Genomic DNA, 288,358 nt, shown 5'->3' with positions numbered 1-288,358 from the left:
TGGCCCCAGTCATCTCTTCCAACTGCCACACAAATGATCACAATTAAAACCAAAACACTCCCACATAGAACTCATATTCTTTTATATAGACACACATCATAACCTCTGGCTGGAGGTTTTCATGAGGGGCACATCCAAAGACAGTATGCAAAATATGCTCCCTTGCCCCTCATTTACCTAACGTCATTGTGGCCAGGACACCTGTGAAAGAGGAGTGATCAAATAAGCCTGCCGTTAATACTGCTCTGCTTTTCCAATTTGAGGCCTACTGACTGACAGGTATAGATTCTTTATGTTATTTAGAGTCATGAGGAAACCCAAGCACCTCTGCAGGGCTTTGAAGAACTGTTTTGTCCCAAAGGATCCCTATTCTCAATTGATTGAGGTCAGGAACTTTAGAGAGGAAGGCAAGAGACTTCATTCACAATGACTGCTCTTTTGGCCATTTTGGTTTGGGATGCACACATGGGATCTTTATTTAGATCCATCTGGTGCTGACAATCTAAGCCACAACCTCACAGAGGGCCAAGATGCTGATTCAGACACATCCCTTTCCAAAGCATTTAAGCAAAGAGCCACAGGTGATATCCATTCATTTTCAATTGAAATCTATTTTCTTCAGCCTTCACAAAGTGTGGCCTGAGGCAAAGACCTTTCTGACATTCAGGGCAACAGAAGAACAGGTAAGCAAAAGAACCAATGCAGGGTTTCTCCACTGAGACATTCCTGGTCACACTGATATCTGAGTTTTCTGAGATGCTCCCATTACCTTCAGCTATTCAGTACATGGCCATTTCATTGAGCTTGGAAGTGGTTCATATCTTGGACACAAAACCATGAGCCTATTCTGGAGAGTTACCAGAATTCAGGAAGAAAACTGGAACTTAGGACGACAGTAGGTGTTGCCCATGTATAAGGCAAGCTGCAGTCCATTCATAAATTGGGCAGGATGAATGCTGGGAGCTTTCTACTATACATGAAAAATCCATTGATGCATTCTCTTTTCTAATGTCTACAACCTTGAACATAGTGGGATACACAGACATAGAAACACTCGCCTTGTCAAATGACATACAAGAAACAGTCCACTCTAAACCAAACAAACCGACTTTCCTACCTATTCTCAGAACATGAGATAAAACCACATACTCATAGCACACCCAAAAAGGCACCTCCTTCCCCCAAGGAGGTCTGTGACTATAGGGAGTGTTCTCTGACATGTGGGCCATACTACGTTCACCCAAAATGGCCTTTACTGTCTCAGATCTTGTCTCCTTGTCCAACTCTGTGAAACTTTAAGGAGTCAGTGTTGAGCAACTACCTGCTTTCCCAGGAAAGGCTCCTCTTCAGAGCTCTCCTGGCATTTGGCCATCCTCACATCAGTAGTTACCAAGAAGCCTGACCCTGTCCTTGGTAAATCCAAACAAGTGAGTCCACTGGGAGTGGGACTGGGACTGTCTCTGTGTGCCTGGATTCCTGGATCCCAAGTTCAGAGAGTTCCATCACCAAGAAAGTTAGGTAGGTCAATTTCTTCAGGAACTGAATGAGGTCATTGCCTTGACAACCATTTTCTCCTAACAGTTGCTTCCAAGGGTCCCATGAGATAGAGGCTGCCCCTACTTCCTGTGACACTTTTGCAAGTTAGAATGGTATATCAACCACAGGCACCCTGGAACAGGTCTCCACACAAGCCTGGTTTGGTCCATCTTCTCTACATTAAGAAGAGAGAGAGGCTGATTCAGACACATCCCTTCATCCTGACCAGGGTGTTTGCAATGGAAGATGATTTTGCTCTCTTAGGTTCTTCATAGCTGCCTACATCTTATTAAGGGATCATTTCTGCATGAATCTTTGAGATTCTCAGCAGGTGGAAAATCCCCTATATTCCTATATTATAAGACCAACTCTGTTCCTGCTCTTCTGTAAAGTTAGATTGAGGTAACAGTGTATGGTTAGGGTTAATAACAGGTTCGATTTGGGTTAGGAATTATTCTGCGAAATAAATAATGGTATTGGGAACCTGTGAAATTTACAACAATATACAGGTGAAATATAGGTTTTAAAACAGAAATCTAGGTAAGATTTGAAGCCTAGTAAGGCATTAGGCCCTTGACTGGGATACTTAGCTTTGAATTATATTCTGCACAGATGTCTCAGATAAATCGAGATACAATGGCATAGGACGTTTTACCTTGGATGATTGAATGTTTAAGAGAACATCCAGTCAAAAAGGGATAGTAGGTAGGATTAGGAAAATAGTTGGTACGTTTAGAAAGAAAAGTGAGTATAGGAGTGGGACCAAAAGTTCTTTATCAATAGGGTTTTGGGTAGAGAGTGAATGTAAATGTCAGACCATGTGAAGAGTCAGTCAAAATAATGAACTGGAATAATATTTAGGGAAGAAGATATCAATAGATACATTAGGAAATCAGGCAAAGTATAAAGTGAGTGATAGGATTAGACATTTTAAACAGGGTTGAAGTTGAATATATTGTCTTAGGAAGAAACAAATATATAGTCACCAATAGGATTGACATTTGAGAGCATTAGGCATTCTGGACATGGATGTTTTTAGTAATCCATTGCTCACTTTCCATTTAGGCTTTGGTACAATCATAAGTGTGACCTCTGCTTTTTGTGTCCAGAATATTACTGTGATAAAATGCATATGTAGATCAGGTGACATGCGTATTTCTTGCACCATTTCTGGGAGCAGCATTTTGAAGACGAATAAATTAGTATTGGGGTTACAAATAGATGTACCTTGTGTCTATGAATATAGAGATAATGCATGAATAGACCATACTTTGAATAAATAATATAACTGGTTCCAACATTAAATAATGGATTGAATTTGTATCTGAAAATATACAGGAACTCTTCTGTTAATATACAATCATTCATTCCAACCAGTTATACATTTAATGGTAATATTATGGTTATGGTTTATCATGAAGAGTGTGTGAGTTTTGCTTCAGAATGATTATGGAAATCGAAAATAATGTGTTTGGAAAGAAGTGTCATGAAAAGACCAGTCCAGAAACATGGAGGAATACATGTATTCTGAAGCAGGAAATGATTGAATGTGAAACAAATGCCTATAAATCTGTGAACTTTTGGATAGAATATATATACTATGATGTTCATAAACTGAAGAAATAGTAATTTACAAGTGTTCAATCAAATGAACATCAAAATACACAACCTGTCCCATAGGAATCTACTTTATTGATGTTAAACTGGGTCAGTTACTGTAGAAATATTAGGATTTTATGCACCATTCACTGAAGTTAGTTTTCAGTACTAGGAAACAAATATGTACTTCAGATGCATGAATATTTCTGAGAATAATCTTGTGAAAAGTTGATTATAAATCCACATACATGAACATGAATGAATTTAGGTAGTGTACATAAGACATATATATTTCATATTTTAAAAAATTTGCAGATATATATATATATATATATATATAAAATAAAACACAAACACAGACAATTAAAAGTAGCAATATAAACGCCAATTGAAATTCATCATGAAATATATATCAACCACAGATGCAAAAATATTTATTTTACTGAACATGGATTTATGTATAATGTTGGTAAACTAGGAGGCTCACCTATAGTTTGAATTTTCTGTTCCAACAGCGTTTAGGACGAGTGATCTCTTCTCACAATTTGTATCTGCCATGTCAGCTCACCTCACAACAATATACGTGTGATACCAGCTAGGATTCTATATGTGCATATAGAAATACATGTGCTGAATAGGCTACAGAGAAAGGGAGACAGGTATTCACATATTTGTTAACTTTAAAAACACATGGATAACTATTTCAATTAAAAATTAACTAGATTTATAACACCTACGCTCTATCATGCAAAAGGCAAGTCCAACTATACACAATGCCTCATCTGAACCGCTTGTATTTCTGTTCTGTTTGGGTTATTTTTCTCCATCATATTAGGATTAGTAGTCATAGTCTAGTAGGTTATAGTTTAGTGTCAGGTGTCCCGGCCAGCAGGACACATCAACCTAGGCATTGAACCTAGTTGGGGAGGAATGAAGGGACAAGAGACATGAGAGATGACAGCAAGAGAGGAGTTCTGATCATGCTGCAAACTTTTATTGTTCTCACAGTGTATTTATATGCTGCGGATGGGAAAGCTCTCTCTTCAGCTGTTGCTGGATGTCTTCACAGGGTGAGATAACCTCAGGATATTTCAGGAAGACAGATGGCTGCAGGATGTCTCAGGGAGATAGATGGCTGTGGGATATCTCTCAGGAAGGATGTCCCCCAGGGGGCTGTTTCTTGTAACTGTCAGGCTATTCTTTGAAGGAGAACTTCCTTCTAGCTTCTGACCTCTCCCCCTTTCTTATATAAAATATTTGACCATACCTTATACGTCAATGTTTTATTGGGTGATAGAGCGTCTTTTTCTCTAGGAGGCCTTAGAATATCTTTTGATCCTAGCAAGCATGTTTACTAGGAGATTTCGTGGTGGCCTTGGCATGTTTTTGGAGGAGACGGCTTTCAGGGGGAAGCATGCCAACAGCCATGAACCAGAGCATGTCACTCAGAGGTCTTGTGTTTTGAGATCCGTGGATCCATCCTCCTGCAGTCCTTCCTGCACCCTCCGTTGTTATGGCCTAATGTCCTCACTCCATGTTTGCATCCTCCCAAAGTGGTGGGGCCAATGTAAAACAAACCCTTATGGCAATGGCAGAAGATGGTTGGTCAGAGCTGTTACTTAGATTTTCATGTAAGAAAGAGTGATCTGTGGGGATGTGAACTTAAGAAATAAGCCTGTGAGAAGGGTAGAACATCCTTTTAAATGTTGGCAGTGCGGTCTTCCATCTCCAGACGATGATAGTGGATCTGAATGGGCTTAGAGGCCAAACTATTAAACTGTTCTTTAGTAAATTTTACCAGCCTTTTTATAATGCAGGGTCCTATGGACACCATTAAAAGTAAACCCAACAAATGGCCTAATCGGGGAAGAAGGTAAGGTAGAATTCCATTAAGCCCTGTCCAGAGCGGATTTTCAAACAGTTCCCTTCGTCTCTTTTCTAGATCTTCTTGAAGCTGCTTAATTTTAGTGCATACTATGACTGATTTACTGGCAGAAAAGCAGCATCTTTCCCCTAAGGCCAAGCAAATACCTCCCTGGATTGCTCTCAGCAAATCTAAGCCTCGTCTGTTTTGAAGGACCACTTCTGCCAGGGAGTCCGTTTGGTCGTGCAAATCTTTAATGTTTCCTGATAGAGTTTGTAATCTTTTATAAGTTGTTGAGACAGGCGATGGTAAGAGTGTATAGCCGTGCCGAAGCCAGTGTACCTTTGCTCACAGCAGCTCTTATTCCAAGGTTGGCAATGAGTGGTAAGGCCTGTATTGCCCGCCTGTGTCTTTTGACTAAGGTGTCTTGGCTAGGAATGGGTAGAGGTTCGTCTCATGGGAAAATAGTTATATCAGAGAGTAATAAGGTATGAACACAGCCAATGGTCCAATTTGCTGGAAGCCTGGGGAAGGCCAAATTTCCTCCACACATAAAAACTGTGCCATTGGGGGGACAAAGAGATGGGGTGGGTGAGGAACAATTTTGTACTGTTGAGCAATTTCCAAAAGAAGAAACTCCAACATCAATATCATATGTATTATTCTGCATCGCGCCTAAAAGACACAATGTAAAAATACCTATGGGCTGTACTTTAAAAGGAAATCCGGGTTGGCATGTATTATCATTGTCTATGATAGAATTAATAGGAACTGCCATAGGCATGATTGCCCCTGTTGTCATGCAGAGCCAGCAATCACCAGCAAGGTTGGGGTTGGAATTATTAAGAAAGAGGAAGGTAGTTTCCAAAATTTCTAATGTATTGGTATCGAAACCTGGGAGCTGGGATTTAGGCTACATTAAGGGATGATATGTGAGCTCAGGGATTTGGGGTTTCAAAAGTTTGATTATCTGAGGATGCTTGACAGCATCATTGGGTCCTCCACCATGAGAGAACCCTGTAGGGGCCTTAATGGGCCAGCAGGAGGGTTTCCCCACAGTGCTTTTGCACCCAGCTGAGTGTAGCTTGGTGTATTTGCCTTCTCCTCCCTGGTCAAAGAGAATGGTTGTATAATGAATAGTGGTCCCCCCTGCTGCATGAGTTTTAGTTAGGGAGGCTTCAAAAAATTGTTCTCCCTGCTTGGTAACACAAATTGAGGGTGACATATAACAAGAGTCATGCATCGCCTGGGTATGCGTACAGGTTGCAGAACAATTTTGGAGAGCTTTACTAGGGGGAATAATCTTTGGCTTGTTAACACATACCCATTTAGGCTAATGAACTCCTCCAAGTTTATGGTCAACCTCGGCACGGAGGTAAGCCATTTTATTCACGCAGTCAGCAGTCTGGGTACAGCTAGTGTGAGCCTGAGTCCAAGATCCTAACTTGCATTTGAAGGGGGCGCCAAAAACGTACTCCATGATGTTGGAAGGTGGAGGACCAAGGCCTCCACGTACAAACCTGTTCAGTAGAAGTGCCTTAAGCAGGATCCTCACACAAATTGTTGGCTGCATCTGAATGAGAGGAAAATTTGTCCTCAGGAAGAGGGCCTCCATCCCTGTGTTGAGGTAAGTCATTAACCTGTTTAACCAGGCGTTCTGTTAAATATCTTGGGGCTGCTTGCTCTTGGTCCAAAACACAAGCTAAGCCTCATCCCCAGATGAGGACAGGAAGTGGGCCATTCCATTTATTTGTAACGGGATTGCGCCACATAACAGGTGGGCAAACAGAATTGGATGAGGGATGCCAGTGTCTGTCTGCGGCCGAATGGTCTTCACTGTCTAGGGTAAGAAAAATAAGGACAAATAATGCATGGTGAAGGCAAAGCCTGGGAGTGGTAAATACAAAGGCGGAAGCCTTAAAGTGGGTTAGCCAAGTCTTTAAGGTAAGGTGGGCACGTTCCATGATGCCTTGGCCCTGAGGGTTGTATGGAATTCCAGTAGTATGACAAATTTGCAAGGTAGCACAAAACTGTTTCAACTTGGCACTGATATATGCAGGACCATTTTCTGTTTTAATATGTGTTGGTTTACCCATTAAGAAAGAGGCTGAAACAAGATGAGAAAGGACATCTTTGGTAGCCTCTCCAGAATGTGGTGATGCAAAACTAAAGCCGCTGAAGGTATCTATAGAAACATGTATATATTTGGTTTTTCGACATTCAGGAAAATGAGTAACATCCATTTGCCAAAACTGATTGGGCAGTAATCCTCGGGGTTTAACTCCCAAGTGTTGAATGGTGAGGGAGACAGCGCAACCAGGGCATGCTTTTATTATCTCTCGTGCCTGTTGCCCGGTAATTTTACAAAGTAATAGAAGGCTCTGGGAATTTAGATGGTGAAGATTGTGTAACTCCGTGACCTTTTGAATGGAGCCAACAAAAAATGGAAAGATGGAACAAGTTGCTGCATCAGCTTGGGCATTACCTTGTGTTAGAGGGCTGGGAAGATCAGAATGTGCCCTGATGTGTCCTAAGAAAAATGGGTGTTGTCTGGCCTGAATTAGCTGCTGAAGCTGGTGAAACAGAAAAGCCACATTGGAAGAAGCCTTCATGGTGGGTGAAATCTCCAGCTGGGGCCCAAAATGAGCAATGTAGACACTGTCTGCATAAATATTAACAGGATTATCAAAAAATGTTATAAAAACTTGTGTTATGGCAAACTATTCCACAAACTGTGTTGACTGATAGACAGTATCAAAGGTGGTAGGCTGGTTATTGACAACAAAAACTGCATGGCCATTACTGGAACAGTCTGTAAAGACTGTAAGGGCTTGAGGAATGGGAGCCTTTTGAGTAATTTTGGGAAAAATAAATGGATGTACCTGGACAAAATGTAAAAGGGGGTCATTGGAGAGGTGGTTATCAATTGTTTCCAAAAAGCCTAATAGGGCAATACTTCATTCTTCCCCTGACTGTAGTAAAAATTGGGTTTGGTTCTTAGTATATGGGATTAAAATATTATCAGGGTCTTTGCCAAAATGTTGTCGAGAAAGCAAACGACCTTTAATAATAATAGAAGCTACCTGAGCTAGATAAACAGTAATAACTTGGAGGATGTGGTGGGTAAATGAACCCAAAGTAAGGGGCAGCCTTTATTTTTAAAATGTGGATCTCACTGCCAAAATATTCCTGTGGGTGTATGAGGAGTGTGTAAAATAACCAGAACCAGAGGAAGGTTATAAGAATTTTGTGTAACAAACTGTTGTGCAGTGGCTTCTGTGACTTGGTTAAATACATGTCATGCCTCGGGAGTAAGTTTTGAGGGGAGGAGGGGTGGGAATCACCTCTCAAAATATCATTAAGTGGAAATTGTACACAAGTGGGTAATTTTAAATATATTCTTAGCCATTGAATATCCCTCAGTAAGTTTTGAAAATTATTAAGGGTGTGAAGATGGTCAACACGTAGTTGTATTTTTGCAATTTGAATCTGATTATCTTGAAGTTTAAGGCCCAAATAGGAATAAGAGTCCTGTGTTTGAAACTTTTCAGGAGCTATCTGTAGTCCCAAGGTAGTGAGGATTTTGTAAAGGTCCAAGTAACAATTATTAAGGTCATGGGTATTAGGTGCAGCAATTAACAAATCATCCATATAATGTAAAATATAAATTTGTTGCCATCACTCTCCACAGGGTCTACTGCTTGAGCAACGTATTTTTGGCAAAGAGTAGGGCTGTTGGCCATACCTTGCGGAAGAATTTCCATTGAAATCTCTGCATAGGGCCTTGAAAATTAATGCAAGGGAGACTAAAGGCACAATAGTGTCTATCCTCAGGATGTAAAGGAATGGTAAAAAAAGAAAAAGCAATCTTTTAAATCAATAGCCATTTTACAATAGTTTTTGGGAATAGCCACTGGTGTAGGAATGCCTGGCTGTAGTGCTCCCTTCAGACGCAGAACTTTGTTAATGGCACACAAATATTGCAAAAGGCGCCACTTGCCTGATTTTATCTTGATAACAAAAATAGGAGTATTCCACGGTGAGGTTGAGGGCTCTACATGGCCGGCTGCCAGCTGTTCATGCACTAACATGTTTTTTGGGGTAAGAGGCCTTGATCCACACACACAAGAGTCTGAGTCTCCCAAATAATTTTATCTCCATGGGATACAGGAGGGTCAGGGACCGACAATAAGAAACTGAATTCCCAAGTCCATATGTATTTGTTTTTTGTATGGGTTGTATAGGCTCAACCAGTCCTTGTCTCAGTCTCACAAGGCCTTTACCAGAGACAAAATTCATACGAAGCATTTGATGAGTCACCATGGAATTGGGACTGGCAAGAATAATTTCCATTTGACTCAAAATATCTCGGCCTCATAGGTTAACAGGGAGGTCAGGAACAATGAATTGAGTGACATTTCCCTTATTACCCTCTTTATCAGTCCAGCTAAGAGCTCTAGAGCTGACCAGAGGATTTTTTGTCTGTCCTATCCCTTTAAAGTCTGTCAAGGATGGGGTGAAAAGCCAACCTGATGGCCAGTATTTTTGAGAAATAATTGTGGCATCAGCTCCAATATCTAGAAATATTTGGAATTCCTTTTCTTCATTAAGTAAGGTAAGGGTGGGTGTATTGTGAGAAATGGGCTGAACCCAATACACATCAGAGGATCCCAAGGAGGCAGTCCCCCGCAGTAGGTTTGTGTGGTGGAAGTGCTTCCTGAATCCAAGGGAAGGAGTATTAATTGTGCAAGTCTTGTTCCTGTGAGGATGGCCGCAACTCCCTTAATAGCTGTGGCCAGTATTTTTATTACTCCAGTGAAATCATTATCAATAATGCCAGGAAAGACCTGAACAACTTATAAGGTAGAAGAGGCTCTTCCAATAATAAGGGCACACTTATGAGATGAAGGGGAACCCATTATTCCAGTGGGTATTATCTGGGGCCCTTTCACTGAGTCTAATATTTTATCGGTGCAGGCACAGAGGTCAAATCCTGCGTTGCCTGGGGTGGCTCCTTAGAGGGAGGCAATTATGGAGTAGGATTTTGAGGTAGGTTGGAAGTTTGGGAGGTAACAAACCTTATTGCCCCTGGGTTTGTCCTGGGGGAGGTCGGGGCCAGGGTCTTGGCCCCATAGGGAGTTTCCCGAGAAGCAGGAAGAAGTAGCCTGTGCGAGGGCATTTGTCTTAGATCTACACTCACTGGCCCAGTGATGACCTTACCACATCTAGGGCAAAGGGTAGCTGGGGGGGTTTAGCCCCAGTTTGAGGAGACGCTATTCCTAGGCTTTATTTGCCTGTCGGACAATCATGTGTAAAATCGCCAGGTTGTTTACAAGTAAAGCAAGTATGTGAGCCAGGATTGTTAAAGGCCTTGGTAAAGGTGGCACCTAGGTCGGGACCCATGGCATGGGCTGCTCCCACCCCTGCACAGAGACTAATAAAATCAGAAAATTTCCCTTTATCCTTATGTGGTCGAAGAACATCCTGACATATTGGCTTGGCGTTTTCAAAGTCAAGATGTTTTTCAAAGGTGCTTTCCCTTTTGCTTGGTCCAAGCAAGCATTCCGCAGCTAGGTTAAGCCGGGGAACAAAGTCGCTAAAAGGCTCCTCACACCCTTGTCGAATATTTGCCAGGGAAGTGTTAGCTGAGGCCTTATGAGGGAGGCGTCTGCAAACATGTAAGTCAGCAGTCTGAATCTGCGCCAAAAGTCCAGGAGGGAAAGGTGCCTGTTTAATTTTAGTGTCACAAAGTGCATTGCCCACTAGCTTAACATAAGTCCAGGATTTAGAGGAGGCCTTAGTTAAATTTTTTTGAGCAGTTTCCCGACAATGCTCTTTGAAATCTGCATTCCATAACAGGAAGTCTCTGGCACTGAGGGTAGCTCAGGCTAGAAATTTCCAATCATTGGGAGTGAGCCATTGGCGCTGTGGCTTTCTAATAAAGACAACGTTTAAGGCAGAGTGGGGCCATAGTGAACACAAGCCTTTTTCAATTTTACAAGAAAATGCAGGTTTAATTTTTTTATAGACACTCTGGGTTCCTTCCTGCCAAGGGGTGAACTCCTCATCCCCTAAGTCCTGATCTCCTAGATCTATTTCCCCGCTTCCTCCTCTTGATCCTTTTGACCTCAGCCTGGGAAGGCTTATCTATCTGACTGCAGGTGACTGGGAAGGTGAGAACAGCCTGATGGAGCATCTTAGCTTTTGTATTAGACCGCTGTGGGCCAGCTTGCTTGACTCCATGCCTAAGGCTAATGAGCAGAGCTCAGAGTCAAGGGATCTTAATTCTTTTAAAAGTTGGATCTGTTTCTGTCTATGTTGGAGAGACTCTCACAAGGGAGCCAGGTTAGGCAAGGGAAGTGGGAAAAAAAATATCTGGGGGGGAGGCAGTTGGCCCCTGAATGGCCAGAGCACAAAAGGCAACAGGGATAAAGGAGGGAGGTGGATGTGTAAGTCCTGTAGGTTGTGGCAGGGTCCTGAGAGGTTGCAGGTCTTCTGAATGGTAGCGAGCTGCTTTCTTCTCCAAGGTAACCTCCTCCCTAGGGGTCAATGTGTCTCTGGGAATTAAAACTGGATAAAGGTGGTTGGTAACCATTGGAACCTGATTCATTAGGGTGTTATTTTGAGGGGGGACCAGGAAGGTTCCCAGGTCCTGGGGAGACTGAGAAGGGTCTATGTCTATACTAACTGGTGGGCATGCTGGGGGGGAACGAGAGGTCTTTTGCATATTCTCATCCCCAATTCTGACAAGTTTTAAGGTACCATTGTCAAAGGGTGAATTTTTAGAATTTCATTAATTAAGTTCCAGTAAGAAAAGGTGGGAACAGGCACCTCTTCTAGGCCAAAGGAGTCATAATAATCTTTTAAACAGTCTCCTACTCTATGCCATCTTTTAGCATCAGTGGTCCCTTCAAGGGGAAACCATGGACACAATTCTCCTATGTATGAAAAGAAAAATTTTAAGTCCTTTTTTTAAACACGTGCCCCCCCATGTCTTGAAGGACTCCTTGAGGCCTGACAAAAACAAATCATGTCACGAAACTGCTTGTCCCATGGTGGGTCACTCACCGTGCGTCATCCCCACTCTCCTCCTGGATATGTCTCTCGGTGGTGTCTGCTGAGGCAATCACAAGCTCCGCTTGACCAAGTCTTCCAGGAGGATGGAATGACCCTTCAGTTAAAGGCTCGAGCCCTAGTCGGTTGGAGCCAGATGTCCCGGCCGGCAGGAAACATCAACGTGGGCAGCGAACATAGATGGGGAGGAATAAAGGGACAAGAGACATGAGAGATGACAGCAAGACAGGAGTTCTAATCAAGCTGCAAACTTTTATTGTTCACACAGGGGATTTATATTCTGGAGATGGAAAAGCTCTCTTATCTGCAGTTATTGGATGTCTTCACAAGGTGAGATAACCTCAGGATGTTTCAGGAAGATAGATGGCCGCAGGAAGTCTCAGAGAGACAGATGGATACAGGATGCCTCACAGGCAAGATGTCTCCTAGGGGGCTGTTTCTTGTAAGTGTCAGGCTATTCTATGAAGGAGAATTCCTTCTATGCCTGAAAGACAGGAATTCAGTATTTCGAATGGAAAATGGGTAAATGAATTCAATGTGTATACAAATATGTGCTACAAAAAAATCTTCCCACTCTCATTCAGAACAATGCCTTGACATTACCTTCACCCCGAGTTAGACACAATTAGAGGAGTAGAGTTAGAAAATCTGTGAACACACATCTGAAATGGAAAATGCTCAATAGTTCAAGAACTTGAAGGTGGGAGAGGAGTTTCCCTAAGTAAGGGACAGGGTAAAAACTCCACAAACATGGAGCTCTGCCATCCTAAAGACTTCTTGAGATAATGTTTCTGAGTTTGGGCACTTGAAATATATGTTGTTGTCAGGAGCTTTAGCTTCCTTTGTAGTGAGACCATCAAATCTGGTTCTGCATCTATGTGACCTGGAGGACATGGATTCTCATTTTCCAATGAACATGAGTCAGCAGTGCTGAATTCCTTCTTTGTAGGTAAACTGTTGCCACTGGGGCCTAAGTGTCTCCCAGTGTAGACTGTGAAGCCATTTGCTCATCCTCCATTTTTCCTGGTGTTCTTGCAGCTGCACTGGGATTTTAGTAATTGCTTCATGAAATGTGAGGATTTCAACTGGGTCACAGTGCTGGAGGGAGTTCTGTCACGTGTGGTGCATAAGGGTCTGCAGGAGAATGCACCAACCAGGCTTCTATCCCACATAGTTTGCCCCCTTGACCATAGCAATCTGATTCTAAACATTGCCCTGAAACCTCTCCATATAACAAGATGCCTTTACATACAAGGGGTGTGGGCTGCACCATGTCAGTCACAAACCATTTGGAAGCCAATGGCAGATCAACATGATCACACCACAGATGTTGTAACACACACCTGCACACCACTGCTCTAGGCCCACTACACAGCAGGCTCCAAATTACTGGCATCTCTTTTCTACACCATTTTCATGAAACCCTGTCAATCAAAGCACTGTCTGGTACACTCATGATCATCAATAGGACATCCAAAGATTCTCTAGTGCCACCTGGTCATGGGAATTTCAAAAATTTCATGGTAATAATCTAGCCATTTTTCAAGGATGAAGTTGGAGGCACTGTGGGTTTCAATTCATTCAGGAACCATTAAATGGTGAGGAAGCTCATTCCAATGAAAGCTCTGGAGAACTCTAACAGGCAAGGTTTCCCAAAGACAGGCCAAAAGGTCACATGAAGCCAGGCCCATTGAGGTCTACAATGTGAGATCCATATGTCTTTTGACTTGCAACAATGGCTGCCAAGTCTTTAAGGATAAAATCATGAAATATCCTTCCTGAGATTCTCAGTGCGTTGTGCAAAGCCACCCTGGGCCTAGATCTCAGTTTTCAAGGGAGATTCCCATTCGTGCCCTACTAAAATCACAATACAATTTATGGTAATACTTCTTTGAGGTCAGTTCCAGAACTCAATCTCTAAGGGGAATCACACCAGTGTTCAAGCCCAGGTGAACCCAGTCATCTCTTTCAACCACCACACAAATGACCACAATTAAAACCAAATCACTCCCACATGGCCCTGATCTTCTTCCATATAGACACTCATTATAACCTCTGGCTGTAGGTTCCCATGAGGGGCAGAGCCAAATACAGTGTCCAAAATAAGCTCCCTTGCCCCCATTTGCCTAAAGTCAGTGTGGCCTGGGCACCCTTCCTGTGAACCAGGAGTGATCAAAAAGGCCTGCCATTAATACAGCTCTGATTCTCCATTTTTAGGCCTACTGTCTCTTGGTTTTCGATTCTTTATGTTAATTGGAGTCATGAGAAAACCCAAGAACCTCTGGTCTAGCATCTTCAGGGCTTTGAAAAACTCCTTTGACCCAAAGGACCCCTATTCTCAATGATGGAGTTCAGGAACCTTACAGAGGAATGAGAGAGACTTCATTCACAATTACTGCTTTTTCGGCTATTTTGGTTTTGGATGCACACATGACATTTTTCTTAAGATCCATCAGATGGTGAGAATCTAAGCCACAGCCTCACACAGGGCCAAGAGGCTGATTCAGACACATCCATTTCCAAAGCAATTAAGCAAAGAGCCACAGGTGATGCCCATTCATTTATATTTGAATACTGTTTTCTTCAGGATTCACAAAAGGGTGGCCTGAGATAAAGACCTTCCTGACATTCAAGGCAAAAGAAGAATAGGTAAGCAAAAGGCCCAAAGTGGGGTTTCTACACTGAGACTTTCCTAGTCACACTGATATCTCAGTTTTCTGAGATGCTCGCCATTTTCTTCAGCTAACCAGCACATGGCCATGTCACAGAGCTTGGAGGTGGTACATATCTTGGACACAAAACCATGAGCCTGTTCTTGAGATTGATAGAATTGAGGAAGAATACCAGAACATAGGAAGGTAGTAGGTGTTGCCCATTCATAAGGCAAGCCGAAGACCATTCATAAATTGGGCAGGATGAATGCTGGGAAGCTTTCTACTAGACAGGACACATCTATTGATTCATTCTCTTTTCTAATGTCTGCAAGCATGGACACAGTGGGATACACAGACATAGAAACACTCGCCTTGTCAAATGACTTACTAGAAACAATCCACAGCAAACCAAACAAATCAACTTTCCTACATATTCTCATGAGACAAAATCACAAACCCACATGCACACCCACACCCACACAGAACCCCAAGTAGGTTTGCGACTATCCAAAGTGTCCTCTGACTGGTGGGCCATAATATATTCTCCCATAATGGGCTGTCCTGTCTCATATCTGGTCTCCGTGGCCAACTCTGTGATGCTGTCAGGAGCCAGCGGTGAGTCATTACCTGCTTTCTCAGGAAAGGCCCCTCTTCAGACGTTCCTGGCATTTGGCCATCCTCAAATCAGTAGGTACCAAGAAAGACTGACTCTGTCCTTGGTAAATCCAAAGAAGTTTGTCCACTGGGACTTTGACTGGGACTGGCTCTGTGTTCCTGGCTTTCTGGATCCCAAGTTCAGAGAGTTCCATCACCAAAGAAATGAGGTGAGTTCACTTCCTTCAGGAACAGAATGAGCTCACTGCCTTGGCAACCACTTTGTCCTAAAGTTGCTTCCAAGAGTCCCATGAGATGGAGGCTACACCTACTTCCTGTGACATTTTCACAAGTTAGAATGGTATATCAACCATAGGCACCTGGGAACATCTCTCCACACAGGCTTGGTTTGGTCCATCTTCTCTACATTAAGAAGAGAGAGGGTGATTCAGATCCATCCTTTCATCCTGACCGGGTTGTTTGCCATGGAAGATGACTTTTGCTCTCTCAGGTTCTTCAGAGCTGCTTTCATCTTCTCAAGGGATTATTTATGCTTGGACCTCTGAGGTTCTCAGCTGGTAGAAGATCCCCTACCTTCCTCTATTTTAAGACCAACTCTGTCTCTGACCTTCTGTAAAGTGAGATTGAGGGAAAAGTGTATGGTTAGGGTTAATAGCATGTTCAATTTGGGTTAGGGATCATTCTGCTGGATGAATAATGGCATTTTGAACCTGTGATATTTATAAGAATATAGACATGAAATATATGTATGAGAAGAGAAATCTTGGAAAGATTTGAAGCCCAGAAAGGCATTGGACCCTTGATTGGTATACTTAGCTTGAATTATGTTCTGCACAGATGTCTCAGATAAATCGATATACAATGGCATAGGACCGTGTGCCACGGATGATTGAATTTAGAAGAGAACATCCAGTCAAAAGGGATAGTTCGTAGGATTAGGAAGATAGTCAGTATGTTTAGGAATAATAGTTAGTCTAGGAGTTGAACCAAAAGTTCTTTAGCAATAGGGTTTTGGTTAGAGAGTGAATGTAAATGTTAGCACATGTGAAGAGACAGTCACAATGATGAACTGGGGAAAATATGTATGAAAGCAGATATCAATAGGGACTTTAGGAAATCAGGCAAAGTATAAAGTGAGTGATAGGATTAGATATTTTCAACAGGTTTGAGGTTGAATATATAATCTTAGGAAGAAACAAATATGTAGTCACCAATAGGATTGACATTTGAAAGCTTTAGGCAACCTGCACATGGATGTTTTTAGTAATCCATGCTCACTTTCCATTTAGGCTTTGGTACAATCATAAGTGTGACCTTTGCATTTTGTGTCCAGAATACTACTGTGGTAAAATGTATATTTAAATCAGGTGACATGAGTAATTATTTAACCATTACGGTGAGCAATATTCTGAAAACATATACATTAGTACTGGGGATACAAATAGGTGTACCCTGTGTTGATGATTAAAGAAATGATGCATAAATAGACCATTTTGTGAATAAAGTATATAATTGGTTCCAACTTTAAATAATGGATTGAATTTACATCTGAAAATATATAGGAATTATATATATATATATATATATATATATATATATATATATATATATATATATATATATACACATTCATTCCAACCAGTTACATATCTAATGGTAATATTAGGGTTATTGTTTATCATGAATAGTGTGTGAGTTTTGCTTCAAAAATGATTATGGAATTGAAAATAATGTGTTTAGAAAGAAGTCTAGTGAAAACACCAGTAAAGAAACATGGAGGAATACATGTGTTCTGAAGTAGGAAGTAATTGAAAGTGAACCAAATGCCTATAAATTTGTGAACTTGTCAATGAAAAAATATATCTTATGATGTCCAAAATCTGAAGAAATTGTTATGTACCAATGTTGAATAAAAATGAACTTCAAAATACACATCAGGTCCCATAGGAATCTACTTGCATTGATGTTAACCTGGGTCAGTTACTGTAGAAATATTAGGATTTGTAAGCACCGTTAACTGAGGTTAGTTATCATTACTAGGAAACCAATATGTATTTCAGGTGGTTGAGTATTTCACAAGAAAAATCTTGTGAAATGTTGTTTATAAATACAAATGCAAGAACATGAATGAATTCAGGGATTGTATAATAAGACACATATATTTCATATTTTGGAAAATCTGGAGAATATATATATATATATATATATATATATATATATATATATACATATATATATATATATATATACACACACACAAACACACACACACACACAGACACACACACATTAATATGTAGCAATATATATGCCAAGCTAAATTCATCATGAAATATAATTCATCAACATATTCAAAAATAGTCATTTTACAGAACATGGATTTATGTATAATGTTTTCCATTAGGAAGCTCACCCATAGGTTGAATTTTCAGTTCCATCAGTATGTAGGGGGAGTAATCTCTTCTCACAATTTTTATATCCACAGTCAGTGAGCTCAGAAGAATGTACATGTGATACCAGGTAGGATACTATATATGCATTAACAAATACATGTGCTGAATAGGCAACAGAGAAAGGGAGACAGGAATTTAAATATGTTATAACTTTAAAAACTCATGGAGAAATATTACAATGAAAAGTTGACTAGATTTATAACACATACCTTTGATAAATCTGAAGGCAAATCCAAGTATACACCACGCTTCCAATGAAAGGCCTGTATTTCTATTCAGTTAGGTTTCTTTTTCTCCATGATATTAGGATTAGTAGTCAGAGTCTAGTAGGGTATGTGTTAGTGTCAGGGATTCAGTATTTCAAATGGAAAATAGGAAAACAAATCTAATGTGTATGCAAACATGTGATACACAAAAATCTTCCCTCTCTCATCCAGAACAATGCCTTGACATAACCATCGCTCCAAGTAAGACACAATTAGAGGAGAGGAATTAGAAAATCTGTGAATACATATGTGAAATTGAAAATGCTCAGGAGTTCACAACACTGGAGGTGGTAGAACAGTTTCCAAAAGTAAGGGAGAGGGTAAACACTATACAAACATGGAGCTCAGCTGGCCTAAAATTTCTTGAGAAACCTCCTCTGAGGTTGGGCACTTGAAATATATGTAATTGTCAGGAGATTTAGCTTCGTTTGTAGTGACATAATAAAATCTAGGTCTGCATCAATGTGACCTGGAGGACATGGTTCCTATTTTCTAATGAACATGAGGCAGCAGTTCTGAATTCTCTCTTTGTAGGTAAACTGTGGCCACTGGTAGCTAAGTTTCTCCCCATGTGGTTTGTGAAGCCATTTGGTCATCCTCCAATTTTCGTGGTTTTTCTTACTGCTGCACTGGGAGTTTGGTATTGGCTTCAAAAAATACAAGGAGTTCAACTGGGACACAATGCTGGAGGGAGTTCTGTCACGTGTGGTTGGTCAGAGTCTCGCAGTGAATGTACGAAACAGGATTCTATCCCACATAGCTTTCCCCCTTGAATACAGCAACCTGATTCTGAACATTGCCCTGAATCCTTTCCATATAACAAGATGCCTTTACATATAAAGGTCTGCTGCCTGCACCATGTCAGTCACAAGGCTTTTGGAAGCCAATGGCAGATCCAGGTGGTCTTACCAAAAATATTTATAAACACACCTACAGTCCACAGCTCTAGGCCCACTACTCAGCAGGCTCCAACTTAGTGGCCTCTGTGTTATACACCATTTTCATGAAACCGAGTCAATCAAGACACTTTCTGGTACACTCATGATCAGCAACATGGCATACAAAGGTTCTCCAGTGCCACCTGGTAATGGGAATTTCAAAAATTGCATGGTACTTATCTAGCCATTTTTCAAGGTTGAAGTTGGAGGCACTGTGGGTTTCAATTCATTCAGGAACCATTAAATTGTGAGGAACCTCATTTCAGTGAAATCTCTGGAGGACACTCACAGGCAAGTCTTCCCAAAGAGTGGCCGAAATGTCACATGAAGCCAGGCCCATAGAGGTCTACAATGTGAGGTCTATGTGTGTTTTGACTCTCAACTATGGCTGCCAAGTCTTTCAGATTAAAATCATGTGATATTCTGGCTAAGATTCCCAGTGCTCTGTGGAAAGCCACCCTGGGCCTAGATCTCACTTTCCAAGGGAGACTCTCATGCATGGCCTCCTAAAATCCCAATGCAATTCATGGCAATATTTCTTTGAGGTCAGTTCCAGAAATCAGTCTCTAAGGGGAATCACACCAGAGTTCAAGCCCAGGTTGACCTACTCAAATCTTTTAACCCCCACACAAATGACCACAATTAAAACCAAAACACTTCTGCATGACCCTCATCTTATTCCATGTAGACACTCATGTTAACCTCTGGCTGGAGGTTTCCATAAGGGACGCAGCCCAAGACAGTGTCCAAAATAAGCTCCCCTTCCCCTCATTTGCCTAAAGTCAGGGTGGGCGGGACATCCTTCCTGTGAACCAGGAGTGATCAAATAGGCGTGCCGTTAATATTGCTCTGCTTCTCCAATTTGAGTCCTACTGACTGTGGGGTTTAGATTCTTTATGTGAACTTGAGTCATGAGAAAACACAAGCACTTCTGGACTAGCCTCTGCAGGGCTTTGAAGAACTCTTTTGATACAAAGGTTCCCAATTATCACTTGATGGAGGTCAGGAACCTTACAGAGGAAGGGGAGAGACTTCACCCACAATGACTGCACTTTTGGACATTTTGGTTTTGGATGCACACATAGGATCTCTCTTTAGATCCATCAGGTGCTGAAAATCTAAACCACAGCCAAGAGGCTGTTTCAGACACATCCCTTCCCTAAGAAATTAAGCAAAGAGCAACAGGTGAGACCCATATATTTCCATTTGAAAAATGTTTTCTTCAGGCTTCACAGGGGTGTGGCCTGAGGCAAAGACCTTCTTGACATTCAGGGGAACAGAACAAAAGGTAAGCAAAAAGGCCCAAAGTGGGGTTTCTCCACTGAGACTTTACTGGTCACAGTGATATCTGAGTTTTCTGAGATGCTCACCATTCCCTTCAGCTATCCATTACATGGCCATGTAACAAAACTTGGAGGAGGTACATATCTTGGACACAAAACCATGAGCCTATTCTAGAGAGTGGCCAGAATTCAGGAAGAAAACCAAAACTTAGGAAGATTGCAGGTGTTGCCCATCGATAAGGCAAGCCGCAGTGCATTCATAAATTCGGCAGGATGAATGCTGGGAAGCTTTCTACTAGACAAGACACATCCATTAATGCATTCTCTTTTCTAATGTCTACAACCACGTACACAGTGGGATACACAGACATAGAAACACTCGCCTTGTCCAATGACTTACTAGAAACAGTCCATTCCAATCCAAACAAACCGCCTTTCCTACCTATTCTCAGAACATGAGACAAAACCACAAACACACACCCACACCCACAAAGTCACCTCCTTCCCCCAAGTAGGTCTCTGACTATCCGGAGTGTCCTCTGACTGGTGGGCCATAGTATGTTCCCCCGAAATTGCCTGTTCTATTTCAGTACTGTTTTCCATGTCCAACTCTTTGATTTTGTCAGGAGCCAGCGTTGAGCCACTACCTGCTTACTCATGAAAGGTCACTCTTCAGAGCTTTCCTGGCATTTGGCCATCCTCACATCAGTAGGTACTAAGAAAGACTGACTCTGTCCTTGGTAAATCCAAAGAAGTGAGAACACTGGGACTGGGACTTGGACTGGCTATGGGTTCCTGGCTTCCTGTATTCAAGTTCAGAGAGTTCCATCACCAAGGATGTGACGTGAGGTCACTTCATTCGGAAACTGAATGAGCTCACTGTCTTGGCAACCACGTTGTCCTAACAGTTGCTTCCATAGGTCCCATGAAATGGAGGCTGCCCATTCTTCCTGTGACAGTTTCACAAGTTAGAATGGTATATCAACCATAGGCAACTGGGAACAGCTGTCCACATAGCCTGGTTTGGTCGTTCTTCTCTACATTAAGAAGAGAGAGACTGATTCAGACACATCCCTTTGTCCTGACCAGGTTGTTTGCAACTTAAAATGACTTTTGATCTCTCAGGTTCTTCATTGCTGCCTACATCTTCTCCAGGGATCATTTCTGCATGGACCTTTGACTTTCTCAGCAGTTGGAAGATCCCCTACATTCCTGTATTGTAAGACCTACTCTGTCCCTGCTCTTCTGTAAAGTTAGGTTGAGGGGACAGCATATGGTTAGGATTAATAACATGTTGAATTTGGAGTGTGAGTATACGATTTGGACCAAAAGTTCTTTAGCTATAGGGTTTCGGGTTTAGAATGAATGTAAATGTAAGCACATGTGAAGAGTCAGTCACAATGATGAACTGGGGAAAATATGTAGGAAAGCAGATATCAATAGAGACATTAGGAAATCTGGCAAATTATAGTCGGTGTTGAAATGTTAATAAAATAGATACTTGACACTTCCTGTTTTTCTATATTCTTAATAAAAAACTGTTGAAATCTTGAGAACTGTTTGCTAATTTTGTTCCCAGATATGTGCTGTCCCAACTGCCAAACTGCAGAAAGTACTCCCTCACCCGGTTGCATGCAAACCGCTCACTCACACGGACCCATCAATAAACTTCTCTCCCTGCCCTCACCAAGGAAAGTATATAAGCTCGTCTTAAGCTGTTCTCATTGCTCTCTGCTCTATTCAAGTGAGCTCTGAGCCCCAGCATGCTGGACCCAAAATAAACAATTTGGTTTTGCATGAGACAGTCTCTTGGTGGTCTCTTCCCCCGACACTCGCCCATTCTTTACATATGGAGGTTCGACCAAGATCTGGCAGCGGCGGACGAGAGACAGCAATGGGCTCCTCTCGGGGTAAGTAAGGCACCTCTTTCTGGTTTCAGGTTTCAGGTTAGGGCTTGGCAAAATGGCTGTCAATGAAGAACGTGAGCTCTCTCCGACAGTGGCTGACAGACGTGTCAAAGAGCCACAGGCCACATCCCTGTGGGAAGCCACAGAGGACTCGGAAAATCGAGGAACAATAGTCTCCTCGACTCAGTGATATTTTGTTTTAGATTTGGTATTGCCAGCCCATCAGGTTTTGCCGGCCGCTCAGTCCTGGTCTCAGTGTTGGACGTCCATTGACTGTCTTTATTGTTTTATCTTGTCTGTGTCATGTGTCATTTCTTTTAAACTTTGTGTATCGTTCATTATGGGACAGAGCACTTCAATGCCTCTGTCCCTGACCATTGATCACGGGAATAAAGTCCACTAAAGAGCTCAGAATCTTTCTTTTTCAGTGAAACGCTGGACCTGGCAGACTCTCTGTGCATCAGAATGGCCCACCTTTAAATTTGGATGGCCCCTAGAAGGATCTTTCTACTTCCCACAAATTTAAAATGTCAGAGTTATTGTCTTTCAGCCAGGGCCACATAGCCATCAAGATCAACAGCCATATATCTTAACTTGGCAGGACCTCTGCAAATCTCCTCCTCCATGGGTGAAGCCTTTCCTTGCCCCTGCCCCCGCTCCTACTCCTTCTCCCATGATCTCTCAAACTATCTGCTCCTCCTCCTCCTCCACCCTCTGTTCTCCCTGAGTCACAAGATTTGACTCTACTGGACTCTCCTCGCCCTCCTTATCCCCTGCAATTGTTCCCCAACCCCCAACACCCTCTAAGTGATTCCCCTGCTTCTGACTCAGCCTCTCCGCCATTGGAGGAAGCTAAGCCAGCCCAGCGCCCTCCAGATAACTCCCCCGTGGCAAACACAGCCCCTGCTCCCCTGGAGGAAACTGGCCCGGCTAAAGGAACTCGCCAGGAGAGAATGATTGAAAACCCTGGAACTCCCGTGATACTCCCCCTCCATCCCTAGAGGCCAATGATTGACAACAGCCATGGTTGAAAAATGCAAGCCTACCAGTATTGGCCTTTCTCCTCTTCAGACCTATATAACTGGAAAAATAACAATCCCCCTTTTACCGAGGACCCCACCCGGCTCTCAGGTGTGGTTGAGTCATTGATGTTTTCACACCAGCCTACTTGGCATGACTGGCAAAAACACCTAGGGACTCTCTTCATGACAGAGGAACAAAAGAGAATTCTCCTGGATGCTAGAAAAAAATATCCTCGGACAAGGTGGGTGACTGACAAAACTTCCCAATATATTCAAAGCTGGCTTTCCCTTGAACCGACCCAACTGGTACCCCAACAAGTTGGAAGGTAGAGAGCATCTGTCCACTTATCACCTGGCTCTAATACCAGGTATCTTAGTGCCCAGTAGGCGACCAACTAATTTGTCCAAGGTAAGAGAGATTATTCAATGGCCTGATGAATCTCCTTCTATGTTTCTAGAGAGAATTATGGAGGCATATAGGAGATATACTCCTTTCGATCCTCAGGCAGAGGATCAAAAGGCATCTGTCACAATGGCCTGAATTGGGCAAGCTGCCCTGGATATTAAAAGAAAGTTACAATGCTTAGATGGATTACAACATATGACTTTGAGAGATTTACTCAGAGAAGCCAAGAAGGTATACTATAAGAGAGAAACTGAGGAAGAGAAGGGAGCAAAGGGAGGGTAAAAGAAACAAAAGACAGACTAAGGCATTGACTAAGGTCCTGGTCACAACAACAAATAGGCCAGAAATTAAGAAACATGAAGACAGGAAGGGATACCTGGACCCACACTAGAGGCCAGCCCTGGCCTCAGATTAATGTGCCTACTGTAAAGAAAAAGGACACTGGGCCAAAGAGTGCCCTAGAAAGAGACAGTTATGCCAGACAGACATTCTGACTCTGGAGGATGACTAAGAAAGTCATGGCTCAGATGCCCTCCCCGAGCTCAGGGTAACTTTTTAAATGGAGGGGATCCCAATAAACTTTGAAGTGGATACAGAGGCAATATACTCAGCCCTTAAGGCCCCATTGGGCCCTCTATCAAATAAAAGGTCTCTAATTCAATGGGCTAATGGCAGTAAATATTGGGCTTGGACAACTAAGAGGACCATGGACTAGGGGAAAGGAAAAATCCATCACTCCTTCCTAGTAATCCCAGAATGCCCTGCCCTATTGATGGGCAGAGATCTGCTCACCAAGCTCCGGTCCAAAATAACCTTTAACCCTTAAGGCCCTCAAGTGGAATTTCTAAATCCTTCAGTAAAATCTCCTATAATCACAGCTCTAACTATGTCAGTAGAAAATGTACATCAACTCACTCACCTTGGTTCAAAGAAACTGCATTAATTCCTAAAGGATCAAGAACAGAGTTTTCCACTCACCAACTCACAGCAAAAGGAAATAACAGAATGGGTAACAAAAGCCTGTCAGGTCCATCAATTGTTTAATGCTTACCCTTCCAAGCTTCCTGCAGGAAAGCACCTACGAGGAACCAGACCAGGACAATTCTGGGAAGTGGACTTTACTAAAATTAAGCCAGCAAGGTATGGCCTTAAATATCTCCTAGTTTTTGTAGATACATTTTCAGCATGGATTGAAGCCTTCCCCACAATATAAGAAAAAAAAAGAAAAAAAGAAACAGCGCAAATGTTCGTCAAGAAGATCCTGGAAGATATTTTCCCAAGATACGGCTTGCCTAAGGTAATAGGATCTGATAAAGGACCGGCGTTCATGGCCTAGTTAAGTCAGGGGTTAGGCAGAACTCTGAGGATTAATTGGAAGTTACATTTTGCTTATAGACCCCTGAGTTCAGGACAGGTAGAAAGAATGAATAGAACCATTAAAGAGACAATAACAAAATTAAGCTTAGAGAGCGGAATAAAAGATTGGACTATGCTCCTGCCTTATGCACTGTTTCATGCAAGAAATACTCACTGTTTCTTTGTGTAACATCACCCCATATAAAATTCTCTATGGTGCCCCTCCTCCAGGAAGGGACCTACCCCAACTCTAAGAGCTAATGATCTCTTCCACACCCCCTTGCTTGACAGACTTGAAGCTCTTGAAAGAACTCAGGGATACCTTTGAAAACAGATGGCCACTGCCTACCAACCTGGGGACGGGGGGATTCCACATCGATATCAAGTAAGAGACTTTGTCTATGTAAGATGACATCATGTGTCATCCCTGGAACCCCGCTGGAAAGGACCATACCAGGTGCTGCTTTTAACACCTACAGCGGTAAAGGTAGATAGAATTACTTCCTGGATCCATACCTCTCATATCAAGTCTGCACCCTGTCCAGACTCTGGCTGGAAACTGGAAAAGACTGGTACCCTTTCAAATTGTGTATTCGCAGTGTGGATAAGGCTATAGACTCTCCCCTTGACCACCAGTAGCCCTAACACTCCTCAGGCCGTTCAGCAGCGATGGCTGATTACAAATCCTAGTGGACAAGAAGTATGGTCTATCTCGCATACAGCCCCCTTACGTACCTGGTGGCCATCTCTCCACCCAGACATTAGTCAGCTGGCTATAGATCTTTCCTATTGGGATATCCTTGATGAAGAGTATTCCACTAAAATTCCATTAAATCCCTTCCATACCATAGATAATGGAAACAAATATTATGGATGTAGGGACACACGAGTCAGATGCAGGTTTGCTAGCCTTGATTACTATGTTTGCCCGGCGGACTATCAAAGCCACAAACAGTCATGGCTGTGTGGGGGGAAAACTGACTTCTACTGTAAGTCATGGAGACGTGAGCATGCAGGGACTGCCAGATGGAACCCAAACTCCTCATCAAATTTTGTTCACAGTATTGGCCATATTACCAATTAGATAACCAAAACCAATGGCCTCCAGAGGGGTCTCTAGATCTCAAATTCTGCGTGACCTTTTTAACTTCTGCAAGTGCTCAAAAGGGTGAAAGGAGATTCCCCTATGTGGAGGCCATTTTCCTCCTTTGCTCACATCCTGAACTATGCTCCTCCAATCGATGCTCACCCTCAGCCTTCTGCTCCAGACTCTCTGCTGTCACTCCCACCTCAGCAACTTGATTTCTCCCCTCCAATTACTAGATCAAAAACTGAAACCTCCGATGGTTCTCAGACCATTGCCCCCTTGCTGAGGTAGCAGGGTCTGAGGTACCCCTCTACTCACTCACTCCTCTCTTCTCCTGTCAGTCCCCGCACCGGGTCCCACCAGGTCCTATTACCAGCTAACCCAAATCTCAAACCAGCTGAGGAGAACCCTCAGACAGAAATCCAAGATGTAATAAAAATGGCCTTTTATGTTGCTTTGTCATCACTTAAAACAGGTTACTAAGAATTTAAAGTCCCTCGCAGGCTTTTTGCTATACTCAGTCCCGTCTACCCATCTGTTCTACCTGTTCTTATGCTCATGTTTTTTTTTTTTGATAGAAAGATCCCAAAACCCTTTCACATTATTCTTTTACATCTCTTCTTCCTCAATCTCAGATCCAAGGAGCTGCTCTCAGCCCTGCCTTTCCCTTCTCCCCCCACTGTACCAGCCCCACAGAAAAGTCTCAACTAAACTTCTCCAGATGTCTTCACCATGGTTGACTATAAGACTTTCAGCAAAAGAGTCTCCATAAAATAGTTCAGTGTAGATAAACTTCCTCTTTTCATGTTCACCTGGTCTACTTGGCAAATGTCTAAAAAAAATCAGTACTCCTGAGCTAGACACACTCTTACTAGTTTTTCACAAAATATCTGGACAAGGCCTCTGGCCTTGAGGTGGGGCTTCACAGAGATGGTTACATTTCTAAGAAAAAGAAGTTGCATGGAAACAGTTGGCAGGGTAAAAAAAATGAAAGGGAATAAAAAGCTCTCCTTCACCCAGGTGTCCTTGAAAAGTTAACTTGCCCCTAACTGAGGAAAAAACAGAAACAAAAACTTCTTTTTTTAACTTCTATGCAGACTGTGAACTTCTGAGCCCATTCCCTTACATGTTGGGTACAAAATTCTGAAACTACCTAAACTTGGGATTCAGGGGATTAATTGACTACAACTGAAGCAATGCCCTCTGAATCTGGATGCAACCAAATAAGACTGTTTCGCTGTCTTTGGTGCTATCTTAGGTGCCTTGCCTTGTCCGTCCCTACAACAGTATAATTCTATATACTTAAACATTGTTTATGTTTTCATGAAATGGTCAATTGATGTGAGTAATTGTGTAATGGTGCAGATGTTTCCCAGAGTACTCTATCATGATGCAGGTTCATTTGAAGTTCAAATAGGGGGGCATACAACCCGGTTGTGCAAGGAACATATATCCCTCACCTTAGCCATTCTATTACGAATAGGAGTTGCTGCAGGGGTGGGCACAAGAACCTCTGCCCTCGTCCATGGGACACAACAAATGACACAATTAGAAGCAGCAATAGATCAAAACTTAAAGATATTAGAAACCTCCATCATAGCTTTGCCGGAGTCTTTTACCTCTCTCTCTGAAGTTGTTTTACAGAACAGTCGAGGGTTGGACCTCCTTTTCATGAGAGAAGGGGGCCTTTCTGCTGAATTGAGGGAAGAATGTTGTTTTTATGTCGACCATACTTGAGTTGTAAAAAAATCTGAGTAAATTAAAAAGACGCCTTGAAGAGCATCTACAAGAGAGAAAGGCCCAAAAAGGGTGGTTTGAGTCTTGGTTTACACAGTCCCCCTGTTTAACTACGTTTCTATCAACCCTGGCACGTCCAATAATAATCCTCATATTATTGATAACTATAAAACCCTGTTTCCTCAACCGTGTAATTTCTTTTCTCCAAGGTCAAATTGGACAAGTTAAACTTATGGTAATATCCCACTAGCAGACATAGAATGTGACACCCCCCAACAATCACTTTTATGATTAAAAGTAGCCAGAAGAAGAAGTGGGGAATGAAAGGTTAATAAAATATGTAATTGTCACTTTCTGTTTTTCTGCATGCTTAACAAAACACTGTTGAAGTGTTGAGAAATGTTTCCTAATCTTGTCCCAGAATGTGCTGTCCCCAAATGCCAATCTGCAGAATGTAATCCCTCACCCGGTTGCTTGCAAACTGCCCACTCGCCCTGACCCATCAATAGGCATCGCTCCCTGCCCTCCCCAACGAATGTATATAAGCTCTTCTTAAGCTGTTCTCAGGGCTCTCTGATCTATTCAAGTCAGCTCTGAGCCCCTGCAAGCTGGACCCCCAATAAACCCTTTGCTGTTGCATGAGATATTCTCCTGGTGGGCTCTTCCTCCGACACTCACCCGATCTTTACACGGATGATTGAATGTACAAGAGAACATCCATTCAAAAACTGATCGTCGGTAGGATTAGGAAGAAGAGTGAGTAAAGGATTTGGAACAAAAGTTCTTTAGCAATAGGGTTTCGGTTAGACAGTGAATGTAAATGTCAACAAAAGTGAAGAGTCAGTCACAATGATTAACTGGGGAAAATATGTAGGAAAGAAGATATCAATAGAGACATTATGAAATCAGGCTAAGTATAAAGTCAGTGATAGGATTAGACATTTTCAACAGGTTTGAGTTTGAATATATAATCTTAGGAAGAAACAAATATGTAGTCACCAATAGGATTGACATTTGAGAGCATTAGGCAACATGGACATGGATGTTTTTAGTAATCCATGTTCACTTTACATTTAGGCATTGGTACAATCATAACTGTGACCTTTGTATTTCGTGTCCAGAATATTACTGTGATAAAATGCATATATAGATCGGGTGAAATAAGTATTTCTTCCACCATTTCTGGGAGCAATATTTTGAAGATGTATTAATTAGTATTGGGGGTACAAAGAGGTGTACCCTGTGTCTATGATTATAGAGATAAATCATAAATAGACCACACTGTGAATAAGTAATATAATTGTTTCCTCTTTAAATAATGGATTGAATTGATATTTGATAATATATAAAAATCTTATATTGATATACAATCATTCATTCCAACCAGTTATATATCAATGTTAATATTAGGGTTATAGTTTATCACGAAGGGTGTGTGAATTTTGCTTTAATGTGATTATGGAAATCAGAAATAATGTGTTTGGAAAGAAGTCTCATGAAAAGACTAGTCAAGAAATATGGGGGAATACATGTGTTCTGAAGTAGGAAGTGATTAAAAGTGAAACAAATGCCTATAATTTTGTGAACTTGTGGATGTAATATATATCCTATGATGTGCATAAACTGAAGATATAGTAATGTACCAGGATTGAATTAAAATGAACATCCAAATACACATCATTTGAAATAGGAATCTTCTTGCATTGAGGTTAAACTGGGTCAGTTAGTGTAGATATATTAGGATATATATGCAACATTCACTGAAGTTAATTTTCAGTACTAGGTAACAAATAAGGATTTCAGGTGAATGAATACTTCTGAGAATAATATTGTGAAATTTTTATTATAAATCCACATACATGAATATGGATAAATTTAGGGAGTGTATTATAAGACATATATATTTCATATTTTGAAAAATTTGGAGATTGAGTGAGTATATATATATATATATATATATATATATATATATATATACACACACACACACATTAAAAACTAGCAATATATATGCTATTCAAAATTTATCATGAAATATATGTCATTCACAGATCTAAAAATATTCATTTTATGAACATATATTTATGTATAGTGTTGTAAACCTAGGAAGCTCACCCATAGGTTGTATTTTCAGTTCCAACAGCATTTAGGAGGAGTTATCTCCTCTCTCAATTTGTATCTGCCAAGTCGTCCACCTCATAAGAATGTAGGTGTGGCACCAGGTAGGATTCTATATGTGTTTATTGCTGCTGCACTGGGAGTTTGGTAATTGCATCATGAAATACAAGGTGTTAAACTGGGACACAGTGCTGGAGGAAGTTCTGTCACGTGTGGTGGGTCAGGGTATGCAGGAGAATGCACCAACCAGGCTTCTATCCCACATAGCTTGCCCCCTTGACCATACCAACCTGATTGTGAACATAGCCCTGAAACCTCACCATATAACAAGATGCCTTTATATAGAAAGGTCTGCTGGCTGCACCATGTCAGTCACAAGCCATTTGGAAGACAATGGCAGATCCACATGGCCCCACCACAGATGTTTTATCACACACCTGCCAACCATTGCTCTAGGAAAACTACTCAGTAGGCTCCAACGTTTCCTACACCATTTTCATGGAACACAGTCAATCAAGGCACTGTCTGGTACTCTCATGATCAGCAACAGGACATCCAAAGGTTCTCCAGTGCCACCTATTCATGTGAATTTCAAAAATGACATGGTATTAATGTAGCCATTTTTCAAGGATGAAGTTGGAGGCACTGTTGGTTTTAATTCATTCAGGAACCATTAAATGCTGAGGAAGCTCATTTGAATGAAGGTTCTAGAGAACTCTCAGAGGCAAGGCTTCCCAAAGAGTGGCCAAAAGGTCACATGAAGCCAGGCCCATTGAGGTCTACAAGTTGATGTCATTGTGAGTTTTGACTCTCAACTATGGCTGCCAAGTCTTTCAGAATAAAATCATGTGATATCCTTGCTGAGATTTGTAGTGCTCTGTGAAAAGCCAACCTGGGACTAGATCTCCATTTCCAAGGGCGACTCTCATGCTTGGTCTCCTAAAATCCCAACTAAATTCATGGCAATACTTCTCTGAGGTCAGTTCTAGAACTCAGTCTCTAAGGGGAATCACACCAGAGTTCAAACCCAGGTGGACCCAGTCATCTCTTCCAACCATCACACAAATGAACACAATTAAAACCAAAACACTCCCACAAGGCCCACATATTTTTCCATATAGACACTCATCATAACCTCTGGCTGGAGGTTTCCATTAGGGCGCAGCCAAAGACAGTGTGCAATATAAGCTCCCTTACCCCTCATTTACCTAATGTGAGGGTGTCCTGGACTTCTTAATGTGAACCAAGAGTGATCAAATAGGCTTGCCATTAATACTGCTCTGGTTCTCCAATTTGAGGCCTACTGAATGTCAGGTATAGATTCTTTATATGATTTGGAGTCATGAGAATACCCAAGCTCCTCTGCAGGCCTTTGAAGAACTCATTTGAATAAAAGGATCCCTATTCTGATTTGATGGAGGTAAGGAACCTTACAGAGGGATGTGAGAGACTTCATCCACAATGACTGCTCTTTTGAAATTTTGGTTTTGGATGCACACATGGGATATTTCTTTAGATCCATCAGGTGCTGAGAATCTAAGCCACAGCTTCACACAGGGCCAAGAGGCTGATTCAGACACACGCCTTTCCAAAGCAATTAAGCAAAGAGCCACAGGTGATGCCCATTAATTTCCATTTGAAAATAGTTTTCTTCAGGCTTCACAAAGGGGTGTCCTGAGGCAAATACATTCCTGACATTCAGCACAACAGAACAACAGGTGAGCAAAAGGTCCAAAGCAGGGTTTCTCCACTGAGACTTTCCTGGTCACACTGATATCTGAGTTTTCTGAGTTGCTGGCCATTCCCTTCAGTTATCCAGTACAAGGCCATGTCACAAAGCTTGCAGGTGGTACATATCTTGGACACAGAACCATGAGCCTATTATGGAGAATGGCCAGAATTCAGGAAGAAAACTGGAACTTAGGAAGATAGTATTTGTTGCCCATCAATAAGTCTAGCCGCAGTACATTCATAATTGGGAAGGATGAATGCTGGGAAGCTTTCTACTAAACAGGACACATCCATTCATGCATTTTCTTTTCTAATGTCTACAAACATGCACATAGTGTGATACACAGACATAAACACACTCCCACACCCACAAAGGCACCTCCTTCTCCCAAGTATGTCTGTGACTATCCGGAGTGTCCTCTGACTGGTTGGCCATACTCTGTTCCCCCGAAATGGCCTGTCCTCTCTCAGATCTGGTCTCCTTGGCCAACTCTGTGAAGTTTTCAGGAGTCATCAGTGAGCCACTACCTGCTTTCTCAGGAAAGGCCCCTCTTCAGAGCTCTCCTGGCATTTGGCCATCCTCATATCAGTAGGTACCTAGAAAGACTGAATCTGTCCTTGGAAAATCAAAGCAACTGTGCCCACTGGGACTGTGACTGGGACTGGCTCTGGGTGCCTGACTGCTTGGATCCTAAGTTCAGAGAGTTCCATCAGCAAGGAAGTTAGGTAGGTCACTTCCTTCAGGAACTGTATGAGCTCACTGCTTTGGCAACCACTTTGTCCTAACAGTTGCTATCAAGGGTCCCAGGAGAGAGAGGGTGCCCCTACTTCCTGTGACACTATTACAAGTTAGAATCGTTAATCAACCATAGGCACCCAGGAACAGCTCTCCACACAGGCCTGGTTTGGTCCATCTTCTCTATATTAAAAAGAGAGAGGCTGATTGAGATGCATCCCTTCATTCTGGCCAGGTTCATTGCCATGCAGGATGACTTTTGCTCTCTCAGGTCCTTCATAGCAGCCTACATCTTCTCCAGGGATCATTTCTGCATGGACCTTTGAGGTTCTCAGCATGTGGAAGATCCCCTAAATTCCTGTATTGTAAGACAAACTATTTCAGTGCTCTTCTGTAAAGTTAGATTGAGGGAAGAGTATATGGTTAGGGTTAATAACAGGTTCATTTTGGGTTAGGAATCATTCTGCTGGATGAATAATGGTATTGGGAACCTGCAATATTTCCAAGAATATATAGGTGAAATATAAGTATGAAAACAGATATCTAGGTAATATTCGAATCCTAGAAAGGCAGTCGGCCCTTGATTTGGATACTTAGCTTTGAATTATGTTCTGCACAGTGTTTCAGATAAATCGATATACAATGGCACAGGACCTTTTACCTTGTAAGATTGAATGACGAAGAGAAGTTCCAGTCAAAAGGGATATTAAGTTGGATTTGGAAGATAGTCGCTAGGTTTAGAAAGAAGAGTGAGTATAGTACTTGTTCCAAAAGTTCATTAGCATAAGGGTTTTGGTTAGAGAGTGAATATCAATGTGGGCCCAGGTGAAGAGACAGTCACAATAATGAATTGGGGAAATTATGTAGGAAAGCAGATATCAATAGAGACATTATGAAATCAGACAAAGTATAAAGTGAGTGATAGGAATAGACATTTTCAACAGGGTTGAGTTTGAATATATAATCTTAATAAGAAACAAATATGTAGTCACGAATAGGATTGACATTTGGAGCATTAGACAACCTGACATTTATGATTTTAGTAGTTCTTTCTCACTTTCCATTTAGGCTTTGGTACAATCATAAGTGTGAACTTTGCATTTTGTGTCCAGAATATTACTGTGATAAGATGTTTATGTAGATCAGGTGACATAAGTATTTCTTCCACCTTTTTTGAGAGCCATATTTTGAAGATGTATAAATTAGTATTGGGGGTACAAAGAGGTGTACACTTTGTCTATGAAAAAAGAGATAATGCATGAATAGCCAATACAGTGAATATATAATATAACTGGTTCCAACTTTAAATAATGTATTGAATTGATATCTGAAAATATACAGGAATTGTATTATTGATATATATATATATATATATATATATATATATATATATATATATATATATACATTCCACCCAGTTATACATATAAAGTTAATATTATTTTTATGTTTTATCATGAAGAGTGTGTGAGTATTGCTTCAAAAGTGACTATGGAATTCGAAAATAAAAAGTTTGGAAAGAAGTTCATGAAATGACCAGTCAAGAAACTTGGTGGAATACCTGTGTTCTGAAGCAGGAAGTGATTGAAAGTGAAAAAAATGCCTATAAATTTGTAAAATAATGGATGAAATATATACTTTATAATGTGTAAAAACTGAAGAAATTGTAATGTACCAATGTTGAATCAAAATGAACTTCAAAATATACATCATGTCCCATAGGAATCTACTTGCATTGATGTTCAACTGGGTCAGTTACTGTAGAAATATTAGGATTTTTCAGCACCATTCACTGAAGTCAGTTTTCAGTACTAGGAAACAAATACGTAGTTCAGGTGGATGAATATTTCTGAGAATAATCTTGTTTAAAGTTGATTATAAATCCAGATACATTAACATGAATGAATTTAGGGAATGTATGTAAGACACATATATTTCATATTTTGAAAAATCTGAAGAGTGTATGAAAAAAAATATATATATATGTATATATATATATGCAAAACACACACGGACATTTAAAAGTAGCAATATATATGCCAATCGAATTTCATCATGAAATATGAATCATCCACAGATACAAGAATATTTATTTTACTGAACATGGATTTATATACAATGTTGTTCTACTAGGAAGTTCTAGCATAGGTTGAATTTTCAGTTCCAACAGTGGTTAGGAGAAGTGATGCCTTCTCACAATTTGAATCTGCCAAGTCAGCCACCTCACAAAAAGGTACGTGTGATACCAGGTAGGATTCTGTATATGTAAATAAAAATACATGTGCTGAATAGGCTATAGAGAAAGGGAGACAAGAATTCACATATTTGTTAATTTAAAATCACATGGAGAACTATTTCAACCAAAAAATTGACTAGATTTATAACTCCTACCCTTTATCATGCAAAAGGCATGTCCAATTATACATCATGGCTCTTCTTAACTGCTTGTGTTTCTATTCTGTTTTGGTTATTATTCTCCATCATATTAAGATTAGTAGTCAGAGTCTAGTAGGGTATGGGTTGGTGCCAGGGATTCAGTATTTCGAATGGAAAATTTTAAAATGAATCCAATGTGTATGCAAATATGTGCTACACAAAAATTTTTCCACTCTCATTTAGAACAATGCCTTGACATTACCTTTCCTCCAAGTAAAATACAATTAGAGGATAAGAGTTTGAAAATCTTTGAATAAATATAGGGAATGGAAAATGCTCAGCAGTTTAAAACCTTGGAGGTGGTAGAGGAGTTTCCAAAAGTAAGGGACAGGGTAAATACTCAACAAACATGAAGCTCTGCTGGCCTAAAGACTTCTTGAGAAACTGCCTTTGAGGTTGGGCAATTAAAATATATGTTGTTGTCAGTAGCTTTAACTGCTTTTGTAGTAAGACAATCAAAACTGCGTCTACATCTATGTGACTTGGAGGATATGTTTTATTATTTTCCAATATACATGAGGCAGCAGTGCTGAATTCTCTCTTTATAGGTAAATGTGGCCACTGGGGGCTAAGGTTCTCACTGTATGGACTGTGAAGCCATTTGGTCAACCTCCATTTTCGTCGTCTTTCTTGATGCTGCACTGGAAGTTTGGTATTTTCTTCATGAAACCCAAGGAGTTCAACTGGGACACAGTGCTGGAGGGAGTTCTGCCACGTGCAGTCTGTCAGCATCTGCAGGAGAATGCACCAACCAGGCTTCTATCCCACATAGATTTCCCCCATGACCATAGCAACATGATTCTGAACATTGCCTTGAAACCTCTCCATATAACAAGATGCCTTTACAGATAAGGGTCTGCTGGCTGCACCATGTCAGTCACAAACTATTTGGAAGACAATGGCAGATCCACATGGCCCCACCACAGATGTTTTATCACAGACTTTCTCAACTTACTGGCATCTCTGATCCATTCCATTTTCATAAAACCCAGACAATCAAGGCACTGTCTGGAATACTCATGATCAGCAACAGGACATCCAGGGTTCTCCAGGGCCACCTGGTCATGGGAATTTCAAAAATTTAAAGGTATTTATCTAGCCATTTTTCAAGGATGAAGTTGGAGGCACTGTGTGTTTCAATTCACTCAGGAACCATTAAATGGTGAGGAAGCTCATTTCAATGAAGCTCTGGAGAATTCTCACAGGCAAGGTTTACCAAATAGTGGCCAAAAGGTCACATGAACTCAGGCCCATTGCGGTGTACAATGTGAGTTCCATGTGTTTTTTGACTCTAAATTATGGCTGAGAAGTTTTTCAGAATAAAATCATGTGCTATCCTGACTGAGAATCCCAGTTCTCAGCAGAAAGCCACCCTGGGCCTAGATTTCAGTTTCCAAGAAAAACTCTCATGCATGGCATCCTAAAATCCAAACAGAATTCATGGAAATACTTCTCTGAGGTCAGTTCCAGAACTCAGTCTCTAAGGCAATCACACCAGAGTTCAAACCCAGGTGGACCCAGTCAACTCTTCCAACCGCCACACAAATGAACACAATTAAAACCAAAACACTCCCAGATGGTCCTCATCTTTTTCCATATAGACACTCATTATAACCTCTGGCTGAAGGTTTCCATGAGGGGTGCAGCCCAAGACAGTGACCAAAATAAGATTCCTTGCCCCCCATTTGCCTAAAGTTAGGGTGGTCTGAACACATTTCTTGTTAACCAGGAATGATCAAATAGACCATCCGTAAATACTGCTCCATTTCAGCAATTTGAGGCCTTCTGACTTTGGGGTTTAGATTCTTTATGTGAATTTGAGTCATGAGAAACCTCAAGCACCTATGGGCGAGCCTCTGCAGAGCTTGAAGAATTCAGTGGACCCAAAGGATCCCACTTCTCACTTGATTGAGATCAGGAACCTTACAGAGGAAGTCAAGAGACTTCATCCACAATGACTGCTATTTGGGGCATTTTGGTTTTAGACGCACACATGGGCTCTTTCTTTAGATCCATCAAGTGCTGAGAATCCAATCCACAGCCTCACACAGGGCCAAGAGGCTGATTCAGACACATCCCTTTCCAAAGCAATTAAGCAAAGAGCCACAGGTGATACCCATTACTTTCCATTTGGAAACGTTTTCTTTCAGGCTTCAAAAATGGGTGAGCTGAGGCAAAGACCTTCCTGACATTCAGGGAAACAGAACAGTAGTTAAGCAATAGGCCCAAAGGAGGGTTTCTCCACTGAGACTTTACTGGTCACACTGATATCTGAGTTTTCTGAGATGCTCACCATTTCCTTCATCTATGCAGTATATGGCCATGTCACAGAGCTTGGTGATGTTACATATCTTGGACACAAAACCATCAGCCTAATCTGGAGAGTAGCCAGAATTCAGAAAAATACAGGGACTTAGGAAGATAGCAGGTGTTATCCATCGATAAGGCAAGCAGCAGTCCATTCATAAATTGGGCATTCATAAATCTAGCTTTCTACTAGACAGGACACATCCATTGATGCATTCTCTTTTCTCACGTCTAAAACCACGGACACAATGGGATACACAGACATAGAAACACTCACCTCATCAAATAACTTATCAGAAACAGTCCACTCCAAACCAAACAAACCACCTTTTCTACCTATTCACAGAACAGGAGACAAAACCACAAACTCACAGCCACACCCACAAATACGGCTCCTTCCCCGAAGTAGGTCTGTGTCTATTCGGAGTGTGCTCTGACTGGTGGCCCATACTATGTTCCCCAGAAATGGCCTGTTCTGTCTCAGATATGGTATCCTTGGCCAACTCTGTGAATTTGTCAGGAGCCAGCAGTGAACCACTTCCTGCTTTCTCAAGAAAGGCCCCTCTTCTGAGCTCTTCTGGCATTTGGCCATCCTCACATCTCTAGGTGACAAAAAGACTGACTCTCTCCATGGTAAATCCAAACCAGTGAGCCCACTGGGACTGGGACTGGGTGTGGCTCTGAGTGCTTGGCTTTCTGGATCCCAAGTAAAGAAAGTTAAATCACCAAGAAAGTGAGGTAGGTCACTTCCTTCAGGAAATGAATGAGGTCACTGCCTTGGCAACCACGTTGTCCAAACAGTTGCTTTCAAGTGTCCCATGAGATGGAGGCTGCCCCTACTTCCTGTGACACTTTCACAAGTTAGAATGGTATATCAACCATAGGCACCCGAAACAGCTCTCCACACGGGCCCCCTTTGGTCTATCTTCTCTACATTAAAAAGAGAGAGGATAATTCAGACATAACCCTTCATCCTGACCAGGTTGTTTGCCATGGAAGATGACTTATACTCTCACAGGTCCTTCATAGCTGCCTACATCTTCTCAAAGGATCATTTCTGCATGGACCTTTGAGGTTCTCAGCAGGTGGAAGATCCCCTACATTCCTGTATTCTAAGATCAACTCTGTCCCTGCTCTTCAGTAAATTTAAACTGAGGGAACATTGTATGGTTAGGGTTAATAATATGTTCGATTTCTGGTAGGAATCATTCTGCTGTAAGAATAATTGTATTGGAAATCTGCGATACTTTTAAGAATATATAGGTGAAGTATATGTATGAAAACAGAAATCCTAGAAACATTTGAAGCCCAGAAGGGCATTGGGCCCTTGATTGGGATACTTATCGTTGAATTACGTTGTGCACAGATGTCTCAGATAAATCAATATACAATAGCTTAGGACCTTGTACCTGGGATGAATGAATGTAGAAGAGAATATCCAGTCAAAAAGGGATAGTCGATAGGATTAGGAAAATAGTCAGTAGGTTTAGGAAGAAGAGTGAACATAGGATTTGGACAAAATGTTCTTTAGCAATAGATTTTACTGGTAGACAGTGAATGTAAATGTCAGCACATGTGAAGAATCTGTCACAATAATGAACTGGGGAAAATATGTAGAAAAGCAGATATCAATAGATGCATTAGGAAATCAGGCAAAGTATAAAGTGAGTGATAGGATTAGACATTTCAACAGGCTTGTGGTTCAATCTTAGAAAGAAACAAATATGTAGTCACCAATATGATTGACATTTGAGAGCCTTCGATGTTTTTCGTAATCCATGCTCACTTTCCATTTAGGCTTTGGAAAAACATAAGTGTGATCTTTGTATACGTGTCCAGAATATTACTGTGATAAAATGTACAAGTAGATCAAGTGACATGAGTATTTCTTCCACCATTTCTGGCAGCAACATTTTGAAGATGAATAAATTAGTATTGGGGGTACAAATAGGTGTAACCTGTGTCTATAAATATAGAGATAATGCATGAATAGACCATACTCTGAATAAATAATATAACTGGCTCCAACTTTACATAATGGATTGAATTGATATCTGAAAATATACAGGAAATCATATATTCATATACAATCATTCATTCCAACCAGTTATACATCTAATGGTAATATTGTGATTATGGTTTATCATGAAAAGTTTGTGAGTTTTGCTTAAAAATGATTAGGGATATCGAAAATAATGTGTTTGGAAAGAAGTCTCATGAAAAGACCAGTAAAGAAACATGGAGAAATGCATGTGTTCTGAAGCAGGAAGTAATTGAAAGTGAAACAAATGCCTATAATTTTGTGAACTTGTGGATGAAATATATATCCTCTGATGTAAAAAAACTGAAGAAATAGTAGGGTACCAGTGTAGAAATAAATGAACACCAAAACCGCATCATTTCCCATAGGAATCTACTTGCATTGATGTTAAACTGGGTCAGTTACTGTAGAAATATTAGGATTTGTATGCACCATTCACTGAAGTTACTTTTCAGTACTAGGAAACAAATATGTATTTCAGGTTGATGAATATTTCTGAGTATAATCTTGTGTAAAGTTGATTATAAATTCACATACATGAACATGAATGAATTTAGGGAGTGTATATAAGACACATATATTTTATATTTTGAAAAATTTGGAGAGTGTATATATATACACACATATATAACACACACAGACATTAAAAATAACAACATATATGCCAATCGAAATTCATCATGAAATATATATCATCCACAGATGCAAAAATATTTATTTTACTGAACATGGATTTATATATAATGTTGTTGTACTAGGAAGCTCACTCATAAGTTGAATTTTCAGTTCCAACAGCGTTTAGGAAGAGTGATCTCTTCTCACAATTTGTATCTGCAAAGTCAGCAACCTCACAAGAATATACGTGTGATTCCAGGTAGGATTCTCCATGTGCATATAAAAAATACATGTGCTGAATAGGGAGACAGGAATTCACATATTAACTAACTTTAAAAACACATGGAGAACTATTTCAATTAAAAATTAACTAGATTTATAACACCTTCCCTATATAATGCAAACGGCCAGTCCATCTATACACCATGCCTCCTCTGAACTGCTTGTATTTCTATTCTGTTTGGGTCATTTTTCTCCGTCATATAAGGATTATTAGTCGAGTCTAGTAGGTTATGTGTTAGTGTCAGGTTTCCCGGCCGGCAGAAAACATCAACTTGGGCGGCGAACCTAGGTGTGGAGTAATGAAGGAACAAAGACATGAGAGATGACAGCAAGACAGGAGTTCTCATCAGTCTGCAAACTTTTATTGTTCTCACAGGGGTATTTTAATGGGACGGATGGTAAAGCTCTCTTATCAGCAGTTGTTGGATGTCTTCACAAAGTGAGATAACCTCAGGATGTTTCCGGAAGACAGATGGCCACAGGATGTCTCAAGGAGATAGATGGCTATGGGATGTCTCCCAGGCGGGATGTCTCCCAGGCTGGATGTCTCCCAGGGGGCTGTTTCATGTAAGTGTCAGGTTATTCTTTGAAGGAGAACTTCCTTGTAGCACCTGACCTCTACCCCTTTCTTATGTAGAATATTTGACCATACCTTTCTGGCCATGTTTTTAGGGGGTGATACAGGCTCTGTTTCTCTAGGCGGCCTTAGAATATCTCCTGATCTGAGCCAGCGTCTTCACTAGGAGATTTCATGGTGGCCTTGGCATGTTTTTGGAGGAGACCGCTGTGAGGGGGAAGCATGCCAACCACCATGCACCAGAGCCTCTCACTCAGAGGTCTTGGATTTTGGGATGCGTGGATCGATCCTCCTGCAGTCCTTCCTGCACCCTCCGTTATTATGGCCGAACGTCCTCACTCCATGGGTGTGTCGCCCCCCCAGCGGAGGGGCCCATGGAGGAGCGAATCCTAATGGCAAGGGCAGAAGATGGTTGGTCAGAGCTGTTACTTATAGTTTTATATAAGAAAGAGAGATCTGTCAGGATGTAAACTTAAGAAATAAGCCTGTGAGAAGGGTAGAACATCCTTTTAAATATTGGCAGTGCGGTCTTCCATCTCCAGACGATGATAGTGGACCTGTATGGGCTTAGAGGCCGAAATATTAATCTGTTCTTTAATAAATTGTACCAGCCTCTTTATAATGCAGAGTCCTATGTACACCATGAAAAGTACACCCAACAAAGGGCCTAAGAGGGGTAAAAGGTAGGGTAGAAATCCATTAAGCCCAGTCCAGAGGGGATTTTCAAATAGTTCCTTTCGTCTCTTTTCTAGATCTTCTTGGAGCTGCTTAATTTTACTGAGTACTATGCCTGATTTATTGGAATAAAATCAGCATCATTCCCCTAAGGCCAAGCAAATACCTCCCTGGTTAGCTGTCAGCAAATCTAAGCCTCGTTTGTTTTGAAGGACCACTTATGCCAGGGAGTCTATTTGGTCCTGCAAATCTTTAATGGTTTCTGATAGAGTTTGTACATCATTTATACGTTGTTGAGACATGCGTCGGTAAGATTGTATAGCTGTGCCTAAGCCAGCTGTACCTGTTCCCACAGCAGCTGTTATTCCAAGGCTGGCAAGGAGTGGTAAGTCCTGTATTGCCTGCCTGTGTCTTTTGACTAAGGTGTCTAGGCTAGAAATGGGTAGAGGTTCGTCTCCTTGGACAATAGTTATATCAGGGAGAAATAAGGCAAGAACACCACCACCGGTCCAATTCGCTGGAAGCCTGGGGAAGGCCGAGTTTCCTCCACACATAACAACTGTGCCATTGGGAGGACAAAGAGATGGGGTGGGTGAGGAATAATTTTGTACTGTTGAGCAATTTCCAAAGGAAGTAACTCCAACCTCAATATCATACGTATTATTCTGCATCACGCCTAAAGACATAATATAAAAGTGCCTATAGGCTGTACTTTAAAAGGAAATCCGGGTTGGCATGTATTATCGTTGTCTATGATAGAATTAATAGGAACTGCCATAGGCATGATTGCCCCTGTTGTCATGCAGAGCCAGCAATCATAAGCAAGGTTGGGGTTGGAATAATTAAGCAAGGAGAAGGTACTTTCCAAAATGTCTAATGTATTGGTATCTAAATCTGGGAGCTGAGATTTAGGCAGCATAAAAGGATGATATGTGAGCTCAGCTATTTGGGGTTTCAAAAGTTTGATTATCTGAAGATGCTCCACCATCAGATACCTCTGGAGGGGCCTTCATGTGCCAGCAGGAGGGTTTACCAGCATTGCCTTGGCACCCAGCTGAGTGTAGCTTGGTGTATTTGCCTTCTCCTCCCTGGTCAAAGAGAACGGGTGTATAATGAATAGTGGCCCCCCCTGGTGCATGAGTTTTTGTTAGGGTGGCTTCAAAAAATTGTTCTCTCTGCTTGTTAACACAAATTGAGGCCAATGCATAACAAGAGACATGCATTGCCTGGGTATCCATACAAGTTGCAGAACAATTTTGGAGAGTTTTACTTGTACTAGGGGGAATAATTTTTGGCTTGTTAACACATACCCATTTAGGCTGATGAACTACTACGAGTTCATGGTCAACCTCAGCACAGAGGTAAGCTACCTAATTCATGCAGTCAGCAGTCTGGGTCCAACTAGTGGGAGTCTGAGTTCAAGATCCTCCCTTGCATTCACAGGGGGCGCCAAAAATGTACTCCATGATGTTGGAAGGTGGAGGGCCAAGGCCTCCGTGTGCCAACATGTTCAGCAGAAGTGCCTTAAGCAGGATCCTCACACAGATTGTTGGCTGTATCGGAAAAAGAGGAAAAATTGTCCTCAGGGGGAGGGCCTCTGTCCCTGTGTTGAGGTAAGTCATTAACCTGTATAACCAGGCGTTCTGGTAACAATCTTGGGGCTGCTCGCTCTTGGTCCAAAACACAAGCTGAGCCTCGTCCCAAGATGAGGACAGGACATGGGCCTTTCCATTTATTTTTAAGGGGATTGTGCCACATAACAGGTGAGCGAACAGAATTGGACGTGGGATGCCAGTGTCTGTCAGCGGCCGAATGGCCTTCACTGTCTAGGGTAAGAAAATAAAGGGCAAATAATGCATGGTTAAGGCGATCCCTGGGAGTGGTAAATACAAGGGCAGAAGCCTTAATGAGGGTTAGCCAAGTCTTTAAGTTAAGGTGGGCACGTTCCACGATGCCTTGGCCCTGAGGTTTTTATGGAATTCCAGTAGTATGACAAATTTGCAAGGTAGCACAAAACTGTTTAAACTTGGCACTAAAATATGCAGGACCATTATCTTTTTTAATATGTGTTGGTTTACCCATTACAGAAAGGCTGAAACAAGATGAGAAAGGACAACTTTGGTAGGCTCTCCAGAATGTGGTGATGCAAAACTAAAGCCGCTGAAGGTATCTATAGAAACGTATATATATTTGGTTTTTCGAAATTCAGGAAAATGAGTAACATCCATTTGCCAAAACTGATTGGGCAGTAATTCTCGGGGGTTAACTCCCAAGTGTTTAATGGGGAGGGAGACAGAGTAAGCAGTGCATGCTTTTACTATTTCTCGTGCCCGTTGCCTAGTAATTTTACAAAGTAATAAAAGGCTCTGGGAATTTAGATGGTGAAGATTGTTTTACTCCATGGCGTTTTGAATGGAGCCAACTAAAATTGGAAAGATGGAACAAGTTGCTACATTAGCTTGGGCATTACCTTGTGTTAGAGGGCTGGGAAGATCAGAGTGTTCCCTGATGTGTCCTAAGAAAAATGGGTGTTGGGTGGACTGAATTAGCTGCTGAAGCTGGAGAAACAGAAAAGCCGCATTGGACAAAGCCTTAATGGTGGGTGAAATCTCCAGCTGGGGCACAGAATGAGCAATGTAGGCACTGTCTGTATAAATATTAACAGGCTTATAAAATATGTTATAAAAACTTGTGTTATGGCAAACAATTCCACAACCTGTGCTGACCGATAGACAGTATCAAAGGTGGTAGGCTGGTTATTGCCAACAAAGCCTGCACGGCCATTACTGGATCCGTCTGTAAAGACAGTAAAGGCTTTAGGAATGGGAGCCTTTTGAGTAATTTTTGGAAAAGTAAATTGATGTAATTGGGCAAAATGTAAAAGGGGGTCAATGGGGAGGTGGTTATCACTTGTTTCCCAAAAGTCTGGTAGGGCAATACCCAATTCATCCCTGTCGGTAGTAAATTTGGGTTTGGTCCTTAGTATATGGAATTAAAATATTATCAATGTCTTTGCCAAAATGTTGTCGAGAAAGCAAATGACCTTTAATAATAATAGAAGCTACCTGAGCAGGATAAACAGTAATAACCTTGGAGGATGCGGTGGGTAAATGGACCCAAAGCAAGTGGCAACCTTTATTTTTAAAATTTCGATCTCGCTGCCAAAATATTCTTGTGGGTGTATGAGGAGTGAGTAAAATAACCAGAACCAGAGGAAGGTTATAAGAAATTTGTGTAACAAACTGTTGGGCAATGGCTTCTGTGACTTCGTTTAATGCCTGCCATGCCTCGGGAGTAAACTTTTGAGGGGAGGAGGGATGGGAATCACCTCTCAAAATATCATTAATGGGCAAAAGTACACAAGTGGGTAATTCTAAATATGGTCTTAGCCATTGAATATCCCCCAGTAATTTTTGAAAATCATTAAGGGTGTGAAGATGGTTCACACGTAGTTGGATTTTAGGAATTTGGATCTAATTATCTTGAAGTTTAAGGCCCAAATAGGTATAAGGGTCCTGTGTTTGAAACTTATCAGGAGCTATCTGTAGTCCGAAGGTAGGGAGGGTTTTGTGAAGGTCCAAGTAACAATTATTAAGGTCATGGGTATTAGGTGCAGCAATTAACAAATCATCCATATAATGTAAAATATAAATTTGTGGCCATCGCTCTCTCACAGGGTCTACTGCTTGAGCAACGTATTTTTTGCAAAGACTAGGGCTGTTGGCCATTCCTTGGGGAAGAACCTTCCATTGAAATCTCTGCTTAGGGCCCTGAAAATTAATGTGAGGTAGACTAACAGCAAAACAGGGTCTATCCTCAGGATGTAAAGAAATGGTAAAAAAGCAATCTTTAAGTCAATAACCATTTTACAATAGTTTTTTGGGAATAGCCACTGGTGTGGGGATGCCTGGCTTTAGTGCTACCATCGGGCACATAACTTTACTAATGGTGCGCAAATCTCATACAAGGCACCACTTGCCTGATTTTTTCTTGATAACAAAAATAGGAGTATTCCATGGTGAGGTTGAGGGCTCTACATGGCCGGCTGCCAGCTGTTCCTGCACTAACATGGAGGCAGCCTCCAATTTTTCTTGGGTAAGGAACCACCGATTCATCCACACAGGAGTCTGAGTCTCCCAAATAATTTTATCTGCATGCGGTACAGGAGGGTCAGGGACCGACACTAAAAATCCGAATACCCAAGTCCATATGTATTTTTTTTGTATGGGTTGTATTGGCTCCACCAGTACTTGTCTCAGTCTCCCAAGGCCTGTACCAGGGACAAAATTCATAGGAAGCATTTGATGAGTCACGATGGAATTGGGACTGGCAAAAATAACTTCCATTTGACTCAAAATATCTCGGCCCCATAGGTTAACAGGGAGGTCTGGAACAATAAAAGGAGTGACAGTTCCCTTATTACCCTCTTTATCAGTCCAGCTAAGAGCCATAGAACTGAACAGAGAATTTTTTGACTGTCCTATCCCTTTATGGTCAGTCAAGGATGGTTTGAGGGGCCAACCTGATGGCCAGTGTTTTTGAGAAAAAATTGTGGCATCAGCTCCAGTATCTGGAATTCCTTGGAATTCCTTTCCTTCAATAAGTAAGGTAAGGGTGGGTCTATTGTGGGAAATGGGTTGAACCCAATACACACCAGAGGAGCCCAAGGAGGCAGTCTCCCACAGTAGGTTTTCGGCGGTGGATGTGCCTCCTGAATCTAAAAGAAGGAGTATTAATTGTGCACGTTTTGTTCTTGCTGGGATGGCCGCAACTCCATTAATAGCTGTGGCCAGTATTTTTATTTCTCCAGTGAAATCATTATCAATAATGCCATGGAAGACCTGAACACCTTGTAAGGTAGTAGAGGCTCTTCCAAGAATAAGGGCACATATATAAGATGTAGGGGGACCCATAATTCCAGTGGGTATTTTCTAGGGCCCTTGCATTGAGTCTAATATTGTATCAGTGGCAGCACAGAGGTCCAATCCTGCGTTGCCTGGGGTGGCACGTTGGAGGGAGGCAATTGTGGAGAAGGATTTTGAGGTAGGTTGGGAGTTTGGGAGAGAACAAACCTTATTGCCCCTGGGTTTTTTCTGGGGGAGGTCGGGGCCAGGGGCTTGCCCCACAGGGAGTTTCCTGAGAAGCGGGAAGAAATAGTCAGTCCAAGGGCATTTGTCTTAGATCTACACTCACTGGCCCATTGATGACCTTTACCGCATCTAGGGCAAAGGGTGGCTGGGGGCGGTTAAGCCCCAGTTTGAGGAGATGCTATCCCTAGGCTGTGTTTGCCTGTCAGACACATTCGTGCAAAATGGTCAGGTTGTTTACAAATAATGCAAGTCCGTGAGCCAGGATTGTGAAAGGCATTGGTAAAAGTGGCATCTATGGGGAGACCCATGGCATGGGCTGAACCCACCCTGGCACAGAGTCTAATAAAATCAGAAAGTTCCCCTTTTTCCTTATGTGGTCGAAGAACATCCTGACACGCCGGGTTGGCATTTTCAAAGGCAAGATGTTTTACAAAGGTGCTTTCACTTTAGCTTGGTCCAAGCAAGGGTCCCCAGCTAGGTTAAGTTGGGCAACAAAGTCGCTATAAGGCTCAACGGGCACTTGTCAAATTTTTGTCAGGGAAGTGGTAGCTGAGCCCTTTTGAGGGAGGTGTCTCCAAGCATGTAAGCCAGCTGTCTGAATCTGCGCCAAAAGTCCAGCAGGGAAACGCACCTCTTTAGGGTTAGTGTCAAAAAAGCGCATTGCCCACCAGCTTAACATAAGTCCAGGATTTAGAGGAGGCCTTAGTTATATTTTTTTGAGCAGTTTCTCGACAGTGCTCTTTGAAATCTGCAATTCCATAACAGGAAGGCTCCGGCACTGGGCTAAAAACTTCCAATCATTGGGAGTAAGCCATTGTGTGCTGTGGTTCTCTAATAAAGCCAATGTGTAGGGCACAGTGGGGCCATAGGGAGCACAAGCCTTCTTAAGTTATTCAAGAAAACACAGGCTTAAGTTTTTGTAGACACTCTGGCTTCCTTCATGCCTAGGATGAACTCCTCATCCTCTGAGTCCTGATCTTCCTCTTGCCATCCCCCTGCTTCGTCTTCTTGATCCATTTCCCCCACTTCCTCCTCTTGGCCCTCGTCAAAGTCTTTCTCCTCAGCCTGGGGAGGCTTATCTATCTGACTGAGGGTGCCTGGGAAGGTGAGAACAGCCCGATGGAGCGGCTTAGCCTTTGTATTAGACCACCTTGGGCCAGTTCGCGTTGACTCCTTGCCTAAGGCTAATGAGCAGAGCTCAGAGTCAAGGGATCTTAATTCTTTTAAAAGTTGGATCTGTTCCCATCTATGTTGGAGAGACTCTCACAAGGGAGCCAGGTTAGGCAAGGGAAGTGGGGAAAAAATATCTTGGGGGGCAGTTGGACCCTGAAGGGCCCTAGCACAAAAGGCAGGAGGGATATAGGAGGGAGGTGAATTTATAAGTCTTTTAAGCTGTGGCAGGGTCCTGAGAGGTAGGGGTCTTCTGAATGGTAGCCTCCAAGGTAGCCTCCTACCAAGGGGTCAATGTGTTTCCAGGATTTAAAGCTGGATAAATGTGGTTGGTAACCATTGGAGCCTTATTCATTAGGTTGGAATTTTGAGGGGGACCAGGAAGGTTCCCAGGGTCCTGGGGAGTCTGAGAAGGGTCTATGTCTATACTAATTTATGGGCATGCCGAGGGGGACGAGAGGTCTTTTGCATAGCCTCTTTCCCAATCCTGACAAGTTTTAAGGTACCATTGTCAAAGTGTGAACTTTTAAGACTTTCATTAATTAAGTTCTAGGATAAAAAGGTGGGAACAGGCCCCTTATTCTGGGTGAAAGGATTCATAATAATCTTTTAAACAGTCTCCTACTCTAAGCTGTCATTTTCCATCAATGGTCCCTTCAAGGGAAAACCGTGGACACAATTCTTCTATGTATGAAAAGAATAACTTTACGTCCTTTTTCTTAACATGCGTCCCCCATGTCTTGAGGGCCTCCTTGAGGCCTGACAGAAACAAATTATGTGAGGAAACTGCTTGTCCCATGGTGGGTCACTCACCGTGCGTCATCGCCACTCTCATCCAGGATCTGTTTTTCAGTGGTGTCTGCCGAGGCGATCGCAAGCTCTGCTTTTCCAAGTCTTCCCGGAGGACTGGGTTCTCCCTCAGTCAAAGGCCCCAGTCGGTGGGCACCAGATGTCCCAGCCGGCAGGAAACATCAACATAGGCGACGAATCTAGATGAGGAGTAATGAAGGGACAAGAGACACGAGAGATGACAGCAAAACAGGAGTTTTGATCAAGCTGGAAACTTTTATTTTCACACACGCGTATTTATATGCTGGGGATGGGAACACTCTCTCATCCGCAGTTCCTGGATGTCTTCACAAGGTGAGATAACCTCAAGATGTTTCAGGAAGACAGATGGCCACAGGATGTCTTAGGGAGACACATGGTAACAGGATGTCTCCCAGACAGGATGTCTCTCAGGGGGCTGTTTCTTGTAAGTGTCAGGCTATTCTATGAAGGAGAACTTCCTTCTACCCCTGATAGTCAGGGATTTAGTATTTCAAATGGAAATTTGGAAAATGAATCCAATGTGTATGCAAATATGTGCTACACAAAAATCTTCTCACTCTCATTCAGAACAATGCCTTTACATTACCTTCCCCCCAAGTAAGACAAAATTAGAGGAGAAGAGATAGAACATCTTTGAATACATATCTAAAATGGAAAATTCTCAGGAGTTCACAACCTTGGAGGTGGTATAGGAGATTCCAAAAGTAAGTTACAGGCTAAAAATTCCACAAACATGGAGCGCTGGTGTCCTAAAGACTTTATGAGAAACTGCCTCTGAGGTTGGGCACTTGAAATTGATGTTTTTGTCAGGAGCTTTAGCTTCCTTTGTAGTGAGACCATCAAACCTGGGTCTTCATATATGTGACCTGGAGGACATGGTTTCTTATTTTCCAATGGACTTGAGCCAGCAGTGCTGAATTCTCTCTTTGTAGGTAAACTGTTGCCACTGGGGGCTAAGAGTCTCCCTGTGTGGACTGTGAAGCCATTTGGTCATCCTCAATTTTTCGTGGTGTTTCTTGCTGCTGCACTGAGAGTTTGGTATTGGCTTCACGAAATACAAGGAGTTCAACTGGGACACAGTGCTAGAGGGAGTTCTTTCACATGTGGTGGGTCAGGGTCTGCAGGATAATGCACCAACCAGGCTTCTATCCCACATTGCTTGCCCCTTGACCATAGCAACCTGATTCTTAACATTGCCCTGAAATCTCACAGTGTAACAAGATGCCTTTAAATACAAGGGTCTGCTGGCTGCACCATGTCAGTCACAAGCCATTTGGAAGTCAATGGCAGATCCACATGGCCCCACCATAGATGTTTCATCACACACCTGCACAGCACACATCTGGGCCCACTACTCAGCAGGCTCCAACTTTTTTTTCAAGAATAAAGTTGGAGGCACTCTGGGTTTTCATTCTTTCAGGAACCTATAAATGGTGAGAAAGCTTATTCCAATGAAATCTCTGTAGAATTCTCACAGGCAAGGATTTCCAAACACTGGCCAAAAGGTCCCATGAAGCCACGCCCATTGTGATCTACAATGTGAGGTCCATGTGTGTTTTGACTCTCAACTATGGCTGCCAAGTCTTTCAGAATAAAATCATGTGATATCCTGGCTGAGATTCCCAGTGATCTCTAAAAAACAAACCTGGGCTTAGATCTCAGTTTCCAAGGGCTACTCTCATGCGTGGTCTCCTAAAATCCCAACACAATTCATGGCCAAAACACTCCCACATGGCCCTCATCTTCTTCCATATAGACACTCATCATAACCTCTGGCTGGAGGTTTCCAAGAGGGGCAAAGCCCAAAAGAGTGTCCAAATTTACCTCCCTTGCCCCTCATGTGCCTAAATTCAGGGTGGCATGGACACCCTTCCTGTGAACCAGGAGTGATCAAATAGGCCTGCCATTAATACTGCTCTGTTTCTCCAAATTGAGGCTGAGTGACTGTCAGGTATAGTTTCTTTATGTGAATTGGAGTCAAGAGAATCCCCAAGCACCTATGAGCTCGACTCTACAGGGATTTGAAGAACTCATTTGACCCAAAGGATCCCTATTCTCACTTGATGGAGGTCAGGAACCTAACAGAGGAAGGCAAGGGACTTCATCAACAATGACTGATATTTCTACCCTTTTGGTTTTAGATACACACATGGGAATTTTCTTTAGATCCATCAGGTGCTGAGAATCTAAGCCACAGCCTCACAAAGGGCCAAGAGGCTGAATCATACAAATCCCTTTCCAAAGCAATTAAGCGAAGAGCCACAGGTGATGCCCATTTATTTCCATCTGAAAACTGTTTTCTTCAGGCTTCACAAAGGTGTGCCTGAGGCAAGGACTTTCCTGACATTCAGGGCAACAGAACAAAAGGTAAGCAGAAGGCCCAAAGCAGGGTTTCTCCACTGAGACTTTCCTGGTCACAATGATATCTGAGTTTTCTTAGATGCTCACCATTCCATTCAGCTATCCAGTAAATGGCCATGTCACAGAGCTTGGAGGTGGTACATATCTTGGACACCAAACCATTAGCCTATTCTGCATAGTGGCCACAATTCGGGAAGAAAACAGGAACTTAGGATGATAGTAGGGGTTGCTCAACCATAAGGTAAACTGCAATCCATTCATAAATTGGGTAGGATGAATGCTGGGAAGCTTGCTACTAGACAGGACATATCCATTGATGTATTCTCTTTTCTCATGTCTACAACCACAGACACAGTAGGATACACTGACATATAAACACTCTCCTTGTGAAACGACTTTCTAGAAACAGTTCACTCCAAACCAAATAAACCGCCTTTCCTACCTATTTTCAAAACAAAAGACAAAACCACAAACTTACACCCACACCCACCAAAGCACTTCCTAACCCCAATAGGTCTGTGACTATCCAGAGTGTTCTCTGACTGGTGGACCATACTATGTTACCAAGAATTGGCCTGTCCTGTCTCCCAACTGCTGTCCTTGTCCAAATCTGTGAAGTTGTCAGGAGCCAACCGTGAGCGACTCCCTGCTTTCTTAGGAAAGGCCGCTCTTCAGAGCTCTTCTGACATTTGGCCATCATCACATCAGTAGATACCAAAAAAGACTGTCTCTGTCCTTGGTTAAACCAAACAAGTGATCCCACTGGAACTAAGACTGGGACTGGCTCTGGGTGCATGGCTTCCTGGATCCCAAGTTCAGAGAGTTCCATCACCAAGTAAGTGAGTTGAAGTCACTTTCTTCAGGAAATGAATGAGGTCACTGCCCTGGCAACTACTTTGTCCTAACAGTTGCTTCCAAAGGTCCCATGAGATGGAGGCTGCCCCTACTTCCTGGGACACTATCACAAGTTAGAATAGTATATCAACCATAGGCACCAGGGAACTTCTCTCTACACAGGCCTGCTTTGGTCCATCTTCTCTACATTAAGAAGAGAGAGGCTGATTCAGACACATCCTTTCATCCTGTCCAGGTTTTTTGACATGTAAGAGGACTTTTGCTCTCTCAGGTCCTTCATAGCTGCCTACAACTTCTGCAAGGATCATTTCTGCATGGACCATTGAGGTTTTGAGCAGGTGGAAGATCCCCTACGTTCCTCTATTGTAAGACCAACTCTGCCCCTGCCCTTCTGTATAGATAGATTGAGGGAACAGTGTATGGTTAGGGTGAACAACAGGTTCTATTTGGGTTAGAAATCATTTGTGGGATGAATAATGGTATTGGGAACCTGCAATATTTAAAAGGTGGAATATAAGTATGAAATCTGAAATGTACGTAAGTTTTGAAGCCCAGAAGGATATTGGGCAATTGAGTGGGATACTTAGCTTTGAATTATGTTCTGCACAGATGTCTCTGATAAATCAATATACAATATCATTGGACCTTGTGACTTGGATGATTGAATGTGGAAGACAACATCCAGTCAAAAAGTGAGAGTCGGTAGGATTAGGAAGATAGTCGGTAGGTTTAGAAAGAAGAGTGAGTATAGGATTTGGAACAAAAGTTCTTTATCAATAGGGTTTTGGTTAGAGAGTGAATGTAAATGTCTGCACATGTGAAGAGTCAGTCACATTGATGAACTCGGGAAAATATGTAGGAAAGCAAATATCAATAGAGACATTAGGAAATAAGACAAAGTATAAAGTGAGTGATAGGATTACATAATTTCAACAGGGTTGAGGTTGAATATATAATCTAAGGAAGAAACAAATATATAGTCACCAATAGGATTGACATTTGAGATCATTAAGCAAAAAGGACATTGATGTTTTTAGTAATCCATGCTCACTTTCCATTTAGGCTTTGGTACAATCATCAGTGTGATCTTTGAATTTTGTGTCCAGAATATTACTGTGATAAAATGTATATGTAGATCGGGTGACATGAGTATTTCTTCCACCATCTCTGGGAGCAATATTTTGAAGACGTATCAATTAGTATTGGGAGTACAAAGAGGTGTAACCTGTGTCTATGAATATAGAGATAATGCATAAATAGACCATACTGTGAATAAATAATATAACTACTTCAAACTTTAAATCATAGATTTAATTGATATCTGAAAATATATAAGAAAACTTATATTAATATACAATCATTCATTCCTACCAGTTATACATCTAATGGTAATATTAGGGTTATGGTTTATCATGAAAACTGTGTGCGTTTTGCTTCAAAACTGATTATGGAAATCAAAAAATAATGTGTTTGGAAAGAAGTCTCATGAAAAGAACAGTCAAGAAACATGGAGGTATACATGTGTTCTGAAGAAGGAAGTGATTGAAATAAAAAAAAAATACCTATAAATTTGCGAACTTGGGAATGAAATACATATCCTATGATGTGCATACACTTAAGAAATAGTAAAGTACCAATGTTGAATAAAAATGAACGCCAAATTCACATAATATCCCATAGGAAAATACTTGCATTGATGTTAAACTAAGTCAGTAAATGAAGAAATATTAGGATTTGTATGCCCCATTCACAGAAGTTAGTTTGCAGTACTAGAAAAAAATTATGTATTTCAGATCGATGAATAATTCTGAAAATACTCTTGTGAAAAGTTGATTATAAATCCACATACATGAATATGAATGAATTCAGGGAGTGTATAATAAGACACATATATTTCATATTTTGAAAAATATATATACACACACACACACTCACACACACACAGACACACACAGACATTAAAATCAAGAAATATATATGCCAATTAAAATTCATCATGAAATATATATCTTCCACAGATCCAAAAATATTCATTTTACCATACATGGATTTATGTATAATGTTGGTAACAATTGAATTTTCAGTTCCAAAAGAGTTTAGGAGGAGTGGTCTCTTCTCACAGTTTGTATCTGCCAAGTCAGCTACCTCACAAAAATGTACTTGTGATACCAGGGAATATTCTATATGTGCATATAAAAATACATGTGCTGAATAGGCTACAGAGAAAGGGAGAAAGGAATTCACATATTTGTTAATATTAAAAACACATGGAGAACTATTTCAACAAAAACTTGACTAGATTTATAACTTCTACCCTTTATAATGCAAAAGGCAAGTCCAATTAAAAACCATTCCTCCTCTGAACTGCTTGTATTTCTATTCTGTTGGGATATTTTTCTACATCATATTAGGATTAGTAGTCAGAGTCTAGTAGGGTATGGGTAGTGTCAGGGATTCAGTATTTGGAATGGAAAATAGAAAATGAATCCAATGTGTATGCAAATATGTGCTACACAAAAATCTTTCCACTCTCATCCAGAACAATGCCTTGACATTACCTTCGCCCCAAGTAAGACACAAAGAACAGAGAAGAATTAGAAATTCTGTGAATGCATATCTGGAATGGAAAATGCTCAGGAGTTCATAACTTTGGAGATGGTAGAGGAGTTTCCAAAAAAAAGGGACAGGGTAAACACTCCAGAAACATGGAGCTCTGCAGGCCCGAAGACTTCTGGATAAACTGCCTCTGAGGTTGGACACTTGAAATATAAGTTGTTGTCAGGAGCTTTAGCTTCCTTTGTAGTGAGACCATCAAAGGTGGGTCTGCATCTATGTGACCTGGAGGACATGGTTTCTAATTTTCTAATGAACATGAGGGAGCAGTGCTGAATTCTCTCTTTGTAGGTAAACTGTCGCCACTGGGGCCAAAGTTTGTCCCTGTGTGGACTTTAAAGCCATTTGGTCATCTTCGACATTTCGTGGTCTTTCTTGGTGTTGCACTGCGAATTTTGTATTTGCTTCACAGAATACAAGTAGTTCAACTGGGACACAGTCCTGGAGGTAGTTCTGTCACATGTTTTGGGTCAGGGTATACAGGAGAATGCACCAACTAGACTTCTTTCCCACATACCTTGCCCCCTTGACAATAATAACCTGATTGTGAACATTGGCATAAACCTCTCCATATAACAAGATGCCTTTATATATAAGGGTATGCTGGCTGCACCACGTCAGCCCCAAGGATTTGGAACTCAAAGGCAGATCCACAAGGCCCTACAACAGAAGTTTTATCACACACCTTCACACCAAAACTCTGGTACCACAACTCAGCAGGCTCCAACATACTGGCATCTCTGTTCTACACCATTTTTATGAACCCAGTCAATCAAGGCACTGTTTGGTACACTTATGATCAGCAATAGTACATACAAAGTTTTTCTGGGCCACCTGGTCATGGGAATTTCAAAAATTTAATGATATTTATCTAGCCATTTTGCAAGGATAAAGTAGGAGGCACTGTGTGTTTCAATTCTTTTAGGAATCATTAAATGGTGTGGAAGCTCATTTTAATGAAACCTCTGGAAAACTCTCACCGAAAAGTCTTCCCAAAGAGTGGACAAAAGGTCACATAAATCCAGGCCCACTAAGGTCTACAATGTGAGGTTCAAGTGTGTTTTGACTCTGAACTATGCCTGCCAAGTCTTTCTGAAGAAAATCATGTGTTATCCAGGCTGAGATTCCCAGTGCTCTGTGGAAAGCCACCCTGGACCTAGATCTCAGTTTCCAAGGGCGACTCTCATGTGTGGCCTCCTAAAATTCCAACACAATTCATTGCAATACTTCTCTTTGGCTAGTTCCAGAACCCAGTCTCTAAGGGGAATCACACTAGAGTTCAAGCCCAGGTGGACCCAGTCAACTCTTCCAACCACCACACAAATGACCACAATTAAAACCAAAACACTCCCAAAAGGCCCTCATCTTCTCCATATACACACTCATCATAACCTCTGGCTGATGTTTTCCATTAGGGTGCAGCCCAAGACTGTGTCCAAAATAAGCTCACTTACCCCTCATTTGCCTAAAGTCAGGTTGGCCTGGACACCCTTCCTGTGAACCAGGAGTGACCAAATAGACCTGCCATTAATACTGCTCTGCTTCTAAAATTTGAGGCCTACTGAATTTCAGGTATAGATTCTTTATGTGATTTGGAGTCATGAGAAAACCCAAGCATATCTGCAGGTTTTTGAAGAACTCAATTGACCCAAAGGATCCCTATTCTCACTTGATGGAGTCAGGAACCTCACAGAGGAAGGCGAGAGATTTCCTCCACAATGACTGCTATTTTTGCCATTTTGGTTTTGGATGCACACATGGAATCTTTCATTAGATCCATCAGGTGCTGAGAATCTAAGCCAGAGGCTCACACAGGGCCAAGGGGCTGATTCAGACACCTCCTTTTCCAAAGCAATTAAGCCAAGAGCCACAGGTGATCCCCATTCATTTCTATTTGATAACTGTTTTCTTCAGTCTTCACAAAGGTGTGGCCTGAGGCAAAGTCCTTCCTGACATTCAGGGTATAGAACAATAGGTAAGCAAATGGCCCAAAGCAGGGTTTCTCCATTGAGACTTTCCTGGCCACACTGATATCTGAATTTTCTGAGATGCTCGACATGACATTCCCTTCAGCTATCCAGTACACGGCCATGTCACAGAGATTTGAGGTGGTACATATCTTGGACACAAAACCATGAGCCTATTTTGGAGAGTGGCCTGAATTCAGGAAGAAAACAGGAACTTAGGAAGTTTGTAGGTGTTTCCCATTGGTAAGGCAAGCTGCAGTCCATTCATAAATTGGACAGATTGAATGCTGGGAAGCTTTCTACTACACAGGACACATCCATTGATGCATTCTCTTTTCTAATGTCTACAACCACGAACACCGTGGGATACACAGACATAGAAACACTCTCCATGTCAAATGACTTATTAGAAACAGTCTACTCCAAACCAAATATATCATCTTTTTTACCTATTCTCAGAAGATGAGACAAAACCACAAAGTGACATCCACACACCCAGGCACGTCCTTTCCCCATGTAGGTCTGTGACTATCCTGAGTGTTCTTTGACTTGTAGGCCATACAATGTTCCCCTGAAATGGTCTTTCCTGTCTCAGATATGGTCTCCTTGGCCAACTCTGTGAAGTTGTCGGGGGGCAGTGGTGAGCCACTTCCTATCCTCTCAGGAAAGGACCCTCTTCAAAATTTTCTTGGAATTTGGCCACCTTCACATCTGTAGGAACGAGGAAAGATTGATACTATCCTTAGAAAATCCAAACAAGTGAGGCCACTGGGACTGGGACTGGGACTGGTTCTGAGGGCCTGACTTCCTGGATCCCAAATTCAGATTGTTCCATCACCAAGGAAGTAAGTGAGGTCACTTTCTTCAGGAACTGAATGAGGTCACTGTCGTTTCCACCACTTTGTCCTAACAGTTGCATCCAAGGTTCTTATGAGATTGTGGCTGCACCTACTTCCTGTGACACATTCACAAAGTAGAATGGTATAGAAACCATAGGCACCTGGGAACAGCTCTCCACACAGGCATGGTTTGGTCCGTCTTCTCAACATTAAGAGAGAGGCTGATTCAGACACATCCCTTCATCCTGACCAGGTTGTTTGCCATGGAAGATGACTTTTACTCTCTCAGGTCCTTCATAGCAGCCTACATCTTCTCCAGGGATCATTTCTGCATGGACATTTGAGGTTCTCAGCACGTGGAAGATCCCCTACTTTCATGTATTGTAAGAGCAAATTTGTCCATGCTCTTCTGTAAAGTTACATTGAGGAAACAGTGTATGCTTAGTGTTAATAGCATGTTCGATTTTGGTTAGAAATCATTCTGCTGGATGAATAATGGTTTGGGAACCTGTGATATTTATAAGAATATAGATGTGAAATATAAGTATGAAAACAGAAATCTAGGTAAGATTTGAAGCCCACAAGGGCATTTGGCCATAGATTTGGATACTAAGCTTGAATTATGTTCTGCACCGAGGTCTCAGATAAATTGATATACAAATGGCATAGGATGCTGTACCTCGAATGATTAAATTTAGAAGAGATCATCCAGTCCAAAAGGGATAGTTCCTAGGATTAAGAAGATTGTCAATTGGATTAAGAAGAAGTGTGAGTCTAGGAGTTGGACCAAAAATTCTTTAGCAATAGGGTTTCAGTTAGAGAGTGAATGTAAATGTCAGCATATGTGAAGAGTCAGTCACAATAATGAACTGGGGAAAATATGTAGGAAAGCTGATATAAACAGAGACATTAGGAAATCAGGCAAAGTATAAAGTGAGTGTTAGAATCAGACGTTTTAAACAGGGTTGAGGTTGAATATATAATCTTAGGAAGAAACAAATATGTAGTCACCAATAGGATTGACATTTGAGAGCATTAGGGAACCTGGACATGGATGTTTTTAGTAATCCATGCTCACTTTAGATTTATGCTTTGGTTCAATCATAAGTGTGACCTTTGCATTTTGTGTCCAGAATATTACTGTGATAAAATGTATATGTAGATCAGGTGACATGAGTATCTCTTCCACCATTATGGTGAGCAATATTTTGAAAACTTATAAATTAGAATTGGGGTTAAAATAGGTGTAACCTGTGTTGATGAATATAGAGATGATGCATGAATAGACCATATAGTGAATAAATTATATAACTGGTTCTAACTTTAAATAAAGCATTGAATTGATATCTGAAATTATATAGGAAATCTTATATTGATATACATTCAACCATTCCAACCAGTTATACATCTAATGGTAATATTAGGGTTACAGTTTATCATGAAGTGTGTGTGAGTTTTGCTTCAAAAATGATTAAAGAATCGAAAATTGACTTTAATACTGCTCTGCTTCTCCAATTTGAGGCCTACTGTCTGTGGAGTATAGATTCTTGATGTGAATTGGAGTCATGAGAAAACACAAGCACATATTGGCTACTGTCTACAGGGTTTTGAAGAACTCATTTGACGCCAAAAATCCCTATTCTCACTTGATGGAGGTTACAAACCTTACAGAGGAAGGTGAGAGACTTCATCCCCAATGACTGCTCTTTGGGCCATTTCGGTTTTTGGTGCACACATGGGATCTTTCTATAGATCCATCAGGTGCTGAGAATCTAAGCCACAACCTCACACAGGGCCAAGAGGCTGATTCAGCCACATTCTTTTCCAAAGCAATTAAGCAAAGAGCCACAGGTGATACCCAATAATTTCCATTTGAAAACAGTTTTCTTCAGGTTTCACAAAAGTGTAACCTGAGGCAAAGAAAGACCTTCCTTACATTCATGGCAAGAGAAGAATAGGTAAGCAAAAGGCGCAAAGCAGGGTTTCTCCAATGAGACTTTCTTGGTAAAAGTGATAACTGAGTTTTCAGAGATGCTCATATTCCCTTCAGCTATCCAGTACATGGCCATGTCATAGACCTTGTAGGTGATACCCATCTTGGACTCAAAACCATGAGCCTATTCTGGTGAGTGGCCAGAATTCAGGAAGAAAACAGAAAGTTAGGAAGATAGTAGGTGCTGCCCATCCATAAGGCAAGCTGCTGTTCATTCTTCAATTGGGCAGGATGAATGCTGGGAAGCTTTCTACTACACAGGACACATCCATTGATGCATTCTCTTTTCTAATTTCTACAACCACGAACACAGTGGGATACACAGACATAGAAACACTCACCTTGTCAAAAAACTTACTAGAAATAGTCCCCTCCAAACCAGACAAACCGCTTTTCCTACCAATTCTCAGAACATGTGACAAAGCCACAAACCCATACCCACACCCACAAAGCAACTCCTTCCCCCAAGAAGGTTTGTGACTATCCGGAGTGTCCTCTGACTGATGGGCCATACTATGTTCCCACGAAATGGCCTGTCCTGTCTCAATCTGGTCTCCTTGTTCAACTCTGTGAAGTTGTCAGGAGCCAGCGATGAGAAACTACCTGCATTCTCAGAAATGGCCACTCTTCAGAGCTTTGCTGTCATTTGGCCATCCTCACATCAGTAGGTACCAAAAATGACTGACTCTATCCTTGGTAAATCCAAACAAGTGAGCCCACTGGGACTGGGACTGGGACTGGATAAGGGTTCCAGGCTGCTTGTATCCCAAGTTCAGAGAGTTCCATCACCAAGAATTTTGGTAGTTCACCTCCGTCAGGAACTGAATTATGTCACTGCCTTGGCAACCACTTTATCCTACCAGTTGCTTAGAAGGGTCCCATGAGATACAGGCTGCCTCTACTTTCTGTAACACTTTCACAAGTTAAAATGGTATATCAACCATAGGAACCTGGTAACAGCTCTCCACACAGGCCTCGTTTGGTCCGTCTTATAGTGATATACAATCATACACTTAAATCAGTTACACATCTAATGGTAATATTAGAGTTATGGTTTATCATGAATAATGTGTGAGTTTTGCTTCAAAAGTGATTATGTAAATCAAAAATAATGTGTTTGGCAAGAAGTCTCATGAAAAGACCAGTCAAGAGACCTGGAGGAATACATGTGTTTTGAAGAAGGAATTGACTGAATGTGAAACAAATGCCTATAAATTTGTGAAATTGTGGATGAAATATATATACCATGCTATATATATATATATATATATATATATATGAATATATATAGAATACATAGGTGTAATATATGTATGAAAACAGAAGTCTAAATAAGATTTGAAGCCCAGAAGGGCATTGGGCCCTTGATTGGGATACTTAGCTTTGAATTACTTTCTGCAAATCTGTCTCAGATAAATCCATATACAATGGCATAGGACCTTGTACCTTGGATGATTGAATGTAGAAGAGAACATCCAGTCAAAAAGGGATAGTCAGTAGTGAAAGGTTAATAAAATAGGTACTTGTCACTTCCTGTTTTTCTGTATGCTTAAGAAAATACTATTGAAATCTTGAGAATTGTTTGCTAATCTTGTTTCCAAAATGTGCTGTCCCCAACTGCCAAACTGCAGAATGTACTCCCTCACCTGGTTGCACGCAAACTGCCCACTCGCCCTGACCCATCAATAAACTTTCCTTCCTGCCCTCTCCAAGGAAAATATATAAGCTCTGCTTAAGCTGTTCTCAGGGCTCTCTGCTCTATTCAAGTGAGCTCTGAGCCCCAGCATGCTGGACCCTCAATTAATCCTTTGCTGTTGCATGATAAAGTCTCTTGGTTGTCCCTTCCTCCAACGCTCACCCGACTTTACATATGGAAATTCCACCGAGATCCAGCAGCGGTGGATGAGAGACCCCAAGGGAACCCTCTTGGGTAAGTAGGCACCTCTCTCTGGTTTCAGGTTTCAGGTTAGGGCTTGGCAAAATGGCTGTCAGTGAAGACTGTGAGATCTCTCCGGCGGTGGCTGATATTCGTGTTACAGAACAACAGGCCACGTCCCTGCAGAACGCAGCAGAGGACTTGAGAAATCGAGGAACAATAGTCTCCTCAACTCAGTGATACTTTGTTTTGGATTCGGTATTGCCAGCCCATTGGGTTTTGCCGGATACTCAGTCCTGGTCTCAGTGTTGGACGTCCATTGCCTGACTTTATTGTCTTGTCTTGACTGTGTCATGTGTCATTGCATTCACTGTTTGTGTATCTTTCATTATGGGACAGAGCACTTCAATGCCTCTGTCCCTGACCCTTGATCACTCAACCAAAGTCCACTTAGCGGCTCAGAATCTTTCTCTTTCATTAAAGCGCCAGATGTGGCAGACTCTCTGTACCACAGAATGGCCCACCTTTGGAGTTGGATAGCCCCTAGAAAGATCTTTCTACTTCCCACTAATTTAAAAAGTCAGAGATATTGTCTTTCACCGGGGGCCACATAGCCATCCAGATCAACAGCCATATATCGTAACTCTGCAGGACCTCTGAAAATCTCCTCCTCCATGGGTGAAGCATTTCCTTGCCCCTGCCCCTGCTTCGACTCCTTCCCCCACGATCTCTCAAACCCTCTGCTCCTCCTCCTCCTCCACCCTCTGTTCTCCCTGAGTAACCAGATTTGATTCTACTGGACTTTCCTCATCCTCCTTATCCCCTGCCCTCGTCCCCCAAACCCCAACACCCTCTAAGTGATTGCCCTGCTGCTCACTCAGTCTCTCCTCCATTGGAGGAAGCAAAGGGGGCGCAGCACCCTTCAGATAATTCCCCTGCGGTACACGCAGCCCCTCCTCCCCTGGAGGAAGCAGGCCCGGCTAAAGGAACTCACTGGCGGAGAATGATTAAAAACCCTGGAACTCTTGGGATGCTCCTCCTCCATCCCTATGGGCCAATGATTGGTGATGGCCATGGGGCAAAATTGCAAGCCTATCAGAATTCGCCTTTCTCCTCTTCAGACCTATATAACTGGAAAAATAACAATCCCCCTTTTTCCGAGGACCCCACCTGGCTCACAGGTCTGTTTGAGTCATTGATGTTTTCACACCAGCTTACTTTGAATGACTGCCAACAACTCCTAGGGCTTCTCTGCATGACAGAGGAACAAAAGAGTATCCTCCTGGAAGCTAGAAAAAATATCCACAGACCAATGGGCGACCGACACGACTTCCCAACATAATCAAAACCGGCTATCCCTTGAACCGACCCAACTGTGGCCCCAAAACCTTTGAAGGTAGGGAGCATCTGTCCACTTATTGCCGGGCTCTAACAGTGGGTCTCCGAGCAGCCACTAGGCGACCAACTAATTTGGCCAAGGTAAGAGAGATTATTCAAGGATCTGATGAATCTCCCTCTATGTTTCTAGAGAAAATTATTGAGGCATATATGAGATATACTCATTTTGATCATCAGGCAGAGGATCAAAAGGCATCTATCATGATGGCCTTTACTGGGCAAACTGCTCTGGATATTAAAAGAAAGTTACAATGCTTAGATTGATTACAAAGATATGACTTTCAGTGATTTAGTCAGAGAAGCTGAGAAGGTATACTATAAGAGAAAAACTGAGGAAGAGAAGGGAGCAAATGGAGGATAAAAGAAACAAAATGCAGACTGAGGCGTTGACGAAGGTCCTGGTCACAACAACAAATAGGCCAAAAATTAAGAAACAGGGAGACAGGAAGGGATACGTTGGCCCACACAAGAGGCCACCCCTGGCCTCAGATCAATGTGCCTAATCTAAATAAATAGGACACTGGGCCAAAGAGTGCCCTAGAAAGCAACAGCTACACCAGCCAGCCATTCTGACTCTGGAGGATGACTAAGAAAGTCGGGGCTCAGATCCCCTCCCCGAGCTCAGGGTAACTTTTGAAGTGGACAGGACCCCAGTAAACTTTGAAGTGGATTCAGGGGCAATATAATCAGCCTTTAAGATGCCATTGGGCACTCTAATCAAATAAAAGGTCTCTAGTTCAAGGGAATAACGGCAGTAAATATTGGGCTTGGACAACTTAGAGGACCATTGACCTGGGGAAAGGAAAAATCCTTCACTCCTTCCTAGTAGTCCCAAAATACCCTGCCCCATTGATGAGCAGAGATCTGCTCACCATGCTATGGGACAAAATAACTTTTAACCCTGAAGGCTCCCAAGTGGAATTTCTAAATCCTTCAGTAAAAACTCCAAGAGTCCCGGCTCTAACTATGTTAGTAGAAAATGTATATCAACTCACTCACCTTGGTTCAAAGAAACTGCATTCATTCCTGAAGGATCAAGAACAGAGTTTTCCACTAACTGACTCACAGCGAAAGGAAATAACTGAATGGGTAAAAAAAGCCTGTTGGGTCTATCAATTGGTTAATGCTTACCCTTCAGAGCTTCCTGAAGAAAAGCACCTACGAGGAACCAAACAAAGACAATTCTGGGAAGTGGACTTTACTAAAATTAAGCCAGCAAGGTATGGACTTAAATATCTCCTAGTCTTTGTAGATACATTTTCAAGATGGATTGAAGCCTTCCTTCCCCCCCCCCCAAAAAAAAAAGAAAAGAAACAGCTCAAATTTTGGTCAAGAAGATCCTAGAAGATATTTTTCCAAGATACGGCCTGCCTAAGATAATAGGGTCTGATAATGGACTGGTGTTCATGGCCCAGGTAAGTCAGGGGTTAGCCAGGACCCTGGGGATTAATTGGAAGTTACATTGTGTTATATATCCCATAGTTCAGGACAGGTAGAAAGAATGAATTAGATTGATTTATCAACCCTGGCAGGTCCAATAATAATCCTCACATTATTGCTAACTATAAAACCCTGTTCGACCTTAACGAAATTAAGCTTAGAGACTGGCATAAAAGATTGGACTATGCTCCTGCCTTATGCACTGTTTCATGTAAAAAATACTCACTCTGTTTATTTGTGTAACCTCATCCCCTATGTAATTCGCTATGGAGCCCCTCCTTCAGTAAGGGAACTATCCCGAACTCTAAGAACTAACAATCCCTTCCAAACCCCCTTTCTTGACAGACTTAAAGCTCTTGAAAGAACTCAGCAATACCTGTGAAAACTGCTGGCCACTGCCTACCAACCTGGGGACGAGGGGACTCCATATCGATATCAAATAAGAGACTCCGTCTACATAAGATGACATCAGGTGTCATCCCAGGAACCCCGCTGGAAAGGACCCTACCAGGAGCTACTTATAACACCTAGAGTGGTAAAGGTAGATGGAATTACTTCCTGGATCCATGCTTCTCATCTGAAGCCTGCGCCCTGTCCAGACTCTGGCTGGAACCTGGACAAGACTGGTAACACTTTCAAATTGCGCATTCACCATGTGGATAAGGCTATAGACTCTCCTCTTGACCACCAGTACTCCTAACCCTCATTAGCTCGTTCAGCAGCTTTGGCTGATCACAAATACTACTGGACAAGAAGTATGGTCTACCTGGCATACAGCCCCCTTAGGGACCTGGTGGCCATCTCTCCACCCAGACATTTGTCAGCTGGCAATAGGTCTTTCCAATTGGGAGATCCCTGATGAAGAGGATCCCACTAAAATTCCATTAAATCCCATCTGTACCATATATAATGGAAACAAATATTATGGATTTAGGTACATGCGAGCCAGATGCAGGTTGCCTAGCCTAGATTACTATGTTTGCCCGGGGGACTATCAAAGCCACAAACAGCCATGGCTGTGTGGGGGAAAGGCGACTTCTTCTGTAAGTCATGGGGATTTGAGCAAACAGGGGCTTCCTGATGGAACCCAAACTCCTCATCAAATTCAGTAAACAGCATTGGCCATATTACTAATTACATAACAAAAACCGATGGCCCTCAGAGGGGTCTCTAGATGCTCAAATTCTGCTTGACTTTTTAACTTCGGCAAGTGCTCAAAAGGGTGAAAGGAGATTCCCCTATGTGGAGGCCTTTACCCTCCTTTGCTCACATCCTGAACTATGATTCTCCAATAGATCCTCACCCTCAGCCTTTTGCTCCAGACTCTCTGCTGTCACTCCCACCTCAGCAACCTGATTTCTCCCCTCCAGTTACTAGATCAAAACCCCAAACCTCCTCCGGTTCTCAGACCATTGCAACCTTGCTGAGGTAGCAGGTACTTACGTACCCCTCCACCCACTCACTCCTCTCTTCTTCTGTAAGTGCCCACACTGCGTCCCACCAAGTCCTCTTACCAGCTAAGCCAAAGCTCTAACCAGCTGAGGAGAGCCCTCAGACCCCTATCCAAGATGTAATGAAAATGGCCTTTAAAGTTCCTTTGTTATCACAGAAAACAGGTAACTAAGAATTTAAAGTCCCTCACAGGCTTTTTGCGATACTCACTCCTGTCTTCCCCTCTGCTCTACCTATTCTACTGCTCAAGTTTTTGTTGCTAGGAAAATCCCAAACCCCTTTTCCATTATTCTTTTACATTTCTCCTTCCTCATTCTCAGATCCTTGGATCTGCTCTAAGCCCCTCCTTCCCCATCTTTCCCCTCTGTCCCAGGACCACACAAATCTTAACTGACCTTATCCAGAAGTCTTCACCATGGCTGACTTTAGGACTTTCAGCAAAAGATTCCCTATAAAAGAGTTCAGTGTAGATAAACTTCCTCTTTTCCTGTTGCCCTGTTCTACTTGGCCACTGGCTAAAACAATCAGCACTCCTAAGCTAGACACCCCCCCCCTTACTAGTTTTTCACAAAATATATGAACAAGGCCTCTGACCTTGACCTGGGGCTTCACAGAGATGGCTACAATTCTAAAATAAAGAAGTTACCAACTGGACTTCATGGTAACAGCTGGCAGGGGGAAAAAAGAAAGGGAAGAAAAAGCTCTCCCCCTCCAAGGTGTCCTTGAAAAGTTAACTTGCCCAGAACAGAGGAAGAAAAAACAGAAACAAAAACTGCTTTTTGTGAACTTCTGCAGACTGTGAACTTCTGAGCTCCTTCCCTTACATGTTGGGTACAAAATTCTGAATCTACCTAAACTTGGGGTTCAGGGGATTAATTGATTACAACAGAATCAATTCCCTCTGAATCTGGTTGCAACGAAATAGGACTGTTTCTCTAGCATCGGTGCTATCTTAGGTGCCTTGTCTTGTCCGTCCCTACAACAGTATAATTCTATATACTTAAACATCTTTTTGTTTTCATGAAATGGTCATCAGCTGTGATTAATTGTGTAATGGTGCAGATGTGTCCCAGAGTGCTCTATCATGACGCAGGTTCATTTGAAGATGAAACAGGGGGGCATTCAACCCGGTTCTCCTTGGAACATATATCCCTCACTTTAGCCATCCTATTAGGAATAGGAGTTGCTGCAGGGGTGGTCACAGGAACCACTGCCCTGGTCCATGGGACACAACAAATGACCCATTTAGAAGCAGCAATAGACCAAAATTTAAAGATATTAGAAACCTCCATCACAGCTTTGCAGGAATCTTTAACCTGTCTCTCTGAACTTGTTTTACAGAACAGTTGAAGGTTGGACCTCTTCTTCATGAGAAAAGGGGGCCTTTGTGCTGCAATGAGGGAAGAATGTTGTTTTTATGTCGACCATACTGGAGTTCTAAAAAAATCTATGAGTAAAATAAAGAGACACCTTGAAGAGCATCAAGGAGAGGGAGAGGCCAAAAAAGGGTGTTTTGAGTCTTGGTTCACACAGTCCCCCTGGTTAACTATGCATTTATCAACTCTGGCAAGTCCAATAATAATCCTCACATAATTGCTAACTATAAAACCTTGTTTTCTCAACCGTGTAATTTCTTTGCTACAAGCTCAAATTGGACAAGTTAAACTTATGGTAATACCCCACTAGCAGACATAGAATGTGACACACCCCAATGATCACTTTTATGATTAAAAGTAGCCAGAAGAAGAAATGGGGAATGAAAGGTTAATAAAATGGTACTTGTCACTTCCTCTTTTTCTGTATACTTAACAAAACAGTTTTTGTGAACTGTTTTCTAAACTTTTTCCCAGAATATTCTGTTCCCAACTGCCAAACTGCAGAATGTATTCCCTCACCCAGTTGAATGCAAACCGCCCACTAGACGTGACCCATCAGTAAACTTCCCTCCCTGCTCTCTCCAAGGAAAGTATATAAGCTCTGCTTAAGCTGTTCTCAGTGCTCCTGCTCTATTCAAGAGAGCTCTGAGCCCCAGCATGCTGAACCCCCAATAAACCATTTGCTGTTGCATGAGACAGTGTCTTGGTGGTCTCTTCCTTCGACTCTTGCCCAAAATTTACTTGGATGATTGAATGTAGAAGAGAACATCCAGTCAAAACGGATTGTCGGTAGGATTAGGAAGATAGTCGGTATGTTTATGAAGAAGAGTGAGTATCGGATCTGGAACAAAAGTTCTTTAGCAATACGGTTTCCATAAGAGAGTGAATGTAAATGTGAGCACATGTGAACAGTCACAATGATGAACTGGGGAAAATATGTAGGAAAGCAGATAGCAATAGAGACATTATGAAATCAGGCAAAGTATAAAGTGAGTGATATGATTAGACATTTTCAACAGGATTGAGTTTGGATATATAATATTAGGAAGAAACAAATATGTAGTCATTAATAGGATTTACATTTGAGAGCATTAGGCAACCTGGACATGGATGTTTTTGGTAATCCATGTTCACTTTCCATTTAGGCTTTGGTACAATCATAAGTGTGACCTATGCATTTTGGGACCCTAATATTACTGTGATCAAATATATATGTATCTCAGGTAACATGAGTATTTCTTGCACCATTTCTGGGAGCACTATTTAGAAGATGTATAAATTGGTATTAGGGGTACAAACAGCTGTAACCTGAGTCATAGAATATATTTATAATGCATGAATAGACCATAATGTGAATAAATAATATAACTGGTTCCACATCAAATAATGGATTGAATTGATATCCTAAAATATATAAGAAATCTTATATTGTTATACAGTCATTCATTCCAACGAGTTATATATCAAATGGTAATATTAGGGTTATGGTTTATCATGAAGGGTGGGTGAGTTTTGCTTCGAAAGTGATTATGGAAATTGAAAATAATGTGTTTGGAAAGAAGTCTCAGGAAAAGAACAGTCAAGAAACATGGAAAAATACTTGTGTTCTGTAGCAGGAAGTGACTGAAAGTGAAACAAATGCCTATTAATTTGCTAACTTGTGGATAAAATATATATCCTATTATGTCCATAAACTGAAGAAATAGTAATGTTGAAGTGTTGAATAAAATTGAACATCAAAATACATATCATGTCCCATAGTAATATACTTGAATTGATGTTAAACAGGGTCAGTCACTGTAGAAATGTTAGGATATGTATGCATCATTCAAAGAAGTTAGTTTTCAGAACTAGGAAACAAATATGTATTTCAGGTGGATGAATATTACTAAGAATAATCTTTTGAAAAGTTGATTACAAATCCACATACATGAATATGAAAGAATTTAGGGAGTGTATAATAAGACACATGTTTCATATATTGAAATATCTGGAGAGTGTATATATACAAAACACACACAGAGACATTAAAAATAGCAATATATATGCCAATCAAAATTCATTGTGAAATATATATAATCCACAGATCCAAATATTCATTTTACTGAACATGGATTTATGTATAATGTTGTTCATCTAGGAAGGTCACCCACAGTTTGAATTTTCAGTTTCAACAGAATTTAGAAGGAGTGATCTTTTCTCACAATTTGTATCTGCCAAGTCAGCAACCTCTCAAGTATTTACATGTGATGCCAGGTAGGATTCTATATGTGCATATAAAAACACATGTACTGAATAGGCTACAGGGAAACAGAGACAGTAATTCACATATTTGTTAACTTTAAAAACACATGGAGAACTATTTCAGTTAAAAATTGACTAGATTTTTAACTCCTACCCTATATAATGCAAAAGTCAAGTCCAACTATACAACAAGACTCCACTGAGCTGCTTGTATTTCTATTCTTTTTGGGTTATTATTCTCCATCATTTTAGTATTAGTACTCAGAATCTAGTAGGGTATGGGATAGTGTGCAAAATAAGCTCCCTTGCCCCTCATTTTTTTAAAGTCTTGGTGGCCTGGGCACACTGCATGTGAACCAGGAGTGATAAATTGAAGTTACTACTGCTCTGCTTCTCCAATTTTAGGCCTACTGTTAGACAGGTATAGATTCTTTATGTGATTTGGAGTCATTAGAAAATCCAAGCACTTCTGCTGGGCTTTGAAGATTTCATTTGACCCAAAGGATCCCTATTCTCACTTGATGTAGGTCCGGAACCTAACAAAGGAAGGCAAGAGACTTCATACACCATAACTGATCTTTTTGCCATTTTGGTTTGGATGCAAACATGGAATCTTTCTTTAGATCCTTCTGGTGCTGAGAATCTAAGCCACAACCTCACCAATGGCCAAGAGGCTGATTCAGACCCATCCCTTTCCAAAGCAATTAAGCAAAGAGCCACAGGTGATGCTCATTCATTTCCATTTGAATACCAGTTTCTTCAGGATTCACAAAGGGTTGGCCTGTGGCAAAGACCTTCCTGACATTCAGGGCAACAGAAACATAGGTAAGCAAATGGCCCAAAGCAGGGTTTCTCCACTGAGACTTTCCTGTTATATCAACCATAAGCAACTGGGAACAGCTCTCCAAACAGCCTGGTTTGGTCCTTCTTCTCTATATTAAAAAGAGAGAGGCTGATTCCGACACATCCCTTTATCCTGACCAGGTTGTTTGCAATGAAAAATGACATTTGCTCTCTCAGTTCCTTCATAGCTGCCTACAACTTCTCCAGGGATCGTTTTTGCACGGACCTTTGACTTTCTCGGCAGTTGGAAGATCCCCTACATTCCTGTATTGTATGATCTACTCTTTCCCTGCTCTTCTGTAAAGTTAGATTGAGGGAACAGTGTATAGTTAGGGTTAATAAGTGGTTTGAGGTGGATTAGGAACCATTTTTCTGGATGAATAATGGTATTGGGAACCTGCGATATTTACAACAATATATAGGTGAAATACAAGTATGAAAACAGAAATCTAGGTAAGATTTGAAGGCTAGATGGGCATTGGGCCATTGATTGTGATACTTTGCTATGATTTATTTTCTGCACAGATGTCTCAGATACATCGATATACAGTGGCAAATATCCCTGTACCTTGGATGATTGAATGTTGAAGAGAACATCCTGTCAAAAAGGGATAATTCGTAGGATTAGGAAGATAGTCGGTAGGTTTAGAAAGAAGAGTGAGTATAGGATTTGGACGAAAAGATCTTTAGCAATAGGGTTTCAGGTATTGAGTGAATGAAAATGTCAGCACTTGTGGAGAGTCTGTCATAGTGATGAACTGGGGAAAATATGTAGGAATACAGACATCAATAGAATCATTAGGAAATCAGGCAAAGTATAAGGTGAGTGTTAGGATTAGATATTTTCAACAAGCTTGAGGTTGAATATATAATCTTAGGAAGAAACAAATATGTAGTCACCAATGGGATGGTCATTTGAGAGCATTAGGCAACATGGACGTGGATGTTTTCCATAATCTATCCTCACTTTCGATTTAGGCTTTGGTACAAACATAAGTTTGACTTTTCTTTCTGTGTGCAGAATATTTCTGTGATAAAATGTCTATGTAGATGAGGTGACATAAGTATTTCTTCCACCATTTTGGGGAGCAATATTTTGAAGATGTATAAATTAGTATTGGAGATACAAATAGGTGTTCCAAGTGTATATGATTATAGAGATAATGCATGAATAGACCATACTGTGAATAAATAATATAACTGGTCCCAACTTTAAATAATGCATTGAATTGGTATCTGAAAATATACAGAAAATGTTATATTGATATACAATCCTTCATTCCAACCAGTTATAAATCTAATGGTAATAGTAGTGTTATGGTTTTTCATGAAGAATGTGTGAGTTTTGCTTCAAAAGTGATTATGGAAATCGAAAATAATGTGTTTGGAAAGAAGTCTCATGAAAAGACCAGTCAAGAAACTTGGAGGAATACATGTGTTTTGAAGCAGGAAGTGATTTAAAGTAAAACAAATGCGTATAAATTTGTGAACTTGTGGATGAAATATATCTCCTATGATGTGCATAAACTGAAGAAATAGTAATGTACCACTGTTGCATAAAAATGAACGTCAAAATACACATCATGTCCTGTCCCATAGGAATCTAATTGCATTGATGTTAATATGGGTCAGTTACTGTAGAAATATTAGGACTTCAATGCACCATTCACTGAAGTTAGTTTTCAATACTAGAAGCAATTATGTATTTCAGGTGAATGAATATTTCTGAGAATAATTTTGTGAAAATTTGACTTTAAACCAACATACATGAACATGAATGAATTTAGGGAGTGTATAATAAGACCTATATTTTTCACATTTTGAAAAATCTGGAGAGTATATATATATATACTCTCTCTCTCTCTCTCTCTCTCTCTCTCTCTCTATATATATATATATATATATATATATATATATATATATATATATATCACAAAACAAACACATGGACATTAAGACATAGCAATATATATGACAATAGAAATTCATCATGAATTATATATCATCCACAGATCCAAAATGATTTATTTTACTGAACTTGGATTTATGCATAATGTTGTTCAACTAGGAAGCTCACACATAGATTGTATTTTCTGTTCAAGCGGTGTTTAGGAGGAGTTATCACTTTTCACAATTTGTACCTGCCAAGTCAGCCACCTCACAAGACTGTACGTGTAATACCAGGTAGGATTCTATGTTGCATATAAAAAAATATGTGCTGAATAGGCTACAGAGAATGGGAGACAGGAATTCACATATTTGTTAACTTTAAAAACACATGGAGAACTATTTCAATTAATAATTGACTAGATTTCTAACACCAAACCTTTATCATGCAAAAGGTAAGTCCAACTACAAACAATGCCTCCTCTGAACTGCTTGTATTTCTATTATGTTTGGGTTATTTTTCTCCATCATATTAGGATTAGTAGTCAGAGTCTAGTAGGGTATTTAGTATTTTAAATGGAAAATTAGATAATGAATTCAATGTGTATGCAAATGTGTACTACAAAAAATTCTTCCCACTCTCATGCAGCACAATGCCTTGACATTACCGTCGCCGCAATAAAGACACAATTAGAGGAGAAGAGTTAGAAAATCTGTGAGTTCATATCTGGAATTGAAAATGTTTACAAGTTTACAACCTTGGTGGTGGTAGAGGATTTCCAAAAGTAAAGGACATGTTTGATAGACTCATCCTGATCTTTTATTAAAATTGGGAGCCGTCTTGCAACAAAGCCATGAAAAGAAAATTTTGGCTTTACTATAAATTACTGCAAATTCTGAACCTGCTTGGAATGCCTGCCCACACCTTGAACTCACCCAAGCCTGGCTCTCTGACCAGATAGTAGCCCTCTCTGAAACTTTAGTGACACCTCATAAATATTTTCCTTCCCTGGACAGACAGCAACCTTCTCTGAGGCTCTAATGGTTTTCATAATTTCTGATGTTGGGGCCAGCAAAAAAAAAAAATTATATTCATTTGGAGATGCTTGTCAAAGTTCTGTTATCTGTAACCCCCCTTTTGTATATCTTTCTGGGCTATATTGCTGGGCTGTAGGAACAGTGGGGTTGCTGTCTTGTTCCCGCTGTTTTGAGATGGAGAGGCAGCCTGGCTGGTTGAAATAATAAGCTTGCCTTAATTTGATTTTAATTGGAGTCAGTGGTCTTTTCTTACATCCTGGTCTAACGTTTTGGAGTTCCCCAGCGAGATGACCCTGCCCCAACAGATCACAAGACCAGACTGCTGGAAATTCTGAAGCTGGTCTTCCCTCCAGGGCTCCAGGCTGGAGAGCCACTCTAGGTGGTGCTCAAGTTGAGATGTTCCAAGGCCTTGGATTTAGCCTTTGCTCCGGGGAGCACTGCAGTGAACCACCGCACTAAAACTATTAGCAAGCACCTGGTGGGGGAGGCCTCCATAGGTAAGTGGCGCCTTTATAACATCTGATATTCGGTTAAGGGATATCTCTTCTGATGACAGAAAGGTGGCCTGGAAAGCTCACATATACTTCTGCCCGGGACAGTAACGAGAATTGTTCTGTCCACTGTTCTGTTCTGTAGGGCATCCCTCTGGAAGGGTAGTGAGGTGCCAACGGGCAAATTTTGATAACCCACCACCCCCCCGCCCAGGAATGTTCTGAGAGCTGATTACTGAAATGTTAGGAGATGGAGCATACTTGGCGTGGAACCAAACCAGAGGAGCTAATCCTGTAAGTAAAAGCAGGGGCTGAGGGACTCCAAGCAGCTGCTGAAGCCCTGTTGCTACAGGGAATTCCCTCCTTCCTTCCCTGCACTGTAAGGATTATGCCACCTCTGTCTTCTTAAAAAAGAGAAAAAGAAAAAGGGGACACTAAAGGCAGTAAAGTCACCATGGAGACCCTAGATTTTACATTTCAGGTTGCCTCTCTGTGAAAACATATGGTCCCCTTGTGGGGACATCTATGGTGCCACTGGTGTAGGAGATTGTTCTCTTATCTGCTCTGTTTTAAAGGTTTCTGTCTGTCAGCCATAGTCTGGAGCTCCTTTCTGTCTGTCTTGTGTCTTTGTTTCTGGCTCTTTAAGACATGTGCAATAATGTGTTGATATTATAAATTGTTTCTTGGGAATGATCTTAGCTGAATATGTGACTAAATGATGATGTTTTATTGTAACAATCTGGTATCTGAATGGTTTTTTGAAGCATTGCAGAATCTTGCAGTTAATAGTCTGGTTCAGGTAATTGTTTAGTTTATGATTTCAGATAATTCATGCTAGAGAATTTAATACTTAGGATGGAAAACTAAAGAACTCTACTTTCAAGTTGGCAAGTAACTTCCCAATCATTCAGTCTTTTTTTTCACCAATTTTGAATTGGGTAGCCTGGGAAAATGTCACTGTGTGTACCAGTGCATTAATTTGGACAAGGCTATTAAATCATGGTATGTTATCTGTTGACCAAACCAGATGTAAAGATATAAAATTTTGTGAATTCTATCTTAAATTTCTATCATAATTTTCAACATCTGAACCTGAAAATTATGGTTAAAATGCCTTAGGACTGAGGTGTCTGCTCAGAAAAGCAGTTTTTTCACCTCCTTCCAGACCTCAGCCAAGACTTATGTTGAAATGCAAATGAAAGAAGCCTGCAAGCTCAGTAGGCGACTGATCTGAGGCCTAAGTGGGAAAAAAAAGGTAAATGGTATGGTATCTACTAATTAATAGCCAGTAATTTTTTCCAGGACTCTTATTTTTTTCCTTAGATTCTTTATTTTGTTTTTTTTGAGCTCATAATTTTGATCCTACAGACCTAGGTTAATGTTTTTCTGATCAGTTCTATCTTTGACCAACTGTGGTGTTGTTGAAACATTCCAATGGAGATTTCACCTGAGAAAAGCTACAAGGCCCTTACTATTATTATGTGTGCACACTTTTGTTATGTGTTGTATGTCTATATATATATATATATATATATATATATATATATATATATATCCTTATATCATATATAAGATACACAACTTAACATATATAAGGAGCGCTCATAACAAATGCGCTAATAAAAACAAATTTAAAAAATTGGATCCAAAGATCTTTAATTCATGTGATTTAAATGTTTCAATTTAAATTGGATAAACAGATAAAAATAAATGTGTTTAAATTTAAGCTTACAAGTTTTTCTAGGTGTTCAAAAATCTAATAAAATATTAATGTCTACCAAAGGTCTATTATGCCTTTGTTCTAGGACTTTTTCTTCAACAAAAAAATGGTTTACACTGTTCAATACATTTGTCTAATATTTTGATAAATAAGTAAAGTAAATTTGGTATGGGATTGCTCATTCATGTGTACTTTTGTTTGATATCTGATTGATTTACTAAGGTCTGTATAAGTTTGTACTATAGTCTGTATAAGATTGTAAAATCAGTCATGTGTTGAAGAGACAAAAATTTCTTAAAACATAAGTTTACTCATAACACTGTGTTTATTAAGTTTTATTTTTTCTAGAGCAAGCAACCATAAAAATTAAACAACTGATTAAATAAGAACTGTTATTTTAGAGCACTGTACTGCCATTTCTTTAAAAGCTAATATTGGTCAATGTAGAAATATCAATGTAATTTTGATGCTATTAATGTGCTCATATCTTTCAGGTATACAAGTCTGTAAGGTAGAAACTTTAAAAGACCATTATATCAAGCTGATGTTCTGATGTTGTATGGTAAAAAAATATATTGGGAATTTATTTACCTGTCATCAATAAGATATGAAAAGTTTAATGTTAATTTTTACATTGGGGAACAATTTAAATGTATTTTTAAGATTATGAGAGGCTAATCTATATAAAGGTTGAAAACTTTCAGCTTTCTTTAATTCATGATATAAATGTGATATCATATTGTGTTAGCTAATCTTCATGTGACCTCAAACAATTTATGTAAACTAAGTAAAATGATATTTAAAAAAATAAAGATCAGCTTTAGAACTAAAACACTTAAGATTCATAAAGAGCCCTGCCTTCCCTGAGATAAGGCTCTGTGTCCCATCTTACTACATGTGAGAATGACTATGAAAGCAGTAGGTCAGATTTTATATCATTTAAAGTTTTTTTAAAAAGTTTTTTTTTCTGTCTAGATTACTAGATCTCAAACAGGGGATATAATGTATAACTGAGCCAAAAAATTCAAGGTAGCTATTATGCAAACTAAGTATTTTTACTCTTGTTAAAAATTTTTATTTTGTAATTTCCTTCTAAGTGATCTAAAGATTCCCTGTTAGTGTTTTACAGAAGTGTTGCTTTAAGAACACAACATGGGTTAATTTAAGATAATAAGTCATCACCAACAAGACAGACAGAATAATACACATCCCAATTAATAAAAAGATAAATAATTATAAAGTTATAGACACTAAAGCCCAGTACTCGTAATATAAGGCTGTGAAAATTTATTTCCTGGATATTTAAGATTAGGATTTAAAATTAATGTTAAATGAAAAGGGCCAAAAAAATCAATATTTGACTCTTGCCCTCTGAGTCTGTCTGAATCCAGGGAACAAGGGACTTCTCTAAAGAGCTTTGCAACTCTGGGCCACATAACCTCCCCATCAGGGAGATTAATAAGACCACTGGAGAACAGAAAGCCAACCAGTGCATTTGCTAAGAAGAGGAGAGTCATCAGAGAAAGGAGACATCCCTGATGCTTCCGAGGGAAGCCACATGGTTAAGCAAGACCTGGACCCACCTAGCGCAAATGGCACTCGCAGAACTGAGAAGCTGCTCTCAAGTTTCACCAGGAATGACTCCCATAGAAGCTCAGCTGACTGTTAACAATAGATAGAAACAAAAGTCAGTTTGACTGCTTCATCTTAAACACTTAGCAAAGACAGTTAAAACCAAAATACAGCCATTCCTGGGTATTTTAAATAATAATAATAATAATAATAATAATAATAATAATAGTAATAGTAATAATAATATTTTAAGGTATACACTTTATGTTAGCCTCCCAATATAAGTAAGAGTGGAGGCTACAAAGAAGGATTCTCAGACAGGAATGCCTGATAAGTAAAAAAAGAGACTATCAAGAGGAGCTGCCAGAGGCAGAAATTTTTAGTTTAAGGCCTACAGATATTCCTAACCTACACAAGTACACTTGGTATTTGCTAGTATGATTATCTAGCCCTGAATAACAGAATTAATGATTTATCTATTACACACAGAGGTCATACTAGTAAAAGAATTTTGCAACATTAGATGACATTAAATTATTAAACTGTATGTTATGGGGATGGGCAACTGTGACACTAAAAGTAAAGTGTTAAGTTCAGAGTCCTGATAACTGGGGATACTAAAGACTGGTGAGGGAACTTCTATACAGTGACATGTTCCAACTGCTGCAACATTTGTTCAGTACTCATGGTTTTTGTTTCTCTCACAGAGAAACAAAAACTTTCAGGGCAACAGAACAATAAGTAAACAAAGGACCAAAGCAGGGTTTCTCCACTGAGACTTTAATGGTCACACTGATATCTGAGTTTTCTGAAATGCTCTCCATTCCCTTTAGATATCCAGTACATGGCCATGTCACAGAGATTGGAGGTGGTACATATCTTGTACACAAAACCATGAGCCTATTCTAAAGAGTGGCCAGAATTCAGGAAGAAAACAGGAACTTAGGAAGATAGCAGGTTTTGCCTATCGATAAGGAAAGATGCAGTCCACTGATTAATTGGGCAGGATGAAAGCTGGGAAGCTTTCTACTAGACAGGACACATCCATTGATGCATTCTCTTTTCTAATGTCTACAACGACGGACACAGTGAGATAGACAGACATAGAAACACTCGCCTTGTCAATTGACTTACTAAAAACAGTTCACTCCAAACCAAACCAACCGCCTTTTCTACCTATTGTCAGAACATGAGACAAAACCACAAACCCACACCCACACCCATAATTAACCTCATTCCCCCAAGTAGGTCTGTGACTCTCCGGAGTGTCCACTGAATGGTGGGCCATACTATGTTCACCGGAAATTTCCTGTCCAATATCAGATCTGGTCTCCTTGGCCAACTCTGTGAACTTGTCAGAAGCCAGCATTGAGCCACTACCTGCTTTCTCATTAAAGGCCCCACTTCAGAGCTTTCCTGGCATTTGGCCATCCTCACATCAGTAGGTACCAGGAAATACTGACTTTCTTCTTGGTAAATCCATACAAGTGAGACCACTGAGACTGGGACTGGGACTGGCTCTGGGTGCCTGGCTTCAGGGATCCCAAGTCCAGAGAGTTCAATCACCAAGCATGTGAGGTGAGGTCACTTACTTCCTGAACTGAATGAGGTCACTGCCTGGCAACCACTTTGTCCTAACAGTTGCTTCCAAGGGTCCCATTAGATGGAGGCTGCCCCTACTTCCTGTGACACTTTCAAAAATTAGAAAGGTATATCAACCATAGGCACCCGGGAACAGCTCTCCACACAGGCCTAGTTTAGTCCATCTTCTCTACATTAAGAAGAGAAAGGCTGATTCTGACACAACCCTTCATCCTGACCAGGTTGCTTTCCACGGAAGATGACTTTTGCTCTCTAAGATCCTTCATGGCTGCCTACATCTTTTCCAGGGATCATTTCTGCATGGACCTTTGAGGTTCTTAGCAGGTTTAAGATCCCCTACATTCCTGTATTTTAAGACAAACTCTGACCTTACTCTTCTGTAAAGTAAGATTGAGGGAACACGTGTATGGTTAGTGTTAATAACAGGTTCGATTTCAGTTTTGAATCATTCTGCGTGATGAATAAATGTATTGGGTACCTGCATTATTTACAAGAATATATAGGTGAAATATAAGTATGAAAACAGAAATCAAGGTAAGATTTGAAGCCCAGAAGGGCATTGGGCCCTTGATTGGTATACTTAGCTTTGAGTTATGTTCTGCAAAAATGTCTCAGACAAATCAATAGACAATGGCATAGGACCTTGTACCTTGGATGATTGAATGTAGAAGAAAACATCCACTCAAACAGGGATAGTCGGTAGGATCTTCAATATAGTTATCATGAAGGGTTTGTGAGTTTTGCTTCAAGAGTGATTATGGAATTCAAAAATAATGTGTTTGGAAAAATGTCTCATGAAAAGACCAGTCAAGAAACCAGGATTAATACATGTGTTCTGAAACAGGAAGTGATTGTTAGTGAAACAAATGCCTATAATTTTGAGAACTACTGGATGAAATATATACCCTATGCTGTGCATAAACTGAAGAAATGGTAAAGTACCAGTGAGGAATAAAAATGTATGTCAAAACACACATCATATCACATAGGAATCTACTTGCATTGATGTTAACTGGGTGAGTTACTGTAGAAATAATAAGATTACTATGCACCATTCACTGAATTTAATTGTCAGTACTAGGAAACAATATGTGTTGCAGGTGGAATAATTTTACTGAGAATAATCTTTTGAAATGTTGATTATAAATCCACATACATGAACATGAATGAATTTTTAGAGTGTATAATAGGACACATATATTTCATATTTTGAAAAATCTGGAGAATGTGTGTGTGTGTGTGTATATATATATATATATATATATATATATATATATATATACACACAAAACACACACAGACATTAAAAAGTAGCAATATATATATGCCAATTGAAATTCATCATGAAATATAAATCATCCACATATCCAAAAATATTGATTTTATTGAAAACGGATTTATGTATAATGTTGTTCAACTAGGATATTCACCCATAGTTTGAACTTTCAGTTCCAAAAGTGTTTAAAAGGGGTGATCTCTGCTCACAATTTATATCTGCCAAATCAGCCATCTCAAAAGAATGTACGTGTGATACCAGGTAGAAATCTATATGTGCATATAAAATTACATGTACTGAATAGGCTACAGAGAAAGGAAGACAGGAATTCACATATTTGTTAACTTTAAACACATTGAGAACTATTTCAAGAAATAATTGACTAGATTTATTACTCCTACCCTATATAATGCAAAAGGCAATTCCAATTATACACCATAACTTTTCTGAAGTGCTTGTATTTCTTTTCTTTTTGGGTTATTTTTCTCCATCTTATTAGGAATAGTAGTCAGAGTCTAGTAGGGTAGGTGTTAGTGTCCGGTATTCAGTATTTCGAATGGATAATTGGAAAATGAATTCAATGTGTATGTAAATATGTGGTGCACAAAAATCTTCCCACTCTTCTCCAGAACAATGCATTGACATTACAATCGCCCAGAGTAAGACAAAATTAGAGGAGAAGAATTAGAAAATCTGTGAATAAATATCTGGAATTGAATATGCTCAGGAGTTCACAACCTTGAAGATGGTAGTGGAGATTCCAAAGGTAAGGGACAGGGTAAACTGTCGACAAATATGGAGCTCTGCTGGCCTAAAGACTTCTTGAGAAACTGCCTCTGAGGTTGGGCACTTGAAATATATGTTATTGTCAGGAGCTTTAGCTTCCTTTGTAATGAGACCATCAAAGCTGTGTCTGCATCTATGTGACCTGGAGGACATGGTTTCTTATTTTCTACTGAACATGAGGCAGCAGTGCTGAATTCTCTCTTTGTAGGTAAACTGTGGCCATGGGGGGCTAAGTGTATCCACATGTGGACTGTGGAGCCATTTCGTCTTCTTCCACTTTTTGTGGTGTTTCTTGCTGTTGCACTGGGATTTTGGTATTTGCTTCACGAAATACAAAGAACTCAACTGTTACCCAGTACGTGAGGCAGTCTCTCACGTGTGGTAGGTCAGGGTCTGCAGGAGAATGCACCAAACAGGTTTATATTCCACATATATTGCCCCCTTGTCCATAGTAACCTGATTCTGAACATTGCCCTGAATCCTCTCCATATAACAAGATACCTTTACATATAAGGGTCTGCTAGCTGCACCATGTCTGTCACAAGCCTTTTAGAAGCCAATGAGAGATCCACATTGCCCAAACACAGATGTTTTATCACACACCTGCCCATCACTGCTCTAGACCCACTCCAACTTCCTGGCATCTCTGTTCTTCACCATTTTCATGAAAACCAGTCAATCAAGGTACTGTCTGGTATACTCCTGATCAGCCACAGGATACCCAAAGATTCTCCAATGCCACGTGGTCATGGGAATTTTAAAAGTTTCATGATATTCGTCTAGCCATTTTTCAAGGATGAAGTTGGAGGCACTGTGTTTTTCAATTCATTCTGGAACCATTAAGTGGTGAGGAAGCTCATCTCAATGAAATATCTGGAGAAATCTCACAGGAAAGGCTTCCCAAAGAGTGGCCAAAATGTCACATGAACTCAGGCCCATTGAGGTCTACAATGTGACGTCCATGTATGTTTTGACTCTCAACTATGGATGCGAAGTCTTTCAGAATCAAATCATGTGATATACTTGCTGAGATTCCCATTGCTCTCTGAAAAGCAACCCTGGGCCTATATCTCAGTTTTCAAGGGTGACTCTCATGTGGGGCCTCCTAAAATCCCAACACAATTCATGGCAATACTTCTCTGAGGTCAGTTTCAGAACTCAGTCCATAAGGAGAATCACACCAAAGTTCAAGCTCAGGTGGACCCAGTCATCTCTTCCAACCGCCACGCAAATGACCACAATTAAAACCAAAACACTTCCACATGACCCTCATCTTCTTACCTATTGACACTCATCATTACCTCCGGCTGGATGTTTCCATTAGGGGTGCAGCCCAAGACAGTGTCCAAATTAACCTCCCTTGCCCCTCATTTGCCTAAAATCAGGGTGGCCTGGACACCTGTCCTGGGAACAAAGAGTGATCAAATAGGCCTACTGTTAATACTATTCTGCTTCTCCTTTTGAGGCCTACTGATTGGCAGGTATAGGTTCTTTATGTGATTTGGATTCAGTTGAAAATCCAAGCACCTACAGGCTAGCCTCTGCAGGATTTGAAAAACTCATATGAATCAAAGGTTCCTATTCTCACATGATGGAGGTCATGAACCTTACAGAGGAAGGCCAGAGACTTCTTCCGCAATGACTGCTCTTTTGGCCAATTTAGTTTTGGATGCACACATGGGATCTTTCTTTAGATCCATCAGGTGCTGAGAATCTAAGCTACAGCCTCTCACAAGACCTAGAGCCTGATTCAGACACATCTCTTTTCAAAGCAATAAAGCAAAGAGCCACAGGCTATGCCCATTCATTTCATTTGAAAACTGTTTTCTTCAGGCTTTCCAACGGGTGGCCTGAGGCAAAGACCTTTCTGACATTCAGGGCAACAGAACAATAGGTAAGCAAAAGGCCTAAAGCAGTGTTTCTCTACTGAGACTTTCCTGATCACACTGATATCTGAGTTTTCTGAGATGCTCGCCATTCCCTTCAACTAACAAGTACATGGCCATTTCACTGAGCTTGGAGGTGGTACATATCTTGGACATAAAACTGTGAGCCTCTTCTGGAGAGTGGCCAGAATTCTGAAAGAAAACAGGAATTTAGGAAGATATCAGGGGTTGACCATCCATAAGTCAAACCAAAGTCCATTCATAAATTGTTCAGGATGAATGCTGGGAAGATTTCTACTAGAAGGACACATCCATTGAAGCTTTCTCTTCTCTAATCTTTATTACCATGGACACAGTGGGATACACAGACCTAGAAACACCAGCCATGTCAAACGACTTACTAGAATCAGTTCACTTCAAACCAAACAAACCACCTTTCTTACCTATTCTCAGAACATGAGACAAAACCACAAACCCACAAACACACACACAAAGGCACCTCCTTCCCCCAAGTAAGTCTGTGACTCTCCAGAGGGTCCTCTGACTGGTGGGCCATACTATGTTCCCCTGAATTTGCCTGTCCTTTCTCAGATCTGTTCTCCTTGTTCAACTCTGTGAAGTTGACAGGAGCCAGCAGTGAGCCACTATCTGGTTTCTCAGGAGAGGCCCGCCTTCAGAGCTTTCCTGGCATTTGGCCATCCTCCCATCAGTAGGTACCAAGAAAGACTGACTCTCTCCTTGGTAAATCCAAACAAGTTTTACCACTTAGACTGGGACTAGGACTGGCTCTGGGTGCCTGGCTTCCTTCATCCCAAGTTCAGAGAGTTCCATCACCAAGGAAGTGACGTGAGGTCACTTCCTTCAGGAACTGAATGAGGTCACTGCCTTGGCAACCACATTGTCCTAACAGTTTCTTTCAAGGGTCCCATGAGATGGAGGCTGCCCCTATTTCCTGTGACACTTTCACAAGTTATAATGTTATATTCATCATAGGCACTCAGGAACAGCTCTCCACACAGGCCTGATTTGGTCCATCTTCTATACATTAAGAAGAGAGAGGCTGATTCAGACTCAAACCTTCATCCTGACCCGGTTGTTTCCCATGGAAGATGAGTCTTACTCTCTCAGGTCCTTCATAGTTTCCTACATCTTCTACAGGGATCACTTCTGCATGAACGTTTCAGGTTCTAAGCAGGTGGAAGATCCCCTACATTCCTTTATTGTAAAATCAACCCTTTCCCTGCTCTTCTGTAAAGTTAGATTGAGGAAACAGTGTATGGTTAGGGTTAATAACATGGTCGATTTCGGTTAGGAATCATTCTACTGGATGAATAATGGTATTGGGAACCTGCGATATTTATCAGACTATAGAGGTGATATACAAGTATGAAAACAGTAATCTAGGAATGATTGGAAGACCAGAATGTCATTGGGCACTTGATTGGTATACTTAGCTTTGAATTACGTTCTGCACAGAGGTTTCAGATAAATAGATAATCAATGTCATAGGACCTTGTATCTTGGATCATAAAATGTAGAAGAGAACATCCACTCAAACTGGGATAGTCGGTAGGATTAGGAAGATACTTGGTAGGTTTCAATAGAAGAGTGAGTACAGCATTTGGACCAAAAGTTCTTTAGCAATGGGGATACAGTTAGAGAGTAAATGTCAATGTCAGCACATGTGAAGAGTCATTCACAATGATGAACTGGAGAAAAGTTGTAGTAAAGCAGATATCAATAGAGACATTAGGAAATCAGGCAAAGTACAAAGTGTGTGAGAGAAAAAGATATTTTTAACAGGGTTGAGGTTGAATATATTATCTGAGGAAGAAACAAATATGTAGTCACCAATAGGAATGATATTTGAGAGCATTTGGGAACCAGGACATGGATGTTGTTAGTAATACATGGTCACATTCAATTTAGGCTTTGGTACAATCATAAGTGGGACCCTTGAATTTTGTGTCAGGAATAATATTGATTTTAAATGTATATGTATATCAGGTGAGTAGAGTATTTCTTCCACCGTTTCTGAGGCAATATTTTGAAGACTAATAAATTAGTATTGGGGATACCAGTGGTGTACCTTGTGTCTATGAATATAGAGATGATGCTTTAATAGAAAATACTGTAAATAAATAACATCACTGGTTCCAACTTTAAATAATGGATTGAATTGATATCTGAAAATATATTGGAAATCTTATATTGATATACATTCATTCATTCCAACCAGTTATACATCTAATTTTGATATTAGCATTACGGTTTATCATGAAGAGTGTGTGAGTTTTGCTTCAAAAATGATTATGGAAATCGAAAATAATGTTTTTTGAATGAAGTCTCATAAAAAGACCAGTCAAGAAACATGGAGGAATACAGGTGTTCTAAAGCAGGAAGTGATTGAAAGTGAACCAAATGCCTATAAACTTTTGAACTTGTGGATGAAAGGATATATCCTATGATGTCCATAAACTGAAGAAATAGTAATGTACAAGTGTTGAATGAAAATGACCTTCAAATATACATCATCTCCCATAGGATTCTACTTGCATTGATGTTAAACTGGGTCAGTTACTGTAGAAATATTAGGATTTGTAAGCACCATTTACAGTACTAAGTACATTTACAGTACAGTTTTCAGTACTAAGAAATAAATATGTATTTCAGTTGGATGAATATTTCTGAGAATAATCTTTTGAAATGTTGATTATAAATCCACATATAGAAACATGAGTGAATTTAGGAAGTGTATAATAAGACACGTGTATTACATATTTTTTAAAAATCTGGAGAGTAGATATATATATATATATATATATATATATATATAGATATAGATATAGATATAGATATAGATATAGATAGATAGATATAGATAGATAGATAGATAGAAACACACTTACACAGACATTAAAATGTAGCAATATATATGCCATTCGAAATTCATCATGAAATATATATCATCCACATATAAAAAATATTCATTTTACTGAACATGAATTTATGTATAATATTGTTCATCTAGGAAACATACTCATTGGTTGAATTCCAGTTCCATCAGTATTTAGTGGGAGTGATCTCTTCTCACAATTTGTATCTTCCAAAATCAGTGAGCTCACAAGAATGTACATGTGAAACCAGGTAGGATTCTAAAAATGCATAAAATAATACATGTGCTGAATAGGCTACAGAGAAAGGGGGACAGAAATTTACATATGTGTTAACTTTAAAAACTCATTGAGAAGTATTACAATGAAAAATTAACTAGATTAATAACACATACCCTTGATAAAGCAGAAGGCAAGTGCAAGTATACATCATGCTTCCTATGAATGGCCTGTATTCCTATTCTGTTAGGTTTCTTTTTCTCCATCATATTAGGATTAGTAGTCATAGTCTAGTAGGGTATGGATTAGTGTTAGGGACTCAGTATTTCAAATGGAAAAGAGCAAAATGAATCTAATGTGTATGCAAATATGTGTTACACAAAAATCTTTCCACTCTCATCCAGAACAATGCCTTGGCATTACCTTCACCCCAATTAAGACACAATTAAAGGAGAAGAGTTCGAAAATCTGTGAATACATATGTGGAAAGGAAAATGCTCAGGAGTTCACAAACTTGGGGGTGGTAGAACAGTTTCCAAAAGTAAGGAAGAGGGTAAACCCTCCACAAACATGGAGCTCTGCTGCCCTAATGACTTTTTGATAAACTGCCTCTGAGGTTGGGCCCTTTAAATATTTGTTGTTGTCAGGAGCTTTAGCTTCCTTGGTAGTGAGACCATCGATGCTGGCTCTGCATCTATGTGACCTGGACGACATGCTTCCTTATTTTCTAGTGAACATGAGGCAGCAGTTCTGAATTTTCTCTTTTTAATAAACTGTGGCCACTGTGGGCTATGTGTCTCCCCGTCTGGTCTGTGAAGCCATTTGGTCATCCTCAATTTTTCGTAGTGTTTCTCGATGCTGCACTGGGAGTTTGGTATTGCCTTCATGAAATACAAGGAGTTCAACTGGGACACAGTGCTGGAGGGAGTACTCTCACGTGTGGTGGGTCAGGGTCTGCAGGAGAATGCACCAACTAGGCTTATATCCTACATAGATTTCCCCCTTGACCATAGTAACCTGATTCTAAACATTGCCCTGAAACCTCTGCATATAACAAGATGCCTTTACATATAAGGGTCGGCTGGCTGCACCATGTCAGTCACAAGTCATTTGGAAGCCAATGGCAGATCCACGTGGCCCCACCACAGATGTTTTTTCACACACCTACACTCCACTGCTCTAGGCCCACTACTCGACAGCGTCCAACTTTCTGGCATTTCTGTTCTACACCAGTCAAACAAGGCACTGTCTGGTACACCCATGATCAGCAACAGGACATCCAAAGGTTCTCCAGTGCCACCTGGTCATGGGAATTTCAAAAGTTTCATGGTACTTATCTAGCCATTTTTCAAGGATGATGTTGGAGGCACTGGGGGTTTCAATTTATACAGGAACATTTAAATGGTGAGGAATCTCATTTCATTGAAATCTCTGGAGAACTCTCACAGACAAAGCTTCCCAAAGAGTGGCCAAAAGGTCACAAGAAACTAGCGCCAATGAGATCTACAATGTGAGGTACACATGTGTTATTGCTCTCAACTATGGAAGCCAAGTCTTTCAGAATAAAATCATGTGATATCCTGGCTTAGATTCTCCGTTTTCTGTGGAATGCCATCTTGGGCCTAGATCTCAATTTTCAAGGGTGAATCTCATGCTTGGCTGCCAAAAATACCAACATAATTTGTTTCAATACTTCTCTGGGGTCAGATCCAGAACTCAGTCTCTAAGGGGAATCACACCAGACTGCAAGCCCCGGTTGACCCAGGCATCTCTTCCAACTGCCACACAAATGACCAAAATTAAAACCAAAACACTCCCACATGGCTCTCATCTTCTTCCATATAGACACTCATCATCACCTCTGGCTGTAAGTTTCCCTGAGGGCCACAGCTAAAGACAGTGTCCAAAATAAGCTCCCTTGCTTCTCATTTGCTGAAGTCAGGGTGGTCTGGACACCCTTCCTGCGAACCAGGAGTGATCAAATAGGCCTGCCATTGATACAGCTCCACTTCTCCAATCTGAGGCCTACTGACAGTGGGGTTTAGATTCTTTATGTGAATTGGAGTCATTAGAAAACCCAAGCACCTATGGGCTAGCCTCTGCAGGGATTTGCATAACTAATTTGACCCAAAGGATCCCTATTCTAACTTGATGGAAGTCAGGAACCTAACAGAGGAAGGCAAGAGACTTCACCCATAATGACAGCTCTTTTGGCCATTTTGGTTTTGGATGCACACTTGGGATCTTTCTTTAGACCCATCAGGTACTGAGAATCAAAATCACAGCCTCATATAGGGCCAAGAGGCTGATTCAGACCCATACCTTTCCAAAGCAATTAAGCAAAGAGCCACAGGTGATGCCCATTTATTTCCATTTGAGAACTTTTTTCTTCAGGCTTCAAAAGGGGTGGCCTGAGGCAAAGACCTTTCTGACATTCAGGGCAACAGAACAATAGGTAAACAAAAGGCCCAAAGCAGTGTTTCTCCACTGAGACTTTCCTGGTCACACTGATATCTGAGTTTTCTGAGATAGTCGCCATTCTCTTCAGCTATACAGTACATGGCCATGTCACAGAGCTTGGAGGTGGTACATATCTTGGACACAAAACCATTAGACTATTATGGAGAATGGCCAGAATTCAGGAATTCAGGAAGAATACAGGAATTTAGGATGATAGTAGGTGTTGCCCATGGATAAGGCAAGCTGCAGTCCATTCATAAATTGGGCAAAATGAATGCTGGGGAGCTTTCTACTAGACTGGACACACCCATTGAGGCATTCTTTTTTCTGATGTCTACAACCACAGAGACAGTTGGCTACGCAGACATAGAAACACTCGCCTTGTCAAAGACTTATTAGAAACATTCCACTCCAAAACAAACAAACCGACTTTTATACCTATTCTCAGAACATGAGACAAAAATCACAAACTGTTCTCCACACACACAAAGGCACCTTTTCCCCCAAGTAGGGCTGTGACTATCCGAAGTGTCCTCTGACTGGTAGGCCATACAATGTTCCCCAAAAATGGCCGTTCCTGTCATAGATCTGGTCTCCTTGGTCAACTGTATGAAGTTGTCAGGAGACAGCGGTGAGCCCCTTCCTGTCCTCTCAGGAAACGCCTCTCTTCAGAGCTTTCCTGGCATTTGGCCACCCTCACATCAGCAGATACCAAGAAAGATTTACTCTCTCCTTGGTAAATCCAATCAAGTGAGCTCACTGGGACTGGCTCTGGGTGCCTGGCTTCCAGGATCCCAAATTCAGAGAGTTTCATCACCAAGAATATAGGTGAGTTCACTTTGTTCAGGAACTGAATGAGGTAACTGTCTTGGCCACCACTTTGTCCTAAGAGTTGCTTCATATGTTCTCTGAGATGGAGGCTGCCCCTACTTCCTGTGACATTTTCACAAATTAGAATGGTATAGAAACCATAGGTACATGGGAACAACTCTCCTCCCAGGCCTGGTTTTGTCCTTCTTCCCTACATTAAGAAAAGAGAGGTTGATTCATTTACATCCTTACATCCTTTCAAAAGCCATGGAAGATGACTTTTGCTCTCTCAGGTCCTTCATAGCTGCCTACATCTTCTCCAGGGATTATTTCTGCATGGACTTTTGAGATTCTCAGCTGGTTGAAGATCCCCTATCTTTCTGTATTGTACGACCAACTCTGTCCCTGCTCTTCTTTAAAGTGAGATTGAGTGAACAGTATATGATTAGGGTTAATAACATGTTCAATTTGGGTTTACAAACATTCTGCTGGATGAATAATGGTATTGGGAACCTGTGATATTTATAAGAATATAGACGTAAAATATATGTATGAGAACAGAGATCTAAGAAATATTTGAAGCCCAGAAAGGCATTGGGCGCTTGATTGGGATACTTATCTTGAAAATTATGTTCTGCACCGAGGTCTCAGATAAATCAATATACAATGGCATAGGAGTGTGTACCTCGGATGATTGAATGTAGAAAAGAACATCTAGTCAAAAAGGGAAGATTGTCAGCATGTTTAGGAAGAAGAGTGAGTTTAGGAGTTGGACCAAAAGGTCTTTAGCAATAGTGTTTCAGTTAAAGAGTGAATGTAAATGTCAGCACATATGAAGAGACAGTCACAATGATGAAATGGGGAAAATATGTAGAAAAGCAGATATCAATGGGGACCTTAGGAAATCAGGCAATGTATAAAGTGAGTGATAGGATTATATATTTTCAACAGGCTTGAGGTTGAATATATAATCTTAAGAAGAAACAAATATGCAGTCACAAATAGGATTGACATTTGAGAGCATTAGGCAACCTGGACATGGATGTTTTTAGTAATCCATGTTCACTTTCCATTTAGGCTTTGGTACAATCATAAGTATGACCTTTGCATTTTGTGTCCAGAATACTACTGTGGTAAAATGTATATGTAGATCAGGTGACATGAGTATTTCTTCCATCATTATGGGACCAAAATTCTGAAAACTTATAATTTAGTACTGGAGATACAAATAGGTGTACCCTGTGTTGATGATTATAGAAAACATGCATGAATAGACCATATAGTGAATAAAGTATATCACTGGTTCCAACTTGAAATAATGGATTGATTTTACCTGTGAAAATATATAGAAAATCATATATATATACAATCATTCCAATCAGTTATTTATCTAATGGTAATATTAGGATTACAGTTTATTATGAAGAGTGTGTGAGTTTTGCTTCAAAAAATATTATGGTATCGAAAATATTGTGTTTAGAAAGAAGTCTATTGAAAACACCAGTAAAAAAACATGGAGGAATACATGTGTTCTGAAGTAGAAAGTGATTGAATGTGAACCAAAAGCCTATAAATAAGTGAACTTGTGGATGAAAAAATATATCCTATAATGTCCATGAACTGAAGAAATTGTAATGTACCAGTTTTGAATAAAAATTAACTTCAAAATAAACATCATGTTCCATAGGAATCTACTTGCATTTATGTTAAAATGGGTCAGTTACTGTAGAAATATTAGGATTCGTAAGCACCTATCACTGAAGTTAGTTTTCAGTACTAGGATACCAATATGTATTTCAGGTGGTTGAGTATTTCTGAAAATAATCTTGTTAAATGTAATATATAAATACACATACAGGAATATGAATGAATTTAGGGAGTGTATAATAAGACATATATATTTCATATTTTGGAAAATCTGAAGAGTATATATATATGTGTATATATATATATATATATATATATATATATATATATATATATATATATATACACACACACATACACACACACACACACACATTAATATGTAGCAATATATATGCCGATCGAAATTCATCATGAAATATAAGTCATTCACATATCCAAAAATATTCATTTTACTTAACATGGATTTAAGTATAATGTTTTTCACAAGGAATCTCACCCATAGGTTGAATTTTCAGTTCCATCAGTATTTAGGGGGATTCATCTCTTCTCACAATTTTTATATTCTAAAGTCAGTGAGCCCAAAAGAATGTACGTGTGATACCAGGTAGGATACTATATACGCATAAAAAATTACATGTGCTGAATAGGCTACAGAGAGAGGGAGACAGGAATTTACATATGTGTTAATTTTAAAAACTCATGGAGAAATATTACAATAAAAAGTTGAGTAGATTTATAACACATACTTTTGATAAAGCAGAAGGCAAATCCAAGTATACACCATGCTTCCGATGAAAGGCCTGTATTTCTATTCAATTAGGTTTCTTTTTCTCCCTCTTATTAGGATTAGTAGTCAGAGTCTAGTAGGGTATGGGTTAGTGTCAGGGATTCAGTTTTTCAAATGAATAATAGGAAAATGCATCCAATGTGTAAGCAAACATGTGCTACACAAAAATCTTCCCACTCTCATCCAGAACAATGCCTTGATATAACCATTGCTCCAAGTAATACACAATTAGTGGAGAGGAGTTAGAAAATCTGTGAATAAATATGTGAAATGAAAAATGCTCAGGAGTTCACAACACTGGAGGTGGTAGAACAGTTTCCATAAGTAACGGTAAGGGTAAACACTCCACAAACATGGAGCTCTGCTGGCCTAATGACTTCTTGAGAAACTTCCTCTGAGTTTGGGCACATGAAATATATGTAATTGTCAGGAGATTTAGCTTCATTTGTAGTGACACCAACAAATCTGGGTCTGCATCTATGTGACCTGGACGACATGATTCCTTATTTTCTAATGAACTTGAGGTGGCAGTTCTGAATTCTCTCTTTGTAGGCAAACTGTGGCCACTGGGAGCTAAGTGTCTCCCCCTCTGGTCTGTAAAGCCATTTGGTCATCCACCAATTTTCGTGGTGTTTTTTACTGCTGAACTGGGAGTTTGGTATTAGCTTCACGAAATACAAGGAGTACAACTGAGACACAATCCTGGAGGGAGTTCTTTCACGTGTGGTTGGTCAGGGTCTCCAAGAGAATGTACGAACCAGTCTTCTATCCCACATAGCTTTCCCCATTGACTACAGCAACCTGATTCTGAACATTGCCCTGAAACATCTCAATATAACAAGATGCCTTTCATATAAGGGTCTTCTGCTTGCCCCAAGTCAGTCATAAGGCTTTAGGAAGCCAATGGCAGATCCAGGTTGTCCTACAAAAAATACTTATTCACACACCTAAAGTCCACTGCTTGACACCCACTACTCAGCAGGCTCCAACTTACTGGCATCTGTGTTGTACACCATTATCACGAAACCCAGTCAATCAAGGCACTGTCTGGTACACTCATGATCAGTAACAGGACATCCAAAGGTTCTCCAGTGCCACCTGGTACTGGGAAATTCAAAAATTTCATGGTATTTATCTAGCCATTTTTCAAGGATGAAGTTGGAGACACTGTGGGTATCAATTCATTTAGGAACCGTGAAATGGTGAGGAAGCTCATTTAAATGAAAACTCTGGAGAAATCTCAAAGGCAAGCCTTCCCAAAGAGTGGACAAAACGTCACATGAATCCAGGCCAATTGAGGTCTACAATGTGAGGTCTATGTGTGTTTGGACTCTCAACTACGGCTGCCAAGTCTTTAAGAATAAAATCATGTGATATCTTGGGTTAGATACCCCGAGCTCAGTGGAAAGCCAACCTGGGCCTAGATCTCATTTTTCAAGGGTGACTCTCATGCGTGGCATCCTAAAATCCCAACACTATTTATTGCAATTCTTCTCTGAGGTCAGTTCCAGAACTCAGTCTCTAAGGGGAATCACACGAGAGTTCAAGCCCAGGTGGACTGAGGCATTTGTTCCAACAGCCACATAAATGTCCACAATTGAAACCAAAACACTCCCACATGGCCCTCATCTTCTTCCATATAGATACACATCATATCCTCTGGCTGGAGGTTTCCATGAGGGGCACAGACCAAGAGAGTATAAAAAATAAACTCCCTTGCCTCTCATTTGCCTTAAGTCAGGGTGGCCTTGACACACTTCCTTTGAACCAGGAGTGATCAAATAGACCTGCCATTAATACTGCTCCACATCTCCAATCTGAGGCCTACTGACTGTGGGGTTTAGATTCTTTATGTGAATTGGAGTCATGAGAAAACCCAAGCATCTCTGGCCTAGCCTTTGCAGGATTTGAAGAACTCATTTGACACAAGGATCCCTATTCTCACTTAATGGTGGACAGGAACCTTACAGAGGAAGGCAAGAGACTTCATCCCAATGACTGCTCTATTGGCCATTTTTGTTTTGGATACACACATGGGAAATTTCTTTAGATCCATCTGGTGCTGAGAATCTAAGCCACAGCCTCACAAGGCCAAGGGGCTGATTCAGACACATACTTTTCCAAAGCAATTAAGCAAACAGCCACAGGTATGCCAATTCATTTCCATATGAAAACTGTTTTCTTCAGGCTTCACAAAGGGTTGGCCTGAGTCAAAGACCTTCCTGACATTCAGGTCAACAGAACAATAGGTAAGCAAAAGGCCCAAAGCAGGGTTTTTCCACTGAGAATTACCTGGTCACACTGATATCTGAGTTTTTTGAGATGTTAGCCATTCCCTTCAACTATCCAGTTAATGACCATGTCACAGAGATTGGAGGTGGAACATATCTTGGACACAAATCCATGAGCCTATTCTGGAGAGTGGCCAGAATTCAGGAAGAAAATAGGAACTTAGGAAGATAGCAGGTGTTGCCCATCATAAGGCAAGCTACAGTCCATTCATTAATTTGGCAGGATGAATGCTGGGAAGCTCTCTGCTGGACAGGACACATCCATTGATGCATTCTCTTTTCTAATGTCTACAACCACGGACACAGTTGGATACACAGACATAGAAATACTCGCCTTGTCAAACGACTTACTAGAAACTGTTCACTCCAAACCAAACAACCGACTTTCCTACCTATTCTCAGAACATGAGACACAACTACAAACCCACAACCACACCCACAAAGGCACCTCCTTCCCCCATGTGGGTCTGTGACTATATGGATTGTCCTCTCACTTTGGGCCATACTATGTTTCCCCGAAATGGCCTGTCCTGTTTTCAGATCTGATCTCCTTGGGCAACTCTGTGAAGTTGTCAGGAGCCAGCAGTGAGCCACTACCTGCTTTCTCAGGAAAAGCCCTGCTTCAGATCTTCAATGCATTTGGCCTTCCTCACATCTGTAGGTACCAAGAATGACTGACTCTGTCCTTGTTAAATCCAAACAAGTGAGACAACTGGGACTGAGACTGGAACTGGCTCTGGGTGCCTGGCTTCCTGGATCCCAAGTTCAGAGAGTTCCAACACCAAGGAAGTGAGGTGAGGTAACTTCCTTCAGGAACTGAATGAGGTCACTGCCTTGGCAACCACTTTGTCCTACCAGTTGCTTCCAAGGGTCACATGAGATGGTGGCTGCCCCTACTTCCTGTGACACTTTCACAAGTTAGATTGGTATATCAACCATAGGAACCCGGGAACAGCTCTCCACAGAGGCCTGGTTTGGTCCATCTTCTCTACATTAAGAAGAGAGAGGATGATTGAGACATAACCCTTCATCCTGACCAGGTTTTTTGCCATGGAAGATGACTTTTGCTCTCTCAGGTCTTTCATAGCTGCCTACAACTTATCCAGTGATCATTTCTGTATGGACATTTGAGGTTCTCAGCAGGTGGAAGATCCCCTACATTTCTGTATTGTAAGATCAACTCCTTCCCTGCTCTTCTGTAATGTTTAATTGAGATAACAGTGTATGGTTATAGTTAATAACATGTTAGATTGGGTTAAAAATCATACTGCCGGATGAATAAGGGTATTGGAACTTGCGATATGTATAAGAATATATAGGTGAAATATATGTATAAAAACAGAAATCTAAGTAAGATTTGAAGCCCAGAAGGGCATTGGGCCCTTGATTGGTATATGAAGCGTTGAATTACGTTCTGCACAGATTTCTCAGATACATCGATATACAATGGCATAGGACCTTGTATCTTGGATGATTGAATGTTGACGAGAACATCCAGTCAAAAAGGGATAGTCGGTATTGATAGGTTAATAAAACACATACTTTTTCACTTCCTGTTTTTCTGTATGCTTAACAAAACACTGCTGCAGTCCTGAGAAATGTTTGCTAATCTTTTTCCCAGAATGTGCTCTTCCCAACTGCCAAAGTGCAGAATGTACTCCCTCACTTGGTGTCATGGAAACCGCCCACTCGCCCTCACCCATCAGTAAACTTCCCTCCCTTCCGTCTACAAGGATAGTATATAAGCTCTGCTTAAGCTGTTCTCAGGGCTCTCTGCTTTATTCAAGTGAGCTCTGAGGCCCAGCATTTTGGACCCCAAATAAACCCTTTGCTGTTTTATGAGACAATCTCTTGGTGGTCTCTTATTCTGAAGCTATTCCGAACTTTACATATTAAGGTTCCACCGAGTTCCAGCAGCGGCGGTTGAGAGACCCCAACGGGCTCCTCTCGGGGCAAGAAAGGCCCTTCTTTCTGGTTTCATGTTTCAGGTTAGGGCTTGGCAAAATCCCTGGCGATGAAGAGCCTCTCCTATGGTGGCAGAGAGACGTGTCACAGGCTCACTTTTGAAGTGGAGGGGACCCCAGCAAACTTTGAAGTGGATACAGGGGCAATATGCTCTGCCCTTAAGGCCCAATTTGGCCTTCCAAAAAATAAAAAGGTCTATAATTCAAGGGGCTAATGGCAGTAAATATCAGGCTTGGACAACTAAGAGGACCATGGACCTGGGGAAAGGAAAAATCCATCACTCCTTCCTAGTTTTCACAGAATGGCTGGCCCCATTAATGGGTAGAGATCTCCTCACCAAGCTTGGAGCCAAAATAACTTTTAACCCTGAAGGACCCAAGTGGAATTTCTAAATTCTACAGTAAAATCTCCTATAGTCACTCTTCTATCTATGTAATTAGAAAATGTTTATCAACTCACTCACGTTGTTTCAAAGAAACTGCAGGCTTTCCTGAAGAATCAAGAACAGAGTTTTCCACTAACCAACTCACAGCAAAAGGAAATAACCGAATGTTTACAAAAGCCTGTCAGGTCCATCAATTGGTTAATGCTTACCCTTCTAAGCTTTCTGCAGGAAAGCACCTACTAGGAAGCAGACCAGGACAATTCTGGGAAATGGACTTTACTGAAATTAAGCCAGCAAGGTATGGACTTAAATATCTCATAGTCTTTGTAGATACAATTTCAGCATGGATTGAAGCCTTCCCCACAAAAAAAAAAAAAAAGAAAAAGAAAGAAACAGCGCAAATCAAGAAGATCCTGAAAGATCTTTTTCCAAGATACGGCCTGCCTAAGGTAATAGGATCTGATAATAGACCGGTGTTCATGACCCAGGTAAGTCAGGGGTTAGCCAGGACCCTGGGGATTAATTGGAAGTTCCATTGTGCTCATATATCCCAGAGTTCAGGACAGGTAGAAAGAATAAATAGAACCATTAAAGAGACCTTAACAAAATTAAGCTTAGAGACCGGCATAAAAGATTTGACTATGCTCTTGCCTTATGCACTGTTTCATGTAAGAAATACTCACTCTGTTTTTTTGTGTAACCTCACCCCCTATAAAATGCTCTATGGAGCCCCTTCTCCAGTAAGGGAACTATCCCAAACTCTAAGACCTAATGATCCCTTCCACACCTCCATGCTTGACAGACTTAAAGCTCTTGAAAGAACTCAGCAATACCTGTGAAAACAACGGGACACTGCTTACCAACCTGGGGATGAGGGGACTCCATATAGATATCAAGTAAGAGACTTCGTCTACATAAGACAACATCAGGTGTCATCCCTGGAACCCCGCTGGAAAGGACCATACCAGGAGCTACTTATAACACCTAGAGTGGTAAAGGTAGACAGAATAACTTCCTGGATCCATGCCTCTCATCTGAAGCCTGTGCCCTGTCCAGACTCTGGCTGGAAACTGGAAAAGACTGGTAACAATTTCAAATTGCGCATTCACCATGTGGATAAGGATATAGACTCTCCCCTTGACCACCAGTACTCCTAACCCTCATCAGCCCGTTCAGCAGCTTTGGCTGATCACAAATACTACTGGACAAGAAGTATAATCTATCTTGCATATAGCCTCCTTAGGGACCTGGTGGCCATCTCTCCACCCAAACATTTGTCAGCTGGCTATAGGTCTTTCCTATTGGAATATCCCTGATGAAGGGGATCCCACTAAAATTCCATTAAATCCCATCTGTACCATATAAAATGGAAACAAATATTATGGATGTAGGGACACACGAGTCAGATGCAGGTTGGCTAGCCTAGATTACTATGTTTGCCCGGGGGACTATCAAAGCCACAAACAGCCACGGCTGTGTGGGGGAAAGCCGACTTCTTCTGTAAGTCATGAGGATGTGAGCATACAGGGGCTGCCTGATGGAACCCAAACTCCTCATCAAATTTCGTACACAGCATTGGCCATATAACCAATTACATAACCAAAACCGATGGCCCCCAGAGGGGTCTCTAGATCCTCAAATTCTGAATGAACTGTTTAACTTCTGCAAGTGCTCAAAAGGGTGAAAGGAGATTTCCCTATGTGGAAGCCTTTTCCCTCCTTCTCTTACATCCTGAACTATGCTTCTCCAATCAATGCTCACCCTCAGCCTTCTGCTCCAGAATCTCTGCTGTCACTCCCACCTCAGCAATCTGTTTTCTCCCCTCCAATTACTTGATCAACAACCCAAACCTCCACCGGTTCTCAGACCATTGTCCTTCTACTGAGGTAGAAGTTACTGAGGTAGCCCTCCACCCACTCATTCCTCTCTTCTCCTGTCAGTGCCAGCACTGGGTCCCACCAGGTCCTCTTACCAGCTAACCCAAAGCTCAAACCAGATGAGGAGAGCCCTTATAAGAGCCTTATTCAAGATGTAATAAAAATGACCTTTAAAGTTGCTTTGTCATCACTGAAAACAGGTTAATAAGAATTTAAAGTCCCTCACAGGCTTTGTGGGATACTCACTCCCGTCTTCCCCACTGCTCCAAATGTTCTACTGCTCATGTTTTTCTTCCTAGAAAAATCCCAAACCTCTTTCCAATTATTCTTTTACATCTCTCCCTCCTCATTCTCAGATACTCGGAGCTGCTTTCAGTCCCACCTTCTGCGTTTTCCACTGCTGTACCATTCCCACAGAAAAGTCTTAACTGACCTTCTCCAGAAGTCTCCTCCATGGCTAACTTTAGGACTTTAGGCAAAAGAGTCCCTATAAAAGAGTTCAATGTAGATAAACTTTCTCTTTTCGTGTTGCATTGTTCAACTTAGTTACTGGATAAAAAACACAGCACATCTATGCTTGACACCCCCTTAGTAGTTTTTCACAAAATATGTGAACAAGGCCTCTGGCCTTAGCTGAGGCTTCACAGAGATGGCTACATTTCTAAGATAAAGAAGTTACCAACTGAACTTTATGGTAACAGCTGGCAGGGGGAAAAAAGAAAGGGAAGAAAAAGCTCTCCCCCTCCCAGGTATCCTTGAAAAGTTAACTTGCCCAGAACAGAGGAAAAAACAGAAAGAGAAACTGCTTTTTTTGAACTTCTGCAGACTGTGAACTTCTGAGCTCCTTCCCTTACATGTTTGGTACAAAATTCTGAAACTATCTAAACTTGGGGTTCAGGGGATTAATTGATTACATCAGAAACCATGCCCTCTGAATCTGATTGCATCCAAATAGTAATGTTTCCCTGTCTTTGGTGCTATCTTAGGTGCCTTGCCTTGTCCATCCTTACAACCATATAATTCTATATACTTAAACATTGTGTATGTTTTCATAAAATGATCAAAATATGTGATTAATTTTGTAATGATGCAGATGTTTCCCTGAGTGCACTATCATGATGCAGGTTCATTTCAAGATCAAATAGGAGGGCATACAACCTTGTTCCACTGGGAACATATACCCTCACTTTAGCCATCCTATTAGGAATAGGTTTTGCTGCAGGGGTGGGCTCAGAAACCACTGTCCTCATCCATGGGACATAACAAATGAACCAATTAGAAGCAGCAATAGACCAAAACTTAAAGATATTAGAAACCTCCTTCAGAGCTTTGCAGGAATCTTTTACCTCTCTATCTGATGTTGTTTTACAGAACAGTCGGGGCTTGGACTTCTTCTTCATGAGAGAAGGGGGCCTTTGTGCTGCATTGAAGGATGAATGTTGTTTTTATGCCGACTATACTGGAGTTGTAAAAAAATCTATGAGTAAAATAAAGGGACACCTTGAAGAGCATCAATGAGAGAGAGAGGCCCAAAAAGTGTGGTTTGAATCTTGGTTCACACATTCCCCCTGGTGAACTACGCTTTTATCAACCCTGGCCGGTCCAATAATAATCCTCATATAATTGCAAACTATATAACCCTGTTTGCTCAACCGTGTAATTTCTTTTCTCCAAGCTCAAATTGGACAAGTTAAACATATGGCAATACCCCACTAGCAGACATAGAGTGTACACCCCCTAATGATCACTTTTATGATTAAAAGTAGCCAGAAGAAGACGTGGGGAATGTAAGGTTAATAAAATAGCTACTTGTCACTTCCTGTTTTCTGAATGCTTAGAAAAACACTGTTGAAATATTGACAATTGTTTGCTAATCTTTTTCCAAGAATGTGCTGTCCCCAACTGCCAAATTGCAGAATGTACTCCCTCACCCGGTTGCACGCAAACCGTACACTCACCCTGACCCATCAATAAATTTCCATCCCTGCCCTCTCCAAGGAAAGTATATAAGATCTGCTTAAGCTTTTCTCAGGGCTCTCTGCTCTATTCAAGTGACCTCTGAGCCCCAGCATGATGGACCCCCATTAAACCCTTAGCTATTGCATAGGACAGTCTCTTGGTGGTCTCTTCCTCTGACGCTCATCTGAACATTATTGGATGATTGAATGTAGAAGAGAACATCCAGTCAAAAAGGGAATTGTAGGTAGGATTAGGAAGGTAGTCCGTCGGTTTAGGAAGAAGAGTGAGTGTAGGATTGGAAACAAAAGTATTTTAGCAATTGGGTTTCGGTTAGAGAATGAATTTAAATGTCAGCACATTTGAAGAGTCAGTCACAATGATGAACTGGGGAAAACTTGTAGGTAAGCAGATATCAATAGAGACATTATGGAATCAGGCAAAGTATAAAGTGAGAGATAGGCTTAGACATTCTCAACAGGGTTGAGTTTGAATATATAATCTTAGGAAAATTCAAATTTGTAGTCACAAAAGGATTGACATTTGAGAGCATTAGGCAACCTGGACATGGATGTTTTTAGTAATCCATGTTCACTATCCATTTAGGCTTTGGTACAAGCAAAAATGTGAACTTTGAATTTTGTGTCCAGAATATTTCTGTGATTTAATGTGTATGTAGATCAGGTTACATGAGTATTTCTTCAACCATTTCTCGGAGTAATATAGACTGACTACTACTGACTGATAGGTATAGTTTCTTTTTGTGATTTGGAGTCATGATAAAACACAAGAACCACTTCAGGGCTTGAAGAACTCATTTTACCTAAAAGATCCCTATTCTCCCTTGATGGAGGTCAGAAACCTAACAGAGAAAGGCGAGAGAATTCATCAACAATGACTGCAATTTTTGCCGTTTTGATTTTGGATGCACACATGGTATCTTTCTTTAGATCCATCAGGTGTTGGGAATCTAAGCCACAGCCTCACAGAGGGCCAAGAGGCTTATTCAGACACATCCCTTTCCAAAGCAATTAAGCAAAGAGCCAAAGGTGATGCCCATTCATTTTCATTTGAAAACTGTTTTCTTCAGGCTTCACAAATGGGTGGCCTGAGGCAAAGACCTTCCTGACATTGTGGGCAACAGAACAATAGGTAAGCAATAGGCCCAAAGCAGGGTTTCTCCACTGAGACTTTCCTGATCACACTGTCCCTGCTCTTCTGTAAAGTTAGATTGAAGGAACAGTGTATGGTTAGAGTTAATAACACGTTTGATTTGGGTTAGAGATCATTCTGCAGGATGAATCATAGTTTTGGGAACCTGTGATATTTACAAGAATATGTAGGTGAAATATAAGTAGGAAAACAGAAATGTAGGTAAGATTTGAAGCCCAGAAGAACATTGGGCCCTTGATTTGGTTACTTCGCTTTGAATTTATTTCTGCCCAGATGTCTCTGATAAATTGATATACAATGGCATAGGACCTTGTACCTTGGATGTTTGAATGTTGAAGAGAACATCCAGTCAAAAAGGGAAAGTAGGTAGGATTAGGAATATAGTTGCTAGGTTTAGAATCAAGAGTGAGTATAGGATTTCGACCAAAAGTTCTTAAGCAATACGTTTTCGGGTACAGAGTTAATGTAAATGTCAGCACATGTGAAAAGTCAGTCACAATGATGAACTGGGGAAAATATGTAAGAAAACAGATATCAATAGAGACATTAAGAAATCAGGCAAAGTATAAAGTTAGGGATAGAATTACACATTTTCAACAGGCTTGAGATTGAATATATATTCTTAGGAAGAAACAAATATATAGTCAACAATAGGATTTACATTTGAGAGCATTAGGCAACCTGGACATGGATGTTTTTGGTAATCCATGCTCACTTTCCATTTAGGCTTTGGTACAATCATAAGAGTGACGTTTGCTTTATGTGTCCAGAATATTAGTGTGATAAAATGTATATGCAGTTCAGGTGACATGAGTATTTCTTCCACCATTACTGGGAGCAATAGTTTTAAGATGAATAAATTCGTATTGGGGGAATGAAAAGGTGTACCCTGTGTCAATGAATATAGAAATAATGCATGAATAGACCATACTGTGAATAAATAATATAACTGGTTCCAACTTTAAATAATGCATTGATTTGATATCTGAAAATATACAGGAAATCTTAAATTGATATACATACATTTATTACAACCAGTTATACATCCAACGGTTATATTAGTGTTATGGTTTATCATGAAGAGTGTGTGAGTTTTTCTTCAAAAGTAATGCTGAAAATCGAAAATAATGTGTTTGAAATGAAGTCTCATGAAAAGACCAGTCAAGTAACCTGGAGGAATATATGTGTTCTGAAGCAGGAAGTTATTGATATTGAAACAAATGCCTATAAATTTGTGAACTTGTGGATGAAATATAAACTGAAGAAATAGTAATGTACCACACTTGAATTAAAATGAACTGCAAAATACACATCATGTCCCATTGGAAACTACTTGCATTGATGTTAAACTGGGTATTGTTTAGAAATATTAGGATTTGTATGCACCATTCACTGAAGTTAGTTTTCAGTACTAGGAAAAAATTTATATTTCAGGTGGATGAATATTTCTGATAATAATCTTTTGAAAAGTTGATCATAAATCCACATGCATGAATATGAATGAGTTTGAGGAGTGTATAAACTGACTCATATATTTCATATTTTGAAAAATTTGGAGAGTGTGTATATATATATATATATATATATATATATATATATATATACACACACACACACAGACACACAGATATTAAAAACCAGCAACATATATGCCAATCGAAATTCATCATAAAACATATATAATCCACAGATGCAAAAGTATTTATTTCACTGAAAATGGATTTATGTATAATGTTGTTCTACTAGGAAGCTCACTAATAGGTTGAGTTTTCAGTTCCAACAGCATTTAGGAGCAGTGATCACTTCTCAAAATTTGTATCTGCCAAGTCAGTCACCTCACAAAAATGTTTGTGTGATACCAGGTAGGATTGTATATGTGCATATAAAAATACATGTGCTGAATAGGCTACTAAGAGAGGAGACAGGAATTTGTTGAGAACCACAGCTGAAGGGGCCCCAGCAAACTTCCAGCTGCCAGCACATTTCCAGCTGCCGGTTGATGATTGGCTCACAGCAGCCCCAGCAACATCTAGCTGATTGGGTCCTCTGCGGTGATGCACATTGTGTTGTTTCCCTGCTCTTTCAAACCACAGAGCTGCTCATTGGGGGACTTTTTTGGCTCCACCCACGTGACCCAGCCAATCGGCCTCAAGAACAGGAGGATTTTGGGAGGTGGAGAGGCTTATGGGTGTGAGAGAGACTTTACAAGGGAGACAGTGGTGACAGTTGGGCTCTGAGGGTTTTTCCTGAGGAGCTATTTTGCTTGGCGTGTGTGGTTCTAAAAATAAAGTTCAATTCTCTTGACAAGTGCCTCCTGAATCGTGCCCAGCCAGACTGCAGCATTTGGTGGCTTGCACGGGGAGTGACTGAGGGTAAGTGATAAGTTAAACTGCTCGGCCCTGAGGGCAGGGCAAAAGGATTGGTAGCCATTTTAAGATTCCTTTTTTGTTTTCCTTCACTTTGGTTTAAGTTGCCTGTCCCTGGAGATGAGTGAGACGAAAAAAAAAAAAAAAACTGCTCGCATCTGAGGAAAAACTATTTAAGTCTGAGGAACAGATAGGGATAAAGGACGAATGCACATGTCAGGAGGATAGAAAGGCTATAATGACTTTTTGTTGCTCCCTTTTTATTTCATTCTGTCTTGGTTTTGTTTGGTGTCATCTTGTTGGGTTGTATTATAGTAGAATTACTGAATCAGAAATTAGTAAATAACAAACTGAAAGAGTGTTAAGTAAATTGTTAGAGGAAGGAGGCATCTCAGGAAAATCAAGAACAGTCAGAGCATTCATTGATACAATACAAAAATGTAGCCCATGGCTTTTTAAGGAGGATTTGTTGAATATATCACAATGGAATCATCATGGTGAAGATTTAAAAAGAATAGAAAAGAACAGCCCAGGGACTCTGCCAGTTAGCACATTGCCATTGTGGACGTTCATATCTGGTTTGCTTAGTCCAAAGAATTCAGTTCAGACAAAGATAGAGGAACAAAGCTTAGAGCAGAAAAGGCCATCAGTGGGAAAGTTACAAAAGGAGACTGCTACTAACAACTTTCTATCACCAGAGGGCGTAAGTACCCAACCAACAGCGCCACCCCTACAGGAGACTGTGATTAACACCTTTCTATCACCAGAGGATGTAAGTGTCCAACTAAAAAGGCTACCTCCATATGCTGGGAGGCCCCCAACCCCCGCAGTCGATAGATCGGATCCTGAGACAGGATCTTAAGTATTAACACGACCTCTATTTGAGGTAGGAGGTCAGCAAATTCACCATTCTTTAAATTTCAAAACAGTGAAGCAGCTAAAAGAGGCTGTAACTACCTATGGTCCTCAAGCACCCTTCATAGAAAGCTTGGTCGAATCCATTAACAACTTGAACCTGACGCCAGCAGAATGGGCTAATATGTGTAAAGCTGTGCTAAATGGAGGTCAATACCTGTTACGGAAGGTTGCCAATGAGGAATTTTGCAAGGAGACGGCTAGGCGAAATGCAGCAGCTGGTTATCCTCAGAGAAATCTAGAAATGTTTTAGGAGAGGGACCTTATGATGATTAGCACCAACAAATTGCATATGATCCTGGCTTATACGCAAAAATTGCTGAAGAGGCGGTTAGGGCATGGAAGACTTTACAAGGACATGGGGGTTTACAAGGTCAATTATCTAAGGTAATACAAGGAGCTAAAGAATCATAAGCTGAATTTGTAAGTAGCTTTATTCAAACAGCTACCAGAGTTTTTGGGAATACAGAACAAGCAATGTCATTAATAAAACAACTGGCTTATGACCAAGCAAATAATTGGTGCAGAGATATCAACAGACCATGGAAACATGAAGATTTGAACACAGTTATTAAATTATGTAGAGACATTAATGAACAAGAGCAAGTCGTGGCAGCTGCAGTAAAACAGGCTTTAGATGCCAGAGACATTAATGAACAAGGGCGAATTGTTGCAGCTGCAGTAAAACAGGCTTTAGATGCCAGGACAAGCACATGCTACAATAGTGAATGAACAGGATACTTTAAAAAGTAATTGCCCCATAGGAGGTGGGTTTAACAAAACTAGGTATCAAAGGAGTAGAATACCCGGTATTTGCCCACGATGTCGTAGAGGGAGACACTGGGCTAATGAATGCCATTCTCAAACCACCATAGAGGGTACTTCATTATCAAAAAACGAAAAAAGAACTAGGTGTTTATCCACGATATCATGGAGAAAGGCTTCGGGCTCCATTGCCAAAAAATCGACATGGGGCCCCAATGCTCTGGGGCCCAAAACCACAAATATACGGAGCACTGGAAGAACCCAGCAACCCCATCAGATTACTGCCCAGGACACATTGTCCATCAGACCCTTCATCAGACAAACCAGAGAGAGCACAGGGTTGGACATCTGCGCCTCCACCAGATCAGTACTAACTACAGAGATGGGAGTTCAAATCATTCCCACAGGGGTGAAAGGACCTCTTCCCAAAGGAAAAGTAGGCTTATTTTTTGGATGCAGCTCTTCTACTCTAAAAGAACTTATGATTAGTCCTGGGGTAATTGATCCTATTATGAAGGTGAAATAAAAATTATTGGCAGTTCTCCAAAGGGTATATAAGTAATTTAACCAAGAGATAGAATAGCACAGTTACTAATAATACCCAGCTTACATGATAAATTTTTGAGTCGTACTGTAGAAAGATGTTATAAGGGATTAGGCTCCACAGGTGTAGATTGGGCTATGCTTTCTTTAAATTTAGATTCTCACCCCATGCTAAAACTAAATATTCAAGGACATGAAATTAATGGGCTACTGGATACATCATCTCTCATCAAGAATGGCCAAAACATTGTCCATTAAAACAAGCCACTCAAATGCTTTGAGGCCAAGGAGTGGCAACTAATCCCCATAAAAGTGCAATGGTATTAGATTGGAAAAATTCTGAAGGATGTGAAGGAACTATACAGCCATATGTATTGGATCAACTTCCCGTAAATTCATGGGGATGAGATGTCCTAGATCAATTAGGTTTGATATTAAAAAATAATATCAATCAAAATGCACCCACTGTTATGGCTAGACAGGTTTTTAGGAAAGGAAAAAAGATAAGAAAAACAAGAACAAGTTATAGAAGCACCAATACAAATAGATCAAGGAACAGATAGACATGGGTTGGATTTTCAGAAAGGGGCAATGAGACGAGACAATAAAAATTACTAGGAAATCAGAATGACCAGTACGGTTTCCTCAGTGGCCCCTGACTAAAGAAAAGATACAAGCAGCCCATGACCTGGTCAAACAACAATTAGCGGAAGGACAGATACAATCTTCTGTATTTCCCCATAATACTCCCATTTTTGTCCTCAAAAAGAAATCTGGAAAATGGAGATTATTGCAAGATTTAAGAGCCATTAATAATGAGATGGTTATTATGGGACCTGCTCAATCAGGGATTCCTCAATTGTCTGCTTTGCCAAAAACTTGGTATGTTTTCGTTATAGATATTAAAGATTGTTTTTTTTTCAATTCCAATTCATCCTGAAGATAGTCCACGTTTTTCATTTACTATCCTTGCACTGAATCATGAAGGTCCTGATCAGAGATATGAGTGGAAAGTACTCCCTCAAGGGATGGCTAACAGCCCAACTATGGGTCAAATTTTTGTTAACAAAGTAATCCAGCCTCTTAGAGATCGAAATCCTACACTACACATATTTCACTATATGGAAAAACCTAAACACACAAAACTAAAAACCCATTGCTAGAATGTTATGCCACACTAACAAACTTATTATAAACTTATTATCTAGAGATAGCAATAGATAAAGTACAATTAAATTTTCCAATTAATTATTTAGGAGTTCTATTATCCTCAACCATGATCAGTCCACCAAAAATTCAAATACGAGTAGATCAACTCAAATCAATTGATGACTTTCAAAAGTTATCAGGAGACATAAATTGGATAAGGCCTTATCTAGGTATACTAACAGGAGAGTTGGGACTTTCATTTGATATACTAAAAGGTCCATCAGATCCAAATTCACCCAGAATGTTAACGCCTGAAGCAAGAAAGGCATTAAAAATCATTGAAATATATATGGGAAATATGAAATTGAATAGAGTTCTTATAATTTTGCCTTTATTATTTATTATACTACCAACAAAAGTATTCCTACAGGAGTAATTTGGCAAGAAGGTCCATTATTATGGATACATTTATCTTATTCTTCTAACACTATTATTACTAGGTATCCTGAGGCTGAGGGACAATTAATAATCATAGGAATAAAAGCAGCAAAGGGAGTGTTTGCCATTTCTTCCAATAAAATTAGTACTCCATATGCTATGAGTCAAATTGATGAATTAGCTAATGAGTTAAATACTTGGGCAATAATCATGTATAAATCTAATGTTTCATTTGATAACCACTTACCATCTAATCCTTTATTGTCTTTTTGGTCATTGCATCCTGTAATTTTTCCAAAAATGACAAGAAAAACACCTATCATGAATGCTCCAAATATATTCACTGATGGGTCAAATAATGGTACAGCAGCAATAGTTACACCTGATCAAACTTTTACATTTTTAGTACCGAAACAATCAGCTCAAAAGGTAGAGCTTAATGCAGTATTACAATCTTTTGTGATGTTTAATTTTCTGTATTTAATTTATTTTCCGATAGTCAGTATATAGTGAATGCTATAGTATCCCTTGAAATGCTGGTAGGATTTTCCCTTCCTGTAGTGTTTTCTCTTTGCTTTCCAGTATACAATGTCTAATCTGGGACAAAAAGATCCGTTCTTTATAGGACATATCAGGGCACATACAGGATTGCCTGGAGCCCATATTTTGGGCAAAGATTTAACAGATAAAACTACATATGACATACATACATATTTTGTCTACACTAGAAGAAGATAAAATTTTTTAAAAAAAGTTTCATATCAATGCTAATACTTTACAAAACAGTTTTAAAATAACTAAGGAACAAGCCAGACAAATAATAAAACAATGTCAAAATTGTGTGACCTTTTTACCACAAGTTAATCTTAGAGTCAATCCTAGAGGATTGATACCTAACCATATTTGGCAGATGGATGTCACACACTTGCCAGAATTTGGAAAATTAAAATATTTGCATGTTACCATTGATACTTCTTCTGGATTTTTGATGGGCTCCCTTCATGCTGGAGAAAATAACTAAAGATGTTATAGCTCATTGCTTACAAAATTTTGCCACTGTGGGCATTCCAAAACAGTTAAAAACAGATAATGCCCCCGGTTATACTTCTACCTCGTTTAAACAATTTTGCTCATCATTTGGCATTACTCATTTTACATGAATCCCTTGCAATCTACAGGGACAAGGCATAGTTGAAAGAGCACATCAAACTATTAAAATGTACTTATTAAGGCAAAATGATGGAATTGCGAAGGGGTATATATTCCTCAAAGATAAACTTAAAATAACCCTTTTTACTCTAAACTTTTACAATTTGGATTCTTCAGGACTTAGTGCTACAGAAAGGCATATGTGTCCAAAAAATGTGTATAAGCCCAAGATACTTTGGAAGGATATTCTAACATGACAATGGAAAGGTCCGGACCCAGTAATTGTCTGGAGTCAGGGGTCTGTTTGTGTGTTTCCACAGGAAGAACAGCAGCCAATTTGGATTCCAGAGAGATTAACTAAAGTCCTGAACCAGTGATTGTCTTTATTCGGGGGTCAGTTTGTGTGTTTCCACAGGAAGAACAGCAACCGATTTGGATTCCAGAGAGATTAACTAAAGTGATTTCTATAGACCAAAAAGAAGATGATTTGGCCCAAATCCATAATAGCTGATATCAAAAACTCCAGTTTGGCTATCCTTCCATCTGCAAAAAAAACCAGGATGCTTTTATCAATATCTATTTTATTATTGTCCTTTCCCACATTCTATTTTGTTTTTTTGAGCTCATACAGACCTAGATTAATGTTTTGGTGATCAGTCCTATTTTTTGTCTATAGAGTTTTTAAACATTCCAATGGTGATTTCAACTGTAAAAAATTATAAGGCCTTTACTATTATGTTATGTGTTTTATGTATTATATTATGTGTGCACACTTGTGTTTTGTGTTATATGTTTTAATGTACATATGTCCATATATCATATATGATGAGCACTAATGAAAAAATGGATCCAAATGTTTTTATTTATTCACGTGATTTAAATGGTTTAAATTAAATTGGATAAACAACTGTTGAGGATTGTTTTAACATGTGAACAAAATAGAGGTTAACAGAACTGTTTGTTTACTTTCACCTTTTCTTTTCATTATATTTAATAATTGTCTTCAAGATGATGTAAATTGTTAAGAAAATTGTTTTCTTTTAGTGCCTTCTGGAATGTTACATAATTTTTTCTTTATCCATTATTGCCACAATTCCTATCTTCATCCTAGTGCCGGTGAAGACAATGATAAAACCAATCTACAGCTTCTGCAATAGCCATCACTGAACTGCTTGCAGAACTTGCCTGAACTATGTATCACTTCTATGCATTGTGAACGCACTTGTATGCATTGTGCACTGTTGGTGCAGCGACTTGAGGTAATGTTGGGGTATTTATGCTGATGCTGTCATCGGTGGTACAATTTTTCCAAAAGGAGCCATCAATTGGCTTGGTGTATGTTCCCTATTCTCACTTGATACAGGTCAGGAACCTTACAGAGGAAGGCGAAAGCCTTCATCTGCAATGACTGCTCTTTTGACCATTTTGGTTTTGGATGCACACATGGGATCTTTCTTTAGATCCATCAGGTGCTGAGAATTTAATCAACAGCCTCACACAGGGCTAGAGGCTGATTCAGACACATACCTTTTCAAACAATTAAGCAAGAGCCAAAGGTGATGCCCATTCATTTCCATTTGAAAACTGTTTTCTACAGGGTTCACAAAGGGGTGGCCTGAGGCAAAGAACTTCCTGACATTCAGGGCAACAGAACAATAGGTAAGAAAAAGGCCCAAAGCAGGGTTTCTCCACTGAGACATTACTGGTCACACTGATATCTGAGTTTTCTGAGATGCTCGCCATTCCCTTCAGCTATCCAGAACATGGCCATGTCACAGAGCTTGGAGGTGGTACATATCTTGGACACAAAACCATGAGCCTCTTCTGGAGAGTGGCCAGAATTCAGGAAGAAAACAGCAACTTAGGAAATTAGCAGGTGTTGCCCATTGATAAGGCAAGCCACAGTCCATTCATAATTTGGGCAGGATGAATGTTGGGAAGCTTTCTACTAGACAGGATACATCCATTGAATCATTTTCTTTTCTAATGTCTACAACCACGGACACCGTGGCATACACAAACATAGAAACACTTGCCTTGTCAAATGAGTTATTAAAAACAGTTCACTCCAAACCAAACAAACCAACTTTCTACATATTTTCAGAACATGAAACAAACCACAAACCCACACCCACACACCCACAAAGACACCTCCTGACCCCAAATGGGTCTGTGACTATCCGGAGTGTCCTTTGACTGGTGGGCCACACTATGTTCCCCTGAAATGGCCTGTCCTGTATCAGATCAGCTCTCCTTGGCCAACTCTGTGAAGCTGTCAGGAGCCAGCGGTGAGCCCCTACCTCCTTGCTGAAGAAAAGCAACTCTTCAGAGCTTTTCTGGCTTTTGGCCATTCTCACATCAGTAGGTACCAAGTAAGAATGACGCTGTCCTTGGTAAATCCAAACAAGTGAGACCACTGGGACTTGGACTGGGACTGGCTCTGGGTGCCTGGCTTCCTGGATCCCAAGTTCAGAGAGTTCCAACAACCAAGGAAGTGAGGCAATTCACTTACTTCAGGAACTGAATTAGTTCACTGCTTGGAAACCACTTTGTCCTAACAGTTGATTCAAAGGGTCCCATGAGATGGAGGCTGCCCCTGCTTCCTGTGACCCTTTCACAAGTTAGAATGGTATATCAACCATAGGCACCTGGGAACAGCTCTCCACACAGGCATGGTTTGGTCCATCTTCTCTACATTAAGAAGAGAGAGGCTGATTCAGACACATCCCTTCATCCTGACCAGGTTTTTTGCCATGGAATATGACTTTTGCTCTCTCAGGTCTTTCATAGGTGCCTACAACTAATCCAGTGATCATTTCTGTATGGACATTTGAGGTTCTCAACAGGTGGGAGATCTCCTACATTCCTGTATTGAAATACCAACTCCATCTCTGCTCTTCTGTAAAGTTAGATTGAGGGAACAGTGTATGATTAGGGTCAAAAACAGGTTCGATTTGAGTGAGGAATCATTCTGAGGGTTGAACAATGGTATTGGGAACCTGTGATATTTACAAAAATAAATACGTAAAATATAAGTATAAAAACAGAAATCTAGGTAAGATTTGAAGCCTGGAAGGGCATTGAACCCTTGATTGGGTTACTTAGCAATGAATTACGTTCTGAACAGATGTCTCAGATAAATCGATATACAATGGAATAGGACCATGTACCTTGGATGATTGAATGTAGAAAAGAACATCCAGTGAAAAAGGGATGGTTGGTAGATTTAGGAAGATAGTCGGTATGTTTAGGAAGAAGATTGAGCATAGGATTTTGAACAAAAGTTCTTTAGCAATAGGGTTTCGGTTAGAGAGTGAATGTAAATGTGAGCACATGTGAACAGTCAGAATGATGACCTGGGGAAAATATGTAGGAAAGCACATATCAATAGAGACATTACAAAATCAGGCAAAGTATAAAATGAGTGATAGGATTAGACATTTTAAACAGGGTTGGGTTTGGATATATTATCTTAGAAAGAAACAAATATGTAGTCATGAATTGGATTGACATTTGAGAGCATTGGCAACCTGGACATGGGTGTTTTTAGTAATCCATGCTCACTCTCCTTTTAGGCTTTGGTACAATCATAAGTGTGACCTTTGCATTTTGTGTCCCAAATATTACTGTGATAAAATGTATATGTAGATCAGGTGACATGACTATTTCTTCCAACATTTCTGGGAGGACTATTTTGAAAAAGTATAAGTTAGTTTTGGGGGTACAAAAAGGTGTACCCTGTGTCATACAATATATTGATATTGCATTAATAGACCATAAAGTGAATAAATAATATAACTGGTTCCACTTTAAATAATGGAGTGAATTGATATATGAAAATATATAAGAAATCTTATATTGCTATAAAATCATTCATTCCATCGAGTTATACATCTAATGGTAATATTAGGGTTATGGTTTATCATTAAGGGTGTGTGAGTTTTGCTTCAAAAGTGAGTATGCAAATCAAAAATAATGTGTTTGGAAAGAAGTCTCATGAAAAGATCAGTCAAGGAACATGGAGGAATACATGTGTTCTGAAGCAGAAAGTGATTGAAAGTAAAACAAATGCCTATAAATTTGCTACTTGTGGATGAAATATATATCCTCTGATGTGCATAAACTGAAGAAATAGTAATGTACCAATGTTGAATAAAAATGAACATCAAAATCCACATCATGTCTGATAGTAATCTACTTGAATTGATGTTAAACAGGGTCAGATACTATCGAAATGTTAGGATATGTATGCACCATTCAAAGAAGTTAGTTTTCAGTACTAGGAAACAAATATGTATTTCAGGTGGATGAATCTTTCTGAGAATAATCTTGAGAAAACTTGATTATAAATCCACAAACAAAAATATGAATGAATTTAGGGAGAGAATAATAATACATATGTTTCATATTTTGAAAAATCTGGAGAGTGTATATATATATATATATATATATATATATATATATATATATATATACAAAACACACACACAGACATTAAAAATAGCAATATATATATATGCCAATCGAAATTCATCATGAAAAATAAGTCATCCTCATATCCAAAAATATTCATTTTACTGAACATGGATTTTTGTATAAGGTTGTTCAAATAGGAAGCTCCCCCATGCATTGAATTTTCAGTTCCAACAGCGTTTAGGAGGAGTGATCACTTCCCAGAATTTGTATCTGCCAAGTCAGCCACCTCACGAGAATGTACGTGTGATACCAGTTAGGATTCTATATGTGCATATAAAAACACATGTGCTGAATAGGCTAGAGAGAAAGGGAGAAAGTAACTCATATATGTGTTAAATTTAAAAACAAATGGAGAACTATTTCAATTAAAAATTGACTAGATGTATTACTCCTACCCTATGTAATGCAAAATGCAAGTCCTACTATAAAGCATGCCTCCTCTGATATCCTTGTATTTTTATTGTGTTTGGGTTATTTTTCTCCATCATATTAGGATTAGTAGTCAGAGTCTTGTAGAGTATGGGTTAGTGTTAGGGATTCAGTATTTGAAATGTATGATGCACAAAAATCTTCCCACTCTCATCCAGAACAATGCCTTGACATTAACCTCACCCCAAGTAAGACATAATTAGAGGAGAAAAGTTAAAAATTCTGTGAACACATATCAGGAATGGAATATGCTCAGGAGTTCACAACCTTGGATGTGGTAGAGGAGACTTCAAAAGTTAGGGACAGGGTAAACGCTTCACAAACATGGAGCTCTGCTGGCCTAAAGACTTCTTGAGAAACTGCCTCTGAGGTTGGGCACTTGAAATATATGTTTTTGTGAGGAGCTTCTTTTGTAGTAAAACCATCAAAGCTGGGTCTGCATCTATGTGACATGGAGGACATAGTTCCTTATTGTCCTCTGAACATGAGGCAGCGTTGCTGAATTCTCTATATGTAGGTTAACTCTGTCCACTGGGGGCTAAGTTTCTCCCTGTGTGGACTGTAAAGCCATTTGGTCATTCTCCACTTTTCCTGGTGTTTCTTGCTTCTGCAGGGGGAGTTTGGTATTTGCTTCACGAAATACAAGGAGTTCAATTGGGACACATTGCTGGAGGGAGTTCTGTCAAGTGTGGTGAGTCATTGTCTGCAAAAGAATTCACCAAGCATGCTTCTACCCCACATAGCTTGCCCCCTTGACCATAGCATCCTGATTCTGAACATTGTCGTGAAACCTCTCCAAATAACATGATGTTTTTACATATAATGATCTGCTGGCTGCACCATGTCAGTCACAATCCATTTGGAAGCCCCTGGAAGATCCACATGGCCCTACAACAGAAGTTTTATCACACACCTGCCCTTCACTGCTGTAGGCCAACTTCTGAGCAGGCTCCAACTTACTGGCATCTCTGTTCTTAACCATTTTCATGAAACCCAGTCAATCAAGGCACTGTCTGGTATACTCATGATCAGCAACCGGACATCCAAACTTTCTCCAGTGCCACCTGGTCATGGGAATTTCAAAAATTTTATGGTATTTATCTAGCCATTTTTCAAGGATGAAGTTGGAGGCACTATGGGTTTCAATTCATTCAGGAACCGTTAAATGTTGAGAAAGATCATTTCAGTGAAACTCTGGAGAACTCTCACAGGCAACGCTTCCCAAAGAGTGGCCAAAAGGTCACATGAAGCCAGGCCCATTGAGGTCTACAATGTGAGGTCCATGTGTGTTTTGAGTCTCAACTATGGCTGCCATGTCTTTCAGAATAAAATCATGTGATATCCTGCCTTAGATTCACAGTGCTCTGTGGAAAGCCACACTGGGCCTAGATCTCAGTTTCCAAGGGCGACTCTCATGCGTGGCCTAATTAAATCCCCACAAAATTCATGGTAATACTTCTTTGAGGTCAGTTCCAGAACTCAGTCTCTAAGGGGAATCACACCAGAGTTAAAGCCCAGGTGGACCCAGTCATCTCTTCCAACCGCGATGCAAATGTCCACAATTAAATCCAAAATACTCCCACATGACCCTCATATTCTTCCATATAGACACTCATCATATCCTCTGGCTGGAGGTTTCCATGAGGGGCACAGCCCACAACAGTGTCCAAAATAAACTCCCTTGCTCCTCATTTGCCTAAATTTAGGGTTGCTTGGACACCCTTCCTGTGAACCAGGAGTGATCAAACAGGCCTGCCTTAATACTGCTCTGCTTCTCCAATTTGAGGCCTAATAACTGTGGGTTTTAGATTCTTTATCTGAATTGGAGTCATGAGAAAACCAAAGCACCTATAGGCTAGCCTCTGCAGGGCTTTAAAGATCTCATTTGACCCAAAAGATCCCTATTCTCACTTAATGGAGGTCAGGGACTTTACATTGGAAGGCGAGAGAGTTCATCCAGAATAACTGGTATTTTGGCCATTTTGGTATTGAATGCACAGATGAGATCTTTCTTTTGATCCATCTGGTGCTGATAATATACGCCACAGCCTCACACAGGGCCAAGAGGCTGTTCAGACACATCCCTTTCTAAAGCAATTAAGCAAAGAGACACAGGTGATGCCTATTCATTTCCATTTGAAAATTCTTTTCTTCAGGCTTCACAAATGGTTGACCTGATGCAGAGACCTTCCTGACATTCAGGGCAATAAAACAATAGGTAAGCAAAAGGCCCAAAGCAGAGTTTCTCCACTGAGACTTTACTGGTCACAGTGATGTCTGAGTTTTCTAAGAAGCTCGCCATGCCCTTCAGCTATCCAGTACATGTCCATGTCACAGAGCTTGGAGGTGGTACATATCTTGGACACAAAACCATGATCCTATTTTTTAGAGAAACCAGAATTCAGAAAGAAAACAGGAACTTAGGAGGATAGCATGTATTGCCCATCCATAAGTCAAGTTGCAGTCCACTCATAAATTGGGCAGAATGAATGCTGGAAAGCTTTCTACTAGACAGGACACATCCATTGATGTATTCTCTCTTCTCATGTCAACATCCACGGACACCATGGAATATACAGTCATAGAAATACTCGCCTTGTCAAAGGACTTACTAGAAACAGTTCACTGAATCCAAACAAACCGCCTTTCATACCTATTCTCAGAACAAGAGAAAACCACAAACCTACACCCACACCCACAAAGGCACCTCCTTTCCCTAAGTAACTCTGAGACTATCTGTAGTGTCCTCTGACTGGTGGGCCACAGTATGTTTCCTCAAAATGGCATGTCCTGTCTCAGATCTGTTCTTCTTAGCCAACTCTGTGAAGTTATCAGGAGCCAGTGGTGAGCCCCTACCTGCTTTCTCCAGAAAGGCCCCTCTTCAGTGCTCTGCTGGCATTTGCCCATCCTCACATCAGTAGGTACCAAGAAAGACTGACTCTGACCTTGGGAAAAGCAAACAAGTTAGCCCAGTGGGACTGGGACTGGGACTGGCTCTGGGTGCTTGGCTTCCTGGATCCCAAGTTCAGAGAAATCCATCACCAAGGAAGTGAGGTAAGGTCACTTCCTTCAGGAACTGAATGAGGTCACTGCCTTGGTAACCACTTTGTCCTAACAGTTGCTCCCAAGGTTCCCATGAGATGGAGGCTGCCCCTACAACCTGTGACACATTAAGAAGTTAGAATTGTATATCAACCAGAGGCACTCGGGAACTGCTCTCCAGACAGGCCTGGTTTGGTCCATCTTCTCTACAATAAGAAGAGAGAGGCTGATTTAGAAACATCAATTCATCCTGACCAGTTTGGCATGGAAGATGACTATTGCTCTCTCAGGTCCTACATAGCTGCCTACATCTTCTCCAAGGATCACTTCTCCATGGATCTTTGACGTTCTCAGCAGGTGGAAGATCACCTACATTCCTATATTGTAAACCAACTCTGTACCAGCTCTTCTGTAAGTTATATTAAGGGAAGTGTGTATGGTTAGGTTTAATAACAGCTTCTATTTGGGTTAGGAATCATTCTGTGGGATGAATAATGGTATTGGAAACTTGTGATATTTACAAGAGTATATAGGTGAAATATAAGTATGAAAGCAGAAATTTAGGTAAGATTTGAAGCCCAGAAGGGCATTGGGCACTTGAGTGGGATAATTAGCTTTGAATTATGTGCTGCAAAGTTGTCTCAGATAAATCAATATACAATGGTATAGGACCTTGTACCTTGGATGATTGAATGATGAAGAGAACACCCAGTCAAAAAGCGATGGTGGGTAGGATTAGGAAGGTAGTCCGTTGGCTTAGAAAGAAGAGTGAGTATAGGATTTGGACTAAAAGTTCTTTAGGAGTAGGGATTCAGGTAGAGAGTGAATGTAAATGTCAGCAAATGTGAAGAGTCAGTCACAATGATGAACTGGGGAAAACATGTAGGAAAGCAGAAATCAATAGAGATATTAGGAAATCAAGCAAAGTATAAAGAGAGTGATAGGATTAGACATTTTCAACAGGCTTGAGGTTGAATATATAATCCTAGGAAGAAACAAATATGTAGTCACCAATAGGATTGACATTTGAGAGCATTAGGCAACCAGTACATGGATGATTTCAGTAATCCATGATCACTTTCAAATTAGGTTTTGGTACAATTGTAAGTGTGACTTTTGCTTTTTGTGTCCAGAATATTTCTGTGATAAAATATATATGTAGATCAGGTCACATGAGTATTTCTTCCACCATTTCTGGGAGCAATATTTTAAAGACGTATAAATTAGTATGGGGGTACAAATTGGTGTACCTTGTGTCAGTGAATATAGAGATAAGGCATGAATAGACCATACTCTGAATAAATAATATAACTGGATCCACTTTAAATAATGGATTGAATAGATATCTGAAAATATATAAGAAATATTATATTGATATACAATCATTCATTCCAACCAGTTATATATCTAATGGTCGTGTTATGGTTATGGTATATCATGAAGGGTGTGTGAGTTCTGTTTCAAAAGTGATTATCGAATTCGAAAATAATGTATTTGGCAAGAAGTTTCATGAAAAGACCAGTCAAGAAACAGAGAAAAATACATGTGTTCTGGAGCAGGAAGTGACTGAAAGTGAAACAAATGCCTATAAATTCGCTAATTAGTGGATGAAATATATAACCTATTATGTGCATAAACTGCAGAAATAGTAATGTACCAGTGTTGAATAAAAATGAATGTCAAAATACACATCATTTCCAATAGGAATCTACTTGCATTGATGTTAAACTGAGTCAGTTACTCTAGAAATATTAGGATTTGTATGCACCTTTCACTGAAGTTAGTTTTCAGTACTAGGAAACAAATATGTATTTCAGGGGTATGAATATTTCTGAGAATAATCTTGTGAAATGTTGATTATTAATCCACATACATGAACATGAATGAATTTAGGGAGTATATATAAAACACATATTTCATAATTTGAAAAATCTGGAGAGTATATATATATATATATATATATATATATATATATACACACACACACACACACACACACACACACACACACACACACACAAACACAGACATTAAGAAGTCGCTATATATATGCCAATCGAATTTTACCATGAAATATATATCATCCACAGATCCAAAAACATTCATTTTACTGAACATGGATTTATGTATAATGTTGTTCAACTAGGAAACTTCCCTTAGTTTGAATTTTCAGTTCCAACAGAGTTTAGGAGGAGTGATCTCTTCTCACAATTTGTATCTGCCAAGTCAGGCACCTCACAAAAATATACGTGTGATATCAGATTGGAGTCTATATGTGCATATAAAAATACATGTGCTGAATAGGCTACAGAGAAAGGGAGACAGGAATTCACATATTTGTTAAATTTAAAAACACATGGAGAACTATTTTAAAAAAAATTGACTAGATTTATAACACCTACCCTTTATCTTGCAAAGGGCAAGTCCAATATACACTATGCCTCCACTGAACTCTTGTATTTCAATTTTCTTTGGGTTATTTTTCTCCATCATATTAGTATTAGTAGTTAGAGTCTAGTAGGGTATTGGTTATTGTGAAGGATTTAGTATTTTGAATGAAAAATTCAAAAATGAATCCAATGTGTATGCAAATATGTGGTATACAATTATCTTCCCACTCTCATCCAGAACAATGCCTTTACATTACCTTCGCCGCAAGTAAGACACAATTAGAGGAGAAGAGTTAGAAATTCTGTAAATACATATCTGGAATGGAAAATTCTCAGGAGTTCACAACCTTGGAGGTGGTAGAGGATTTTCCAAAAGTAAGGGACAGGGTTGATCACCCAACCTGATCTTTCATTAAAATTGGGAGCCATCTTGCCACAAAGCCATAAAAAGATAATTTTTCTTTACTATATATTACTGCAAATTCTGAACCTTCCTGTAATGCCTGCCCATGCCTTGAACTCACCCATTCCAGGCTTTCTGACCAGATCCCAGCCCTCTCTGAAACTTTGGTGACACCTCATAAATTTTGGCCTTCTTCTGGCCAGACAACGACCCTCTCTGAGGCTCTAATGGTCCTCATAATTTCTGATGCTGGGGCCAGCAAAAAAAATGTTAACTACAATTAATGTGATGCTTGTCAAAGTTCTGTTTTCTGTAACCCCCCTTTTGTGTAACTTTCTGGGCTATAAAGCTGGGCTGTAGGAAATGTGAGGATGCTGTCTTGTTCCCGCCATTTTGAGAGGGAGAGACAGCCAGGCCGGTTGAAATAATAAGCTTGCCTTAATTTGATTTTAATTGGAGTCAGTGGCCTTTTCTTGTGTCCTTGTCTAACATTTTGGATTTCCCCAGTGAGATGATCTGACCAGATCACAAGACCAGACTGCTGGAAATTCTGAAGCTGGCTTTTTCTCCAGGGCTCCGGGCTGTAGAGCCAAGTTCCAGGGCCTTGGAGTGAGCCTTCATTCCGGGGGGAGCACTGCAGTGAACCATCACACTAAAACTATTAGCGAGCTTCTGGTGGAGGAGGCCTCTATAGTTAAGTGGCACATTTATAACATCTGATATCTGGTTAAGAGAAAACTCTTGTGATGACTGAGAGGTGGTCTGGGGAGGCTCACATATACTACTGCCTGGGACAGTAACAAGAATCATTCTGTCCTCTATTCTGTTCTGTAAGGAATTCCTCTGAAAGGGTAGAAAGGTGCCGACGGGCATGCAGGAGCTACTACCCCAGAGTTTTAGCAAAACTTTGCATTGCTCCTCTGTTTTTTTGTTTCGGCCCCGGGTTTCTGTTTCTTTGTGTTTTGTTCTGTGTTCTGTATTTTTGTTTGTTTGTTTGTTTTTGTGCGTTTTGTTGTGTGATTTCTGTGGTAAAAACTTAAGGATATTGGATGTGAAAATGGGTAATAAAGCAAGTAAGCCTGACACCATTTTGGACTGTGTTTTAAGGAACTGTGATGAACTTTACCCCCCTTTGTTAAGCAGGATGAGAGAATCCCCTAGCTGGCTGCCTGGAGCACACCCACTGCAGAGGGCCATGACTGCTGGAAACCTAAGAACTGAGTATCTCTCAGGTTAACAAGTGAAACTCCTTTAAAACCCCTTGTCCTCCAGATCAAGAGAGTCACCACAATGGACAGAGTCCCCTGTGTCTCTCCTTTGTTAGCAAAGCAGTAAACGTCCATTTTTATTTTTCTCAAACCCTGTCCTCATTATTAAATTGGTATTAATTGGCTTCAAGGTCAGGAACAGAAATTTAAGTTACAAATTTTGATACGCCCCCCGACCCTGGAACTTTTTGAGAGCTGACTACTGAAATGTTAGGAGATGGAGCGTACTTCGGGTGGAACCAAACCAGAGGAACTAATCATGTAAGTAAAAAGAGGAACTGAGGGACTCTGAGCAGCTGCTAAAGCCCTGTTGCTTCAGGAAATTCCCTCCTTCCTTCCCTGCACTGTAAGGATTATGCCACCTCTGTCTTCTTAAAAAAAAAGAAAAAGTAAAAGGGGACAATAAAGGCAGTAAAGTCACCATGGAGACCCTTGATATTACATTTCAGGTTGCCTCTCTGTGAAAACATCTGGTCCCCTTGTGGGGATATCTATGGTGCCACTGGTGTAGGAGATTGTTCTCTTATCTGCTCTGTTTTAAAGGTTTCTGTCTGTCAGCCATAGTCTGGAGCTCCTTTCTGTCTGTCTTGTGTCTTTGTTTCTGGCCCTTTAAGACTTGTGCAATAATGTGTTGATTTTATAAATTGTTTCTTGGGAATGATCTTGGCTGAATGTGTGTCTAAATGATGATGTTTTATTGTAACAATCTGGTATCTGAATGGGTTTTTGAAGCATTGCACAATCTTGCAGTTAAAAGTCGGGTTTAGGTAATTGTTTAGTTTATGATTTCAGATAATTCATGCCAGAGAACTTAAATACTTAGGATGGAAAACTAAAGAACTCTACTTCCAAGTTGGCATGTAACTTCCCAAACATTCAGTCTTATTTTTCACCAATTTTGAATTAGGTTGACTGGGAAAATATCACAGTGTGTACCGGTGCATTAATTTGGACAAGGATAGTAAATCATAGTATGGTATCTGTTCACAAAACAAGATGTAAAGATATAAATTTTTGTGAATTGTGTCTTAAACTTGTATCATAATTTTCAACATGGGAACCTGAAAATTATGGTTAAAATGCCTTAGCCCTGAGGTGTCTGCTCAGAATAGCAGTTTTTCCCTGCTCCTTCCAGTTCTCAGCCAGGACTTATGTTGAAATGCAAATGAAAGTAGCCTACAAGCTCAGTAGGAGACTTATCTGAGGCCTAGGGTGGGGAAAGGGTAAATTGTATGGTATTTACTAATTACTTGCTAGTCATTTTTTCTAAGACTCTTATTTTTTTTCCTTAGTTTTTTGAGCTCATGATTTTGATCTTACAGACCTAGGTTAATGTTTTTCTGATAAGTACTCTTTCACCAACAGTGGAGTTTTTGAAACATTGCAATGGAGATTTCACCTGCAAAAAGCTACAAGGTCTTTACTATTATTATGTGTGCAAACATTGGTGTGTGTTGTATGTCTATATATACATATATCCGTATATCATATATATGATACACAAATTAACATATATAAGATGTGCTCATAAAAGAAGGAGCACTCATAAAAACAAATTTTAAAAAGTGGATCCAAAGATCTTTAATTCACATGGTTTAAATGGTTCTATTTAAATTGGAAAAACAGATAAAAATAAATGTCTTTAAATTTAAGCTTACAAGTTTTTCTAGGTGTTCAAAAATCTAATAAAATATTATTGTCAACAAAAGGTCTAATATGCCTTGGTTCTAAGACTTTTCCTTCAACAAATAAAATGGTTTACACTGTTCAATACATTTGTCTAATATTTTGATAAATAAGTAATGTAAATTTGATATGGGATTACTCATTCATGAGTACTTTTGTTAGATATCTGATTGATTTACTAAGATCTGTATAAGTTTGTTCTAAAGTCTGTATAAGATTGTAAAATTCAGTCATGTGTTGAAGAGACAAAAATTTCTTAAAACATAAGTTTACCCATAACATTGTGTTTATTAGGTTTTATTTTTCTAGAGCAAGCAACCATAAAAATTAAACAACTGATTAAATAAGAACTGTTATTTTAGAGCACTGTACTGCCATTTCTTTAAAAGCTAAACTTGGTTAATGTAGAAATATCAATGTAATTATGATGCTATTAATGTGCTCATATCTTCCAGGTCTACAAGCCTGTAAGGTAGAAACTTTAAAAGAGCATTATATCAAGCTGGTGTTCTGAAGTTGCATGGTAAATATATATATGATTTATTTATGATTTATTTACCTGTTATCAAAAAGATATGTAAACTTTTATGTTACTTTTTACATTGGGGAACAATTTAAATATATTTTTAAGTTAATAGAGCCTAATCTATGTAAAGGTTAAAAACTTTCAGCCTTTCTTTAATTCATGTTTCAAATGTTATATCATATGGTGTTAGCTAAAGTTCATTTGACCTCATACAATTTATGTAAACTTTGTAAAATGATATTTAAAAAACAAAGATTAGCTTAAAAACTAAAACACTTACGATTTATAAAGAGCCCTGCCTTACCTGAGATACGGCTCTGTGTCCCATCTTACTACATATGACAATGACTACGAAAGCAGTAGGTCATATGTTATTTCATTTAAAGTTATGTTCAAAAGTTTTTTTTTCTGTCAAGATTACTAGGATCTCATACAGGGGATAAAATGTATAACTCAGCCAAAAAATTCAGGGTAGCCTTTACACGAACTAAGTATATTACTCTTGTTAATTTTATTTTGTAATTTCCTAATAAATGATCTAAAGATTCCCTGTTATTGTTTTACAGAAGTGTTGCTTTAAGAACACAACATGGGTTAATTTAAGATAATAATTCATCACCTACAAGACAGATAGAATAATACAGATCCAAATTAATAAAAAGATAAATAATTTTAAATAAGAGACATTAAAGCCCAGTACTCTTAATATAAGACTGTTAAAATTTATTTGCTGGATGTTTAAGATTAGGATTTAAAATTAAAGTTAAATGAAAAGGGACAAAAAAAAACAATATTTGGTTCTTGCCCTCTGAGACAGTCTGTATCCAGGGAACAGGGCACTTCTCTAAAAAGCATTGCAACTCTGAGCCACATAACCTCCTAATCAGGGAGATTAATGAGACTACTGGAGAACAGAAAACCAATCATTGTATTTTCTATGAAGAAGACAGTCATCAGAGAAGGGAGACATCCCTGATGCTTCTGAGGGAAGACACATGGTCAAGCAAGACCTGGACCCACCTAGCGCAAATGGCACTGGCAGAACTGAGAAGCTGCTCTCAAGTTTCCCCAGGAATGACTCCCATAAAAGCTCAGATGATTGTTGACAATAGATAGAAACAAAAGTCAGTTTGACTGCTTCATCTTAAACACTTAGTAAAGACAGTGAATACCAAAATACAGCCATTCCTGGGCATTTCAAATAATAAGAGTAATAATAATATTTTAAGGTATACAGTTTATGTTAGCCTCCCAAAATAAGTAAGACTGGAGGCTACAAAGAAGGATTCTCAGACAAGAATGCCTGATAAGTATAAAAAGAGACTATCAAGAGGAGCTGCCAGAGGCAGTAGTTATTAGTTTAAGGCCTACAGATATTCCTAACCTACACAGGTAGGCTTGGTGTTTGCTAGTACGATTATCTATCCCTGAGTAACAGAATTAAAGGTTTCTTTATTAGACACAGAGTTCATACTAGAAAAAGGATTTTGCAAGATCAGATAACATTAAATAATTAAACTGTATCTTATGGGGAGGGAAAACTGTAACACTAAAAGTTAAATATTAAGTTGACAGTCCTGATAACTGGGGATATTAAAGACTGGTGTGGGAACTTTTATACAGTGACATGTTCCAGCTGCTGCAACATTTGTTCAGTACTCATGTTTTTTTGTTTCTCTCATAGAAGAACCCATCCCCAGATGACTTAACAACCTGTTCTTCCTCAACCAGACTTCAAACCGAACTGACTTCTAAAAGGCAACTCATGTCCCTCAGGCCGTGCCCCCTCACTTCACCCTCTCTCAGCTCAGAAGAAGCTAAAATGAGTGACGCCTCTCTTCTTACAACAATGGAGCCAAAAAATAAATAGACTATCAATATAATTAATTAATTAAGTCAGGTAAAATCAGGGAGTCCAGTTTTGGGTGAGTTCAAAAATAGGGAGACTGTTACCTGAGAGATTAAAATTCCCTCAGTGCTCTTCCCCTACCCTATCAAAGATTTGAAAGGGAAACATTAGAAAAGGGGGGAATGAAAGACCCAACCTGATCTTTAATTAAAATTGAGAGACATCATGCCACAATCATGAAAAGATAATTTTGGCTTAACTATAAATTACAGCAAATTCTGAACCTGCTTGGAATGCCTTCCTGTGCCTTGAACTCACCCATGCCTGGCTCTCTGACCATATAACAGCCCTCTCTGAAACTTTGTTAACACCTCATGAATATTGGCCTTCCCTGGCCAGACAACGACCCTCTCTGAGGCTCTAATGCTCCTCATAAATTCTGATGTTGGGGCCAGCAAAAAATAATGTAAACTACCATTAGTGTGATGCTTGTCAGAGTTCTATTTTCTGTAATCCCACTTTTGTGTAACTTTGTGTTCTATAAAGCAGGACTGTAGGAAAGGTGTGGTTGCTGTTTGTTCCCGCCGTTTTAGGAGTGAGAGGCATCTGGGGTGATGGAAATAATAAGCTTGCTTTAATTTGATTTTAATTGAAGTCAGTGGTCTTTTATTGTGTCCCAGTGTAAAAGGTAAACACTCCACCAACATGGAACTCTGCCGGCCTAAAGACTTCTTGAGAAACTGCCTCTGAGGATGGGCACTTGACATATATGTTGTTGTCAGGAGCTTTAGCTTCCATTCTAATGAGACCCTCAAAGTTGGGTCTGAATCTATGTGACCTGGAGTACATTGTTTCTTATTTTCCAAAGAACATGAGGCAGCAGTGCTGATTTCTCTCTTTGTAGGTAAACTGTGGCCACTGAAAGCTAAGTGTCTCTGCATGTGGACTGTGTAGCCATTTGGTCATCCTCCACTTTTCATGGTGTTTCATGCTGCTGCACTGGGAGTTTGGTAGTTGCTTCAGGAAATACAAAGAGTTCAACTGGAACACAGTGTTGGAGGGTATCCTGTCACGTGAGGTGGGTCAGGGTCTGCAGGAGAATGCACCAACCAGGCTTCTATCCCACATGGCTTGCCCCCTTGACAATAGCAACCTGATTCTGAACATTGCCCTGAAACATCTACATATAACAAGATGCCTTTTATGGAGAGGTTTCAGACATATAAGTGATTCCAATCTGCACCATGTCAGCCACAAGCCATTTGGAAGTCCATGGCAGATCCACATGGCCCTACCACAGATGTTTTATCACACACCTGCACACCACAGCTCTGGGCCCACTACTCAGCAGGCTTCAACATACTGGCATCTCTGTTCTACACCATTTTCATTAAACCCAGTCAATCAAGGAACTCTCTGGTGTACTGATGATCATAAACAGGACATCCAAAGATTTTCCAGTGCTAACTGGTCATGGGAATTTCAAAAATTTCATGGAATTAATCTAGCCATTTTTCAAGGAGGATTTTGGAGAAACTGTGGGTTTAAAATCATTCAGGAACCATTAAATTTTGAGGAAGCACATTTCAAGGAATGCTCTGGAGAACTCTCAGAGGCAAGTCTTCTCAAAGAGTGGCCAAAAGGACACATGAAGCCAGGCCCATTGAGGTCTCCAATGTGAGGTCCATGTGTGTTTTGACTCTCAACTATGGCTGCCAAGTCTTTCAGAATAAAATCATGTGATATCCTGGCTGAAATTGAAAGTGCTCTGTGGAAATTCACCCTGGGCTTAGATCTCAGGTTCCAAGGGCGACTCTCATGTGTGGCCTCCTAAAATCCCAACACAATTCATGGCAATACTTCTCTGAGGTCAGTTCCAGAACTCAGTCTCCAACGGGAATCACACCAGACAGCAAGCCCAGATGGACCCAGGCATCTCTTCCAACCACCACACAAATGACCACAATTAAAACAAAACACTTACATATGGCACTCATCTTCTTCAACATAGACACTCATTATAAATTCTGACTGGAGATTTCCTGAGGGGCGCAGCCCAAGACACTGTCCAAAATAATCTCCCTTGCCCCTCATTTGCTTAAAGTCAGGGTGGGCTTGACACGCTTCCTCTGAACCAAGAGTGATCAAGTAGGCATGCTCTATAACTGGTCCGCTTCTTCAATTTGAGGCCTACTGACTGTCTGGTATAGATTCTTTATGTGAATTGGTGTCATGAGAAAACCCAACCACCTATTGGCTAGCCTCCACAGGGCTTTAAAGAACTGATTTGACCCAAATCATCCCTATTCTCAGTTGATGGATGTCAGGAAGCTTACAGAGGAAGGCGAGAGACTTCATCTACAATGACGGCTCTTTTGGCCATTTTGGTTTTAGATGCAAACTTGGAAACTTTCTTTAGATCCATCAGGTGCTAAGAATCTTAGCCACTGTCTCGCACAGGGCCAAGAGGCTGATTCAGCCACATCGTTTTCCAAAGCAATTAAGCAAGGAGCCACAGGTGATGCCCATTCATTTCCATTTGAAAACTGTTTTTTTGAGGCTTCACAAAGGGGTGGCCTGAGGCAAAGACCTTCTTAACATTCAGAACAACAGAAAAATAGGTAAGAAAAAACCCAAAGCAGTGTTTCTCCACTGAGACTTTACTGGTCACACTGATATGTGAGTTTTCTGAGATGCTCCCATTCCCTTCAGCTATCCAGTTCATGGCCCTGTCACAGAGACTGGAGGTGGTACATATCTTGAAAACAAAACCATGAGGCTATTCTGGAGAGTGGCCAGTATTCAGGAAGAAAAGTGGAACTTAGGAAGATTGTAGGTGTTGCCCATCCATAAGGCAAGCTGCTCTCCAATCTTAAATTGGGCAGGATGAATGCTGGGAAGCTTTTTACTAGACAGGACACAACCATTGATGCATTCGCATTTCAAATGTTTACAACCACAGATACAGTGGGATACACAAGCATAGAAACACTCGCATTGTCAAAGGACTTTCTAGAAACATTCCAGTCCAAACAAACAAACCGCCTTTCCTAACTATTCTCAGAACATGAGACAAAACCACAAACTCACACCGATACCCACAACAGCACCTCCTTCCCTCAAGTATTTCCTCTGACTGGTGGGCCATACAATGTTCCCCCGAAATGTCCTGTCCTGTCTCAGATCTGGTCTTCTTTGCCAACTCTTTGAAGTTGTCAGGAACCAAGGTTGAGCCACTACCTGCTTTCTCAGAAAAGGCCCCTCTTCAGAGATCTCCTGGCATTTGGCCATCATCACATAAGTAGGTACCAAGAAAGACTGACTCTGTACTTGTTGAATCAAAACAATTGAGACCACTGGGACTGGGACTGGGACTTGCTCTGGGTGCCTGTCTTCCTGGATACCAAGATCAAAGAGTTCCATCACCAAGGAAGTGTGGTAGGTCACTTCCTTCAGGAACTGAATGAGGTCACTGCCTTGGGAACCACTTTGTCCTAACAGTTGCTTCCAAGGGTCCCATGAGATGGAGGCTGCCCCTACTTTCTCTGACACTTTCACAAGTTAGAATGGTATATCAACCATTGTGACCCAGGAACAGCTCTCCACACAGGCCTGGCTTGGTCCATTTAATCTACATTAAGAAGAGAGAGGCTGATTCAGACACATTCCTTCATTCTGACCAGGTTGTTTGACATGGAAATTGACATGGAGTTCACTTTTGCTCTCCCAGGTCCTTCATAGGTGAAAAGGTCTGTCTAACGTCAGAGGAAAAATCCACCAAGAGACTGTCTCATGCCACAGCAAAGGTTTATAGGGGGTCCAGCATGCTGGGGCTCATAGCTCACTTCAGAGGAGCAAAGAAAAAAGAGCCCCGAAAACAACTTGAGCAAAGTTTATATACATTATTTAGAGGGCAAGGACTTTACATACCTCATAGCCTCCTTTAGCAAATCATCATGTATCACGGGAAAATCAAATAACAACTCTAAAACATGATTAGCACATTCATTAGCGGAAACAGGTCGGGAAGCAGGTGATTGGTCAGCCCTGAGAAGGGGTATACATTTAAATTGATTGGTTGAAGCCCTGAGATGTATTCGGGCTGAGCTACACAGTTTCTGGGAAGGGGTTATTTAGTAACTAGGTGGTCAGGGAAGATTTTAACACACAGCTAATTGGCAGTTCTGGGAATTGTCTTAAGTGCCACAGGAATTTCAGGTGCTGAGTGCAGCTTGTAAACTTTACAAAACCTGGTTCTTTACATTTCAGTTTCAATTTCTTTTATTCTTTCATTCCCCACTCTTTTTTCTGACTACTTTTAATCTTAAAAGTAATGAATCATAATTATTGCGGGGGTTCACATTCTATTGCTGCCAGTGGAGCATATTTCTGTCTGATTACCATGACTTTTCCTGCCCACTCTGAGCCTGGAGAAAGGAAACTATGCGGTTAAGCAAAGAAGGTCCCACAGTTAGCAACACCATAAGTATGATAAGGGGTCCAGCTAAGTCTGATAGGAGTGTAGTTATCCAGGGGGACTGGGTAAACCATGATTCAAACCACCCTTGTTTTATCTCTCTTTCTCTCTGGCGCTCTTCAAGGCATTTTCTCAATTGACTCATGGATTCTTTTACAACTCTAGTATGGTCAGCATAAAAACAACATTCTTCTCTCAGTGCAGCACAGGAGCCCCCCTCCTTCATGAAGAGGAGGTCTAATCCTCACCTGTTCTGTAAAACAAATTCAGAGAGAGAGGTTAAGGATTCCTGCAAAACTGTGATGGAGGTCTCTAACGTCTTCAAGTCTTGATATATTGCTGTTTCTAATTGGGCCATTTGTTGTGACCCACAGATCATCGCAGCTGTTCCTGTACCCACTCCTGCAGCAGTTCCTATCCCTAATAGGATGGCTAGAGTAAGGGACACTGGCTCCCGGCGAAATTGGCTTGTTTGTCCCCCTAGTAGACGTTGAAATGATTCTGCATCATGATAGAGCACCCTGGGGAGTATCTGCACCTTTACACAATAATTTACAGAGCTGTCCAATACCTGAGCTGAAATGCAAGGAGTTCTGACTGTGTGGAGTTCAGTACCATAAAGGTCCCTTTAATTAGTTCCCAGGGGAAGGAGTCAGCTGTACTCTGGACTGGGGAAGTAGGCAAAGACAGAAACCGGGAAGTATGAGATGGTAGAGGGGTTCTGGTACATCTAGGCATGGGAGGTTTAGGAGGCTTAATTCCTGGCTTGAGGAAACTGGGCCCTATTGCTGTGGGATTTTCTTCCTTTTTTAGCCAGATGATGAACCAGAGCCCAAAGTCATAACCAGGGCCATAAATATAGAATCCCATTCCCCAAGTATTTCCCATAGGCCATGTTGTTCTGAGGTACCCCCTTCATTTGGAAGTGAAAGTTATATTGAGGAGGTAACATAGACTATTCTTTCAACAGCGACTTTTTGACACCACTTGGCTAGCGGCACATTTCTTGGGATCAATCCAGGTGTCATTTCGTTCTACCTGAATCGTACTGTCTGGGGAATTTGGGTTCCACCATGCAGCTCCCGTGTGTTCACAACCGCAAGATCTACAATAAAAGTCACTGGGTTCTCCACAGGTTTGGGCCTGTTTGTGACTTCGGAAATCAGCTGGGCACACATAAAAATCAATACTGGCTAGTTTACACCTGAGCTGGAAAAAATGACATCCATAATTCATGGGGTAAGGTCGTCTATGTTGCCCTGGTTTGGGTTTGAGTGGGATCTGTGTGGGGTCCTCTATGTCAGGGAGATCCCGGTCAGAGAGGCCTATGGCAAGCTGACAAATGTCTGGGTGGAGAGATGGCCACTAAGTCCATAAGGGGGCTGTATGTGAAATAGACCACACTACTTGCCCAGTAGAATTTATAACTTGCCATTGTTGCTGAACAGGCTGATGGGGATTAGGAATGCTGGTGGTCAGGGGAAGAATCCGCAGCCCTACTCACACAACAGACATGCAACTTGAGAGGGTTACCAGTCTGTTCCAGTTTCCACCCAGAGTCTGGACAGTGCGCAGGCTTGATATGGGAAGCATGGATCCAGTAAGTGATCCCATCCACTTTCACCACTGTAAGTGTTATAAGCAGCACCTGGTATGGTCCTTTCCAGCAGGATTCCAGGGATGACACCTGATGCCTTCTCACGTAGACGAAGTCTCCCTCTTGATATCGATGTGGGGTTCCCTCGTCTCCAGACTGATACACAGTGGCCAACTGTTTCCACAGGTATCGCTGGGTGCTGGGTTTGTTCAAGAGCCTTAAGTCTGTCAAGCAAGGGGTTGTGAAAGGAATCATTAAGTCTCAGAGTTGGGGTTAGTTCCCTTACTGGAGGAGGGGCACCATAGAGAATTTCATAAGGGGTGAGATTACACAAAAAGGCAGAGGGGGTATTTCTTGCACGAAACAGTGCATAAGGTAGGAGCATAGTCCAATTTTATAATCTGGTCTCCAAGCTTAATTTCGTTAAGGTCTCTTTGATGTTTCTATTCATCCTTTCTACCAGTCCTGAGCTCTGGGGTCTATAAGCACAATGTAACTTCCAATTAATCCCCAGGGTCCTGGCGAATCCCTGACATACCTGGGCCACGAATGCCGGCCCGTTATCGGACCCTATTACCTTAGGCAGGCGGAACCTTGGAAAATATCTTCTAGGAACTTTTCAACCACCATGTGAGCCGTTTCTTTCTTCATGGGGAAGGCTTCGACCCATCCTGAAAAAAGTATCTACAAAGACTAGGAGATATTTACGTCCATAACTTGCTGGCTTAATTTCAGTAAAGTCCACTTCCCTGAATTGTCCTCGTCTGGTTCCTCGTAAGTGCTTCCCTGCAGGAAGCTTGGATGGGTAAGTATTAAATAATTGGCAGACTTGACAAGCTCTAGTCACCTGCTCCGCTATTTATTTCCTCTGTGAGTCAGTCAATAATAAGTCCTTTCTTCGGTCCTTTAAGAGTGCCTATAACTTTTTTGAGCCTAAGTGGATGAGCTGGTGTATGTCTTTGATATGGGCTTTTTGAAATTGTAAACTTGGCTCTGTAGGGTCCCAGAGTTCTGTATCTGTCTCCTCAAATGATAAGTTACCTGAATGTTCCGGTGCGGCCAAGTCTCCTGATTTTTGTTCCCCCTGGTGTGGAAAAAGTTAACAGAGTCACTCCATTTAGGGCTGCCAATTAAGCTTCCTCATCTGCCCTTCTGTTTCCAACCGCCACAGGCTCAGTTCCCTTCTGGTGCCCTGGAGAGTGCCCTATAGCTAGTTACTTAGGGCCCTGCACTGCTGAGAGAAGGTGGAGGATCTCATCTTTATTCTTTATTTCTTTCCCGGAAGAGGTAAATAGACCCCTTTGTTGGTAAATAGCCCTGTGCACATGAGCAGTGGCAAATGCATAGCAGCTATCAGTGTATATGGTGGCCCTTTTGCCTGTTGCTAGTTCCAATACTTCCGTAAGGGCAATCAGTTCTGCTTTTTGGACTGATGTCCCTTCTGAGAGACCAGAGGACCAGATGGCATTAGTTTTCTAACTACTGCTGCTCCAGCCCTCCACTTACCATCTTTGAGGAAGCTGCTGCCCTTCATAAACCATACGACTTCAGGGCGAGGCAGTGGCTGATCCTTTAAATCTCGTCGTATACTGATTTCCTCTGCCAGTATGTGTTGACACTCATGAGCGACGGGTCCTGATGGTTTTTCTGGCAGTAGTGTACCCGGGATGAATGGAGCAGGGGGTCCCAGCGTTATTCTGTCTTTGTCAAGCAAGAGGCTCTGGTAGTGGGTTATTCTGGAGTTTGATAGCCACCTCTCTGGAGGCTGACAGATGATGCTCTGCAGGGCATGGGGAGCTATAATGGTTAGCTTCTGTCCCAACGTCCATTTATGAGCATCTTTTATTAGAAGGGCTGCTGCTGCAATAGCTCTTAAGCAATGGGGCCATCCGCTAGCCACTTGGTCCAGTTTTTGTTACAAGAATGCTATCGGCCTTTTCCAAGGTTCCAAAGTCTGAGTGGGCACTCCCCGTGCTATTCCTTTCTTTTCCTTGATGTAGAGAGTCAAGGGTTTTTCTACATCTGGGAGTGCTCAGGCCAGAGCAGATAGCAGTGCCTGTTTTTGACATTATCAAAAGCTTGTTGGTGCTCAGGGATCCATTGGAAGTGGGCATCCCCCTTTATCAGCGGGTATAAAGGGGCAGCCAGAGATGCGAACCCAGGAATCCATTACCTGCAAAAGCCGGAAGTCCCAAGAAACTCTCTTGAGTTGTCTCTTATTAGATGGGGGCGGTATCTGCACAACGGTTTATTTTCTGTGCTCAGTGAGCCATAGTTTGCCACCACTAAGAGAATAATCCAGGAAGATTACTTCTTGCTGAAAAATGTGGGCCTTTTGGCAGAAGCCCTATATCCAAGCCGAGCAAGCTCGGATAATAGTGCTTGGGTCCCAGACTCATAGTTCTCCTTGGTGTCGGCTGCCAGTAGCAGATCATGCACATTTTGGAGTAGGATGACTTCGGGGTGTGCAGTTCTGAAGTCATTGAGATCCCTGTGGAGGGCTTCATCAAAGAGAGTGGGGGAGTTTTTGAACCCCTGTGGGAGTCTAGTCCAGGTTAGTTGGCAAGATGTTCCAGGTTCTGGGTCTATCCACTTGAAAGCAAACAGCAACTTACTGTCCTTATGTAGGGGCAAGCACAAGTAAGCATCTTTTAAGACCAGCAGAGTGTACCATTCCCGCTCTGGATTCAGAGTGCTAAGCAAATTATATGGATTGGGTACTGTGGGGTGAATGTCCTTCACTCTGTTGTTGATCTCTTAGGTCTTGAACAGGACGGTAGTCCCCAGTTCCTGGCTTTCTTCCTGGTAGCATGGGGGTATTCCAGGCTGATTGACAGGGCTTTAGGACCCCAAGAGCGAGGTATTTCTGAATATGGGACCTTATCCCATCCTTAGCTTCTTTGCTTAGAAGATATTGTTTAACACTGATTGAAGAGGCAGAAGCTTTTAATTCTACTACTGTTGGAGGTTGTTTTATGGCTAGACCTAACCCAGCAGTTTCTGCCCAGGCATTAGGATAATCTTTTATCCATTTCTGTGGTAGTTTGCCTGTTTGATTAGTCCTAGGGGGCTCGAAGAGTTGACGTTCATCTTCTATGGACATATTCAAAGCCGTGACTATGGGAGATTTTAATTAAGGCTTTAGAAACTCCACTTGGGGACCATCAGGGTTAAAGGTTATTCTAGCCCAGAGTTTGGTAAGCAGATCCCTGCTCATCAATGGGGCTGGGCATTCTGGCATTACTAGGAAAGAGTGGTGGAATTTTTCCTTTCCTAGGTCCATATTCCTCTTAGTTGTCCAACCCGATATCTACTGCCATTAGCCCCTTGCAATAGGGACCATTTATTTTATAGGGGGCCCAGTGGGGTTTAAGGGCTGAGTATACTGCTCCTGTATCCACTTCAAAGTTCACTGGAGTCCTCTCCACTTCAAATGTTACCCTGAGTTCGGGGAGGTGATCCGAGCCCCGACATTCCTAGTCCTCTTCTAAAGTCAGCACGGCAGGCTTGCATGGCTGCTTCTTTTGGGGGCACTCTTTGGCTCAGTGTCCTTTTTCTTTACAATAGGCACATTGATCTGAGGCCAGGGTTAGCCTTTGGCGTGGGCCCAGGTATCCCTTCCTGTCTCTCTGCTTTTTAACTTCTGGCCTATTTGCTGCTGTGAACTAAACCTTAGCCAATGCTTTACTCTGCCTTTTGCTCCTTTCATCCTCCTTTTGTTACCTTTCCTTCTCTCTCCTCTGTTCCCTCTCCTCAGTTTCTCTCTTATAATATACTTTCTCAGCTTCTCTGACTAAATCTCTTAAGGTCATACCTTGTAATCCATCTAGACACTGTAACTTTCTCTTAATATCTAGGGCAGTCTGCTCGATTGTGGCCCTTGCAACAGATGCCTTTTGGTCCCATGCCTGAGGATCAAAAAGAGTATATTTCTTATATGCTTCCATAATTCTCTCCAGAAACATAGAGGGAGACTCATTAGGCCTTTGGATAATCTCTCTTACCTTGGACAAATTAGTCGGCCCTCTGGTGGCCGCTCAGAGACCCGCTATTATAGCCCGGCGATAAGTGGACAGATGCTACCTACCTTCAAAAGTGTTGGGGTCCCAGTTGCGTCAGTTCATGGGCCCGTAGATACAAAGAGAGAGCATCACAGGGGCTTCTGAGTTTTTTATTATCTGTCGCCGGCGGGTTCCTTTAGGTGGCCCAGCTTCCTCCAGGGGTGGAGGGGCTGCTAAGGCTGTGGGGAAGTCCCCTGGAGGGCTTGGGTCTGGCCCAATTGCCTCTAGTGGCAGAGAGGCTGAGTCAGCTGTGGGAGGATCATCAGGAACATGTTGGGTGTTGGGGGAGGGAGGGTAGAGGATAAGGAGGGGGTGGAGTGTCCAGTCTTGTGACTCAGGGAGAATGGAGGGAAGAGGGGGAAGAGCAGAATGTTTCAATGATAGGATTCTGGGGGAAGGGGTATATGGCTGTTGAGGTGGGTCGCCACGTGGCCCCAGCTGAAAGACAATATCTCTGACTTTTCGCATTAGAGGGAAGTGGAGGATCCTTCTGGGGGCCATCCGACTCTGAGGATGGGCCATTCTGAAGCACAGAGAGTCTTCCAGGTATGGCATTTTACTGAAAAAGAAAGATTCTGGGCCCTTGAGTGGACATCAGTCCAATGATCAAGGGTAAGGGACAGAGGCGTGGAAGTGCTTTGCCCATAATGGGAGTTACTCAAACAGGGACAGTGAAGACACAAACACGACACAGACAAAGACAAACAGTAAACGTTTAACATGAGTCCAAGATAAAGATTAGAACTGAGTAACTGCAAAACCTGGTGGGTTAGACTATAAAGACAGACAGTAAACTCAACATGATTTCCGGACAATGAGCAAAACTGAGTAGCCGGCAAAACCTGATGGGCTGGCAAACCGAATCCTGAAGCAAAATATAACCGAGTGGAGGAAACTACTATTCCTCGAATTCCCGAGTTCTCTGGAGTGTCCCCCAGGGACGTGGCCAGTGGTTCTGTGACGCGTCTGTCAGCCACCATCGGAGAGAGCTAAAGCTCTTCACCGACAGCCACTTAGCCAAGCCTTAACCTGAAACCCGAAACCAGAAAGAGGCACCTTACTTACCCTGAGAAGAGTCCATTGGGGTCTTTTGTCCTCCGCTGCCGGATATCCCACCTGGGGCCTCCTGATGAAAAGGTGGGGCGAACGTCGGAGGAAAAGACCACCAAGAGACTTTCTCATGCAACAGTAAAGGGTTTATTGGGAGTCCTGCATGCTGGGGCTCAAAGATCACTTCAGAGGAGCAAAGAACAAAGAGCCCCGAGAACAACTTGGGCAGAGTTTACATACATTCTTTAGAGAGGGCAGGGACTTTACATACATCATATCCTCCTTTAGCAAATCATCATGTATCACGGCAAAGTCAAATAACAACTCTAAAACATGATTAGCACATTCATTGGCGTGAACAGGTCGGGCAGGGAGTGATTGGTCAGCCCTGAGAAGGGGTATACATTTAAACTGATTGGTTGAAACTCTGAGAAGTAAACGTGCTGATCTGCACGATTTCTGGGAAGGGGTTGTTAAATAACTAGGTGGTCAGGGAAGATTTCAACACACATCTAATGGGCAGATCCGGGAATTGTCTTAACTGCCACTGGAATTTCAGGTTCTGAGTGCAGCTTGTAAACTTTACAAAACCTGATTCTTTACGTTTCAAATTCAATTTCTTTTATTCTTTAAGAACCTTACAAAAGAAAGCAAGAAACTTCATCAACAATGACTGCTCTTTTGGCCATTTTGGTTTTGGATGCACGCATGGGATCTTTATTTAGATCCATCTGTTGCTGATAATCTAAGCCAAAGCCTCACACAGTGCCAAGAGGCTGATTAAGACACATCCCTTTCCAAAGCAATTATTTATCTGAGGTCAGTCACAGAACTCAGTCTCTGAGGGGAATCACACCAGTGTTCAAGTCCAGGTAGACCCAGTCAACTCTTCCAACCGCCACACAAATGACCACAATTAAAACCAAAACACTCCCACATGGCACTCATCTTTTTACATATATACATTCATCATAACCTCTGACTGGAGGTTTCCATGAATGGTGCAGCCCAAGGGAGTGTCCAAAATAAGATCCTTTGCCCCTCATTTGCCTAACCTCAGGGTGGCCTGGACACCCTTCCTGTGAACCAGGATTGATCGTATAGGTCTGCCGTTAATACTGCTCTGCTTCTCCAATTTGAGGCCTACTGACTGTCAGGAATAGATTTCTTATGTGATTTGGAGTCATGAGGAAACCAAAGCACCTCTGCAGGGCTTGGATGAACTCATTTGACACAAAGGATCCCTATTCTCACTTGATGGAGGTCAGGAACCTAACAGAGGAAGGCGAAAGACTTCATCAACAACGACTGATATTTTTGCCATTTTGGTTTTGGATGCACACTTGGGGTCTTTCTTTAGATCCATCAGGCACTGATAATCTAAGCCACACCCTCACACAGGGCCATGAGGCTGATTCAGACACGTATCTTTCCAAAGCAATTAAGCAAAGAGTCACAGGTGATGCCCATTCATTTCCATTTGAAACCTGTTTTCTTCACAATTCACAAAGGGGTGGCCTGAGGCAAAGACCTTCCTGGCATTCAGGGCAACAGAACAATAAGTTAGCAAAAGGCCCAAAGCATGGTTTTTCCACTGAGACTTTACTGGTCACACTGATATCTGAGTTTTCTGAGATGCTTGCCATTCCCTTCAGCTATCCAGTACCTTGCCATGTCACAGAGCTTGGAGGTGGTACATATCTTGGACACAAATCCATGAGCCTATTCTGGAGAGTGGCCAGAATTCAGGAAGAAAACAGGAGCTTAGGAAGATAGTAGGTGTTGCCCATCGATAAGGCAATCTGCAGTTAATTCCTAAAATGGGCAGGATGAATGCTGGGAAGCATTCTACTAGACAGGACACATCCATTGATTAATTCTCTTTTCTAATGTCTACAACCACGGACAAAGTGGGATACACAGACACAGAAACACTCGCCTTGTAAAAGGACTTTTTAGAAACAGTCCACTCCAAAGCAAACAAACCTGCCTTTCCTACCTATTCTCAGAACTTGAGACAAAACCACAACTCACACCCACACTCAAAAAGGGACCTCCTTCCCCCAAGTAAGTCTGTGACTATCCAGAGTGTCCTCTGACTAGTGGGCCATACTATGATCCCCCGAAATGGCCTGTTTGTCTCAGATCAGGTCTCCTTTTCCATCTCTGTGAAGTTATCAGGAGCCTGTACTGACCGCTACCTGCTTTCCAATGGAAGGCCCATCTTCAGAGCTCTTCTCGCATTTGGCCATCATCACATCAGTAGGTACCAAGAAAGACAGACTCTGTCCTTGGTAAATCCAAACAAGTGATCCCACTGGGACTGGTAGTGTGACAGGCTCTGTGTGCCTGGCTTCCTGGATCCCACATTCAGAGATTACCATCACCAAAGAAGTGAGGTAGGTCTATTCTTTCAGGAACTGAATGAGGTCACTGCCTTGGCAACCACATTGTCTTAACAGTTGCTTCCAAGTGTCCCATGAGATGGAGGCTGCCCCTACTTCCTGTGACACTTTCACATGTTAGAATGGTATATCAACCATAGGCACCCAGGAGAAGCTATCCACACCGGGTTTGTTTGGTCCATCTTCTTTATATCAAGGGGAGAGAGGCTGATTAAGACACATCCCTTCATCCTGACCAGGATGTTAGCCATGGAAGATGACTTTTGCTCTCTCTGGTCCTTCATAGCTGCCTACATCTTCTCCAGGGATCATTTCTGCATGGACCTTTGATGTTCTCAGCAGGTGGACGACCCCCTACATTCCTGTATTATAAGACAAACTCTGTCCCTGCTCTTCTGTAAAGTTAGATTGAGGGAACATTTATGGTTAGGGTTAATAACATATGCTATTTGGCTTAGGAATCATTCTTCTGGATAAATAATGGTATTGGGAAATTGCAATATTCACAAGAATATATAGGTGAAATATAAGTATGAAACCAGAAATCTAGGTACGATTTGAAGCCCAGAAGGGCATTGGGCCCTTTAGTGGGATACTTAGCTTTGAATTATGTTCTGCACAGATGTCTCAGTTAAATCAATATACAATGGCATAGGACCTTGTTGCTTGGATGATTTAATGTCCAAGAGAACACCCAGTCAAAAAAGAATAGTCGGTAGGATTAGGAAGATTGTCAGTAGGTTTACAAAAAAGAGTGAGTATAGGGGAATGAAAGGTTAATAAAATAGGTACTTGTCACTTCCTGTTTTTGTGTATGCTTAACAAAACACTGTTGAAATCTTGAAAACTGTTTGCTAATTTTGTTCCAAGAATGTGCTGTCCCCAACTGCCAAACTACAGAATGTACTCCCTCACCCAGTTGCACGCAAACTGCCCACTCGCCATGAACCATCCATAAATTTCCCTCACTTCCCTCTCCAAGGAATGTACATAAGCTCTGTTAAAGCTGTTCTTAGGGCTCTCTACTCTATTCAAGTGAGCTCTGAGCCCCAACATGCTGGACCCCCAATAAACCCTTTGCTGTTGCTGAGTGAAAATGGTATACTGTTCTGTATTAAAAGGTGCTTTCTTTTGCTTGCCTCCGCATAAATATAGTCAGTTGCTGTTTGCTTTCGAGTGGGTAGACCCAGAAACTGGAACGTCTGGTCAACTAACTTGGACTAGACTCCCACAGGAGTTCAAAAACTCCCCCACTCTCTTTGATGAAGCCCTCCACAGAGATCTCAACAACTTCAGAACTACAAACCCCGAAATGACCCTGCTTCAATATGTTTATGTCCTAATAATGGCAGCCAACACAAAGGAAAACTGTCAGTCTGTGACCCAAGCACTATTATCTGAGCTTTCTCAAATTGGGTATAGAGCTTCGGCCAAAAAGGCCCAAATTTGCCAGCAAGAAGTAATCTTCTTGGGCTATTCCCTTAGGGGTGGTAAATGATGGCTCAATGAGCCCAGAAAACAAACTGTTGTGCAGATACCACATCCATCTAATAGGAGACAACACAGAGAGTTTCTTGGGACTGCTGGCTTTTGCAGGTTATGGATACCTGGGTTTGTGTTCTTAGCTGCTCCTTTATACCCGCTGTTAAATGGGGATGCCCAATTTCAGTGGACCCGTGAGCACCAGAAAGCTTTTGATAACATCTAAGAACACTGACACTGAACCCCTCAACTTCACTGAGCCCAGCCTTCAATTTCAGAAAGCCCTACACTACGTTAAAAATGTACATCAACTCACTCACCTTGGTTCAAAGAAACTGCAGGCATTTTTGAAGGATCAAGAACAGAGTTTTTGACTAACCTACTCACAGCGAAAGGAAATATCTGAACGGATGACAATAACCTGTTGGGTCTGTAAATGGGTTAATGGTTACCCTTCAAAGCTTCCTGCAAGAAAGCACCTACGAGGAACCAGACCAGGACAATTCTGGGAAGTGGACTTTACTGAAATTAAGCAAGCCAGGTATGGACTTAAATATCTCCTAGTCTTTGTAGATACATTTTCAGGATGGATTGAAGCCTTTCCCACACAAACACACACACACAAAAAAAAAAAAAAAAAAAAAAAAAAAAAAATATGCAAATATGCTCAAGACGTTCCTGAAAGATATTTTTCCAAGACACGGCCTACCTAAGGTAATAGGGTCTGATAATTGAATGGCGTTCATGAGCCAGGTAAGTCAGGGGTTAGCCAGGACCATGGGGATTAATTGGAAGTTACATTGTGCTTATAGACACCAGATCTCAGTACATGTAAAAAAAATAAATAGAACCAATAAAGGGACCTTAAAGAAATTAAGCTTAGAGACCGGCATAAAAGATTAGACTATACTCCTACCTTATGCACTGTTTCATGCAAGAAATACTCACTCTGTTTCTTTGTGTAACCTCACCCCCTATGACATTCTCTATGGTGCCCCTCCTCCAGTATGGGACCTAACCCCACTCCAAGACCTAATGATCCCTTCCACACCCCCATGCTTGACAGACTTAAAGCTCTTGGAAGAACTCAGTGATACCTGTGGAAACAGCTGGCCACTGCCTTTCATCCTGGGGACGAGGGGACTCCACACCAAAATCAAGTAAAAGACTTCATCTACATCAGATGACATCAGGTGTCATCCCTGGAGCGCCGCTGGAAAGGACCATATCAGGTGCTACTTATAACACCTACAGCGGTAAAAGTAGATGGAATCACTTCCTGGATCCATGCCTCCCATCGCAAGCCTGCGCCTTGTCCAGACTCTGGCTGGAAACTGGAAAAGACTGGTAACCCTTTAAAATTGCATATTCGCCATGTGGATAAGGCTATAGACTCTACCCTTGGCCACCAGTAGACCTAACGCTCATCAGCTTGTTCAGCAGCGATGGCTGATCACAAATCCTACTAGACAAGAAGTATGGTCTATCTCACATACAGCCCCCTTAGGGAACTGGTGGCCATCTCTTCACCCAGACATTTGTCAGCTGGCTATAGGTCTATCCTATTGGGATATCCTTGATGAAGAGGATCCCACTAAAATTCCATTAAATCCCTTCCGTACCACTGTGTAGTTTCATTTCTCCAAGCTCAAATTGGCCAAGTTAAACTTATGGTAATACCCCACTTGCAGACATAGAATGTGACACCCCCCAATGATCACTTTTATGATTAAAACTAGCTAGAAGAACAATTGGGGAATGAAATGTTAATAAAATAGGTACTTGTAACTTCCTGTTCTTCTATATACTTAACAAAACACTGTTGTAATATTGAGAACTGTTTGCTAATCTTGTTCCCTGAATGTGCTGTCCCCAACTGCCAAATTTCAGAATGTATTCCCTTACCCGGTTACACGCAAACCACCCACTCGCCCTGACCCATCAATACACTTCCATCCCTGCCCTCTCCAAGGAAAGTATATAAGATCTGCTAAAGCTGTTCTCAGGGCTCTCTGCTCTATTCATGTGAGCTCTGAGCCCCAGCATGCTAGACCCCCAATAAACCCTTTGCTGTTGCATGAGACAGTCTCTTCGTGGTCTCTTACTCCGACGCTCACATGAACATTACTTGGATGATAGAATGTAGAAGAGAAAATCCAGTCAAAAAGGGATAGTGGTAGGATTAAGAAGATATTCGGTAGGTTTAGGAAGAAGAGTGGGTATAGGATTTGGAACAAAAGTTCTTTAGCAATAGGGGTTCGGTTAGAGAGTGAATGTAAATGTCAGCACATGTGAACAGTCAAAATAATAAACTATAGAAAATATGTAGGATTGCAGATATCAATAAAGACATTACAAAATCAGGCAAAGTATAAAGTGAGTGATAGGATTAGACATTTTCAATAGGGTTGAGTTAGAATATATAATCTTAGGAAGAAACAAATATGTATTCACCAATAGAATTGACATTTGAGAGCATTGGGCAACCTTGACATGGATGTTTTTGTAATCCATGCTCACTTTCCTTTTAGGCTTTGGTACAATCATAAGTGTGACCTTTGCATTTGTGTCTAGAATATTACTGTGATAAAATGTATATGTAGATCAGGTGACATGACTATTTCTTCCATCATTACTGGGAGCAATATTTTGAAGACATATAAATGGGTATTGGGCGTACAAAGAGGTGTACCCTGTTTCTATGAATATAGAGATAATGCATGAATAGAGCATACAATGAATAAATAATATAACTGAATCCACATTAAATAACGGATTGAATTGATATCTGAAAATATATAAGATATCTTATATTGATATACAATCATTCATTCCAACCAGTTATACATCTAATATTAATATTAGGGTTATGGTTTTTCATGAGGATATGTTAGTTTTGCTACAAAAGTGATTATGGTATTCGAAAATAATGTGTTTGGAATGAGTCAGTCAAAATGCTGGCAATATGTGAACAAGGCCTCTGGCTTTGAGCTAGGGCTTCACAGAGATGGCTGCATTTCTAACATAAAGAAGTTAAAACTGAGCTCCATGGTAACAGCTGGCAGGGAGAAAAAAAAGAGAAGAAAAAAGCTCTCCCCCTCTCAGGTGTTCTTAAAATGTTAACTTTCCCTGAACAGAGGAAATAAAAGAAACTAAAACTGCTTTTTGTGAACTTCTGCAGACTGTGAACTTCTGAGCCCCTCCCTTAAATGTTGGGCACAAAATTCTGAAACATTCTAAACTTGGGTTTCAGGGGATTAATTGATTACAACAGAAGCAATGCCCTCTAAATCCGTTTGCAACCAAATAGGATTGTTTCCGTGTCTTCGGTGCTATCTTAGGTGCCTTGCCTTGCCTTGTCCGTCCCTATTCTCATGAAAAGACCAGTCAAGAAACATGGAGGAATACATGTGTTCTGAAGTAGGAAGTGATTGATAGTGAAACAAATGCCTATAAATTTCCTTACTTGTGGATGAAATATATATCCTATGATGTGCATAAATTGAAGAAATAGTAATCTACCAGTGTTGAATAAAAATGAATATCAAAATACACATCATGTCCGATTGGAATCTACTTGCATTGATGTTAAACTGGGTCAATTACTGTAAACATATTAGGATTTGTATGCACCATCCACTGAAGTTACTTTTTAGTACTAGGAAACAAATATGTATTTCAGGTGAATGAATATTTCTAAGAATAATCTTGTGAAAAGCTGATTATAAATACACATATATGAATATGAATGAATTTGGTGAGTGTAAAATAAGACACATATTTCACATTTTGAAAAATCTGGAGAGTGCATATAAATAAATAAATATATATATATATATATATATATATATATATATATATATATATATATACACACACACACACACACACACACACACACACACAGACATTAAAAATATCAATATATATGCCAATCGAAATTCAACATGAAATATATATCATCGACAGATTCAAAAATATTTATTTCAGTGAACATTGATTTATGAATAATATTGTTCAAGTAGAAAGCTCACCCATAATTTGAATTTTCAGTTCCAACATCGTTTAGGAGGAGTGATCCATTACAATTTTTATCTCCCAAGTCTGCCACCTCACAAGAATGTACGTGAGGTCCCAGGTAGGATTCTATGTGTGCATATAAAAATACAGGTGGTGAATATGCTACAGAGAAAGGGAGAGAGGAATTCACATATTTTTTAACAATAAAAAAAACATGGAGAACTATTTCAACAAAAATTTGACTATATATATAACTCCTACCCTATATAATGCAAAAGGCAAGTCCAACTGTACACCATGCCTCCACTGAAATGCTTGTATTTTTATTCTGTTTGGGTTATTTTTCTCCATCTTATTAGTATTAGTAGTCAGAGTGTAGTAGGGTAGGGGTTAGTGTCAGGGATTCAGTATTTTGAATGTAAAATTGGAAAATGAATCCAATGTGTATGTAAATATGTGCTACACAAAAATGTTCCCACTCTCATCAAGGGTAATGCCTTGACAGTACCTTCACCCCAACTAAAACAACATTAGAGAAGAACAGTTAGAAAATCAGTGAATACATATCTGGAAAGGAATATGCTCCGTGTTTTGAAACCTTGGAGGTGGTAGAGGAGTTTCCAAAAGTAAGGGACAGGGTAAACATTCCACAAACATGGAGCTCTGCTGGCCTAAAACTTCTTGAGAAACTGCCTCTGAGGTTGGGAACTTGAAATATATGTTTTTGTCAGGAGTTTACCTTCCTTTGCAGTGAGACCATCAAAGCTGCGTCTGCATCTATGTGACCTGGAGGACATGGTTTCTTATTTTTCAATTAAAATAAGGCAGCAGTGCTGAATTCTCTCTTTGTAGGTAACCTGTGGATCCTGGGGGCTAAGTGTCTCCACGTGTGGAGTGTGAAGCCATTTGGTCATCCTCCAATTTTCGTGGTGTTTCTTGCTGCTGCACTGGGAGTTTAATATTTGCTTCATGAAATGCAAGGAGTTCAACTGGGTCACAGTGTTGGAGGAAGTTCTGTTATGAGTGGTGGGTCAGGGTCTTCAGGAGAATGCACCAACCAGGCTTCTATCCCACATAGCTTGACCCCTTGACCATAGCAACCTGATTCTGAACATTGCCCTGAAACCTCTCCATATAACAAGAGGCCTTTTCACAGACGGGTCTGCTGGCTGAACCATGTCAGTAACAAGCCATTTGGAAGCCAAAGGCAGATCCACATTGTCCCACCACATGTTTTATCACACACCTGCCCAGCACTGTTCTAGGACCACTACTCAGCAGGCTCCAACTTACTGGCTTCTCTGTTCTACACCATTTTCATGAAACCCAGTCAGTCAAGGCACTGTCTGGCATGCTCATGAGCATCAAAAGGACATCCAAAGGTTCTGCAGTGCCACCTGGTCATGGGAATTTCAAAATTTTATGGTATTTATCTAGCCAATTTTCAAGGATAATGTTGGAGGCACTGTGGGTTTCATTTATTCAGGAAACGTTAAATGGTAAGGAAGCTCATTTCAATGAAAGTTCAGGAGACTCTCACAGGCAAGGCTTCCCAAAGAGTGGCGAAAAGGTCACATCAAACCAGGCCTTTTGAGGTCTGCAATGTGAGGTCCATGTGTGTTTTGACTCTCAACTATGGCTGCAAAGTCTTTCAGAATAAAATAATGTGATATCCTGGCTGAGATTCCCAGTGATCTGTCGAAAGCCAACCTGGGCGTTGATCTCAGTTTACAAGGGCGACTCTCATGTGTGGCCTCCTAAATCCCAACACAATTTATGGCAATACTTCTCTAAGGTCAATTCCAGAACTCAGACTCCAAGGGGAATCACACCAGAGTTCAAGCCCAGGTGGAGCCAGTCATCTCTTCTGACCACCACACAAATGAATACAATTGAAACCTAAACACTCCCACAGGGCCCTCATCTTCTTCCATATAGACACTCATCAAAACCGTTGGCTGGAGGTTTCCATTAGGGGCGCAGCCGAACAGTGTCCAAAATAAGCTCCCTTACCGCTCATTTGCATTAAGTCAGGGTTGCCTGGACACCTTCCTGTGAACCAGGAATAATTAAATAGGCCTGCCATTAATACTTTTCCACTTCTACCTTTTGAGACCTTCTGACTCTGGGGTTTAGATTCTTTAAGTGAACTGGAGTCATGAGAAAACCCAAGCACCTATGGGATAGCCTCTGCAGGGCTTTGAAGAATTCATTTGACCCAAAGGATCCCTACTCTCACTTGATGGCAGTCAGGAACCTTACAGAGGAAGGCGAGTGACTTCATCCACAATGCCTGCAATTTTTTCCATTTTGATTTTGAATGCACACATGGGATCTTTCTTTAGATACCTCAGGTGTTGGGAATCTAAGCCAGAGACTGACACAGGGCCAAGAGGCTGATTCAGACACATCCTTTTCTAAAGCAATTAAACAAAGAGACACAGGTGATGCCCATTCATTTCCATTTGAAAACTGTTTCTTCAGGCTTCACAAAGGGGTGACCTGAGGCAAAGACCTTCCTGACATTCAGGGCAAAAGAACAATAGGTAAGCAAAAGGCCCAAAGCAGGGATTCTCCACTGAGACTTTCCTGGTCACACTGATATCTGAGTTTTCTGAGATGCTCGCCATTCCCTTCAGGTATCCAGTACATGGCCATATCACAGAGCTTGGACGTGATACATATGTTGGACACAAACCACGAGCCTATTCTGGAGAGTGGCCAGAATTCAGGAAGAAAACAGCAACTTAAAATTAGCAGGTGTTTCCCATCCATAAGGCAATCTGCAATCTAATCATAAATTGGGCAGGATGAAAGCTGCGAAGCTTTCTACTAGACAGGACACATCCATTGATGCATTCTCTTTTCTAATGTCTACAACCACGGACACAGTAGGATACACAGACATAGAAACACTCGCCTTGTCACATGACTTACTAGAATGAGTCCATACCAAACAAAACAAACCACCTTTCCTACCTATTCTCAGAACATGAGACAAAACCACAAACTAACACCCCACAATCACAAAGGCACCTCCTTCCCCCAAGTACGTCTGTGACTATCCAGAGGGTGGTCTGACTGGTGGGCCATAATATATTCCCCCAACATGCCTGTCCTGTCTCAAATCTGGTATCCTTGGCCAACTCTGTGAAGTTGTCAGGAGTCCGCGGTGAGCCACTCCCTGCGTTCTCTGGAAAGGCCAGTTTTCAGAGCTTTCCTGGCATTTGGTCATCCTCACATCAGTAGGACCAAAAAATAATGACTCTGTCCTTGTTAAATCAAAACAATTGAGCCCACTGTGACTGGGACTGGGACTGACTCTGGGTTCCTGCCTTCCTGAATCCCAAGTTCAAAGTGTTCCATCACCAAAAATGTGAGGTGATGTCATATCCTTCAGGAACTGAATGAGGTCACTGCCTTGGCATCCACTTTGTCCTAACAGTTGCTTTCAATTGTCCCATGAGATGGAGGCTGCCCCTACTTACTTTGAAATTTTCACAAGTTACAATGGTATATCAAACATAGGCACCCGGGAATAGCTCTCCACACAGGCCTGGTTTGGTCCATCTTCTCTACATTAAGAAGAGAGAGGCTGATTCAGACAAAACTCCTCATCCTGACCAGGATGTTTGCCATGGAAGATGACTTTTCCTCTCTCAGGTCTTTCATAGCTGTCTACATCTTCTTCAGGGATCATTTCTGCATGGACATTTGATGTTCTCAGCCGGTGGAAGTTCCCCTACATTCCTGTATTGTAAGACAAACTCTGTTCCTGCTCTTCTGTAAAATTAGATTGATGGAACAGTGCATGGTTAGGGTTAATAACATGTTCCAATTGGGTTAGGAAGCATTCTGTGGGATGAATAATGGTATTGGAACATGCAATATTTATAAGAATATATTGGTGAAATATAAGTATGAAAAGAGAAATCTAGGTAAGATTTGAAGCCCAGAAGGGCATTTTGCCCTTGATTGGGATACTTACCTTTGAATTACATTCTGAAGATTTGTCTCAGATAATTCAATATAGAATGGCATAGGACTTTGTACATTGTATAATTGAATGTACAAGAGAACATCCACTCAAACTGGGATAGTCGGTACGTTTAGGAAGAAGAGTGAGTATAGGATTTGAAACAAATTTCTTTAGTAATAGGGTTTCGGTTAGGGAGTCAATGTAAATGTCAGCACATGTGAAGAGTCAGTCACATGATGAACTGGGGAAAATATGTAGGAAAGCAGATATCAACAGAGACATTAGGAAATCAGGTAAAGTATAAAGTGAGTGATAGGATTAGACATTTCCAACAGGGTTGAGTTGAATAAATAATCTTACGAAGAAACAAATATGTAGTCACCAAAAGGATTGATATTTGTGAGCATTATGCCACATGGACATGGATGTTTTTAGTAATCCATGTTCACTTTCCATTTAGGCTTTGGTACAAACATAAGTGTGACCCTTGCGTTTAGTGTTCAGAATATTACTGTGATAAAATGTACATATAGATCAGGTTACATGAGTAATTCTTCCACCATTTCTCAGAGCAATATTTTTAATACGTATAAATTAGTATTGGGGGTACAAAGAGATGTATCCTGTGTCTATTAATATACAGATAATGCATGAGTACACCACACTGTGAATAAATAATATAACTAGTTCCACTTTACATAATGGATTAAATTGATATCTTAAAATATATAAGAAATCTTATATTGATATACTATCTTTTATTCCAAACAATTATACATCTAATGTTAATATTAGGGTTATGGTTTATGATGAAGGGTGTGAGTTTTGCTTCAAAAGTGATTATGTAAATCGAAAATCATGTGTTTGGAAAGAATTCTCATGGAAAGACCAGTCATGAAACATGGAGGAATACATGTGTTCTGAAGCAGGAAGTGATTGAAAGTGCAACAAACGCCTATATATATGCTAACTTGTAGATGAAATATATATCGTATGATGTGCATAAACTGAAGAAATAGCAACGTATCAGTGTTGAATAAAAATGAACGTCAAAATACATATCATGTCCCATAGGAATCTACTTGCATTGATGTAAAACTGAGTCAGTTATTGTAGAAATATTAGGATTTGTATGCACCATTCACTGAAGTTAGTTTTCCGTATTAGGAAACAAATATGTATTTCAGGTGGATAAATATTTCTGAATATAATCTTGTGAAAAGTTGATTGTAAATCCACATATATGAACTTATAGAATTCAGAGAGTGTATGATAAAACATATATTTCATTTTTTAAAAAATCTGGATAATATATATATATATATATATATATATATATATATATATATATATGTAAATATATATATATACACAAAACACAAAGACATTAAAAAGTAGCAATATATATGCCAATTGAAATTCATAGTGAAATATATATCATCCATGGATGCAAAAATATATATTTTACTGAACATGGATTTATGTATAATGTTGTTCAACTAGGAAAATGAATCCAATGTGTATGCAAAATTGTGATACAAAAAAATCTTCCCACTCTCATCCTGAACAATGCCTTGACATTACGCTCACCTTAAGTAATACATAATTATACGAGAAGAGTTAAAAAATCTGTGAATACATATCTGAAATGGAATATGCTCAAGACTTTACAACTTTGGATATGGTAGAGGAGTTTCCAAATAAGGGACAGGGTAAACACTTCACAAACAAGGAGCTCTGCTGGACTAAAGACTTCTTGAGAAACTGCCTCTGAGGTTGGGCACTTGAAATATATGTTTTTGTCAGGAGTTTACCTTCCTATGTAGTGAGACCATCAATGCTGGTTCTGCATCAATGTGACCTGGAGGATATGGTTTCTTATTTTACAATGAACATGAGGCAGCAGTGATGAATTCTCTCGTTGCAGGTAAACTGTGGCCACTGAAGGCTAAGTGTCTCCCCGTGTGGACTGTGAAGCCATTTGGTCATCCTCCACTTTCCATGGTGTTTTTTGCTAGTGCACTGGAAATTTGGTATATGCTTCACGAAATAAAAGGAGTTCAACTGGAACACAGTCGAGGAAGGAGTTCTGTCATGTGTGGTGGGTCAGGGTCTGCAGGAGAATGCACCAACCTGGCTTCTATCTCACATAGCTTGCCCCCTTGACCATAGCAACCTGATTCTGAACATTTCCCTGAAAACTCTCCATATAACAAGATGCCTTTAAATATAAGGTTCTGCTGGCTACACTATGTCAGTCACAAGCCATTTGGATGCCAATGGAAGATCCACAAGGCCCCAACACAGATGTTTTATCACACACCTGCGCACCACTGCTCTAGGCCCAATACTCAGCAGGCTCCAAATTACTGGCATCTCTGCTCTACACCATTTTCATGAAACCCAGGAAATCCACGCACTGTCTGGTATACTCATGATCAGCAACAGGACATCCAAAGGTCCTCCAGTGCCACCTGGTCATGGGAATTTCAGAAATTTTATGGTATTTATCTAGCCACTTATCAAGGATGAAGTTGGAGGCACTGGGGGTTTCAATTAATTCAGGAAGTATTAAATGCTAAGGAAGCTCATTTCAATGAAACCTCTGGGGAACTCTCATAGGCAAGCCTTTCTAAAGAGTGGCTAAAAGGTCACATGAAGCCAGGCACATTGAGGTCCACAATGTGAGGTCCATGTGTGTTTTGACTCTCAACAATGGCTGCCAAGTCTTTCAGAATACAATCATGTGATATCCTAGCTGAGATTCCCAGTGCTCTGTGGAAAGCAAACCTGGGAGTAGATCTCAGTTTCCAAGAGTGACTCTCATGCATGGTCTCTTAAAATCCCAACACAATTCATGGCAATACTTCTCTGAGGTCAGTTCCAGAAGTCAGTCTCTAAAGAAACCACACAAATGTGCAAGCCCAGTTGGACCCAGTCATCTCTTCCAACCACATTAATGACCAAAATTAAAACCAAAACACTCCCACATGGCCCTCATCATCTTCCATATAGTCACTCATCATAACCTCTGGCTGGAGGGTTCCATGAGGGTTGGAGCACAAGAGAGTTTCCAAAATTAGCTCCGTTGCCCCTCATTTGCATGAAGTCATGGTGGCCTGGACACCATTCTGTGAACCAGGAGTGATCAAATAGGCCTGCCGTAAATACTGCTTGCTTTTCCAATTTTACGCCTTCTGACTGTGGGATTTAGATTCTTTATGTGAATTGAAGTCATGAGAAAACTCAAGCACATAGGGGCTAGACTGTGTAAGGCTCTGAAGAACTCATTTTACCAAAAGGATCCCTATTCTCACTTGATGGAGGTCAGAATTTTTACAGAGGAAGGCGACAGACTTCATCCACAATGACTGCTCTTTTGTCAATTAGCTTTTGGATGCACACATGGGATCTTTCTTTTGATCCATCAGGTGTTGAGATCTAAGCCACAGTCTCACACAGGACCAAAAGGCTGATTCAGATATATCCCTTTCCAAAGCAAGTAAGCAAAGAGCCACATGTGATACCAAATCATTTCCATTTGAAAACCATTTTCTTCAGGCTTCCCAAATGGTTGGCCTGAGGCAGAAATCTTCCTGACATTCAGGGAAACAGAACAATAGGTTAGCAAAAGGCCCAAAGCAGGGTTTCTCTACTGACAGTTTACTGCTCACACTGATATCTGAGTTTTCTGATATACTCGCCATTTATTTCAGCTATCCAGTACATGGCCATGTCACATAGCTTGGAGGTGGTACATATAATGGAAACAAAACCATGAGCCTGTTCTGGAGAGTGGCCAGAGTTCAGGAAGAAAACAGGAACTTAAGAAGGTTTAAGGTGTTGCCCTTCGGTAAGGCAAGCCACAGTCCATTCATAAATTGGGCAGGATGAATGCTGGGAAGTTTTCTACTAGACAGGACATATCCATTGATGCATTCTCTTTTCTAATGTCTACAACCACAGACACACTGGGATACACAGACCTAAAAACACTTGCCTTGTCAAACAACTTAGTAGAAACAGTCCACTCCAAACCAAACAAACCGCCTTTCCTACCTTTTCTCAGCACATGAGAAAAAACACAAACACACAACTACACCTACAAAGGCATCTCCTTCCCCCAAGTAGGTCTGTGACTATCTGGAGTGTACTCTCACTGGTGAGCCTTACTATGTTACTACGAAATGGCGTGTCCTGTCCCAGATCTGGTCTCCTTGGCCAACTCTGTGAAGTCATCAGGAGCCCTTGGGAGCCACTACTTGCTTTCTCTGGAAAGGCCAGTCTTCAAAGCTATCCTGGAATTCGGCCATCCTCACATCAGTAGATACCAAGAAAGACTGATTCTGTCCTTGGAATATCCAAAAAAGTGAGCCCACTGGGATGGGGCCTGGGACTGGCTCTGGATGCCTGGATACCTAGATCGCAAGTTCAGAGAGTTCCATCACCAAGGAATTGAGATGAGGTCACTTCATTCTGGAACTGAATGAGGTCACTGCCTTTGCAACCACTTTGTCCTAACAGTTGCTTCCAAGGATCCCATGAGAAGGTTGCTGCCCCTATTTCCTGTGACACTTTCACAAGTTAGAATGGTATATCACCCATAGGCACCCGGAAAGAGCTCTCCACACAGGCCTGGTTTGGTCCAGCTTCTGTACATTAGGAACAGAAACGCTGATTCAGACACAACCCCTCATCCAGACCAGGTTGTTTGCCATGGAAGATGACTTTTCCTCTCTCAGGTCCTTCATAGCTGCCTACATCTTTTTCAGGGATCATTTCTGCATGTACCTTTGAGGTTCTCAGCAGGTGATAGATCCCCTACATTTCTGTATTGTAAGACCAACCCTGTCCCTGCTCTTCTATAAAGTTAGAATGAGGGAAGAGTATATGTTTTGGGTTAATTACATGTTCGATTTGGGTGAGGAATCATTTTGCTTGATGAATAATGGTATTGGGAACCTGCAATATTTATAAGAATATAGAGGTGAAATATATGTATGAAAACAGAAATCCACGTAAGATTTGAAGCCCAGAAAGTGATTGTCCCCTTGATTGGGAGACTTAGCTTTGAATTATGTCCTGCACAGATGTCTCAGATAAAGCAATATACAATGGCATCAGACCTTGTACCTTGGATGTTTGAATGTCGAAGAGAACATCCATTCAAAAAAGGATTGTCAGTAGGTTTTGGGAGATAGTCGGTAGATTCAGAAAGAAGAGTGAGTATAGAATTTGGACCAAAAGTTCTTTAGCAATTTGGTTTCAGGTAGATAGTGAATGTAAATGTCAGCACATATGAACAGTCAGTCAAAATGATGAACTGGGGAAATAATGTAGGAAGCAGATATCGATAGAAACATTAGGAAATCAGGCAAAGTATAAAGTGAGTGATAGGATTAGACATTTTCAACAGGGTTGAGTTTGAAAATATAATCTTAGAAAGAAGCAAATATGTAGTCACCAATTGGATTGACATTTGAGAGCATTAGGCAACCTGCACATGGATGTTTTTAGAAATCCATGCTCACTTGAAGGCTTTGGTACAACCATAAGTGTGACCTTTGCTTTATTTTCCAGAATATTACTGTGATAAAATGTATATGTAGATCAGGTGACATGAGAATTTCTTCCACCATTTCTGGGAGCAATATTTTGAAGACCTATAAATGAGTATTGGGGGTACAAAGAGGTGGACCATCTGTCTAAGAATATGGAGATAATGCAAGAATAGACCATACTGTGAATAAATAATAAAACTTGTTCTGCTTTAAATAACTGATTGAATTGATATCTGAAAATATATAGAAAATCTTATATCGATATACAATCATTCATTCCAACCAGGTATACGTCTAATGGTAATATTAGGGGTATATTTTATCATGAAGAGTGTGTGAGTTTTGCTTCAAAAGTGATTATGGAAATCGAAAATAATGTGTTTAGAAAGAAGTCTCATGAAAAGACCAGTCAAGAAACATGGAGGAATACATGTGTTCTGAAGCAGGAAGTGATTAAAAGTGAAACAAATGCCTTTAAATTTGCTAACTTGTGGATAAAATATATATCTTACGATGATCATAAACTGAAGAAATAATAATGTACCAGTGTTGACTAAAAATCAAAATCAAAATACACATCATGTTCCATAGGAATCTACTTGCATTGATGTTAAAGTGGGTCAGTTACTGTAGAAATATTAGGATTCGTATGCACCATTCACTGAAGTTAGTTTTCAGTTCTTGGAAACAAATATGTGTTTCAGGTGGATGAATAATTCTGAGAATAATCTTTTGAAAATTAGATTATAAATCCGCATACACGAATATGAATAAATTTAGGGATTGTACAATAAGACACATATGTTTCATATTTTGAAAAATCTGGAGAGTGTATATCTATTTATATACACACACACACAGAGACATTAAAAATTAGGAATATATATGCCAATCGAAATTCATCATGAAATGTATATCTTACACTGATCCAAAAATATTCATTATACTGAACATGGATTTATTTATCATGTTGTTCATCTACGAAGCTCACCCACAGGTTGAATTTTCAGTTTTAACAGGGTTTAGGAGGAGTGATCTCTTCTCCCAATTTGCATCTGCCAAGTCAGCCACCTCACAGTTAAGTTCATGTGATAACAGGTAAGATTCTATATGTGCATATGAAAATACATGTGCTGAATTGGCTACAGAGAAAGGGAGAGAGGAATTGACATATTTGTTAACTTTAAAAACACATGGAGAACTATTTCAACAAAAAATTGACTAGATTTATAACTCCTACCCTATATAATGCAAAAGGCAAGACCAACTCTACACCATGCCTTCTCTGAACTGCTTGTATTTCTATTCTGCCTGGGTTATTTTTCTCCATCATATTAGAATTAGTAGTCAGAGTCTAGTAGGGTATGGGTTAGTGTCAGGGATTCAGTATTTTGAATGGAAAATAGGAAAATGAATCCAATGTGTATTTAAATATGTGCTACACAAAAATCTTCCCACTCTCATCCAGAACAATGCCTTGATTTTACCTTCGCCCCAAGTAAAACACAATTAGAGTGGAAGAGTTAGAAAATCTGTGAATACATATCTTCAAAGGAATATGCTCAAGAGTTCACAACCTTGAAGGTGGTAGAGGAGTTTCCAAAAGTAAGGGAAGGGTTAATACTCTACAAACATGGAGCTCTGCTGGACTAAAGACTTCTTGAGTAACTGCTTCTGAGTTTGGGCACTTGAAATATTTGTTGTTGTCAGGAGCTTTAGCTTCTTTTGTAGAGAGACAATCAAAGCTGGGTATGTATCTAAGTGACCTGGAGAACATGGTTTCTTATTTTCTAAGAACATGAGGCAGCTGTGCTGAATTCTCTCTTTGTAGGTAAACTGTGGCCACTGGGGGCTAATTCTCTCTCCGTGTGGACTGTGAAGCCATTCAGTCATCCTCCAATTGTCGTAGTGTTTCTTGCTGCTGCAGTGTGAGTTTGGTATTTGCTTCACCAAATACAAGTAGTTCAACTGGTCATAGTGCTGGAGGGAGTTCTGTCACGTGTGTTTTGTCAGGTCTGCAGGGTAATGCACCAACCAGGCTTGAATCCCTCATAGCTTGCACCCTAGACCATAGCAACCTGATTCTGAACATTGCCCTGAAACCTCTCCATATAACAAGATGCCTTTACATATAAGTGTCTGCTGGCTGCATCATGTCAGTCACAAGCCATTTGGAAGCCAATGGCAGATCCCCATGGCCCCAACACAGATATTTTATCACACACCTGCACACCACTTCTCTAGTCCCACTACTCATCAGGCTCCAACTTCCTGGGCATCTCTTTTCTACACCATTTTCAAGCAAGGCACTGTCTGGTATACTCATGATGGGCAACAGGACATCCAAGCTTGTCCCGTGCCACCAGGTCATGGGAATTTCAAAAATTCCATGGTATTTATCTAGCCATTTTTCAAGGATGATGTTGGAGGCACTGTGGGTTTAAATTCATTCAGGAACAATTAAATGTTGAGGAAGCTCATTTCAATAAAAGCTCTGGAGAACTCTCACAGGCAAGGCTTCCCAAAATGTGGCCACAAAGTCACATGAAGACTGGCCCATGAGGTCTACAATGTGTGGTCCATGTGTGTTTTGACTCTCAACTATGACTGCCAAGTTTTTCAGAATAAAATCATGTGATATCCTGACTGAGATTCCCAGGGCTCTGTGGAAAGCAACCCTGGGCCTAGACCTCAGTTTCCAAGGGCCACTCTCATGAATGGCCTCTTAAAATCCCAACACAATTCATGGCAATACTTCTCTGAGGGCAGTATGAAAACTCAGTCTCTAAGGGCAATCACACCAGAGTTCAAGCCCAGGTGGATCCAGTCATCTCTTTCAAACGCCACAGAAATGACCAAATTAAAATTAAAACACTCCCACATGGCACTCATGCTCTTCCAAATAGACACACATCATAACCTCTGGCTTGAGGTTATCATGAGGGATGAAGCCCAAGACAGTGTCCAAAATAAGCTCCATTGCTCCTCATTTGCCTAAAGTCAGGGTGGCCTGGACACCCTTCCTGTGAACCAGGAGTGATCAAATAGGTCTGCCCTTAGTACTGCTCCACTTCTCTAATTTGAGGCCTACTGACTGTGGAGTTTAGATTTTTTTATGTGAATTGGAGTCATGAGAAAACCCAAGCACCTGTGGGCTAGTATCTGCAGGGCGTTGCAGAACTCATTTGAGCCAAAGGATCCCTATTTTCACTTTATGGAGGTCAAAAAATTGACAGAGAATGGCGAGAGACTTAATTCACAATAACTGCTATCTTGCCATTTTAGTTTGGAATGCACACATGGAATATTTCTATAGACCCATCAGTTGTTTATGTATAATGTTGTTCAATTAGGAAGCTCACACATAAGTTGAATTTTCAATTCCAACAGCGTTTAGGAGGAGTGATCTCTTCTCACAATTTGTATCTTCCAAGTCAGTCACCTCACAAAAATGTACTTGTGATACCAGGTAGAATTCTATATGTGAATATTAAAATACATGTGCTGAATAGGCTACAGAGAATGGGAGACAGGAATTTACATATTTGTTACCTTTAAAAACACATGGATAACTATTTCAATTAAAAATTGAATAGATTAATAACACCTACCCTTTATCATTCAAAATCAAGTCCAACAATACAGCATGCCTCTTCTGAACTGCTTGTATTTCTAATCTGTTTGGGTTATTTTTCTCCATCATATTCGAATTAGTAGTCAGAGTCCAGTAGTTTATGAGTTATTGTCAGGGATTCAGTATTTTGAATGGAAAATTGGAAAATGTATCTTATGTGTATACAAATATGTGGTGCACAAAAATCTTTCCACTCTCATCCAGAACAATGCCTTGACATTACCTTCGCTCCAAGTACGATACAACTAGAGGAGAAGAGTTAGAAAATCTGTGAATACATATCTGGAGTGGAATATGCTCAGGAGTTCACAACCTTGGAGGTGGTAGAGGAGTTTCCAAAAATAAAGAACAAGGTAAACACTCCACAAACATGGAGCTCAGTGGGGCAAAAACTTCTTGAGTAACTGCCTCAGAGGTTGGGCACTTGAAATATGTTTTTGCCATTAATTTGGCTTCCTTTGTAGTGAGACCATCAAAGCTGGGTCTGTTTTTATGTGACCTGGAGGACATGGTTTCTGATTTTCTAATGAACATGAGGCAGCAGTGTTGAATTCTCTATTTGTTGGTAAACTGTGGCCTCATGTGGCTAAGTGTCTCCCCGTGTGGACTGTGAAGACATTTGGTTATTCTCCAATTTTCGTGGTGATTTTGCTTCTGCACTGGGAGTTTGGCATTTGCTTCACAAAATACAATGAGTTCAAATGGGACACAGTCCGGGAGAGATTTCTGTCACGTCTTCTGTGTCAGTGTCTGCAGAAGAATGCACCAACCAGGCTTCTATCTCACATAGCTTTCCCCCTTGTCCATGGTAACCTGAATCTGAACATTGCCCTGAAACCTCTCCATATAACAAGATGCCTTTACATATAAGGGTCTGCTGGCTGCACCATGTTAGTCACAATCCATTTGGAAATCAATGGCAGATCCACAGGGCCCCACCACAGATATTTTATCACACACCTGCACACCACTGCTTTAGGCCCACTACTCACCAGTCTCCAACTTACTGGCATCTCTGTTCTACACCATTTTCATGAAACCAAGTCAATCAAGGCACTGTCTGGTACAATCATGATCAGCAACAAGACATTCAAATGTTCTCCATTGCTATCTGGTCATGGGAAATTCAAAATTATCATGGTATTTATCTAGCCATTTTTCATGGATGTAGTTGGAGGCACTGCGGATTTTAATTCATTCTGTAACCATTAAATGGTGCAGAAGCTTATTTAATTGAAAGCTCTGGCGAACTCTCACAGGCAAGTCTTCCCAAAGAGTGGCCAAAAGGTCATATGAATCCAGGCCTATTGAGGTCTACAATGTGAGGTCCATGTGTGTTTTGACTCTCAACTATGGCTGCCATGTCTTTCAGAATAAAACCATGTGATATCCAGGCTGAGATTCCCAGTGCTCTGTGGAAAGCAACCTTGGGCCTAGATTGACTTCCAAGGGTGGCTCTCATGTGTGGCTAACTAAAATCCCAGCACAATTCATGGTAATATTTCTGAGGTTCATTCCAGAACTCAGTCTCTAAGGGGAATCACACCAGGTTTTATCACAGGTGGACCCAGTCATGTCTTCCAACTACCACACAAATGACCACAATTAAAACCAAAAACACTCCCACATGGCCCTCATCTTCTTCCATATATACACACATCCTAAACTCTTTCTGGAGGTTTCCATGAGCGACAAATCCCAAAACAGTGTCCAAAATTAGCTCCCTTGCCCCTCATTTGCTTAAAGTCATGGTGGCCTGGACACCCTTCCTGTGAACCAGCTGTGATAAAATAGGCCTGCCTTTAATACGGCTCTGCTTCTTGAATTTGAGGCCATTACCTGCTTTCTCAGAAAGGCTCCACTTCAGAGCTCTCCTGGCATTTTGCCATCCTCATATCAGTATGTACCAAGAAAAACTGACACTGTCCTTAGTAAATCCAAACAATGAGTCCACTGGGGCTGGGACTGGAACTGGCTCTGTGTGCCTGGCATCCAGTTCAGAGAGTTCCATCAACAAGTAAGTGAGGTAGGTCACTGCTGGCTTGTGTGAAGCCGGTGGTGGCAGTTGGGTTCTAAAAGTTTTCCTGAGGAGCTGTTTTTTTTTGGCGTGTGTGGTTCTTAAAATAAAGTTTGTTTCTTTTGTAAAGTGGCTCCTGAATTGTGCCCAGACAGACTGTGGCATTTGGTGGGCCGCAAGGGGAATAAGTGAAGGTAAGTGATAACGTAAACTGCTCACCCCTGAAGGCAGGGCGAGAGTATGGGTAGCCATTTTAAGATTTCTCTTTTGATTTGCTTCACTTTTGTTTTAAGTTGCCTGTCCCTGGAGATGGGTAAGATGAAAGAAAAACCGCTCACATCTGAGGAACAGATAGGGAGAAAGGACAGATGGGCATTTCAGGAGGATAGAAAAGCTATTATAATGATTTCCTGTTGTTCCACATTTGTTTCATTCTGGTTCAGTTTTGTTTGGCGTTATCTTCTTGGGTTGTATTATAGTTATAGTAGAAATATTCAAGTAAAAGAGAAAGTCTCTCGAGCTAGTCAGACAGAGATAAAAATTCAAGTAAAAAAGAAGGTCTCTCGAGCTACCCAGACAGAGGAAAAAATAAAGTAAAAGAGAAAGTCTCTTGAACTAGTCAGACAGAAGAAAAATTCAATTAAAAGAGAAGGTCACTCTAACTAGTCAGACAGAGGAAAAAAATCAAGTAAAATAGAAGGCCTCTCAAGCTAGCGAGACAGAGAACGAAAGTGTAAAGTAGAAAAAGCCATCAGGGGGAAAGTTACCACAGGAGACTGCTACTATCACCTTTCTATCACCAGAGGGTGTAAGTGTCCATTCAACAGCACCAGCTCTGAAGAAACTGCTATTAACAACTTTCTATCTCCAAAGGACATAAGTGTCCAACTAACAAGGCCACCTCCATACGCTGGGAGGCCCCCAACCCTGACAGTTGATTGTTGGGATCCTGTGACAAGATCTCAAATATTAACATGCCCTGTATTTGATGCAGGAGTGCAGCGAGTTCACCGTGCTTCAAATTTCAAAACAGTGAAGCAGCTAAAAGAGGCTGTAACAACCTATGGTCCTCAAGCACCCTTCACTGTAAGCATGGTCAAATACATTAACAACTTGAAAATGACGCCAGCAGATTGGGCTAATATGTGTAAAGCTGTGCTAAATGGAGGACAATACCTGTTATGGAAGGTTGCCAATGAGGAATTTTGCAAGGAGACGGCTAGGCGAAATGCAACAGCTGGTTATCCTCAGATAAATCTTGATATGTTTTTAGAAAAGGGACCTTATAAGGATCAGCAGCATCATATCATGGAAAAAGGCATCTGGCTATGGAGCCAAAAAATGGACAGGGGGGCCCAATGCTCCGGGGCCCAAAACCACAAATATATGGAGCACAGAAGGAACCCAGCAACCCAATCAGGGTAGTGCCCAGGACACATTGTCCATCAGATACCTCATCAGACAAAACAGAGGGAGTGCAGGGTTGGACATCTGCACCTCTGCCAGAGCAGTAATAACTCCAGAGATGGGAGTTCAAATCATTCCCTCAGGGGTAAAAGGACCTCTTCCCCAAGGAACTGTATGCTTATTATTGGGACAGAGCTCTTCTACTCTAAAAGGACTTATGATAAGTCCTGGGTGAAATGAAGGTGAAATGAAAATTATAGCCAGTTCTCCAAAGGGTATATCAGTAATTTCACCAGGAGATAGAATAGCACAGTTACTAATAAAACCAAGCTTACATGATAAATATTCCAGTCTTGCTGTAGAAAGAGGTGCCAAGGGATTAGGCTCAACAGGTATAGATTGGGCTATGCTTTCTTTAAATTTAGATTCTCGCCCCATGCTAAAACTAAATATTCAAGGACATGAATGTAATGGACTACTGGATACAGGTGCAGACCTTAGCATCATCTCTCTGCAGGAATGGCCAAAACATTGGTCATTACAACAAACCACTCAAATGCTTCGAGGCCAAGGAGTGGCGACTAATCCCCATAAAAGTGCAATGGTATTAGATTGGAAGGATCCTGAAGGATGTGAAGGAACTATACAGCCATATGTATTGGATCATCTTCCCGTAACTTCATGGGGATGAGATGTCTTAGATCAATTACATTTGACATTAACAAATAACATCAATCAAAATTCACCCACTATTATGACTAGACAAGGTTTTAGGAAACGAAAAAGATTAGAAAAAGAATTACAAGTTATAGCAGCATCAATACAAATATATCATGGAACAGACAGACATGGGTTTGATTTTAAGAAAGGGCCACTGAGACAATAAAAATTACTTGGAAATCAGAAAGACCAGTATGGGTTCCTCAGTGGCCCCTGACTAAAGAAAAGGTACAAGCAACCCATGACCTGGTAAAACAACAATTAGCGGAAGGACATATGCAGCCGTCTGTATCTCCCCATAATACTCCCATTTTTGTCCTCAAAAAGAAATCTGGTAAATGGAGATTATTGCAAGATTTAAGAGCCATTAAAAATTAGATGGTTATTATGGGACCTGCTCAATTGTGAATTCCTCAATGTTCTGCTTTGCCAAAAACCTGGTATGTTTTAGTTATAGATATTAAAGTTTGTTCTTATTCAATTGCAATTCATCCTGAGGATAGTCCACGTTTTGCATTTTGCATTTACTATCCCTGCACTGAATCATGAAGGTCCTGATAAGAGATCCTAATGGAAAGTACTCCCTCAAGGGATGGCTAACAGCCCAACTATGTGTCAAATTTATGTTAACAAATTAATCCAGCCACTTAGAAATCAAAATCCTGAATTACAAATATTTCACTATATGGATGGTGTATTATTAGCACAGAAAGCTAAAAACACATTGCTAGAATGTTATGCCACACTTAAAAACTTATTAAAAAATTATAAACTAGAGATAGCAATAGATAAAGTACAATTAAATTTTCCAGGTAATTATTTAGGAGTTCTATTATCCTCAACCATGGTCCATTCACCAAAAATTCAAATATGAATAGATCAACTCAAATCACTTAATGACTTTCAAAAGTTATTAGCAGACATAAATGGGATAAGGCCTTATCTAGATATACCAACAGGAAAGGTGGAACCTACATTTGATATCCTAAAAGGTCCATCAGATCCAAATGCACACCGAATGTTAACACCTGAAGCAAGAAAGGCATTAAAAATCATTGAAACATTTATGGAAAATATTCATTTGGATAGAATTGATATAAGTTTGTCTTTATTATTTATTGTACTACCAACAAAAAAATATTCCTACAGAAGTATTTTTGGCAAGAAGGTCCATTATTATAGATACATTTATTTTATTCTCCTAACACTATTCTTACTAGGTATACTGAGGCTGTAGGACAATTAATGCTCAAAGAAATAAAAGCAGCAAAGGGAGTGTTTGGAATTTCTCTCAATAAAATTATTACTCCATATACTATGAATCAAATTGATGGGTTAGATAATGAGTTAAATACTTGGGCAATAATCATGTGCAAATCTAATGTTTCATTTGATAACCACTTACCATCTAATCCTTTATTGTCTTTTTGGTCATTGTATCATGTAATTATTCCAAAAATGACAAGAAAAACACCTATTATAATTGCTCCAAATATATTCACTGATGGGTCAAATAATGGTACAGCAGCAATAGTTACACCTGATCAAACTTTTACATTTTTATACCCAAACTATTAGCTCAAAATGTAGAGCTTAATGCAGTATTACAAGCTTTTGTGATGCTTAAAGCATCTGTATTTAATTTATTTTCAGATAATCAGTATATAGTTAGTGCTATAGTATCACTTGAAGATGCTGGTAGGATTTCCCCTTCCTCTACTGTTTTCTCTTTGCTTTCCACTATATAAAGTCTAATCTGGGACAGAAAAGATCCGTTCTTTATAAGACATATCACTACACATACAGGATTGCCTGGAGCCCTTAGTTTGGGCAATGATTTAGCAGATAAAGCTACACATGACATACATACATATTTTCTCTACATTAGAAGAAGCTATAAATTTTAATAAAAATTTCCATGTCAATGATAATACTTTACAAAAGAGTTTTAAAATAACTAAGGAACAAGCTAGACAAATAATAAAACAATGAAAAAAACTGTGTGAACTTTTTACCACAAGTTAATCTTGGAGTCAATCCTAGAGGATTGATACCTAACCATATTTGGCAGATGGACGTCACACACTTGCCAGAATTTGGAAAATTAAAATATTTGCATGTTACAGTTGATACTTCTTCTCGATTTTTGATGGGCTCCCTTCATGCTGGAGAAAAAACTAAAGATGTTATAGCTCATTGCTTACAAAATTTTGCCACTGTGGGCATTCCAAAACAGTAAATAACAGATAATACCCCTGGTTATACTTCTACCCCTTTTAAACAATTTTGCTCATCATTTGGCATTACTCATATAACAGGAATCCCATACAATCCGCAGGGACAAGGCGTAGTTGAAAGAGCTCATCGAACTATTAAAACGTACTTATTAAAGCAAAAAGAAGGAATTGGAAAGGTGTATATATTCCCCAAAAATAAACTTAAAATTACCCTTTTTACTCTAAAGTTTTAAAATTTGGATTCATCAGGGCTTAGTGATGCAGAAAGGCATATGTGCCCTGAAAATGTACATAAGCCCAAGGTACTTTGGAAGGATATTCTAACAGAACAATGGAAAGGTCCTGACGCAGTAATTGTCGGGAGTCGGGGGTCTGTTTGTGTGTTTCCACAGGGAGAACAGCAGCAGATTTGGATTCCAGACAGATTAACTAAAGAGATATCTACAGACCCAAAAGAAGATGATTTGGCTCAAATACATAACAGCTGATATCCAGAACTCCAATTTGGCTATTCTTACATCTGTGACAGAACCAGGATGCTTTTTTCAATATCTATTTTATTACTTTATTATGGATCCAAATTTTTTTTTATTCACGTGATGTAAATGTTTTAATTTAAAATGGGTAAACACCAGTTGAGGACTGTTTTAAAATGTGAACAATAAAGGAGCTTAACAGATCTGTTTGTTTACTTTCACCTTTCCTTTTCATTATATTTAATAATTTTCTTCAATATAATGTAAATAGTTAAGAAAATTGTTTCCTTTTAGTGCCTTCTGAAATGTTACATAATATTTTCTTTAGGCATTATTGCCAGAATTCCTATCTTCATCTCAGTGCCTGTGAAGACAAAGATAAAACCAATCTACAGTTTCTGCAATAGCCATCACTGAACTGCTTATTGAACTTGCCTGGACTATGTATCACTTGTATGCATTGTGAACTCACCTGCATGCATTGTGAACTATCTGTTGGTGCAGCAACTTGTGGTAGTGTTGGGGTATTTTTGCTGATGATGTCATCGGTGGTACAATTTTTCCAAAAGGAGCCGTCATTTGGCTTGGTGTATCCTCCTCCCTTCTACTTGTCATGATCATTCAGCTAAAATTTTGGGGGCCAACAGAGGTGAGGCAAAGAACCTCACCCACCCGCTGGTACAAAGACCTCTCCACAGGTGTGGCTGTATACTGGACCTGTAGTCAGTGACAGGTAAGAAACAATTGCAATGGTACCAACCTAAGACAGGAGGCTTACACCTAAAGGTCAGCTCATTCGATAATGGGTAAGTACCATATGTACTATTGGACAACCTAAGGCAGGAACAATCCATAAGCCACATGCTTGTTGTTTAAACAGAGAGGGGGAGATGTTGAGAGCCACATCCAAAGGGGCCAAAGCAAACTTTCAGACTACCAGCTGAAGATTGGCTCACAGCGGACCCAGCAACATCTAGCTGATTGGCTCCTCTGCGGTGATGCTCAGTGGGCTGTTTCCCCACCCTTTCAGACTACGGAGTTCCTCATTGGGTGAATTTTTTGGCTCTGCCCACATGACCCAGCCAATCGACCTCAAAAGCAGGAGGAGTGGGGAGGTTGAGAGGCTTGTGGGAAGCCCGTGGTGGTAGTTGGGCTCTGAGGGTTTTTCCCGACGAGATATTATTTTGGCCTGTGTGGTTCTAAAAATAAAGTTAGTTTCTTTTGACAAGTGGCTCCTGAATTGTGCCCAGCCAGACTGCGGCAATCCTAATGTGATAGAGAAAAATAATCCAAACACAATAGAAATACAAGCAGTTCAGAGGAGGCATGGTGTATAGTTGGATATACCTTTTGGGTGATGAAGGGTAGGTGTTGTAAATCTAGTCAATTTTAAATTGAAATAGTTCTCCATGTGTTTTAAAGTTAACAAATATATGAATTCTTGTCTCCCTTTACCGGTAGCCCATTCAGCACATGTATTTTTGTATGCACATATAGAATCCTACCTGGTGTCACACGTACATTCTTGTGAGGTGGCTGACTTGGCAGATACAAATTGTGAAAAGAGATCACTCCTCCTTAACGTTGTTGGAACTGAAAATTAAAACTATGGGTGAGCTTCCTAGTTGAACAACATAATACACAAATCCATGTTCACTAAAATGAATATATTTGGATCTCTGGGTGATATATATTTCATGATGAATATCGATTGGCACATATATTGCAACCTTTTAATGTCTGTGCATGTGCATGTGTATATATATATATACTCTCCAGATTTTTCAGAATATAAAATATATATGTCTTATTATACAATCCCTAAATGCATTCATATTCATGTATGTGGATTTATTATCAAATGTTCACAAAATTATTCTCAGAAATATTCATCCACCTTAAATACATACTGTTTCCTAGTACTGAAATCTAAGTTCAGTGAATGGTGCATAGAAATCCTAATTTTTCTACAATAACGGGCCCACTTTAACATCAATGCAAGTAGATTCCTATGGGACATGATGTGTATATTTACGTTCATTATTATTCAACACTGTTACATGACTATTTCTTCAGTTTATGCACATCATAGGATATATATTTTATTCACAAGTTCACAAATTTATAGGCCTTTGTTTTACTTTCAATCACTTCCTGCTTCAGTACACAAGTATTCCTCCATGTTTTTTGACTGGTCTTTTCATGAGACTTCTTTTTATTTTAGATTTCCATAATCACTTTTGAAGCAAAACTCACACACACTTCATGATAAACCATAACCCTAATATTACCATAAGATGTATAAATGGTTGTAATGAATGTATGTATATCAATATAAGATTTCCTGCATATTTTCAGATATCAATTCAATCCAGTATTTAAAGTTGGAACCAGTTATAACATTTATTCACAATATGTTATATTCATTCATTATATCTATATTCATAGACACAGGGTACACCTATTTGTACACCCAATACTAATTTATACATTTTCAAAATATTGCCAACAGAAATGGTGGACGAAATACTCATGTCACCTGATCTACATATACACTTTATCACAGTAATATTCTGGACACAAAATGCAAAGTTCACACTTATGATTGTACCAAAGCCTAAATGGAAAGTGAACATGGATTACTAAAAACATACAAGTCCAGATTGCCTAATGCTCTCAAATGTCAATCCTATTGGTGACTAAATATTTGTTTCTTACTAAGATTGTATATTGAACCTGTACCTTGTTGAAAATGTCTAATCCTATCAGTCAATTTATACATTACCTGATTTCTTAATGTCTCTAATGATATCTGCTTCCCTATATATTTTGCCCAGTTCATCATTGTGTCTGACTCTTCACATGTGCTGACATTTACATTCACTCTCTACTGGAAACCCTATTGATAAAGAACTTTTTGTCCAAATCCTATACTCCCTCTTCTTCCGAAACATACTGACTATCTTCCAAATCCTACCGACTATCCCTTTTTGAGTGGATGTTTTCTTCTACATTTAATCATCCAATTTACAAGGTCCTATGCCATTGTATATCGATTTATCTGAGACATCTGTGCAGAAGGTATTTCAAAGCTAAGTATACCAATCAAGTGCCCAATGCTCTTCTGGGCTTCAAATCTTACCTAGATTTCTGTTTTCATACTTACATTTCACCTGTATATTCTTGTAACTGTCACAGGTTCCAAATACCATTATTCATTTCACAGAATGATTCCTAACCCAAATCGAACCTGTTATTACCCTAACCATACACTGTTCCTGCAATCTAACTTTACAGAAAAGAATGGACAGATTTGGTCTTACAATACAGGAGTGTAGGGGATCATCCACCTTTTGAGAACCTCAAAGGTCCATGCAGAAATAATCCCTGGAGAAGTTGTAGGCACCAATGAAGGACCTGAGGGAGGAAAAGTCAACTTCCATGGTAAACAACATGGTCAGGATGAAGGGATGTGTCTGAATCAGCCTCTTTCATCTTAATGTAGAGAAGATTGACCAAACCAGGCCTGTGTGGCGAACTCTTCCCGGGTGCCTATGGTTGATACACCATTCTAACTTGTGAAAATGTCACTGGAATAGGGGCACCCTCCATCTCATTGGAACCTTGGAAGCAACTGTTAGGACCAAGTGGTTGCCAAGGCAGTGACTTCATTCACTTCCTGAAGGAAGTTACCTCACATAACTTCCTTAGTAATGGAACTCTATAAACTTGAGATTCATGAAGACAGGCAACAACAGCCAGTCCCAGTCCCAGTCCCAGTGGTCTCACTTGTTTGGATTTGCCAAGGGAAGAGTCAATCTTTCTTAGTACCTACTGATGTGAGGATGGCCAAATGCCAGGAAAGCTCTGAAGAGGGGCCTTTCCTGAGAAAGCAGGTAGTGGCTCACCACTGGCTTCTGACAACTTCACAGAGTTGGCCAAGGAGACCAGAACTGAGACAGCAAAGTCCATCTCGTGGAAAAATAGTATGGCCCACCAGTCATTGGACACTCCGGATAGTCACAGACCTACATGGGGAAAGGAGGTGCCTTTGTGGGTGTGGATGTGAATTTGTGGTTTTGTCTCATGTTCTGAGAATAGGTAGAAAAGAAGATTTGTTTCCTTTTGAGTGGACTGTTTCTAGTATGTTCTTTGACAAGGTGAGTGCTTCTATGTCTGTGTATCCCACTCTGCCCGTGGATGTAGCATTAGAAAAGAGAATGCATCAATAGATGTGTGCTGTCTAGTAGAAAGCTTCCCAGTATTCATCCTGCCAATTTATGAATGGACTGCGGCTAGCCTTATCAAAGGGCAAAACCTACTATCTTCCTTATTTCCAGTTTTCTTTCTGAATTCTGGACACTCTCCATAATAGGCTCATGGTTTTGTGTCCAAGATATGTACCACCTCCAAGCTCTGTCACATGGCCATGTACTGGATAGCTAAAGGGAATGGGAGCATCTCAGAAAACTCAGATATCAGTGTGACCAGGAAAGTCTCAGTGGAGAAACCCTGCTTTGGGCCATTTGCTTACCTATTGTTCTGTAGCCCTGAATGTAAAGAAGGTCTTTTGTTTAGGCCACCCCCATGTGAAGCCTGAGGAAATCATTATTCAAATGTAAATGAATGGGCATCACCTGTGGCTCTTTGCTTAATTGCTTTGGAAACGGAAGTGTCTGAATCAGCTTCTTGGCCCTGTGTGAGGCAGTGGCTTAGAATCTCAGCACCTGATGGATCTAAAGAAAGATCCCAAATGTGCATCCATAAGCAAAATGCAAAAAGATCAGTCATTGTAGATGAAGTCTCTCACCTTCCTCTGTTAGGTTTCCGACCTCCATCAAGTGTGAATAGGGACCCTTGTGTGGAATGAGTTCTTCAAAGGCCTGCAGATGTGCTAGTGTTTTCTCATGACTCCAAATCAAATAAAGAATCTATCCCTGACATTCAGTAGGCCTCAAATACTAAAAGCAGAGCAGTATTAATGGCAAACCTATTTGATCACTCATGGTCCACAGGAAGGGTGTCCAGGCCACCCTGACTTTAGGCAAATGAAGTGCAAGGGAGCATATTTTGGACACTGTCTTGAGCTGTGCCACTCATGGAAAACTATAGCCAGAGGTTATGATGAGTGTTTATATGGAAGAAAATGAGGGCCATGTGGGAGTGTTTTGGTTTTAATTGTGGTTATTTGTGTCACAGTTGGAAGAGATGACTGGGTCCACCAGGGCTTGAACTCTTGTGTGATTTCCCCTTATAGACTGAGTTCTGGAACTGATCTCAGAGAAGAATTGCCATGAATTTTGTTGGGATTTTAGGAGGCCACGCATGAGAGTCACCCTTGGAATCTGAGATCTAGGCCCAGGTTGGTTTTCCACAGAGCACTGGGAATCTCACTCAGGAAATCACATCATTTTATTCTGAAAAAGTTTGCAGCCATAGTTGAGAGTCAAAACACACATGGACATTGTAGACCACAATGGGCCTGGCTTCATGTGACCTTTTGGCCACTCTTTGGGAAGCCTTACCTGTGAGTGTTCTCCAGAGCTTTCATTGAAATGAGCTTCCTCACCATTTTATGGTTCCTGAATAAATTGAAACCCACAGTTCCTCCAACTACATCCTTGAAAAATGGCTAGATAAATACCATGAAATTTTTGAAATTCTCATGACCAGGTGGCACTGGAGAAACTTTGGATGTCCTGTTGCTGATGAGTATATCATACAGTGTCTTGATTGACTGGGTTTCATGAAAATGGTGTAGAACAGTGATGCTAGTAAGTTGTAGCCTGCTGAGTAGTGGGCCTAGAGCAGTGGTGTGCAGGTGTGTGATAAAACATCTGTGGTGGGGTCATGTGGATCTGCCATTGACTTCCAAAAGGCTTGTGACTGACATAGTGTAGCCAGCAGACCCTTTTATGTAAGTGCATCTTGTTATATGGAGAATTTTCTGCACATTGTTCAGAATCAGGTTGCTATGTTCAAGGGGGCAAGCTATGTGGGATAGAGGTCTGGTTGGTGCATTTTCCTGCAGACCCTGACCTACCACACGTGACACAAGTCCCTCTAGCACTGCGTCCCATTTGAAGTCCTTGTATTTCATGAAGCAAATTCTAAACTCCCAGTGCAGCAGCAAGAAACACCACAAAAAGTGGAGGATGAACAAATGGCCTCAAAATCCACAGGGGAGACACTTAGCCCCCAGTGGCCACAGTATACCTACAAAGAGAGAATTCAGCACTGCTGCCTCATTTTCATTGGAAAATAAGAAACAATGTCCTTCAGGATGCAAAACCAGCTTTAATGGTCTCACTACAAAGGAAGCTAAAGCTCCTGACAACAACATATATTTCAAGTGCCAAACCTCAGTGGCAGTTTCTCAAGAAGTCTTTAGGCCAGCAAAACTCCGTTTTTGTGGAGTGTTTACCCTCTTCCTTACTTCTGTAAACTCCTCCACCACCTTCAAGTTTGTGAACAAGTGAGCATATTCCATTCCTGATGTGTATTCACAGATTTTAGAACTCTTCTCTTTAATTGTGTCTTACTTGGGGCGAAGGTAATGTCAAGGCATTGTTCTGGATGAGAGTGGGAAGATTTTTCGTAGCACATATTTACATAAACATTTGATAACTTTTCCAATTTTTCATTCGAAATACTGAATCCCTGACACTAACCCATACCCTCTAGACTCTGACTACTTATCCTAATATGATGGAGAAGAATAATCGAAACAGAATAGAAATACAAGCAGTTCAGAGGAGGCATGGTGTATAGTTGGATTTGCCTTTTGCATTATATAGTGTAGGAGTTATAAATCTAGTGAATTTTTTGTTGAAATTGTTCTCCATGTGTTTTTAAAGTTAACAAATATGTGAATTCCTGTCTCACTTTCTCTGTAGCCTATTTGCACATGTATTTCAATATGCACATATAGAATCCTACAAGGTACAAACGTACATTCTTTTGAGGTTGCTGACATGGCAGAAACAAATTGTGAGAAGAGATCACTTCTCCAAAACGCTGTTGGAAGTCAAAATCTGACCTCTGGGTGAGATTCCTAATTGAACAACATTATACATAAATCCTTGTTTAGCAAAATGAATATTTTTGGATCTGTGGATGATATATATTTCATGGTGAATTTCATTTGGCATATATATTGCTGCTTTTTAGTGTGTGTGTGTGTGTGTGTGTGTATATATACACACAAAGTCTCCAGATTTTTCAAAATATGAAATACATGTGTCTTATTATACATTCCCTTAATTCATTCATATTCATATATGTGGATTTATAATCAACATTTCACAAGATTATCCTCAGAAATATTCATCCACCTGAAATACATATTTGTTTCCTAGTACTAAAAACTATCTACAGTGAATGGTGCATACAAACCCTAATATTAATACAGTAACTGACCCAGATTAACATCAATGCAAATTGATTTCTATGGGACATGATGTGTATTTTGACGTTCATTTTGATTCAAAACCGGTACATTACTATTTCTTCAGTTAATGCACATTATAGGATATATATTTCATCTACAAGTTTGCAAATTTAGAGGCATTTGTTTCACTTTCAATCACTTCCTGCTTCAGAACACATGTATTTTTCCATGTTTCTTGACGGGTCTTTTCATGAGACTTCTTTCCAAACACATTATTTTTGATTTCCATAATCACTTTTGAAGCAAAACTCAAACACCCTTCATGATAAACCATAATCTTAATTTTACCATTAGATGTATAACCAGTTGGAATGAATGTACGTATATCAATATAACATTTATTATATATTTTAAGATATGAATCCAATGCATTATTTAAAGTGGAACCAGTTATATTATTTATTCACAGTATCGTCTATTCATGCGTTATCTCTATATTCATAGACACAGGGTACACCTCTTTGCAACCCCAATACTAACTTATTCATATTCAAAATATTGCTTTCAGAAATGGTGGAAGAATTACTCATGTCACCTGATCTACATATACATTTTATCACAGTAATATCTGGACACAAAATGCAAAGGTCACAGTTCTGATTGTACCAAAGCCTAAATTGAAAGTGAACATGGATTACTAAACACAGCCATGTCCAAGTTTCCTAATGCTCTCAAATATCAATCCAATTGGTGACTACATATTATTTTATTTTTAAGATTATATATTCAAACTCAACCCTGTTGAAAATGTCTAATCTTATCACCCACTTTATACTTTGTCTGATTTTGTAATGTCCCTATTGATATCTGTTTTCCTACATATTTTCTCCAGTTCACCATTGTGACTTACTCTTCACATGGGCTGACATTTACATTCACACTCTAAACGAAACCCTATTGTTAAAGAACATTTTTTTTCCAAAACCTATACTCATTCTTCTTCCTAAACCTAACGACAATCTTCCTAATCCTACCGATTATCCCTTTTTTACTGGATGTTCTCTTCTACATTCAACCATCCAAGTACACATTGGGCAAGCTTCAGAGGAACAGACCACCAAAAGACTATCTCATGCAACAGCAAATGGTTTATTGGGGGTCCAGCATGCGTGGGCTCAGAGCTCACTTGAATAGTGCAGAAAGCCCTGAGAGGAGCTTAAGCAGAGCTTATATACTTTCCTTGGGGAGGGCAGGGAGCGAAGTTTATTGATGGGTCAGGGCGAGTGGGCGGGTTGCAAGCAACCAGGTGAGGGAGTGCATTCTGACGTTTGGCAGTTGGGGACAGGACATTCTGGGAACAATTTAGCAAAAAGTTCTCAAGATTAAAACAGTGTTTTGTTAACCATACAGAAAAACAGGAAGTGACAAGTACCTATTTTATTAACATTTCATTCCCCACTTCTTCTTCTGGCTACTTTTAATCATAAAAGTGATCATTGGGGGGTGTCACATTCTATGTCTGCTAGTGGGGTATTACCATAAGTTTAACTTGTCCAATTTGAGCTTGGAGAAAAAAAAATTACATGGTTGAGCAAACAGGGTTTTATAGTTAGCAATAATATGGAGATTATTATTGGACAGGTCAGGGTGGATAAAAACGTAGTCAAACAGGGGGACTATGTGAACCAATACTCATACCACCCTTTTTGGGCCTCTCTCTCTCTCATTGATGCTCTTCAAGGTGTCTTTTTAATTTACTCATAAATTTTTTTACAACTCCAGTATGGTCGGAATAAACACAACATTCTTCCCTCAATGGAGCACAAAGGCCCCTTTCTCTCATGAAGAGGAGGTCCAACCCTCAACTGTTCTGTAAAAGAACTTCAGAGAGAGAGGTTAAAGATTCCTGAAAAGCTGTGATGGAGGTTTCTAATATTTTTAAGTTTTGGTCTATTGCTGCTTCTAATTGGGTCAATTGTTGTGTCCCATGGACCAGGGCAGTGGTTCCTGTGCCTACACCTGCAGCAACTCCTATTTCTTATAGAATGGCTAAAGTGAGGGCTATATGTTCCCAGTGAAACCGGGTTGTATGCCCCCACCCATTTGATCTTCAAATGAACCTGTGTCATGATAGAGCACTCTGGGAAACATCTGCACCATTACACAATTAATCACATCCGTTGTCCATTTCATGAAATCATAAACAATGTTTAAGTATATAGAATTATACTGTTGTAGGGACGGACAAGGCAAGGCAAATAAGATAGCACCAAAGACAGGTAAACAGTCCTAGTTGGTTGCAACCGGATTCAGAGAGCATTGCTTCAGTTGTAATCAATTAATCTTCTGAATCCCAAGTTTCGGTAGTTTCAAAATTTTGTACCCAACATCTTAGGGAAGGGGCTCAAAAGTTTACAGTCTGCAGAAGTTCAAAAAAAGCTGTTTTTGTTTCTGTTTTTTCCTCTCTTCTGGGCAAGTTAACTTTTCAAGGACAACTGGGTGGGAGAGAGCTTTTACTTCCCTTTCTTTTTCCCCCTGCCAGCTGCTACTATGGAGCTCAGTTGGTAACTTCTTTATCTTAGAAATGTTGCCATCTCTGTGAAGCACCAGCTCAAGGCCAGAGGCCTTGTTCACATTATTTGTGAAAAACTAGTAAGGGGGTGTCTAGCTTAGGACTGCTGATTTTTTGAGCCAGTGTTCAAGTGGAACAGGGCAACAAAAAAGAGAAAGTTCATCTACACTGAAATCTATTATAGGGACTCTTTTGCTGAAAGTCCTAAAGTCAGCCATGGTGAAGACTTCTGGAGAAGGTCAGTTAAGACTTTTATGTGGGCCTGGTACAGAGGGGGAAGACGGGAAGGTCAGGGCTGTGAGCAGCTTCATGGATCTGAGAATGAGATTGAGAATTGTAAAAGAATAATGGGAAAGGGGTTTGGGATATTACTAGCAAAAAAAACTTGAGCAGTATTACAGGTAGACCAGAGGGGGAGACGGGAGTGATTATCCCAAAAAGCTTGTGCGGGACTTTAAATTCTTATTAACCTGTTATCAGTGATTACAAAACAACTTTAAAGGCCATTTTAATTACATTTGGATAGGGGTCTGAGGGCTCTCCTCAGTTTTTTTGAGCTTTGGGTTAGCTGGTAAGAGGACCTGGTGGGACCTGGTGCGGGCGCTGACAGGAGAAGAGAGGAGTGAGTGGGTGGAGGGGTACCTCAGTACCTGCTACTCAGCAAGGGGGCAATGGTCTGAGAACCGGCGGTGTTTTGGGGTTTTGATCCAGTATTTGGAGGGGAGAAATCAGGTTGTTCAGGTTGGAGTTCAAGAGAATAGTCTGGAGCAGAAGGCTGAGGGTGAGGATCTATTGGAGAAGCATAGTACAGGATTTGAGTGAAGGAAGGAAAGGGCCTCCACATAGGGGAATACCCTTTAATCCTGTTAAGCACTTGCAGAAGTTAAAAAGGTCATGCATTCTTTGAGCATCTAGAGACCCCTCTGTGGGCCATCGGTTTTGGTTATCTTATTGGTAATATGGCCAATGGTGTGTACAGAATTTGATGAGGAGTTCGGGTTCCATCAGGCAGCCCCTGTATGCTCAAATAACCATGACTTACAGAAAAAGTCGGCTTTTCACCCACACAGCCGTGGCTGTTTGTGGCTTTGATAGTCCGCCGGTTAAACATAGTAATCTAAGTTGGCCAACCTGTATCTGGCTTGCCTGTCCCTACATCCATAATGTTTGTTTCCATTATCAATGTTTCGGAAGGGATTTAATGGAATTTTAGTGGGATCCTCTTCATCAGGGATATCCCAATAGGAAAGACCTATAGCCAGTTGACAAATGTCTGGGTGGAGAGATGGCCAGCAGGTCCCTAAGGGGGCTATATGCGAGATAAATTATACTTCTTGTCCAGTAGGATTTGTGATCAGCCATCGCTGCTGAACGGGCTGATCAGGGTTAGGACTACTGGTGGTCAAAGGGAGAGTCTATAGCCTTATCCACATGGTGAATATGCAATTTGAAAGGGTTACCAGTCTTTTCCTTTTTCCAGCCAGAGTCTGGACAGGGCGCAGGCTTAAAATGAGAGGCCTGGTTCCAGGAAGTGATTCTGTCTACCTTTACCACTGTAGGTGTTATAAGTAGCACCTGGTATGGTCCTTTCCAGCAGGGTTCAAGGGATGATACCTGATGACATCTTACGTAGATGAAGTGTCTTAGTTGATTTCAGTGTGGAGTCCCCTCGTCCCCAGTTTAGTAGGCAGTGGCCAGCTGTTTTCACAGGTATCGCTGAGGTCTTTCAAGAGCTTAAAGACTGTCAAGCAAGGAGGAGTGTAAGGGATCGTTAGGTCTTAGAGTTGTGGTTAGGTCCCTTACTGGAGGAGGGGCACCATAGACAATTTCATAGGGGGTGAGGTTACACAAAGAAACAGAGGGAGAATTTCTTGCATGAAACTGTGCATAAGGCAAGAGCATAGTCCAATCTTTTATGTCGGTCTCTAAGCTTAATTTCATCAAGGTCTCTTTAATGGTTCTATTCATTCTTTCTACCTGTCCTGAACTCTGGAGTCCATAAGCACAATGAAACTTCCAATTAATCCCCAGGGTCCTGGCTAACCCCTAACATACAGGACCACGAACGCAGGTCCATTATCAGACGCTGTTACCTTAGGCATGCCATATGTTGGAAAAATATTTTCCAGGATCTTCTTGACCACCATTTGTGCTGTTTCTTTTTCTTTTTTTTTTTTTTTTTTTTTGTGGGGAAGGCTTCAATCCATCTTGAAAATGTATCTACAAAGACTAGGAGATACTTAAGTTCATACCTTGCATGCTTAATTTTAGTAAAGTTCACTTCCCAGAATTGTCCTGGTCTTGTTCCTCATATGTGCTTTCCTGAAGGAAGCTTGGAAGGGTAAGCATTAGCCAATTGATGGACCCAACAGGCTTTTGTTACCCATTCAGTGATTTCCTTTTGCTGTTTTCCAGTTATGTAGATCTGAAGTGGAGAAAGGCCAATACTGGTAGGCTTGCATTTTTCCCTCATGACCATCGTCAATCATTGGCCCATAGGGACAGAGGGGGAGCATCACGGGAGTTCCAGGGTTTTCAATCATCGCTGCTGGCGAGTTCCTTTAGCCGGGCCAGCTTCCTCATGGGAAGGAGGGGTTGTGTGTGCCACCGGGGAGCTATCTGGAGGGCACTGTGCTCCTCCAATTGCGGAGAGGCTGAATCAGCAGCAGGGGAATCACTTAGAGAGTGATGGGGGTTGGGGGATGAAGGCAGGGGATAAGAAGGGGGAGGAGAATCCAGTAGAGTCGAATCTTGTGACTCAGGGAGAACAGAGGATGGAGGAGGAAGAAGAGCAGAGGGTTTGAGAAATCATGGGGGAAGGAGTAGGAGAGGGGGCAGGGGCAAGGAAAGGCTTCACCCATGGAGGAGAAGATTTGCAGAGGTCCTGACAAGTTAAGATATATGGCTGTTGATCCAGATGGCTATGTGGCCCTGGCTGAAAGACAATATCTCTGACTTTTTAAATTAGTGGGAAGTAGAAAGAACCTTCTAGAGGCCATCCAACTCCAAAGGTGGGCCATTCTGAGGCACAGAGAGTCTTCCAGGTCTGGCATTTTACTGAAAAAGAAAGATCCTGAGCCCTTAAGCGAAGTTTAGTCCAGTGATAATGGGTCAGGGAGAGAGACATTGAAGTGCTCTGTCACATAATAAAAGATACACAAACAGTGAAAGCAACAACACACGGGGTCTCTCGTCCACCACTGCTGGATCTCAGTGGAACCTCCATATGTAAAGGTCGGGCAAGCATAGGAGGAAGAGACCACAAAAAGACTGTCGCATGCAACAGCAAAGGGTTTATTAGGGATTCAGCATGCTGGGCTCAGAGAATAGAGCAGAGAGCACTGAGAACAGCTTAAGCAGCTCTTAAATAATTTCCTTGGAGAGGGCAGGGAGGAAAGTTTATTGATGGGTCCGGGTGAGTGGGCAGTTTGCATGCAAACTGGTGAGGGAGTATATTCTGCAGTTTTACAGTTGGGGACAGCACATTCTGGGAACAAGATTAGCAAAGAGTTCTCAAGATTTGAAAAGTGTTTTGTTAAGCATACAGAAAAACAGAAAGTGACAAGTACCTATTCTGTTAACCATTCACTACGGACTATCCATATTTGAGTGGATGTTCTCTTCTACATTCAATCATCCAAGGTACAAGGTCCTAGGCCATTGTATATCGATTAATCTGACACATCTGTGAAGAAAGTAATTCAAAGCTAAGTATCCCAATCAAGGGCCCAATGCTCTTCTGCGCTTCAAATCTTACCTAGATTTCTGTTTTCAAACATATATTTCACCTATATATTCTCATACATATCTCAGGTTCCCAATACCATTACTCATCCAGCAGAATGATTCCTAACCCAAATCGAACATGCTATTAACCTTAACCATACACTGTTCTCTCAGTCTAAAATTAAGAAGAGCAGGGACAGAGTTGGTCTTACAATACAGGAATGTAGTGGATCTTCCAAATGCTGAGAACCTCAAAGGTCCATGCAGAAATGATTCCTGGAGTAGATGTAGGCAGCTATGAAAGACCTGAGAGAGTAAAAGTCATTTTCCATGGCAAACAAACTGGTCAGGATGAAGGGTTGTGTCTCAATAATCTTCTCTCTTCTTAATGCAGAGAAGATGGACCAAACCACGCCTGTGTGAAGAGCTGTTCCCGGCTTCCTATGGTTGATATACCAATCTAACTTGTGAGAGTATCACAGGAAGTAGGGGCAGCCACCATCTCATGTAACATTTGAAAGCAACTGTTAGGACAAAGTGGTTGCCAAGGCAGTGACCTCATTCAGTTCCTGAACGAAGCTACCTCACATCACTTCTTGGTGATGGAACTCTCTGAACTTGGGATCCAGGAAGCCAGACATCCAGAGCCAGTCCCAGTCCCACTCCCAGTGGGTTCACTTGTTTGGAATTACCAAGTACAGAGTCAGTTTTCTTGGTACCTACTGATGTGAGGATGGCCAAATGCCAGGAAAGCTCTGAAGAGGTTCTTTTCCTGAGAAAACAGGTAGGGGCTCACTGCTCGCTCCTGACAACTTCACAGAGTTGGCCAAGGAGACCAGATCTGAGACAGGAAAGGTCATTTCGTGGGAACTTAGTATGGCACAGCAGTCAGAGGACACTCCGGATAGTCACAGACCTACTTGGGGAAAGGAGGTGCATTTGTGGGTGTGGGTGTGAGTTTGTGGTTTTGTGTCATGATCTGAGAATAGGTAGGAAAGACAGTTTGTTGGTTTGGAGTGTAATGTTTCTACTAAGTCGTTTCACAAGGCGTGTGTTTCTATGTCTGGGTATCTCACTGTGTCCGTGGTTGTAGACATTAGAAAAAAGAATGCATCAATGGATGTGTCCTGTCTAGTAGAAAGCTTCCCAGAATTCATCGTGCCCAATTAATGAATGGAGAAGGGCTTGTCTTATCAATGGGCAACACCTGCTATCTTCTTAAGTTCTGGTTTTCTTCCTGAATTCTGGCCACTCTCTAGAATAGGCTCATGGATTTGTTTCCAAGATATGTACTACCTCCAAGCTCTTTCCATGGCCATGTACTGATACCTGAAGGGAATGGCGAGCATCTCAGAAAACTCAGATATCAGTGTGACTACTAATGTCTCAGTGGAGGAACCCTGGTTGGGCCTTTTGCTTACCTATTGTTCTTTTTCCCTGAAAGTCAGGAAGGTCTTTGCCACAGGGCACCCCTTTGTGAAGCCTGAAGAAAACAGTTTTCAAATGGAAATGAATGGGCATCACCTGTGGGTCTTTGCTTAATTGCTTTGAAATGGAATGTGTCTGAATCAGGTGCTTGGCCCTGTTTGAGGCTGTGGCTTAGATTGTCAGCACCTGATGGATGTAAAGAAAGATCCCATATGTGCATCTAAAACCAAAACGGCCAAGAGAGTAGTCATTGTGGATGAAGTCTATCGCCTTCCTCTGTAAGGTTCCTGACTTCCTTCAAGTGAGAATAGGGATCCTTTGGGTCAAATGAGTTCTTTAAAGCCCAGCAGAGGCTAGTCCATTGACGCTTGCGTTTTCTCATGACTCCAATACACATAAAGAATCTAATCCCCACAGTCAGTAGGCCTCAAATTGGAGAAGAGGACCAGTATTACAGGCAGGACTATTGGATCACTCCTGGTTCACAGAAAGGGTGTCCAGGTCACTCAAACTTTAGGCAAATGATGGGCAAGGGAGCTTTTTTTGGACACTGTCTTGGACTTTGCCCCTCATGGACACCTCTAGCAAGAGGTAATGAAGAGTGTCTATATGGAAGAAAATGACGGCCATGTGGGAGTGTTTTGGTTTCAATTGTGGTTATTTGTGTGGCGGTTGGAAGAGATGACTGGGTCCACCTGGGTTTGAAATCTGATGTGATTCCCCTTAGAGACTGAGTTCTGTAACTGACCTTAGAGAAGTATTGCCATGAATTGTGTTGGGATTTTAGGAGGCCATGCATGAGAGTCACACTTGGAAACTGATATATAGGCCTAGGGTGGCTTTCCACAGAGCACTGGGAGTCTCAGCCAGGATATCACATGATTTTATTCTTAAAGACATGGCAGCCATAGTTGAGAATCAAAACAAACATGGACCTCACATTATAGACCTCAATGAGCCTGACTTCATGTGACCTTTTGGTCACTCTTTGGAAAGACTTCCTGTTACAGTTCTCCAGAGCTTTCATTGAATTGAGCTTCCTCACCATTTAATGGTTCCAGAATGAGTTGAAACACACAGTGTCTCCAACTTCATCCTTGAAAAATTGCTAGATAAATACCATAAAATTTTTGAATTTCCCAAGACCAGGTTGCACTGGGGAAACTTTTGATGTTTTACGTCTGATAATGAATGTATCAGGCAGTGCCTTGATTGACTGGGATTCATGAAAATGGTGTAGCAAAGAGATACCAGTAAGTTGGAGCCTGCTGAGTGGTGGGCCTAGAGCAGAGGTGGGAAGGTGTATGATCAAACATCTGTGTGGTGCCATGTGGATATACCATTGGCTCCAAATGACTTGTTACTGAGATGGTGCAACCAGCAGAATGTTCTATGTAAAGGCATATTGTTAAATGGAGAGGTTTCAGTGCAATGTTTAGAACCATGTTGCTATGGACAAGGGGACAAGCTATGAGGGATAGAAGCCTGGTTGGTGCATTCACATGAGAACCCTAACCCACCGCATGTGACAGAACTCACTACAGCACTGTGTCCCAGTTGAACTCCTTGTATTTCGTGAAGCAAATACCAAACTCCCAGTGAAGAAGCAAGAAACACTATGAAAATTGGAGGATGACCAAATGGCTTCACAGTCCATATGGGGAGAAACTTAGCCCAAAGTGGCCACAATTTACCTACAAAGGGAGAATTCAGCACGATGCCTCATGTTCATTGGAAAATAAAAACCATGTCCTCCAGGTCACATAGATACAGACCCAGCTATGATGGTCTCACTAGAAAAAAAAGCAAAAGCTCCTGACAACAACATATATTTCAAGTGCCCAACCTCATAGGCAGTTTCTCAAGAAGTCTTTAGGGCACCAGAGCTCCATGTTTGTGGAATGTTAACCCTGTCCCTTATTTTGCAAAACTCCTCTAACACCTCCAAGGTTGTGAACTCATGAGCATATTCCATTCCAGATATGTATTCACATATTTTTTAACTCTTCTCCTCTAATTGTGTATTACTTGGGCCAGAGGTAATGACAATGCATTGTTCTGGATGAGAGTGGGAAGATTTTTGTGTAGCACATATTTGCATTCACATTGGATTCATTTTCCAATTTTCCATTTGAAATACTGAATCCCTGACACTAACCCCTACCCTACTAGACTCTGAGTACTAATCTTAATATGATGGAGAAAAATACCTCAAACAGAATAGAAATACAAGCAGTTCAGAGGAGAGTTGGGGTATAGTTGGGTTTGCCTTTTGCAATATATAGGGTAGGAGTTATAAATCTAGTCAATTTTAACTGAACATGTTCTCCCTGTGTTTTTAAAGTTAACAAATATGTGAATTCCTGTCTCCCTTTCTGTGTAGCCTATTCAGCACATGTATTTTATATGCACATATAGAATCCTACCAGGTATCACACGTACATACTTGTGAGGTGTCTAACTTGGCAGATACAAATTGTGAGAAGAGATCACTCCTCCTAAACGCTGTTGGAACTGAAAATTCAACCTATGGGTGAGCTTCCTAGTTGAACAACACTGTAAATAAATTCATGTTCAGTAAAAAAAATATTTTGGATCTGTGGGCTGTATATATGACATGATGAATTTTGATTAGCATATATATTGCTTGTTTTTAATGTCACTGTGTGGGTTATTTTGTTTTGTGTATATATATACTATACAGATTTTTCAAAATGTGAAAGATATGCGTCTTATTATACACTCCCTAAATTCATTAATGTTCATGTATTTGGATTTCTAATCAACTATTCACAAAATTATTGTCAGAAATATTCATCCACCTGAACTACATATTTGTTTCCTAGTACTGAAAACTAAATTCAGTGAATGGTGCATACAAATACTAAAATTTCTACAGTAACTTACGAGTTTAACATAAATGCAATTAGATTCCTATGTTCCATGATGTCTATTTCGACATTCATTTTTATTCAACACTGGCACATTACTATTTCTTCATTTTATGCACATCATATGATATATATTTCTTCCACAAATTAGCAAATTTATAGGCTCTGTTTCACTTTCAATCACATCCTTCTTCAGAACACATGTATTCCTCCATGTTTCTTGACTGTTTTTTTCATGAGACTTTTTTCCAAATACATTATTTTCGATTTCCAAAATCACTTTTGCAGCAAACTCACACACCCATCATGATAAACGGTAACCCTATTATTACCATTAGATGTATAACTTTTTGGAATGAATGATTGTATATCAAGATAAAATTTCTTACATATTTTCAGATATCAATTCAATCCATTATTAAAAATGGAACAAGTTATATTATTTATTCACAGTATGGTCTATTAAGGCATCATATCTATATTCATAGGCACAGGGTACACCTAAATGTATCTCCAATACTAATTTATAAGTCTTTAAAATATTGCTTTCAGAAATGGTGGAAGAAATACTCTAGTCACCTGATATACATATACATTTCATCACAGTAATATTCATGACACAAAATTCAAGGATTACACTTATGATTGTACCAAAGCCTAAATTAAATGTGAGCATGTATTACTAACAACATCCATGTCCTGGTTCCCTAATTCTCTCAAATATCATTCATATTGGTGACTACATATCTGTTTCTTCCTAAGATTATATATTCAACATCAACCTTGTTAAAATGTTTTATCCTCCCTCTCACTTTGTACTTTGCCTGATTTCCTACTGTCTCTATTGATATCTGCTTTCAAATACCTTTTCTCCAGTTCATCATTGGGAATGACCCTTCAAATGTGCTGACATTTAGATTCACTCTCTCACAAAAACCGTATTGCTAAACAACTTTTGTTCCAACTCCTACACCCACTCAAATGGGGTCTTCAAAGCCCTGCAGAGGGCAGTCCAGAGGTGCTTAGGTTTTCTTATGACTCCAATTCACATAAAGAATCTAAACCCCACAGTCAGTAGGCCTCAAATTGGAGAAGAAGAGCAGTATTAACAGCAGACCTATGTGATCAGTCCTGGTTCACAGGAAGGGTGTCCAGGCCACCCTGAATTTAGGCAAATGAGGGGCAAGGGAGCTTGTTTTGGACACTCTCTTGGGCTGCGCCATTGATGGAAACCTCCAGCCAGAGGTTATGATGAGTAACTATATTGAAGAAGATGAGGGCCATGTGGGAGTGTTTTGGTTTTAATTCTGGTCATTTGTCAGGATGAAGGGATGTGTCTGAATCAGCCTCTCTCTTCTTAATGTAGAGAATATGGACCAAACCAGGCCTGTATGGAGAGGTGTTCCTGGTTCCCTATGGTTGATATACCATTCTAACTTGTGAAACTGTCACAGGAAGTTGGAGCAGCCTCCATCTCATGGGACCCTTGGAAGCAAGTGTTAGGACAAAGTGGTTGCCAAGGCAGTGACCTCATTCAATTCTTAAAGGATGTGACCTACCTCACTTCCTTAGTAATGGAACTCACTGAATTAGGGACCCAGGAAGCCTTGCACACAGAGCCAGTCCCAGTCTCAGTCCCAGTGGGCTCACATGTTTGGATTTACCAGTGACAGAGTCAGTCTTTCTTGGTACCTACTGATGTGAGGATGGACAAATGCCAGGAGAGCTCTGAAGAGGGGACTTTCCTGAGAAAGCAGGTAGTGACTCACTGCTGACTCCTGACAACTTCACAGATTTGACGAAGTAGACCAGATTTGAGACAGGACACGCAATTTCGTGGGTACATAGAATGGCCCACCAGTCAGAGGACACTCCGGATTGCCACAGACCTACTTGGGGGAAGGAGGTGCCTACTGATGTGAGGATGGCCAAATGCCAGGATAGCTCTGAAGAGGGGCCTTTCCTGAGGAAGAAGGTAGTGTCTCAATGCTGGCTCCTTACAACTTCACAGCATTGGCCAAGTAGACCAGATGGGAAACAGGACAGGCCATGTCGGGGAAACACAGTATGGACCACTAGTCTGAGGACACTCCGGAGAGTCATAGACCTATTTGGGGGAAAGTGTTGCCTTTGCCGGTGTGGGTGTGGGTTTGTGGTTTTGTCTCATGTTCTGAGAATAGGTAGGCAAGGTGGTTTCCTTGGTTTGGAGTGAACTGATTCTAGTAAGTCCTTTGACATTGCGAGAGTTTCTATGTCTGTGTATTCCACTGTGTTCATGGTTGTAGACATTAGAAAAGAGAATGCATCAATGGTTGTGTCCTGTGTAGTAGAAAGCTTCCCAGCATTCATCCTGTCCAATTTATGAATGGACTGCGGCTTGCCTTATAGATGGGCAACACCTGCTATTTTCATAAGTTCCTTTTTTCTTTCTGAAATCTGGCCATTCTCCAGAATAGGCTCATGGTTTTGCATCCATGAAATATACCACCTCCAAGCTCTTTGACAAGGCCATGTACTGGATAGCTGAAGGGAATGGCGAGCATCTCAGAAAACTCAGATAGCAGTGTGACCAGGAAAGTCTCAGTGGAGAATCCCTGCTTTGGGCCTTCTGCTTCCATATTGTTCTGTTGCCTGAATGTCACGAATTTGTTTGCCTGAGGCCAACCCATTGGGAAGCCTGAAAACAGTTTTCAAATGGAAATCAATGTGCATCACCAGTGGCTTCTTGCTTAATTGCTTTTGAAAGGGGTGTGTCTGAATCAGCATCTTGGCCCTGTTTGAGGCTGTGGCTTATATTCTCAGCACCTGATGGATCAAAAGAATGATCCCATTTGTGCATCCAAAACCAAAACGGCCAAAAACAGTAATTCTGGATGAAGTCTCTTGCCTTCCTGTGTAAGGTTCCTGACCTCCATCAAGTGAGAATCTGGATCTTTTGGGTGAAATGAGTTCTTCAAAGCCCTACAGGCGCTAGCCCAAAGGAGCTTGGGTTTTCTCTTGACTCCAATTCACATAAAAAATCTAAACCCCACAGTCTTTAGGCCTCAAATTGGAGAAGTAAAGCAGTATAAAAGGCAGGCCAATTTGATCACTCCTGGTTCACAGGAAGGGTGTCAAGGTCACCCTGACTTTAGGCAAATGAGGGGTAGGGTAGCTTATTTTGGACCCTGTCTTTGGCTGCGTCCCTCATAGAACCTTCCAGCCAGAGGTTATGGAAGAAGATGATTGCCATGTGGGAGTGTTTTGGTTTTAATAGTGGTCATTTGTGTGGCGGTTGGAAGAGATGACTGGGTCCACCTGGGCTTGAATCTGGTGTGATTTCCCTTAGAGACTGTGATCTGGAACTGACCTCAGAGAAGTATTGCCATGAATGTCTTGGGATTTTAGGAGGCCACGCATGAGAGTCGCCATTGGAAACTGAGATCTAGGTCCAAGGTGGCTTTCCACAGAGCACTGGGAATCTCAGCGAGGATATCACATGATTTTATTTTGAAAGACTTGACAGCAATAGTTGAGATTCAAAACACACATGGACTTCACATTGTAGACCTTAATGGGCTTGGCTTCATATGACATTTTGGCCACTCTTTGGGAAGCTTTGCCCGTGTGAGTTCTCCAGAGATTTCATGGAAATGAGCTTCCTCAAAATTTAATGGTTCCTGAATGTATTGAAACTCACAATGCCTCCAACTTCATCGTTGAAAAATGGCTAGATAATTACCATGAAATTTTTGAAATTCCCATGACCAGGTTGCACTGAAGAACCTTTGGATGTCCTGTTCTAGATCATGAGTGTAGCAGACAGTGCCTTGATTGACTGGGTTTCATTAAAATGGTGGAGAACAGAGATGCCAGTAAGTTTTATCCTGCTGTGGAGTGGGCCTATAGCAGTGGTGTACAGGTGTGTGATAATACATCTGAGGTGGGGCCATGTGGATCTTCCATTGGCTTCCAAATGGCATGTGTCTGAAATGGTGCAGCCAGCAGACCCTTCTATGTAAAGGCATCTTGTTATATGGAGATTTTTCTGGTCAATGTTCAGAATGAGGTTGCTATGCACACGGGGGCAAGCTTTGGAGGATAAAAGCCTGGTTTGTGCTTTCTCCTGCACACCCTGACACACCACAAGTGACAGAACTCCCTCCAGCACTGTGTCCCAGTTGAACTCCTTGTATTTGGTGAAGCAAATACCAAATTCTCAGTGCAGCAGCAAGAAACACAACGAAAATTGGAGAATGAACAAATGGCTTCACAGTCCACATGGGAAGAAACTTAGCCCCCAGTTGCAACAGTTTACCTAAAAAGAGAGAATTCAGCACTGCTGCCTCATATTCATTGGAAAATAAGAAACCATGTCCTCCATGTCACATCGATGCAGACAGAGCTTTGATGGTCTGACTGCAAAGGAAGCTAAAGCTCCTGTCAACAACATATATTTCAAGTGCCCAAACTCAGAAGCAGTTTCTCAAGAAGTTTTTAGGCCATCAGAGCTCCATGTTTGTGGAGTGTTTACCATGTCCCTTACTTTTGGAAACTCTTCTACAACCTCCAAGGTTGTGTACCCCTGAGAATTTTTCATTCCATATATGTATTTACAGATTTTCTAACTCTTATCCTCTAATTATGTCTTACATGGAAAAAAGGTAATATCAAGACATTGTTCTGCATGAGAGTGGGAAGATTTTTGTGTAGAATTTATTTGCATACACATTGGATTCTATTTCCTATTTTCCATTTGAAATACTGAATCCCTGACACTAACCCATACCATACTAGACTCTGACTACTAATCCTAATATGACGGAGAAAAATAACCCAAACAGAAAACAAATACTACCAGTTCAGTGGAGGTATGGTGTATAGTTGAAGTTGCTTTTTGCATTATATAGGGTAGGAGTTATAAATCTAGTCAATTTTCAATTGAAATAGTTCTCCATGTGTTTTTAAAGTTAACAAATATGTGATTTCCTGACTCCCTTTCTCTGTAGCCTATTCAGCACTTGTATTTTTATATGCATATATAGAATCCTACCTGGTATCACACGTACATATTTGTGAGGTGCCTGGCTTGTCAGATACATATTGTGAGAAGAGATCACTCCTACTAAACCCTGTTGGAACTGAAAATTCAACCTATTGGTGAGCTTTCTAGTTGAATAACATTGTACATAAATGTATGTTCAGAAAAAAAAGATGTTTATGCATCTGTAGATGACATATATTTAATGATGAATTTTGATTGGTATATATATATTGCTAATTTTTAGTGTCTGTGTGTGTTTTGTGTATGTATATGTGTGTGTGTGTGTGTATATATATATATATATATTTATATATATACACACACTCTCCATATTTTTCAAAATATGAAATATATGTGGCTTATATACACTCCCTTAATTCATTCACGTTCATGTACATTGTTTTATAATCAACTTTTCACAAGATTATTCTTAGAAATATTCATCAACCTGAAATACATATTTGTTTCCTAGTCCTGAAAACTAACTTCAGTGAATGGTGCATACAATTCCTAATATTTCTACAGTAACTGACCCAGGTTAACATCAATGCAAGTACATTCCTATGGGACTTGATGTATATTTTGATGTTAATTTTTATTCAACACTGGTTCATCATTATTTCTTCAAATTATGCACATCATAGGGTATATATTTCTTCCACAATTTAGCAAATTTATAGGCATTTGTTTTACTTTCAATCACTTCCTGCTTCAGAACACAGGTATTTCTCCATATTTCTTGACTAGTCTTTTAATGAGACTTCTTTCCAATCACATTTATTTCAATTTCCATAATCACTTTTGAAGAAAAACTCACGCACTCCTCATGAGAAATCCTAACCCTAATATTACCATAGTATATATAACTTGTTGGAATGAATGTATGTATATCAATATAAGATTTCCTGTATTTTTTCAGATATCAATTCAATCCATTATTTTAAGTTGGAACTAGATGAGGCCCAGCAATCCGCAGAGCGGCCGAGCCACCCCCCACCCCGCGCCTGCAAGGTAGGCGGACCTGCGACCCATCTGCAGGTCAGGACCAGCAACCCGCGGAAGGGCACAGCTGCCCCACGCGCCTGCAAGGTAGGCAGAGCCATGACCACCGGCAGAACAGGCCCAGGGGCCCGCCAGACATATCTCCCCGGTTGGCGGAGGGCCAGAGCCGCTGGGCACCTCCAACGTAGGCGGACCCGCGTCCCACCAGCAGAACAGGCCCAGCAATCCGCAGAGTGGCAGAGCCACCCCCACCCTGCGCCTGCAAGGTAGGCGGACCTGTGACCCATTAGCAGGTCAGGCCCAGCAACCTGCGGAGGGAGACAGCTGCCCCACGTGCCTGCAAAGTAGGTGGAACCATGACCAATGACAGAACAGGCCCAGTGGCCCGCAAGACACATCGCCCGGTTGGGGAGGGGCAGAGCCGCCGTGCACCTGCAAGTTCGGCAGACCTTTGACTCACCAGCAGATCAGGCCAAGCAACCCGCAGAGTGGCAGAGCCACCCCCCGCGCCTACAAGGTAGGCGCACCTGCCACTCACCGGCAGGTCAGGCCCAGCAATCTGTGGAGGGACACAGCTGCTCCTCGCACCTGCAAGGTAGGCGGAACTGGGACCACCGACAGAACAGTCCCAGTGGCCCACCAGACACATCATTCCAGTTGGGGGAGGGTCAGAGCCGCCACGCCTGCAAGGTAGGCATACCTGTGACCCACCAGCAGAACAGGCCCAGGAACCCACGGAGCGTCATAGCAACCCCCTGTGCCTGCAAGGTAGGCGGACCTGCGACCCACCGACAGAGCAGGCCCAGCAACCAGTGCAGGGGCAGAGTCGCCCCATGCGCCTGCAAGATAGGCGGACCTGAGACCCAGCGGCAGGTAAAGCCCAGCAACACAAGGAGGGGCAGAGCTAACCCCTGCATCTGCAAGGTAGGCAGACCTGCAACCCACCAGCAGAACAGGCCTAGTGGCCCGGCATCACCCCGATTAGGGAAGGGGCAGAGCCGCCACCAGCGCCTGCTAGGTAGACAGACCTGCAACCAACAGACAGAACAGGCCTAGCGGCCCACGGACAGCAGAGCCGCAGCTCACGCTGGCAAGGAAGGCGGACCTGCGACCTCTGAAATAACAGGCCCACAAAAAGTACAGAACCAGTGGCCTGCCGGCGTGGTAGGCATATTGCCCCAATTGGAGGAGGGGCAGAACAACCACCAAAGCCTGCGAGGGAGATTATGCAACTATACAAGAGCAATATAAATATATAGGGGCAAAAAACAATAACACAACAGTTTCACCAAGCAGAAAGAAGCGTGATCAGTATGAAAAGACAAGGAAAGAAAGGATCACAAGCAATGCAGGTCAACTCAACTTTAGAAGAGGTAATATCTGCAGCAGATGGAATGTCAGATAAGGAATTCAGGATATACATGCTTCAGAAGATCTGGAGTCTCAAGGAAGACAGCAAAATCAGACAATAAAAGACCACTTTGACCACTTCGACAATGAATTACATAAACAAATCCAAGAAGCAAAAGATCAACTATACAGGGAGATAGAGGTTATAAAAAACAAACAAACAGAAATCCTAGAAATGCAGGAAGCAATAAACCAACTTAAAAACTCAATTGAGAATACTACCAGCAGAGTAGAACACTTAGAAGATAGAACATCAGACAATGAAGACAAAGTATTTCAACTGGAGAAGAAAATAGACAGCTCAGCAAAAGTGTTAAGAAACCATGAGCAGAACATTCAAGTAATATGGGATAACATAATGAGACCAAACTTAAGAGTCATTGGGATACAGGAAGGTATAGAGGTCCAAACCAAAGGAATGAGCAATCTATTCAATGAAATAATACGAAAAAACTTCCCAGAATTGAAGAATGAGACAGAATCCCAAATCCTAGAAGCCTACAGGATGCCGAATGTGCAAAATCATAAGAGATCCACACCTAGACACATTATAATGAAGATGCCCAAATACAGAATAAGGAGAGAATTTTAAAAGCTACAAGAGAAAGGAAGCAGATTACATTTAGGGGTAAACCAATCAGGATAACAGCTGATCTTTCAACACAGACTCTGAAAGCTAGAAGATCCTGGAATAACATATTTCAAACACTAAAAGAAAATGGATTCCAACCAAGAATTGTGTATCCAGCGAAATTAAGCTTCAGGATGGAAGATGAAATTAAAACCTTCCATGATAAACAAAAGTTAAAAGAATTTGCAGCTAGAAAACCATCTCTTCAAAACATCCTCGGCAAAATATTACAGGAAGAGGAAATGGAAAATATCAATGAAAACCAACAGCGGGAGCTAGTACAGTAAAGGGGGGGGTAATCAAAGAGGAAAACAAACCATGTTTAGTAACATAAATAAACAAATATGGCTGGAAGAACAACCCATATCTCAATAATAACCCTAAATGTTAATGGATTAACCTCACCAAATAAGAGACACAGAGTAGTCGAATGGATCACTAAACAAGACCCAACAATATGCTGCCATAGGGAGACGTATTTGATAGGAAAAGACATACATAGACTGAAGGTGAAAGGTTGGGAAAAATCATTCCATTCATATGGACTTTGTAAAAAAGCAGGAGTGTCCATACTCATATGAAATAAAATAGATTTCAAGCCAAAGTTAATCAAAAGGGATAAAAGGGAAACTACATACTGTTTAAGGGAACCATACGCCAACAAGACATAACAATCATAAATAAATATGCACCAAACAATGGTGCAGCTATGTTCATCAAACTCTTCTCAAGTTCAAGAGTCTAATAGACCACCATACAATAATCATGGGAGACTTAACACACCTCTCTTACCACTGGACAGATCTTCCAAACAAAAGTTGAGTAAGAAAATAATAGAACTCAATAACATAATTAATAACCTAGACTTAAATGACTTATATAGAATATACCACCCAACATCAAGCAGTTACACTTTTTCTCAGCAGCATATAGATCCTCCTCAAAAATAGATCATATTTTATGTCACAGGGCAACTCTTAGACAATATAAAGGAGTAGAGATAATACCTTGCATCTTATATGATCATAATGGCATGAAATTGAAAATCAACAATAAAAGAAGTAAGGAAAAATCATGTATCACTTGGAGAATGAACAATAGGTCACTAAATGATCAGTGGGTTATAGAAGACATCACTGAGGAAATTAAAAAATTCTTAGAGATAAATGAAAACACAGACACAACATATCGGAATCTATGGGACACATTGAAAGCAGTTCTAAGAGGAAAATTTATTGCTTGGATTTCACTCCATAAAAAAAGAAAAAATCAACAAATAAATGATCTAATAATTCATCTCAAAATCCTAGAAAAAGAAGAGCAAAACAACAGCAAAAGAAGTTGAAGGCAAAGAAATAATTAAAATCAGATCAGAAATTAATGAAATCGAAACTAGAAAAAACAATTGAAAAAATTGACAAAACTAAAAGTTGGTTTTTCGAAAAAATAAATAAAATCGACAGACCTTTAGCAATGCTAACGAAGAGAATAAGAGAGAGAACTCAAATTACTAGTATTTGGGGTGAAAAAGGCAATATCACAACAGACACTTAAGAAATACAGAAGTTTATCAGAAATTATTTTGAATCCTTATACTCCAATAAAATAGAAGATAGTGAAGGCATCAATAAATTTTTTAAGTCATATGATCTGCCCAGATTGAGTCAGGAGGATATTGACAACCTTAACAGACCAATATCAATTGAGGAAATAGAAGAAACCATCCAGAGACTACCAACTAAGAAAAGCCCAGGACCGGATGGGTATACAGCAAAGTTTTACAAAATCTTTAAAGAGGAAATAATACCAATACTTTTCAAACTATTTCAGGAAATAGAAAAAGAGGGAGAACTTCCAAATTCATTCTAACATCACCAGGCCAACATCACCCTGGTTCCTAAACCAGACAAAGACACTTCAAAGAAAGAAAACTACAGAGGAATATCTCTAATGAACCTAGATGGAAAAATCCTCAATAAAATTCTGGGGAATCGGATACAAAAACATATCAAAAAAACTGTGCACCATGATTCGGTAGGATTTATACCTCAGATGCAAGGTTGGTTCAATATACGGAAATCAATTAATGTTATTCACCACATCAATAGGCTTAAAAATAAGAACCATATGATCATCTCGATAGATGCGGAAAAAGCATTCAACAAAGTATAGCATCCCTTTATGTTCAAAACTCTAGAAAAACTAGGGATAACAGAAACATACCTCAATATTGTAAAAGCAATCTATGCTAAGCCTCAGGCTAGCATCATTCTGAATGGAAAATAACTGAAGGCATTCCCTCTAAAATGTGGAACAAGACAGGGATGCCCTCTCTCACCATTTCTGTTCAACATAGTTCTCGAATCACTGGCCATAGCAATTAGACAGACGAAAGAAATTAATGGCATAAAAAAAGGAAAAGAAGAACTCAAATTATCACAATTTGCAGATGATATGATTCTATGCCTACCAGACCCAAAAAGGTCTACAAAGAAACTATTAGAGCTAATAAATGAATTCAGCATAGTGGCAGGATATAAAATCAACAAACATAAATCAAAGGCATTCCTGAATATCAGTGACAAATCCTCTGGAATGGAAATGAGGACAACCACTCCATTCACAATATCCTCAAAAAAAATAAAATAAAATACTTGGGAATCAACCTAACAAAAGAGGTGAAACACTTATACAATGAAAACTACAGAACCCTAAAGAGATAAATAGAAGAAGATCTTAGAAGATGGAAAAATATACCCTGTTCATGGATAGGTAGAACTAACATTATCAAAATGGCGATATTACCAAAAGTTCACTATAGGTTAAATGCAATGCCACTAAAAATCCCAACGGCATTTCTTGTAGAAATAGAGAAAGCAATCATGAAATTCATATGCAAAAATAAAAGACCCAGAATAGCAAAAACAATGTTAAGCAGGAAGTGTGAATCAGGCGGTATAGCTATACCAGACTTCAAACTATACTACAGAGCAAGAGTAACAAAAATAACATGGTACTGGTACCAAAACAGGCGAGCGGACCAATGGTACAGAATAGAGGACACAGAAACCAATCCACAAAATTACAACTATCTTATATTTGATAAAGGGGCTAAAAGCATGCAATGGAGGAAGGATAGCATCTTCAACAAATGGTGCTGGGAAAACTGGAAATCCATATGCAACAAAATGAAACTAAATTCCTTTCTCTCGCCATGCACAAAAGTTAACTGAATGTGGATCAAGGAACTTGATATCAAATCAGAGACACGGCGTCTGATAGAAGAAAAAGTTGGCTATGATCTACATACTGTGGGGTCGGGCTCCAAATTCCTCACTAGGACACCCATAGCATAAGAGTTAATAACTAGAATCAACAAATGGGACTTACTCAAACTACAAAGTTTTTTCTCAGCAAAAGAAAGAATAAGAGAGGTAAATAGGGATTTGTTCCTACATCCTAGGAACAAATCTTTACTCCTCACACTTCAGACAGAGCCCTAATATCCAGAATATACAAAGAACTAAAAAAATTAGAAAATAAGATAACAAATAACCCAATCAACAAATGGGCCAAGAACCTGAACAGAAATTTCTCAGATGAGGACATACAATCAATAAACAAGTACATGAAAAAATGCTCACCATCTCTAGCAGTCAGAGAAATGCAAATCAAAACCACCCTAAAATACCATCTCACTCCAGTAAGAATGGCAACAATTAGGAAGTCAAACAACAACAAGTGCTGGCGAGGATGTGGGGAAAAGAGTTCACTTGTACATTGCTGGTGGGACTGCAATTTGGGGCGGGCAATTTGGAAAGCAGTATGGAGATTTCTTGGAAAGCTCGGAATGGAACCACCATTTAACCCAGCTATTCCCCTACTCGGTCTATTCCCTAAAGACCTAAAAAGAGCACACTATAGGGACACTGCTACATCCATTTTCATAGCAGCACAATTCACAATAGCAAGACCGTGGAACTAACCTATATGCCCTTCAATAGACGAATGGATAAAAAAAAATGTGGCATTTATACACAATAGAGTATTACTCTGCATTAAAAAATGACAAAATCATAGAATTTGCAGGGAAATGGATGGCATTAGAGCAGATTATGCTAAGTGAAGCTAGCCAATCCCTTAAAAACAAATGCCAAATATCTGCTTTGTTATAAGGAGAGTAACTAAGAACAGAGTAGGGACAAAAAGCATGAGATGAAGATTATCATTAAACAGGGATTAGAGCTGGGAGGGAAAGGGAGAGAGAAGGGAAATTGCATGGAAATGGAAAGAGACCCTCAGGGGTATACAAAATTACATACAAGAGGAAGTGAGGGGAAAGGGAAACAATATAAGGGGAAGAAATGAATTACAGTAGAGGGGGTAGAGAGAGAAGAGGGGGGAGGGGGATAGTAGAGGATAGGAAAGGCAGCAGAATACAACAGATACTAGTATGGCAATATGTAAATAAATGGATGTGCAACTGATGTGATTCTGCAATCTGTATACGGGGTAAAAATGGGAGTTCATATCCCACTTGAATCAAAGTGTGAAATATGATATATCAAGAGCTATGTAATGTTTTGAACAACCAACAATAAAAATTAATTAAAAAATAAAGTTGGAACTAGTTATATTATTTATTCACTGTATGGTCTATTCATGCATTATCTCTATATTCATAGAAACAGGGCACACCTATTTGTACCACCAATACTAATTTATACATCATCAAAATATTGCTCCCAGAAACGTTGTCACCTGATCTACATATACATTTTATCACAGTAATATTCTGGACACAAAAAGCAAATGTCACACTTTTGATTGTACCAATGAAAAGGTCGTTCGAGCGTCAGAAGAAGAGACCACCAAGAGACTGTCTCATGCAACAGCAAAGGGTTTATTGGGGATCCAGCATGCTGGGGCTCAGAGCTCACTTGAATAGAGCAGAGAGCCCTGAGAACAGCTTAAGCAGAGCTTATATACTTTCCTTGGAGAGGGCAGGGAGGGAAGTTTATTGATGGGTCAGGGCGAGTGGGCAGTATGTGTACAACCGGGTGAGGGAGTACATTCTGCAGTTTCGCAGCTGGGGACATCACATTCTGGAAACAAGATTAGCAAACAGTTCTCAAGATTTCAACAGTGTTTTGTTAAGCATACAGAAAAACAGAAAGTGACAAATAACTTTTTTATTAACCTTTCATTTCCCACTTCTTCTGGTTACTTTTAATCATAAAAGTAATCATTGGGCAGTGTAACATTTTATTTCTGATAGTTGCGTACATTGTTGTCTGATTGCCAAAAATTTAACTTGTCCAATTTGAGCTTGGAGAAATAAAACTACATGGTGGAACAACCAAGGTCCTACAGTTAGCAATAAATGCGTATTATTAATGGACATGCCAGGGCTGATAAAAGCGTAGTTAACCAGGGGGACTATGTTAACAAAGACACAAACCACCCTTTTGGGGCCTCTCTCTCTCTCATTGATGCTCTTCAAAGCATCTTCTAAATTTACTCATAAATTCTTTTACAACCAGTATGGTCGGCATCAAAACAACATTCTTCCCTTAATGCAGCATAAAGGCCCCCTTTCTCATGAAAAGGAGTTCCAACCCTCGCCTGTTCTGTAAAACAACTTCAGAGAGAGAGAGGTTAAAGATTCCTGTAAAGCTGTGATGGAGGTTTTTAATATCTTTAAGCTTTGGTATACTGCTGCTTCTAATTTGGTCATTTATTGTTTCCCATGGACTAGGGCATTGGTTCTTGTTCCCACCCCTGCAGCAACTCCAATTCCTAAAAGGATGGCTAAGGTGAGGGATACAGGTTCCTGGCAGAATCGGGTTGTATGCCCCCCTATTTGAACTTTAAATGATCCTGCCTCATGATAGAGCACTCTGGGAAACAACTGCACCATTACATAATTTTTCACATCTTTTGACCATTTTATGAAAACATAAACAATGTTTAAGTATATAGAATTATACTGTTGTAGGTATGGACAAGGCAAGGCACCTAAGATAGAATGGAAGACAGGGAAACAGTCCTATTTAGTTGCAACCTGATTTAGAAGTCATTGCTTATGTTGTAATCAATTAATCCCCTGAATCCCAAGTTTATGTAGTTTCAGAATTTTGTACCCAAAATGTAAGGGATGGGGCTAAGAAGTTAACAGTCTGCAGAAGTTCACATAAAGCAGTTTTTTTTTCTGCCTCTGTTCAGGGCAAGTTACATTTTTGAGGACACCTGGGAGGGGGATAGCTTTTTTCATCTCTTTTTTTCTTCCTGCCAGCTGTTACCATGGAGCCCAGTTGGTAACTCCTTTATCTTAAAAATGTAGCCATCTCTGTGAAGCCCCAGCTCAAGGCCTGGGGCCTTGTTCACATATTTTGTGAAAAACTAGTAAGGGTGTGTCTATCTTAGGAGTGCTAATTTTTCCAGCCAGTGCCCAAGGAGAACAGGCAACACGAAAACAGGAAGTTTACCGACATTGAACTTTTTTATAGGGACTCTTTTTCTGAAAGTCCTAAAGTCAGCCATGGTGAAGACTTCTGGAGAAGTCAGTAAAGACTTTTCTGTGGGCCTGGTACAGAGTGGGAAGACGGGGAAGGCGGGGGGTGAGAGCAGCTCCATGGATCTGAGAATGAGGAAAGAGAGATGTGAAAGAATAATAGGAAACGGGATTGGGATTTTCCTAGCAAAAAAAAAAAAAAATTCAACAGTAGAACACATAGAGCAGAGGAGAAGACGGGAGTGAGTATCCCAAAAAGCCTGTGAGGGACTTTAAATTCTTATTAACCTGTTTTCAGTGATGACAAAGCAATTTTAAAGTCATTTTCATTACATCTTGGATAGGGGTCTGAGGGTTCTCCTCAGGTGGTTTGAGCTTTGGGTTAGCTGGTAAGAGGACCTGGTGGGACCCGTTGCGGGCACTGACATGAAAAGAGAGGAGTGAGTGGGTAGAGGGGTGCCTGAGTACCTGCTACCTCAGCACGGGCGCAATGGTCTGAGAACTGGCGGAGGTTTTGATTTTTGATCTAATAATTGGAGGGGAGAAATCAGGTTGCTGAGGTGGGAGTGACAGCAGAGAGTCTGGAGCAGAAGGCTGAGGGTGAGGATCTATTGGAGAAGCATAGTTCAGGATGTGAGTGAAGGAGGGAAAAGGCCTCCACATAGGGGAATCTCCATTCACCCTTTTGAGCAATTGCAGAAGTTAAAAAGTTCACTCAGAATTTGAGGATCTAGAGACCCCTCTGGGGGCCATCGGTTTTCGTTCTCTAATTGGTAATATGGCCAATGCTGTGTACAGAATTTGATGAGCATTTTGGGTTCCACCAGGCACCCCCTGTATGCTCACATCCCCATAACTTACAGAAGAAGTCGGATTTTCCCCAACACAGATATTTGATAGTGGGCCGGGCAAGGATATTAATCTAGGCTAGCCAACCTGCATCTGGCTCGTGAGTCTCTTCATCCATAACGTTTGTTTCCATTATCTATGGTACAGAAGGTATTTAATGAAATTTTAGTGGGATCCTCTTCATCAGGGATATCCCAGTAGGAAAGACGTATAGCCAATTGACAAATATCTGGTTGGAGAGATGGCCACCAAGTCCCTAAGAGGGCTGTATGCAAGATAGATCATACTTCTTGTCTAGTAGAATTTGTGATCAGACATCGCTGCTGAACAGGCTGATGAGGGTTAGTACTACTGGTGGAAAAGGGGAGAATCTATAGCCATATCCACAAGGCGAATACGCAATTTGAAAGGGTTACCACTCTTTTCCAGTTTCCAGCCAGATTCTGGACAGGGCGCAGGCTTGAGATTTGAGGCATGGTTCCAGGAAGTGATTCCGTCTACTTTTACTGCTCTAGGTGTTATAAGTAGCACCTGGTATGGTTCTTTCCAGCGGGATTCCAGGGATGACACCTGATGTCGTCTTATGTAGATGAAGTCTCTTACTTGATATGGATGTGTAGTCCCCTCGTCCCCAGGTTGGTAGGCAGTGGCCAGCTGTTTCAACAGGTATCAGTGAGTTCTTTCACAAACTTTTAGTTTGTCAAGCAAGGGGATGTGGAAGGGATCGTTAGGTCTTAGAATTGGGGATAGGTCCCTTACTGGAGGAGGGGCACCATAGAGAATTTCATAGGGGGTGAGGTTACAGAAAGAAACAGAGTATTTCTTGCATGAAACAGTGCATAAGGCAGGAGCATAGATCAATCTTTTATGCCGGTCTGTAAGCTTAATTTCTTTAAGGTCTCTTTAATTGTTCTATTTATTTTTTTACATGTCCTGAGCTCTGGGGTCTATAAGCACAATGTAACTTCCAATTAATCCCCAGGGTCCTAACTAACCCCTGACTTAACTTGGCCATTAACGCCGGTCCAATATCAGACCCTATTACATTAGGCAGGCCGTATCTTGGAAAAATATCTTTCAGGATATCATTGACCACCATTTGCGCCATTTTTTTTTTTATTTTGTGGGAAAGGCTTCAATTTATCCTGAAAATGTATCTACAAAGACTAGTAGATATTTAAGTCCTTACCTGGCTGTCTTAATTTCAGTAAAGTCCACTTCCCAGAATTGTCCTGGTCTGATTCCTCATAGGTGCTTTCTTGCAGGAAGCTTGGAAGGGTAACCATTAACCCATTTAGAGACCCAACAGGCTATTGTCATCCGTTCAGATATTTCCTTTCGCTGTGAGTAGGTTAGTCAAAAACTCTGTTCTTGATCCTTCAAAAATGCCTGCAGTTTCTTTGAACAAAGGTGAGTGAGTTGATGTACATTTTTAACGTAGTGTAGGGCTTTCTGTAATTGCAGGCTGAGCTCAGAGAAGTTGAGAAATTCAGTGTCAGTTTCCTTAGATGTTATCAAAAGCTTGCTGGTGCTCATGGGTCCATTGGAATTGAGCATCCTCATTTAACAGCGGGTATGAAGGAGCAGCTAAGAACACAAACCCAGGTTTCCATTACCTGCAAAAGCCATCAGTCCCATGAAACTCTCTGTGTTGTCTTCTGTTAGATGGGGGTGGTATCTGTGCAATGGTTTGGTTTCTGGGATCAGGGAGCCATCATTTACCACCCCTAAGAGAATACCCCAGGAAGATTACCTCTTGCTTTCAAATTTAGGCTTTTTTGGCAAAAACTCTATTCCCAAGTGAGCAAGCTCGGATAATAGTGCTTGGGTTGCAGACTCACAGTTTTCCTTGGTGTTGGCTGCCAGTAGCAGGACATCCACATATTGAAGCAGGGTGACTTTGGGGTGCGTAATTCTGAAGTTGTTGTGATCTCTGTGGAGGGCTTCATCAAAGAGAGTGCGGGAGTTTTTGAACCCCTGTGGGAGTCTAGTCCAAGTTAGTTGACCAGACGTTCTGGTTTATGGGTCTATCCACTCAAAAGCAAACAGCAACCGACTATCTTTATGCATGGGAAAGCAAAAGTAAGAATATTTAAGTCCAGAACAGTATACCATTTTCACTCAGCAAAAAGAAAGGGTTTATTGGGGGTCCAGAATGCTGGGGCTCAGAGCTCACTTAATAGAAAAGAGAGCCCTGGGAACAGCTTTATCAGAGCTTCTATACTTTCCTTGGAGATGGCAGTGAGTGAAATTTATTGATGGGTCAGAGCAAGTGGGCAGTTTGCGTGCAACCTGGTGAGGTAGTACAATCCTCACTTTGACATTTGGTGACAGCACATGCTGGGAACAAAATTAGCAAACAGTTCTCCAGATTTCAACAGTATTTTGTTAAGCATACAGAAAAACAGGAAGTGACAAGTACCTATTTTATTAACCTTTCACCAAAGCGAAATGGAAAGTGAGCATGGATTACTAAAACAACCATGTCCAGGTTGCCTAATGCTCTCAAATGTCAATCTTATTGGTGACTACATATTTGTTTCTTCCAAAGATTATATATTCAACCTCAACCATGTTGAAAATGTCTAAACCTATCACTCACTTTATACTTTGCCTGATTTCCTAATGTCTCTATTGATATCTGGATTCTCACATATTTTCCCCAGTTCATCATTGTGACTGACTCTTCACATGTGCTGATATTTATGTTGACTCTCTACCCGAAACCCTATAGCTAAAGAACTTTTGGTCCAAATCCTATACTCACTCTTTTTTCTTAACCTACCGACTATCTTCCTAATCCTAACGACTATCCTTTTTGATGGGATGTTCTCTTCTATATTCAATCATCCAAGGTAATGGTCCTATGCCATTGTATATCGATTTATCTCGGACATCTCTGCAGAATGTAATTCATCACTAAGTATCCCAAACAAGGGCCTAATGCCCCTCTGGGTTTCAAATCTTACCTAGATTTCTGTTTTTATACTTATATTGAAAGTTTAATAAAATAGTGGTTGCCAAGGAAGTGACCTCATTCAGTTCCTGAAGGAATTGACTACCTCACTTCTTTGGTGATGGAACTCTCTGAACTTGGGCTCCAGGAAGCCAGGCACACAGAGCCAGTCCCAATCCCAGTCCCAGTGGGCTCACTGGTTTGGACTTACCAAGGAGAGAGTCTGTTTTTCTTGGTACCTACTGATATGAGGATGGCCAAATGCTAGGAGAGCTCTGAAGACGGGCCTTCCCTGAGAAAGCATGTAGTTGTCAGCACAGGCTCCTGACAAGTTCACAGATTTGGACAAGAAGACCAGATCTGAGACAGGATAGGCCATTTTGGGGGAACACAGCATAGCCCACCAGTCAGAGGACACTCTGGATAGTCACAGACTTACTTGGGGTGAGGAGGTGCCTTTTGAGTGTGGGTGTGAGTTTGTGGTTTTGTCTTATGTTCTGAGAATAAGTAGGAAAGGTGGTTTGTTTGGTTTGGACTGGACTGTTTCTAGAAAGTCCTTTGACAAGATGAGTGTTTCTGTGTCTGTGTATCCCACTGTGTCCTCGGTTGTAGACATTAGAAAAGAGAATGCATCGATGGATGTGTCCTGTCTAGTAGAAAGTTTCCCAGCATTCATCCTGCCCATTTTGGAAGGACTGCAGGTTGCCTTATCGATGGGCAACACCTACTATCTTCCTAAGTTCCTGTTTTCTTCCTGAATTCTGGCCACTCTCCAGAATAGGCTCATGTTTTTGTGTCCAATATATGTACCACCTCCAAGGTGTGTGACATGGCCATGTTCTGGAGAGCTGAAAAAAATATCGAGCACCTCAGATAACTAAGATATCAGTATGATCAGGAAAGTCTCAGTGGAGAAACCCTGCCTTGGGCCTATTGCTTACCTATTGTTCTGTTGCCCTAAATGTCAGCAAGGTCTTTGCCTCAGGACACCCCTTTTGAAGCCTGAAAAAAACAGTTTTCAAATGGAAATAAATAGGCATCACCTCTGGCTCTTTGCTAAATTGCTTTGGAAATGGATGTGTCTGAATCAGCCTCTTGGCCATGTGTGGCGCTGTGGCTTAGATTCTCAGCACCTGATGGATCTAAAGAAAGATCCCATGTGTGCATCCACAACCAAAATGGCCAAAATAGCCTTCCTCTGTAAGGTTCCTGATCTCCGTCAAGTGAGAATATGGATCCTTTGGGTCAAATGACTTTTTCAAAGCCCTGCAGAGGCTAGCCCAGAGATGCTTTGGTTTCTTCATGACTCCAGTTTACATAAAAAATCCAATCCCCACAGTCGTTAGGCCTCAAATTGGAGAAGCAGAGCAGTATTAGCTGTAGGCCTATTTGATCACCCCTGGTTCACAGTAAAGGTGTTGAGGCCAACATGACTTTAGGCAAATGAGGGGCAATGGAGCTTATTTTGGACACTGTCTTGGGCTGCGGATGTCATGGTATCCTCTGGCCACAGGTGATGATGAGTGTCTCTATGGAAGAAGATGAGGGCCATGTGGGAGTGTTTTGGTTTTAATTTTGGTCATTTGTGTGGTGGTTGGAAGAGATGACTTGGTCCACCTTCTCTTGAAATCTGGTGTGATTACCCTTAGAAAATGAGTCCTGGAACTCACCTCAGAGAAGTATTGCCATGAATTGTGTTGGGATTTTTAGGGGGCCACACATGAGAGCCACCCTTTGATAGTGAGCTCTATTTGCAGTGTGGATTTCCACAGAGCACTGGGAATCTAGGCCAGGATATCACATGATTATATTCTGAAAGCCTTGGCAGCAATATTTGAGAGGCAAAACACACACGGACCTCACATTGTAGACATCAATGAGCCTGGCTTCATGTGACCTTTTTGCCCCTCTTGGGGAAGCCTTGCCTGTGAGAGTTCTCCAGAGTTTTCATTGAAATGAGCTTCCTCACAATTTAATGTTTCCTGAATGAATTGAAACCCTCAGTGCCTCCAACTTCATCCTTGAAAAATGGCAAGATAAATACCACGAAATCTTTGAAATTCCCATGACCAGGTGGCACTGGAGAAACTTTGGATGTCCTGTTGCTGATCATGAGTATACAGACAGTGCCTTGATTGACTGGGATTCATGAAAATTGTGTAGAACCGAGATACCAGTAAGTTGGAGCCTGGAGAGTAGTGGGCCTAGAAGAGTGGGGTGCAGGTATGTGATAAAACATCTGTGGTGGGGTCATGTGGATTTTCCATTGGCTTCCAAATGGCTTGTGACTGATATGGTGTAGCCAGCAGACCCTATGTAAAGGCATCTTGTTATATGGAGAGGTTTAAAGGCAATTTTAAGAATCAGGTTGCTATGGTTAAGGGGACAAACTATGTGCGATAGAAGAATTGTTGGTGCATTCTTTTGTAGACCCTGACCCAACACACCTGACAGAACTCACTCTAGCACTTTGTCCCGTTTGATCTCCTTTTATTTCATGAAGCAAATATCAAACTCCCAGTGCCACAGCAAGAAACACAACAAAAAGTGGAGGATGACCAAATGGCTTCACAGTCCACACGGGGAGTCACTTAGCCCCCAGTGGCCACGGTTTACCTACAAAGAGAGAATTCAGCACCGCTGCATCATGTTCATTGGAAAATGAGAAACCATGTCCTCCAGGTCACATAGATGCAGACCCAACTTTGATAGTCTCACTACAACGGAAGCTAAATCTCCTGTAAACAACATATATTTCAAGGGCCCAAACTCAGAGGCAGTTTCTCAAGAAGTTTAGGGGAGCAGAGCACCATGTTTGTGGAGTGTTAACCCTGTCCCTTAGTTTTGGAAACTCCTCTACCACCTCCACGGTTGTGAACTCCTGAGCATGTTCCATTCCAGATATGTATTCATATATTTTCTAACTCTTCTCCTCTAATTGTGTCTTACTTGGGGTGAAGGTAATGCCAAGGCATTGTTCTGGATGATAGTGGGAAGAGTTTTGTGTATCACATATTTGCATACACATTGGATTCATTTTCTGCTGAGATCCAAGCATAAGTGTCTATGGCTCGTGGCATTTTGCCAACAGTATTGATTGACAGGCGAGGCGTTACTATCCGCCTCTACCACTACTTTTGAGTTATCACACTGTTTTGGAGTTCTCAAAGGGATTTCCGTGGATTCCCCGTGAGTTCCCATTGGTTGGGGAAGTGCAGGAGGAGGGATTGCCAGGAGTGGTATTTCCTGCTGGGGTTTTCCTGGACAAGCCCTTGGCATTGAGAGAATTCCCTAGGAGCGTGAGTGAAGTTTTTTCTTTGCAGTTCAAATATAAAGTTTGTTCCTGCTTCAGTGGCTGGTGATTTGTGCCCAGCCAGACTGCAGCAATTGGTGGCACGTGTGGGGAATGTCTGAAGCTTCGGGGTAAGTGAAACTTCTTGCCCCTAAGGGAAGGCGAGAGAATGGGTGACCATTTTAATAAACAATGTGTTCTTGTTTTGATTTGTTTTGTGTTTGTTTCAATCTGCCTATCCCTACAATTTTCTCAGGCAGACTGGGAAAAATGGTTGGCTCAAGGTTTGAAGTTGTTCACCACTAAGGAAGAGATAGAAATAGACCACAAATGCTCATGTCAAGAAAATAGGAAAATTGATACAACAATTTTTGTTCCGTTTTTGTTTCATTTTGTTTCGGTTTTGTTTTGTGTTATCTTATTGGGTTGCGTTATCTTTATAACAGATTAGAAATTAGTAAAAAACAAACTGAAAGAGTGTTAAGTAAATTGTTAGAAGTTCAGATGATGGAGAAAAACATTTTAGATCAAGCAAAAGAGAAGGTCTCTCAAGCTAGTCAGACAGAGGAAGAAAATTTAAAGGAAGAAAGCTTAGAGGAGAAACAGCTATTAGGGAAAAAGCTACAACTGGAGGCTGCCACTAACACCGTTCTATCACTGGAGGGCGTAATTCAACCAACAGCTTCACCTATGGATATAGCTGAGTGGCCCTCAACCCCCGTAGTTGATAGATGGGATCCTGAGACAGGACCTCAAAGATTAGCATGCCCTGTACTTGAGCAGGCAGGAGGGCAGCGAATTCACCGTGCTTTAGATTTCAAAACAGTGAAGCAGTTAAAGGAGGCTATAACACCCTATGGTCCTCAAGCAGCCTTCACTGTAAGCATGGTCAAATCCATTACCAATTTGGACATGACACCAGCAGATTGGGCTAGTATATGTAAATCTGTGCTAAATGGAGGACAATATTTGTTATGGAAGGTTGCCCATGAGGAATTTTGCAGGGTGACAGCTAGGCAAAGTGCAGCAGCCGGTTACCCTCAAAGAAATCTAGATATGTTGTTAGGAGAAAGACCTTATGAGGGTCAACGGCAACAAATTGAATATGATCCTGGCGTATACGCACAAATTGCTGTAGATGCGGTTAGGGCATGAAAAACTTTACAGGGGCATGGAGATTTACAAGGTCAGTTATCTAAGGTAATACAAGGAACTAATGAACCTTACACTGAATTTGTAGATAGACTTATTCAAGCAGCTTCCAGAATTTTGGGGGATACAGAACAAGCAATGCCATTTATAAAACAACTGGCTTATGACGAAGCAAATCATTGCTGCAGAGAGGTAATTAGACCATGGAGACATGAAGATTTAAACACATATGTTAAATTATGTAGAGACATTAATGAGCAAAGACAAGTCTTGGCAGCAGTAGAACAGGCTTTATATGCCAGGCCAAAAAATAATGCTACAATTGTGAACAAACAGGACATTTTAAAAGGAGTTGCCCCATAAGAGGAGGATTTGACAAAGCTGGGTATCAAAGGAATAGAATACCGGGTGTTTGCCCATGATACCATAGAGGGAGACATTGGGCAAATGAATGCCATTCTCAAACCACCATAGAGGTTACTCCGTTATCAAAAAATGGACAAGGACCAGGAATTTACCCACGATATCATGAAGAAAGGCATCGGGCTCCATTGCCAAAAAACAGACAGGGGACCCAATTCTCTGTGGCCCACGAACACAAATGTACTGGGCACTGGAGGAACCCAGAAACACCATGGAGGAACCCAGCAACACCATCAGGGTAGTGCCCAGGACACATTATCCATCAGATCTCTCATCAGACGAACCAGAGGGAGCACAGGGTTGGACATCTGTGCCTCCGCCAGAGCAGTACTAACTCCAGAGATGGGAGTTTAAATCATTTCCACAGAGGTGAAATGCCTCTTCCAAAAGGAACAGTAGGCTTATTATTGGGATGCAGCTCTTCTACTCTAAAAGGACTTATGATAAGTCCTGAGGTAATTGATCCCGATTATGAAGGTGAAATAAAAATTATAGCCAGTTCTCCAAACGGTATATCAGTAATTTCACCAGGAGATAGAATAGCACAGCTATTAATAATACCCAACCTACATGATAAATTTTCCAGTAGTAGTATAGAAAGAGGTTCCAGGGGAATAGACTCCACAGGTGTAGATTGGGCTATGCTGTCTTTGAAGTCAGATTCTAGCCCAATGATAAAATTAAATATTCAAAGACATGAATTTAATGGGCTACTGGATACAGGTGCAGACCTTAGCATCATATCTCGTCAAGAATGGCCAAAATATTGGCCGTTACAAGAAGCCCCTCAAACGCTTTGAGGCCTAGGAGTGGCAACTAATCCCCATAGAAGTGCAATGGCATTAGATTGGAAGGATCCTGAAGGATGTAAAGGAACTATACAGCCAAATGTATTGGATCATCTTCCTATAAATTTATGGGGACAAGATTCCTAGATCAATTAGTTTTGACATTAACAAATAACATCAATCCAAATGTGCCCACTATTAGGGCTAGACAAGGTTTCAGGAAAGAAAAAAAAGATTAGGAGAACAAGGTATAGCAGCACCAATTCAAATAGATCAAGGAATAAATAGACATGGACTGTGTTTTCAGAAGGGGTCACTGAGGCAATAAAAATTACTTGGAAATCAGATAGACCAGTATGGGTTCCTCAGTGGCCCCTGACTAAAGAAAAGATACAAGCAGCCCATGACCTAGTCAAAAAACAATTAGCGGAGGGACATATAAAACTTTCCGCATCTCCCTATAATACTCCCATTTTTGTTATTAAAAAGAAATCTGGTAAATGGAGATTATTGCAAGATTTAAGGGCCATTAGGGATTTCTGGGGATTCCCCCAGAGTTCCCACTGTTTGGGGAAGTGCAAGAGGAGGGATTGCCGGGAAAAATATTTTCGGCTGGGGGTTTTCCTGGACAAGCTGCTTGGGATCGAAAGAATTCCCCAGGAGCGTGTGTGAGGTATTTTCTTGCAGTTCAAAAATAAAGATTGTTCCTGCTTCAGTGTTTCGTGATTTGTGCCCAGCCAGACTGAGGCAATTTTCCTATTTTCCAATCGAAATACTGAAACCATGACACTAACACATACCCTACTAGACTCTGACTACTAATCCTAATATGATGGAGAAAAATAACCCAAAGAGAATAGAAATAAAAGCAGTTCAGTGGAGGCATGGTGTATATTTGGACTTGCCTTTTGCATGACAAAGGGTAGGTGTTATAAATCTAGTCAATTTTTGGTCAAATTAGTTCTCCGGTTGTTTTTAAAGTTAACAAATATGTGAAATCCTGTCTCCCTTTCTCTATAGCCTATTGAGAACATGCATATTTATATGCACATATAGAATCCTACCTGGTATCACAGGTAAATTTTTGAGTGTTGTCTGACTTGGCAGATACAAATTGTGATAAGAGATCACTCCTCCAAACCACTGTTGGAACTGAAAACACAACCTATGGGTGAGCTTCCTAGTAGAACAACATTATACATAAATCTGTGATCATTAAAATAAATATTTTTGCATCTGTGGATGATATATACTTCAGGATGACTTAGGATTAGCATACGTATTGCTACATTTTATTGTCTGTTTGTGTGTTTTGTGTATGTGTGTGTGTGTGTGTGTGTATATATATATATATATATATATATATATATATATATATATATATAAATATATACACGCTCCAGATTTTTCTAAATATGGAATATATGTGTCTTACATACACTTCCTAAATTCATTCATGTTCATGTATTTCGATTTATAATAAATTTTTCACAAGAATATTCTAAGAAATATTCATCCACCTGAAATACATATTTGTTTCCTAGTACTGACAACTAAGTTCAGTGAAAGGTGCATACAAATCCTAATATTTTTATAGTAACTGACCCAGTTTAACATCAATGCAAGTAGACTCCTATGGGACATGATGTGTATTTTGACATTCGTTTTTATTCAAACTGGTACATTACTATTTCTTCAGTTTATGCACATCATTGGATACATATTTCATCCACTAGTTCACAAATTTGTACGCATTTGTTTCACTTTCAACCACTTCCTGCTTCAGAACACATGTATTCCTCCATTTTCTTGACTGGTATTTTCGTGAGACTTCTTTCCAAAAACATTATTTTCAATTCCATAATCAATTCTGAAGCAAAACTCACACACCCTTCATGATAAACCATTACCCTAATATTACCATTAGATGTATAACTGGTTGGAATTAATGTATGCATATCAATATAAGATTTCCTGAATATTTTCAGATATCAATTCAAACCGTTATTTAATGTTGGAACGAGTTATAAGATTTATTCACAGTATGGTCTATTCATGCATTATCTCTATATTCATAGACACAGGGTACATTTATTTTAACCCAAAATACTAATTTATACATCTTCAAAATATTGCTCCAATAAATTGTGGAAGAAAAACTCATGTTACCTGATCTACATATATATTTTATCACAGTAATATACTGGTCACAAAATGCAAAGATCACACTTAGGATTGTAACAAAGCCTGAATGGAAAGTGAACATGGATTACTAAAAACATTCATGTCCAGGTTGCCTAATGCTCCCAATTGCCAATCTTGTGGGGGAATAAATATTTGTTTCTTCCTGAGGTTATATGTTCAAACTCAATCCTGTTGAAAATGTCTAATGCTATCACTCACTTTATAATTTGCCTGATTTCATAATGTCTCTATTGATATCTGCTTCCCTACATATTTTCTCAAGTTCATCATTGTGACTGACTCTCACATGTGCTGATATTTACATTCACTCTCTACCGGAAACCCTATTGCTAAAGATCTTTTGGTCAAAATCCTATAGTCACTTTTTTTCTAAACTCACCAACAGTCTTCCTAATCCTACAGACTATCGCTTTTTGACTGGATGTTCTCTTCGAAATTCAATCATCCAAGGTACAAGGTCCGATGCCATTGAATATTGATTTATCTGAGACAACTTTGCAGAACATAATTCAAAGCTAAGTATCCCAATGAAAGGACCAATGCCCTTCTGCGCTTCAAATCTAACCTAGATTTCTGTTTTTGTACCTATATTTCACCTATATATTCTTGTAAATATCACAGGTTCCCAATACCATTATTCATCCTGCAGAATTTTTCCTCACCCAAATTGAACCTGTTATTAACCCTAACCATACACTGTTCCCTCAATCTACCTTTACAGAAGAGCAGGCACAGAGTTGGTCTTACAATACTGGAAGTTAGGGGATCTTTCACCTGCTGAGAAACTCAAAGGTCTATGCAGAAATGATCGCTGGAGAAGTTGTAGGCAGCTATGTAGAACCTGAGAGAGCAAAAGTCATCTTCCATGGCAAACAACCTGGTCAAGATGAAGGGATGTGTTTGAATCAGCCTCTCTTTTCTTAATGTAGAGAAGATGGACCAAACCAGGACTGTGTGGAGAGCTGTTCCTGGTTCCCTATGGTTGATATACCATTCTAACTTGTGACACTGTCACAGGAAGTAGGGTCTCCCTCCATCTCATGGGACCCTTGGAAGCAACTGTTAGGACAAAGTGGTTGCCAAGGCAGTGACCTCATTAAATTCTTGAAAGAAGTGGCCTTCCTCACTTCCTTGGTGATGGAACTCTATCAATTTGGGATCCAGGAAACCAGGCACACAGAGCCAGTCCCAGTCTCAATCCCAGTGTGCTCACTTGTTTGGATTTATGAAGGACAGTGTCAGTCTTTCTTGGTACCTACTAATGTGAAGATGGCCAAATGCTCTGAAGAGGGGAGTTTCCAGAGAAAGCACAAAGTGCTTCACCGGTGGCTCCTGACAACTTCATATATTTGGATAAGGAGACCAGATCTGAGACAGGACAGAAAACTTCGCTGGTACATAGAATAGCCCACCTGTCAGAGGACACTCCGGATAGTCACAGACCTACTTCAGAGAACGAGGTGTCTTTGTGGGTGTGGGTGTGAATTTGTGGTTTTGTCTCATGTTCTAAGAATAGGTAAGAAAGGCGATTTGTTTGTTATGGAGTGGAGAGTTACTAATATGTTGTTTGACAAGGCGAGTGTTTCTATATCTGTGTATACCACTGTGTCCATGGTTGTAGACAGCAGAAAAGAGAATGCATGAATGGATGTGTCCTGTCTAGTGGAAAGCTTCCCAGGATTAATCTTCCCCAATTTATGAATGGACTGTGGCTTGACTTATGGATGGGCAACACCTAAAATCTTCCTAAATTCCTGTTTTCTTCCTGAGTTCTGGCCACTCTCCACAATAGGCTCATGGTTTTGTGTCCAACATATGTACCACCTCCAAGCTCTGTAAGATGGCAATGTACTTGATAGCTGAAGAGAATGGCGAGCATCTCAGAAAACCAACATATCAGTTTGACCAGGAGAGTCTCAGTGGAGAAACCCTGCTGTGGCCCTTTAGCTTACCAATTGTTCTGTTGCTCTGAATGTCAGGAAGGTCTTTGCCTCAGGCCACCCTTTTGTGAAGCCCTAAGAAAACAGTTTTCAAATGGAAATGAATGGGCATCACCTGTGGCTCTTTGCTTAATTGCTTTGGAAAGGGATGTGTCTGAATCAGCCTCTTGGCCCTGTGTGAGGCTATGGCTTTGATTCTCAGCACCTGATGGATCTAAAGAAAAATCCCATGTGTGCATCTAAAACCAAAATGGCAAAAATATCAGTCATTGTGAATGAAGTCTCTCGCCTTCCTCTTTTAGCTTCCGTAACTCCATCAATTGAGAATAGGGATTCTTTGTGTCAAATTAGTTCTTCAAAGCCCTGCAGAGGTTCTTATGTTTTCTCATGACTCCAAATCACATAAAAAATCCATACCTCACAGTCAGTATTCCTCAAATTGGAGAAACAGAGCAGTATTAAGGGCAGGATTATTTGATAACTCCTGGTTCACAGAAAGGGTGTTTAGGCCACCCTGACTTCATGCAAATGAGGGGCAAGGGAGCTTATTTTGGACACTCTCTTTTGCTGCACCCCTCATGGAAACCTCCAGCCAGAGGTTATGATGAGTGCCTATATAGAAGAAGATGAGGGCCATGTGGGAGTGTTTTGGTTTTGATTGTGGTCATTTGTGTGTTGGTTGAAAGGGATGACTGGGTCCTCCTGGGATTGTACTCTGGTGTGATTCCCCTTAGGCACTGAGTCCTGGAACTGACCTTAGTGAAGTATTGTCATGAATTGTGTTGGGATTTTAGGAGGCCATGCATGAGAGTCACCCTTGGAAACTGAGATGTAGGCCCAGGTTGGCTTTCCACAGAGCACTGGGAATCTCAGTCTAGATACCAAAATATTTAATTCTGAAAGACTTGGCAGCCATAGTTGAGATCAAAACACTCAAGGACCTCAATTGTAGACCTCAATGAGCATTGTTTCATGTGACCTTTTGGACACTCTTTGGGAAGCCTTGCCTGTGAGAGTTCTCCAGAGTTTTCATTGAAATGATCATACTCACCATTTAATGGTTCCTAAATGAATTGAAACCCACTGTGATTCCAACTTCATCCTTGATAAATGGCTAGATAAATACCATTAAATTTTTGAAATTCCCATGAACAGGTGGCATGCAGAACATTTGGATGTCCTATTTCTGATCATGAGTGTACCAGACAGTGCCTTGATTGATTGGGTTTCATGAAAATTGTGTAGAACAGAGATGCTAGTAAGTTGGAGCCTGCTGAGTAGAGGGCCTAGAGCAGCACTGGGCTTGTGTGTGATAAAACATCTGTGGTAGGGCCATGTGGATCTGCCATTGGATTCCAAATTTTATGAGACGGACATGGTGCAGCCAGGAGACCATTATAAGTAAACGCATCTTGTTATATGGAGAGGTTTCAGGGTAATTTACAGAATCAGGTTGCTATGGTCAAGGGGGCAAGTTATGTGGTATAGAGGCTGGTTTCGTGCATGCTCATGCATACCCTGACTCACCACACGTGATAGAAATCCCTCCAGCACTGTGTCACAGTTGAAATCCTTGTATTTCGTGAAGCAAATACCAAACTCCCAGTGAAGCAGGAAGAAATACCAGGAAAAGTGGAGGATGTCCAAATGGCTTCACAGTCCACATGGGTAGACACTTAACCCACAGTGGCCACAGTTTACCTAAAAAGAGAGAATTCAGCACTGCTGCCTCATGTTCATTGGAAAGTCAGAAACCATGTCCTCCAGGTCACATAGATGCAGACCCAGCTTTGATGGTCTCACTAGAAAGGAAGCTAAAGCTCCTGACAACATCATTTATTTCAAGTGCCCAACCTCAGAGGCAGTTTCTCAAGAAGTCTTTAGACCATCAGAGCTTTATGTTTGTCGAGAGTATACCCTGTGCCTTACTTTTGCAAACTCCTCTACCACCTCCAAGGTTGTGACTATCTGAGCATTTTGCTTTCCGGATATGTATTATCAGATTTTCTAACTCTTTTCCTCTAATTGTGTCTTACTTGCGGCGACGGCAAAGTCAAGGCATTGTTCTGGATGACAGTGGGAATAATTTTTTGTAGCACATATTTACAAACACATTGGAATTATTTTCCAATTTTCCAACTGAAATACTAAATCCCTGACACTAAACCCTACACTATTAGACTCTGACTACTAATCCTAATATGATGGAGGAAAATTACCCAAACAGAATAGAAATTCAAGCAGTTCAGAGGAGGCATGTTGTATAATTGTACTTCCCTTTTGAATTATATAGGGTAGGAGTTATAAATCTAGTCAATTTTTTGTTGAAATAGTTCTCCCTGTGTTTTTAAAGATAACAAATATGTGAATTCCTGTCTCCCTTTCTCTGTAGCCTATTCAGCACATGTATTTTTATATGCACATATAGAATCCTACCTGGTATCTCATGTATATTCTTGTGAGGTGCCTGAATTGGCAGATACAAATTGTGAGAAGAGATCACTCCTCCTAAATGCTGTTGGAACTGAAAAATCAACCTATGTGTTAGCTTCCTAGTTAAACAAAATTATACATAAATCCAAATTCAGTAAAATGAATATTTAAATATTTTTGGATTTGTGAATTATATGTATTTCATGGTTAATTTTAATTGGCATATTTTTCTACTTTTTAATTTCTGTGTGTGTGTGTGTACACACTCTCATGATTTTTCAAAAAATGAAATATATGTGTCTTATATACACCCGCTAAATTCATTTTTATTCATGTATGTGGATATACAATCAACTTTTCACAAGATTATTTTCAGAAATATTCATCAACCTGAAATACATATTTGTTTCCTAGTACTGAAACTAACTTCAGTGAATGGTGCATTCAAATCCTAATATTTCTACAGTAACTGACCCAGTTTAACATCAATGCAAGTAGATTCCTATGGGACATGATGTATATTTTGACGCTCATTTTTTATTCAACACTGGTACATTAATATTCTTTTAGTTTATTCAAATCATAGGATATATATTTCATACACAATTTTGAAAATTTATGGGTATTTGTTTCACTTTCAATCAGTTTCTACTTCAGAACACATATATTCCTCCATGTTTCTTTACTGGTCTCTTCATGAGACTTCTTTCCAAATACATTATTTTCGTTTTTCATAATCACTTTTGAAGCAAAACTCACACACCCTTCCTGATAAACCATATCCTTAATATTACCATTAGTTGTATACTGGTTGGAATGAATGATTGTATATCAATATAAGATTTCTTATACATTTTCAGATATCAATTCAATCTATTATATAAAGTGGAACCAGTTATATTATTTATTGACAGTATAGTCTATTCATGCAATATCTCTATATTCATAGACACGGGGTACACCTATTTAATACTATTATGTTCGTCTTCAAAATATTGCTCCCAGAAATGGTGGAAGAAATACTCATGTCACTTGCTCTACATATACATTTTATCACAGAAATATTCTGGACATAAAATGCAAAGTTCACACTTATGGTTGTACCATATCCTAAATGGAGAGTTAACTTGGATTAGTAAAAACATCCATGTCCAAGTTGCCTAATGCTCTCAAATGTCAACCCTATTGGTGACTACCTGTTTGTTTCTTCCTAAGATTATATATTCAAACTCAACCCTGTTGAAAATTTCTAATCCTATCACTCACTTTATACTTTGCCTGATTTCCTAATGTCTCTATTGATATCTGCTTTCCTACATATTTTCGCCAGTTCATCATTTGGACTGACTCTTCACATGTGTGACATTTACATTCACTCTCTATCCGAAACCCTACTGCTAAAGAACTTTTGGTCAAAATCATACACTCACTCTTCTTCCTAAAACTACCGACTATTTTCCTGATCCTACGAGCTACCCTTGTTTGAGTGGATGTTCTCTTCTACATTCAATCATCAAAGGTACAAGGTCCTATGCAATTTAATATCGATTTATATGAGATATCTGTGCACAACATAATTCAACGCTAAGTATAACAATTGAGGGCCCAATGCCCTTCTGGCTTCAAATATTACTTTGATTTCTGTTTTCAAACATATATTTCACCTCTATATTTTTATAAATATCACAGGTTTCCAATACCATTATTCATCCAGCAGAATGATTCCTAATCCAAATCGAACATATTTTTAACCCAAACCATACACTGTTCCCTCAATCTAACTTTACAGATGAGCAGGGACAGAGTTGGTTGTACAATACAGGGATGTAGGGGATCTTCCACCTGCTGAGAACCTCAAAGGTCAAATCAGAAATCATCCCTGGAGAAGATGTAGGCAGCTATGAAGGAACTGAGAGAGCAAAAGTCATCTTCCATGGCAAGAAACCTGGTTAGGATGAAAGGTTGTGTCTGAATCAGCCTCTGTCTTCTTAATGTAGAGAAAATGAACCAAACCAAGCCTGTGTGGAGAGCTGTTCCTGGGTGGCTATTGTTAATATACCATTCTATCTTGTGAAACTGTCAAAGGAAGTAGGAGCAGCCTCCATTTCATGAGACTCTTGGAAGCATCTGTTATGACAAAGTGATTGCCAAGGCAGTGACCTCATTCAGTTACTGACAGAAGTGAAATCGCCTCACTTCCTTGGTTATGGAACTCTCTGAGCTTGAGATCCTGAAAGTCAAGCACCCAGAGCCAGTCCCAGTCCTAGTCCCAATGGTCTCACTTGTTTGGATTTACCAAGGACAGAGTCAGTCTTTCTTGGTACCTACAGATGTGAGGATGGCCAAATGCCAGGATAGCTCTGAAGAGGGGCCTTTCCTGAGAAAGCAGGTAGTGGCTCAGCGCTGGCTCCTGAAAACTTCACAGAGTTGGCCATGTAGACCAGATGTGAGACAGGACAGGCCATTTTGGGAAAACATAGTATGGCCCACCAGTCACAGGACACTTCTTATTGTCACAGACCTACTTGGGGGAAAAAGGTGCGTTTGTGGGTGTGGGTGTGGGTTTGAGGTTTTGTCTCATGTTCTGAGAATAGGTAGGAAAAGCGGTTTTTTTGGTTTGGAGTGAACTGATTCTAATAAGTCCTTTGACAATGTGAGTGTTTCTATGTCTGTGTATCCCACTGTGTTCGTGGTTGTAGACACTAGAAAAGAGAATAAATCAATGGATGTGTCCTGTCTAGTAGAAAGATTACCAGCATTCATCCTGCCCAATTTATGAATGGACTGCGGTTTGCCTTATCAATGGGCAACACCTGCTATCTTAATATGTTCCTTTTTGCATAATGAAATCTGGACACTCTCCAGAATAGTCTCATGGTTTTGTGTCCAAGATATGTACCACCTCCAAGCTCTGTGACATGGCCATGTACTGGATAGCTGAAGGGAATGGCGAGCATCTCAGAAAACTCAGATATAAGTATGACCAGGAAAGTCTCAGTGGAGAATCCCTGCTTTGGGACTTCTGCTTACATATTGTTCTATTGCCCTTAATGTTATGAATTTGTTTGCCTGAGGCCAACATTTTGGGAAGCCTGAAGAAAACAGTTTTAAAATGAAAATCAAGGTGCATCACCTGTGGCTCTTTGGTTGAATGCTTTGGAAAGGGATGAGTCTGAAGCAGCCTCTTGGCCCTGTTTGAGACTGTGGCTTAGATTCTCAGCACCTGATTGATCTAAAAATTGATCCCATGTTTGCATCCAAACCCAAAATAGCCAAAAGGGCAGTTATTGTGGATAAAGTCTCTTGCCTTCCTCTGTAAGGTTCCTGACCTCCATCAAGTGAGAATCTGGATCCTTTGGGTGAAATGATTTCTTCAAAGCCCTGCAGAGGCTCGCCCATAGGAGCTTGGGTTTTCCCTTGACTTCAATTCACATAAAGAATCTAATCCCCACAGACAGTAGGCCTCAAAGTGCAGAAGTAGATCAGTATCAACGGCAGGCCTATTTGATCACTCCTGGTTCACAGGAAGTTTGTCAAGGCCACCCTGACTTTAGGCAAATGAGGGGCAAGGAAGCATATTTTGGAACCTGTGTTCGGCTGTGCCCCTAATTGAATCCTCCAGCCAGAGATTATGATGAGTGTCTATATGGAAGAAGATGAGGGCCATGTGGGAATGTTTTGGTTTTAATTGTGGTCATTTGTGTGGTGGTTGGAAGAGATGACGGGATCCACCTGGGCTTGAGCTCCGGTGTGATTTCCCTTAGAGACTGAGTGCTGGAACTGGCCTCAGAGAAGTATTGCCATGAAATGTGTTGGGATTTTAGGAGGCCACACATGAGAGTCGCCCTTGGAAACTGATATCTAGGCCCAGGATGGCTTTCCACAGAACACTGGGAATCTTAGCGAGGATATCACATGATTTTATTCTTAAAGATTTGATAGCCATAGTTGAGAGTCAAAACACACATGGACCTCACAATGTAGACCTCAATGGACCTGGCTTCGTGGGACCTTTTGTCCACTCTTTGGGAAGCTTTGCCTGTGAGATTTCCCCAGAACTTTCATTGAAATGAGCTTCCTCACAATTTAATGGTTCCTAAATGAATTGAAACCCACAGTGCCTCCAACTTCATCCTTGAAAACTGGCTATATAATACCATGCGATTTTTGAAATTCCAATGACCAGGTGGCACTGGAGAACCTTTGGATGTCCTGATGCTGCTCATCAGTATACCAGAGAGTGCCTTGATTCATTGGGTTTCCTGAAAATGGTGTAGAACATAGATGCCTGTAAGTTGGATCCTGCTAAGTAGTGGGCCTAGAGCAGTGGTGGGCATATATGTGATAAAACATCTGTGGTAGAGCCATGAGGATTTGCCATTGGATTCCAAATGGCTTTTGAGTGACATGGTTCAGCCAGCAGAACTTTCTATGTTTAGGCATCTTGTCATGTGAAGAGATTTCAAGGCAATGTTCAGAATCAGGTTGCTATGTTCAATGGGGCAAATTATGTGGGATAGAAATCTGGTTGGGGCATTCTCCAGCAGACCCTGACCCACCACACGTGACAGAACTCCCTCCAGCACTGTGTTCCATTTGAACTCCATGTATTTCGTGAAGTAAATACCAAACTCCAAGTACAGTAGCAAGAAACAGCATGAATTGTGGAGGAGGATCAAATGACTAGACAGTCCACACGGGGAGACACTTAGCCCCCAGTGTCCACAGTAAACCTATAAAGAGAGAATTCAGCACTGCTCCCTCATGTTCATTGGAATATTACAATCTATGTCTTGCAGGTCACATAAATGCTGACCCAGCTTTGATCGTCTCACTAGAAAGAAAGATAAAGCTTCTGAGAACAACAAATATTTCAAGTGCCCAAACTCATAGGCAGTTTCTCAAGAAGTCTTTAGGCCAGCCGAGCTCCATGATTGTGGAGTGTTTACCCTGTCCCTTACTTTTGGAAACTTCTCTACCACCTCCATGGTCGTGAATTCCTGATCATATTCCATTCCAGATATGTATTCACAGATTTTCTAAGTCTTCTCATCTAATTGTGTCTTACTTGGGGCGAAGATAATGTCAAGGCATTATTTCTGGATGAGAGTGGGAAGATTTTTGTGTAGCACATATTTGCATACACATTGGATTGACTTTCCAATTTTCCATTCGAAATACTGAATCCCTGACATTAACACATACCCTACTAGACTCTGACTAGTAATCCTAATATGTTGGAGAAAAATAACCCAAAAAGTATAGACCTACAAGCAGTTCAGAGGAGGCATGGTGTACAGTTGGACTTGCCTTTGGCATTATATAGGGTAAGAGTTATAAATCTAGTTATTTTTTTTTAAATAGTTCTCCACATGTTTTTAAAGTTAAGAAATATGTGAATTCCTGTCTCCCTTACTCTGAAGCCTATTCAGCAACTGTATTTTTATATGCACATTTATATTCCTACCTGTTACCACATGTACATTCTTGTGTGGTGTCTGAATTGGCAGATACAAATTGTGACAAGGGATCACTCCTCCTAAAAGCTGTTAGAAGTGAAAATTCATTCTATGGGTGAGCTTCCTAGTTAAACAACATTATACATAAATCCATGTTCAGTAAAATGAATTTATTTAGATCTGTGGATGATATATAATTCATGGTGATTTTCAATTGGCATATAGTGCTACTTTTTAATGTCTGTGAGTTTGTGTGTGTGTGTGTGTGTGTGTGTATATTTATATATATACAAATATATATATATATATATATTATACATATGTATATATATATATTTATATATACACGCTCCATATTTTTCAAAATATAAAATATATGTGTCTTATTTTACACTTCCTAAATTTTTCATATTCATGTATGTGCATTTATAATCATCTTTTCACAAGATTATTCTCAGAAATATTCACATACCCTACTCGACTCTGACTACTAATCCTAATATGATGGAGAAAAATAACGCAAACAGAATATAAATACAAGCCGTTCAGCGCAGGCATGGTGTATTGTTGGACTTGCCATTTGCATGATAAACCATAGGTGTTATAAATCTAGTCAATTTTTAATTGAAATTGTTCTCCATGTGTTTTTAAAATTAACAAATATGTGAATTTCTGTCTCCCTTTCTTAATATCCTATTAACCCATGTATTTTTATATACACTTGTAGAATCCTACCTGGTATCACAGGTACATTTTTGTGAGGTGGCTGACTTGGCAGATTCAAATGGTGAAAAAAGATCACTCCTCTTAAACGCTGTTGAAACTGAAAATTCAAACTATGGTTGAGCTCCCTGGTAGAACAACATTATACATAAATCCGTGATCTGTAAAATATATTTTTTTTCATCTGTGGATGATATATGTTTAATAATGAATTTCGAATAGCATATATATTGCTACTTTTTAAATATCTCTGTGCTTTTGTGTATATACGTGTGAGTGTGTATATACATATATATATATATAAATATATATATATGTGTGTGTGTGTGTATATATATATATATATATATATATATATATATATATATATATATATATATAAACACTCTCCAGATTTTTCAAAATATGAAATATAGGTTTCTTATATACCCTCCCTAAATTCATTCATGTTCATGGTCTTGGATTTATAATCAAATTTTCCCAAGGTTATTCTGAGAAATATTCATCCACCTAAAAAACATATTTTTATCCTAGTACTGAACACTAAGTTGAATGAATGGTGCATACAAAAACTAATATTTCTACAGTAACTGACCCAGTTTAACATCAATTCAAGTAGATTCCAATGGGACAAGATTTGTATCTTGATGTTCATTTTTATTCAACACTGGAACATTACTATTTCTTCATATTATTGACATCATAGGATATATATTTCATCCACAAATTCACAAATTTATGGGCATTTGTTTCACTTTCAATCAATTCCTGCTTCACAACACATGTATTCTTCCAGGTGTCTTGACTGGTCTTTTCATGAGACTTCTTTCCTAACACATTATTTTTGATTTCCACAATAAATTTTGAAGTAAAACTCACACACTCTTCATGATAAACCATAACCCTAATATTACCAATAGATGTATAACTGGTTTGAATGAATGTATGTATATCAATATAAAATTTCCTGTATATTTTCAGATATCACTTCAATCCATTATTTAAAGTTGAAACCAGTTATATTATTTATTCACAATATGGCCTATTCATGCATTATCTCTATATTCATAGACACAGGGTGCACCTATTTGTACCCCCAATACTAATTTATATGTCTTCCAAATATTGCACCCAGAAATGGTCAAAGAAATACTCATGTCACCTGATCTACATATACATTTTTTCAGGGTAATATTCTGGACACAAAAAGCAAATGTCACACTTATGATTGTACCAAAGCCTAAATAGAAAGTGAGCATGGGTTACTAAAATATCCATGTTCAGGTTGCCTAATGCTCTCAAATATCTATCCTATTGGTGACTACATATTTGCTTCTTCCTAAGATTATATATTCAATCTCAAGCCTGTTGAAAATGTCTAATTCTATCACTCACTTTATACTTTGCCTGATTTCCTAATGTTTTTATTGATATCTGCTTTCCTACATATTTTTCCCAGTTCATCACTGTGACCGACTCTTCACATGTGCTGACATTTACATTCACTCTCTAACCAAAACCCTATTGCTAAAGAACTTTTGGTACAAATCCTATACTCACTTTTCTATCTAAACCTACACTATCTTCCTAATCCTACCGACTATCCCTTTTTGACTTAATGTTCTCTTAGACATTCAATCAACCAAGGTACAAGGTCCTTTGCCATTGTATATTGATTTTTCTGAGACATCTTTGCAGGACATAGTTCAAGGCTAAGTATCCCACTCCAGTTCCCAATCCCCTTCTGGGCTATATATCTTACCTAGAATTCTGTTTTCATACTTATATTTCACCTCTATATTTTTATAAATATCACAGGATCCCAATACCATTATTCATCCAGCAGAATGATTCCCAACCCAAATTGAACCTGTTATTAACCCTAACCATACACTCTTCTCTAAATCTAACTTTACAGAAGAGCAGGCACAGAGTTGGTCTTACAATACAGTAATGTAGGGATTCTTTCACCTGCTAAGAAGCTCAAAGGTCCAGGCAGATATGATCCCTGAAGAAGATGTAGGGAACTATGAAGGACCAAAGAGAGGAAAAGTCATCTACGATGGCAAAAAACCTGGTCAGGACGAAGGGATGTGTCAGAATCAGCCTCTGTCTTCTTAATGTAGAGAAGATGGACCAAAGCAGGCCTGTGTGGAGAGCTGTTCCCAGGTGCCTTTGGTTGATATAACATTCTGTCTTGTGAAATTGTCACAGGAAATCTGGGCAGCCTCCATCTCATTTGACCCTTGGAAGTAACTGTTAGGACAAAGTGGTTGCCATGGCAGTGATCTCACTCAGTTCCTGAAGAAAGTGACCTCACCTAATTTCCTTGGTGATGGAACTCTCTGAATTTGGGATCCAGGAAGCCAGGCACCCAGAGGCAGTCCCAGTTCCAGTTTCAGTGGTCTCACTTGTTTTGATTTACTAAGGACAGATTCTGTCTTTCTTGGTGAATACTGAAGTAAGTATGGCCAAAGGCCAGGAGAACTCTGAAGAGAGGCCTTTTCTGAGAAAGCAGGTAGTGGCTCACTGCTGGGTCCTGACAACTTCACATAGTTGGCCAAAAAGACCAGATCTGAGACAGGAGAGGCCATTTCGGGGGAACATAAAATGGCCCACCAGTCAGAGGACACTCCCAATAGTCACATACATACTTGGGGGAAGGAGGTGCCTTTGTGGGTGTGGGTGTGAGTTTGTGGTTTTCTCTCATGTTCTAAGAATAGTTAGGAAAGGCAGTTTGTTTGGTTTGGAATTGACTGTGTCTACTAAGTCTTTTGACAATGCGAGTGTTTCTATGTCTGTGTATCCCACTGTGTCTGTGGTTGTAGACATTAGAAAACAGAATGCATCAATGGATGTGTCATATCAAGTAGAAAGCTTATCAGCATTCATTCTACCCAATTTATGCATGGACTGTGGCTTGTCTTATAAATATGCAATAACTACTACCTTCCTATGTTCCTGTTTTCTTGCTGATTTCTGGCCACTCTCCAGAATAGGCTCATGGTTTGTGTCCTCCTTATGTACCACCGCCAAGCTCTGTGACATGGCTATGTACTGGATAGCTGAAGGGAATGGCATCATCTCAGATAACTCAGATATCAGTGTGACCAGGAGAGTCTCAGTGGAGAAACCCTGCTTTGGGTCTTTTGCTTACTTATTAGTCTGTTGCCCTGAATGTCAGGAAGGTCTTTGCCTCAGGCCACCCCTTTGTGAAGCCTGAACAATAAAGTTTTCAAATGGAAATGAATGGGCATCACCTTGGGCTCTTTTCTTGATTTATTTGGAATGGGATGTGTCTGAATCAGCCTCCTGGCTCTGTGTTACGCTGTGGCTGAGATTCTCAGCACCTGATGGGTCTAAAGAAAGATCCCATGGGCATCCAAAACCAAAATGGCCAAAAGAGCAGTCATTGTGGATGAAGTCTCTCGCCTTCCTCTGTAATGTTCTTGCCTCCATCAAGTGAAAGTAGGGATCCTTTGGGTCAAATTAGTTCTTCAAAGCCCTGCAGAGTCTAGCACATAAGAGGTTGGGTTTTCTCATGACTCCAGTTTACATAAAGAATCTAAACCCCACAGCCACTAGGCCACAAAATGGAGAAGTGGAGCAGTATTTACGGCAGGCCTATTTGATCACTCTTGGATCACAGGAAGGGAGTCCGGCCTTTAGGCATATGAGGGGTAAGGGAGCTTCTTTTGGAAACTGTCTTGGGCTGTGCCCCTCATGGAAACCTCCAGCCAGAGGGTATGATGAGTGTCTATATGCAAGAAGATGAGGGCCATGTGGAAGTGTTTTGGTTTTAATTGTGGTCACTTATGTGGCGGTTGGAAGAGTGGAATGGGTCCACCTGGGATTGAACTCTGGTGTGATTCCCCTTAGAGACTGATTTCTGAAACTGACCTAAGAGAAGTATTGCAATGAATTGTGTTGGGATTTTAGGAGGCCACGCATGAGGGTAGCCCTTGGAAAATGAGTCTCGGACCTGGGTTGCTTTCCACAGAGCACTGAGAATCTCAGCCTCGATATCACATGATTTTATTCTGAAAGACTTGGCAGCCATAGTTGCGAGTCAGAACAAACATGGACTTCACATTGTAGACCTCAATGGGCCAGGCTTCATGTGAACTTTTCGCCACTCTTTGAGTCTTTGCGAAGCCTTGCCTGTGAGAGTTCTCAAGGGATTTTATTGAAATCAGCTTCCTCGACATTTAATGGTTCCTGAAAGAATTGAAACCCACAGTGCCTTCAACTTCATCCATGAAAAATGGTTACATAAATACAATGAAATGTTTGAAATTCCCATGAGTAGGTGGCACTTGAGATCCTTTGAAAGTCCTGTTTCTGAACATGAGTATACCAGAAGTTGCCTTGATTGACTGGGTTTCATGAAAATGGTATATAAAAGAGATGCCTGTAAGTTGGAGCCTGCTGAGTAGTGGACCTAGAGAAGGTGTGGGCAGGTGTGTGATAAAAAATCTGTGGTGGGGCCATGTGGATCTGCCATTCGCTTCCAAATGGATTATGACTGATATGGTGTAGACAGCAGACCATTCAATGTAAAGGCATCTTTTAAAATAGAGAGGTTTTAGGGCAATGTTCAAAATCAGGTTGCTATGCTCAAGGAGGGAAGCTTCTGGGATAAAAGCCAGGTTGGTGCATATTCCTGCAGATACTGACCCACCACACGTGACAGAACTCCCTCCAGCACTGTGTCCCAGTTAAACTCCTTGTTTCAGGAAGCAAATACCAAACTCCCAGTGCAGCAGCAAGAAACACCACGTAAAGTGGAGGATGACCAAGTGGCTTCACATTGCACACAAGGAGACACTTAGCCCCCAGTGGCCACAGTTTACCTACAAAGGGAGAATTCAGCAATGTTGCCTCATGTTCATTGGAAAATAAGTAAGCATGTCCTCCAGGTTGATACAGACCCAGCTTTGATGGTCTCACAACAAAGGAAGCTAAAGCTCCTGAAAACAACATATATTTCACGTGCCCAACCTCAGAAGGAGTTTCTTAAGAAGTTTTTAGGCCAGCAGAGCTCCATGTTTGTGGAGGGTTTACATTGTCCCTTCCTTTTGGAAACTCCTCTACATCCTACAAAGTTGTGAAAATTGATCAGTTTCCATTGCAGATATGTATTCACAGATTGTTCTAACTCCTCTTCTCTAATTGTGTCATACTTGGGGCGGAGGTAATGTCAAGGCATTGTTCTAGATTAGATTGGGAAGACTTTGGTGTAGCACATATTTGCATACACATTGGTTTCATTTTCCAAATTTCCATTTGAAATACTGAATACCTGATACTAACCCATAACATACTAGACTCTCAATACTAATCCTAATATGATGGAGAAAATAACCCAAAAAGCATAGATATACAAGCAGTTCATTGTAGGCCTGGTGTATATTTAGACTTGCCTTTTGCACTATATAGGGCTGTAGTTATAAATGTAGTCAATATTTAATTGAAATAATTCTTCATGTGTTTTTGAAAGTAACAAATATGTGAATTCCGGTCTCCTTTCTCTGTAGCCTATTCATCACATGTATTTTTATATGCACTTATAGAATCCTACCTCGTATCACACGTACATTTTTGTGAGGTGGCTGACTTGGCAGACACAAATTGTGAGAAGAGATTACTCCTCCTAAACGCTGTTGGAAATAAAAATTCCACCTATAGGGGAGCTTCCTAGTTGAACAACATTATACATAAACTCATGATCAGTAAAATGAATATTTTTGCATCTGTGGATGATGATATATATTTAATGATGAATTTCGATTGATATATATAGCTAATTTTTAATGTCTGTTTGTGTTTTGTTTGTGTGTGTGTGTGTTAGTGTGTGTATATATATATATATATATATATATATATATATATATATTCTCCAGATTTTTAAAATATGAAATAAATGTGTCTTATATACACTCTCTAAATTCATTCATGTTCATGTATGTGGAATTATAATAAACTTTCCACAAGATTATTCTCAAAAATATTCATCCACCTGAAATACTTATTTGTTTTCTAGTGCTGAAAACTAACTTCAGTGAATGGTGCATACAAAGCCTAATAATTCTACAGGAAATGACACACTCTAACATCAATGTAAGTAGATTCCTATCGGACATGATATGTAATTTGATGTTCATTTGTATTCAACAGTGGTACATTATTATTTCTTCAGTTTTGCACATCATAGGATATATATTTCATCCACAAGTTCACAAATTTATAGGCATTTGTTTCAACTCTAATCATTTCCTGCTTCAGAACACGAGTAATGTCAGGGTTTCTTGACTGGTCTTTTCATGAGACTTCTTTACAAACACATTGTTTTCGATTTCCATAATCACTTTTGAAGGAAAACTCACACACTCTTCATGATAAACCAAAACACTAATATTACCATTAGATGAATAACTTTTTGGAATGAATGATTGTATATCCATATAAGATTTCCTGTAAATTTTCAGATATCAGTTCAACCCATTATTTAAAGTTGGAAAAAGTTATATTATTTATTCACAGTATGGTCTATTCTTGCTTGGTACCCAAAATACTAATTTTATGTCTTCAATATATTGCTCCCAGAAATGGTGGGAGAAATACTTATGTCACCGGATATGTATATACATTATATACATTATATCACAGTAATATTCTGGACAAAAAATGTAATTGTCACACTTATGATTGTACCAAAGCCTAAATGGAAAGTGAACATGTATTACTAAAAACATTCATGTCCAGGTTGCCTAATGCTCTCAAATGTCAATCTTATTGGTGACTACATATTTGTTTCTTCCTAAGATTATATATTCAACCTCAACCCTGTTGAAAATGTCTAATACTCTCACTCACTTTATAGTTTGCCTGATTTCATAATGTCTCTACTGATATCTTCTTTTCTACATATTTTCCCCAGTTCATCATAGTGACTGACTCTTCATATGTGCTGACATATACATTCACTCTCTAACAGAAACCATATTGCTAGAGAACTTTTCGTCCAAAACATATACTCACTCTTCTTCCTAAACCTACTGAGTATCTTCCTAATCCTACCGACTATCCCTTTTTGATTGGATGTTCTCTTCTTCATTCAATTATCCAAGGTACAAGGTCCTATGCCATTGTATATCGAATTATCAGAGACATCTGTGCAGAACATAATTAAAAGCTAAGTATCCTAATCAAGGGCCCAATGTCCTTCTGGGTTTCAAATCATACCTATATTTCTGTTTTCATACTTATATTTCACCTCTATATTCTTGTAAATATCGCAGGTTCCCAATACCATTATTCATCACGCAGAATGATTCCTCATCCAAATCAAACATGTTATTAACCCTAAACATACACTGTTTCCTCAATCTTATTTTACAGAAAGCACGGACAGAGTTGTTCTTACAATACAGGAAAGTAGGGGACCTTCCACCTGCTGAGAAACTCAAAGGTCCATGCAAAAATGATACTTGGAGAGGTTGTAGGCAGGAATGAAGGACCTGAGAGATCAAAAGTCATCTTCCATGGCAAACAATCTGGTCAGGATGAAGGGATGTGTCTGAATCAGCCACTCTCTTCTTATTGTGGAGAAGATGGACCAAACCAGGACTGTGTGGAGAGCTGTTCCTGGGTGCCGGTGGTTGATATACCATTCTACTTGTGAAAGTGTCAGAGGAAGTTGGGGCAGCCTCCATCTCATGGGACACTTGGAAGCAACTGTTAGGACAAAGAGGTTGCCAAGGCAGTGACCTCATTCACTTCCAAAGAAAGTGACATACCTTATTTCCTTGGTGATGGAACTCTCTTAACTTGATATCCAAGAAGCCAGGCACCCAGACGCAGTCCTAATCCCAGTCCCAGTGGGCTCACGTGTTTGGATTTACCAAGGACAGAGTCAGTCTTTCTTGGTACCTACTGATGTGAGGATGACCAAATGCCAGGAGAGCTCTGAAGAGGGACCTTTCCTGAGAAAGCAGGTAGTGGCTAACCACTATTTCCTGACAACTTTACAGAGTTGGCCAAGGAAACCAGATCTGAGAGAGTACAGGCCATTTCGGGGGAACATAGTATGGCCCACCTGTCAGAGGACACTCCAGATAGTCACAGACCTACTTGGGGGAAGGAGGTGCCTTTGTGAGTGTGGGTTTGTGGTTTTGTCTCATATTCTGAGAATAGGTAGGAAAGGTGGTTTGTTTGGTTTGGAGTGAACTGTTACTAGTAAGTCATTTGACAAGGTGAGTGTTTCTATGTCTGTGTATTCTACTGTGTGCATGTTTTTAGACATGAGAAAAGACAATGCAACAATGGATGTGTTTTGTCTAGTAGAAAGCTTCCCAGCATTCATCCTGCCAAATTTATGAATGAACTGCAGCTTGCCTTATGGATGGGCAACACCTACTACCTTTGTAAAGTCTCAGTGGAGATACCCTGCTTTGGGCCTTTTGCTTACCTATTGTTCTGTTGCCCTGAATGTCAGGAAGGTCTTTGCCTCAGGCCACCTTTTTGTGAAGCCTGAAAAAACAGTTGTCAAATGGAAATGATTGGGCTTCACATGTGGCTCTTTGCTTAATTGCTTTGGAAAAGGTTGTGTCTGATTGAGGCTCTTGGCCCTCTGTGAGGCTGTGGCTTAGATTCACAGCACCTGATGGATCTAAAGAAAGATCCCATGTGTGCATCCAAAATGGCAAAAAGGTCAGTCATTATGAATGAATTCTATTGCCTTCCTCTGTTAGGTTCCTGTAATCCATGAAGTGAGAATAGAGATCCTTTGGGTCAAATTAGTTCTTCAAATCTCTCCAGAGGTGCTTGTCTTTTCTCATGACTCCAATTCACATAAAGAATCTAAACCCCACAGTCAGAAGGCCTCAAATTTTAGAAGCAGCACAGTTAAGGACAGGCCTATTTAATCACTCCTGGTTCACAGGAAGGGTGTCAAGGCCACCCTGATATTAGCCAAATGAGGGGCAAGCAAGCGTATTTTGGACACTCTCTTGGAATGTGCCCCTCATGGAAAGCTCCAGCCAGAGGTAATGAAGAGAATATATGTGGAAGAACATGGGGACCATGAGGGAGTGTTTTGGTCTTAATTGTGATCATTTGTTTGGCGGCGTGAAGAAATGACTTGGTCAACCTGGGATTGAACTCTGGTGTGATTCCTCTTATGGACTGCGTTCTAAAACTGAACTCAGAGAAGTATTGCCATGAATTGTGTTGGGATTTTAGGAGGCCACACATGAGAATCGCCTTTGGAAACTGAGATCTAGGCCCAGGGTGGCTTGCCACAAAGTACTGGAAATCTCAGCCAGGATATCACATGATTTCATTCTGAAAGACTTGGCAGCCATAGTTTAGAGTCAAAACACACATGGACTTCACATTGGAGACCTCAATGGTCCTGGCTTCATGTGACCTTTTGGAAACTCTTTGGGAAGCCTTGCCTGTGAAAGTTCTCCAGAGCTTTCTTTGAAATGAATTTCCTCAACTTTTAATGGTTCCTGAATGAATTGAAACACACAGTGCCTCAAACTTCATCCTTGAAAAATGGCTAGATGAATACCATTAAATTTTTGAAATTCCCATGACCAGGTGGCACTGGAGAACCTTTGGATGTCCTGTTGCTGATCATGAGTGTACCAGACCATGCCTTGATTGACTGGGATTCATGAAGATGTTGTAGAACAGAGATACCAGTAAGTTGCAGACTGCTGAGAGGTGGGTTCAGAGCTGTGGTGTGCAGGTCTGTGAAAAAATATCTGTGGTGGGGCTATGTGGATGTCCCTTTGACTGCCAAATGGCTTGTGGCTGACATGTTGCAGCCAGCAGACCCTTATTTGTAAAGGCATCTTCTTATATGGAGAGGTTTCAGGGCAATGTTCAGAATAAGGTTGCTATGGTCAAGGAGAAAGCTATGTGGGATAGAAGCCTGTTTGGTGCATTCTCCTACAGACCTTGACACACCACATGTGACAGAACTCCCTTGAGCACTGTGTCGTAGTTGAACTCCTTGTATTTCATGAAGCAAATACAAAAATCCCAGTGCAGGAGCAAGAAACACGATGGAAAGTGGAGGATGACCAAATGGCTTCACAGTCCACACGAGGAGACACTTAGCAACCTGTTGCCACAGTTTACCTACAAAAAGAGAATTCGGCACTGCTGCCTCATGTTCATTGGACAATAAGAAACCGAGTCCTCCAGGTCACAAAAATGCAGGGCCAGCTTTGATATTCTCACTACAAAGGAACATAAAACTCCTGACAACAACATATATTTCTAGTGTCCAACCTCAAAGGCAATTTCTTAAGAAGTATTTAGTCTGGCAGAGCTCCATGTTTGTGGAGGGTTTACCCTGTCCCTTAGTTTTGGAAATTCCTCTACCACCTTCAAGGTTGTGAACTCTTGATCATTTTCCATTGCAGATATGTATTCACATATTTTCTAACTCTTCTCCTCTAATTGTGTCTTACTTGGGCCAAAGGTAATTTCAAGGCATTATTCTGGATGAGAGTGGGAAGATTTTTGTGTAGAATATATTTGCATACACATTGGATTCATTTTCCTATTTTCTATTCGAAATACTGAATTCCTGACACTAACCCATACCCTTTGCTTAATTGCTTTGGAAAGGGTTTTGTCTGTAGTGACTCTGACTACTAATCCTAATATAATGGAGAAAAATAACCCAAACAGAATAGAAATACAAGCAGTTCAGAAGAGGCATGGCATAAATTTGGACTTGCCTTTTGCATGATAAAGTGCAGGTGTTATAAATCTAGTCAATTTTTAATTGAAATAGTTCTCATGTGTTTTTCAAGTTATCAAATATCTGAATTCCTGTCTCCCTCTCTCTGTAGCCTATTCAGCACATATATTTTTGTATGCACATATAGAATCCTACCTGGTATCACAAGTACATTTATGTGAGGTGGCTGACTTGGCAGATACAAATTGTGAGAAGAGATCACTCCTCCCAAATGCTGTTGGAACTGAAAATTCAATGTATGGGTGAGCTTCCTCGTTAAACAACATTATTCATAAATCTATCTTTAGTAAAATGAATATTTTGTATCTGTGTATGATGAATATTTCATGGTGATTTTCGATTGGCATATATATATTGCTATTTTTAATGTCTCAGTGTGTGTGTGTTTATATATATATATATATATATATATATATATATAGATAGATAGATAGATAGATAGATATAGATAGATATAGATATATAGATATAGATAGATAGATAGATATGTAGATATATTCTCCAGATTTTTCAAAATATAAAATGTGTCTTATTATACACTACCTAAATTCATTCATATTCATTTATGTGGATTTATAATCAACTTTTCACAAGATTATTCTCAGAAATATTCATCCACCTGAAATACATCTTTGTTTCCTAGTACTGAAAACTAACTTCAGTGAATGGTGCATACAAATTCTAATATTTCCACAGTTACTGACCCAGATTAACATCAATTCAAGTAGATTCCTATGGGACATAATGTGTATTTTAACGTTCATTTTTGTTCAACACTGGTACATTACTATTTATATTCAATTTATGCACATCATAGGATATATATTTCATCCACAAGTTAGCAAATATATAGGCATTTGTTTCACTTTCAATCACTTCCTGCTTCATAACACTTGTATACCTCCAGGTATCTTGTCTGGTCTTTTAACGAGACTTCTTTTGAAATACATTATTTTCAATTTCCATAATCACTATTGAAGCAAAACTCACACACTTTTCATGATAATCCATAACCGTAATATTACCATTAGATATATAACGGGTAGGATTAAATGTATTATATCAATATAAGATTTCCTGTAAATTTTCAGATATCAATTCAATTAATTATTTAAAGTTGGAACCAGTTATATTATTTATTCACAGTATGGTCAATTCATGTAATATCTCTATATTCATAGACACATGATTCACCTATTTCTACTCCCAATACAAATTCATACATCTTCAATATATTGCTCCCAGAAATGGTGGAAGAAATACTCATGTCACCTGATCTATATATACATTTTATTACAGTAATATTCTGGACACACAAAGCAAAGTTCACACTTATGATTGTACCAATGTAAAGGTCGGGCGAGCGTCGGAGGAAGAGACCATGAAGAGACTGTCTCATGCAACAGCAAAGGGTTTATTGGGGGTCCACCATGCTGGAGCTCAGAGCTCACTTTAATAGAGAAGAGAGCCCTGATAACAGCTTAAGCAGAGCTTATGTACTTTACTTGGTGAGGGCAGGGAGGGAATTTTATTGATGGGTCAGGTCGAGTGAGTGGTTTGAGTGTCAACGGGAGAGGGAGTACATTCAGTATTTTGGCAGTTGGTGACAGCACATTCTAGGAACAAGATTAGCAAACAGTTCTCAAGATTTCAAAAGTGTTTTGTTAAGCATACACAAAAACAGGAAGTGACAAGTACCTATTTTATTAACCTTTCATTCCCCACGTCTTATTCTGGACTTTTAATAATAAAAGTTATCATTGGTGGGCCTCACATTTAATGTCTGCTAGTGAGGTATATTGATGTCTGATTACCATAAGTTTAACTTATCAAATTTGAGCTTGTAGAAAGAAAGTACACGGTTGAGCAAACAGGGTTCTACAATTAGCAATAATATGAGGATTTTTAATGGACTGGCCAGGGCTGATAAAAGCATAGTTAACCAGAGGGACTGTGTGAACAAAGTCTCAAACCACCCTTTTTGTGCCTCTCTCTCTTGTTCATGCACTTCAAGGCGTCTTCTTAATTTACTCATAGTTTTTTTTACAACTCCAGTATGGTCGGCATAAAAACAACATTCTTCCCTCAATGCAGCACAAAGGCCCCTTCTCTCATGAAGAGGAGGTCCAACCCTAGCCTGTTCTGTAAAACAAATTCAGAAAGAGAAGATAAATATTCCAATAAAGCTGTGATGGAGGTTTTTAATATCTTTAGTTTTGGTCTATTGCTGCTTCTCATTGGGTCATTTGTTGTGTCCCATGTACTAGGGCAGTGGTTCCTGTGCCCACCCCTGCAGCAACTCCTTTTCCTAACAGGATGGCTAATGGGAGGGATACAGGTTTCCAGCGGAACCGGGTTGTATGCCCCTCTATTTGATTTTTAAATGAACCTGCATCATGATGGGGAACTCTGGGTAACATCTGCAACATTACATAATTAATCACATCTGTTGACCATTTTACGAAAACATAAACAATGTTAAAGTATATAGAATTATGCTGCTGTAGGGACAGACAAGGCAAGGCACCTAAGATAGCACCGAAGACAGGGGAACAGACCTATTTGGTTGCAACCGGATTTTGAGAGCACTGATTCTGTTGTAATCAATTAACCACCTGCACCCCAAGTTTAGGTAGTTTCAGAATTTTGTACCCAAAATGTAAGGGAAGGGGCTCAGAAGTTCACAGTCTGCAGAAGTTCACAAAATAAGTTTTCGTTTCTGTTTTTTTGTACTCTGTTGTTGGCAAGTTAACATTTTAAGGACACCTAGAGGGGAGAGCTTTTTCCTTCTCTTTTTTTTTCTCCCTGCCAGCGGTTACAATGGAGCCCAGTTGGTAACTTCTTTATCTTAGAAATGTAGCCATCTCTGTGAAGCCCAGCTGAAGGCCAGAGGCCTTGTTCACATGTTTTGTGAAAAACTAGTAAGGGGGTGTCTAGCTTAGGATTGATGATTTTTCCAGCCAGTGGCCAAGTAGAACAGGGCAACACGAAAAGGGGAAGTTTATATACATTGAACTCTTTTATAGGGACTCTTTGGCTGAATGTCCTAAAGTCAGCCATGGTGAAGACTTCTGGATAAGGTCAGTTAAGACATTTCCGTGGGCCTGGTACAGAGCGGGAAGACGGGGAAGGCGGTTCTGAGAGCAGCTCCTTGGGTCTGTGAATGAGGAAGGAGAGATGTAAAAGAATAATGGGAAAGGGGTTTGGAATTTTCCACACAACAAAAAGTTGAGCAGTAGAACAGGTAGTGCAGAGGGGAAGACGGGATTGAGTATCCCCAAAGGCCTATGAGGGACTTTAAATTCTTAGTAACCTGTTTTCAGTGAAGACAAAGGAACTTTAAAGGCCATTTTCATTACATCTTGGGTAGGGTCTGAGGACTCTCCTTAGCTGGTTTGAGCTTTGGGTTAGCTGGTAAGAGGACCTGGTGTTACCCGGTGCAGGCACTGACAGGAGAAGAGAGGAGTGAGTGGGTGGATGGGTACCTCAGTACCTGCTACCTCAGCAAGGGGGCAATGGTCTGAGAACCGGCGGAGGTTTCGGTTTTTGATCTAGTAATTGGAGTGAAGAAATCAGTTTGCTGAAGTGGGAGTGACAGCAGAGACTCTGGAGAAGAAAGCTGAGGGTGAGGATCTATTGGAGAAGCATAGTTCAGGATGTGAGCGAAGGAGGGAAAAGGCCTCCACATAGGGGAATTTCCTTCCACCCTTTTGAGCACTTGCAGAAGTTTAAAAGGTCATGCAGAATTTGAGCATATAGAGACCCCTCTGGGGGCCATCGGTTTTGGTTGTCTAATTGGTAATATGGCCAATGCTGTGTACTGAATTTGTTGAGGAGTTTGGGTTCCACCAGGCAGCCCCTGTATGCTCACATCTCCATGACTTACAAAAGAAGTTGCCTTTTCCCGCACACAGCCGTGGCTGTTTGTGGCTTTGGTAGTCCGCTGGGAAAACATAGTAATCTAGGATAGCCAACCTGAATCTGGCTCACGTGTACCTAAATTCATAATGTTTGTTTCCATTATCTATGGTACGTAAGGGATTTAATGGAATTTTATTGGGATCCTCTTCATCAGGGATATCCCCATGAGAAAGACGTATATCCAGCTGACAAATGTCTGGGTAAGTAGATGGCCACCAGGTCCCTAAGGGGGCTGTATGCAAGATAGACCACACTTCTTGTACAGTAGGATTTGTGATCAGCCATCCCTGCTGAACAGTCTGATGAGGTTTAGGACTACTATTGGCCAAGGGGAGAGTCTATAGCCTTATCCATATGGCGAATACACAATTTGAAAGGGTTACCAGTCTTTTCAAGTTTCCAGCCAGAGTCTGGACAGGGCGCAGGCTTGAGATGAGAGGCATGGATCCAGGAAGTGATTCCGTCTACGTTTACCTCTGTAGATTTTATAAGTAGCACCTGGTATGGTCATTTCCAGTGGGGTTCCAGGAATGACACCTGATGTTGTCTTATGTAGATGAAGTCTCTTACTTGATATCGATATGGTGTCCCCTCGTCCCCAGGTTGGTAGGCAGTGGCCAGCTGTTTTTACAGAAATTGCTGAGGTCTTTCAAGAGCTTTTAAGTCTGTAAGGAAGGGGGTGTGGAAGGGATCATTAGGTCTTACAGTTGGGGTTAGGTCCCTTACTGGAGGAGGCAACATAGAGAATTTCATAGCGGGTGAGTTTATACAAAGTAACAGAGGGAATATGAGTATTTCTTGCATGAAACAGTGCATAAGGCAGGAGCATAGTCCAATGTTTTATGCCGATCTCTAAGCTTAATTTCGTTAAGGTCTTTTTAATGGTTCCAATTATTTTTTTAACTGTCCTGATCTCTGAGGTCTATAAGCACAATGTAACTTCCAATTAATCCCCAGGGTCCTGGCTAACCCCTGACTTACCAGGGCCATGAATGCTGGTCCATTATCAGAGCCTATTACCTTCAGCAGTCCGTATCTTGGAAAAATATCTTTCAGGATGTCCCTGACCACCATTTGTAAAGTTTTATTTTTGTTGTTGTTGTTGTTGCTTTTTTTTTTTTTTTTTTTTTTTGGTGGGGAAGGCTTCAATCCATTCTGAAAATGCATCTACAAAGACTTGTAGATATTTAAGTCCATACCTTACTGGTTTAATTTCAGTAAAGTCCACTTCCAAGAATTGTCCTGGTCTGGTTCCTTGTAGGTGCTTTCCTGCAGGAAAATTGGAAGGGTAAGCATTAACCATGACAGACCTCACAGGCTTTTGTTACCCGTTCAGTTATTTCCTTTCTCTTTGAGTTGGTTAGTGGAAAACTCTGTTCTTGATCCTTCAGGAATGCCTGCAGTTTCTTTGAACCAACGTGAGTGAGTTGATGTACATTTTGAACGTAGTTTAGGGCTTTCTGAAAATGCAGGCTGGGCTCAAAGAAGTTGAAGATTTCAGTGTCAGTGTCCTTAGATGTTATCAAAAGTTTGCTGGTGCTCAGGAGAACATTGGAATTGGGCATCTCCCTTTAACAGCAGGTATAAAGAAGCAGCTAAGGACACAAACCCAGGTATCCATAACCTGCAAAAGCCAGCAGTCCCAAGAAACTCTTTGAGTTGTCTGCTGTTAGATGGGGGTGGTATCTGCTCAATGGATTGTTTTCTGGGCTCAGTGAGCCATCGTTTACCGCCCCTAAGGGAATAGTCCAGGAAGATTAGTTCTGGATGGCAAATTTGGGCCTTTTTGCAGAAGCTCAATACCCGAGTTGAGCAAGCTTGAATAATAGTGCTCGGGTCCCAGACTCACAGTTTTCCTTGGTGTTTGTTTCCAGTAGCAGGTCATCCACATATTGAAGCAAGGTGACTTCAGGCTGCATAGTTCTGAAGTTGTTAAGATCGCTGTGGAGGGCTTCATCAAAGAGAGTGGGGGAGTTTTTGAACCCCTGTGGGAGTCTAGTCCAAGTTAGTTGAACAGAAGTTCCGGTTCCTGGGTCTACCCACTGGAAAAAAATAGCAACTGACTCTCTTTATGCAGAGGCAAGCAAAAGAAAGCATCTTTTAAGTCTAGAACAGTATACCATTTCCGCTCAGGGTTAAGAGTGCTAAGCACATTGTACAGATTATGTACTGTAGGGTGAATGTCCTGCACTCTGTTGTGGATCTCTCTTAAGTCTTGAATGGAGCGATAGTCCCCAGTTCCTGGATTTTTGTACTGGTAGCAGGGGAGTGTTCCAGTTGAAATGACAGGGCCTTAGGACCCCTAAGGCCAGATATTTCTGAATATGGGGCCTTATCCCATCTTTGCTGTTTTGCTCAGAGAATATTTTTTGACATTGATTGGGGGGGCTGAAGTTTTTAACTCTACAGTTATTGGAGGTTGTTTCACGGCTAGGCCTTACCCAGCAGTTTTTTCCCAGGCATCTGCATATCTGTTATCCATTTCTGGGGTAGTATGCCTTTTTGATCACTCTTGGGGGGTGTGACAAGTTGATGTTCATTTTATACTGACATATTTAAAGTCGTGACTATAGGAGGTTTTACTGAAGGATTTAGGAATTTCACTTGGGGGCCTTCAGGGTTAAAAGTTTTTCTGCCCTCGATCTTGTTGAGCAGATCTCTGCCCATCAATGGGGCCCGGCATTCTTGGATTACTAGGAAGGAGTGATGGATTTTTCCTTTCCCCAGGTCCATGGTCCTCTTAGTTGTCTAATCCCCATATTTAATGCCATTAGCCCCTTGAACTAGAGTCCTTTTATTTGATAGACGGCCCAATGGGTCCTTAAGGGCTGAGTATACTGCCCCTGTATCCACTTCAAAGTTTACTCCCCGCCGGCGAGTTCTTTGAGTTCTTTTGGCCGGGCCAGCTTCCTCCAGGGAAGAAAGGGCGGTGTGTGCCACGGGGTAGTCATCTGGAGGGCGCTGGGCTGGTCTAGATTCCTCCAATGGCTGAGAGGCTGAGTCAGCAGCACGGGAATCACTTAGAAGGTGTTAGGGGTTGGGGGGCGAGGGCAGGGCATAAGGAGAGGGAGGAGAGTCCAGTAGAGTCTTGAGACTCAGGAAGAACAGAGGATGGAGGAGGAGTAACATAGGGTTTGAGAGATAGAATCATGGGGGAAGCAGTAGGAGCAGGACCAGGGACAATGAAAGGCTTCACCCAAGGAGGAGGAGATTTGCAGATGTCTTGCCAAGTTAAGATATATGGCTGTTGATCTGGATGTCTATGTGGCCCCGGATGAAAGACAATATCTCTGAGTTTTCAAATTAGTTGGAAGTAGAAAGATGCTTTGGGGGGCCATCCGACTCCAATGGTGGGTCATTCTGTGGCACAGAGAGTCGTCCAGGTCCGGCGTTTTACTGAAAAAGGAAGATTCTGAGCCCTCAAGCAGACTTTGGTCCAGTGATCAAGGGTCAGGGACAGAGGCGTTGAAGTGCTCTGTCCCATATGAAAGATACACAAACAGTGAAAGCAATGACACAAGACACAGACAAGACAATAAAGACAGGCAATGGACGTCCAATACTGAGACCAGGACTGAGTAGCCAGCAAAACCTGATGGGCTGGCAATACCGAATCCGAAACAAAATATCACTGAGTCGAGGAGACTATTGTTACTCGATTTCCCGAGTCCTCTGGGGCGTCCCCCAGGGACATGGCCTGTGGCTCTCTGACATGTGTGTCAGCCACCATCGGAGAGAGCTCACGCTCATCACTGATAGCCATTTTGCCCATCCCTAACCTGAAACCTGAAACCAGAAAGAGGTGCCTTACTTACCCTGAGAGGAGCCCATTAGGCGTCTTTCGTCCACCGCTGCTGGATCTCGCTGGGGACCTCAAATGTAAAAGTCGGGCGAGCGTTAGAGGAAAAGACCACCAAGAGACTGTCTCATGCAACAGCAAAGGGTCCAGAATTCTGGGGCTCAGAGCTCACTTGAATAGAGCACAGAGCCCTGAGAACAGCTTAAGGAGAGCTTATATACATTCCTTGGAGAGGGCAGGGAGGGAAGTTTATTGATGGGTCAGGGCGAGTGGGCGTTTTGCTTGTAAATGGTGAGGGAGTACATTTTGCAGTTTGGCAGTTGGGGACAGCACATTCTGGGAACAAGATTAGCAAAAAGTTTTCAGGATTTCAACAGTGTTTTGTTAAGCATACAGAAAAACAGGAAGTGACAAGTACCTACTTTATTAACCTTTCACCAAAGCCTAAATGGAAAGTGAGCATGGATTACTAAAAACATTCATGTCCAGGTTGCCTAATGCTCTCAATTGTCAATTCTATTGGTGACTACATATTTGTTTCTTGATAAGATTATATATTCAACCTCAACCCTGTTGAAAATGCCTAATCCTATGACTCTCTTAATACTTGCCTGATTTCCTAATGTCTCTATTGATATCTGCTTTCCTACATATTTTCCTCAGTTCATCATTGTGACTCACTCTTCACATGGACTGACATTAATATTCACTCTTGAACTGAAACCCTATTTGTAAAGATCTTTGGTCCAAATCCTATACTCACTCTTCTTTCTAAACCTACTGACTATCTTCCTAATCCTAACGAATATCCTTTGAGTGGAGCTTCTCTTCGACATTAATTCATCCAAGGTACAATGTCTTATGCCATTGTATATCGATTTACCTTAGACATTTGTGCAGAACATATTTCAACGCTAAGTATCACTATCAAGAGCCCAATGCACTTCTGAGCTTCCAATTTTAGCTAGATTTCTGTTTTCATACTTATATTTCATGTCTATATTCTTATAAATACCACGGATTCCCAATACCATAATTCATCCCGCAAAATGATTCCTAACCCAAATAAAAACTCTTATTAACCCTAACCACACTGTTCCCTCAATTTAACTTGACAGAAGAGCAGGGACAGTGTTGGTCTTACGATACAGGAATGTAGGGGATCTTCCACCTACTTAGAACCTCAAAGGTCCATGCAGAAGTGATCCCTGGAGCAAATGAAGGCAGCTATGAAGGACATGAGAGAGCAAAAGTCATCTTCCATGGCAAAAAACCTGGTCAGGATGAAAAAATGTGTCTGAATCAGCCTCTCTCTTCTTAATGTAGAGAAGATGGACCAAACCAGGCCTTTGTGGACAGCTGTTCCTTGGTGCCTATGATTGATATATCATTTTAACTTGTGAAAATGTCACAGGAAGTAGGGGCAGCCTCCATCTCATGGAACCCTTGGAAGCAACTGTTATGACAAAGTGGTTGCCAAGGCAGTGACTTCATTCAGTTCCTGAAAGAAGTGACCTACCTCATTTCCTTGGTGGTGGAACTCTCTAATCTTGGGATCCATTAAGCCAGGCACCAAGAGCCAATCCCAGTCCCAGTCGAAGTGGGCGCAATTGTTTGGTGTTACTAAGAACAGTGTCAGTCTTTCTTGGTACCTACTGATGTAAGTATGGGCAAATGCCAGGAGAGCTCTGAAGAGGGGCCTTTCCTGAGAAAGCGGGTAATGGCTCACCACAGGCTCCTGAAGAGTTGGCCAAGAAGACCAGATCTGAGAATGGATAGTTCATTTCGGGGGAACATAGTATGACCCACCAGTCAGAGGACACTCCGGATAGTTATAGACCAACGTGGATGAAGGAGGTGCCTTTTTGGGTGTGGCTGTGAATTTGTGGTTTTGTCTCATGTTCTGAGAATAGGTAGGAAAGGCGGTTTGTTTGTTTTGTAATGGACTTTTTCTAGTAAGTTGTTTGACAAGGCGAGAGTTTCTATGTCTGTGTATCCCACTGTGTCCGTGATTGTAGACATTAGAAAAGAGAATGCATCAATGGATGTGGCCTGTCTAGTATAAAGCTCACAGCATTCATCCTTTCCAATTTATGAATGGACTGTGACTTGCCTTATGGATGGGCAACACCTACTATCTTACTACATTCCTGTTTTCTTCCTGAATTCTGGCCACTCTCTAGAATAGGCTCATGGTTTGTGTCCAAGATATGTACCACCTCCAAGCTCTGTGACATGACCATGTACATGATAACTGAAGGGAATGGGAGGATCTCAGAAAACTCAGGTATCAGTGTGGCCAGTAATGTCTCAGTGGAGAAACCCTGCTTTTGGCCTTTTGCTTACTGAATTCTTGGGAAACGGCCTCTGAGGTTGGGCACTTGAAATATATGTTGTTTTCAGGAGCTTTAGCTTCCTTTCTAGTGAGAGCATCAAAGCTGTGTCTGAATCTATGTGACCTGGAGGACATGGTTTCTTATTTTACAAAAGACATGAAGCAGCAGTGCTGAATTCACTCTTTGTAGGTAAACTGTGGCCACTTAAAGCTAAGTGTCTCCCCGTGTGGACTGTGAAGCCATTTGGTCATCCTCCACTTTTCGTGGTGTTTCTTGCTGCTGCACTGGGAGTTTGGTATTTGCTTCACGAAATACAACGAGTTCATCTGGGACCGAGTGCTGGACGATGTTCTGTCACTTGCAGTGGGTCAGTGTCTGCAGGAGAATGCACCAACCAGGCTTCTTTCCCACATAGCTTTCCCCATTTACCATAGGAACTTGATTCTGAACATGGCGCTGAAACCTCTCCATATAAAAACATACTTTTACATATACGGGTCTCCTGGCTGCACCATGTTACTCACAAACAATATGGAAGCCAATGGCAGATCCACTTGGCCACAACACAGATGTATTATTACACAACTGCACACCACGTCTCTAGGCCCACTACTCTGCAGGCTCTAACTTAATGGCATCACTGTTCTACAACATTTTCATGAAACCCAGTCAATCAAAGAACTGTCTGGTACACTCTTGATCAGCAACAGGACATCGAAAGTTTCTCCAGTGCCACCTGGTCATGGGAACTTCAAAAAGTTCATGGTATTTATCTAGCCATTTTTCAAAGATGAAGTTGGAGGCACTGTGGGTTTCAATTCATTCAGGAACCGTTAAATGTTGAGGAAGATCATTTCCATGAAAGCTCTAGATAATGATCACAGGCAAGGTTTCCAAACAAGTAGCCAAAAGGTCACATGAAGCCAGGCCCGTAGATGTCTACAATGGGAGGTCCATGTGAGTTTTGACTCTCAACTATGGCTGCCAAGTGTTTCAGTATAAAATCATGTGATATCCTGGCTGAGATTCCCAGTGCTCTCTGGAAAGTCACCCTGGGCATAGATCTCAGTTTCCAAGGGCAACACTCATGCATGGCCTCCTAAAATACCAATAAAATTCATGGCAATACTTCTCTGAGGTCAGTTCCAGAATGCAGTCTCGATGGGAAATCACACCAGAGTTCAAGCCCAGGTGAACCCAGTCATCTCTTCCAACCGCCACACAAATAACCACAATTAAAACCAAAACACTCCCACATGACCCTAATCTTCTTCCTTATAGACACTCATCATCACCTCTGGCTGTATGTTTCCATGAGGGGTGCAGTACAAGACAGTGTCCAACATTCGCTCTCTTGCCCCTCATTTGCCTAACGTCTGGGTGGCCTGGACACACTTCCTGTGAAACAGGAGTGATCAAATAGGCCTGCCCCAAATACTGCTCTGCTTCTCCAATTTGCGGCCTACTCACTGTCATGTATAGATTCTGTATGTGATTTGGAGTCAGGAGACAACTCAAGCACCTATCGGCTAGCCTCTGCAGGGCTTAAGAGATCTCATTTGACCTAAAGGACCCATATTGTCACTTGATGGAGGTCAGGAACCTTACAGAGGAAGGCGAGAGACTTCATCCACAAATACTGCACTTTTTGCCATTTTGGTTTAGGATGAACACATGGAATCTTTCTTTAGATCCATCAGGTGCTGAGGATACACAGATAGAAACCCTCACCTTCTCAAACGACTTTCTAGAAGCACTCCACTCCAAACCAAACAATCTGCCTTTCCTACCAATTCTCAGAACATGAGGAAAAAAAAACAAAAACTCACACCCACACCCACAAGCACCTCCTACCTCCAAGTAGGTCTTTGATTATCCGGAGTTTCCTCTGACTGGTGGGCCATACTATGTTCACCGAAATGGCCTGTACTCTCTCAGATCTGGTTTCCTTGGCCAACTCTGTGAAGTTGTCAGGAAAAAGTGGTGAGCCACTACCTGCTTTCTCAGGAAAGGTCCCTCTTCAGAGCTCTCCTGGTAGTTGGCCATCCTCACATCATAGGAACCAAGAAAGACTGACTCTGTCCTTGGTAAATCCAAACAAGTGAGCCCACTGGGACTGGGACTGGGACTGCCTCTGGGTGCCTGGCTTCTTGCATACCAAGTTCAGAGAGTTCCATCAGCAAAGAAATGAGGTATGTCACTTTCTTTGGAAGTAAATGAGGTCACTGCCTTGGTAACCCCTTTGTCCTAACAGTTTCTTCCAAGGGTCCCATGAGATGGAGTCTGCCCCTACTTCCTCTGACAATTTAACAAGTTAGAATTGTATATCAACCATAGGGACCCAGGAACAGCTCTCCACACAGGCTTGGATTGGTCCATCTTCTCTACATTAAGAAGAGAGAGGCTGATTCAGACACAACCCTTCATCCTGACCAGGTTGTTTGCTATGGAAGATGACTTTTGCTCTCTCAGTTCCTTCATTCCTTTCTACAAGTTTTCCAGGGATAATTTCTGCATGGACCTTTGAGGTTCTCAGCAGGTGGAAGATCCCGTACATTCCTGTATTATAAGACCAACTCTGATCGTGCTCTTCTGTAAAGTTAGATTGAGGGAACAGTGTTTGGTTAGTGTTAATAGCATGTTCGATTTGGGTCAGGAATCATTTTGTGGGATGAATAATGGTACTTGGAACCTGCAATATTTACAAGAATATATAGGGTAAATATAAGTATGAAAACAGAAATCTAAGTAAGATTTGAAGCCCAGAAGGGCATTGGGCACTTGAGTCTGATATTTATCTTTGAATTACGTTCTGTACAGTTGTCTCTGATAAATCAATATACAATGGCATAGGACCTTGTACCTTGGATGGTTGAATGTAGAAGAGAACATCCCGTCAAATAGGGATAGTCGGTAGGATTAGGATGATAGTTGGTAGGGTTAGGAAGAAGAGTTAGTATATGATTTGAACCACAAGTTCTTTCGCAAGAGGGTCTCGAGTAGAGAGTGAATGTAAATGTCAGCACATGTGAAGAGTCAGTCACAAAGATGAACTGGGGAAAATATGTAGGAAAGTAGATATCAATGGAGACATTAGGAAATCAGACAAAGTATAAAGTGAGTGATAGGATTAGATACTTTCAATAGGCTTGAGGTTGAGCATATAATCTTAGGAGGAAAAAAATACGTAGTCACCAATAGAATTGACATTTGAGAGCATTAGGCAACGTGGACATGGATGATTTTAATAATCCATGATCGCTTTCCATTTAGGATTTGGTACAATCAAAAATGTGACTTTGCATTTTGTGTCCAGATTATTACTGTGATAAAATGTATATGTACATCAGGTAACATGAGTATTTCTTCCACCATTTCTGGGAGCTATTTTTTTTTAAGGTATATAAATTAGTATTGGGAATACAAATAGGTGTGCCCTATGTCTATGAATATAGAGATAATGCATGAATAGACCATAGTGTGAATAAATAATATAACTGATTCCAACTTTAAATAATGGTCTGAATTGATATCTGTAAATATACAGGAAATCTTATATTAATATACAATCATTCATTCCAACCCATTATACATCTAATGGTAATATGAGGATTATGCTTTATAATGAAGAGTGTGGGAGTTTTGCTTCAAATTGTTTATGGAAGTCGAAAATAATGTGTTTGGAAAAAAGTCTCATGAAAAGACCAGTCAAGAAACCTGGAGGAATACATGTGTTTTGAAGCAGGAAGTGATTTTAAGTGAAACAAATGCCTATAAATTTGTAAACTTGTGGATGAAATATATATCCTATGGTCTGCGTAACCTGAGGAAATAGTAATGCACCACTGCTGCATAAAAATGAACGTCAAAATACACATCATGTCCTGTCCCATAGGAATCTACTTGCAATGATGTTAAAATGGCTCAGTTACTGTAGACATATTATGATTTCTATGCACCAGTCACTGAATTTAGTTTTCAGTACTAGGAAGCAAATATGTATTTCAGGTGGATGAATGTTTCTGAGAATAATATTGTGAAAAGTTGATTATAAACCCACATACATGAACATGAATGAATTTAGGGAGTGTATAATAAGACATATATATTTCACATTTTGAAAAATCTGGAGATTTATATATATATATATATATATATATATATATATATATATATATATTTATATATATTTTACTGTAATTGGATATATGTATAATCTTGTTCAACTAGGAAGCTCACACATAGATTGAATTTTCTCTCCCAGCAGTGTTTAGGAGGAGTGATCACTTTTCACAATTTGTATCTGCCAAGTCAGTCACCTCACAAGACTGTACGTGTAATACCAAGTAGGATTCTATGTTGCATATAAAAATACATGTGCTGAATAGGCTACAGAGAAATGGAGACAGGAATTCACATATTTGTTAACTTTAAAAACACATGGAGAACTATTTCAATTAAATATTGACTAGATTTATAACACCAAACCTTTATCATGCAAACGGTAAGTCCAACTATATACAATGCCTCCTCTGAACTGCCAGTATTTCTATTCTGTTTGGGTTATTTTTCTCCATCGTATTAGGATTAGTAGTCAGAGTCTAGTAGGGTATGTTTTAGTGTCAGGTTTTCAGTATTTCGAATGGAAAATTAGATAATGAATCCAATGTGTATGCAAATGTGTACTACAACAAATTCTTCCCACTCTCATGCAGCAAAATGCTTTGATATTACGTTTGCCCCAAGGAAGACACAATTAGAGGAGAAGAGTTAGAAATTCTGAGAGTACATGTCTGGAATGGAAACTGCTTTGGAGTTCACAACCTTGGTGGTGGTAGAGGATATCCAAAAGTAAGGGACAGGTTTGATAGACCCATCCTGATCTTTTATTAAAATTGGGAGCCGTCTTGCAACAAAGCCATGAAAAGTTAATTTTGGCTTTAGTATAAATTACTGCAAATTCTGAACCTGCTTGGTATGCCTGCTCGTTCCTTGATCTCACCCATGCCTGGATCTCTGAGCAGATAGAAGCCCTCTCTGAAACTTTAGTGACACATCATAAATTTTGGCCTTCCCTGGCCATACAACGTCCCTCTCTGAGGTTCTAATGGTCCTCATAATTTCTGATGGTGTGGCCAGTAGAAAAATATAAACTACCCTTAGCGTGATGCTTGTCAAAGTTCTGTTATCTGTAACCCCCCTTTTGTGTAACTTCCTGTGCTATATATCTGGGCTGTTGGAAAGGTGGGGTTGATGTCTTGTTCCCGCCGTTTTGGGAGGGAGAGGCAGCCTGGCCAGTTGAAATAATAAGCTTGCCTTAATTTGATTTTAATTGGAGTCAGCGGTCTTTTCTTGCATCCTGGTGTAACATTTTGGAGTTCCCCAGCGAGATGACCCTGCACGATCAGATCACAAGACCAAACTGCTGGAAATTCTGAAGCTGGCCTTCCCTTCAGGGCTTTGGGCTGGAGAGGGTGCGCAACTTGAGATGTTCCAAGGACTTGGAGTGAGCCTTCGGTCCAGGGAGCACTGCAGTGAACCACCACACTAAAACTATTAGCAAGCACCTGGTGGAGGAGGCCTCAATAGGTAAGAGGCGCCTTTATAACATCTGATATCCCATTAAGGGAGATCTCTTCTGATGACAGAGAGGTGGCCTGGGGAGGCTCACATATACTCCTGTCCGGGACAGTAATGAGAATCATTCTGTCCTCTGTTCTGTTCTGTAGGGAATTCCTCTGGAAGGGTAGAGAGGTACCGACGGGTAAGCACGCGCTCCTACCCCGGAGCTTTAGCAAGACGTTGCATTGCTCCTAGGTTTTTCTGTTTCAACACTGGGTTACTGTATTTATGTGTTTTGTTCTGTGTTCTATTTGCTTATTGTTTGTTTGTTTTTGTGCATTTTGTTGTGTGATTTCTGTGGTAAAACTTAAGGATATTGCACGTGAAAATGGGTAATAAAGCAATTAAGCCTGACACCCCTTTCACTGTGTTTTAAGGTAGTGTGATGAACTTTACCCCCCTTTGTTAAGCAGGATGAGAGAAGCCACTAGCTGGCTGCCTGGAGCAGAACCACTGCAGAGGCCAATGCCTGCAGGGGACCAAAGAACTGAGTACCTTCCAGGTAAACAGGTGAAACTCTTTTAAAACCCCTTGTCCTTCCAGATCAAGAGAGTCACAACCTTTGGGCATAGTCCCCTGTGTATCTCCATTGTTAGCAAAGCAATAAACCTCCCTTTTTTCTTTTTCTCAAAACCCTGTCCTCATTATTAAATTGGCATTAATTCGCTTTAAGTTCAGGAACCCAACTTTGAGTTACAAATTTTGATACCCCCCCATCACTGAACTTTTTTAGAGATGACTACTGAAATGTTAGAAGATGGAGCATGCTTGGGGTGGAACCGAACCAGAAGAGCTAATCCTGTAAGTAAATGGAGAGACTGAAGCACTCCCAGCTGCTGCCGAATTCCGGTTGCTTCAGGGAATTCCCTCCTTCCTTCCCTGCACTGTAAGAATTCTGACATCTCTGTCTTGTTAAAAAAGAGAAAAAGAAAAAGGGGACCCTAAATGCAGTAAAGTCACCAGAAAGACACTTGATTTTACATTTCAGGTTGCTCCTCTTTGAAAACATCTGGTCTACTTGTGGAGACATGTATGGTGCCACTGGTGTAGGAGATTTTTCTCTTATCTGCTCTGTTTTAAAAGATTCTGTCTGTCAGCCAGAGTCTGGAGCTCCTTTCTGTCTCTCTTGTGTCTTTGTTTCTGGCCCTTTAAAATATGTGCAATAATGTGTTGATATTATAAATTGTTTCTTGGGAATGATCTTAGCTGAATGTGTGTCTAACTGATAATGTTTCATTGTAACAATCTGGTATCTGAATGGATTTTTGAAGCATTGCACAGTCTTGAAGTTAAAAGTCGGGTTTAGGTAATTGTTTAGTTTATGATTTCAGATAATTCATGCCAGAGAACTTAAATACTTAGGATGGAAAACTAGAGAACTCTACTTCCATGTTGGCAAGTAACTTCCAAATCATTCAGGCTTTTTTTTCATGAATTTTGAATTGGGAAGCCTGGGGAAATGTCACTGTGTGTACCAGTGCATTAATTTGGACAAGGATAGTATATCATAGTTTGGTATCTTTTGACAAAACAAGATGTGAAGATATAAAATTTTGTGAATTGTATCTTAAACTTTTATCAGAATTTTCAACATCCTAACCTGAAAATTATGTTTAAAATGCCTTAGGCCTGAGGTGTCTGCTAAGAATAGCAGTTTTTTCCTCCTCCTTATAGACCTAAGCTAGGACTTATGTGGAAATGCAAATGAAAGAAGCCTGCAAGCTCAGTAGGAGACAGATCTGAGGCCTAAGGGAAAAATGAAAATGGTAAATTGTATGGTATTTACTAATTACTGGCCAGTCATTTTTTCTAAACCTTTATTTTTTTCCTTATTGTCTTTATTTTTTTGAGCTCATGATTTTGAACATACAGACCTAGGTTAATGTTTTTCTGATCAGTTCTATCTTTGACCAACAGTGGAGTTTTTGAAATATTGCAATGGAGTTTTCACCTGAGAAAAGCTACAAGGGCTTTACTATTATTATGCGTGCACATTTTTGTTATGTGTTGTATGTCTCTCTCTATATATATGTCCTTATATACATGATACACAAATTAACATATATAAGGAGCACTCATAAAAAAAGAGCTCATAAAAACAAATTTTAAAAAATGGATCCAAAGATCTTTAATTCATGTGATTTAAATGGTTCAATTTAAATTGGATAAACAGATAACAATAAATGTCTTTAAATGGAAGCTCACAAGTTTTTCTAGGTGTTCAAAAATCTAATAAAATATTAATGTCTACGAAAGATCCAATATGTCTTGGTTCTAGGACTTTTCCTTCAACAAAAATGTTTTACATTGTTCAATGCAATTGTCTAAAATTTTGATAAATAAGAAAATAAATTTGATTTGGGATTACTCATTCATGAGTACCTTTGTTAGATATCTGATTGATTTACTAATGTCTGTATAAGTTTGCACTAAAGTCTGTATAAGTTTGTAAAAATCAGTCATATGTTAAAGAGACAACAATTTTTGAAAAAATAAGTTTACCCATAACATTGTGTTTATTAAGTTTTATTTTTTCTAGAGCAAGCAAACATAAAAATTAAACAACTGATTAAATAAGAACTGTTATGTTAGAGCATTGCACTGCCATTTCTTTAAAAGCTGAACTTGCTTAATGTAGAAACAACAATGTAATTGTGATGCTATTTATGTGCTCATATCTTCCTGGTATACAAGTCTATAAGGTAGAAACTTTAAAAGAGCATTATATCAAGCTGGGGTTCTGAAGTTGTATGGTAAAAAAAAATATTTTGGGGATTTATTTACCTGTTATCAATAAGATATGTAAAGTTTTATGTTACTTTTTACATTGGGGAAATGTTTAAATGTATTTTTAAATTAATGAGAGCCTAATCTATGTAAAGGTTAAAAACCTTCAGCCTTTCTTTAATTCATGTTTTAAATGTAATATCATATGTTGTTAGCTAATGTTCATGTGACCTCAAACAATTTATGTAAACTTTGTAAAATGATATTATAAAAACAAAGATCAGCTTTAGAACTAAAACACTTAAGATTTATAAACAGCCCTACATTACCTGAGATATGGCTCTCTGTCCCATCTTACTACATGTCAGAATGACTATGAAAGCAGTAGGTCAGATTTTATTTCATTTAAAGTTATGTTAAAAAGTTGTTTTTTTTTCCTGTCAAAATTACTAGGATCTCAAACACAGGATATAATGTATAACTCCACCTAAAAATTCAGGGTAGCTATTATGCAAACTACGTTTTTTACTCTTGTTAATTTTATTTTGTAATTTCCTAATAAGTGATCTAAAGATTCCCTGTTAGTGTTTTACAGAAGTGTTTCTTTAAGAACACAACATGGGTTAATTTTAGATAATAAGTAATCACCTACAAGACAGACAGAATAATACAGATCCCTATTAATAAAAAGATAAATAATTATAAAGTTATAGACATTAAAGCCCAGTACTATTAATATAAGGCTGTTAAAATTTATTTGCTGGATGTTTAAGATGAGGATTTAAAATTAAAATTAAATGAAAAGAGCCTAGAAAACAAATATTTGGCTCTTGCCCTCTGAGTCAGTCTGAAACCAGGTAACAGGGCACTTTTCTAAAGAGCTTTGCAAATATGGGCCACATAACATCCCCATCAGGGAAATTAATGAGACCACTGGAGAAAAGAAAGCCAATCAGTGCATTTGCTACAAAGAGGAGAGTCATCAGAGAAGGGAGACATCCTTGAGGCTTCCGAGGGAAGCCACATAATCAAGAAAGACCTGGACCCACCTAGCGCAAAAGACACTAGCAGAACTAAGAAGCTGCTCTCAAGTTTCCCCAGGAATGACTCCAAAAAAATCTCAGCTGAATGTTAACAATAGATAGAAACAAAAGTCAGTTTGAATGCTTCATCTAAAACACTTAGCATAGACAGTTAAAACCAAAATACAGCCATTCCTGGGCATTTTAAATAATAATAATGATCATGATGATGATGATAATAATAATAATAATTATTATTATTATTATTATAATATTTTAAGGAATAAACTTTATGTTAGCCTCCCAAAATAAGTAAAACTGTTGGCAACAAAGAAGGATTCTCAGACAGGAATGCCTGATAACTATAAAAAGAGACTATCAAGAGGAGCTGCCAGAGGCAGAAGTTATTAGTTTAAGGCCTACAGACATTTCTAACCTAAATAGGTAGGCTTGGTGTTTGCTAGTACGATTATCCAGCCCTGAGTAATAGAATAAAAGGTTTCTCTATTAGACACAGTGGTCATACTAGTAAAAGGATTTTGCGAGATCAGATGACATTAAATTATTAAACTGTATCTTATGGGAAGGAATAAATATAACACTAAAAGTTAAATTTTAAGTTGACAGTCCTGATAACTGGGGATATTAAAGACTGGTGAGTGAACTTCTATACAGTGACATGTTCCAGCTGCTGCAACATTTATTCAGTGCTCATAGTTTTCTTTTCTCTCATAGAATAACCCATCCCCAGAAACTTTACAACCTGTTCTTCCCCAACGAGATTTCAAAATGAACTGACTTTTAAAAGGCAACTCATTTCCCTTAACTGACTTCTAAAAGGCAACTCAGGTCCCTCACGCCGTGCGCCCTCACGTCACCCTCTCTCAGCTCAGAAGAAGCCAAGATGAGTGACTCCTCTCTTCTTACAACAATGGAGACAAAAATAAATAGACTATCAGTATAAGTAATATATTCAGTCAGGTAAAATCAGGGAGACTGGTTTTTGGTGAGCTAAATATTTGGAGACTGTTACCTGAAGGATTAAAATTTCCTCAATGCTCTTCCCCTACCCTATCAAAGATTTGAAAGGGACACATAAGAAAAGGGGGGAATGATGGACCCAACATGATCTTTTATTAAAATTGGGAGCCAACTTGGCACAAAGCCATGAAAATATAATTTTGGCTTTACTATAAATTACTGCAAATTCTGAACCTGCTTGGAATGTCTGTCCGTACCTTGAACTCAACCATGCCTCGTTCTCTCACCAGATAGCAGCCCTCTCTGAAACTTTAGTGACACCTCATAAATATTGGCCATCCCTGGGCAGACAATGACCCACTCTGAGGTTCTAATGATCCTCATAAATTCTAATGTTAGGGCTAGCAAAAAAAAAATGTAAACTACCCTTAGTTTGATGCTTGTCAGAGTTCTCTTATCTGTTACCTCCCTTTTGTGTAACTTTCTTGGCTATAAATCTGGGATATAGAAAAGTTGGGATTGCTGTCTTATTCCCGCCATTGTGGAAGGAGGGGCAGCCTAGCTGGTGGAAATAATAAGCTTGCATTAATTTGATTTTAATTGGAATCAGTGTTCTTTTTTTACGTCCTGGTCTAACAGGTAAACACTCCACAAACATGGAGCTCTGCTGGCCTAAAGACTTCTTGAGAAACTGCTTCTGTGGTGGGCACTTGAAATATATGTTGTTGTCAGGAGCTTCAGCTTCCTTTCTAGTGAGACCATCAAAGCCGGGTCTGCATCAATGTGACTGGAGGACATGGTTTCTTATTTTCCCATGAACATGAGGCAGCAGTGCTGAATTCTCTCTTTGTAGGTAAACTGTGGCCACTGACGGCTAAGTGTCTCCCCGTGTGGACTGTGAAGCCATTTGGTCATTCTCCACTCTTTGTGGTGTTTCTTGGTGCTGCACTGGTAATTTGGTATTTGCTTCATGAAATACAAGGAGTTCAACTGGGACATAGTGCTGGAAGGAGTTCTTTCACGTGTGGTGGTTCAGGGCCTGCAGGAGAATGCACCAACCAGGGTTCTATCCCACATAGCTTGCCCCTTTGAAGATAGCAACATAATTCTGAACATTGACCTGAAACTTATCCATATAATAAGATGCCTTTATATGGAGAGCTTTCAGACATATAAGGCATTCCTGGCTCTACCATGTCAGCCACAAGCCATTTGGAAGTCAATGCCAGATCCACATGGAACCACCACAGATGTTTTATCACACACCTGCACACCACAGCTCTGGGGCACTACTCAGCAGGCTCCAACATACTGGCATCTCTGTTCTACACCACGAAACCAAGTTAATCAAGGCACTGTCTGGTATACTCATGATCATCAACAGGACATCCAAAGATTCTCCAGTGCCACATGGTCATGGGAATTTCAAAAATTTCATGGTATTTATCTAGCCATTTTTCAAGGACGAAGTTGGAGATAATGTGGGTTTCAATTTATTCAGGAATCATTTAATGGTGAGGAAGCTCATTTCAATGAAAGCTCTGGAGAACACTAACAGCAAGTCTTCCCAAAGAGTGGCCAAAAAGTCACATGAAGCCAGGCCCATTGAGGTCTACAATGTGAGGTCCATGTGTGTTTTGACTCTCACTGATGGCTGCCAAGTCTTTCAGAATAAAACCATGTGATATCCTGCCTGAGATTCACAGTGCTCTCTGGAAAGCAACCCTGGGCCTAGATCTCAGTTACCAAGGGCGACTCTCATGCGTGGCCTCCTACAATCCCAAGAGAATTCATGGCAATTCTTTACTGAAGTCAGTTGCAGAACTCAGTCTCTAAGGGGAATCACACCAGAGTTCAAGCCCAGGTGGACCCTGTCATCTCTTTCAACCGACACACAAATGACCACAATTAAAACCAAAACACTCCCATATGGCCCTCATCTTCTTCCATGTAGACACCCATCATAACCTCTGCCGGGATGTTTCCATGAGGGGTGCAGCCCAAGACAGTGTCCAAAATATGCTCCCTTGCCCCTCATTTGACTAAAGTCAGGGTGGCCTGGACACCCTACCTGTGAACCCGGAGTGAACAAATAGGCCTGCCCTTAATACTGCTCTGCTTCTCCAGTTTGAGGCCTACTGACTCTCTGGTATAGATTCTTTATATGAATTGGAGTAATGAGAAAACCCAAGCAATTATGAGCTATCCTCTGCAGGGCTTTGAATAGCTCATTTGACACAAAGGATCAATATTCTCACTTGATGGATGTCAGGAAGCTTACAGAGGAAAGGGGAGACTTAGTCTACAATGACTGCTCTTTTGGCCATTTTGGTTTTGGATGCACACATGGAATCATTATTTAGATCCATCATGTTTTGACAATCTAAACCACAGCCTCACACAGGGCCAAGAGGCTGATTCAGACACATCCCTTTCCAAAGCAATTAAGCAAAGAGCCACAGGTGATGCCCATTCATTTCCATTTGAAAAATGTTTTCTTCAGGCTTCACAAATGGATGGCCTGAGGCAAAGACCTTCCTGACATTCAGGGCAACAGAACAATTGGTAAGCAAATTGCCAGGCATGGTTTCTCCACTGAGACTTTACTGGTCACACTGATATCTCTGTTTTCTGAGATGCTCCAATTCCCTTCAGCTATCCAGTATAAGGCCATGTCACAGAGCTTGTAGGATGTACATATCTTGGACACAAAACCATGAGCCTATTCTGGAGCATGGCGAGTATTCAGGAAGAAAACTGGATATTAGGAAAATAGTAGGTGTTGCCCATCCATAAGGCAAGCCAAACACCATTCATAAATTGGGCAGGATGAGTGTTGGGAAGCTTTCTACCAAACAGGACATATCCATTGATGAATTCTCTTTTCTAATGTTTACAACCACGAACACAGTTGGATACACAGACATAGAAACACTCGCTTTTTTAAACAACTTACTAGAAACAGTCCACACCAAACCAAACAAATTGCCTTTCCTAAATATTCTCAGAACATGAGACTAAACCACAAACTCACACCCACACCCACAAAGGCACCTCTTACCCCAAGTATATCTGTGACTATCCGGAGTGTCCTCTGACTGGTGGGCCATAGTATGTTTCCAAGGAATGGACTTTCCTGTCTCAGATCTGGACTCCTTGGCCAACTCTGTGAAGTTGTCAGGAGTCATGGGTTTGCCACTACCTGCTTTCTCAGGAAAGGCCCCTCTTCGGATATATCCCAGCGTTTGGCCATCCTCACATCAGTATGTACCAAGAAATACTGACTCTGTCTTTGGTAAATCAAACAAGTGAACCCACTGGGACTGGAACTGAGACTGGCTCTGTGTGACTGGCTTTATGGATCCCAAATTCAGAGAGTTCCATCACCAAGGAAATTAGTTTGGTCACTTCCTTCAGAAACTGAATGAGATCACTGTCTTGGCAACCACATTGTCCTAACAGTTGCTTCCAAGGGTCTCATGAGATGGAGGCTGCCCCAAGTTCCTGTGACACTTTAACAAATTAGAATGGTCTGTCAACCATATGCACCCAGGAAAATCTCTCTACACCAACCTGGTTTGGTACATCTTCAATACAATAAGAAGCGAGAGGCTGAATCAGACACATCCCTTCATCCTGACCAGGTTGTTTGCCATAGAAGATGACTTTTGCTCTCTCAGGTCCTTCATAGCTGCCTAAATTTTCTTCAGGGATCATTACTGCATGGACCTTTGAGGTTCTCAGCTGGTGGAAAACACCCTTTATTCCTGTATTGTAAGACCAACTCTGTCCTGCTCTTCTCTATAGTTAGATTGAGGGAACAGTGTAAGGTTAGTGTTAATAACAGGTTCGATTTGGGTTAGGAATCATTCTGCTAGATGTATAATGGTATTGGGAACCTCCCGTATTAATAAGAATATATAGGTGTAATATAAGTATGAAAACAGAAAATTACATAAGATTTGAACCCCATAAGGGCATTGGGCCCTTGATTGGGATACTTAGATTTGAATTATGTTCTACACAGATGTCTCAGTCTAATCGATATACAATGGCATAGTACCGTGTACCTTGTCAAAGAGAACATCCAGTCAAAAAGGGATAGTCAGTAGTATCAGGAAGATAGTCGGTCTGTTTAGAAAGAAATGTGAGTAAAGGATTTGGACCAAATGTTCTTTTGCAATAGGGTTTCGGGTAGAGAGTGAATGTAAATGTCAGCACATGTGAAGAGTCAGTCACAATGATGAACTGGGTAAAATATATAGGAAAGCAGATATCAGTAGTGACATTAGGAAATCAGGCAAAGTATAAAGTGAGTGATAGGATTAGACATTTTCAACAGTATTGTGGTTGAATATATAATCTTAGGAAGAAACCAATAGGTAGTCACCAATAGGATTGACATTTGAGAGCATTAGGCATCCTCTACATGGATTATTTTAGTAATCCATACTCACATTCAATTTAGGCTTTGGAAAAATATAAGTGTGATCTTTGCATTTTTTATCCAGAATATTACTGGATAAAAAATGTGTATGTGTAGATCTGGTGACATTAGTATTTCTTCCACCATTATGGGGAGCAATATTTTGAAAACTTATAAATTAGTATTGGGGATACAAATAGTAGTACCCTGTGTCTATGAATATAGAGATAATGCATGAATAGTCCATACTGTGAATAAAAAATATAACTGGATCCAACTTTAGAATTGGAATAAATTGATATCTGAAAATATACAGGAAATCTTATATTGATATACAATCATTCATTCCAACCAGTTATACATCTAATGGTAATATTAGGGTTATGGTTAATCATAAAAATTGTGTTAGTTTTGCTTCAAAATGATTATGGTAATCAAAAATAATGTGTTTGGAAGAAGTCTCTTGTTTAGTCTAGTCAAAAAAAAGGAGGAATACATGTGATCTGAAGCAGGAAGTGATTGAAAGTGTACCAAATGCCTTTAAATTTTTGAACTGTGGATGAAATATATTTTCTATGATGTCCATAAACTGAAGAAATAGTAATGTACCAGTGTGAATAAAATTTAACATCCAAATAAACATCATGCCCCATAGGAATATACTTGCATTGATGTTAAACTTGGTCAGCTACTGGAGAAATATAAGGATTTGTATGCACCATTCAGTGAAATGAGTTTTCAGTACTAGAAAACAAATATGTACTTGAGGTAGATGAATATTTCTGAAAATACTCTTGTGAAAAGTTGATTATAAAACCACATACATGAAAATGAATGAATTTAGGGAGTGTATTATAAGACACATATATTTCATATTTTGAAAAATCTAGAGAGTGTAGATTTTTCACAAAACACACACAGAGATATTAAAAAGTAGCAATATATATGCCAATCGAAATTCATCATGAAATACATTTCATACACAGATCCAAAAATATTTATTTCACTGAACATGGATCTATGTATAATGTTGTTCAACTAGGATGCTTAAACATAGTTTGAATTTTCAGTTCCAACAGCGTTTAGGAGGAGTGATCTCTTCTCACAATTTGTATCTGCCAAGTCAGCCACCTCACAAGAATGTACGTGTGGTACCAGGTAGGATTCCATATGTGCATATAAAAATACATGTGGTGAATAGGCAACAGAGAAAGAGAGACAGGTATTCACATATTTGATACCTTTCAAAACACATGGAGAACTATTTCAATTAAAAATTGACCAGATTTATAACACCTACCCTTTATCATGCAATTAGAGGAGAATAGTTAGAAAATCTGTAATTACATATCTGGAATGTAAAATACTCAGGAGTTCACAACCTTGGAAGTTGTAGAGGAGTTTTCAAAATAAGGGACAGGATAAACACTCCACATTCATGGAACCCTGCTGGCCTAAAGACTTCTTGAGATAATGCCTCTGAGGTTGGGCACTTGAAATATATGTTGTTGTCAGGAGATTTAGCTTCCTTTGTAGTGATACCATCAAAGATGGGTCTGCATTTATCTGACCTGGAGGACATGGTTTCTTATTTTCCATAGAACTGAGGCAGCAGTGCTGAATTCTCTCTTTGTAGGTAAACTGTGGGCATGGGGGCTAAGTGTCTCCCCGTCTTGACTGTGAAGCCAATTGGTCAACCTACAATTTTTGTGTTCTTTTTTTTTGCTGCACTGGAATTTTGGTATTTGCTTCATGAAATACAAGGAGTTTAGCAGGGAAACAGTGCTGGAGCTAGTTCTGTCACGTTTGGAGGGTCAGGGTCTGCAGGAGAATTCACCAACCAGGCTTCAGTTCAACATAGCTTGTCCCCTTGTCCATAGCAAACTGATTCTTAACATGCCCTGTAACCTCTCCATATAACTTGATGCCTTTACATATAAGGGTGTGCTAGCTGCACCGTGTCAGCCACAAGCCATTTGGAAGTCAATGGCAGATACACATGGCCCCACCACGGATCTTTTATCATACACCTGCACACCACAGCTCTGGGCTCACTTTTCAGCAGGCTCCAACTTACTGGCATCTCCGTTCTACACAATTTTCAAGAAACCCAGTCAGTCAAGGCACGGTATGGTACACTCATGATCAGCAACAAGACATCCAAAGGTTCTCCAGTGCCACCTGCTCAGGGGAATTTAAAAATTTCATGATATTTACCAAGCCATTTATTAAAGGATGAAGTAGTAGGCACTGTGGATTTCAATTCATTCAGGAACCATTAAATGTTGAGGAAGCTCATTTCAATGAAATCTCTAAAGGACTCTCACAGGTAAGGCTTCCAAAAGAGTGGCCAAAAGACACATATATTTCACATTTTGAAAAATCTGGAGAGTGTATATATATATATATATATATATATATATATATATATATATATATATATACACACACACACACAAACACATACACACACAGACATTAAAAACTAGCAATGCATATGCCAATCGAAATTTATCATTAAATATATATCATCCATGTATCCAAAATTATTAATTTTACTGAACATGGATTTATGTATAAAGTTCTTCAACTAGGAAGCTCACCCATAGGTTGAATTTTCATTTCCAACAAAGTTTAGGAGGAGTGATCTCTTCTCACAATTTGTATCTGACAAGTGAGCCACCTCAGAAGAATGTACGTGTGATACAAGGTACGATCCTATATGTTCAAATAAAAATACATGTGCTGAATAGGATACAAATAAATTTGGGAGACAGGAATTCACATATTTGATACATTTGAAAACACATGAAGTACTCTTTCAACAAAAAATTGACTAGATTTTTAACTCCGACCCTATATAATGAAAAAGGTAAGTCCAACTGTACACCATGACTCCACTGATTTGCATGTATTTCTATTCTGTTTGAGTTATTTTTCTCCATCATATTAGGATTAGTGTTCAGAGTCTAGTGGGGTATGGGTTATTGTCAGGGATTCAGTATTTTGAATGGAAAATTGGAAAATGAATCCAATGTGTATGCAAATATGTGCTACACAAAATTTTTCCCACTCTCAACCAGAACAATGCCTTGACATTACCTTGGCCCCAAGTAACACCTTTAGAGGAGATGAGTTAGAAAATCTGTGGATACATACCTGGAATTGAATATGCTCCGGTGTTTACAACCTTGGAGGTGGAAGAGGAGTTTCCAAAAGTAAGGGACAGGGTAAACACTCCACAAACATGGATCTCTGCTGGCCTAAAGACTTCTAGAGAAACTCGCTCTGAGGTTGGGCACTTGAAATATATGTTGTTGTCAGGAGCTTCAGCTTCCTTTGTAGTGAGACCATTAAAGCTGGGTCTGTATCTATGTGACCCGGAGGACATGGTTTCTTATTTACCAATGAATATGAGGCAGCAGTGCTGAATTCTCTCTTTGTGGGTAAACTGTGGCCACTGGGGGCTAAGTTTCTCCCTGTGTGGACTGTGAAGCCATTTGGTCATCCTCCAATTTTCGTGATGTTTCTTGCTGCTGCACTGGGAGTTTGGTATTTGCTTCACGAAATACAAGGAGTTCAACTGGGACATAGTGCTGGAGGGAGTTCTGTCACCTGTGGTGGGACACTGTCTGCAGGAGAATGCACCAACCAGGCTCCTGTCCATCATAGCCTGCCCACTTGACCATGTAACATGATTCTGAACATTGCCCTGGAACCTATCCATATAACAAGATGCCTTTACATATAAGGGTCTGCTGGTTGTACATGTCTGTCACAAGCCATTTGGAAGCCAATATCAGATCCACATGAAATCACCACAGATGTTTTATCTCAACCTGCCCCACCACTGCTCTAGGCCCACTACTCAGCAGGCTCCATCTTACTGGCATCTCTGTTCTACACTGTTTTGGTAAAACCCAGTCAATCAAGGCTCTGTCTGGTATACTCACGATCAGCAACAGGATATCCAATGGTTCTCCTTTGCCATATGGTCATGGGATTTTCAAAAATGTCATGGTATTTATTGAGCCCATTTTTCAAAGATGAAGTTGGAGGCACTGAGGGTTTCATTTAATTCATTTAATTCAGTAACGGAAGCTCATTTCAATGAAACTCTGGAGGACTCTCACAGGCAAGTCGTCCCAAAGAGTGGCCAAATGGTCACATAAATCCAGGCTCATTGAAGTATACAATGTGAAGTCCATGTGTGTTTTGACTCTCAAATATGGCTGCCAAGTCGTACAAAATAATATCATGTGATATTCTGACTGAGATTCCCAGTGCTCTGAAGAAAGCCTCCCTGGGCCTAGATCTCAGTTTCCAAGGGCGACTCTCATGTGTGGCCTCCTAATACCCCAACAAAATTCATGGCAATACTTCTCTGAGGTCAGTTCCAGAACTCAGTCTCTATTAGGAATAACACCAGAGTTCAAACCCAGGTGGACCCAGTCTTCTCTTCCTACCACCACACAAATGACCACAATTAAAACCAAAACACTCCCACATGGCCCTCATCTTCTTATATATTGGCACTCATTAAAACTCTGGCTGGAGGTGTCTATGAGGGGCTTAGCCCAAGACAGTGTCCAAAAAAAGCACCCATGCCCCTCATTTTCCTAAAGTCAGGGTGGCCTGGACACGCTTCCTGTGAACCAGAAGTGATCAAATAGGCCTGCCATTAATACTGCTCCACTTCTACAATTTGAGGCCTACTGACTGTGCGTTTTAGATTCTTTATGTGAATTGGAGTCATGAGAAAACCCAAGCACCTATGGGCTAACCTCTGCAGGGCTTTGAAGAATTCACCTGACACAAAGGATCCCTATTCTCACATAATGGAAGTCAGGAACCTTACAGATGAAGGTGAGAGACTCTACCCACAATGACTGCTCTTTTGGCCATGTTGGTTTTGGATGCACACCTGGGATTTTTCTTTAGATCCATCATGTGCTGCAAGTCTAAACCACATCCTCACACAGGGCCAAGAGGATGATTCAGACACATCCCTTTCCAAAGTAATTAAGCAAAGAGCCACAGGTGATGCCCATTCATTTCCATTTGAAAACTGTTTTCTTCAGGCTTCACAAAGGGGTGGCCTGAGCCAAAGACATTCCTGACATTCAGGGCAACAGAACAATAGGTAAACAAAAGGCTCAAAGCAGAATTTCACCACTGAGACATTCTTGGTTACACTGATATCTAAGTTTTCGGAGATGCTCCACATTCCCTTCAGCTCCCAAGTACATGGCCTTGTCACAGAGCTTGGAGGTGGTACATATTCTGGACACAAAACCATGAGCCCATTCTGGAGGTAAGCAGAATTCAGGAAGAAAACAGAAACTTAGGAAGATAGCAGGTGTTGCCCATCCTTAAGGCAAGCTGCAGTACATTCATAAATTGCACAGGATGAATGCTGGGAAGCTTTCTACTAGATAGGACTCATCCATTGATGCATTCTCTTTTGTAATGTCTACAACAATGGATACACTGGGATACACAGACATAGAAACATTTGCCTCGTCAAATGACTTACTAGAAAGAGTTCACTCCAAACAAAACAAACCGCCTTTCCTACCTATTGTCAAAACATGAGACAAAACCACAAACACACACTTATTCTCACAAAGATGCCACCTTCCGCCAAGTAGGTCTGTGACTATCTGGAGTGTCCTCTGACTGGTGGGCCATACTATGTTTCCCAAAAAACGCTTGTCCTTTCTCAGATCTGGTCTCCTTGGCCAACACTGTGAAATTTTCAGAAGCCAGTGGTGAGCCACTACCTGCTTTCTCAGGAAAGGCCCCTCTTCAGAGCTTTCCTGGCATTTGGCCATCCTAACATCAGTAGTTATCAAGAAAGCCTGACTCTGTCCTTGGTAAATCCAAACAAGTGAGACCACTGGGACTGGTACTGGGACTGACTATGGGTTCCTGGCTTCCTGGATCCCAAAGTCAGAGAGTTCCCTCACCAAGGAACTCCAGTCAGGTCACCTGCACACCACTTCTCTAGCCCCACTTCTTAAAATACATGGATAACTATTTCAATTAAAAATTAACTAATTTTATAACACCTACCTTTTATCATGCAAAAAGCAAGTCCAACTATACAACATGCCTTCTCTGAACTCCTTGTATTTCAATTCTGTTTGGGTTATTTTTCTTCATCATATTAGGATTAGTAGGCAGAGTCTAGTGGGGTATGGGTTAGTGTCAGGGATTCAGTATTTTGAAAGGAACATGGGAAAATTAATCCAATGTGTTTGCAAATATGTGCTACACAAAAGTCTTCCAACACTCAATCAGAACAATGCCTTGACATTACCTTCGCCACAAGTAAGACACAATGAGAGGAGAAGAGTTAGAAAATCTGTGAATACATATCTGGAAAGGAAAATGTTCAGGAGTTCACAACCTTGGGGGTGGTAGAGGAGTTTCCAAAAGTAAGGGACAGGGTAAAAACTCCACAACCATGAAGCTCTGCTAGCCTAAAGACTTCTGGAGAAACTGCCTCTGAGGTTGGGCAATTGAAATATATGTTGTTGTCAGAAGCTTTAGCTTCCTTTGTAGTGAGACCATCAAAGCTGGGTCTGCATCTATGTGACCTGGAGGACATGGATTCTTATATTCCAATGAACATGTGGCACCAGTGCTGAATTCTCTCTTTGTAGGTAAACTGTTGCCACTGGGGGCTAAGTGTCTCCCTGTGTAGACTGTGAAGCCATTTGGTCATCCTCGACTTTTTGTGTTGTTTCTTTCTCCTGCACTGGGAGTTTGGTATTTCCTTCGTGAAATACAAGGGGTTCAACTGAGAAACAGTGCTGGAGGGAGTTCTGTCACCTGTGGTGGGTCAGCGTCTGCAGGAGAATTCAACAACCAGGCTTCTATCCCACATTGCTTGCTCCCTTGACCATAACAACCTGATTATGAACATTGCCCTGGTATTCTCCATATAACAAGATGCCTTTACATACAAGGGTCGGCTGGCTGCACCATGTCAGTCACAAGCAATTTGGAAGCAAATGACAGATCCACATGAAAAAAAAAATGTTTTATCACACACCTTCACACCACTTCTGTAGGCCCACTACTCAGCAGGCTCCAACTTAATGTCATCTCCGTTCTATACCATTTTCATGTAACCCAGTCAATCAAGGCACTGTCTGGTACACTCATGATCAGCAACAGGACATCCAGAGGTTCTCCAGTGCCACCTGGTCATGGCAATTTCAAAAAATTCATGGTATTTATCTAGCCATTTTTCAAGGATGAATTTAGAGGTACTGTGGGTTTCAATTCATTCAGGAACCATTAAATGTTGAGGAAGCTCATTTCAATGAAAGGTCTGGAGAACTCTTGTAAGGGTGAGGTGAAGCGTCAGAGAAAGAGACCACCAAGTGACCCACTCATGCAATTTGCAGAAGGGGATTTATTGAACCAGCATGCTGGGGCTCTGTGCCCACTCAAGAAGGTAAAACAGCCCAGAGCCCCGAGCAGAGAATGAGCACTGCTTAAGTACACTTTTGGGAGGTTGGGGATTTTACATATATCACAGTCTCCTTTAACAAATCATTATACACCACGGGAAAATTAAGCAACAACTCCTAAACATGATTAGGTCATTCATTGGCGGGAAAAGGTCAGGCTAGAGTGATAGGTCATTTCTAAACGGGGTACACATTCAAACTGATTGGTTTTAGGCCCTAAAGGACTACATGAACAGTTCCACAGAGTCCCAAGTTATTGGAGAACCAGGGAGTAAGTGGGAATATTTACTGGGCAGTTCCAGTATTGTCCTAACAGCTACAGGGTTTTCAGGTTCTGCAGGTAGCATAGAAACCTAACAATACCTAATCCTTTACATTTTAACTCAGACCATGCAGCTTAGAAACTTTACAACACCCGGTCTTTTACCCTTTAACTTTTACACTTTAACTTCAATTTCTTTTACCCTTACATTCCCCACTCCTTTTTTTCTGACTACTTTTAATCTTAAAAGTAATGCATCATGATTATTTAAGGGTTTCACATTTCATGAGTTGTTGTGTGTTCCCTGGAATCACTTTCAGCATGGCCTCCATTTTATATTTCACTCGGTATTAGACCCCAATTTATCTAAATACACTGACTACCTAACTTTAAACCTGGATTCCTTACCCCCCCCCCTTCTAATTTGGGAATTCCTTCCTGCTGTAAGGAAGGGGGGGCAAAGAGAATCTTTCTGGCTTCTTCAGGCTGAAAAAGGATGGTGCGGTGCAAGCAGTTTGGAGTCCCCCTTTAACAATCGAATCTATCGAGTGGTCCATGATAAAAGTTCAATTGATAAGTATTAGGCTGGAGGGCCATTCGAGTGATGGGTGGTGTATAAGAGAAACAAGAATTTATTAATTTACTGGAACCATATTGATGCAGCAATAAATGTCACAGCACAGGAATATGCCAATGAGTATAATGGCCAAGACTGAGACTAACAATGTTTTTTATCAGGAAGTACCAAGAACCAGAAGCTAAGATATTGTTTTCATGACAAAGTTGGTGAGGACATGCTTCTATCTGAGCATGTAAATCTTTAAGGATATTTGTCACCTTGCCAGAAATGTCAGGGATGTAAACACAACAACTAACATTTAGGTTTATAGATGTCTTTTCCTTTAAGATATAGTCTAATAACTTAATGTCATCTGATCTTGCAAAATCCTTTTACTAGTATGACCTGTGTGTCGAATAGAGAAAACTTTAATTCTGTTAAGGCTGGATAACCACACAAGCAAACACCAAGCCTACCTGTGTAGGTTAGGAATATCTGTGGGCATTAAACTAAAAACTACTCTGCAGTTTCTTTTAATAGTTATCAGGCATTCCCGTCTGAGAATCCAGTTTACTTATTTTTGGAAGTTACATTTAACTATTATTATCATTTAAAATGTCCAGGAACAACTGTGCTTTGGCTTTAACTGTCTTTGCTAAGTGTTTAAGATGAAGCAAGTCAAACTGACTTTTGTTCTTATCTATTGTCAACAGTCAGCTGAGTTTCCCTGGGAGTCCTCGGGGGAACTTTATAGCAGCTTCTCAGTTCTGCTAGTGCCATTTACCTTAGGATGGGTCCAGGCCTTGCTTGACCATGTGGCTTCCCTCGGAAGCATCAGGGATGTCTCCCCTTTCTGATGACCCTCCTCTTAACAGCAAATGCACTGATTGGCTTTCTGTCCTCCACTGGTCTCATTAATCTCCCTGCTCAGGAGGTTATGTGGCCTAGAGTTGCAGAGCCCTCTGGAGAAGTCTCCAATTCCCTGATTCAGACTGACTCATGGGCCAAGAGCCGAATATTGTTTTTCTTGGACCTTTTAATTTAACTAATTTTAAACACTCGATCTTAAACATCCAGCAAATAAGTTAACAGTCTTAGAGTAAGAGCACTGGGCTTTAATTTCTATCTCTCTATCTTGTAGGTGATAACTCCTTATCTTATGTTGACCCAGGTTTTGTTCTTAAAGCAATACCTCTTTAAAACATTAATAGGCAATCCTTAAACCGTCTATAAGCAAACTACAAAACAAAACTAACTAGGGTAAAAACATATTTAGCTTACATAATAGCTACCTTGAATTCTGGCAGGGTTTTACATCATAATTTTCTATTTGAGATCCTAGTAATCTTGGCAAAAACCTACTTTTGGACACAACTTTAACTGTACCGAAATCCGGCTTACTTCTTTTATCGCCACTTTCACATGTAGTGAGATGGGACAGAGCCCTATCTCAAGTAAGGCAGGGCTCTTAATAAATCTCAAGCACTATAGTTCTGAAGCTGATCATTTTACAAAGTTTACATAAATTGTTGTTCAAGTTTACATGAACATTAGCTAACAAAATATAATATCACACCTAAAACATAAATTAAAGAAAGGCTGAAAGCTTTTAACCCATTTGTAGAAAAGTAGCAAAATACTTTGGTGTTGTAAATTGTATCTCAGTGTGAAAAGTAACATGGAACTGTACATATCTTATTGATAACAAGTCCAATTGTAGAACACAAATGATATGAACATATCTCCAACATGTTTTTTTTTTTTAAGCCCAGAATTACCATACAACGTTAGAACACCAGGTTGATATAATTTTCTTTTGAAGCTTTTACCTTACAGACTTGTATACCTGGAAGATATGAAATCATTAATAGCACCATAATTAACCTTGCAAAAAGCTGTGTGCTTTTATGGAACTCGGGGGAGATGGTAGGGCTTTGATAAATGGCAGGCAACCCGTTTATTGGTAAGTTCTTCCAGATAGGCGCCATGTTGGAGTTACCAGCACCTGAAGAAAATCAGAGCGAATAAAAACAGAATGAAGATAAAGATTAAAGCAAAGGTCAATTTTTGGCAGAATTTCCATGCTGAGGAACTGACAAAAAGAGACCAAGAGCCATGAGGGGGCTTAGAAGGACATTAAGACTCATGAATCTAGGATGGAAGATTAAGAGGTTCTCCAAACTTGTTGTCTCCCACTGTCTGATGTCCATTGCATTCCATCATGCCTGGTAGTGAGCTTCAGCCCTGAGTGAACTGTTCTCTTGAAGATGCTGGGTGTTCATCGGTCATCAGAGTCTTGTAGTGCCTAAGCAGAAGCTGGTTGAAAGTCTAATTAGAAACTTCCTGCATTTGGTTTTGGAAGAACTTCATTATGCAGAGTAGGAGAGCACAAGAAAAGTACTGAAAAATAACAGCTGTTGTTTAACCAAAGTTGTATAATTTTTATTTTTTTTAAGATTACTTGCTCAAAAGCTTACACACATAACCAACTTACACAGACCTTTTTTATCACTTACTTAAACCCTTTTAATTACTTAATCACATAGACTCTCTTATCCAGAAACACATTTTCCCTCAATTAAATCCATATCTAGAACCTTTTAGTTTCTTTTTTTCATCTGTTAACCTCCTATTGTTCACACTTTAAAACAATATCTGAAAATTTCTGAATTTAAGCAGATTATTTCATAGACATCAACATTTTATTAGGATCTTTTTGAACACCTAGAAAAATTTATAAGCTTAATTTAAGACGTCTTTATTTTTATCTGTTTACACAATTTAAATTGAAGCATTTGAATCACGTGAATCAAAGATATTTGGATCCATTTTTAAAATTTTTTCATGAGCGCTCCTCATCTGTCAATTGTCATATCACTGCAGAATATATGGATGTACAAACATACAGACATACTGACATACAACACATAACTCAAGTGCAACACCCTTGTAGCTTTTTCAGGTGAGATCTCCATTGCAACGTTTCAAAACTCCACAGTTGATCAGAAAAACATTAACCTATGTCTGTAGGACCAAAATCATGAGCTCAAAAAAATACAGAATCTAAGAAAAAGCAAGAGTCCTAAAAAAATGATGACTGGCCAGTAATTAATAAATACCATATAATTTACTTTTTGGTTGGGGTCTAGTTTGAATTCAGGTAAAAAGACACTTTAACCTTTTTTTTCCCCTTGGGCCTGATTCTGTCTCCTGCTGAGTCCTCCAGGCTTCTTCTATTTCAATATCAGCTTAAGTCCTGGCTGAGGTCTAGAAAGAACTGGGAGAACTGGAATTCTGAGCAGAAAACTCATGCCTAAGGCATTTTAGCTATAAGTCATAATTTCCAGGTTTAAGATGTAATTTTTAAATTTTATATCTTTATATTTCTTTATATTATAAACACTTGCCCACACAAAACTAAAAATAGGATCTTTTTCTGATAATATAAAGGCCACCATCAGAGGAAATTCCCTCAGGATCATTAAGCTGCTTCCTTTTTTCTGAAGTTCCTAAAGTAGTATTAAGTTTTACCATGTATATCCAAAATCAAGCTTTAAACATTTTCAAGACTTTTTCTAATTAATGTCACTTCAAGAAGCCAGACCAACATTTTAATTTAGCACCTTTTTTCCCCTGAATCTTACACACTGAGGGGAACAGATATCAAATCATAATTTATTATCTTTGCCCAAGTTAATGCACTGGATTACCTAGTGAAATTTTCTCAGACTACCCAGTTCAAAATTGAAACTTTCTAATTTTTTATCCTAAATATTGATGTTTTCTTTCATGAACTATCTGAAATCAAACTAAACAATTTCTTAAACCCAACTTTTAACTGCAAGATAGTACAATGCTTTAGAAACCCATTCAGAAACCAAATTGTTACAATAAAAAATTCATCTTTTAGATACACATTTATCCAAGATCATCCCCAAGAAACAATCTATAATATCAACACATTACTGCATTTATTGTCCCCTTAGTTAAGTAAATAGAGGTGGGGTAATCGCTAAAGTGCAGGTAAGGAAGGAGGAAACTCCCCAAAGCAAAATAGCTTTGGCAGCTGCTGGGAGCCCCTTAGTTCCACCTTTTACTTATAGGGTTAGTCCCTCTGGCTTGGTCTGACCCCAGGCACTAGGCATTTCTCACATCTCCTAACTTTTCAGTAGTCAGCTCCCCCAAAATTCACCTTCTGCTTGCAGTTCTTTTGAGTTTGAGAAAAGTTTAAGTGATATATCAAACTTTTTAGACCCCAGGCATTTCCCTCTGCAGTGGGCGTGCTCAAGCCAACTACAGGAAGAAAATAAAAAACTGCTTCCTTAATCTCGCTTAACAAAGGGGGATAAAGTTTATCAAAATTCTTTAAAACACAGCTAAGAGAGGTGTAAAAGGTGAGAACAGAAAAGCTGGCGGTTCTGTTGACTTTTGGTCCCTCACAGAAGAAGCATTAGGTTAAAATTTAGCTAAAGTTACTTCCACACATCTAAGGCCGTTTGGAATTTGGGACTCTGCATCGGTCCAAAGTAAAACAATGCCATCACACTTAACAGAGACACAGACAAAAAGACACACAAAGATCACCATGTAGTTCCCGTTCGTTCACAACCCCAAGATCTACAATTTTGTGACTCAGGGAGAATGGAGGGAAAAAGGGGAGGAAGAGAAGTATTGAGTGATTGGATCTTGGGGAAAGGGGTTGAAGTAGAGGCAGGGACCAGGAAAGGCTTCACCCATATGGGAGGAAATTTACAGAGGTCCAGCCAGGTTAAAATATATGGCTGCTGGTCTGGATGGCCACGCGGCCCTGGCTGAAAGACAATATCTCTGACTTTGCAGATTAGAGGGAGGTGGAAGGGCCATCCTGGGGGCCATCAACTCCAAAGGTGGGCCATTCTGAAGTGCAGAGTGTCTGTCAGGTCCGGCATTTCACTGAAAAAGAAAGATTCTGGGCCATTGAGCAGACATCCGCCCAATGATCAAGGGTCAGGGACAGAGGTGTGGAATGGCTTTGTCCCATACTGGGAGTTACTCAAACAAAGACAGGGACAGGACAATATGAACATGACACTAACACGGACACACAGGAAACGTTCAACACAAGTTCAGAAACAAAGATTAAAGGCAGAGAGTGAACTCAACATGAGAAGAAAAGTAGCCGGCAAGACCTGACGGGTGGCAGAAGAATCCCTTCTCACCAAATGAGGGTCCATCCGCCGCTCCCCGCGTCTCTTGCAAGGACGTGTCCTGTGGCTTAAAGGACACGTCTGCCCACCACACTCTCTGCTGGCAGCCACTCTGCAAACCCAAACCTAGAAACCTAACCCGAACCTAAAAGCTCTGAGAGCTCACTCTCTGTATCGAGCCAAAAACCAAACGTGACCAAAAATTCTGAGAGCTCACGCTGTCCTCCGAGCCAAAAAAACAAAAAGCTCTAAGCAATCACAAGGGAAAAACAAGAAGGAGAAGAAGAAGAAGAGGAGTAGGAAGAAGAAGAGGAAGAGGCGACTTACTTACCCACTAAAGGAGTTCGTTGGAGCCTCTTTGTCCGGCCATGAGCACTTCCCGGCCAACGCACCAAATGTAAGGGTCAGGCGAAGCGTCAGAGAAAGAGACCACCAAGTGACAACTCATGCAATTGGCAGAAGGGGTTTTATTGAACCAGCATGCTGGGGCTCTGTGCCCACTCAAGAAGGGAAAACAGCCCAGAGCCCCGAGCAGGGAATGAGCACTGCTTAAGTACACTTTTGGGAGGGTGGGGATTTTACATAGATCAGAGTCTCCTTTAACAAATCATTATATACCATGAGAAAATTAAGCAACAACTCCTAATCATGATTAGTTCATTCATTGGCAGGAATAGGTCAGGCTGGAGTGATAGGTCATTTGTAAATAGAGTACACATTCAAAGTGATTGGTTTTAGAACCTAAAGGACTACATGAACAGTTACACAGAGTCCCGAGTTATTGGACAACCAGGGAGTCAGTGGGAATATTTACTGGGCAGTTCCAGTATTATTATAAGAGCTACAGGGATTTAAGGTTCTTCAGATAGCATAGAAACCTAACAATACCTAATCCTTTACATTTTAACTCAGACCTTGCAGCTTAGAAACTTTACAACACCCGGTCTTTTTACCCTTTAACTTTTACGCTTTAACTTCAATTTCTTTTACCCTTACACTCTCACAGGCAAGGCTTCCCAAAGAGTGGCCAAAATGTCACATGTTGCCAGGCCCATTGAGGTCTACAATGTGAGGTCCATGTATGTTTTGACTCTTAACTATGGCTGCCAAGTCTTTCAGAATGAAATCATGTGATACCCTGGCTGAGATTCCCAGTGCTCTGTGGAAAGCCACCCTGGGACTAGATCTCAGTTTTCAAGGGTGACTCTCATGTGTGGCCTCTTAAATTCCAATCCATTTCTTTGCAATACTTCTCTGAGATCAGTTCCACAACACAGTCACTAAGGGAAATCACACTTGTGTTCAAACCCAGGTGAACCCAGTCTTCTCTTCCAACTTCCACACAAATGACCACAATTAAAACCAAAACACTCCGACATGGCCCTCATCTTCTTCCATATAGACTCTCATCATAACCTCTGGCTGTAGGTTACCATGAGGGGCGCAGCCCAAGACAGTGTCCAAAGTAAAGAAAGAGACCACCCCTCATTTGCCTAAAATCATAGTGGCCTGGACACCCTTTCTGTGAATCAGGAGTGATAAAATAGGCCTGCCGTTAATACTGCTCTGCTTCTCCAATTTGAGGCGTACTGACTGTCAGGTATAGATTCTTTATGTGATTTGGAGTCATGAGAAAACCCAAGCTCCTCTGCAGTGGTTTGAAAAACTCATTTGACACAAAGGATTCCTATACTAACTTGATGGAGGTCAGGAACCTAAAATAGGAAGACACGAGGCTTCATTCACAATGACTGATCGTTTTCACATTTTGGTTGTAGATACATACATGGGATCTTTCTTTAGATCTACCTGGTGCTGAGAATGTAAGCCACAACCTCACGCATGGCCAAGAGGCTGATTCAGACACATCCCTTTCCAAAACATTTTAGCATATATCCACAGGTAATGCCCATTCATTTCCATTTGAAAACTGTTTTCTTCAGGCTTCAAAAAGTTTATCCTGAGGCAAAGACCTTCCTGACATTCAGGGCAACAGAACCATAGGTAAGCAAATGGCCCAAAGCAAGGTTTCTCCACTGAGACTTTCCTGGTCACACTGATATCTGAGTTTTCTGAGATGCTTCTAATCCCTTCAACTATCCAGTACATGGTAATGTCACAGAGCTTGGAGGTGGTACAAATCTTGGACACAAAACCATGAGTGTATTCTGGAGAGTGGCCAGAATTCAGGAAGAAAACAGGAACTTAGGAAGATAGTAGGTGTTGCCCATCTATAAGGCAAGCCGAAGTCCATTCATAAATTGGGCAGGATGAATGCTGGGAAGCATTTTTCTAGACAGGAGAATCCACTGATGCATTCTCTTTTCTAATGTCTACAACAACAGAGTGTGATACACACACATAGAATCACTCGCTTTTTCAAACGACTTATGGAAAACAGTACACTCCAAACCAACCAAACTGACTTTTCGTCCTGTTCTCAGAACATGAGACAAAACCACAGACCCACTCCGACACACACAAAGGCACCTCCTTCCCTCAAGTAGGTCTGTGTCTATCCGGAGTGTCCTCTGACTGGTGGGCCATACAATGTTCCCACGAAATGGCCTGTCAAGTCTCAGATCTTGTATCCTTGGCCAACTCTATGAAGTTGTCAGGAGCCAGCTTTGAGGCACTACCTGCTTTCTCAGGAAGGCCTCTCTTCAGAGCTCTCCTAGCCTTTTGCCATCCTCACATCAGTAGGTACCATGAAAGACTGACTCTGTCCTTTTTAAATTCAAAAAAGTGAGCCCACTGGGACTGGGACTGGGACTGGCTCTGGGTGCCTGGCTTTCTGGATCCCAAGTTCAGAGAGTTTCATCACCAAGGAAGTGAGGTGAGGTCACATCCATCAGGAACTGAATGAGGTCTCCCCTTGGCAACCACTTTGTCCTAACAGGGTCCCAAGGGTCCCATTAGATTGAAGCTGCCCCTAATTCCTGTGACAATTTCACAAGTTAGAATGGTATATCAATCATATGCACCCGGAAACAGCTTTCCACACAGGCCTTGTTTGGACCATCTTCCCTGCATTAAGAAAATAGAGGCTGATTCAGACACATCCGTTCATCCTGAGCAGGTTGTTTGCCATGGAAGATGACTATTGCTCTTTCATGTCCTTCATTGCTGCCTACATGTTCTCCAGGGATCATTTCTGCATGGAAGTTTGATGTTCTCAGCAGGTGAAAGATCCCCTAAATTCCTGTATTGTAAGACCAACTCTTTCCCTGCAATTCATTAAAGTTAGATTGAGGGAACATTTTGTGGTTAGGGTTAATAACAAGTTCACTTTGTGTTAGGAATCATTCTGAGGGCTGAATAATGGTATTGGGAACGTGCAATATTTATAAGAATATGTATGTGAAACTTAAGTATATAAACATAAATCTAGGTAAGATTTGAAGCCCAGAATGGCATTGGGCCCTTGATTGGGATACTTAGGTTTGAATTATGTTCTGCACAGATGTCTCAGATACATCGCTATACAATGGCATTGTACCTTGTACCTTGGATGATTGAATGTCGAAGAGAACATCCTGTGAAAAAGAAATATTCGGTAGCATTCGGAAGATAGTCAGTAGGTTTAGGAAGAAGAGTGAGTATAGGATTTGGACCAAAGTTCTTTACCAATAGCGTTTCGGGTAGAGAGTGAATGTAAATGTCAGAATATGTGAAGGGTCAGTCACAATGATGAACTGGGGAAAGTATGTAGGAAAGCAGATATCTATAGAAACATTAGGAAATCAGGCAAAATATAAAGTGAGTGCTAGGATCAGACATTTTCAACATGCTTGAGGTTGAATATATAATCTCAGGAAGAAACAAATATGTAGTCATGAAAAGGATCGTCATATGAGAGCATTAGGCATCATGTGCATGGATGTTTTTAGTAATCAATGCTCAATCCCATTTAGGCTTTGGTACTATCATAAGTGTGACCTTTGCATTTTGTTTCCAGAATACTATTGTGGTAAAATGTATATGTAGATCAGGTGACATGAGTATATCTTCCACCATTCCTGGGAGTAATATATTGAAGACATATAAATTAGTATTGGGGGTACAAATAGGTGTACCCTGTGTCTATGTGTATAGAGATAATGCATGAATAGACCATATCGTGAATAAATAATATAACAGTTTTCACGTATATAATGGATTGAATTGATATCTGAAAATATATAAGAAATCTTATATTGATATATATTCATTCATTTCAACCAGTTTACACATCTAACGGTAATATTAGAGTTATAGTTTATCATGAAGGGTGTGTGAGTTTTGCTTCAAAAGTGATTATGGAAATCGAAAATAATATGTTTGGAAAGAAGTGTCATGAAAAGTCCAGTCAAGAAACCTGGAGGAATACATGTGTTCTCAAGAAGGAAGTGATTGAAAGTGAAACAAATGCGTAAAAATTTGTGAACTTGTGGATGAAATATATATCCTATGATGTGCATAAACTGATAAAATAGTAATGTACCAGTGTTGAATAAAAATGATCGTCAAAATACATATCATGTCCCAGAAATCTACTTGCATTTATGTTAAACTGGGTAAGTTACTGTAGAAATATTAGGATTTGTATGCACCCTTCACTGAACTTAAGTTTCAGTACTGGAAACAAAAATATATTTCAGGTAAATCAATATTTTGAGAACAATCTTGTAAAAATTTGATTATAAATCCACATACATGAACATGAATGAATTTAGGGAGTGTTTAATAAAACACATATATTTCATATTTTGAAAAATCTGGACAGTGTTTATACACACACACACACACACACACACATAGACATTAAAATGTAGTAATATATATGCCAATTGAAATACATCATGAAATAGATATCATCCACAAATCCAATAATCTTTATTTTACTGAACATAGATTTATGTATAATGTTGTTCAACTAGGAAGCTCACCCATAGTTTGAATTTTCAGTTCCAACAGCGTTTAGGAGGAGTGATCTCTTCTCACAAATTGTCTCTGCCAAGTCAGCAACCTCACAATTATGTACGTGTGATACCAGGTAGGATTCTATATGTGCATATAAAAATACATGTGCTGAATAGGTTACAGAGAAATGGAGACAGTAAGTCACATATTTGTTAACTTTAAAAACACACGAAGAGGGGGAGGGGCAGACCCGCCAACCGCACCTGCAAGGAAGCCAGACTTGTGACCCACCAGTAGAACAGGCCTAGAGGCCCGCCAGCTTGAAAGACACATTGCCCTGGTTTGTGGAGGGGCAGAGTCGCCACACGCCTTCAAGTTACGCAGACCTGCAACCCACAGGCAGAACAGGCCCAGTGGCCTTCAGAGGGGCAGAGATGCCCCCCGCACATGAGAAGTAGGCGAACCTGCGAACACCGACATACCAAGCCCAGGGGCCCGCCAGGGTGGTAGACACATCGCCCCGGTTTGGGGAGGGGCAGAGCCGCCCCACGTGCCTGCAAGGTAGACAGACCTGCAACCCACAGAGAGAAGAGGCCCAGCAGCGAGGAGGGGCAGAACTGACGCTCGCGCCTGCAAGGTAGGCGGACTTTGACCCACTGGAAGAACAGGACCAGCGCCCGCAGAGGGGTAGAGCCACTGCCCGCTCTTGCAAGGTAGGCAGACCTAAGCCAAAGTTAATCAAAAAGGATAAATTGGGACACTACATACTGCTCAAGGGAACCATACACCAACAAGACATAAAAATCATAAATATATATGCCCCAAACAATGGTGCAGCTATGTTCATCAAACAAACTCTTCTCAAGTTCAAGAGTCTAATAGACCACCACACAATAATCATGGGAGACTACAAAACACCTCTCTCACTACTGGACAAATCTTCCAAACAAAAGTTGAATAAGGAAACTATAGAACTCATTAACACAATTAATTACCTAGACTTAATTGACATATATAGAATATACCACCCAACATCAAGCACTTACACTTTTTTCTCACCAGCACATGGATATCTCTCAAAAATAGATCATACAGTATGTCACAGGGCAACTCTTAGACAATTTAAAGGAGTACAGATAATACCAGGCATCTTATCTGATCATCCTGGAATGAAACTGAAAATCAATGATAAAAGTAGGAAGGAAAAATCATGCATCACTTGGAGAATGAACAATAGGTTACTGAATGATCAATGGGTTACAGAAGACAACAAGGAGGAAAATAAAAAATTCTTAGAAATAAATGAAAAGACAGACACAACATATTGGAATCTATGGGACACATTGAAAGCAATTCTAAGAGGAAAATTCATTGCTTTGAGTTCTTTCCTTAAAAGAAGAAAAAAACAACAACAAATAAATGATCTCATAGTTCATCTCAAAATCCTAGAATAACATGAGCAAAACAACAGCAAAAGAAGTAGAAGGCAAGAAATAATTAAAATCAGAGCTGAAATTAATAAAATCGAAACAAAAGAAACAATTGAAAAATTGACAAAACTAAAAGTTGGTTCTTTGAAAAAATAAATAAAATCGACAGACACTTAGCCATGTTAACGAAGAGAAGAAGAGAGAGAACTCAAATTACTATCATACGGGATGAAAATGGCAATATCACAACAGACATATCAGAAATACAGAAGATAATCAGAAATTATTTTGAATCCATATATTCGAATAAATTAGAAGATAGTGAAGGCATCGATAAATTTCTTAAGTCATATGATCTGCCCAGATTGAGTCAGGAGGATATAGACAATCAAAACAGACCAATATCAACTGAGGAAGTAGAAGAAACCATCCAAAGACTACCAACTAAGAAAAGCCTAGGACCGGATGGGTATACAGCAGAGTTTTACAAAACCTTTAAAGAAGAACTAATACCAGTACTTTTCAAAATATTTCAGGAAATAGAAAAAGAGGAAGAATTTCCAAATTCATTTTACGAGGCCAATATCACCGTGATTCCTAAACCAGACAAAGACACTTCAAAGAAACAAAACTACAGACCAATATCTCTAATAAACCTAGATGCAAAAATCCTCAATAAAATTCTACCGAATCAGATACAAAAACATATGAAAAAAATTGTGCAACATGATAAAGTACGATTCATCCCTGGGATACAAGGCTGTTTCAATAGACGGAAATCAATCAATGCTATTCACCACATCAATAGACTTAAAAATAAGAACTATATGATCATGCTGATAGATGCAGAAAAATCATTCGACAAAGTACAGCATCACTTTATGCTCAAAACTCTAGAAAAACTAGGATAACAGGAACATACCTCAATATTGTAAAAGCAATCTATGCTAAGCCTCAGGCTAGCATCATTCTGAATTGAGAAAAAACTGAAGGCATTCCCTCTAAAATCTGGAACAAGATAGTGATGCCCTCTCTCAACACTTCTGTTCAACATAGTTCTTAAAACACTGGCCAGAGCAATAAGACAAATAAAAGAAATTAAAGGCATAAAAATAGGAAAAAAAGAACTTAAATTATCACTATTTGCAGGTGACATGATTCTATACCTAGCAGACGCAAAAGGGTCTACAAAGAAATTAATAGAGTTAATAAATGAATTCAGCAAAGGCAGGATATAAAATCAACACGCATAAATCAAAGGCATTACTGTATATCAGCGACAAATCCTCTGAAATGGAAATGAGGACAACCACTCTATTCAGAATATCCTGAAAAATAAAATAAAATACTTGGGAATTAACCTAACAAAAGAGGTGAAAGACTTATACAATGAAAACTACAGAACCCTAAAGAGAGAAATAGAAGAAGATCTTAGAAGATGGAATAATATACCCTGTTCATGGATAGGCAGAACTAACATTATCAAAATGGCGATATTACCAAAAGTTCTCTAAAGGTTTAATGCAATGCCAATCAAAATCCCAAAGGCATTTCTTGTAGAAATAGATAAAACAATTATGAAATTCATATGGAAAAATAAAAGACCCAGAATAGCAAAAACAACTCTAAGCAGGAAGTGTGAATCAGGCGGAATAGCGATACCAGACCTCACACTATACTACAGAGCAATAGTAAACAAAAGAGCATACTACTGGTACCAAAACAGGCGGGTGGACCAATGGTACAGAATAGAGGACACAGAAACCAATCCACAAATCTACAACTATCTTATATTTGATAAAAGGGCTAAAAGCATGAAATGGAGGAAGGATAGCATCTTCAACAAATGGTGCAGGGAAAACTGGAATTCCATATGTAACAAAATGAAACTGAATCCCTTTCTCTCGCCATGCACAAAAGTAAACTCAAAATGGATCAAGGAGTTTGATATCATATCAGAGACATGGCATCTGATAGAAGAAAACTTTGGCTACGACCTACATACTGTGGGGTCGGAATCCAAATTCCTCAATAGGACACCCATAGCACAAGAGTTAATAACTAGAATCAAAAAATGGGACTCACTCAAACTAAATAACTTTTTCTCAGCAAAAGAAACAATAAGAGAGGTAAATAGGGAGCCTACATTCTGAGGACAAATCTTTACTCATCACACTTTAGATAGAGCCCTAATATTCAGAGTATACAAAGAACTCAAAAAATTAAACAATAAGAAAACAAATAACCCAAACAACAAATGGGCCAACGACCTGAACAGACACTTCTCAGAGGAGGACAAACAATCAATCAATAATTACATGAAAAAATGCTCACCATCTCTAGCAGTCAGAGAAATGCAAAACAAACCCACCCTAAGATACCATCTCACTGCAGTAAGATTGGGAGCCATTATGAAGTCAAACGACAACAAGTGCTGGCGAGGATGTGGGGAAAAGTGTACACCTGTACATTGCTGGTGGGACTGTAAATTGGTGCAGCCAATTTGGAAAGCAGTATGGAGATTTCTTGGAAAGCTGGGAATGGAACCACCATTTGACCCAGCTATTACTCTTCTTCGTCTATTTCCTAAAAACATAAAAAGAGCATGCTACAGGGACACTGATAAATGGATGATCATAGCAACACAATTCACCATAGCAAGACTGTGGAACCAACCTAGATGCCCTTCAATAGATGAATGGATAAAAAATGTGGCATTTATACACAATGGAGTATTACTCTGAATTAAAAAATGACAAAATCATACAATTTGAAGAGAAATGGATGGCATTAGAACAGATTATGCTAAGTGAAGATAGCCAATCCCTAAAAAACAAATGCCAAATGTTTTCTTTGATATAAGGAGAGTAACTAAGAACAGAGTTGGGAGAAAGAGCATGAGAAGAATTTTAACATTAAACAGGGGTGAGAGGTGGGAGGGAAAAGGAAAGAGGAGGGATATTGCATGGAAATGGAAAGAGACCCAAATGGTTATACAAAATTAAATACAAGAGGAAGTAAGGGGAAAGGGGAAAAAAGAAGGGGAAGAAATGAATTACAGTAGATGGGGTAGATAGGGAAGATTGGAGGGGAGAGAATGGGAGATAGTAGAGGATAAGAAAGGCAGCAGAATACAACAGACACTAGTATAGCAATATGTAAAACAGTAGATGTGTAACCGATGGGATGCTGCAATCTGTATACGGAGAAAAATGGAAGTTCATAACAGACTTGATTGAAAGTGTGAAATATGATATGTCAAGAACTATGTAATGTTTTGAAGAACCAACAATAAAATTTAAAGGAAATAAAAACGCATGGAGAAATATTTCAATTAAAAATTGACTAGATTTATAACACCTATACTTTATCATGCAAAAGGCAAGTCCAACTAAACATCATGCCTCCTCAGAACTGCTTGTGTTTCTATTCTGCTTGGGTTATTTTTCTCCATCATATTAGAATTAGTAGTCAGAGTCTACTAGGGTATGCATTAGTGTCAGGGATTCAGCATTTTGAATGAAAATAGGGAAAAAATTCCAATGTGTATGCAAATATGTGCTACACAAATATCTTCAGTTAAAAAACTGAAGAAATAATAATGTACCAGTGTTGAATACAAATGAACATCAAATTACATATCATGCCCCATAGGAATCTATTTGTATTGATGTTAGACTGGGTCTTTTACTGTAGAATTATTAGGATTTGTATACACCATTCCATGAAGTTAGTTTTCATTACTAGGAAACAAATATGTATTTCAGGTGGATGAATATTTCTGAGAATAATCTTGTGAAAGTTGGTTATAAATCCACATACATGAATGAATTTAGAGAGTGTATATAAGACACATATATTTCATATTTTGAAAAATCTGGAGAGTGTGTCTATATATATATATATATATATATATACACACACAAACACACATACACACAAAAAACACACAGACATACAGAAGGTGCAATATATATGCCAATTGAATTTCATCATTAAATATATATCATTCACAGATGCAAAAATATTTATTTTACTGAACCTGAATTTATGTATAATGTTGTTCTACTAGGAAGTTCCCCTATAGGTTGAATTTTCAGTTCCAACAGTGTTTAGGAGGAGTGATGTCTTCTCACAATTTGTATCTGCCAAGTCAGCCACCTCACAAAAAAGTACGTGTGATACCTGGTAAGATTCAATATGTGCATATAAATATACATGTGTGAATAGGCTAGAGAGAAATGGAAAAAAGAATTTACATATTTCTTAACTTTAAAAACACATAGAGAATATTTCAATTAAAATTTCACTAGATTTATAACTCCTACCTTATATAATGCAAAAGGCAAGTCCAACTATACAACATGCCTCCTCTGAACTGCTTGTATTTCTATTCGGTTTGGGTTATTTTTCTCCATTATATTAGAATGAGTAGTCTGAGTCTAGTAGGTATGGGTTAGTGTCAGGGATTCAGTATTTCAAAAGGAAATTTGGAAAATGAATCCAGTGTGTATGCAAATATGTGCTGCAAAAATATCCTCCCACTCTCATCCAGAACAATGCCTTGACATTACCTTCGCCCCAAGTAAGACACAATTAGATGAGAAGAGTTAGAAAATCAGTGAATATATATCTGAAATGGAACATGCTCAGGAGTTCACAAGCTTCGAGGTGGTAGAGGAGTATCCAAAAGTAAAATACAGGGTAAACACTCCACAAACATGGAGCTCTGCTGGCCTAAAAACTTTGTGAGAAACTTCCTCTGAGGTTGGGCACATGAAGTATATGTTGTTTTCAGGAGATTTGGCTTTCTTTGTAGTGAGACCATCAAAGCTGGGTCTGCATCTACGTGACCTGGAAGACATGGTTTCTTATTTTCCAATGAACATGCGACAGCAGTTGTGAATCCTCTCTTTGTAGGTAAAGTGTGGCCACTGGGGACTAAGTGTCTCCCCATGTGGACTGTGAAGACATTTGGTCATCCTCCAATTTTGTGGTGTTTTTGCTGCTGCACTGGGAGTCTGGTAGTTGCTTCACAAAATACAAGGATGTCAACTGGGACATAGTGCTGGGGGGACTTCCGTCACGTGTGGTGCATCAGTGTCTACAGGAGAATGCACCAACCAGTCTTCTATCACTCATAGCTTGCCCCATTGCTCCCTTGTCAATATTAACCTGATTCTGAACATTACCCTGAAAACTCTCCATATAACAAGATGACTTTACATATAAGGGTCTGCCAGCTACATCATGTCAGTCAGAAGGCATTTGGAATCCAATCGTAGATCATCATGGCCCTACCACTGATGTTTTATCACACACGTGCCCACCACTGCTCTAGACCCACTACTCAGCAGGCTCCAACTTACTGGCATTTCTGTTCTACACCATTTTCATGAAACCCAGCCAATCAAGGCACTGTCTGGTAAACTCACGATCAGCAACAAGACATCCAAAGGTTCTCCCATGCCACCTGGTCATGGGAATTTCACAAATTTCATGGTATTTATCTAGCCATTTTTTACAGAGGAAGTCGGAGGCACTGTGGGTTTCAATTCTTTCAGGAACCATTAAATGTTGAGGTAGCTCATTTCAATGAGAACTCTGGAAAACTCTCATAGGCAAGGCTTCCCAATGAGTGGCCAAAAGGTCACATGAAGCCAGGCCCATTGAAGTCTACAATGTGAGGTTCATGTGTGTTTTGACTCTCAACTATTGCTGCCAAATTTTAAGAATAAAATCGTGTGATATCCTGGCAGAGATTCCCAGTGATCTGTGGAAAGCAACCCTGGGCCTAGATCTCAGTTCCAAGGGTGACTCTCATGCGTGGCCTCCTAAAATCTCAACAAAATTCATGGCAATACTTCTCTGAGGTCAGTTCCACAACTCAGTCTCTAAGGGGAATCACATCAGAGTTCAAGCCCAGGTGGACCCAGTCATTTCTTCCAACCGCCACACAAATGACCAAAATTAAAACGAAAACACTCCCACATGGCCCTCATCTTCTTACATATTGTCATTCATCGTAATGTCTGCCTGAAGATTTCCATGAGGGGCGAAGCCCAAGACAGTGTCCAAAATAAGCTCCCTTGCCCCTCATTTGCCTAAAGTCAGGGTGGCCTGGACACCCTTCCTGTGAACCAGGAGTGATCAAATAAAGCTGCCATTAATAATGCTCTGTTTCTCCAATTTGAGTTCTACTGAATTTCAGGTATAGATTCTATATGTGATTTGGAGTCATGCGTAACCCCAAGCACCTCTGCAGGGCTTGGAAGAACTCATTTGACCCAAGGAATCCATTTTCTCACTTGACGGAGGTCAGGAACCTAACAGAGGAAGGCAAGAGACTTCATCCACAATGACCGATCTTTTTGCATTATGGTTTTGGATGCACACATGGGATCGTTCTTTAGATCCAACAGGTGCTGAGAATGTAATTCACAGCCACACACAAGGCCAAGAGGCTAATTCAGCCACATCCCTTTCCAAAGCATTTAAGCAAAGAGCCACATGTGATGCCCATTCATTTCCATTTGAAAACTCTTTTCTTCAGGCTTCACAAAGGGGTGGCCTAAGGCAAAGACTTTCCTGACATTCAGTGCAACAGAACAATAGGTAAGCAAAAGGCCCAAAGCAGGGTTTCTCCACTGAGACGTTTCTGTTCAAAATGATATCTGAGTTTTCTGAAATGCTGGCCATTCTCTTCAGCTATTCAGTACATGGCCATGTCACAGAGCTTGGAGTGGTACAAATCTTGACCACAAAACCATGAGCCTATTCTGGAGAGTGTCCAGAATTCAGGAAGAAAACAGGAACTTAGGAAGACAGAAGGTGTTGCCTCTCGATAAGACAAGCTGCAGTCCATTCATAAATTAGACAGGATGAATTTTGGGAAGATTTATACTAGACTGGACACATCCATTAATGCATTCTCTTTTCTAATGTCTACAACAACGGACACAGTGGGATACACAGACATAGAAACACTTGCCTGGTCAAACAACTTACTAGAAACAATCCATTCCAAACCAAACAAACCAACTTTCCTACCTATTCTCAGAACATGGCCTGTCCTCTCTCACATCTGGTTTTTTTGGCCAACTCTGTGAAGTTGTCAGGAAAAAGGGGTTAGCCACTACCTGCTTTTTCTAGAAAGGTCCCTCTTCAGAGCTCTCCTGGCTTTTGGCCATCCTCACATCAGTATGTACCAAGAAAGACTGACTCTGTCTTTGGTAAATTCAAACAAGTGAGCCCACTGGTACTGGGACTGAGACTGGGACTGGCTCTGGGTGCCTGGATAGCTGGATCACAAAATACACAGAGTTCCATCACCAACGAAATGAGGTGAGGTCACTTCCTTCAGAAAATTAATGAGGTCACCACGTAGGGTCTCATGAAAAGGAAGCTGCCCCTATTTTCTGTGAAACTTTCACAATTTAGAATGGTATAGAAACCAAAGGCACCTGGGAACAGCTCTCCACACAGTCCTGGTTTGATACATCTTCCCTACATTAAGAAGAGATAGGCTGATTCAGACACATCCTTTCATCCTGATGGAGTTGTTTGCAAACGAAGATGACTTTTGCTGTCTCAGGTCCTTCATCGCATACTACGTCTTCTCCAGGGATAATTTCTGTATGGATTTTGAGGTACTCAGCAGGTGGAAGATATCCTAATTTCCTGTATTGTAATACTAACTTTGTCCCTGCTCTTCTGTAAAGTGAGATTGAGTGAACAGTGTATGGTTAGGGTTAATAGCATGTTCGATTTGGGTTATCAATCACACACCAGAGTTCAAGCCCATTTGGACTTAGTCATCTCTTCCAACTGCCACACAAATGACCACAATTAAAATCAAAACACTCCCACATGGCCCTCATCTTCTTTCATATAGACACTCCTCATAACCTCTGGCTGCAGTTTTCCATGAGGGGCACAGCCCTAGACAGTGCCCCAAATAAGCTCCCTTGCCAATCATTTGCCTAAAGTCAGGGTGGCCTGGGCACCCTTCCTGTGAACCAGGAGTGATCAAATAGTCCTGCCGTTAATACTGCTCCACTTCTCCAGTTTGAGGCCTTCTTACTGTGGGGTTTAGATTCTTCTTTTTTTTTTAATTTTTTTGGAATTTTAATTAGAAAGTAAAAACAAAATTGTGTTGCAGAATATTAAATTTCTTATGGAAAAGTCTTCATCTTGTTTGTGAAGGAAACCTTGATGCCTTGACAATCTGGTTATATGGAGACACTCAAAATTTTCTGTTACATACTACATGGATGAATGGCTATAGCACATAGTTTTTTAAAACTGAAAGGCAGATAACACCAAGTAAGATAACAAATAAAAGACAATTTTATTAAAAAATAAAGTTGTAAAATGACTCAATTTTTGAAAATTCAATTCCTTTTTTTTCTTTTTTTTGGTTGTTCAAAACATTATAAAGCTCATGATATATCATCTTTCATACATTTGACTCAATTGCATTATGAACTCCCATTTTTACCCCAAATACAAATCGTAGAATCTCATCAGTTACACACGCACGTTTTTACATAATAGCATATTAGTGATTGTTATATTCTGCTACCTTTCCTATCCCCTATTATCCACCCTCCCCTCCCTTCCCATCTTCCCTCTCTACCTCATCTGCTGTTGTTCAATTCTCTCCCTTGTTTACCCCCTTTCCCCTCACAAGCTCTTATATGTAATTTTGTGTAACATTGAGTGTCTCCTGCCATTTCCATAGGATTTCCCTTCTCTCTCCCTTTCTCTCCCCCCACTCACCTCTGTTTAGTGTTAATATTTTCCTCATGCTCTTCCTCCCTTTTCTGTTCTTATTTGCTCTCTTTATATCAAAGAAAACATTTGGCATTTGTTTTATAAGGATTGGCTGGCTTTGCTTAGCACAATCTGTTCTAATGCCATCCATTTCCCTGCAAATTCTATGATTTTTCATTTTTCAGTGCTGCGTAATACTCCATTGTGTAAAGATGCCACATGTTTTTTTTTATCCATTCGTCTATTGAAGGGCATTTTGGTTGGTTCCACAGTCTAGCTATTGTGAATTGTCCCGCTATGATCATTGATGTGGCAGTATCCCTATAGTGCCCTCTTTTACGGTCCTCAGGGAATAGTCCGAGAAGTGCGATAGCTGGGTCAAATGGTGGATCCATTCCCAGCTTTTTCAGAAATCTCCATACTGCTTGACAAATTGGCCTCACCAATTTGCATTCCCACCAGCAGTGTACAAGTGTACCCTTTTCCCCACATCCTCGTCAACACTTATTGTTGTTTGACTACATAATGGCTGCCAATCTTACCGAAGTGAGATGGTATCTTAGGGTGGTTTTGATTTGCATTTCTCTGACTGCTAGAGATGGTGAGCATTTGTTCATGTACTTGTTGATTGATTGTGTGTCCTCCTCTGTGAAGTGTCTCTTCAGGTCCTTGGCCAATTGGTTGATTCGGTTATTTGATATCTTATTGTTTGATTTTTTGAGTCCTTTATATATTCTGGATATTAGGACTCTATCTGATGTGTGAGGGGTAAAAATTGTTCCCAGGATGTAGGCTCTCTATTTACCTCTCTTATTGTTTCTCTTGCTGAGAATAAACTTTTTAGTTTAAGTAAGTCCCATTTGTTTATTCTTGTTAATAACTCTAGGGCTATTGGTGTCCTATTAAGGAATTTGAAGCCCGACCCCACAGTATGTACATCGTAGCCAACTTTTTCTTCTATCAGACGCAGTGTCTCTGATTTTATACTTAGCTCCTTGATCCATTTTGAGTTAACTTTTGTGCATGGTGAGAGAAAGGATTTCAGTTTCATTTTGTTGCTTAAGGATTTCCAGTTTTCCCTGCACCATTTGTTGAAGATGCTATCCTTCCTCCATTACATGCTTTTAGCCCCTTTTTCAAATATAAGAAAGTTGTACTTTTGTGGATTCGTTTCTGTGTCCTCTATTCTGTACCATTGGTCCACCTGCCTGTTTTGATACCAGTACCATGCTGTTTTTGTTACTATTGCTTTGTAGTACAGTTTGAACTCTGGTGTCGCTATACCTCCAGATTCACACTTTCTGCTTAGAATTGCTTTTGCTATTCTGGGTCTTTTGTTTTTCCATATGAAATTCATGATTGCTTTATCTATTTCTACACGAAATGCCATTGGGATTTTGATTGGCATCGCATTAAACATGTAGAGAACTTTTGGTAATATCGCCATTTTGATGATGTTAGTTCTGCCTATCCATGAAAAGGGTACATTTTTCCATCCTCTAACATCATCTTCTATCTCTCTCCTTAGGGTTCTGTAGTTTTTATTGTATGAATCTTTCACCACTTTGTTAGGTTGATTCCCAAGTATCTTATTTTCTTAGAGGATATTGTGAATGGGGTGGTTTCCCTTATTTCCATTTCAGAAGATTTTTTGCTGATATACAGGAATGCCTTTGATTTATGCGTGTTGATTTTATATCCTGCCACTTTGCTGAATTAATTTTATCAACTCTAGCAGTTTCTTTGTAGACCCTTTTGGGTCTGTGAAATATATTATCATGTCATCCACAAATAGCGATAATTTAAGTTTTTCTTTTCCTATTTTTGTGCCTTTAATTTCTTTTGTCTGTCTAATTGCTCTGGCTAGTATTTCAAGAACTAAATTGAATAGAAGTGGTGATAGAGGGCATCCCTGTCCTTTTCCAGATTTTAGAGGGAATGCGTTTAGTTTTTCTCCATTTAGGGTGATGCTAGCCTGAGGTTTAGCATATATAGCTTTTACTATGTTGAGGTAAGTTCCTGTTATCACTAGTTTTTATAGTGTTTTGAACATAAAGGGATGCTGTACTTTGTTGAATGCTTTTTCTGCATCTATCGAGATGATCATATGGTTCTTGTTTTTAAGTCTATTGATGTGGTGGATTACATTTATTGATTTCCGTATATTGAACCAGCCTTGCATCCCAGTGATGAATCCTACTTGGTCATGAAGCACAATTTTTTTGATATGCTTTTGTATTTGATTCGCCAAGATTTTATTGAGAATTTTTGCATCCAAGTTCATTAGAGTTATTGGTCTGTAGTTTTCTTTTTTTGAAGTGTCTTTGTCTGGTTTTGGGATCAGGGTGGTGTTGGCCTCATAGAATGAATTTGGAAAAATTTCTTCTTTTTGTATTTCTTGAAATAGCTTGAAAAGTATTGGTATTAATTCTTCTCTGAAGGTTTTGTAGAACTCCGCTGTATACCCATCAGGTCCAGGGCTTTTTTGGTTGGTGGTCTTTTGACGGTTTCTTCTATTTCTTTCTTTGTTATTGGTCTATTTAAATTATACGTGTCTTCCTCACTCAATCTGGGCTGATCATATGACTAAAGAAATTTACCAATATCTTCATTATCTTCTATTTTATTGGAATATAGGTTTAAAAAATACTTTCAAATTATCTTATGTATTTCTGTAGTGTGTGTTGTGATATTGCCTTTTTTATCCCATATGTTAGTCATTTGAGTTCTCTCTCTTCTTATCTTCTTTTGCATGGCTAAGGGCCTGTTGATCTTATTTATTTATTCAAAGAACCAACTTTTATTTTTTTTCAATTTTTTCAATGTTTTTTTTTTGTTTCAATTTTGTTGAATTCTCCTCTAATGTTAATTATTTCTTGTCTTCTACTACATTTGCTGTTGTTTTGCTCTTCCTTTTCTAGGTTTTTGAGGTGTTGTGTGAGTTCATTTATTATTTGTTTTTTTTTCTATTTTTGAGGATAGAATTCCAAGAAATGAATTTCCCTCTTAAAACTCCTTTCATTGTGTCCCATAGAATCCAGTATGTTGTTTCTCTATTGTCATTTGTCTCTAAGAATTTTTTGTCTCCTCCTTTATGTCTTCTGTAAGCCATTGATTATTCAGTAACATACTGTTCATTTTCTATGTTATGTAGAATTTTTCCTTCCTTCTTTGATCATTGATTTCCACTTTCATTCCCTTATGATCAGATATGGTACATGGTATTATCTCCATACCTTTTTATTTATTAAGAGTTTTCCTATGGCATAACATATGCTCTATATTTGAGTAGGATCAATGTGCTGTGGGAAGAACTTGTATCCACTTGATGATGGTTGATATATTCTATATATGTTCGTTAAGTCTAGGTTATTGATTGTGCTATTGAGTTATATAGTTTCTATGTTTAGCTTTTGTCAAGAGGATCTGTCTAATGGCGAGAGCTGTGTGTTGTAGCCACCCAAAATTATTGTTTTATAGTCTATTTGACTCTTGAACTTTAGGAGAGTTTGTTTTATGAACTTTGCAGCACCATTGTTTGGTGCATACAAATTGATAATTGTTATGTCTTATTAATGAATGGTACATTTTAACAGTATATAGTGTCTTCTTTATCACTTTTGATTAACTTAGGTTTGAAGTTGATTTTATTTGATATGAGTATGGCAACTCCTGCTTGCTTACAAGGGCCAACGATGGCTGCCAAGTCTTTAAGAATAAAATCATGTGATATCCTGCATGAGATTCCCATTGCTCTGTGGAAAGGCACCTTGGGCCTAGATCTCAGTTTCAAAGGGCGACTCTCATGCGTGGCCTCCTAAAAACCATCACAATTCACTGCAATACTTCTATGAGGTCAGTTCCAGGACTCAGGCTCTAAGGGGGATCACACCAGGGTTCAAGCCCAGGTGGACCCTGTCATCTCTTCCAACCCCCACACAAATGACCACAATTAAAAGCAAAACACTCCCACATGGCCCTCATCTTCTTCCATATAGACACTCATCATAACTTCTGGATGGAGGTTTCCAAAAGGGTCACAACCAATGACAGTGTCCAAAATAAGCTCCCTTGCCTCTCATTTGCCTAAAGTCAGGGTAGCCTGGACTCCCTTCCTGTGAACAAGGAGTGATAAAATAGGCCTGCCTTTAATACTGTTCTGCTTGGGTATTGAGGCCTACTGAAATTTAGGTATAGATATTTTATGTGATTTGGAGTCACGAGAAAACCCAAGCACATTTGCAGAGCATTGAAGAACTCATTTGACCCAAAGATCCCTATTCTCACTTGATGGAGGTCAGGAACCTAACAGAGGGAGGCAAAAGTCTTCATCCACAATGACTGCTCTTTTTGCCATTTTGGTTTTGGATTCACACATGGGATCTTTCTTTAGATCCATCAGGTGCTGAGAATGTAAGCCACAGCATCACACAGGGCCAAAAGGAAGATTCAGACACATCCCTTTCCAAAGCAATTAAGCAAAGAGCCTCAGGTGATGCCCATTTATTTCCATTTGAAAACTGTTTACTTCAGGCTTCACAAAGGGGTGGCCTCAGGCAGGCCTTCCTTACATTCAGGGCAACAGAAGAATAGGTAAGCAAAAGGCCCAAAGTAGGGTTTCTCCACTGAGACTTTCTTGGTCACACTGATATCAGAGTTTTCTGAGATACTCGCCATTCCCATCAGCTAACCAGTACATGGCCATATCACAGAGCTTGGAGGTGGTACTTATCTTGGACACAAAACCATGGGAGTATTCTGGAGAGTGGCCAGAATTCAGGAAGAAAACAGGAACTTAGGAAGATGGCAGGTGTTGCCCATCCATAAGGAAAGCTGCAGTCCATTCATAAGTTGCACAGAATGAATACTGAGAAGCTATCTTGTAGACAGAACACATCCATTGATGCATTCTCTTTTCTAATGTCTACAACCACGGATACAGTGGGATATAAAGATACAGAAACACTCGCCTTGTCAAATGACTTACTAGAAACAGTCCACTCCATAACAAACAAACCACTTTTCCTACCTATTCTCAGAACTTGAGACAAAACCACAAACTCACACTCACACCCACAAAGGCACCGCCTTCCCCCAAGTATGTCTGTGACTATCCAGAGTGTCCTCTGACTGGTGGGCCAAACTATGTTACTCCGAAATGGCGTGTTCGATCTCAAATCTGGTCTCTTTAGCCAAATCTGTGAAGTTGTCAGGAACCCGTGGTAAGCAACTACCTGCTATCTCTGAAAAGAAAAGTCTTCAGAGTTTCCAGGCATTTGGCCCTCCTCACATCAGTAGGTACCAAGAAAGACTGACTCTGTCTTGTTAAATCCAAACAAGTGAGCCCTGGGACTTGGACTGGAACTGACTCTGGGTGCCTTGCTTCCTGGATCCCAAGATCACAGAGTTCCATCACCAAAAATGTAAGGTGAGGTCACTTCCTTCAAGAACTAAATGAAGTCACAGACTTAGAAACAACTTTGTTTAACAGTTGCTTCCAAGGGTCCCATGAGATGGAGGCTGCCCCTACTTGCTGTGACTCATTTATAAGTTAGAATGGTGTATCAACCATTGGCACCCAGGAACAGCTCTCCACACAGGCCTGGTTTGGTCCATCTTCTTTACATTAAGAAGAGAGAGGTTGTTTCAGACCCAACCCTTCATCCTAAGTAGGATGTTTGCTATGGAAGATGACTTTTTCTCTCTCAGGCCATTCATAGCTGCCTACATCTTCTCCAGGGATCATTTCTGCATGGTCCATTTAGGTTCTCAGCAGGTGGAAGATCCCCTATATTCCTGCATTGTAAGACCAACTCTGTCCCTGCTCATCTGTAAAATTAGATTGAAGGAAAATTTTATTATTAGGGTTAATAACATGTTCAATTTGGGTTAGGAATCATTCTGTGGAATAAATAATGGTAGTGGGAACCTGTGAAATTTAAAAGAATATATAGGTGAAATACAAGTATAAAAAGAGAAATCTATGTAAGTTTTGAAGCCCAGAAGGGCATTGTGCCCTTGATTGTATATTTAGCTTTGAATTATGCCCTGCACGGTTGTCTCAGAAAAATCGATAGACAATGGCATAGGACCTTGTACCTTGGATGATTGAATGTGGAAGAGAACATCCAGTCAAAAAGGGATAGTTGGTAAAATTAGGAAAATAGTGGGTAGGTTTAGAAAAAAGAGTGAATACAGGATTTGGACCAAAAGTTCTTTAGCTATAGGGTTTTGGGTAGAGAGTGAATGTAAATGTCAGCACATGTGAATAGTCAGTCAGAATGATGAACTGGGGAAAATATGTAGGAAAGCAATATTTGAAGATGTATAAATTAATTGGAGGATATGATTATGGATATCGAAAATAATGTATTTGGAGAGAAGTCTCATTAAAAGACCAGTCAAGAAACCTGGAGGAATACATGTGTTCT

The sequence above is a fragment of the Callospermophilus lateralis genome, chromosome 9 (genome assembly GCF_048772815.1).
Source record: "Callospermophilus lateralis isolate mCalLat2 chromosome 9, mCalLat2.hap1, whole genome shotgun sequence".
Classification (NCBI taxonomy): Eukaryota; Metazoa; Chordata; class Mammalia; order Rodentia; family Sciuridae; genus Callospermophilus; species Callospermophilus lateralis.
This window is presented reverse-complemented; position numbering follows the sequence as displayed.